Source organism: Chiloscyllium punctatum, chromosome 10 (assembly GCF_047496795.1).
Source record: "Chiloscyllium punctatum isolate Juve2018m chromosome 10, sChiPun1.3, whole genome shotgun sequence".
NCBI classification, from domain to species: domain Eukaryota; kingdom Metazoa; phylum Chordata; class Chondrichthyes; order Orectolobiformes; family Hemiscylliidae; genus Chiloscyllium; species Chiloscyllium punctatum.
Genome location: NC_092748.1, coordinates 23,514,023 through 23,743,418, shown reverse-complemented (window position 1 = coordinate 23,743,418; position 229,396 = coordinate 23,514,023). Strand labels below are relative to the sequence as shown.

At 42.8% G+C, this 229,396-nt stretch overlaps 2 protein-coding genes and 1 long non-coding RNA gene across 4 annotated transcripts; 2 read left to right on the top strand and 1 right to left on the bottom strand.

Moving 5' to 3' along the window:
* The first annotated feature begins 14,431 nt into the window (after positions 1-14,431).
* Positions 14,432-80,109, top strand: LOC140481945 (caspase-8-like). Its single transcript, XM_072578690.1, has 11 exons — positions 14,432-14,638; positions 27,058-27,354; positions 50,122-50,221; positions 51,484-51,622; positions 54,015-54,166; positions 55,793-55,856; positions 56,730-56,792; positions 61,236-61,339; positions 64,780-64,897; positions 67,963-68,449; positions 78,867-80,109. The coding sequence occupies exons 2-11, from the start codon at positions 27,074-27,076 to the stop codon at positions 79,012-79,014; spliced, it is 1,656 nt and encodes a 551-aa protein (XP_072434791.1). The 5' UTR covers positions 14,432-14,638; positions 27,058-27,073; the 3' UTR covers positions 79,015-80,109.
* LOC140481947 (uncharacterized) lies at positions 28,177-98,079 on the bottom strand. 2 transcript variants are annotated; one of them, XR_011961637.1, is made up of 5 exons: positions 97,924-98,079; positions 50,040-50,128; positions 48,699-48,782; positions 41,182-41,330; positions 28,190-29,522 (listed from the first exon to the last, which is right to left on the bottom strand). It is a non-coding gene; the product is annotated as an uncharacterized lncRNA (long non-coding RNA). The 2 variants fall into 2 exon arrangements; XR_011961636.1 differs by lacking the exons at positions 50,040-50,128; positions 97,924-98,079 and having other exon boundaries at positions 28,177-29,522; positions 48,699-49,997.
* Positions 98,080-98,082: 3 nt separating this feature from the next.
* On the top strand, positions 98,083-216,718 carry senp2 (SUMO specific peptidase 2). Its single transcript, XM_072578689.1, has 17 exons — positions 98,083-98,236; positions 104,152-104,207; positions 105,323-105,462; positions 116,494-116,569; positions 125,055-125,130; positions 127,132-127,249; positions 131,425-131,543; positions 148,919-149,019; positions 155,039-155,099; positions 178,774-178,861; positions 180,037-180,201; positions 184,163-184,294; positions 195,372-195,575; positions 199,725-199,804; positions 211,846-211,930; positions 213,775-213,870; positions 216,024-216,718. The coding sequence occupies exons 1-17, from the start codon at positions 98,121-98,123 to the stop codon at positions 216,084-216,086; spliced, it is 1,776 nt and encodes a 591-aa protein (XP_072434790.1). The 5' UTR covers positions 98,083-98,120; the 3' UTR covers positions 216,087-216,718.
* Positions 216,719-229,396: the final 12,678 nt, after the last annotated feature.

The window sequence follows — 229,396 nt, the reverse complement described above, 5'->3', positions numbered from 1 at the left end:
AACAAATTTCTTCCGTTCCAACAGGAACATTCCCAGTCTATTCAATCTTTCCTCTTCATAGCTGATTTTATCCAGTTGTGACAACAGCCTCATAAATCTCTGTTCACTCTCTCTTGCAATCACATGCACAAAGAGGTAAACAGAACTACACTGAGTTCACACGTTGGGGCCGAACTAATCATTTATAAGGTTCTGTCATAGCTACTTTGCTCTCATATTGTATAACTTGGCTAATAAAGGAGAGTAAGCCTTAACTATCTCATCAACATGATCTGCTGTCTTCAGGGATCTGTGAATATTCACTCCAACGTTCCTCACTCCCTCCATGTGTCTCAACTAATATGTATTTCTTTGCTTTGTTTCACCTCCCCACACACAACACTGCACATTCTCAGAGTTGAATTCCATTTGCCACTTTTCTGCCCATCTGACCAGTCTATGGCTATTCTCCTCGCTATCAACTACATGGCCAATTTTTGTGTTGTCTTAAAAATTGTTGATCATGCCCCTATATTTACATTTAAATTGTGAATACATATCACAAAAAGCAGAGGATCTGGTATTGAGCCCTGCATAATCCCACTGATAACAGCATTCCAGTCACAAAAATACCATCCTACAAGTAACCTTTGTGGCCTGCCCCAAGGCCAATATTGTATCCAACTTGCTACATCTTCCTGGATCACTTGGACTTTTTTTAAACCAGTCTGCCAAGTGGGACTTGGAAAAAAGCCATGCTAAATCCATATTGGTCCTATGAATTGCACTAGCCCCATCAATCCTTTTTGTTAATTCCTCAAAAAAAATCCAATCAAGTTTGACAGACAGGATCTTTCCTTAATAAATCCATGCTGAATATCCTTGATTAATCTACAGTTTATCCTATATCTTGGAACTGATTCCAATAAGTTGGCCACTAATGAGGTGAGAATGACCAGCTGGTTATTACTTGATCTATCCCTCGCTCCCTTTCTAAACAAAAATGCAGTGTTAACAGTCCTTCAGGCCTCTGGCACCACAGCTTCATTCAGTGAGGATTGGGGTAAATGATGGTCAGATCTTCCCTGGCTTCTTTTAACAGCCTGGAGTACACTTCATCCAGCCTTGGTGAGGTTATTCACTTTCAAGAATGCTAATCCCATTAATATTCCACTCTCCTTGAATCCCGAAACTCAAAACATCCAATACTTCACTCTTGCTTCTTAACTACTTCTTTTCTGAAGACAAGTGCAAAGTATTCATTTGGAACCATATCAACATCTTCTGCCTGTACAGATAGGTTACCTTGTTGGTCTTTTATGTGTGATATTCTTTCTTTAGTTAACTTCATATACTTGCTGTATTGATGAAACATCTTGGAGTACTGTGTCCAGTTCTGGTCACCCTTTTAAAGGAAGGGTATTTTTAAGCTGGTGAGGGTTCAGAAGAGATGTACCATGATGTTGCAGGATATGGAAGGCTTGAGTTGAAAGAAAGGCTGGACAGGCTGGGACTTTTTTTTTCTCTAGAGCGTAGCAAGTTGAGATGTGGCCTTATAGAGGTCTATAGAAAGCAGGAATTATCAGCAGTGCTTCGTCCGGAGGGCCACTGAAGATGTTACCTCGTAGGGTGACGAAACGTCTGGAAATGAACCTTCCAGTTCAGCGAGCAAACCGACATCCAGAACCTCAACCTGAGCTACAAATCTTCTCAAAACTTGCTAAGGTTTATAAAATCATGAGGGGTATAGATAGGGTGAATGATAGGTGTCTTTTCTGTAGGGGTGGTCATTTCAAGAGGAAGTGAGAGAGAGATTTAAAAAGGCACGAGGGGCAATTGTTTACATCAAAATGTTTTACACAGAAGGTGGTTTACATGTGGAATGAACTTCCTGATAAAGTGGTGAATGCACAGTTACAACTTCTAAGAACATTTAGGTAAGTACATGAATAGGAAAGGTTTGGAGGGATATAGGCCAAGTGCCAGCAGGTAAAACTAGTTAGGTTTGGGAATATGTTTGGTGTGGAGTGGTTGGACCAAAGGGTCTATTTCTTTGCTGTATGACCCGATCGGTGAACATCCCCACTTCTGGTGTTATGATGGAAAGAAGGTCATTGAGGCATCATCTGAAGAGGGTCGGACCTAGAACACCACTTGAGGTCTCCTGCAGCGATGTCCTGGAGTGGAGCTGACTGATCTCTAACAACCACAACCATCTTCCTTCGTGTCAAGTATGATTCCAACCAGCATTTCAGGTTTTTCCTTTGATTCCTATCAACTCCAGTTTTGCCAAAGTTCTTTGATGCCACACATGGTCAAATGTGACCTCAATATCAAGGACTATCATTTTCACCTCACCTCTGGAATTCAGCCCTTTTACATGTTTGAACCAAGGCTGTAACAATGTCAGAAGATGAATGACCCCAGTAGCCTAATATGTTGTACCTTATCAAACACCTTTTGAAAATCAAAATATATTACATCCCAATATATTATTCCCCCTTTATCTATCCTGCTTATTATCTTCTTGAAGAATTCCAGTAAACTTGTCAGGCATGATCTCACCTTCATAAAGCTGACTCTGTTTGGTCATGTTATGTATCTCTAAAAGCTCTACTATAAACCAAGGAAACCTAAACACATAAATCGAAACACCAGTGTTCACTGGAGGCTCACTGAAGATGTTACCTAGTATGGTGACGAAACATCCGAAAATGATGAATCCAGATCAGTGAGCAAACTTACATCCAGAACCTCAACCTGAGCTACAAATCTTCTCAAAACCCACTATCCTTTATAACAGACTCTAATATTTTCCCAACAACAGATGCTAAGCTAAATGACCTTTTTTTAAATGTCCATTTCCCTTTTTAAAGAAAGTTGTTATCTTGGCAGTTCTCCAATCCTTGGAGACTTTTCTAGAATCTCAGGACTCCTGGAAGATTTTTGATAATTCTCTCACCTTGACTTCCTCTGCCTTCCAGACTGATCCACTAACTTTCTGCCTTCCATTTTCATTCTTATTTATGTCCCAACTGAACTACTCCATTCCCTACCAACCTAGTTTTTACTTTCCCCAGGGGTCTCAGAAAAACATCCCTCAAGAAACTTAGACCTGATTCTGTTCAGGTGCATCCTATCTGATCCCATATCTCGCGGAGCCTGTTGCAATGCCTCAAAACTCCTCCTTCCAATGCATGTGGCATTGGGAGCAATTTTGAGATTACTGCTTTTGAATTCTTGCTTGCTATTCTTCTTAACCTAGGCCACTAAATTCTGACTGCAGGACCACATCTCTCATTCAGCCAATGTCATTGATTCCAATGTGGTCTATAGCTAGCTGATTGGTCACTCTACCCCTAAAGGTGGTCTCTAGCTGCTCAGTGACATTGAATAGAATCATAAAATCCCTACAATGTGGAAGCTCTTCAGCCTATCAAATCCATTCCCACCCTCTGATGAGCAACCCTGCATTCCTCATGAATAATCTACAAAATCTGCATATCCCTGGGCACTATGGGCAAATTACCATGCTCCCATCCATATCTGGAAGTGAATATTGATTGAAGTATTCACCTGTACTACCTGCCTTCGCCTTTTTGGCTGCCTGGTGGTTATCCATTCATTCTCTCCCTGCATACGCTGAACCTTTGGAGTGACCACATAGCTCTTATTGTTGCACCTCAGTGACACCAGCTGTTGTTCACATTCCGAAACCCAGAGCTCAAGCTGTTCCAACTAAATCATAGAATCCCTACAGTGCAGATAGAGACCATTCAGCTCATTGATTCTGCATTGCCCCTCTGAAAAGGATCCTCCACATAGACCCACCGCTCCTAGTTAGTCTTGCTACTTTTAGCAAGTCTTAGCAGAAGCAATAAATCTTACACTTAGCGACAAATTAGTGATGAGTACTTAATATACATTTCTCATAGTAATAATTTTTCTCAGTATATCACACCACACTTTGCTGTACTTTGCTGTGTCTGCCTGATTCACCAATTTGCAGGATCCTGACGTTTCCGACTATGTTAAGGCTGCTGTGAAATTTTGACCAATTTGTACCAATTGTGATGCTCCTTTAGATCCTGTGTTGTTTTTCTTTCAGAGGGCATAATCCCATGGACTGCTGTATGGGGTCTGTTGCAAAAAAAAGCCTGTCAAGGTGTCGGGTATTTTTGGGATGAAACACTGCCTTTACACTAACTCCCCATGGTTGAAATCCTGTTTCTTTAGTAAGTCCCTTGCCCATCCCAACATAAAAAACCATATGGAAGGAGATTGAGCCATCGGAGCTCAAAAAGTAGGGGACAAAAAAAGGGAGCCGTATAAACAGGCTGAAGAAAACAGAAGCTGAGAAGACACAAGTGGATAGTTGCTGAAGCAGGCTGAATGAGAGATGTCATTTTGCAGTCAAATGTTGATAACATTTGTGGATCTACACCATCATAAGCAGAGCTGAGCAGGATCTGCAGAGGTGTGCCATCTTTAGGAAAACTGTGCCTGTGCAGTGGGGATTGGTCATGCACAACATTCAGCTGATTTAAAAAAAACTGAAATCCTTCATGAGGAAGACAAAGCTCTGAAGGGTTTTCTGACCAAGATTCATAGAGTTGAAAAGGATAGCGCTGGAAAAGCACAGCAGGTCAGGCAGCATCCGAGGAGCAGGAGAGTCGACGTTTCGGGCATAAGCCCTTCATCAGGGCTCTCCTGCTCCCCGAATGGTGCCTGACCTGCTGTGCTTTTCCAGTGCTACCCTGTTCGACTCTGACTCTCCAGCACCTGCAGTCCCCACTTGTTCCAAGATTGATAGACTGTGTTAGATACACTGTCTAGCCAATTTGTAAGATCTTAGTTAAATATATCTACTATTTAATGTACAAGTTGTAGTTTATAATAACTGCAGTTTGCCTGGTAATTCATATTTAACTCATACTGATTCTACTTTTAGAGTATAGGGCAGTGAGCTATTTAGTGTTTGCTTTGTTTGATTCTTGTAAAATAAAATTTTCATTTATTTCTTCCATTTAAACTGTGGTTCTAATGACCTAAATCTTTCAGTAAAGAACTGGAGATGTGGATTTCTCTTCTTAAAAAAATGTTGATCATCTTTGACGGAGATCATAATACTGTGTTTATGTTCTGCATGAGTCTCCTCTGACTTTATTTAGTTGAACTTTGTCAACACATCCTCTTCTTTCTTCATCATATGTAAGTCCCCCTTCAAAGTTCTGTGCTATTCACCTCAAGTACTCTGTAGGCTAGCAAGTTCCACGTTCTAACCATATTCTGGCTGAAGAACAGAAAGGTTTATTATCCTTAATTCCATTGTGACGAAGCTGCTCCTTTAGCAAGGTTATGTTGTCCTTGGGTCTTTTCAGGAGGTGGTAAAAATGCAGGTTTCAAAAAGTCTGTGCTTGGATGGGTTTTAGGGCCAATTTGATTATAGCCAATTCGATACTGTCTCAGACAAAAGGCTTTTAAGTTCTTAAAAAAAAACTTGTACAATGAAAGGGGACCAACCAGTTTTCTTAGCTCAACTTTTCTCTGGTTTGGTCAAGCATGCGAGCAGTAGTGTTTTGAAGCTGCTAGACCCAAAGAAACAGGTCCATGCCGATCCTCTCTCTCTGACATCTCTCCTGTCAGATCCTGTGTTTTATTTTACCTTTGTGCCAAGAGTTGTTTATGGAGGTTATAGCAAGTATTTAGAACAGCATCATTCGGTGGGGATGATCTTTGGGTTTTCGGATAGGTTAAGTTATTCGGTATTCTGTTCTCTTTTGTTTGTGTTTCATTTGGTACCTTTGTAAATAAATTCTGCTTTATTTAAAACTACATGGTTTGACCAACTGCATCCCTCCTGGAATATCTGTGTTACATCTACTTAAAACAACATGCAAAGTGAGGGTCTGGGCTACTTTCTTGAAAGGTTTTGAGGGGGTCTGGCCTGGACCATAACACTATATTGATTCATCAGTGACTATTTTACATTTATAGCCCTGAGTTTTGCATTCCCCTCCTCAATAAAAATATTTTTCAATGTCTTTCCTGTGATACCCTTTCAGAGAAACATAGAAAATGGAAGCAGGAGTAGGCCTTTGGGCCCTTTGAACAAGCTTTGCCATTCAGAATGCTCATAGCTGATCATCCAACACAATCCCCTATTCCTGCTATCTCCCCATACCCTTTGACCCCTTTAGTCCTATGAACTATGTCTAATTCCTTCTTAAAAGTGTTCAATGCTTTGGCCGCAACCACTTTCTGTACCGGAGAATTCCACAGGCTCTCTAGATGAAGAAATTTCTCCTCACCTCAGTCAGAAATGGTCCACCCTGTACCCTAAAATTGTGACCCCTGGTTCTGAACTCTGGAGTTATCAGGAACATCCTTCCAGATTTACACCCTGTTAGAATTCTATGAGGCCACCTATTCTTTTCTAAACACCAGTGAATATTGTTTCTAACTGATCCAGTCTGTCTTCATTCATCAGTCTTATCATTCCAGGAATCAGTCTGGTAAACCTTTATTGTACTCCCTCCACAGTCAGAATGTCCTTCCTTAGATTAAGAGACCAAAACTGCACAGCTGTACTTTTACCAAGGCCCAGCACAATTGCAGCAAGACATCCCTGCTCCTGTACTCGAATCCTTTTGCTGTCAAGGCCAACACACCATTTACCTTCTTCACAGATCGCTGGACCTGCACACTTACTTCCTGTGACTGGTGTACAATGACACTCAGGTCTCACAGCACCTAGGTTGAATTGAGGTTGCGTTGATGGAAAAGCACAGCAGGTCAGGCAGCCATCTGAGGAGCAGGAAAATTGACGTTTCAGGCCGGAGCCCTTCATCAGGGATCTCACAGCACCTACACTTTTCCCAATCTATCACCATTCACGTAATAATCTGCCTCTTTGTTTCTGCTACCAAAGTTGACAACATCACATTTACCTGCCATGCATTAGCCCACTCACTCAACTTGTTCAAATCAAAGTTAAAAATCACACAACACCAGCTTATAGTCCAACAGGTTTAATTGGAAGCACACTAGCTTTCGGAGTGACGCTCCTTCATCAGGTGATAGTCAGGAGCGTCGCTCCGAAAGCTAGTGTGCTTCCAATTAAACCTGTTGGACTATAAGCTGGTGTTGTGTGATTTTTAACTTTGTACACCCCAGTCCAACACCGGCATCTCCAAATCATGTTCAAATCAAGGGGGACATCTTTGCATTCGCCACATAATTCACCCTCTGACCCAGGTTTGTACAATTTGTACTTTTAAGTCTTTGACCAGGTCTGCAGTCTTTAAGATATTCTATTAAAACTTTTCTGATAGACCCATTAGTTCTGGGGTTTAGATTAGAGTGGTGCTGGAAAAACACAGCAGGTCAGGCAGCATCCAAGGAGCAGGAAATCAACGTTTCGGGCAAATGCCCTTCATCAGGAATCCATTAGTTCTGGTATCAACCTTGTAAGTCTATTTTCAAAACACATCAGTGCAACTTTACCTGCAGGAAGCATTCTATTAGGTCAGGCCTCACTTCTTAAACATCACTCCAAGAGCAAAGTAGGTTGGTCTGGAATGTATTGAGGAACATTCCAACAGTTGAAATGATGGCACTATTTGTCTTTACATGTAGTTTCCGGGAATTGACGGTAGAAAATAGTGAGAGCTGATATTTGAGGAAACTTTTGACATTTACTTGAGAAGAATGTATTCCTACCATTATGTTGTGCAACAGCTGTTTTCAGCCGCGTGGATCACGTGCATTATCATAAATCTCAAGTGACTCAACACACAGTAAAATAAATCTCGTTTTGATGAGTCATTTGTTATCAAGTTAGGTCCTGACTTCATGAGACTTTGAGGACAGGGCTATTATTATAGAATCCCTACAGTGCAGAAACAAGCCCTTCAGCCCAACACGTCTACACCAACCTTCCAAAGAGTGACCCATTCAGACCCATTCGCCCCCCCCCCCAACCCTATTACTCTACATTTACCCTTGACTATTGCACCTAACCTGCACATCCCTGAACACTATGGGCAATTTAGCATGGCTAATTCATGTAACCTGCACATCTTTTGGTTGTTGGAGGAAACCGGAGCACCTGAAGATATGGGGGCAAACTCCACACAGTTGCACGAGGCTGGAATTGAACCCGGGCCCCTGGTGCTGTGAGGCAACAGTGCTCACTACTGACCTACCATGTCATGAAGTTTTATTCCATTGTACTAATATGTTAACTGTCAGATATAATAGTTTTTAGTTTAAATTCTTAATACAAGGGTATGTGTAGTTTGTATTCTATCCCCTTTCCCCAAGGTGTGGGCTTGCTAACTGAACTTCTGCATCGTTTCTACTGATGTTACTAGATTGAGAGCCCCAAGATGTTGGCATATGATTAAACAAGGAAATGTGTAGTTGGTTGTTTTAGAACAAAAAAAAACAGTATAGCACAGGCACAGCCCACCAAGACTGAGCTGTCACATGGTGCGTTTCTAAACTAAAACCCTTTTGCCTCTACATGGTCTGTCTCTTTCTATTCCCTACCAGTTAATATTTCTGTCAAGGTGTCTCTTAAATTTACTATGGTATTCACCTCCACAACTTCCTCTGGCAATGCATTCCAGGCAATTACCACCCTTCGTGTTAAAAAAACGTGCTTTTCACATCTTCTTTAAATGTACCCCATTTACCTTAATTCTATGTAGTCTAGGAATTGACATTTCTGCTCTGAGAAAAAGACTCTCCAACTATCCAATCTCTCCAGGCCTCTCATAATTTTATAAACTTTTATCAGGTTACCCCTCATTCTTTGATGTTCAAGTGAAAACAAACCGAGTTTGTCCAATCTCTCCTCAGAGCTAATACCCACCAAACCAGGCAACATCCTGGTAACTTATTTCTGAACCCTCTCCAAATCCTCCATTTCCTTCTGGTAATGTGGCAACTAGAACTGTACACAAAATTCCAAATGTAGCCTAATTAAAGTTCTATACAGCTGCTACATGACAAGCCAATTTTTACACTCTATTCCCCAATTGATGTCATATGCCTTCTTAATCACCTTACCCACTGTACACTCTGTACGTTGGTGCTACGAAGAGTGCTGCCATTTACTGAACACTTTCCTCCTGCCTAGATATTTCAAAATTTATCATCACGCATTTGTCCCGATTAAATTCCACCTGCTCTTTCTCTGCCCAAGTCACCAGCCTGTCTCCATTCTGTTGTATCCTTTGGCAATCCTCCTCACTATCCACAGCTCCCTCAATCTTTGTGTTATCTGCAAACTTACTAACAAGGCTACTTACAATCTCCTCCAAATCATCGATAATTATTACAAAGAACTGGAGTCCCAGCTCAAACCCCTGCAGAAAATCACTGGTCACAGATCTCCAGTCAGAAAAACACCCTTCTATCGCTACTGTCTCTCTTCAAAGACTAAAACCATTCTATATCCATCTTACAAGCTCACTGTGGATCTCACATGACTTCACTCCCTCCATCAGCCTGCCATGAGTTACCTTTTAAAAAGATTTCACAAGTTCATATAGAAACATCTATCATCTATCAATCATCTTTGTCACTTCCTCAATTATATTTGCAGATATATTCTCTTTTGCTCAAAAAATACATAATCTGAAGGCAGTCACTCCATATAATATTTTTAAATTCCACTTTAGAAATAGAACCAGATTAGGATACAGTCAGACTTTAGCCTCACACCTTTAATGTATTGTCTGAGCTGAGATGGCACCTTTTGTTATTAAACCTTAAGTTATCTTGAGAATGTGACGTAACGAAGTTCTGAGGTTTACGTATTAAAGAACCAAACCTGCAACCCATTCTAAAAGATGAAAAACTTAAGCTAGGTTTGTTCAACAAATCATTTCAGCTGCATGACAGTGTAATCTTTTGCTATAAATTCTGTGTCTTATGGTTCTTTTTCACAACCATCCTGATGAAGAAGCAGCACTTCCAAAGTTAGCATCTCCAAATAAACCTGTTGGACTATAACCTGGTGTTGTGTGATTTTTAATTTTGTCCACCGCAATCCAACACTAGCTCCTCCAAATCAAAAATCACAATCAGGTTTGTGAGACACAACCTTCTCCACATAAAGTCATGCTGCCTATCACTAATAAGTACATATTTTTTTCAAATGTGAGTAAACCCTATCCCTAAGTATCTTCTCCAATAATTTCCCTACTAGTGACATAAGGTTCACTGGCCTGTAATTTCCCAGATGGTTGCTGTGCCTTTCTTAAACAAAAGAACAGCACTGGATAATGTCCAGTCCTCTGGGATCTCTCCTGTGACTAAACAGGATACAAAGATTTCATACAAAGGTCCAAAACTTTTCTCATCTTCCTCCCTCAGCATTCTGGGATAGACTCCATCAGGTCCTGAGTAATTGTCTCCCTTAATGTTTTCCAAAAACCCAACACCACTTCTGTATTGGCATATCCTAGAATATCAACATACCCCTCTTAGACTCACCATGTCCTTCTTCTTGGTGAATACCAATGCAAAATATTCATTAAGGACCTCACCACTTCACCAAATTCTACTCATAAATTCCCTCTTTTGTCCGTGAGTGGTCCTCAGGTACCCTCTTGCCCTTTATATATGTATAAAACTCCTTGGGATTTTCCTTAATCCTGATTGCCAAAGACATTTTTTGTGTCATTTTAACCTTTCTAGTTCACTGTTTGAGTTCTTTTCTTCTTTTCTTCAAGGGCTCTGTCCACCTTGCTGTGACATTGCTTTATTATGGATTTCAGTGAGGTATTTAAGTGTTGCTGTAGCTAAAATGGGTTTTCAACAACTGCTCAGGCAAGAATGTCAACAAAGAAGTTAAGTTCTAACTCAGACATTGGACATCTTTTCTTTCTTGTCCACCCTTATTGCAGGAATTATTTTTATCAACCTGTAAGTTTGAAGATGTGGAGTGCGCTACTCAAAAGAGTATTGAAAACAGAATCATGAGTAACATTGAAAAAGGATATCATAATAAAGAGATTTGAAAAGGGAGAGTTTCTGGAACAAATAGAGATGTGTGTAGGTAGTTATTCAGAATGAAAATGACATTTTTGCACAGTAAGAACTTCTCTACATTAAGGATTCCACCAGCTGGCTCTCTCACTCTTACTGCCTGCCAGAGACATACTGGCAGGATTTGCCGATTGACAATCAACATGCTTGGCCATGGTATTCCGTCTGCAGCCATCAATTTTTGGAGTGGGTCCAGAGGTAGGGATGCTACCCATGGCACAACAAGACTTCCTCAGTAGGAGATGATGCTAATTGACCAGTTCTTTCAAACTGTCAGCATGGGTATGATAGATGAAATGGCCTGCTTCTGTCTGTGTGATTCCGTAATCTTCCTATATCATGTCTGTTACCTTCTGCAAATGTTGCCCTGTGCCACAATGTCTGAAGATTTCCATTTGGTTCCAGTTGGGTTATGATGGCCAGACTCTGCTTGGAAACCACCTGTGGGCAATTGATGTGAACATGAGTCCTATTTTGCTCAGGCAGAGTACATTGCTTTGGTAAGAGACAGAGGGTGATGGTGGAGGGTTATTTTTCAGACTGGAAACCTGTGACCAGCTTTTTGTCATTTATATAGAGTCATGGAGTCATAAGAGATGTACAGCACAGAAACAGACCCTTCGGTCCAACTCATCCATGCTGACCAGATATCCTAACCTAATCTAGTCCCATTTGCCAGCACTTGGCCCATATCCCTCTAAACCCTCCCTATTCATATACCCATGCAGATGCCTTTTAAATGTTACAAATGTACTAGCCTCCGCCACTTCGTCTGGCAGGTCATTTCATACACACCACCTGCTGTGTGAAAAAGTTGCCCCTTGGGTCCCTTTTATATCTTTCCCCTCTCACCCTAAACCTATGCCCTCTAGTTCTGAACTCCCCCACCCAGGGAAAAGACTTTATAAATTATTTGGATTTGAATATAAGAGGGATGGTTACTAAGTTTGCAGATGACACCAAAGTTAGTGGTGTTGTGGATGGTGAAGAAGTTTACCTCAGTGTACACCACAATGAGAGGCAGATGGAGTTTAATTTAGATAAATGTGAGGTGTTTCAGTTTGGTAAGGCAAATCAGGGCAGGACATATATACTTAATGGTAGCATCCTGGGGAGTGTTGCTGAACAAAGAAACTTGGGGTGCAGGTTCACAGTCCCTGGAAGGTAGGCCCACAGGTAGACAGGCTAGTGAAGAAGGCCTAAAGGTACACTTGCCTTTATTGGTCAGTGCATTGAGTATCAGAGTTGGGATGTCATGTTGGGGCTGTACAGGATATCGGTTAGGCCACATTTGGAATACTGCAGTTGATTTTGATCTCTCTGCTATAGGGAATATATTGTTAAACTAGAAAGGATTCAGAAAAGATTTACAAGGATGTTGCTGGGTTTGGAGTGTTTGAGCTATAGGGAGAGGCTGAATAGGCTGGGGCTGTTTTCCCTGGAGTTTATAAAATTATGAGGGGCTAGAGCTAAGGTGAATTGCCAAAGTCCTTTTCCCAAGGTAAGGGAGTCCAAAGCTAGAGCACAGAGGTTTAAGGTGAGAGGAGAAAGATTTAAAATGACCTAAAAGGCGACGTATTCATGCAAAGGGTGGTGTGTGTACGGAATGAGCTGCCTGGGAAGTGGTGGAGGCTGGTACAATTACAACATTTAAAAGGCATCTGGATGGGGATATGGATAGGAAAGGTTTAGAGGTTTAAATACCAGCAAGAGGGACTAGATTCATTTAGGATAACGGTTGGCATGAACGAATTGGAGTGAAGGGTCTGTTTCCATGCTGTACAACTCTACTTACTTTAACTGATTCCTTAAAAAGCTGTGGGGAATGTGCAGAAAAAAAAATCTTTTTTACACTGCACATGATACCGATCTGGAACTTGTTGCCTGTGGGTGTGGGACCAATGACAGTCAATGACTCTAAGAGATCAATAGAAATAAATTTAGAGGGATACAGTGTGGTATTGCAGTAATTGCAGAGACCAGTACAGACTCAATGGGCTGAATGGTCTCCTTCGGTCCTTTTTATGACGAGGTAGGGGCAAGTTTTTCATTCCCCCTTTAATAGGGGAAACATCCAGGGGTACATTTTTTTCCATGTGTGCCTGTCATTGACAGTTTTGACTTCACAGCCTTGTTTGACCCCCGTCCTCACTTGAGGTCTGCACCCAGGCTCATCTGGCAGTGACTGAGGGACCAGGAACCTGACTGATTGAGATCTCTTGGGCTCGGGAAAGGAACAATGTTGTGTCCTGGATCCAGTGTGTTTTGTGATGCATATCTGTTCCATAAGGTGCAATGATTTGGATATCCGGTGTTGGACTGGAGTGTACAAAAGTTAAAAATCACACAACACCAGGTTATAGTCCAACAAGTTTATTTGGAGGCACTAGCTTTCAGAGCACTGCTCCTTCATCAGGTGGTTGTGGAGTGTAAGATCGTAAGACACAGAATTTATAGCAAAAGTTTACAGTGTGATGTAACTGAAATTATATATTCAAAAAGACTTCAAAAAGAATTCAAAAAGGATTATAGCCCTTCACACTCACACACATACACACATTCTCTCACACTCATAACCCCCACCACACACACACACCCACATATGCATATACACACACATATAAGTTTGTGGGGTGAATTTGGACTTGCAGAGTTACATTTTATTTTGCTCAAAAACTGCATGAATCCATGTAAGATTCTGTCAGTCTGTTTTTAAGATTAGAATCAGTCTGACCATTGTGGCACGGGCAGTCTCACACAGGATAGCTGACACCTTCAATGCATTATCTGGGCTGACATGGCACCAATTGTTCAAGTTCACTTAAGAATGTAATTTTTAAAAAGTTCTGCGATTTACATATGAAAGAACTGAAACCAACATGCTCACTCTAAAAGATGAGAGACTTAACAAACAATCCAGGCCTTTTTCAATATGTAATTTTAGTTACATCACACAGTAATCTTTTGCTGTAAATTCTGTGTCCTATGATCTGATACTCCACAACTACCGAAGGCGAGTGCTTCCAAATAAACCTGTTGGACTATAACCTGGTGTTATGTGATTTTTAACTCAACAAGGTGTTAATGGCTTAATAACAATAAAATGGGAAATAACTGGTCCTGGTGTGAACTGGTCTTGTATTTCTGAAAAATGACACTCCAGAATGTTAGGGCTTTCCATGTATCACTGGTGTTTCCTTGTGGTGATAATCTTCCTGATACCTTGCCAGGTACCAGCGGCCCACCACTTGCCGGGTGCAGTCCTAACAACAATCTCTGGGCTCAGTCAGAAATGTCATATCACGAGATTGGTGCTGGGCGTGACTATACTGTACATTTTACTTAAAAGGCGAGCAGTCCCGGGCAGGAATTCACTCGTCCAGCAGTTGTGTGTCAGTCCTGATCCGAGGGTTCGGCCTCAGTAAAATAAAAACGGAAGAACTGTGGATGCTGTAAATCAGAAACAAAACCAGAAGGTGCTGGAAAAGCTCAGCCGGTCTGTGGAGAGAAATCAGGGTTAAACTTTCGGGTCCTCAGAGCACAGTCGTTTGGACTCTGGGGGATCGAGCTTCTCTCTGGGTGGCGAACACTGCAAGAAGTAAGTCTAGTCCTTGGTCTTTTTTTTTGTCAATAATTGGAGCTGAACCTTTCCTCCTGTAAAGTAAGTAAGTAAGACAGAGAGAAAGTGAAACATGGCAATTATTAAGTCGGGATTTTTCAAAGAACTTATAACTGTACTGAAAACAACAGGAAGATTTGAAAAAAAATCCACTCCCTCCCTCCCCCCCCCGTCTAAATCCGAAGCAGAAAGACTGTAGACAAGAGTCCAGCTGCTGTTCACTGAGAGCTCTCAGACTTCACTGTTTGCATTGGTCCGGGAGCTGAAATGAACCTCTTCCTGCCGCGGTGAGACATACCACACTGAGCGACAGCTCCGAGCGCCCCCAGCCCTTTTCATGGGCAAAGACAGCTCCGAAATCCAGGAACCTTTTTTTACGTGTGACCAAGAGGTATTCCAACAGTCACCTCTGCAGCGCAGACTCGAGTTGGAGAAGGGACCGTGCGGAAATCCCGGCTCAGCTGACCCTTGTCCACCTGCCGTGGGAATTGCCCGGGAAGTTGGAATTTCCACCCAGCCTAATCCTTTTTGTGATTTCAAGTAAACCTGTTGGGAGGGTAACCTGGGTGTCGCGTGATTTCTGAGTTTGTCCACCCCAGTCCAACGCCGGCCACAATTTGAGAGCGAACTCCCGTCAATGTTTCATGTCTATTATGACCAAAGAATTTGACCTTATTGCACTCTTTGGCCTTTCGAGTTTTGCAAGCTCTCCGGGCAGATTGTACCATCGGGGAACAAAACAGACTGCAGATTATAGCCACAGGGAGAGATTAACTTTGAGGGTGTTGCTGGCTCGGCGGCATTTACTGCTCGTCCCTAAATCTCTTTCAATCTGCAATATACTCATGCTCTGACCCTTACTCTCACACTCCACTTATCTTGTGTCTTTACCCTTCACCATGACCTTTCCTTTCTCTCACCAGTTAAGACTCAACCACGTAGCTGTGGGTCTGGAGTCACATATAAGGCAGACCAGGTAAGGATGGCAGTTTCCTTCCCTGAAGGACATCGGTGATCCAGATGGGTTTTATCCCAACGATTGGTAATGCTTTCATGGTCATCATTAGATTATTAATTCCAGATATTTATTGAATTCAAATTCCACCATCTGCCATGACAGGATTCAAACCCGGATTCCCAGAACATTATATGGATCTCTGGATTAACAGTCCAATACTACTAGGCCATTACTTCCCCTTAATTGACTGTTCTTGAATCTGTTTGAATGCATATTCAAAAATTTATATCTTCTGCCTAACGGAAGAGGGTGGAAGAGAGCCTAGCCGGGGTGTGAGGGACCTTTGATTATCTTGGTTGCTTTCCTGAGGCAGTGGGAAGGACAAATTGAGACAATGGATGGAAAGCTGGTTTGCATGAAGCATCGGGCTGTGTTCGCGACTCTGCAGTTCTGGAGAAGAGCAGTTTTTTTTTAGATTAGGTTACTTACAGTGTGGAAACAGGCCCAACAAGTCCACAGCAACCCTCCGAAGAACAGCCCACCCAGACTCATTCCCCTACATTTACCCCTTACCTAACACTACGGGCAATTTAGCACAGTCAATTCACCTGACCTGCACATTTTTGGACTGTGGGAGAAAACTGGAGCACCCGGAGGAAACCCACGCAGACACGGGGAGAATGTGCAGACTCCACACAGACAGTCGCCTGAGGTGGGAATTGAACCCGGGTTGCCATCCCATGATGTTCGCAAGGTTTGTGAAGGTTTGTAGCTCAGGTTGAGGTTTAGGGTGTGGGTTTGGTCACTGAGCTGTAGGTTTGATATCCAGACATTTCATTACCTGGCTAGGTAACATCATCAGTGGCGACCTCCAAATGAAGCGAAGCTGTTGTCTCCTGCATCTGGATCAGGTGCTTTCTATGGTGCATCTGTCAAGAATTAGTAAGGGTGCTTGTGGACATGCCAAATTTCCTATGTTTCCTGAGAAAGTAGAGATGTTGCTGTGCTTTCTTGGCTGTCAGATCAATGTGGGTGGCTCAGGACAGATTGTTGGTGATTATCACTCACAGCAACTTGAGCATCTCCACCTGAACACCATGGGTGCAGATCAGGGGTATACCCTTCAGTCAATGGCAAGTTCCTTTGTTTTGCTGATGCTGCTGGAGCAATCATTGTCTTTATACCATGCCACTAAGCACTCGATCTCTTTCAATCTGCAATGTACTCATCCTCTGACCCTTACTGTCACACTTTGCTTCTCTTGTATCTTTACCCTTCATCACTGTGTTCCCTTTCTCTTTAACTTATCACATCTCCCCTATCTGCTTTGAAGCCCTATAAATAGAAAGCAGGAATCATCAGCAGTGCTTCGCCGAGAGGACCATCGAAGATGTTACCTGGTAAGGTGAGGAAACATCTGGAAATGAACCTTCCAGCTCAGCGAGCAAACCTACATCCAGAACCTCAACTTGAGCGACAAATCTTCTCAAAACTCGCTTAGCCCTTTCTACTGCCTTATTTATATGACTCAGCAAAACACTGTGCCCAGCGCAGTTCAGTTGAAGCCCCCTCCCAACAGGAAAGTTCCATCTTTCCCCAGACCTGGTTTCAGTGGCCCTGACTTGAACTTTCTCCCACACCAATCTTTGAGCCGCACCTTCAATTCTTTGATCATCTTTACTCTTGGATTGGATACAAGATAAAAACAATGACTGCAGACGCTGGAAACCAGATTCTGGATTAGTGGTGCTGGAAGAGCACAGCAGTTCAGGCAGCATCCACCGAGCAGCGAAATCGACGTTTCAGGCAAAAGCCCTTCATCAGGAATAAAGGCAGTGAGCCTGAAGCGTGGAGAGATAAGCTGGAGGAGGGTGGGGGTGGGGAGAAAGTAGCATAGAGTACAATGGGTGAGTGGGGGAGGGGATGAAGGTGATAGGAGAGGGTGGAGTGGATAGGTGGAAAAGGAGGTAGGCAGGTAGGACAAGTCCGGACAAGTCATGGGGACAGTGCTGAACTAGGGAAGTTTGGAACTAGGGTGAGGTGGGAGAAGGAGAAATGAAGAAACTGTTGAAGTCCACATTGATGCCCTGGGGTTGAAGTGTTCCGAGGCAGAAGATGAGGCGTTCTCCCTCCAGGCGTCTGGTGGTGAGGGAGCAGCGGTGAAGGAGGCCCAAAATAAGGGCTTTTGCCCGAAACGTCGATTTCGAAGCTACTTGGATGCTGCCTGAACTGCTGTGCTCTTCCAGCACCACTAATCCAGAACCAAGTAACTAATGTTGTTCCTCTGTTGAAGAAGGAAAATAGAGATAGTCCAGGAAACTATAGACTGGTGACTCTCATATTGGTGGATGGAAAGCTATTGGAGAGAATTCTGAGGGACAGGATTTATGTGCGTTTGGAAAAGCATGGCCTAAATAGGTACAGTCAGCATGGCTTTGTGCAGGGTAGGTCATGTCTTAATAACTTGATTGAATTTTTCGAGGAGGTGACAAAGGTGATTGATGAGGGTAGGTCAGTGAATGTTGTCTACATTGATTTTAGTAAAGCTTTCAACAAGGTCCCTCATAGTAGGGTTATGCAGAAGGTTAAGATGCATAGGATCGACAGTGACTTGGCCACTTGGATTCAGATTTGGCTTGCCCATAGAAGACAGAGGGTAGTGGTGGAAGGGTGTTTTTCAAAATGGAAGACCATGAGTAGTGGTGTTCTGCAGGGATCTGTGCTCAGACCCCTGCTGTTTGTGATATCAGTGTGGAAGCCAGGCATTCGGCCCATTGAGTCCAGACCGACCCTCCAAAGAGCATCCCACCCAGACACACCCCCAACCCTATCCCCGTAGCCCTGCATTTCCCATTAATAATCCATCTAGCCTGCACATCCCTGGATACCACGGCGCAATTTAGTTTGGCCAATCCACTTAACCTGCATATCTTTGGACTGTGGGAGTAAAGGGGACCACCTGGAGGAAATCCATGCAGCCACAGAGAGAATATGCCAATTCCACACAGTCACCCAAGGGTGGAAACAAACCCATGTCCCTGGATCTGTGAGGCAGCAGTACTAACCACTGAGCCACTGTGCTGCCCACATATAAATGACTTGGATGAAAATGTAGATGGTGGGTTCGTAAGTTTGTAGACAACACAAAGAGCAGTGGAGTTGTGGATAGTGTAGAAGGTTGGCAAAGGATTCAGCGGGAGTTAGCTCAGTTGCATATGAGCGGAGAAATGGAGTTTTAATCTGGGCAACTGTGAGGTGCTGCACTTTGGGAGGGTCAAATGTTAAGGAAGAGTATAGCTAATGGCAGGACCCTGAACAGCACTGATGTACAGAGGGATCCTGGAGTTTAACTCCTTAGTTCCCTGAAAGTGGCCATGCAAGTAGATCGGGTGGTAAAGAAGGTGTATGACACGCTTACCTTTATTGGTTGCGGAATTGAGTACAAGAATCAGGACGTCATGTTGCAGCTTTATAAGACTTTGGTTAAGTCACACTTAGAGTATTGTGTTCAGTTCTGGTCGCCACATTACAGGAAGGATGTGGAGGCTTTGGAGAAAAGGTGCAGAAGAGGTCTGACCAGGATGCTGCCTGGATTAGAGAGTATAAGCTATATGGAGAGGCTAGAAAAATCTTGGGTTGTTTTCTCTAGAGCAGCAGAGGCTGAGGGGAGACTATTAGTCTATACAATTATGGAATGTATAGATAGGGTTGATGATCAGAATCTTTTTCCCAGAGTTGAAATATCTAAAATTGGAGGGGGAGGGCACGCATTTAAGATCAAAGGAGTTGTGAGGGACAAATGTTTTTGCACAGAGAGTGGTAGGTGTCTGGAACGTTCTGCTGGGGATGATGGTGGAGGCAAGTACAATAAAGGGCGTATAAGGGACTTTTACATAAATACACGAAAATGCAAGGAATGGAGGGATATGGACCAAGGGTAGGTAGAAGAGATTAGTTTAATTTGGCATCTTATTATGCACAGCATCGAGGGCCAATGGGCCCATTCCTGTTGCTGTACTGTTCTATGTTCTGAACACATTTAAAGTTAACACAAATGCATAGATGGAATACAGAATGCGGTAAGCTATGTTGGTAAAATTAGAATCCATTGAAAGTACAAAGAGTTTAGAGTCAGCAATTCAGTGACTTGGCTGGTTTCAGGCTGAATTTCATAGTTCTGATTTAAAGATGGTTGTACATCTGGAGATAGTATGTTGGGCTGAGTTCTTTTATGGAATCTCTGTCTGTAACAGAGTGTGGATTTTCCCAGGTGGGAAATCTTACCAGATATGTTGGAGAGAGGGAAGCAGAAGTCACCTTCCTTGGGATTTCTCTCTCCGTATCTCAACTGCTTGTCCTCAGTTCTAGTGAGAAAGCATAGGCTTAAAACATGTGAAGAGTTGGCTTATCATCTGTCCTTTTTCCTCCAACGAGCAGATGTGAGCCAAATAAAGCCATTCCAAGTGTGACCTGATTAGCTCATGTATTAGCTAGGGTCCCACTGTCTAAATGATTTCAGAAAATGTAATAGCTCAAGTGATTTTTTTAATGCCCTGTTAACAGGTCAGGGGATGTAGCTCTTTAACATATCCCAGGAGGGGTCATCTGCCTTTGGTGGGTTTTGCAGACTTGCTGTCTTAATTCCAATGGGTTGAAATGTGTGATGTATAATAGTACAGGTTGGAGTAGCTTCCTTTGACGATGATCTCAAGCGACCCTTCAATTGTTTTAAAACTTAATGCGTCTGTTATTAAAGTGTTGTATTCATGTTTCAATCTGGTGGATTGTAAACTATTATTTGATTCAAGCACATCTTCACGAAGATATGCCACAGATACCCTCCCAACCCGAGGAGGGCACTGCTAATAAAATAATCTAACCTCAATCCGATCAGCCAGAAAAAAAGAACAAAACTCAATCAAGAAGTGTTTGGAATGACTAATTATACAATAGATGTCTGTGGCGACCATTGGTTAACATTGACCAGGGGTGTATCAGCAGTCACTGCATGACCCTGACCAGGGGTGTATCAGCAGTCACTGCATGACCCTGACCAGGGGTGTATCAGCAGTTACTGCATGACCCTGACCAGGGGTGTATCAGCAGTTACTGCATGACCCTGACCAGGGGTGTATCAGCAGTCACTGCATGACCCTGACCAGGGGTGTATCAGCAGTCACTGCATGATCCTGACCAGGGGTGTATCAGCAGTCGCTGCATGACCCTGACCAGGGGTGTATCAGCAGTCGCTGCATGATCCTGACCAGGGGTGTATCAGCAGTCGCTGCATGACCCTGACCAGGGGTGTATCAGCAGTCGCTGCATGACCCTGACCAGGGGTGTATCAGCAGTCACTGCATGACCCTGACCAGGGGTGTATCAGCAGTCGCTGCATGACCCTGACCAGGGGTGTATCAGCAGTCGCTGCATGACCCTGACCAGGGGTGTATCAGCAGTCGCTGCATGACCCTGACCAGGGGTGTATCAGCAGTCGCTGCATGACCCTGACCAGGGGTGTATCAGCAGTCGCTGCATGACCCTGACCAGGGGTGTATCAGCAGTCGCTGCATGACCCTGACCAGGGGTGTATCAGCAGTCACTGCATGACCCTGACCAGGGGTGTATCAGCAGTCACTGCATGACCCTGACCAGGGGTGTATCAGCAGTCACTGCATGACCCTGACCAGGGGTGTATCAGCAGTCACTGCATGACCCTGACCAGGGGTGTATCAGCAGTCACTGCATGACCCTGACCAGGGGTGTATCAGCAGTCACGTGCATGCAGAGAAGACAAGGAAACACAGCTCAAGCAGAATGACCAATTCCACAGGTTCAAATAGACAAGTGGAGGAACCACGCCAATTTTCTTGATGTTTAAGCAGTGATATTTTAATTGGCTACATTTCAACAGTATTCCTGTGTGCATTTGGGAATCCAAGGGGTGGCATGCTGACTCATTGGTTAACACTGCTATCTCACAGTGTCAGGCACCCAGGTTCTATCCCAGTCACAGGCGACCATCCTATGTGGTGTTTGCACATTCTCCCTGTGTCTGTGTGGGTTTCCTCCAGGTGCTCTGGTTTCCTCCCACAGCCCAAAGATGTGCAGATTAGAAGGATTGGCCATGGTGTCCAGGAATGTGCAGGTGGATTAGCCGTGGGAAATGCAGGGTTGGGGTGAGGATGAGATGCTCTTCAGGGATTTGGTTGGCACTCGATGGGCCGAATGGCGTACTTCCACGCTGTAGGGATTCTATGATCTTTAAGACACCCAATGATTAACAAAGGGAGCAGGAATTTCTGCTCTGATTCTGCTTCCTTTGTTAATCCGTTTAGTGCAGCTATGAAGGTCACGTTATACCTGGAAAAGATCTACAAATAAAATGATGGAAGAACCAGATTTTAGTTGAGGGAAGAATGTTTCCCAGCAAATATGAAGCCATATTTTACTTTTATTCCTTCAACAGAATCCTTGCTTCATTGTTAATCTGAAATACAGCATTTATTATAATGGAAGTAGATGATTTCAATAGCCAGTGGTCAACATGGTGGCACGGTAGCTCAGTGGTTAGCACTTCTACCTCACAGCACCAGGGTCCAAGGTTCGATTCCGGCCTCGGGTGACTGTCTGTATGGAGTTAGCACATTCTCCCCATGACTGCGTGGTTTTCCTCTAGGTGTTATGGTTTCCTCCCACAGTCACAAAGATGTGCAGATCTTGGCCTTGCTAACTTGCCCATAGTGCTAGTGCATTAGTCAGAGGGAAATTAGTCTGGGTGGGTTACTCTTCAGAAAGTCAGAGTGGCCTGGTTGGGCCAAAGGCCCTTGTTTCCACACTGCAGGGAATCTAATCAAAAACTAAAGTGGACATTTTACCTCTGTCCATTTGAACAGGACTGTTCTGTTATCCCTGTTTGTTTGACACAGTAAATTGGTTGCAGATTCCTTTGCTGTCTTGGGGATGTGAAGCATCTGCTGACCTGTTAAACAGAGATGCACAAGTTCTGTAATGGGGTTTGAACCTGTGATCTTCAAAGTATGTGCCAAGTTAACATTTACCAAGTGCCTCAGTCTTCATCAAAGACTAGACAGTGTATGAGGCTCACCGGCACTTTCCCCATTCCTCTTTAACATGAATATAAAATTCCCACATCTCTTAAATTTAATGCTTAGATAGTCCCTCCACTTCTTCCTCAAGTTGCAAAACAATCAGTATCAAGCCACTGACTACACTAAAATGACGTTATAACTCCTCTGTTTCGACTTCCCCTTTTCCATGGTTAACCAGATCTTTCATCCATTTGCCTAAGTTCCTGTATCTACTGTTATGGTAATCCCCCCCCCCCCCTCCCACTAACCCCCTAGCTACCTATATCTGAATAGTCATTTGTGGCAAGATAATTTATAACTTGGTGACACTTGTGGTGGGACCCTAAACATTAATAAGACAAGAGAAGGTTAGAGTCATAGAGGCATACAACACGGAAACAGGCCCTTCAGTCCACCTCATCCACGTCAACCAAATTTCCCAAATTCCTATTCACATACCTATCCGAATGTCGTTTAGAATTTGTAACTGTACCTACATTTACCACTTCTTCTGGCAGTTCATTCCACCTACGAACCATCCCCGTTGTGAAAAAAAGCTGCCCCTCAGGTTCGTGTTAAATCTTTCCCCTCTCACTTAAAAATATGCCCCTGGTTTTGAATTCCCCCACCCTAGGGAAAAGGCCTTTGCTATTCACTTTATTTATGTCCCTCATGATTTATAACCCTTTATGAGGTAACTCCTCAACCTCCTAAGCTGCAATTAAAAAACATTCCAGCCTATCCTTAGAACTCAAACCCTTCAGTTCTTTACATCAGGTAAATCTTTTGTGAACCCATTCCAATTTTGCAGGGCGGCTATACACAGTATTCCAAAAGTAGCTTCACCAATGTCCTGTACAACCTCAAAATGACTTTCCAACTCCTCTTCTCAATGGTCTGAGCAATAAAGGCAAGCCTCTGTCGCAGCTTTCAAAGAACTATGTACATAAACCCCTGGATGTCTCTGTTCGATAACACTATCCAAGGTCCTACCATTAATTGTATAAATCCTGTCCTTGTTTGTTTTACTAAAATGCAATATCTCACATTTATCCAAATTAAACTCCATCTGCCATTCCATACTCCATTGACCCAATTGATCAAGATGTCTTTGTACCCTTAGATAAACTTCTCCACTGTTGACAATATCACAGGTTTGGTATCATTGCAAAATTATTAACAATTCCTCCTAAATTGTCGTCAAAGTCATTTGTATAAATGACAAACAACAGTGGACCCAGCACCTCTCCCTGTAGAACATGGCTGGTCACAGGCCTCCAGTCCAAAAAATAACCCTCCACTACCACCTTCTGTCTCCTAGCATCAAGCCAATTTTCTATCCAATTGGAAAGCTCTCCCTGAATCCCATATGATCTAACGTCACTGATTAGGAGAATCGACATTTCGGGCATAAGCCCTGCTTCATGTATTTATGTAAAAATCCCTTATGCCCGAAACGTCGATTCTCCTGCTCCTCGGATGCTGCCTGACCTGCTGCGCTTTTCCAGCAACACATTTTTCAGCTCTGATCTCCAGCATCTGCGGTCCTCACTTTCTCCTAACTTCACTGATTAGTCTACCACGTGGAGCTTTACTAAGGTCCATATAGACAACGTCTACCACTCTGCCTTTATCTACGTCCTTGGTCACCTTAAAAAAAATCACTGACTTGAGGCTTACTAGTCTGTAGTTCCCTGGTTTCTCTTCCTAGCCTTTCTTAAATAAAAGCACAACATTAGCCATCCTCCAGTCCTCTGACACCTCACCCATGGCTGGTGATGATACATATCTCTGCTAGGTGTCCCGCAATTTCGACCTTAATTTCCCACAATGATCTGGGATAGACTTAATCAGGTCCTGGAGATGTAAACACATTTATGTTTTTTAAGACCTCTGGCACTTGCTCTTCTATAATGTGGACTGTTTTCAAAACATCAAAGGATCGTGCTGGATCCATTGTTGTTCAACATTTATATTGTGGTTAATAAGTTTACAGATGACAGCAAAATTGGTGGTATAGTGGACAGTAAGAGATTATCTAAGAGTACAACAGGATCTTGATCAAATGGACCAAGGAAGGACAAATGGACTTTAATTTAGATCAATACGAAGTGTTGCATTTTTGTAAGACAAACCAGGGCAAGACTTGTACAGTTCATGTTTGAGCCCTGGAGAATGTTGGCGAACAGAGGGACCTGAGGATACTTGTATATTGTTGCTTGAAAGTGGTGTCACAAGAAGACAGGGTGGTGATAAAGGTGTTTTGCACTCTTTCCTTCATTGGTCAGAGCATCCAGTACAGGAGTTGGAATGTCATGTTACAGCTGTACAGACATTGGTAACACTACAGTTGGAGTACTGCACACAATTCTAGTCACCCTGCTGTAAGTAGGACATTATTAAACTGGAAAGGATGCAAAAACAATGTACAAGGATGTTATTGAGATTGGAAGGTATAAGGAGAGGTTGATTAGGCTGGAACTTTTTTGCTGGAGTGTAGGAGGCTAAGGAGTGGCCTTACAACAGTTTATAAAATGTGGGGTGAATAGCCAAGGTTTTAGAATTAGAATCCCTACAATGTGGAAACAGGCCCTTTGGCTCAACAAGTGCATACCAACCCTCCAAAGAATTGCCCACCCAGACCTATTCTCCTGCATTTAGCCCCTGACTAATGCACCTAGCCTACCCATCCCTGAATACCATGGGCAATTTAGCATGGCCAATGCAGTGAACCTGTACATCTTTGGACTTGGGAGGAGACCGCAGCACCCAGAGGAAACCCACTCAGACATGGGGAGAATGTGCAAACTCCACACAGACAGTTACCCGAGGCTGGAATCGAACCCGGGTGCCTGGCGTTGTGAGGCAGCCGTGCTAACCACTGGGCCAACATGCTGCCCCTTTTTTGTAATCACCACCAAATTTTATTTTATAAATTTTAAAAAAAATCATGGCATGATGTAGCACAAGACATCAGTCATACTGTTTTGCTTATGCTAGCTTGTCTAATCAACACCACTCCCTGCCTCTTTCTCCACAGTCCTGCAATTTTATCTTTTTAGGTATTTTATCTAATTCCCTTTTGAAAGTTAGGTGATTCTAGATCATAACTCACCACATTACCTTAATCTCTAACATTCTGGTCAGTGGGAACAATTTCTCTGTATTCATCCATGAAAACTCCCCCCAATCCTGAGAAAATTCAATCAATCATGGGACAATCAAACAGGGGTCCCCCTCCTGCCACCCTTACATGATGAACAGAATCTGCAACAGATTGTTAATTACTGACTATCCTACCTGTAATCCTGCACTTCCCATTGTTAATCCACCGAGCCTGCACATCCAATGGGTAATTAAGCATGGCCAATCCACCTAGCCTGCACATCTTTGTGGGCGGCACGGTGGCACAGTGGTTAGCACTGCTGCCTCACAGCGCCGGAGACCCGGGTTCAATTCCCGCCTCAGGCGACTGACTGTGTGGAGTTTGCACGTTCTCCCCGTGTCTGCGTGGGTTTCCTCCGGGTGCTCCGGTTTCCTCCCACACTCCAAAAAATGTGCCGGTCAGGTGAATTGGCTAAGCTAAATTGCCCGTAATGTTAGGTAGGGGTAGATGTAGATGTAGGGGTATGGGTGGGTTACGCTTCGGCGGGGCGGTGTGGACTTGTTGGGCCGAAGGGCCTGTTTCCACACTGTAAGTAATCTAATCTAATCTTTCTACCCATGGTAGGAGAATCCAAAACTAGATTGCATGGGCTTAAGGTGAGAGGAGAAGGATTTAAAAGGGACCTGATGGGCACCTTTTTCATACAGCGGGTGATGCAGATATGGAATGAACTACAAGAGGAAGCAGTAGAGGTGTGTTGTTGTACAATTACAACATTCAAAAGATATTTGGACAGTGCACACATAAGAAGGGTTTACAGAGATATGGGCCAATTCAGTTTTGGAAACTTGGTCAGCATAGACAAGTCGGGCCAAAAGGCCTTTTCTCTGTGCTGTATGACTCTGTAATTCTATGAGATAATGCAGCCTAATGCTTTCGAGCTGAACCCTGACAAGAAACATGACGTTCAGTGAAACGGTAGGAAGAAAAGCTGAAAACAAAACTTGGCACTGAAGATTTGAAATATTGCGAGGTAATGTGAAGTTGAACCATAGTCCAAACTGTTCATCAGAAATGAAACTTGGCTGTGGATGTGGAACTGTGCAATCTAATTCCACAGCCAGTATCTCCTCTGAAGTGGCCGAAGAAGGAATGAATTCTTATGAACATTTTATTCAGGGCAATGTCTTAACATCTTTAGGAGAATGAAAATTGTTACTGAACCCAAATTTTGCTTTTGTTTTAGGAGACTGGAGGAGAAGATGGATGTTAACTCAAACAGTTTATATGAAGTAAGCATGGAATTGGATAAAGAAGAATTGGGGGACTTGAAGTTTCTGTGCACTGATCACCTGCAAGCGGGCAAGGGGATAGCCAGTGCACAGGATCTGTTCAGAGAACTGCAGCAACAAGACTTGGATATTATCCCTGAACTCCTGTATCAAATCCAACGCTTTGACTTACTCAACCTTCTTGGAAAACGGAAAGCAGACGTGAAACACCTTTTTCAACAACCTGAAAATTCCAAGATCTCAGATTACAGGTTTGCTTTGGATTCTCACTCGTCAAATTATTGATTTTTGTTTTCCAAAGGTTGAGTGGTTTCATAGTTGGTATGCACTCCATGGAGTGTTGCTATTCTACTTGACAATGGAAAACTAATTGTTCTTATCGTTTTTTACACACACTTTCCAGCAATCTTTATTAGAAAGACTGATAGATTAGTATTCATGTAGCACATATTTATAACTTGAGGATGTGACAAAATGCTTTACAGCCAATGTAAAACTTCTGAAAAGTGGACACTGGTATGTGTAGAAATGTACAATATAGTCAAAAGAAGTTGTTAAAATTGACTTTCTAATTTACATGTTGAAAGAAAATTAAAAGTTTCAGCTCTTGAGGGAACAAGACAAATTAATATTGCTTTCATTGCTCAGTCCTTTGAGTATAGGAGTTGGGATGTTATGTTGAGGTTGTACAGGACATTGGTGAGGCCAATTATGTTTGGCATAGACTGGTTGGACCGAAGGGTTTGTGTCCCTGCTGTATGATTCTATGACTCTTGAGTAGAAAGGGGGGAATCGGACCTGACATCTTCCAGCCCATCAGTTTGTTCAAACATTCACTTTACCAATTTCCTATTTGTGCATTGCCCATGGCAATTTTGAATTAAATGTTACCACATACATTATTTTCAATGTTACAACTCATAAGAAACACTGAATAGATTGGAACCTTGCATCTCACACTCAGCTGATTGTTATTTCATAGAAAGTGTGTCGTCCCATTTCCCACCCTCAGTTGAAGCAAAACACTCAGAGACACAGTATAATTTTACCTCCTTCATCTTTATTCCGGGGCCTGGAGGGAGAGAGAATGATCGCCCATGTGCACAGGGACATGAGTTCACCATCTTCTCTGGAACAGCAGTTTCTCAATGAACTATATAGTCATTTTACAGGGAGGAGCATCCAGATAAGGCAACGCACATATTAATTGGGTGACCGTTACAATCAGCGAGTGTCAATAGTAAGTGTTTTTATACAAGTTTATATAACTTCCTGACTTTTGTAATGTAAATGCTTGTGAATTTTTTTGTTATTCTTCAATATTTTTAAGGCGGTTAATCCCTGACCTCCTTGTTAGTCAAGAATCTATCAGGAGTGGTTGGGAAAGTGGGGTTGAGGCCAAACTCAAATTAGCCATGATCTTACTGATTGGCAGAGCAGGAGTGAAGGGCCAAACGGCCTATCCCTGCTCCTGATTTGTGTGTTCATGTGTTACGTATGTATTCTGTCCTGTCACCTTTGGAGATTTGTGCACAGAAGGCTTAGGTTTCTCTCTGCATTCTTGCAAGCCCTTTAACATTAACCCATTCAGCATTTTCTCTCATTCTTCCAACCAAAACCTGTGGCAATTTCTATTTCACACGGCTCTGCTCATTTTATCTGCCTGTTTTATTAGAATTCCAAATTTCAGATGTTCTGCACATTTCAAAATTGTGCCTTCTGCTACCATGCATAAGTTCATAAATGTAAAATCAGCAATGGTCCCCCCATTGAACCTTAGAGAAGGCTGCTATAAATCTCCACCCAGCCTACAAAAAAAACACTCGCCACAACTTTGTTTTGCATCTTGTCACTATTGTATCCATCCAAATCCATCCAATTTTGTATCCATGCTACAGCCACTCTTATCCCACGGGGTTCAATTTTGCCATAAAATCTAGTATGTGATAACTTTCTAAAAAGTCTCAACACATTATTGAACTATATAAAGCTATTCTCAATAATAAGTGATAAGAAGAATCTTGGCTGCCTTTTGTTTACTCCTTCCTTATTCCTTCCTGGAAATGGTACAATTTACCTGAATCCAAGCTGCCAAAGGTGACTTATTAAACAGCTGAACCGAGAACATTTCTTTACACTGAGTCAATCATAAGGGTTTAATTTGTTTGTACTTAGGGTAGAATAGATTTGTCATACTATTTTACAACTCCTCATCAGCAAATGTATTTTCTGTTCTGCCAAGAACACGTAATGTAATTGGTAGCATGTTAATGCAACATTTTCTTGACACTTGACTTCATCAAGGACAAATGTGTTCAAACTCTTTAAGGAGGTAACAAGCAAATTAGACAAAGGAGGGCCAGTAGACACAATTTATTTGGATTTCCAGAAGGTCTTTGACAAGGTGTCACAGAGGAGGCTGCAAAATAAAATAAGAACTTGTTAGAGGCAAGGTACAGGAATGGATAGAAAATTGGCTGACTGGCAGAAGGCACAGAGGCAGGATAAAGGGGTCTTTTTCAGGATGGCAGATGGTGACTAGTGGAGCTCCACTAGTTTGGACCACAGTTATTCACATTATGCATTAACGATCCGGACAAAGGAACTGAGGGCATTGTTACTGAGTTTGCAGACTAGTGGGCCAAGAAATGGCAGGTGGAGTTTAATGCAGATAAATGCAAGGTGCTGCATTTTGGTAAGTCAAACCAGGGTAGGACTTTCACAGTTAATGGTAGGGTCCTGGGGCATGTTAGAGAACAGAAAGACCTAGGGGTGCATGTACATATGTCCTTGAAAATGGCATTACTGGTAGATAGAGTGGTGTCTTTATCGGTCAGAGCAGTGAGTACGGGCAGTGGGATGTCATGTTATAGCTGTACAAGACAGTGGTAAGGCTGCATTTGGAGTACTGTGTAGAATTCTGATTGCTCTGGTATAGGAAGGATGTTTTTAAACTGGAAAGGATGCAAAATATATTGACAAGAATATTACCAAGACTGCAAGGTTTGAGTTATAAGGAGAGGCTGGATAGGCTAGGACAGACGTTGGCCTTGACTTAACTGTGCTGGGACCCTTTGACTGAAAGGTGCCTCCACTGTCTTCAGTGAGGACTTCTCCCGAAAAATGTTGAGACATGGCTGCCTGCGCATGCAGTTTTTTGCCATGTAAGCTTTGACATTTGGAGCAAGTGTGAGATGGATGTAGCACACTGCAGTATAGCAAAAGGTGCTGAGGACAGAGTTATATAGCAGGGAGCTCATGCCCGAAACGTCGATTCTCCTGCTCCTTTGATGCTGCCTGACCTGCTGCGTTTTTCCAGCAACACATTTTTAAGCTCTGATCTCCAGCACCTACAATCCTCACTTTCTCCTTATAGAGCAGGGAAACAGGCTCTGTGGCACAACTTGTCCATGCCAACCAGGTTTCCTGAACTGAACCCATCCCATTTGGCCCATATCTCTCTCAATGTTTCCTATCCATATATCTAGCCAAGTGTCTTTTAAATGTTGTAATGTTGTCAGGGTGGCATGGTGGCTCAGTGCCAGGTACCTGGATTCGATGCCAGCCTTGGATGACTGCGTGGAGTTTGTACATTATCCTTGTTTCTGTGTGGGTTTCCTTGAGGTGCTCAGGTTTCCTCTCACAGTCTAAAGATGTGAAGGTCAAGTGAATTGACCATTCTAAATTGCCCATTGTGATAGGTACATTAGTCAGAGGGAAATGGGTCTGGGTGGGTTACTCTTCCGAGCGTCCGTGTGGACTTGTTGGGCCAAATGGCCTGTTTCCATACTGTAGGGAGTCTAATCTAATTACCAGTCTTTACCACTTCCTCTGGTAGTTTGTTCCATATATGTACCACCCTCTGTGTGAAACATTGCCCCTCAGGTCTCCTTTAAAGCTTTCCTCTCTTACTTTAAACCTATGCCTCTAGTTTTGGACTCCCCTACCCTGGGAAAAGACGTTGGCTATTCACCTTATTCCACTCTTCAGGATTCCATGATAAACACAGAGAATGCTGGAGAAACTCAGCAGATTTGGCAGCATCAATGGAGAGAGAAACACTCTCTTTAGGATCCATTGATTTTTCATCAGAACTGAACATAGCTGGGAAAGGGTGGTATTTATGCTGATGGTGGGGTGAGGCGAGGGGATGGGGGTGATTTATAAGAGTGCATGGAGATTTTGCCCAGACAGACAGAGAGAGAGAAAGAGATAGGAAATCAAAGAAATTACTCATTATAAGCTGAGAAAGACATAAATGCAGGGTGGGGCACTAATGAGAAGAGTAAAGTGTTGACGGTAAGAAAGGTTGAGTAACACATGGCACTCAGTATGGATCTCAGCTGTCAGCGTGTACACTGGCAGAGGAGCAGATGTGGAAAAGATGTTCCCTCCACTAGAAGAGACTAAGACCCAAGGGCACAGTCTCAGAATGAAGGGTAACCCTTTAGAACTGAGATGAAGAGGAATTTCTTCAGCCAGAGGGTTGTTAATCTATGAAAATCATTGCCGGACAGAGCTGTGGAGGGCAAATCATTAAGTATATTTAAGACGAAGATAGATGATATCTTTATTAATAGGAGGAATCAGGGAATATGTGGTGAACAATGAATGATGATTTATTGTCACTTGTTCTCTCCGATGAGCAACACAGTAAAATACAGTGAAAAGCTTCAACCGTTGCCACAATCCCGGCATCATATTGATTAGTTTAAGAATAAAATGTTATAGTTGACAGTCAATTTTCATTTGGCCGCCTTCACCATAAGGCCCGAATCCTGAGCTGCTGGACCAACAACGCCTGCACCATCACCCCTCTGCTGCCAGTGCTGGACCTACCAATGTCGGAGTCACCACTCTTCAAATGCGATTGCTTTGTCTCTGGGCCCGCCCTGCCAATGGGCCACTGATGCCACATTCGCCTGGACCCCCACTCGCCCCCACAACCATGAACGCCCAGCTCAGCTGCCACTGCCACCTTGCCAATAACAATGAGACCTTGCTCCAGACTTACTGCAACCAGGAATCCTTGGCTCCACTGCTCCCTGGAGTCCTTGTTCTGGGCATACCACACTGCCACTGCTTCAGTCCCCAGCTTGCCGAAGCCTGAAGCCCCTGCTCTGGGCCTACCACAAGCAGGAATCCTTGGTTTCGTTGAGGCTACTGCCTTGCCAATGCCTGGAGTCCCCAATCTGGGCTTACCACTTCACCAATGCCTCACTAAGGTCTGGAGTCCCCGTTCCAGGCCTACCACAACCAAGAGACCCCAGCTCTGCTGCCAGATCAGTCTGCCGCCCTGCCAAGAGTCCTGTTGTGCCCACCCTCCTCTGCGATGTCACCATCATGCCACCACTGACAGGAAGAAGATAAAGAGAAAGAAAGAAGACAAAAAGGGGAAAGAAAGAAGGGAGGAAGTGGCCAGTTCGGAGTGGACAGACCCAGGAGCCTGCCTTTCTGGTGCTGCCATCTTGGATTGTAATAAAGTGTGACAGCAGGAGAATGGGGTTGAGAAACATATCAGCCATGATCAAATCGTGCAGCAGACTCAGTGAGCTGAATGCCCTAATTCTGCCCCGATCCCTTATGGTCTTATGTCTCCCGTATGCTGTAGGTGCAACACGTCATCCAAACTGCCATCTCTATCATGTTTTATTTATTTATACTTGAAGAATCATTTTTAAAATTTTATTTATCTTTTTATTTTACTATAGTTCTTTTATTTCGATGAAAAAAGGCAAGAGCTCCTTGAAAGTGGAGTCGCAGGTAGATGGATAGTGAAGAAGGCATTTGTTATGCTTTCCTTTATCAGTCAGAGTATTGAGTACAGGACGTGGGAGGTCATGTTGCGGCTTTACAGGACATTGGTTAGGCCACTGTTGGAATATTGCATGCAATTCTGGTCTCCTTCCTATCGGAAAGATGTTGTGAAACTTGAAAGGGTTCAGAAAAGATTTACAAGGGTGTTGCCAGAGTTGGAGGTTTTGAGCTATAGGGAGAGGTTGAACAGGCTGGGGCTGTTTTCCCTGGAGCGTCGGAGACTGAGGGGTGACCTTATAGAGGTTTATAAAATTATGAGGGGCATGGATAGGATAAATACACAAAGTCTTTTCCTCGGTGTAGGGGAGTCCAGAACTAGAGGGCATAGGTTTAGGGTGAGAGGGGAAAGATATAAGAGATAAGAGACCTGAGGGGCAACTTTTTTACGCAGAGGGTGGTACGTGTACAGAATGAGCTGCCAGAGGATGTGGTGGAGGCTGGTACAATTGCAACATCTAAGAGGCATTTGGATGGGTATATGAATAGGAAGGGTTTGGAGGGATATGGGCCGGGTGCTGGCAGGTGGGACTAGACTGGGTTGGGATATCTGGTCGGCACAGACAGGTTGGACCGAAGGGTCTGTTTCCATGCTGTACATCTCTATGACTCTAAGAGAGCTAAACACCAAGTTAAAGACCTTAAATTGACTTTAAAGAATCGATGAACTGATCAATTCCGCTCACTAATCAGATGCTTTGTTTTCCCAAATACCTTTCTCCTTTCTTCACTGAACTCTGGGAGATACTCAACTCTGGCAATCTATTGTAGTCACACTCAGGTGCTCATCACTTACAACTTATGTGTGCTTCCACCACTTTGGGCCTGCATCATCCGTTTTAGCTGTTTCTGAATATAGCTGTCGTTTTAATGGAACATTTGAAAAAAACTTCTCAAAGCTCGCAACCACAGATGTTAAAACTGTATATTTGACTTTACTGTCAACTATCATATACAAACATGACCTCACCTGAAGAAAACCATACTGATTCTTGTTGGTTAATCGCTGTCTCTCCAATTCGAAATGTTATGAAGGTGTAGAGATGTACTGTACCTTTAAGAGAATTGAAAAGCTAGCAAGGACTGACTGACACAGCCCAGAGAGTTCTAAACAAAGGAGGAATGTAACACTTGGTGGAAACAAATAGCTGCAGCTGAGTTGCCACCAAACAAAAACAAATTCAAATTTGGCCAATCAGTTTAAATTATGCCCCAAGATCACAAAATCCAATCAAATTTGAATTTTGTATTCGAATAATATTAAAACCAGTGAAACGATATAATGTTTTGGGGTGTAAAACCGGACATCTTGAACAGTTAGATAGAGAAATGCCAAAGACCTGCAAATGTAGTCTGCTGGTTTTGAAATGTGATTTTTTTTTGTAAATCTTAATCAGAATTTTTTTTATTGGACTAGTATTGTAGAGTGGGAGGTAAAAGATAGATTTAAGAGAAAGGAGTTGGAAATAGTTGTTGGGTTTAATATTCCCCGTTGGACTTACAGAATAAAGTTGTTGATGTTTACTCTAAATAGTGACTTCTGGAATAGATCTTTGCCTCTCATATTTTAACAGATAACAGCACAGGATGAATCTTTTCTGTGTTGCAGGTTTAAATTAGCAGGGAGGGGTTTACCTCGTCTCATAACAAGATTAATTCTGTCCCTGAGAATTGCTTCCAATAGTTTCTCCCCCACCGAGGTTAGACCGGCCAGCTTGTAGTTTCCTGACTTATCCTTTGTTCTCTTCTCAAATAATGGTATCACACGAGCTATCCCCAGTTCTCTTGCTCCTCTCCTGTGGCCAGAGAGGAATTACATTTTTTTGCAAGCTCCCCTGTTATTTCCTCTTGTATCTCGTTCAACAACCTGGGATACATTTCATCCAATCCTGGAGCGTGGGATACTATCTAGTTTGCATGACCACTCAGCAGCCCCTCTCTGTCTATGAAAAAATTCTTTACTTTTCTCACAGACCTCTGCTTTTGCTTGTCATTTATGTAATGAGTTAGATGAGAAGACAAAAAGCACGGTTAGTAATTTTACGGGTGACACCAAAATTGGTGGCATAGCAACAGTGAAGAAGGTTATCTAAGATGACAAAGTGTTCTTGGCGGATTGGGCCATTGGGCTAAGGAATGGCAGATGGAATTTAATTTGGATAAATGCGTGGTATTGGGAAGACAAAGCACAGCAGGAATTATACAATTTAAATAAGGGCCTTGGGTAGTGTTGTAGAACAGAGAGACCTGAGGGTTCAGGTTCATAGTTATTGAAGTTTACATCACATTAGACAAGGTGGTTAAGAAGGTATTTAGCACGCTTACCTTCATTACTCAGACCTTTGAGAATAGGAGCAGAAGCAGAAATTGCTGGAAAAGCTCAGCAAGTCTGGCAGCATCTGTGGAGAGAAATGTGAGTTAACATTTCAAATCAAGTAACCCTTCTGTAGAACACCAGACCCAAACGTTAACTCTGATTTCTCTCCATGGATGCTGCCTGACCTGCTGAGCTTTTCCAGCAATTTCTGTTTTTGTTTCTGAGTTGGAGCATCTGCAGTTTTTCTGGCTTTTCTTTGAGTATAGGGGTTAGGAAATCATGTTGAAGTTATACAGGATGTTGATGAGGCATTTTCTGGAATACTGTGTCCAGTTCTGGTCACCCTGCCATAGGAAGGATATTATCAAGCTGGACAGCATTCAAAACAGATTTACCAGGACTTGCAGGTAATGGAAGGTTTGAGTGATAGAGAGAGGCTGGATAGGCTGAAGCACTGGAGGCTGAGAGGTGGCTTTATAGAGGTTTTTAAAACCTGGAAGAGTGTAGATGAGGTCAATGGCAGATTTCTTTTCCCTGATGTGGGGTATTTCAAAACTAGGGGGCATATTTATAAGGTGTGAGGAGAAAGATTTAAAAAGGACATGAGGGGCAACTTTTTCACACAGACAGTGGGTTTGTCTGTGGAATGAACCTCCAGATGAAGAGTGGATGTAGAAATAGTTACAATGTTTAAAATGGTCAGCATGGATTGGTTAGATTGGTTATAGGTCTGTTTCCATGCTGTATGACTGTATCACTGTATGACCTTCGCCCTTTGGTGAAACCACATCTGCTGTACTGTGCACAGTATTGATCATTTTATTTAAGAAAGAATGTAAATGTGTTAGAGAGAGTTCAGAGAGGATTTACCAGGCTAATACCTGGAATGACAGAGTTGTTGACTCGGAATGAGATGAAGACCTGTAAAGTGATTATAGGGAGTTAGGTTTGAAGCTAAAAGGCAGGACAAGCAGAGTAATAGTATCAGGATTGCTACCAGTGCTATGAGCTAGTGAGGCTAGGAGTGCAGATGAATACGTGGCTGCAGAGCTGGTGGAGGAGGGAGGCCTTCAGATATGTGGATCATTGGAGTACCTTCTGGGGAAGGTAGGACCTGTATAGGAAGGACAGGCTGCACCTGAACTGGAGGGGAACTAATATTGGGAGGTTTGCTAGAGCTCTTCAGGAGAATTCAAACTATTTTGGCAGGGGGGGTTGGAACCGGAGCTACGGCTTATAGGATGGGGTAGCTGGTGAACAGGCAGATACAGTGTGCAGAGAGCCTGTGAGGAGGGATAGGCAGTTGTTAGGGCAAAGTTGCAGTCAGTGTGATAGGTTGAGGTGTGTCTATTTTAATGCAAGAAGTATCAGGAATAAGGGTGACGAACTTCAGAGCATGGATCAATACTTGGAACTATAGTGTTGTGACCATTACGGAGATTTAGATATCACAGGGGCAGGAATGGTTGTTGGATGTTCCAAAATTTAGATGTTTCAAAAGGAACGGGGAGTGGGCAGGGGTGGGGGGGGGGGGTGTGGTTGGAATAAAGGAGGTGGAGGTGTGGCATTACTAATCAGGGATGGTGTTACAGCTGCAGAAAGGGAGATTGTTGGGGAGTGTTTGTCCATAGAGTGGGTGGAAGACAGAAACAGAAAAGGGGTAGTCACTTTATTGGGAGTTTTCTACAGGCCCCCCAATAGTAACAGAGACATGGAGGAGCAGATTGGGAGGCAGATTTTGGAAAGGTGCGGAAGTAACAGGGTTGTTGTCATGGGTGATTTAACTTCCCTAATATTGATTGGAACGTCCTTTGTGCAAATAGTTTGGATGGAGCAGTTTTTGTCAGGTGTGTCCAGGAAGGTTTCCTGACTCCGTATGTAACTGGAGAAAGTGAGGACTTTCTGATGAAGGGCTTATGCTTGAAATGTCAACTCTTCTGCTGTTTGGATGCTGCCTGACCTGCTGTGCTTTTCCACTGCCACACTTTTTGACTCAATATGTAGATAGGCTGACTAGAGGGGAGGCCACTTTGGATTTGGTGCTGAGCAATGGACCAGGCCAGGCGTCAGATCTCACAGTGGGACAGCATTTCAGTGACAGTGATCACAACTCCCTGACCTTTATTCTATTCATGGAGAGGGAAAGGAGCAGATGGTATGGGAAAGTATTTAATTGGGGGAGGGGGATTACAATGCTATTAGGCAGAAATTGGGGTGCGTAAATTGGGAGCAGATGTTCTCAGGGAAATGCAAAACAGAAATGTGGAGGTTGTTTAGGAAGCATCTACTGATGGTGCTGGACAGGTTTATCCCACTGAGACAAGGAAGGGATGGTAGGTTGAAAGAACTTTGGGTGACAAGGGATGTGGAACATCTAGTCAAGAGGAAGAAGGAAGGCTGAGGAGGCAAGGATCAGACAGAGTTTTAGAGGATTTTGAGGTAGCTAGGAAGGAACTGAAGAATGGACTTAGGAGAGCTAGAAGGGGGCATGAAAAGGCTTTAGTGGGTAGGATTAAGGAAAACCCCAAGGTATTCTACACTTATATGAGAAACAAGAGGATGCCCAGAGTGGGGGTAGTGCCAATCAGGGATAGTGGAGGGAACTTGTCTGGAGTCGGAGGAAGTAGGGGAGGTTCTTCATGAATACTTTGCTTCAGTATTCACTGTGAGAGGGACCTTGTAATTTGTGAGGACTGTGTGAAACCGGCTGATATGCTCAAACAGATTGATGTTAAGGAGGAGGGTTTGCAAAAAAAGTTTAAAAAACATAAGGATAGATAAGTCGTCTGAGCAAGACGGGATGCACCTAAGGTTACTACGGGAAGCGAGGGAAGACATTGCTGCGCCTTTGGCAATGCTCTTTACATCCTCAGTGTTCACTGGAGTTGTGCCAGATGGTTGGAGGGTGGTAAATGTTATTTTCTTGTTCAAGAAAGGGAATAGGGATAAAGCTGGGAATTACAGACCAGTCAGTCTTACATCTGTGGTGGGCAAATTATTGGAGAGGATTCTGAGAGACAGGAATTATGATTAGTTGGAAAACCATAGTTTGATTAGAGATCGTCAGCATGGCTTTGTGAGGGGCAGGTCATGCCCCACAAGCCTTGTGGAATTATTTGTGGATGTGACAAAACACAATGATGAAGGTGGCATGGTGGATCAGTGGTTAGCACTGCAGCCTCACAGTGCCAGGGACTCAAGTTTAATTGCAGCCTCAGGCAACTGACTGTATAGAGTTTGCACATTTCTGCATGGGTTTACTCCAAGTGCTTCGGTTTCCTCCCATAGTCCAAAGATGTGCAGGTTAGGTGAATTGGCCATGCTAAACTGCCTATAGTGTTCAGGGATGTGTAGGCTAGGTTCATTAGTCAAAGTAAATGTAGAGTAATGAGGGAACGGGTCTGGGTGGGTTACTCTTCAGAGGGTCAGTGTGGAATTGTTGGGTCAAAGGTATTCTAGGATTCTATGTAGAAATCCTATGATTCTTAAAAAAAGGAATGCAGAGCAATGGATGTGGTGTATATGGATTTTAGGAAGGCTTTTGATAAGGTTCCCCATGGTAGGCTCATTCAGAAAGTAAGGAGGCATGGAATACAGGGCAATTTGGCTGTCCTGGATGCAGAATTGGCTGGCACATAGAGACAGAGGGTGATAGTTAATGGAAAGTAAGCCTGGAACTCAGTGACCAGTAGTGTTCGCAGGGATTGGTTCTGGGACCTCTCCTCTTTGTGACTTTTATATATGTCTTGGTAGGGTCGGTTTGTGGGGTTGTGGATGGTGTGGAGGGCTGTTGTAGGTTGCAACGGGACATTGACAGGATGCAGAACTGGGCTGAGAAGTGGGCAGATGGAGTTCAACCTGGAAAAGTGTGAAGTGATTCATTTTGGAGGGCCAAATTTGAATGCAAATTACAGGGTTAAAGGCAGCATTCTTGGCAGTGTGGAGGAACATAGGGATCTTGGGGTCCATGTCCATAGATCCCTCAAACTTTCCACCCAAGGTGATAGGGTTGTTAAGAAGATGTATGGTGTGTTGGCTTTCATGGGCAGGGGTATTGAGTTTAAGAGCAGCGAGGTTATGCTGCAGCTCGAGAGAGCCCTGGTTAGGCCACACTTGGAACATTGTGTTCAGTTCTGGTCGGCTCATCATAGGAAGGATGCGAAAGCTTTGGAGAGGGTGCAAAGGAGATTTACCAGGATGCTGCCTGGACTGGAGGGCATGTCTTATGAAGAAAGGTTGAGGGAACTAAGGCTTTTCTTTGGAGTGAAGAAGGGTGAGAGGTGACTTGATAGAGGTGTACAAGATGATGTGAGGCACAGACAGAGTGAATGGTCAGAGACTTTTTCCCAGGGCAGAAATGGCTATCACGAGTGGGCATAATTTTAAGGTGATTGAGAAGAAGGTTTAGGGGAAATGTCAGAGGTCAGTTCTTTACACAGAGAGTGGTGAGTGTGTGGAATGCACTGCCAGTGGTGGTAGTAGTCAGATACATTAGGGACATTTAAGCGACTCTTTGATAGGGACATGGATGATAATAAAATGAAGGGTATGTAGGTTAGTTTGATCTTAGACGAGGATAAAAGGTTGGCACAACATTGAAGGCAGAAGGGCCTGTACTGTGCTCTCCTGTTCTATGTTCTTATGTTCTAGTTGGTTTATGAGGAAATGTTGGACAGGCAAGGCTTATATCTGGTGGAGTTAAAAAGAGTAAGATGATTGAAACATGTGAAATCTCCCTGACAGGTCTCAACAGGGTAGATGTAGAGAAGATATTTCCTTTGTGGGAGAATTTAGAACCACTTGTCACTGTTTAACATTCAGATGTTGCCCATTTAAAACAGAGATTAGATTAAACTGTTCCTCTCAGAGGGTCATGAGTTTTTGGAAAAGGTGTTGGAATCAGAATCCTTGACTATTTTTAAAATGCAGGTAGATTCTTGTTAAGCCAAGGGGGTGAAAGGTTATCAGGGTTAGGGGGGGTGAAGCATCTGATTGTATCTGCATTCCCAGACATACGTTTGATGCACAATAGGCTCACTCTAATTCAACTGCTACTGGTGGGATCTTTCTATGTACCAAGAGAGAGTGCATTTGTCGACATAACAACACTGCTTCCAAAGTAATTTGGTACAGATCAGTCTCCTGAAGACACTGAGAAATATTAGAAGATGCTATATAAATGCAATGTCCTCCTCTGTATTGACAGGCCATATCCACATTCAAAACAAATTTCTTGTACAGCCCACCAATCATAGAGTTCCTCAGTGCATAAAGAGGCCATTTGTCCTATTGAGTCCACGCTGACCCTCTGAAGAACATCTCACCCAATCCCAATCTTCTATTCATTCTCATGATCCCACATTTGCCATGACTAATCAGCCTGAGTCAGAAGTCATAGGTTATAGTCCAACAGGTTGATTTGAAATCACAGGCTTTCAGAGTGCCGCCCCTTCGTCAGGCAAAATGAGAGGGGAGCACACAGAACGCCGAATTTACAGGCAGAGAGATCGAAAGATCATCCAACTGGTGTGAATGAGTGTCGAATAATACGTCTCTGCAGATGACCAAGAGTATTAGACGGTGTGAGTAAAGTGTCAACAGCTGAATAACAAGCAAGAGAATGACCAATAAACCAAGTAAATGAGGCAGAGAGATAATTACAAAAAAATTAAAATAAGGTGGTGCTGGAGATGAACTGAATGATTGGAATAACATGATAGGTATAAGAGTTGCATGCCGAGGGTCTAACCAAAGTAATAAGTAATCCAAAACTGTGCAAACTAATTAAGGTAGAAAAATCATTCCAATTTATTAAGGTGGTGATGTCAAAACAGGACAGTAAGGACGGTTGAGGCTATCTTCTTGGGTACAGAAATTGGCAATCAGTTTCTGCTTTGTTGATTCTGTGCTGTTGTGTATCTTGAAGGCCGCCTTGGAGGGCACTTACCTGAAGATCAGAGGCGAATGCCCTTGACCGCTGAAGTGTTCCCCCGACCAGGAGGGAACATGCCTGTCTGGTGATTGTTGTGCGGTGTCCATTCTTTGTCATGGCATCTGCATGGTCTCACGAGTCGAGAAAGGATTGCAAAGATGATTCTGGGGAGGAGCGAGAATAAAAGGGTAGTTGTTATGGGGGCTTTAACTTTCTAAATATTGACTGGGAATACTATAGTTTGAGTACTTTAGATGGGTCAGTTTTAGTCCAATGTGTGCAGGAGGGTTTCCTGACACAGTATGTAGACAGGCCAACAAGAGGCGAGGCCACATTGGATTTGGTACTGGGTAATGGACCTGGCCAGGTGTTGGATTTGGAGGAAGGTGATCACTTTCGTGATAGTGACCACCATTCAGTTATGTTTAAATTAGCGAAAGCAAAGGATAGGTATATACCACAGGGCAAGAGTTATGGCTGGGGGAAAGGCAATTATGATACGCTGAGGCAAGATTTAGGGATGCAGAAGATGGAGAAGGAAACTGCAGGCAATAGGCACAATTGAAATGTGGAGCTTATTAAAGGAACAGCTACTGTGTGTCCTTGATAAGTATGTACCTGTCAGGCAGGGAGGAAGTGGTTGAGCGAAGGAGCCATGGTTTACTAAAGAAGTTGAATCTCTTGTCAAGAGGAAGAAGGAGGCTTATGAAAGGATGAGATGTGATGGCTCAGTTAGGGCACTTCAGAGTTACAAGTTAGCCAGGAAAGACCTAAGGAGAGAGCTAAGAAGAGTCAGGAGGGGACATGAGAAGTCATTGGTGGATAGGATCAAGGAAAACCCTAAGGCTTTCTATAGGTACATAAGGAATAAAAGAATAACTAGAGTAAGATTAGGACCAATCAAGGATAGTGGTGGGAAGTTGTGCGTGGAGTCAGAGGAAATAGGGGAAGCACTAACTGAATATTTTTTATCAGTATTCACACTGTTGTTGAGGAGAATGCTGAAATACAGGCTATGAGACTAGACGGGATTGAGGTTCACAAGGAGGAGGTGATAGCAATTCTGGAAAGTGTGAAAATAGATAAGTCCCTGAGCTGTGGGATTTATCCTAGGATTCTCTGGGAAGCCAGGGAGGAGATTGCAGAGACTTTGGCTTTGATCTTTATGTCATCATTGTCTACAGGAATAGTGCCAGATGCCAGAATAGCAAATGTCCAAGAAGGGGAGTAGAGAGAACCCTGGTAATTATAGACTAGTGAGCCTTACTTCGGTATGGGTAAGGTGTTGGAAATGGTTATAAGAGACAAGATTTGTAATCGCATAGAAATGAATAAGTTGATTAGGGATAGTCAACACGGTTTTGTGAAGGGTAGGTTGTGCCTCACAAACCTCATTGAGGTCTTTGAGAAGGTGACCAAACAGGTGGACGAAGGTAAAGTGGTTGATGTGGTGTATATGGATTTCAGTAAGGTGTTTGATAAGGTTCACCATGGTAGGCTATTGCAGAAAATACAGAGGCATGGAATTGAGCATAATTTAGCAGTTTGGATCAGAAATTGGCTAGCTGAAAGAAGAAAGAGGGTGGTGGTTGATGGGAAATGTTCATCCTGGAGTTTGGTTACTAGTGGTGTACTGCAAGGATCTGTTGTGGGTCCACTGCTGTTTATCACTTTTATAATTGACCTAGATGAGGGTATAGAAGGATGGGTTAATAAATTTGTGGATGACACTAAGGTCAGTAGAGTTGTGGATAGTGACAAAGGATGTTGTAGGTGACAGAGGGACATATATAAGCTACAGAGCTGGGTGGCAAATGGAGTTTGATGCGGAAAAGTGTGAGGTAATTTACTTTGGAAGGAGTAACAGGAATGCAGAGTACTGAGCTAATGGTAAGATTCTTGGTTGTGTGGATGATCAGAGAGATCTCGATGTCCATGTACATAGATCTCTGAAAGTTGCCACCCAGTTTGACAGGGTTGTTAAGAAGGAATGTGGTGTGTTAGCTTTTATTGGTAGAGGGATTGAGTTTCGGAAACACGAGATCATGCTGCATCTGTACAAAACACTGATGTGGCCGCACTTGGAGTATTGTGTACAGTACTGGTCACTGCATTATAGGGAGGATGTGGAAGATTTGGAAAGGGTTCAGAGGTGATTTACTAGGATGTTGCCTGATATGGAGGGAAAGTCTTACAAGGAAAGGCTGAGGGAACTGAGGCTGTTTTTGTTGAGAGAACAAGGTTGAGAGGTGACTTAATTGAGACACAAAATAATCAGAGGATTAGATAGGGTAGATAGTGAGAGCCTTTTTCCTCAGATGGTAATGGCTAGTACGAGGGGCCACAGCTTTAAATTGAGGGATAATAGATATAGGACAGATGTCAGAGATACTTTCTTTACTGAGAGTAGTAGGGGCATGGAACGCACTGCCTGCAACAGTAGTTGATATGCCAACTAGGGCATTTAAATTATCACTGGATAGGTATATGGAATAGGCTTCAGATTGGTTTCACATCGAGGGCTGAAGGACTTGTACTGCGCTGTATTGTTCTATGTTCTAATATACCATGCCTCAGGGCATCCTTGCCTGCAGCGTTATGAGATAGACAACTCTGGCCAAGTCACGTGAGTATCTGGCACTTACATGGTAGGTAGCATTCCCATGTGTGATGGTATGATGAATCATTAGAAAGATAATTAAAATGGCTCAAAATCACTTCTCTGAGCATCCTCACACTGAGTATGAGGTAAGAATCATAGAGTCACAAACACATGACTAAACTAAACTAATCCCACTTGCCTGCATTTGGCCCATATCTCTCGAAACCTGTCCTGTTCATGTTCCTGTCCAAATGTATTTTAAATGTTGTAACTGTACCTGCATCTGTCAATTCCTCTGGCAGTTCATTCCATATACGAACCACCCTCACCAGGTCCCTTTTAAATCTGTCTCCCCTCACCTTAAAAATATGCTCTCTAGTTTGAAACTCCCCTACTCTCGGAAAAAGACCTTTGTCACTCACCTTCTCTGTCATGATTTTATGAACCTCTGTTGGGTCACCCGTCAGCTTCCTATACTCCAGTGAAAAAAGTCCCAACCTATTCAGCCTCTCCATCGAACTCAAACCCTCCAGTCCTGGCAACATCATTGTAAATCTTTTCCGAACTATCTCCAATTTAATAACATCCTTCCTATATTAGGGTGATCAGAAGTGGACACAATACTGCAAAAGTGACTCCACTATTGTCCTGTATAACTTCAAAATGGTGTCCCAACTCTTATACTCAATGGGCTGAGCAATGAAGGCAAGATTCAAGGTTTGTAATCAAGGTCATCTTTCTAAGAGATGAAAGGACATTTCTTCACCTGATCCTCTTCAAAAGAATCTTTCCAGCCCCTAATGCTTATGCTTATCCATGTAACTTTATTGAGATAAACAATATCATAGCAACTTTCAAAACCTAAACAGACCCACTTCAGTGAAGTCTTGCCTGATGCAGCAGCAGGAACCAGCTACATTCAGAGTGAGCTGATCTCAACCATAGTAGTTTTAGGTGCTAGAATTAGCTTTGTGCGTCTTTGTCTTGGGGTAGTAAAATAAAACAGGAATTCTATTCTTGATTGTATTCCAGTGGCTCCCACAGTAAGGATAAGGATAAGGATACTGTGTGAGTGCACATAGAACATAGAAGAATACAGCGCAGTACAGGCCCTTTGGCCCTCGATGTTGCACCGATCCAAGCCCACCTAACCTACACTAGCCCACTATCCTCCATATGCCTATCCAATGCCAGTTTAAATGCCCATAAAGAGGGAGAGTCCACCACTGCTACTGGCAGGGCATTCCATGAACTCACGACTCGCTGATTAAAGAATCTACCCCTAACATCTGTCCTATACCTACCACCCCCTAATTTAAAGCTATGCCCCCTCGTAATAGCTGACTCCATACGTGGAAAAAGGTTCTCATGGTCAACCCTATCTAAACCCCTAATCATCTTGTACACCTCTATCAAGTCACCCCTAAACCTTCTTTTCTCCAATGAAAACAGCCCCAAGTGCCTCAGCCTTTCCTCATATACTCTTTCTACCATACCAGGCAACATCCTGGTAAACCTCCTCTGTACCCGTTCCAGTGCCTCCACATCCTTCCTATAGTATGGCGACCAAAACTGCACACAATACTCCAGATGCGGCCGTACCAGAGTCTTATACAACTGCAACATGACCTCAGGACTCCGGAACTCGATTCCTCTACCAATAAAAGCCAGTACGCCATATGCCTTCTTCACCACACTATTTACCTGGGTGGCAACTTTCAGAGATCTGTGTACATGGACACCAAGATCCCTCTGCTCATCCACACTACCAAGTATCTGACCATTAGCCCAGTACCCCATCTTTTTGTTACTCTTACCAAAGTTTATTTGGGCGGCACGGTGGCACAGTGGTTAGCACTGCTACCTCACAGCGCCAGAGACCCAGGTTCATTTCCTGCCTCAGGCGACTGACTGTGTGGAGTTTGCACGCTCTCCCCGTGTCTGCGTGGGTTTCCTCCGGGTACTTCGGTTTCCTCCCACAGTCCAAAGATGTGCAGGTCAGGTGAATTGGCCATGCTAAATTGCCCGTAGTTTTAGGTAAGGGGTAGATCTAGATGTAGATGTAGGGGTATGGGTGGGTTACGCTTCGGCGGGGCGGTGTGGACTTGTTGGGCCGAAGGGCCTGTTTCCACACTGTAAGTAATCTAATCTAATCTAATCTAAAAAAAAGTGAATCACCTCACACGTAGCGACATTGAACTCCATTTGCCACCTTTCTGCCCAGCTCTGCAGCTTATCTATATCCCGCTGTAACCCGACACATCCTTCCTCACTGTCAACAACTCCACCGACTTTCGTATCATCCGCAAACTTGCTCACCCAACCTTCCAGCCCCTCCTCCAGGTCATTTATAAAAATGACAAACAGCAATGGTCCCAAAACAGATCCTTGCGGAACACCCCTAGTAACTGCACTCCAAGATGAACCTTTACCATCAACTACTACCTTCTGTCTTCTTCCAGCCAGCCAATTCCTAATCCAAACCTCCAACTCACCCTCAATGCCTTACCTCCGTATTTTTTGCAGTAGCCTACCATGGGGAACCTTATCAAATGCATTACTAAAATCCATATACACCACATCTACCACTTTACCCTCGTCCACCTCCTTAGTCACCTTCTCGAAGAATTCAATAGGTTTGTGCGGCAGGACCTGCCCTTCACAAAACCATGCTGACTATCCCTGATCACATTATTCCTATCCAGATGTTCATAAATCCTACCCCTTCCAATTCTCTCTAAGACTTTGCCCACAACAGAAGTGAGACTCACCGGCCTATAGTTAATAGGGTTATCCCTACTCCCCTCCTTTAACAAGGGAACCACGTTTGCTAGCCTCCAGTCTTCTGGCACTATTCCTGTAGACAACGAGGACATAAAAATCAAGGCCAATGGCTCTGCAATCTCCTCCCTTGCTTCCCAGAGAATCCTAGGATAAATGCCATCAGGCCCAGGGGACTTATCTATTTTCACCCTTTCCAGAATTTCCAACACCTCTTCCCTACATACCTCAAAGCCGTCCATTCTAATTAATTGTGACTCAGTATTCACATTGGCAACAATGTCCTGTTCCTGAGTGAATACTGACGAAAAGTATTCATTCAGTATCTCCCCAATCTCTTCAGCCTCCACACACAACTTCCCACTACTATCCTTGACTGGACCTATTCCTACCCTAGACATTCTTTTATTCCTGACATACCTATAGAAAGCCTTAGGGTTTTCCCTAATCCTACCAACTAAGGACCTTTCATGTCCCCTCCTTGCTGCTCTTAGCTCTCTCTTCAGCTCCTTCCTGGCTACCTTATAACACTCAATCGCCCCAATTGAACCTTCACGCCTCATCTTTACATAGGCCGCCCTCTTCCATTTAATAAGGGATTCCAATTCCTTATTAAACCACGGCTCCCTCACACGACCCTTTCCTCCCTGCCTGACAGGTACATACTTATCTAGGACACTCAATAGTTGCTCCTTGAACAAGCTCCACATATCAATTACGCCCTTGCCTTGAAGCCTACTTTTCCAAGCCATGCATCCTAAGTCATGCCTCACCGCATCATAATTTCCCTGCCCCCCAACTATAATTCTTGCCCTGCAGTGCACACTTATCCCTCTCCATCACTAGAGTAAAAGTCACCGAATTGTGGTCACTGTCCCCAAAGTGCTCACCTACCTCCAATTCTAACACCTGGCCTGGTTCGTTACCCAGAACCAAAGCCAGTATGGCCTCACCTCTTGTTGGCCTGTCTACATATTGTGTCAGGAAACCCTCCTGCATACATTGTTCAAACACCGACCCACCTAACGTACTCGAGCTATAGCTTTCCCAATCAATATCAGGAAAGTTAAAGCCCCCATAACAACCACCCTATTACTTTCACTTTTCTCCTGAATCATCCTCACAATCCTTTCTTCTACGTTTCTCAGACTATTAGGAGGCCTGTAGAAAACTCCCAACAAGGTGACCTCACCTTTCCTATTCCTAACCTCAGCCCAAACTACCTCAGATGGAGAGTCTTCATCCATCGTCCTTTCCACTGCTGTAATACTATCTTTGAAAAGCAATGCCACACCTCCCCCTCTTTTACCCCCACCTCTGTCCCTACTAAAACATTTAAACCCTGGAACCTGCAACAGCCAATCCTGTCCCTGTTCTACCCATGTCTCCGTAATAGCCACAACATCGAAATCCCAGGTACCAACCCACGCTGCAAGTTCACCTACCTTATTTTGTATACTTCTTGCATTGAAGTGTACACACTTCAAGCCACTTTCCTGTTTACAGGCACCCTCCTTGGAGATTGATGCCGTGTTCCTAACCTCCCTACACTCCAGGTCCTGCACACGAAAGCTACAGTCTAGGTTCCATGCCCCTGCAGAGTTAGTTTAAACCTCCCCCCCCCCCCCCCACCAAGAGCACTAGCAAACCTCCCCCCAAGGATACTGGTGCCCCTCAGGTTCAGGTGTCGACCATCCTGTTTATAGAGGTCCCACCTTCCCCAGAAAAAACCCCAGTTATCCAGATACCGGAATCCCTCCCTCCTGCACCATCCCTGTAGCCATGCATTTAACTATTCTCTCTCCCTATTCCTCGACTCTCTATCACGTGGCACGGGTAACAAACCAGAGACAACAACTCTGTTTGTTCTAACTCTGAGCTTCGAACCTAGCTCCCTGAAAGCCTGCCTAACATCCTCAGCCCTCCTCCTACCTATGTCGTTGGTGCCAATGTGGATCACGACTTCAGGCTGTTCCCCCTCCCCCTTAAGGACCCGGAAAACATGATCAGAGACGTCACGTACCCTTGCACCTGGGAGGCAACATACCAAACGTGAGTCTCTCTCGCCCCCACAAAACCGCCTATCTGTGCCTCGAACTATCGAGTCCCCAATAACTATTGCGTGCTTTTATAGGAAAAAAAAACCTACCCAGGTAAGCTTGCGCTACACCAGTTTCCGGGTCCCGGCTGCCCCTCTGGTCTTCGTCACTTCCCCCTGCTGCTCCCGCTCTTTCTGTGAAGATAAAAAAAAACACCGCTGCCCGCTACCGGTAAGTAATTTTAAAACAAACTGTTTTGACTTGCTCAAAATTGCCTCTCCGTCAATCTCTTATTGCATTTAATAGTCTTTCAAAGGTTACTGTGTTGGGTCATACCTGAGCAACTGCTGACATTCAGTAATTAATCTAGTAGGAGGAGAGTACATTGGAAAAGCTACTCATGTTATCAGCCATCCTTAATTCGAGGTTGTGCATTTCAGCTGTGAGTCTTCATATGGTTGAACAGGCCAATTTTTAACCTGTAGATCTTCAGTCACATGGACCAAGATGTTCCACATGGTTATGGGAACCAGGATGCAGGATTTGCTTCCTTTCGTAACATTCTCTTTGGCCACCACTGGGACACAGACTATTTGAGAGGGAGGTGGTGGCGTAGTGCTAATGTCAATGGACCAGTCATGTAGACCACAGACTTAGGTTCTGGAGAAATGAGTTTGAATTGCACTACAGCCCTAAGTTTAAAAAGAAAAGTTGATGGGATGTGGGTGTTGCCTGCTTATTGTCCAGAGGGCAGTTAAGAGGCAACAACATTGCTGTGGGCCACATGTAGGTCAGATCAGATAAGGATCACCGATTTCAATCCATCACGGGCCAGATGGACTTTAACATCTCACAACAATAGTTACATGGTCACTATAAGGCTACCTTTTGTCATCCAGAATTTGTTTTATTGGAAAAGTGGAACCTGGCAGAGAAGCTGTTTTTCAGCCATCCAAGCCATGTATTCAGTTCATTATTGTTGGTTTTGCGTAAGTTTTGCCTGAATGTTGTTTATTTGGCTTCAAGAAGAATACGTGTTTGTTCACCATCTTTCCAGATTAGAGTGGTGCTGGAAAAGCACAGCAGTTCAGGCAGCATCTGAGGAGCAGGAAAATTGACGTTTCAGGCAAAAGCCCTTCATCAGGAATAGAGCACCGTGTTTGTTCCAACAGTCCACCCATTGAATCTGTAAATGGAATTGCCCATGGAATTCCTCTATTGTTCGATGTGTTGCTGATCAACAGTCCAGTTCCAGGGTGACAACTATTGAATACACTAGGATTTTTGTTGATTTGCAGTGATCTTTGTTGGCGAACACTTACTGCTGCAGTTTATAAAAGGCCGAGCAGCTATCACCTCATTAATGATAGCCGATTGATAGAGGTGAAAGAAGTTTAATCACATCATCAAGAAATTATGCTTTAAAGAAATAGGTTGATTTATGCACTTACCACAAGATAGTGATTTCTAGATCTCTGAGCATAATCTGCAAATTTCCTTCAGGAATCAGCCGTAAAACTTCTTTTATTACAGAGTGCTGCTATATAACATTTCGAAAGAGATTAATGGTGAGGAGCTCAGTAACATAAAATTTATACTGCAAGTAGCCAAGAGGAAATCTCAGGATATGAAGGTAAGCTGGATTGCATAGCAGTCTGCTTTATTCATGTGTATGTAACTTCTAAATTTGAATTGTTAAATTCACTAATACATAAAACGTCGGAGAGGAAGTAGGCCATTTGGCCCATTGGGTCTGTTCTGCATTTCAATTGGATTATCGATGATCTAATAATCCTCAATTCTTATTTGCTGCCTTTTTTCTTTTACACTTGACTCCCTTACTAAAAACCTGTCTATCTCAGCCTTGCACATATTTAAGTACCCAGCCTTATGAGCCCTCTATGGTAAAGAATTCTACAGATTCACCACATGCTTAACCCCTTATTCTGAAATTATGCCCTCTGGTCCTCGACTCTGCTACAAGGAGGAAAAGCATTTACCATCTAACCCTTGAAGTCCCCTGAGAATTCTGTATTTTTCAAAAAGGTTTCCTTGTATTCTCCTAAACTCCAGTGAGTACAGGCCCAACATACTCAATCTCCCCGAAAAAGACATTCCCTCTGGACCTAATGAATGTTCTCTAGACTTCCTACAATGCCAGTATATCTTTTCTTAGATAACAGAACCAAAATTTAAAGTTTTACAGAAGTATTCCAGTATGTTTTTACCTTGTATGGTTTTTACAAGATTGCGGAGAAGGAGGAGAAAGTGAGGACTGCAGATGCTGGGGATCAGAGTTGAAATGTGTGGTGCTGGAAAAGCACATCAGGTCAGGCAGCATCTGAGGAGCAGGAGAGTGGATGTGTCTGGCATAAGTCTATCACATTCCTGCTGAAGGGCTTGTGCCAGAAACATCGACTTGTGCTTTCACAAAATTGCCCTCTTTTTGTACTCCCATTTATTGAAAAGGTGTGTTACTTGCTAAAATTACAAAATGGTGAAACTGACTTGGTAAATATGTAACTGGCTGGTATCCACCAAAAGGACTAGGGCTCAATGCTCAGACAATGAAAGTCCTGGTACACGTGTTGCAATTGGCATCCTTGGGATAGCAAGAAACTCACGAGTGCTTCTCCTCCTGACTGCTATCCAGGGCTACAGCTGGAAAGCAATTGCGTGGAATTTGCGCAGGACATGAATAAACTCTGTTGCGATGTCTTCATCTCGTTAAACAGCCTGATGATACTTACTAGTAGCATTTGAAAAGTGGGGGAGTGGGCAACTGTGAAACCATGACATATTAAAGGTTATTTCCTTCAGAACAGCATTGAAGGAAAATGGAAAGAAACCTCACTGAGCCTTTAGAAACTGTTCTTATGATTTGTTTTTCTTCAGAATTTTATGGATGTCTGCATTGATCTGGAAAGGAAGGGACAACTAGCACCAGATAATCTATATGTCCTACTAAATGTCATGAAGGAAATCAAAAGAATTGATCTAAAGCGCAAACTGGAAAAAATTCAAGACATAACTGGTACACAAGATCTTATTCAAAAGTTTGTAAACCTGGGAGCTACTTTTTATTAACTAACATTTCTTTTAGTGGCAGAATTTTGACTTGTGATATGGGGCTTATTAACGAGATTGTCTCATGAGGCAACTCTTCAACCTGGAGCCATAGTTCTCTCTTCTTACTAATGTTCCTCCACTCTAACAACATGTGAAACTCACCAAAAAGAGTTAGCTGTATATCCTTCAGTGGTCAGTTGACGCTGCCTAAACCATGGGCCTTGTATCTTTAGCAAAACATGCAAACACAGGAACAGGAGGAGGCCATTCAGTCCCTTGAGCCTGTACTGCCATTCAGTGAGATCATGGCTGCTCTGTGGCTTAACTTCATATACCTGCCTTTAGCCAAAATCCCTCACTACTTTTGCTTAACAAAAATTTGTCTTAGATTTAGAATTAACAAGTGATCTAGCATCCATTTGCATTTATGGAAGAAAATTCCAAAATCTAGCACCTTTTTTGTGTAGAAGTGCTTCCTAACATCTCTCCTGAATCATCTAGACCTAATTCCTCCCTCGTTCTAGAATACCCAACATGTGGAAATAGTTATCTTTATCTACCCTGTTTTTCTCATTAATATCTCGCAGACTTCCGAATCATTATCTTCTTCTGTCCTGATGCTGCAGTCACTACTCTACTCTTCCTAAGGAAGAATCTGACTTTATTCATAAACTCTTACATGACTTAATGCAACTGTTAAGAACAACATCAAATTTGACATCTGTCATATGTCACATTTGGATGTCACACAATTTCTTGCTGCCGAGCACAATTAAATCACTTTAGTTTTACCTCTATCACGTTCTTTGATAAGTTTAGGGCAATTTTGTTGCTTCCTTCATACTATATGCTCTCTTCATGTCACTAAAATCTAAGCAATGACATCGATTCTTCAGATTTTATGATTCCACTCTTAATCCTTCTTCATCCTTTTTAAACCTTGTTGCTTTCACCATCTATTCTAACCTCAAAAACTCTAAATCTCAGTGGAAAAATATGCTTCCTAAGAAGTTCATTTCTTTTGTTTCTGCCTTATCATCTTTCCCTTGAACAACTATTAACCGTTTATAAAGCATGTGTCCCAACAAAGAGTTGAGTACAGCTCCCATACCAAGGGAAGGTTTTCTATAAACCTCACAAGCCTTGTTTTCAGATAACCTTTCAGCCTTTTTCTTTTAAAAACAAAATTAAACTATGACTCTGGCCTCACCTTTCATTAAATCAAGGTTCATCACAACATTTTATCTAACTTTTACCAGAACCTGGATCACCTGCTGAATTCTTTCCATTCTCTTATAACTGAAAGACTTATAAAATCTTAAACTAGGCATCAAATTGCCCCACTTACTGAATAGCTTTATTGTCTGTTCTGTCTTAGTTGTCTTTCCCACCACTGTGATAGTTCAGTCGGGTTGCATACTCTGGTTTGTGGATTCCTGCAAGTTTGATTGTGTGACATCACACCACATGGCTCATGACCAAGTGATGTCTGATCACAACTTCCGACCATATGGCATTTGATCAGGCGTCATTTCTTCACATACTCTCTAAAAATATGTATTTATCTTCTAAAGGTTAAAAACCCTGAGAGTTGGGTCCTTTTGCTTGTGGTTTTCTACTAGTGGTTGCATCAACATTTGAGACTACACTCTTCCACTACACATTTAATTTTCTAATCTATGATTTTCAGAGCCCCCAGATCAGAATATAGACTCCCTACAGTGTGGAAACAGGCCATTCTGCCCAGCAAGTCCACACCGACCCTCCAAAGAGTAACCCACTCAGACCGATTTTCCCCTACCCTATTACTCTACATTTACCCAGGTAATGCATGTAACCTGCACACTATGGGACAATTTAGCATGGCCAATCCACACAAACCTGCACATCTTTGGACTGTGGGAGGAAACTCACGCAGACACAGGGAGAGCCTGCAAACTCCATACAGACAGTTGGCCGATGCTGGAATCAAACCTGGGTCCCTGGCGTTGTGAGGCAGCAGTGCTAACCACTGAGCCACTGTGCCGCCCACAGGGCGGGTGACAATCATTGATGAGGGTCACCCACCTGATGGTTTTTTTTTCCCAATTCTGATCTCAATAGACATTCTTCTCCAAGCGGTTGAAACTCTCTGCCAGTGACACTGTGAAGTGGCACAATATACACTGCAGTAGGAAGCGCCCAGCTATTCTGAGAGAGTTGGGAATAGTAACTGGCCCAGTAAAGTAAAACTGTACTCTACCACTTGGTTTGCAGTAATTTACTGCGATGTCCACAAGGCAGACATTATTTATTTATTTTTAGACTAATGATATTAAACCACTAATGAATCTCTTACCTTTTTTTTTACTTCTAAGCTACACTTCCACAACAAGAAAGCAGGAGCCAAGCAAAAGAGTCTAACCAAGGGATGTTCCCTGAAGTCAGCTGTCAAGCTCAGACTGATGCCAAACCAGTTGATTCAACAGGAACTGAGAATCAGCATGAACCTCAACCACAGACATCCACTGTAAGAACACAATAAATTACTGTAACTGTCAGATAGGAGTGCACATAGGACTGTCTATGGCATTGTCTTTTCAATCATTAGTATTCTAATGAAGCTCACTATCATGCATTCTCTGACACACTGGGCTACAGAAATCCTAACCACTATAGGTAATGGGCTGAAGGTTCACAAATCGACCCCAGCGCCTGGTTTGACCTGCAGGGATTTCCAAAGTTGCATCAATCTGCAGGTGACCATCTAGTGTTTTGATTTTGTAGCTGTCTGTGGAATCATTTAGAGAAGTCAAAACTGCACTGGGGAGCTTTGGTCTTCATGATTGGATTTAAAATAAAAAAAGAATGTTATCTTGAAAAACTTAAAGCAATCCTGCAAATGGAAATTGCTGCTTTACACGTACTCAGTAAATTATCAGTTCTTGTGTAATTGAAGCGTGTGGCATCCTAGCCCCTCGCTAGCTAGATCAAGCACAACAACAGATACGGAGAACCTAGAAATTGAGAGCTGCCTCTGCAAACTAATTTCAGTTGGTTGCCATTTCAAAAGACTGTTTACTTGAAGAATCCAGTAAGGACAATGTTATGGTACCAGAGGACCACATACTATTGTAACTTGACCCCCAAATCTTGCATGAATCTTCTTCCATCACATAGAGAGTGGTTCACTCTCAGATTGCAGAGGATAAATGTTGCTCACTAGCTTGTTTGTCTTTCTGTTTCTCTCTCTCACTCTGATGAACGCAGCTACTTCTGCTCCTGAGGTCTACATCACACCATGAGATAATTTTCTACCAGTTCTGCATAGACACAAAGATGCTCTTGAAATCCAGTTAAAAATCACACAACACCGGGTTAAAGTCCAACAGGTTTATTTGGAAGCACTAGCTTTCAGAGCACTGCTCCTTCATCAGTTGGTTGATGAACCACCTAATGAAAGAGCAGCGCTCCAAAAGCTAGTGCTTCCAAATAAACCTGTTGGACTATAACCTGGTGTTGTGTGATTTTTAACTTTGTACACCCCAGTCCAACACCGGCTCCTCCACATCTTGAAATCTAGAGCTTACAAATGTTATTTCTCCTTTTTTTTGACTTAATTATTGCTTAATAATTTGATCTCATTATTTTTCTCTCTTGTGACATTTTGCACTAAAAGAAACAATTAAAAGAAGCAGTTGTATGCTGCTTGGAACTTGTAATTGTGAAAGCAGAAAACGAATAATAAATCAAAACCGCAGTAGAAGACCAGTTTACTAAATTTAAGATGGAGTGCATATATTCTGAGTTAACAAACTCCAAACGAATGCATAATGTTGCTCTGCTCTAGAATATGCACTGCTGATCCTCGGGTGACCAATGGTCACACTAAATGTATACTGGTAGATATGGATGCCATGGAGAGGCAGGCAAGCAATCTCTGTCCAGGAACATATTCGGCATGTTATCTTTACAGTCAAATGTCCTGTTAAAATTGACCAGCTAGGCTCTGACATAAAGAGCTTGATTTGACTTAGTCAAAACCTATTCATTAACAGTTAGATTCATAGCCCAAAGGATGAGAGGAGGTGGAGGAAACAGCCAAAACTGGATAAACAGATATATCCAATGACATTGTTCTTTCTTGTTTCTACAGGTGGATGACCCAGCTGTAGAGAAGCCTTGTCCCCAGCAAGGAGGAGGTTCAACGACAGAACACAGTGCGTAGAAACATTTTTTTTTGCACAGCAACTTTATTTCCCTTTCTGTGATGTAGACTGGTAGTTCCAGGGGTGTAAGTCCATCAGTACCAGCTGCACCCTCCCACCCATTTCTATGCATGCCTCGGTGGTGAGCATCAGCAAGCATTTTGTTCATTATGCTTGAGTCTGATCACTGCCCTATTTCACACTTGCAGTGCACATAAAGATCTGGGATATTAATAACCAGATGTCAGAGTGTTAGCATGTATTATCTCTCCCCAGATGCTCACCTAAACGATGCAGCTCTTCACAAACTGCCAAATGCTGAGATCGATATTGATCAGACATTGAAATGAAACCCTCTCAGCATCATGGATCTATGCCAGACCAACTGATGTATTTATCCACCTCAGGATACTCAACTGACAGTCTTGAGATTGAACAATCCTGCCCAATTTATAACATGCCCTATTGCAGGCAGACGGTTGCTAGGTTCCAGCACACCAGGGTTCCACCAATAGCTCATAAAACTAACCATTCCTCATTCACCCTCCCTGATACTGAGGTTAGTTGTAATGGCCCTTATTGAAACGGATCAACAGCACAAGGATATCAACCGACTCATGTTATGATCTGACTCACCATCTTAAATGTTAATGCACTTAATTATACGTGTCATCCACCAGATATATTGCTGCAATACACAAAGGTGACATTGACAGTGTTTTCAAAAACTACAAACTCTCCAACTGAAAAGGAAATGGGCTGCAAGTGTACAGGGACACCAGCACCTTCCAAGGGCAATTTGAACGGTCAATAAAAACTGATGATGCCTGACCTTGTGAATGAAGATGAAAACTGTTTTATGTTTTATTATTAATCTGCTTTTAGATTTAAATTCCATTGGCAATCTGCACACAGCTGTGGAAAAATTAAGATTGGAATCAACATCAGGTGAGATAAATTAGTTTTTCATGTACTGCTCTTGTGGCAATGGTAGTACCCATATCTCTAGACCAGGAGGCCCATATTCAAGTCCCACCTGCCCCAATGGTGTGTTATAATATCTCTGATTGATTAGAAAAGAATTCTGTTATGTACTGCTTCCCAATACTATCCTTTCATTTTTTGTCTTAGTCCAAATCTCTCCTGACAATAGTCTCCTTTTGAGGGCAGAAACCAGTGTAAAGTATGCCTGCCCATAATATGATCACAAGATGGCGGCAATGGAGTTTGATCCTGAGCCTGGGGCCTGCCTACTCCATCCCCTTTTCTATTTTTCCCCTTTCCTTTGGTTATTTGCTAACTTTACCTTCTTATTAAGAGCGTTGGCAGCGGCAATGTGGGTCTGGCGCAGACGTGTGGCGAGTTTTTGGATTCCCACCAGCGGAGGCAACATTCAGCTCACTTCAAGATGTGGTAGAATCGGTGGATGCATCGGTGAGGCCAGACGGCAGCACAGACTTGAGTCAATGGCAGCGGGGTTGGATTTGGGACCGGTGTGGACCCAATGGCACCGATGGTGGTGGCATTGCGAGGTTGGCTAGGGAGGACTCATGCTGGAGGCGACATGGTGCCGAAGAGTAGTGACTTTGTTCCAGCAATGGCTGGCTTTGCGGCTGCCTGATTGCTTTGTGCTTGTGTTGGTCTCAGTATTGGGGTGGGGCAGCACCTGGATCCGGACCCAAGGCATAGCTTTTAAGTTGAACATTTCTTTATTTCTTGCCTTTACCTTCTATATTTTGGTTTATTTTCTGTGCTTCAAGATGGCACCGGAGAGTGGCGACACCATACAACACCTTTACAAAATACATGTGACAATAATAAATCAAATCACTCTACATGAACCACAACAGCTGGATCCTCCTTCTTCAAGTTTCTCACCAGCTACATGAAGACATCCTTAACCCTCGCCATTAGACCTCTTTGTTGCAGGCAGCAGAGTACAGAATTTATTGCCCTTTGTATGCTGTTTTCTTTCATTGCCACCATTCTTTTTGCAATTCACATGTGAATGGTGTCCTTCACTCTGGTGCCATAGACAATCCATTCATCCACCTTGCAATCATCCTCCTACTCTACACAGGAAGGAGGCACCTTGTACATGCTAGAAAAAGTCAAGGCCTGAGGCTCCTTCACCAATACGTGCCGATCCTCCCATCCAACTGACTCACAGTCACATCCTCCTGTTCATGATCAATGACGACTGTAAAATTCTGCCATCCTAAGGGGTGTTATCATTGCCCAGAACAAAATGGTCAGCTAACTTCTCTGTCCCTGCATCACAGAGTCGACAGCAAGGTCTCCTGCTCAGTGACCAAGCTGTAGCTCCTCAGGCTATTGAATTTAAATACAGGCAACTTTGGCTTTGATCACAGGACAAACCTCATTCTGCAATCACAACACATCACCTGCCTGCCATTTTTATAATGCATTCATTATAGAATATAGAACAATACAGCACAGTACAGGCCCTTCGGTCTTCAATGTTTTTTTAGATTAGATTCCCTACAGTGTGGAAACAGGCCCTTCAGCACAACCAGTCCACACCGACCCTCCGAAGAGTAACCCACCCAGACCTATTTCCTTCTGACTCATGCACCTAACACTATGGGCAATTTAGCATGGCCAATTCACCTAACTGTGGGAGGAAACCGGAGCACCTGGAGGAAACCCACGCAGACACCGGGAGAATGTGCAAACTCCACACAGACAGTTGCCCGAGGTTGGAATCGAACCTGGGACCCTGGCACTGTGAGGCAGCAGGGCTAACCACTGAGCCAACATGCCGCCCTTTATCGACCTTTTATCCTACTCTAAGATCAAATATACCCACATATCCAAGAGTCGCTTACTAGTCCCTAATGGATCTGACTCTACTACCACTGCTAGCAGTGCATTCCACACACCCACCACGCTCTGCATAAAGAACTGACCTCTGACATCTCCTTGAAATCTTCCCCCAGACACCTTAAAATTATACCTCCTCATGATAAAAATTTCCGCTCTGGGAAAAAGTCTCTGGCTATCCCCTCTATCTATGCCTCTTATCATCTTGTACACCTCTATCAAGTCACCTCTCATCCTTCTTCGCTCCAATAAGAAAAGCCCTAGTTCCCTCAATCTTTCTTCATAAGACATGCCCTTCAGTCCAGGCAGCATCCTGGTAAATCTCCTCTGTATAGCTTCCACATCTTTCTTATAATAAGGCAACAATAACTAAACATAATATTCCAAGTGTGGTGTAATCAGAGCTGTATAGAGCTGCAGCTCTTAAACTCAATCCCTGTGCTAATGAAAGCCAACACACCAAACACCTTCTTAATAACCCTATCAACTTGGGTGGCAACTTTGAAGGATCTATGGACAAGTACCCCAAGATCCCTCTGTTCATCTACACTACCAAGAATCCTGCCTTTAACCCTGTAATCTGCATTCAAATTCAACCTTCCAAAGTGAATCACTGCCAACTTTTCCAGGTAGAACGCCATCTGCCACTTATCTGCATCCTGTCAATGTCCTGTTGCAAAATACAACAGTCTTCCACACAATTCACAACTCCACCAATCTCCGTGTCATTGGCAAACTTACTATCCCACATTTACACTTCTTCATCCAAGTCATTCATAAAATCACAAAGAGCAGAGTGCTAGGAACAGATCCCTGTGGAACACCACTGGTCACCGAGCACCTGACTGAGTACTTTCCATTTACTACCACCCTCTGTCTTCCATGTGCCAGCCAATTCTGTATCCAGACAGCCAAATTTCCCTGTATCTTATGTCTTCTTACGTTCTGAATGAGCCTACCATGAGGAACCCCATCAAACGCCTTGCTAAAATCCATATATACCACTACTCTACCTTCAACAATGTGTTTTGTCATATCCTCAAAGAATTGTATAAGGTTTGTGAGGCCTTGACCTGCCCCTCACAACGCCATGCTGACTATCTCTAATCAAATTATGCTTTTCCAAGTAATCATAAATCCTGTCTTTTAGAATCCTCTCCAATAATTTGCCCACCACCGACATAAGATTGACTGGTCTGTAATTCCCAGGTTTATCCCTACACCTTTTATTGAACAAGAGAATAACATTTACCACCCTCCAATCATCTGGTATTATTCCAGTGGACAGTGAGGACGCAAAGATCATCGCTATATCTTATTATTCTTATTTAATGTTGTACTTGCCCTGGAAATGTTTGATGGGACAATAGAAAGAGAGTTTAACTTTACTGTATTTGCCTTGGGAGTGCTTGATGATGAGGCAACGTGGAGATTGCTTTACTTTGTATTTGAACAATGCTCTACCTGTCCTAGGTGTGGTTTGATGGGGGACAGTGCAATTGGGGTCTCTATTCTGTATCTAATCCTGTGCCGTATCTGCCCTGAGAATGTGAAATGGGGACAGTGTAGACGGACCTTTACTTTTTATCTAACCCCATGATGCAGCTGTCCTGGGAACGTTTGATAGGGACAGCGCAAAGGCAGTTTTACGCTGTATCTAATCGTTTGCTTTTCCTATCATGGAAGTATTTGATAGAGACACTGGGTGTCTGAAATGGAAAAGGTTTTGCTACCAAGCAAAAATATTGCCAGAAGTTTAGCTTCAAGCACTTTTTTAAAGGTAATATTATTTAATTAATAGCTAATTAATGTAGTTTAAATGAAGTAATTTCAACTACTCAGCACCCAAATAACTAGTAACAAGGGAGATTTTCAAGGCATGCTCTCCTTTATGGATAGTCACTGTCATGTTTTCAGGGTGTCCAATGGCAGAGAGAAAACAAAAATGATCATTTAATATTTTAAGTCAATGTATTAACTGCTTACATAAATTTGCTCTGGGCATGATCAAAAATCTTACTTCAACCTTCTGCATGCGAAACAGACTTGCAAATTTACTTAAGCTCTCTTGTAGCGTGCAGAAGTGAAGGACAACACAAATTCACTAAAGATCCTCAGATAGCACCTTCCAAACCCATAACCACTTCCATCTTGAAGGACAAGGGCAGCAGATATAGGGGAACACCACCACCTTGAAGTTCTCCATCAAGTCACTCCCCATCCTGACTTAGAAATACATTGCCATTCCTTCATTGTCGCTGGGTCAAAATCCTGGAATCCCCCCTCTCTAGTGGCATTGTGGATTGCCCACAGCATGAGGACTGCTGCGGTTCAAGAAGGCAACTCACCACCACTTAATCAAGGACATTTAGAGCTGGGCAAGAAGTGCTGGCCACAAATGAAAAACATAAAAATACAAGAGCACGTTTCCGAAAGTCGTTAAACTACTCTCCATTCCTTTGGAAAACTGTATAAAGTTCGGTATGTGTAAAAAATCAAATCCTGCAGCAGCATAATAATATTCTGTTGTCTCTCTGACCCATTCAGCAGAAATTTCGAGAACCTCCTCAGTGATTGCAACATCCTCCCTTCCTCAACACATCTCGACACAGACAAGTTCACAGTCAGACACAAGTCAGACCAACAGCCAGGTCAGTGAAGAACGTGATAATCAATGTTCTGATTTCTTTAAAAGGTGCTCCTCCCTTTTCTAAGAAAGTAGACTGCATCTCAGGCAGCACACATCACTCATTATCTTCTTTGAACTTGTCAGATAGATTTTGTTTAAGATTAGATTCCCTATAATATGGAAACAGGCCCTTCGGCCCAACAAGTCCACACCGACCCTCCAAAGAGTAATCCACCCAGAACCGTTTCCCTACATTTACCCCTGACTAATGCACGAAGCACTATGGGCAATTTAGCATGGTCAATTCACCTGGCCAGCACATCTTTGGATTGTGGGGGGAAACCTGAGCACCCGGAGGAAACCCACGCAGACAAGGGGAGAATGTGCAAACTCCACATAGACAGTCGCCCAAGATGGGAATCGAACCCAGGTTCCTGGCACTGTGAGGCAGCAGTACTAACCACTGAGCCACTGTGCCGCCCACCAAGCCACCATTCCGTTATAGGTATTACTGGGATGGCTATAACAGAAGTGGAACGAGAGAAAAAGTGGATGATGTTACAAATCAGGATGAGTCATAAGTAAACTGATAGTGCTCTAGGCTGACGAGCTTCTAGGTTCAGAGTTCAGCCTAGAGTCTTAAAAGAGGTTGCTATTAAGTAAAATCTAATGCTATTAAGTATGCTAATTTTCCCAAATTCCCTTGATTTCAGAAAGGTTTCATTAGACTGAAAGGTAGCAAATGTACTGAGGCAGATCACAGAAAACTATGGACCAGTTAGCATGATGCCTATTGAGGGGAAGGTGTTAGAATTGATTATTAAAGAGGTTATAGCTGGACACTTCGAGAAAACTCAAGGAAGGTAGGAACAATCAGCATGGTTTTGTCAAAAGAAAATTATGTTTGACTAAATTATTAAAGCCCTCTGAAGGAATAGCATAAAGGGGAATCTGTAAATATGCTGTACTTGGAATTGCCAGAAGGCACTTGAAAAGGTGCCACATCAAAGGTTATCATGAACAACAAAGCTCATAGCGTAAGAGCAATATATAAGCATGGATAGAAGGTTGAATGGCTGACAGAAAATAGAAACTTTGCATAAACACGTCTTTGTATGATTTGCAGAACATGACAAGTGGAATTCTCCAAAGATTTGTGCTGAGGCCTCCATGTTTTTCCAATTTATATTAATAACTTAGATGAAGGGAGCAAAGGCATGGTATCTAGATTTGCAATGATCCCAGGATAGGTAGGAAAGAATATAACACAAAAGAAGTTTGCAGAAGAATTTGATAAATTGTTACCTAGGTGCACTTATATAGTACGATCTGCTTGTAAAACATGTAAGACCACGCCTTTCACTGTACCTCGGTACACGTTACAGTAATAAAGCAAATCAAATCAAAGATTGAATAAGTGGGAAAGATTCTGACAGATGGAGAATAATGTGTGTAAGTGAAATTGGCTCACTTTGGCAGGAAGAATGGAGGAGCAGTAATTAAACAGAGAATGACCGAAGAGTTCTAAGGTGCAGAGGGATTTCAGACCATGAGTCACAAAAAGGTTTGTATATAGATACAGCACATAGTCAAAGAGATTAATGGGATGTTATTCTTATTATGAGAGGAATTGAACATAAAAGTAAGTATGTTATAGTTCAATTGTATAGGACATTGATGAAACCATATCTCAAATAGTGTGTGCAGATTTGGGTTCCTTATTTAAGGAAGGATGTAAATACATTGAAGGTGGTTTGAAGAAGGTTTACAAGATTGATACCTGGATAGAGTGGATTGTATCATGAGGATAACTTGGACAGGCTGGAATGTAGGTGACTTGATTGAATTTTATAAGATCCTGAATGGTCTTGACAAGGTAGACGTAAAAAAAAATTCCTCTTGTGGTGGATAATTCCTCTTGTCCAGAGCCAGGAGACATTGATTTTTCAAATTAAGGGTTGCCCAATTTTCCAAGGTTATACATTCTTCCAACATGTGGTGTCCTTGAATTGAACACAAACTGAGACTTAATCTGTGATTAAAGATTTACCATAACATTCTTGTTTCATGTTCAATTCCACTATTCTCAAACCTTAAAATCCCATATTTTAAACTGCCTTTTCAGCCGGTCTTGCCTCAACTTGTGAAAGATGCAATTTAACAGTGTCTAGGGATTAAATTTGGAATTTTTTTTTTGTATGACTCAATGTTGCCAATGGAGTGCCAAGAATGTTATTAAAGAAACTGAGCAGCACTTTTATACCGGGAAATTGGGAATGAAAATTCTTCAGGTTTTGTGCTCAAACAATTCTCAATGTTCCTTCCCCTATATTTTGACAGGTGGATAAAAATTTTAGCAGTTAATTGATAAGACAATATTAGATCAACCAAAGAGAGAACTTTACTCTGTGTATAGCCAGTTCTGTACCTGTCTTGGGAGTATTTGTAAGGGTCCACTTCATCTGGTTATTATTTCATTGTCATGTGCACCTTGACCTGCTGCTACACATTGCACAAATTGTAATGTTGTTTGAGCCCAGTCTCAGAAAGCATGATGACAAGATTGCAGTATTTTCATTTCTTGCACTAGCTGGTGGTTTGCTGGTATTAGCACTGGTTGAGTCAAAGTTAATGACATGGAATTATTTTGGACAGCAGAGAACAGAAATAGTCATCCCAGCATTTGTATATGAGCCCAGTTTCAAACAGAGAAAAGTTACATTCCAACATGCTGAATTACTCATTTCTGAAACATCTTGTTGTAATGAGATGTGCCTTTAGGAAAGATTTGTTCTGTCATGTTTCTTTTGAAGGCAAGTGTTGTAAATTGTAACTGAGCTGTCTGCTCTGAGCCCAGCAATGTAACTGGCTTTGGTTTGTTTTAAAACAGGCAAAAGAAGCATGAGTGGGTGGGGTCAAGTTCCCACAGAACCAGGATTTTAGTTTAACTTTCAGTAGCTGTTTGGGTTTGCAAGCAGCTTTACACTTCTCCCTACTACAGCAAAACACTTGAATTCTCCCTCCCTCCCTCCCCCTCTCTCTCACACTCTCTCACTCACACACACACAGTTTTCTCTTGATGTCCTTTCCTCCTGAATTGGAAAATTACATGTGAGACCATTTGTTTTACTGAATTTGCCTTTGCCATACTGGAGCAGTTGCTGTGTCATAGTTAAACAATATTATTCTGTTACGGTTTCCAATAGACTTGTTATTCCAATCCTTTCTTTCTTTACAAATTTTAGTCACAGTGTAAGAATAAAGTGTGTTTTGCCTCAAGCCTGGTAGTTTGACCAATCGAATTGCATCCGGAAGTGCCTTACACTTCCCTTTACAAGTAAGAAGTTGTCAGGGTCTAGGCTATCTTCTTAACATATTTTGAGGCAGTTTGGTCTGGTTCATAACAATGTTTATAAAATTGGTCACCTTTTGATGTATTTCATGTTGTGTTCACTGTTTCAGCAGTGCATTGAAGTGTACAAAATGGATAGTGAGCCACTTGGAATCTGCTTAATACTGAACAACAAATTGTTTCCTGGAACCAACTTGAAAGAAAGAAATGGGACAGATTGTGATGCAGGTAAAGTTCAAAAGTTCTAACCTATATGCATTTGGAGGCAATTGGAAAGATGTGTTCTTTATTCATTTGTGGGCATCGCTGGCTGGGCAGTATTTCTTGCCTGCATCCAGGTTGCCCTTGAGAAGTTGTTGCTGAGCTGTCATGTTGAACCACTGCAGTCCATGTGCTGTACGTTGACCCACAATGCCATTAGGAAGAAAATTCCAGGATTTTGATTCAGTAATAGTGAAAAAAAATGATGATATATTTATTTCCAAGTCAGATTGGTGACTGGCTTGGAGGGCAACCCGTAGGTGGTAATATTCCCAAGTTTCTGCAGCCCTTATCCTTCTAGATAGAAGTTGTCATGGATTTGGAAGGTGTTGTCTAAGGATCATTGGTGTTTTCTACAATGCACCTTGTAAATCGTACACACTGCTGCTACTGAGCATTGGTGTTGGAAGGTGTGGATGCTTATGGATGTGGTGCTAATCAAGTGCACTACTTTCTCCTGGATGGTGTCAAGCTTCATAAGTGTTGTTGGAGCTGCACCCATCCAGGCAACTGGTTAGTATTGCATCACACTCCTGACTTGTGCCTTGTAAATGATTGACAACCTTTGGGGTGTCAGAAGGTGAATTACTCACCATAGTATTCCTAGGTGTCTCATGGACATCTACTACAAACTCACCAACTCCCACAGCTACCTGGACCACACCTACTCCCACCCTGCCTCATGTAAAATGCCATCCCTTATTCCCAGTTCCTCCACCTCTGCCATATCTGCTCCCAGGATAACCAGTTCCACCACAGAACATCTCAGATGGACTCCTTCTTCAAAGACTGCAATTTCCCCTTCCACATGGTTGGTGATGCCCTCCAGTGCATCTCCTCCACTTCCTGCACCTCCTCCCTTGAACCCCACCCCTTCAATCGCAACAAGGACACAACTCCCTTGGTCCTCACCTTCCACCCCACAAACCTCCAGATACATCACATCATCCTCTGCCACTTCTGCAACCTACAAACAGACCCCACCACTACAGATATATTTCCCTCCCCACCTCTATGTGCATTTCAGAGAGACCATTCCCTCTGCAACTCCCTTATCAGATCCACACCACCCACCAGCCCACACCCCACTCCCGGCACCTTACCCTTCCACTACAGGAAGTACAAAACCTGCGCCCACACCTCCCCCCTCACCTTCGTCCAAGGCCCCAAACGATCCTTCCACATCTGACAGAGATTTACCTGTACTTCCACACAAGTCATCCACTGTATCCACTGCACCTAATGTGGTCTCCTCTACATTGGGGAGGCAGGACGTCAACTTGCGGATCGTTTCAGAGAACATCTCCAGCATTCCCGCATCAACCAACCCCAACGCCCCGTGGCCAAACACTTTAACTTCCCCTCCCACTCCACCAAGGGCATGCAAGTCCTGGGTCTCCTCCACTGCTAAACCCTAACCACCTGATGCCTCAAGGAAGAATGCCTTGGGCCCCTGCTACCATATGAACTCAATACGGATTTCACCAGTTTCCTCATTCCCCCTCCCCCCACCTTATCCTAGTCCCAAGCCTCCAACTCAGCACCGCCCTCTTGATCTGTCCATCTTCCTTCCAAACAAAACACTTCCTCCTCCTCTCTGACCTATCACCTTCCTCCTCCCCACTTTCATCTACCAGTTATCTTCCCCCAGTCCCACCCCCTTCCCATTTATCTCTCAGCACCCCCGGCCCACACGCCATATTCCTGATGAAGGGCTTACGCCCGAAACGCCGATTCTCTTGGTCCTTAGATGCTGCCTGACCTACTGTGCTTTTCCAGCACCAAACTCTCTTAACCTCTGATCTGCTTTTATAGCCACTGTGTTTATGTGGTGAGTCCAGATGAATTTCTAGCCAGTGGTAACCCCCAGGATGTTGACAGTGAGGGGTCCCAAATGGTGGTAAACATTGTGCAATCACTGGCAATCTTCCCCACTTCTGACCTTATAATCGAGGAAAGGTCATTGATGAAGCAGCTGTAGATGGCTGGGCCTCCGACACTATCCTGAGGATCTCTTGCAGAGATGTCCTGAAACCGAGATGACTGACCTCCAACAATGACAAGAATCTTTCTGAGTTCTATGTATGATTCTAATCAACAGAGAGTTTGAACCTGATACCCATTTTTTATTTGATTCCTGTTTTGCTAAGGCTCCTTGATGCCATACTTGCTCGAATGTTGCCTTAATGTTACGGACTGTCATTCTCATCTCATCCTGACATAGTCATACTCACAGAATCATACCTTACAGACAATGTCTCAGACACCACCATCACCATCTGTCCCACTGGCAAGGTAAATCAAGCAGAGGTGTGGCACACTGGTATACAGTCAGGAGGAAGTTGTCCTGGGAGTCTTCAACATTGTCTATGGACCCCATGAAGTCTCATTGCTTCAGGTTAAAAATTGGAAAGGACATCTGCTGATTATCAGTTGGTGAATCAGCAGTCCTCTTTGTTTAACAACATTTGGACAAAGCACGGAGGCTGGCAAGGGTACAACATGTACTCTGGATCATGCAGTTTTTCATGCTGTCCCTAACTGGAATTAGTTTCCATCTACTCTGTTCCCCTTAATAGCTTGATAACTTCTTGGCCATACACCCCTGAATTTTTCCTCATAATCGAGTGCTTGCAATCCAGGTAACATTCTCGTAGGTGGGAGTTGCATTCCCTCCAAGGCCAGTATATCCTCCTGAAGATGTGATCGAACTTTGTATAAGTGCAGCTTAACATTCCTTCTTCACATTCTCAGCCTCTTGCTGGAAAGATTAGAATGTTTGATTATTTTCTTCATCTAGTCATGATATTTTGATGGCTTATGTGAACCAGAAAGTCTTTGTGTTCCACTGGACCCAAGATGGATGACCTTAGATTTATCTACTTTGAAATCCATTGAGTTAATTTATTAAAATGGCTTTGGAATTATATGCTTCCATTAACACTGCTGTCTATTTTATATGGTTATATGATTCTTTGTTCCATTATCTATATTATTAAAAGATAATAAATGTATTTTTAATTTCTTTGCAGAAAAGCTAACTCAAGTGTTTAAAATGTTGGGATTTCACATAGTCAGAGAAAACAACTTAACAGTGAAACGTATGGAAGAAGTACTGCTCACGTATCAAACATTTGATCATAATGATTGTTTTGTGTGTTGCATCCTCTCACATGGTGAAAAAGACGCAGTTGTGGGAACTGATGGAGAACTTCTTCCTATCAAAAAGATCAGGTCCATGTTTTCAGGGTCTCAGTGTTGCTCACTGCTGGAGAAACCCAAGGTCTTCTTTATACAAGCATGTCAAGGCCAAGATTCACAAAGAGCATGCCAAGTGATGAACGATTTCACAAGCAGCAGCTCTGAGCTTGAAACTGATGCAATGACATATTCCATCCCAGAGGACAGAGATTTCCTGATTGGAATGTCTACTGTTGCTGATTGTGTTTCCTACAGGACGCATAAAGGCTCCTGGTTCATTCAAGAACTGTGTAACTGCTTGGAAGAATTATGCCCCCGGTAAGTAAGTGGTTTTATTTCCTTCCTTTTGTTGAAGTTATTGGCCTACAGTTTCATAGACACCAGTGGCCCCAGCACTCTAAACGAGATACCGTACTGATGCGCATGCCGTGATGGAGAGCTTCAGCAGATGTTCCAATGGAGCATCAGAGTAAAGCTTGATTGGCTCTGACTGCTGCGTCCACAATTCAGCATTCTTTCCGAAAGCTAACAAACAGTTCTATACTGCCAGTATGTTTTAATCAAAATCTATGCTTTTACGATTACAGTATCGAAAGAAATATGCAAGATGGCATTGAACACTTTTTCTGATTTTCCTCTTTGGCAAGATGGTGACATAGTGGTCATGCCATTTGGGATGTGGCTGTTGGTGAAATTTTAATCCAGGTCATAGAAATGTCAGTAATGGTGACGATGTAAATTATTGTTGATTGTTGTAAAGGCCCATCTGATTCACTAATGCCATTGAGGGAAGCAAAGCTGCCATCTCTACCAGCTGTGGACCACATGTGACCTCCAGATCCCATGGCAGATTGCCTACCCTGTGAAACAGCTGAGCAAGTCACTCAGCTCAAGAGCAATTACTTAAGGATGGGAAGCAAATGCTGACCTTGCCATTGATGCCCACATTCCCTGAAATGTTTTGTTTTTAAAAAGAACGCTGTTTTGTACTTTGAATTTCTCGATATGGTCTTTTTGTCGTAGAGGTCTACAGCATGGAAACAGCTCCTTCGGTCCATGCTGACCAGTTTTCACAATTAAACGAGTCGAATTTGCCTCCATTTGGTCCATTTTGCTCCATAATTATCCCATCCATGTACCTGTCTAAATGTTTCTTAAATGATGAAATTGTACTCGCTTCCACCACTACCTCTGGCAGCCTGTTCCAGACACTCACCACCCTCTGTGTGAAAAAACTCCCCAGCTGAGCCCTTTGGTATCGCTCCCCTCTCCACTTAAACCAATGCCCTCTAGGTTTAGACTTCCCTCCATGGGGAAAAGCTATCTACCTTATCTATGCCTCCATGATTTTATAGACCTCTCTAAGGTTAACCCTCAGTTTCCTATCCTCCAGTGAAAAAAGTCCCAGCCTCTCCGGAGAACTCAAACCTTCAAGTCCAGGTATCTAGTTTAATAATATTTTTCTATTGTAGGACAACCAAAATGTATGTAGTACTCTCAATGCAGTCACAATAATGTCTTGTTTAGCTACAACAAGATGTCCCAACTTCTATACACAGTGCTCTGACCGATGAAAGCAAGCATGCCAATAGCCTTCTTCACCATCCTGTCTAACTTGCTCCCATTAACAGCTGTACTGTCCTCAAACTTCTCTTTCATCTCCCTCCTGTTTTGGATCCCACTACACTGCCAGATTAGTTTAAACAATCCAGGGTGGTTCTAGCAAATCTCCCTGCTAGGATATTGGAGCCTCTCCAGTTCAGATGCAACCCATACCTCTTGTACAGGTCACCTTTACCCCACAAGAGATCCCAGTGATCCAAAAATCCAAATGCCTGCCCTGTGTATGAGCTCTCAAGTCACACATTCACCTGCAAAATCCTCTTATTCCTACTGTCACTAACATGTGACCATAGATGTAGTCAAGAAATCACTACCATTGAAGTCCTGCATGTTGATCTCCTGCCTAATTCCCTATAATCACTCTTATAGACCTTCAACCTTTTGCTGCATTCTAATGTTTTCTTCATTCTCGAAGTTTCAAGCATGTTGTCAAGATTGTCATTTATTGCCTGTCTCGAGTTGTCCTGAGAATAATATGGGCCATTGCCTCCAACTGCGCTCAATTCAAGCTAGCAATGAGTATTTGCTATGCTCCTGAATGAGTCTTGTAGCCTCTGCACAGGTTTTAAATTTGCTTATTTCTCCACAGATGCTGCCAGACCTGCTGAGTTTCTCCAGCACTTTTTGTTTCAGATTTCCAGCACACACAGTTCTTTATTTTATACAAATAAAGTGATTGTTGGTCCTCTACAGACAGAGAATAGAGAGCTAATGGTATATAATACGGAAATGGCAGATCATATGTACAATTTGCTTCAGTCTTCACAAAAGAGAAGATAAAAATATTTCTAGTAATAGCTATAATTTAGGAAGTAGAAGGAAAGAAGAATAATCACTAGGAAGAGGTATGAAGCAAAGTCTTATGGTATTAAGCAGAATTGGAATTGTGGGGTGACAAGTCTCTGGGTTCAGATGGACTTCATCCGAGGATCTTAAAAGATGTGTTGTTAATTTTCCAAATTTTCCTTTAATTGGGAAAGTGTCCAGCAGGGTGGATACTTAATACAGTTCAGTGGGTGAGGCCCTTGATGAATACATCAATATTCACAACGGAGAATAATATGGTGGATGGTGAGCCTTAAGAGGCATGTGTTGATATTCTAGGGCATGTCAATATAAAAAATGGGAGATATAAGGAAAAGCACGAAGGTTGACAAGTCCCCAGGACGCAATGGGATCTATACAGAATGCTGTGGGAGGCAGGTGGGGAAATTGCTGGGATCTTGTACGAATTCTTTGTATCTTCTTTCGTCACAGGAGAGGTCCCAGGGGACTGGAAAATTGTCTGCATTGTTCCTTTATTTTAGAACAGCAACAGAGGTGATCTGAGAAATCACAGGTTGGTAAGCCTTATTCCAGTGGTAGGGTAATTATTGGAGAAGGTTCTTATGGATAGGATTCCTTCACATTTGGAAAAATATGGATTTATTAGCGTGGTTTGTGCAGGTTGTATGCTTGAGTTTCTTGAGGAAGTGACAAATATAATTGATGAGGACAAGGTGGAAGATGTTCTATGGACTTTAGCAAGGCATTTAAAATGTTCCCTCATGGCAGGCTGAGACAAAAGACCTGGGTTCACATGAGTTCTACAGTGAGCTGTTAAGGTGGGTGCAAAACTGATGTGTCATAGAAGATAACTGTGGCGGCACGGTGGCACAGTGGTTAGCACTGCTGCCTCACAGCGCCTGAGACCCGGGTTCAATTCTCCGCCTCAGGCGACTGACTGTGTGGAGTTTGCACGTTCTCCCCGTGTCTGCGTGGGTTTCCTCCCACAGTCCAAAGATGTGCAGGCCAGGTGAATTGGCTATGCTAAATTGCCCATAGTGTTAGGTAAGGGGTAAATGTAGATGTAGGGGTATGGGTGGGTTACGCTTCGGCGGGGCGGTGTGGACTTGTTGGGCCGAAGGGCCTGTTTCCACACTGTAAGTAATCTAATCTAATCTATAAAGATGAGCACTGAAAGGGTGTGTTTCTGACTAGAGATCTGTGATAGTATTGTTCTGCAGGATTCAATGTTGTTTATAATATATATAAATGATTTGGAAGAGAATGTGGGTGGCCTGAATAGTAAGTATTTAGATGACGTAAAGATTGGGGGAGCTGCAGTTAGTGAGGATTACCAGAGGATTACCTGGGCGGCAACCCGGGTTCAATTCCCGCCTCAGGCGACTCACTGTGTGGAGTTTGCACATTCTCCCCGTGTCTGCGTGGGTTTCCTCCGGGTGCTCCGGTTTCCTCCCACAATCCAAAGATGTGCAGGGCAGGTGAATTGGCCATGCTAAATTGTCCGTAGTGTTAGGTAAGGGGTAGATGTAGGGGTATGGGTGGGTACGCTTCGGCGGGGCGGTGTGGACTTGTTGGGCCGAAGGGCCTGTTTCCACACTGTAAGTAATCTAATATAGATAGACTACAGACTATGGTGGAGAAATGGCAGATGGAGTTTAATCCGGACAAATACAAGATGATGTATTTTGGAAGATTTACTGCAGGAGGAAAACATACAGTAAATTACTGAAACTTTTGTAACACCAACGAACAGAGGGATTTAGGCATACAGCCCACAGTTCCTTGTAAGTGGCAACAAAAGAGATTAAGATGGTCAAGAAGGCACATTGCATGCTTGCCTTCATGAGTTGGGGCACAGAGTACAAAAGTTGTCAGTCATGTTACAGCTCCAGCTGCATAACTTTAGTTATGCCATATTTGGAATATTGTGTACGGTTTTGATCGGCACACTCCCAGAAGGATGTGGAAGCTTTGAAGATGGTACAGAAACAGTTTACCAGGATATTGCCTGGTTTGGAGGGTGAGATTGGACAAAATATGGTGTGTTTTCACTTGAATGTTGAAGGATGAGGGGGCGACCTGAAAGAAATTTACAAAATTATGACAGAGTGAGAATGGAGAGCTCATAGTATATAATAAGGAAATGGCAAATGATATGAAGAAATAATTTGCTTCAGATTTCACAATAGAGGTTATAAAAATAATTCCTGTAACAGCTTTAGATAAGGAAGTGGAAAGAGAGAGGAACAATCATGAGGGAAGAGGTACTAAGTAAACTATTATTATATCCAGCAAAACTGGAACTGTGGGCTGACAAAATTCCAGGCCAGATGGACTTCAACCTGGGATCTTAAAAGAGATGACCAGTAAGGAAGTAGGAGTCGCCTGTGGCCCACTCTTATCTGGTACACCATTTTGGATTTTGTGGCGGGAGATTACTTCGCAGAGGATAGGAGTGGAAGAAAGATCCATGGAACAATGGTCGGTTCTGGTGCACAGAAGGGAGGAAGAAGAATGGCAAGGCTATTGTGATTGAGGATTCAATACTCAGCAACAAACGTTTCTGTGGCTGCATAAGAGACTCCAGGTTGCCTCCATGGTGCCAGGGTCAGAAATATCTCTGCAGCTGTAGGACATTCTAAAGGGTGAAGGTGACTAGTTGTATTCATAATATATAACCAACAACACCGGTTATAAAAAAAGGATGAGATCCTGCAAGCAGAGAATAGTGATCTAGAGCATAAATTGAAAGATAGGACCTTACTGGCAATAATCCCAGAATTGCTACCAGCACCATGTTATCATTAGAAATAGGATATACCCAATGTGGCTGGAGAAATACTGTAGGAAGGAAAGATTCAGATTCCTGGGACATTAGGACCAGTTCTGGGGAAGGTGGGATGAGTACAAGCAGGATATGAGCAGGACTGAGACCAATGTCTTTGGTGGGATGTTTGCCAGTGCCATCAGTAAGGGTTTAATAGCGGGGAGATGGGAATTTAAGCAGGGACACAAAAAAGAGCAAAGAAGGACAGAAACAAAAAGGTTATAGAAAACATGGAATGCAGAAAAACAAATGGGGCAATATTGCAAAATAAAGCTGAGATGAATAACAAGGTCAGATGGATAAGTCTAAAGGTTTTGTGCCTTAATGCACAGAGCATTCACAATAAGGGAGATGAATTGGCAGCTCAAATAAATATAAGCAGCTGTGATATAATTGTAGTTACAGAGAGATTGTTGCAAGGTGACCTAGGATATAGACTGAACAAACAATGGTATCCATTATTTAGGATGGACAGACAAAAATGAAAGGACTTGGGTATACATTGTTAATAAAGGAGGAAATCAGTGCAATAGTGGGGAAGGAGATTGGCTCAGAAAATCATGATATGGAATCAGTGTCTGTGGAGGTAAAAACACCCAGGCACCAGAAACTTTTGTTGGGAGTTGCCTACGGGTCTCCAAACAGTAGTGGAGATGTAAGGGAATATATTAACTAATAATTGGAGATGCATACAATAAGGGTACAGCTGTAATCATGGATGACTTTAATTTACATATAAATTTGTCAAAACCAAACAAGTAACAGTATTGTAGAGAAGAATTTTCTGGAGTGTGTGCATGACAAAATGTTTGATCAAGAGGGGGAAAATAGGGTATGAGATTAGAAATGCAAGGAACCTAGAAACTGACCATTCAGCTATCAAAATGTATCAAGAGAATTAGATTAGTAAAGACAAATGTAGGTCCCTTACAGCCAGGAACCAGGGTAGTTTTAATGGGGAAACAAAGAAATGACAGAAAATTGAACCTATACTTTGGTTTCGTCTTCATAAAAGAGGACACAAATAACTTTCCAGAAATGGTCTCTTGAAAGGGTTTTGCAACTTTGAAACTCTGTCAGAAGATAGTGGAAACTGAATGGATATTTTGAAGGCAGAGGTAAAAAGCTTCTTGTTAAGACAAAGGAATCATGGGTTTTGGGGTACATGGGAGTGTATAAGTTAAAATACAAATTAAATGACAGGGCAGGCTGAGACACTGACTGGCCTACTTATGCTTCTATTTTGCAACTCTTGACCCTAATGTTAATCAAAAAAACTGTCCAACTGAGCTCTAAGTCCATTCAATTACCCAGCCTCCACTCCTTCCTGGGGTAGAGAATTCTAATGACCCTCCAAAGACATTTTGAAAGAAGAAATTCCTCTTTATCTCATACTAAGTGGGAGACCCCTCACTTTGAAACAGTAACACCTCCCCAACAAAATCCTAGATTCCTTATGAGTTTGATACCAGGACTAATAGGGTTAATTTATAACACAAGTTCTATCAGTGAAGCTTTTATCCCAATGAGTTCAATGATTAGAGGGGATCTAATGAGTTTAAGATGACTAAAGAAACTGATAGAGAAATTATTGCCTCTTGTGAGATAGTCTGAAACAAGGAGGCAAAACCTTAAAGTGAGAGGAAATCCATTCAGGCATGTTTCAGAGAGCACTCCTTCTCTTAAAAATAGTGGAAATCAGGAACTTCTTCCCAAAGAAAATGTTTGAGGCTACGGAGTCAATCGAAAATTTAAAACTATGATTGAAATTTTTTTTGTTAGTCAAGAGCCAACAAAACCACAGCAGTTCCAACAGATTGAAGACACAGGCCAATCATTGTAGATTGGATAGAATGTTGGCACCTGAATAGATTGCTGGCATTTAAACATGACAAGACACTGGGACCTGATAAGATGCATCCAAGGATTTGAAGGAAGTGGGGATAGAAATTGCAGAGGTACTGGGCATAATTTTTCAGTCTTTCCCAGACTTGGGGAGGTGACAGAAGACTGGAAGATTGCAAACATTATGGCCTTGTTCAAAGTTAAAAATCACACAACACCAATTATAGTCAAAAAGGTTTATTTGGAGGCACTAGCTGTCGGACTGCTCCTTCTTCATCAGGTGGTTGTGGAGTATAAGATCGTAAGACACAGAATTTATAGCAAATGTTTACAGTGTGATGTAACTGAAATTATACATTGAAAAAGGCCTGGATTGTTTGTTAAGTCTCTCATCTTTTAGAATGAACATATTGGTTTCAGTTCTTTCATATGTGAATTGCAGAACTTTTTCGAGTTACATTCTCAAATGAACTTTAACAATTGGTGTCATGTCGGCCCGGATAATGTATTGAAGGTGTGAGGTGCCCTGTGTGAAGCTGTCTGTGCACCAATAATCAGACTGATTTTAATCTACAAAACAGATTTACAGAATCTCACATGGATTCATGCAGTTTTTGAGCAAAATAAAATGTAATTCTGCAAGTACAAATTGACCCCCCCAAACTTATATATGTGTGCATGTGGGTGTGGGTGTATGTGAGGTGGTATGAGTGTCTGTGAGAAAGTGTGTGAATATAAAGGGGTATAAGTCTGTGAGAAGGTGCTTGTGTGCCTGTGAGTGTGGGGAGTGTGTGTGAGCATATGAGAGAGAGCTTGTGTATGAGAGAGGGTCTGCGTGAGTGTATGGGTCTGTAGGAGTGTCTGTGTGTGTGTGTCTGTCTGTGTGTGTAGTGCAGTGGTGTCACCTGTGGTACTGACTGATAGCCAAGTTTGGTACCCATGAGGATGGCCTCAAATGGGACCTTGGATTCATGTTACACTCGTGATTCTATTTCTAAAGTGGGATTTACTTGCAGAATTACATTTTATTTTGCTCAAAAACTGCATAAATACATGTAAGATTCTGTAAACCCCACTTTAGAAATAGAATCAGTCTGACCTAATTTTGGGACACAGACAGACTTTACCTTCACACCTTCAATGTATCATCTGAGCTGAGATGGCACCTATTGTCAAAAGCTATCTTGAGAATGTAACTTTAAAAAAGTTCTAGGATTTACATATGAAGGAAGCAAAACTAACATAATCATTCTAAAAGGTAAAAGATTTAAGCTAAATTTGTTTAATATTTCATTCCATGACACTGCAATCCTGTTGTTATAAATTCTGTCTTATGATTCTGCTCCACAACCACCAGATGAGGAAGCAGCGTGTTGAAAGCTAGTGATTCCAAATAAACCTGTTGGACAAATACCTGGTGTTGGTGTGATTTTTAACTTTGCCCACCCCAGTCCAACACCGACACCTCCAAATCATGGCATTGTTCAAGAAAGCTTGTAAGGATAATCCCAGCAATTACATACCCTTTCTGTTACCTATACAAAAAACTCCAGCATTTTAGTTGAACACAAGTTCCTCTTTAGAAATCCATTCTAACTCCTCCAAATCAACCCATCTTTTTCCATGGATTACAAATTCTATCCCCAATAATTGTTTCTACACGTTTCCCCACCACCAAAGTTAAACTAACTTGGAAGTGATGTTCAACATATAGAAAGCACTTAGAATCATCGAGATGTTCAGCATGGAAACAGACCATTTGGTCCAACTCGTCCGTGTTGACCAGATATCCTAAATTAATTTAGTCCCATTTGTCAGCACTTGGCCCATTTCCCTCCAAACTCTTCCTATTCATGTACCATCCAGATGTCTTTTAAATATTGTAATTGTACCAGCCTCCACCACTTCTGGCAGCTCATTCCATACACGTACCACCTTTTGCATGAAAAAGTTGCCCCTTAAGTCCCTTTTAAATCTTTCCCCTCTCACCTTAAACCTATGCCCTCTAGTTGTGGACTCCCCCAACCCAGTTATACCTCAAGAGATATGTACAATTGTGGTTGCCTCATTATAGGGAAGATGTGAGTGTATTGGAGAGAGTGCAGAAGCAATTTGCAAGAATGGTTCCAGGAATAACAAGCTTCAGTAATGAGAATAGCTTGGAGAAGTTAGACAAAATGGCTGAGAAATGATTTTATTGAGGTTTTCAAACTATGAGCAAGCCAGATAGGGTAGTTAGTGACAAGCTGTTCCCATTACTAAAAGAAAAAAGAACTAGAGGGCATAGATTCAAAGTCAAGTGCAAACGAAGCAAGAACCATTTAAGAAAAAGCTTTTTCACACAGCAGGTAGTTAGGGTACAGAATTCGCTGCCTGGAAATGTGGTGAAGGCAGGTTCCATTGAGGCATCCAAGAAAGGATTAGATGATTTGGGGCGGCTCGGTGCCTCAGTGGTTAGCACTGCTGCCTCACAGCACAAGGCACCCGGGTTTGGTTCCAACCTCAGGCGACTGTCTGTGTGGAGTTTGCACATTCTCCCCATGTCTGCGTGGGTTTCCTCTGGGTGCTCTGGTTTTCTCCCACAATCCAAACATGTGCAGGTTAGGTGAATTAGCCATGCTAAATTGCCCATGGTATTCAGGGATGTGTAGGTCAGGTGCATTAGTCAGGGGTAATATAGAATAGTAGGTTAGGGGAATGAGTCTGGGTGATTTATTCTTTGAAAGGTGAGTGTGGACTTGTTGGGCTGAAGGGCCTGTCTCCACATTGTAGAGATTCTATTCTATTTTTAAAAAAGACTATTTGGATAGAAATTGTGTGCCATTATATGGGGAAAAGGCAGGAGATGTGGCAGGTGAAATTTGGCAATGGGCCAAAAGGCCTCTTTCTTTGTCCTAACAATTCTGTGATTCTGTGGTCTAATTGAATGTTAGAACGGACTGAAGGAGCAGAATGACCTGTTCTTGGCCTTCTGTTTCATTCATTTAAAGTTTGCCTTTTCAAGATCAAATATAACTTTCTCTTGTTTCCTAGTACACAGGTAAATGCGACATTATTGGGGGCAAATGTTCTTTCAAATTCTATTTATTTGTCAAGAATGGTATCCTAAATGTATATGTAGCTGATCTGAATGCAACATCCTTTGGGTCAATAACGTGTTGCATCGCAGTACAAGTCAGCAACACATGCCCCACTTCTGAGTCTATTGACTTAGTTTTATTTGAGATATATAGTGTGTTTTGAGACTGTTACTCATTGTTGCTTTTTTATCCTGCCAGATCTTTTTAAACTCACCATGTTCCTACCAGAGTACATGGCAGATTAGAATTTATGACCTCAAAACAGATACAGGTCATTTGGCAGTCAAGACTGCTGCACCACTCAATGAGATCATAACTGAAACCAATACAGAGACTGCTGGAGAAACTCAGCAGGGTTGGCAACATCTGTAGATGGAAACAGAGTTATGTTTTGAGTCTGATATGAGTCTTCTTCAGATCATGATTGATTTGGCTGTGGTCTCATCACCACTTTCCTGTCTGCCCCCGTAAGCCGGAATTCCTAATATTGACATGTATGGAATTCCTAATATTGACATTTATGGTTCTTCTGTCTGCTTACTAACACTTCCAATTTCTTTTTGCCCCCCCCCAGAGGAGAAGACCTGCTTACAATTCTGACCTTAGTGAATCAGAAAGTAAGTGAAAAACATCAAAGCAAGAAGCAAATTCCGGAGCCAAGATTCACCCTATCCAAGAAGTTGATCATTTTGCCCCCTTCGAAAAGGAATTTAAACAGCTGATCCAACTTCAGCCACACAGGAATGAATATTTGATATCTCAGGAGGAAATTCAGCAAACTAGTTTGACTTTAAAATGGGTTTTGTCCATCATTAAATGTCACTAGTACCTGTGGACCCTATAACTGTTTACAAACATAGCAAGTGTACAAATTTTTCATTTACCTGTTTAAACCTTTTGTAATTATAACTCTGGAACAGGTGGGACTTGAACCCTTCTGGTTCAGAGGTAAGGACACTATCTTTACTCCACAACAGCCCTCCATATATCAAATGTAACCTAGATGGACCTATCAAATCACTAAAACTATTAATATGATGAGGAAAATTCTGCTTAGGTTCTGTGGATGCCTTAAGATTTCCATGCCATTAATCGTTGTTTTGAAAATAAACTGATTTTAATGCAAGATTAAAAGATTTCAAAAAGCAGACTGAAGACATGCTGTGTTCGAGGAATCCTAGTATTTAATTTATATTTTTAAAATAATATGTTTTCTCTGATGTAAGTTGCAGTTCAGTGTAATAGGTTCTTTAAAGAAAAACAGGCTTACATTGACAGACCACCTCTCATGACTTCAAGGCATTTTGCTGATTTTATGCCTTTGGAGCAAATAGGAAAAAGTGGTCATAAGGATGACCTGTAGGTCTATTATGAACATTCTCCATAATAGATGATCCAATAAAAACTGTCTACAACTGCACTTATTTTTCTAGCAAGTAGATGAGTCACATATCCAGGATACAACAAGAGTGATTATACCTTCCTGTCTCCATGCCTATCACACACCTGTGGAGAAGTGTTTAGGTAGTTCCCTTGCAGTCTGACCAGGAAATCTCCTGGGCACTGAAGCTGTCGTCTCAAAGTGCACTGAAGTAAAAATTTTCATTAGTACTGGCATCAAATCTGGAAGTGCATGATGTAGGTCAACCTGCCATTGTTGCATCGGCACAAATGTTTCCTCCTGAATTGTATGAGGCACCTTTACCCAGTCTGTGTACAGTCCGGGTAAAAAAAGTCAGCAGAAGTTGCCACAGGGTAAAAACAATGACTGCAGATGCTGAAAACCAAATACTGGATTAGTGGTGCTGGAAGAGCACAGCAGTTCAGGCAGCATCCAACGAGCAGCGAAATCGACGTTTTGGGCAAAAGCCCTTCATCAGGAAAGGGCTTTTGCCCGAAACGTCGATTTCGCTGCTCGTTGGATGCTGCCTGAACTGCTGTGCTCTTCCAGCACCACTAATCCAGAAGTTGCCACAGTTTCAAGGTTATTTTAACATATTTGCAATTTGATGTGGGGAAGGGAGGGACAACCTATTCTTGCACTGATTAATTATGAGATGCCCTAAACATGAGGAATCTTTCCACAAAATAGGTAGATTTTAACAAAACGCGATAAAAGGAAATAAAGGTTCATGTAAAACTAAAAATGGAGACTTAAAGCAAATGTCAGGAACAAAACTCCGTTAATAACCAGGAAAATTAGTTCTATGTCCATGTTCTATATTGACAGGGTGCTTAAAAAAGTGCTTGGCGTGCTTGACTACATTGCTCAGTCCTTTGAGTATAGGAGTTGGGAAGTTGTGTTGAGAGTACAGGACATTGTGAGGCCTTTTCTGGAATACCCAGTGTCCAGTTCTGGTCGCCCAGTTATAAGAAGCATGTTATCAATATGGAGAGATTTACCAGGATGTTAATGGTTTGAGTTAGAAAGGAAGGCTGGATAGGCGAGGATTTTTTTCACTCGAGCGTAGGAGGTTGACAGGCGATCTGAAAGAAGTTTATAAAATAATGAGAGATATAGAGAGAGTGAATGGTAGTTGTCTTTTCCCTACGTTGGGAGATTTCAAGACTGGGGCAAATTTTTAAGGTGAGATGAGAGATCTATAAAAGACACACGAAGCAATTTTTATTTATACAGATGTTGGTTTGTGCGTGGAATGAACTTCTTGAGAAAGTGATGAATGCAGATACAATTACAATGTTTAAAAGACATTTGGATAGATACTTGAATCAGAAAGGTTTGGAGAGATATAGGCCAGGAGCAGGCAGGTGGGACTAATTTAGTTGTCGGTTATGTTCGGCGTAGACTAGTTGGACCGAAGGGTCTGTTTCCGTGATGTATGACTCTGCTCTATAAAATTATGGAAAGTCAAGGAAGGAATTGAAAAAAAGCTAAAAAGAGAGGCAAAGAGACATTACAAGATAAGAACAGCAGGCAGTATTAAATTTAATCCTAAAACACTTCACGAAGATATAAAGTGTAAACTTGAAAAATGGTTGGGCTTTTAAGAACCCAAAGCAATGTAACTAAATTACTACTTTGCATCTGTCTTCACAAAGGAAGCAAAAGATGTGAAGGTTACATTAAAAGGAGAGTGGGAATATCTGGGCAAGGTAATAATAGAGGAAATAGTGTAGCACTGCTGAAAGTTGGTCAGCCACTTGCTCCGTATGAAAGAAGTGAAACTATCACTGTATTCTAACAGATGAAAGGCTTAACAGGCAATCAATTCTTCAATGTATAATTTCAGTTACATCACACTGCAAAGTTTTGCTATAAATTCTGTGTTACGATCGAGCCCTCCACAATCACCTGATGAAGGAGCGTCACTCCGAAAGCTAGTGTGCTTCCAATTAAACCTGTTGGACTATAACCTGGTGTTGTGTGATTTTTATCTTTGAAATAATAAATACTGCATACAACAGGTGCAATGCTTGTGGTAAATAGACATTTTAAGAAAATATTTAACAAGGTACCACAGAATTAGGCAGAATTAAGGAATTTATTTTTATTCATTTGTGGGATGTGAGCTTTGCGTGCAAGGCCAACGTTTGTTGCACATCATGAATTGTTCTTGAGATCGTAATGGCAAGAGCCTCCTTTTGAAACTGAAACTGTCAGAACTGTCAGATCCTCATGTCAGCACCAAACCACTCCAAAAAAAAGTATCGTCATGAACTACTCAGGAGTAACCAAATTGCCAATGAACTTGCAAAGCACCTCCACATTAACTGAGGGAGATTGGTGCAAATGCTGGGAGATTAGGGTGGCACAGTGGTCAGCACTGCTGCCTCGTAGCACCAGGATCCCAGGTTCAATTGCAGCCTCGGGCGACTGTGTGGAGTTTGCACATTCTCCCTGTGTCTGCATGGGTTTCCTCCGGGTGCTCTGGTTTCCTCCCACAGTCCAAAGATGTGCAGGCCAGGTGAATTGGCCATGCTAAATTGCCCATTAGTCAGAGGGAAATGGGTCTGGGTGGGTTACTCTTTGGAGGGTCAGTGTGGACTTGTTGGGTTGAAGGGCCTGTTTCCACACTGTAGGAAATCTAATCATTATCATCATTCGTTGTCCAACAAATTAGACAACTTTACAGTCGTATAACTTTTTTAAGTATGACTGCCAGCATTGGAAGCACAATGGGATGGGCCCCTGGAAATTCTGACTGTGGCTTTCAACCCCATGATTCTTTTGCTATCAGGCTGCAGCTTTAGTGCTGCAGATTCTCACCTCTTGCTCTCCCTCATATGAAGGATAGATGTTTTGGGGTCAAAAAGGGGCCATTCAGTCCCTTGAGCCTGTTCTACCATTCAGTGGCAGATCTGCATATTACTTCTATTTAATCACCATTCTCCTGAGTACTCTTGCAAAATAAAAGTCAATCAATCTTGGCATTGAAATTTTCTGCTTTCTGTCTCATTCCATTGTTATAAATAAATTGCTTCTGATTCCACGTATTGTACTTCCATTTTGGTTAGCAGTCTCTTATTTGGCATCTATCAACTGTATTCTACTCGTCCATGTTACTCATTGTGTACCATGCTAGGGACCTCCTCATAATTCAGCTATAATTAATAGACATGATTTATGTGTTACAATTCCATTTTCATTCTATCTTTTTAAACAGTCATAGAGATGTACAGCATGGAAACAGACCCTTCAGTCCAACTTGTCCATGCTGATCAGATATCCCAACCCAATCTAGTCCCACCTGCCAGCACCCAGCCCTCTAAACCCTTCCTACTCAAATACCCATCCAGATGCCTTTGAAATGTTGCATTTTGTACCAGCCTCCACCACTTCGTCTGGCAGCTCATTCCATACACACACTACCCTTTGCGTGAAAAAGTTGCCCCTTAGATCTCTTTTATATCTTTCCCCTCACCCTAAACCTATGCCCTCTAGTTCTGGACTCCCCCAACCCCAAGCAAAAGACTTTGTCTATTTAACCTGTCCATGCCCCTCATGATTTTATAAACCTTTATAAGGTCACCCCTCAGCCTCTGATGCTCCAGGGAAAACAGCCCCAGCTTGTTCAATCTCTCCCTATAGCTCAAATCCTCCAACCCTGGCAACATCCTTGTAAATCTTTTCTGAACCTTTTCAAGTTTCGCAACATCTTTCCGATAGGAAGGAGACCAGAGTTGCACGCAATATTCCAACAGTGGCCTAACCAATGTCCTGTACAGCCGCAACATGACCTCCCAACACCTCTACTCAATACACTGACCATTAAAGGAAAGCACACCAAGTGCCTTTTTCACTATCCTATCTATCTGCGACTCCACTTTCAAGGAGCTATGAACCTGCACTCCAAGGTCTCGTTGTTCAGCAATACTCCCTAGGACCTTAAGTGTATAGTCCTGCTAAGATTTGCTTTCCCAAAATGCAGCACCTCGCACTTATCTGAATTAAACTCCATCTGCCACTTCTCAGCCATTGGCCCTTCTGATCAAGATCCTGTTGTAATCTGAGGTAACCTTCTTCGCTGTCGACTACACCTCCAATTTTGGTGTCATCTGCAAACTTACTCATGCACATATACTTATGCTCATATCCAAATCATTTATATAAATGACATAGAGCAGTGAACCCAGTGCCAATCCCTGTGGCACTCCACTGGTCACAGGCCTCCAGTCTGAAAAACAACCCTCCACCACCACCCTCTGTTTTCGACCTTTAAGCTAGTTCTGTATCCAAATGGCTAGTTCTCCCTGTATTCCATGAGATCTCACCTTGCTTTGGAGTCACACCAGTCTCCCATGGGGAACCTTGTCGAACACCTTACTGAAGTCCATATAGATCACATCTACCACTCTGCCCTCATCAATCTTCTTTTTAACTTCTTCAACAAACTCAATCAAATTTGTGAGACATTATTTCCCACACACAAAGCCATGCTGACTATCCCTAATCCGTCCTTGCCTTTCCAAATACATGTACATCCTGTCCCTCAGGATTCCCTCCAACAACTTGCCCACCACCGACATCAGACTCACTGGTCTATAGTTCCCTGGCTTTTCCTTACCACCTTTCTAAAATAGTGGCACCACTTTAGCCAACCTCCAGTTGTCTGGCACCTCAGCTGTGACTATTGATGATACAAGTATCTCAGTAAGAGGCCCAGCAATCACTTCTTTAGCTTCCCACAGAATTCTTGGGTATACCTGATCAGGTCCTGGGGATTTATCCACTTTTTTCCCACCACCTCCTCTGTAATATGGACATTTTTCAAGATGTCACCATCTATTCCCTACATTCTATATCTTCCATGTCCTTTTCCACAGTAAATACTGATACAAAATACTCGTTTAGTACCTCCCATATATCCTGTGGCGCCACACAAAGGCCACCTTGCTGATCTTTAAGGGGCCCTGTTCTCTCCCTAGTTACCCTTTTGTCCTTAATGTATTTGTTAAAACCCTTTGGATTCTTCTTAATTCTATTTGCCAAAGCTATCTCATGTCCCCTTTTTGCCCTCCTGATTTCCCTCTAAAGTATACTCCTACTGCCTTTATACCCTTCCAAGGATTCACTTGATCTATCCTGTCTATACCTTACATACGCTTCCTTCTTTTTCTTAACCAAACCCTCAATTTCTTTAGTCATCCAGCATTCCCTATACCTACCAGCCTGCCCTTTTACCCTGACAGGAATATACTTTCTCTGGATTCTCGTTATCTCATTTCCGTAGGCTTCCATTTTCCAGCCGTCCCTTTACCTGCGAACATCTGCCTCCAATCAGCTTTTGAAAATTCTTGCCTAATTCCGTCAAAATTGGCCTTTCTCCAATTTAGAACTTCAACTTTTAGATCTGGTTTTTCCATCACTATTTTAAAACTAATAGAATTATGGTCGCTGGCCCCAAAGTGCTCCCCCAATGACACCTCAGTCACCTGCCCTGCCTTATTTCCCAAGAGTAGGTCAAGTTTTGCACTTTCTCGACTAGGTACATCCACATACTGAATCAGAAAATTTTCTTGAACACACTGAACAAATTCCTCTCCATCTAAAACTTCACACTGTGGCAGTCCCAGTCGATATTTGGAAAGTTAAAATCCCCTACCATAACCACCCTATTATTCTTACAGATAGCTGAGATCTTTGTTTGTTTCTCAATTTGAGAGAGTTCAAAAGAATTTTACCAGAATGTTGCCAGGAATGGAGTGTTTGAGTTATAAGAAGCAGCTGGATAGGCTGGGAAATTTTTCACTGGAGGGTAGGAGTTAGATGTAACTTTATAAAGATTTATAAAATAATAAGGGGTATAGATTAGACGAATGACAAGTGTCTTTTCCCTAGGGTAGGGGATTTCAAGACTAGGGTGAATATTATTAAGATCAGAGAAGAAAGATTTTAAAAAACGTTAAGGGGGAAATTATTTTACACAAGTGGTTTGTGTGTGGAATGAACTTTCAGTGGATGTGGGTACAGTCATAATGTTTTTAAAAATATGTACATGAGGGCATAGGATTCGTGTGATGCTGTACCCATCAAGGATCTAAAGCACAGCTGTACATAAATTTGACAATAAATATTAAAATGAATTAAATTGCCTGGTTTTGTGTTCTTATTTGTGAATGAAAGTGATCATGGAACAAAGTTTTAAAGTAGAAATTGCATGACCACTTTACACATCTGTATCTATGTAAGTGTTGATGTTTGTTTGTTATTAAACAGTTTTGCACTGTTCATGAAATCTGCAATGGATATGCTTAGGCTTATGCTTCCCTTTGTTTAACGCATATGTATTGCCTCCGTTATGCAATATTTGTTTAAAATTTATATATGGAACAGCTGATCAAACTCATTCTTGCAGAAATTAAATTTGAGATCTTGATTGGGAGAATGAAGAGAAAAATACCAGTTAATTGTTCCAAATTTGGAGTGTTGTAAGTAGTTGACAGAGCAAGTTTTTATAAAGCGGAGGATCCTGTACCTTTCATTGAGGTAGAGGACAAGAGCCAGGAAAGTATGCTAAGACCATGAATACTAGTTCAGCACCTGTTGGGAGTATGTGCCCATTTCTGCACATGCCACTTTACAAATGCTCTTATTTTATTCCTAAAGTATTCAGAAGAAATTCACTAAAAAGGATAAAGGATTACAGTTATGTGGGATTGCATAAGTAAGGAGAAACTTTGATATTGTGTGGCAGTATCTTTGGTAAATGCATTTAAGCTGCCTGATGAGAGCCAGAGGTGACGTGAGGATAAACGTTTACGCAACAATTGGTTGGAATTTGGATTGCACTGTCATTTGTGAGTACAGATGCAGTAGTAGCTTTCAAAGGGAATTATATACATACCTGGATTAAACATTGGAGTGATGTGGGAAAATTGGATAAAATCAGGAGTGCTACGCACAGAGTTGATTAGTCCGCTTCCTGTGTTATTCTATGGATAGCTATTGGAAAGCTTCTGTTATTTTGTGCCTAGCATGCAAGATTTGGGAAAGAGCATTTATGGGCATTCATCTGAATTACAGGCAAAAGTTTATAAGCCACTAAAACTGCTTGATGGGATCTTGGAAGCCATCATAATTATTTGAGTATGCATACTTCAAACACTCCATAGAGAATAGTGAGTGATCTTAAAAGAAGATTAGATTACTTACAGTGTGAAAACAGGCCCTTCGGCCCAACAAGTCCACACCGACCCGCCGAAGCGTAACCCACCCAGACCCATTTCCCTACATTTCCCTGTGTGGAATGCTCTGCCCCAGAGGGCAGTGGAGGCCCAGTCTCTGGATTCATTTAAGAAAGAATTGGATAGAGCTCTTAAAGATAGTGGAGTCAAGGGTTATGGAGATAAGGCTGGAACAAGATACTGATTGGGAATGATCAGCCATGATCATATTGAATGGCAGTGCAGGCTCGAAGGGCTGAATGGCCTACTCCTGCATCTATTGTCTATTGTCTATTTACCCCTGCACCTAACACTAAGGGCAATTTAGCATGACCAATTCACCTAACCTGCACATTTTTGGACTGTGGGAGGAAACCGGAGCACCCGGAGGAAACCCACGCAGACACGGGGAGAATGTGCAAACTCCACACAGAGAGTCGCCTGAGTCGGGAATTGAACCCGGGTCTCTGGCGCTGTGAGGCAGCAGTGCTAACCACTGTGCCACCATGCTGCCCAGAAGGGGGTGGGTTAACCATCTTTTCAGTTGCATTGGAAGTAATTCAGATTACAACTTTTCAGGGTCTGCTTGCTCTTTTTAACATAGCTCTAGCTGCTAGTTCTTCTGACTCCCAGGTTTTGTTTTTCTCATTTATTTTCCTTCAGTAGGACAGAGAACAGAAAACTGATTAAAAAGTCGAACTTTGGACTTCTGAACTATTTCTTGCTGGTGGTCAACTATTCCCTATCTACCAGCATGCCCCAGCATTGTGATGTAACCACCTTAAACTCTGATTTGCAGATGCATCACAGTGACGCCAGCTGCTACTCAAGCTTGAGGAGCTGAAGCTTTTGTGAAGTGTCCAAATTGCCCACATGCAACAGAATAGGCACACCACTAGGACGTACTGCAATTTATAATAAGAAGAATGAAAAATATATAAAAGTAATATTAAACTATGAATGCATTGTGTATGCTTTGTTTTAGTGCATAGGATTCTTTTAAAGGAAATGACATCACAGAGATTCTATAAGTTTGCTCGCTGGTTTTAGAAAGGGAGGAAAGTCAAACCAAACATCAGAACAAGACTTGACACATCAGCTTGTTTTTTGGTGAGAGTGTCTGTTAATGAGCTGAAGCTTATTCTCAATATTTAACAATTTTACTAGAATTGTGTATATTAATACTAAAAAAGCAACATGACCGAATAACTAAGTAATGAATTAACAACTCAAAACTGCAATATTTGGAAGCTGCCGTATACTATTGAGAGTCATGCCAAACACATGTAGTCAAGTGTTTAAACGTTTGAGCAGCTTCACACCTTAGTTTAAACCTAAACCATGCTAGGACTGGTGTTTTTGCAAACCACATAACTAAGAAAGTGGAATGGGTCTTAAAAATAGTGGGGGCAAGGCCCCAAGTCTGGGAGGTTGTGATGAATCATAGAGTGGGGTAAATGCAAGAGTAAGGCGTTAATGTGGGAAATGATAGACTGTGTGCACCTCCCAGTCACTATGTGGATCAAAGAGCAAATCAATTACTAGAAGTTACAAAAATAATAAAAAGACACAACGATGTGCATAGCATTCAAAACCAAAAAATGAACTAATGATACAAATTGAGATAAATAAGTATGATCTACTGGCCATGAGATGTGGCTGCAGGATGACCAAGATTGGGGTTTGAATACCAAAAGGTATGTGACATTTTGGAAAGATTGGAAGCTAGGAAAGAGTGAAGGAGTGGCTCTGTTAACTATATAGATATTAGCACTATAGAAAGGGATGCCCTTAATTCAGGAAGTCAGGATATAAACGCAGTCTGGGTGGAGATGAAGAATGTCATTTGTGGGAGTTGTGTACAAGCCTTCAGACAGTAACCACATGATAGGGCCTCAACTCTTTACAATTTATATGACTGATTCAGATAAAAGGATCAAAGATATTGTAACAAAATTTGCTGATGACAAAGATACGTTGGAAAATGTGTGTGAAGAGGACTTAAGCCTATAAAGAGTTTTGATAGTTAAATGAGTAGGCAAAGTTCTGGTAATGGACTACAACATGGAAATGTATGAAACTTTTCAGCAGAAATTTTTAAAAAATATATACCATCTAACTTGTGAAAGAGATTAGGGTGTCCTATTGCTTGTATCACAGAAGGCTACTATGCAACTGCAGCAAGTACAAGTCAGGAAAGCTAATAGAATGTTATGGTTTATAGTGAGGGGAATTGAATGCAAGAATTGGGAGGGTATACTTCACATGAGACCACACCTGGAGTACCGTGACAGTATTGGTCACCATACTTACAGAAAGGTGCATTGGAAGTAATTCAGAGAAAGTTTACGAGACAACATTGTGGAATTAACAGAATGCCTTACGAAGGAAGGTCAGACAGACTGGTCCTATATCCTCTGGAATTTAGAACAGTTGGAGATAATTGAAAAATAGAAAACTGAGACAATTTGACGAGGTGAACATTGCAAGAATGTTTCTTTTTGAGGGAGAATCAAGAATTATGGGTCATAGTTTAAAAATAAGACGGTGCCCATTTTAAACAGATGAGGAAACATTTTGTTCTGAGTTGAGAATCCTAACTTTTTTCCTCAAAATAGATGCAGGATCTATAAATACTTTTAAGGCAAAGGTAGGTAAAACCTTGATTACGAAGGAGATCAAAAATGATTGGAGATATGCAGGAATGTAGAGTTGAGGTCAAAATTAGAATGGCCATGATCTTAATGAATGGTGGAGCAGGCTTAAAAGGCTAAGCAGCCTACTCCTGTTCCTTCTTCGTATGTATATCAGGATAGCAAATGGATTGGAGAGGAACTTGCAAATGGTCATTTTCGCATTTATCTACTGCCCTTGTCCTAGATGGTATTGGCCATGGTTTTGGTAAGTACTGTCTGAGAAGTCTTCATGAATTTCTTAAGTGCATTCCGTGGATGATTGACATTGTTGCTAGTGTTGTTGGAATTGTACTCATCAGGTAAGTGGGGAGTATTCCATCACTCTCCCAAGTTATACCTTTTAGATGGAGGACAGGCCTTGGGGAACCAGGAGTTGAGTTATTTGCCACAGGATTCCTAGCCACAATGTTTAAAAGAGATAGTCCAGTTCAGCTTCTGGCCAATAGTAATCCCAGGATGTTGATAGTGGGAGATTCAGGCATGGTAATGCCAGTGAATGTCTTGGGATGGTGGTTAGATTGTCTCTTGTTCAAAATGGTTATTGCCTGGGACTTGAGTGGCGTGAATGTTATTTGCCACTTGTCAGCTCAGGCCTGGATGTTGTCCAGTTCTTGATGCATTTAGATGTGAACTGCTTCAATATCTGCCAAGTTACAAATGCTGATCAACGTTGCAATCAGAAGTGAACATCTCCCACTTCTGATCTTCTGACAATGGGAAGATCTTTGAAGCAGCTGAACATATTTAGGCCTAGGACATTACGCTGAGGAAATCCTGCAGCGATGTCCTGGAGTTGAGACGACTGATTTCAACGACAACTACGTTTCTTTGTGCCAAAGATATGAAACCAACCGGAGAGCTTTTCTCTTGATTCCCATTGCCTCAAGCTTTGCTAGTGCTCCTTGATGCCAAACTCAGTCAAATGCTGCCTTGATGTTGAAGACTGTCACTCTCTGCCTTCTGCTGAAATGCAGCTCGTTTGTCCATGTTTTAATCAAGGATGTAGCAAGGTTAGCAGAACCCAACTGGGGTGGGGGAGTCCATAACGAGAGGGCATAAGTTTAGGATGAGAGGGGAAAGATTTTTAAAAATTGCCCCTTAGGTCTCTTTTATACGTAGAGGTTGATGCATGTATGGAATGAACGGCAAGAGGAAGTGGTGGAGGCTGGTATAATTACAACATTTAAAAGGCATCTGGATGGTTATATGAATAGGAGAAAGTGAGGACTGCAGATGCTGGAGTACCAGAGTTGAAAAATGTGGTGCTGGAAAAACACAGCAGGCCAGGCAGCATCCGAGGAGCAGGAGAATCGACGTTTCGGGCATAAGCCCTTCTTCAGGAATGAGGCTGGTGTGCCAAGCGGGCTGAGATAAAAGGTAGGGTGGAGGGAATTTGGGGGAGGGGCGCTGGGAATACGATAGGTGGAAGGAGGTGAGGGTGAGGGTGATAGGCCAGAGGAGGGGTGGGGGCGGAGAGGTCGGGAAGAAGGTTGCAGGTCAAGAGGGCGGTGCTGAATCCGGGGGTTGGGACTAAGAGAAGGTGGGGGGAGGGGAAATGAGGAAGCTGGAGAAATCTACATTCATCCTGTGTGGTTGGAGGGTTCCTAAGTGGAAGATGAGGTGCTCTTCCTCCAGGCCTCGTGTGGCCAGGGTCCGGCGATGGAGGAGGCCAAGGACCTGCATGTCCTTGGCGGAGTGGGAGGGGGAGTTAAAGTGTCCAGCCACAGGGCAATTGGGTTGGTTGGTGAGGGTGTCCCAGAGGTGTTCCCTGAAACATTCCGCAAGAAGGCGGACTGTCTCCCCAATGTAGAGGAGACCACATCGGGTGCAAAGAATACAGCAAATGATGTGTGTGGAGGTGCAGGTGAATTTGTGACGGATATGGAAGGGTCCACTGGGGCCTTGGAGGAGGGAGGTGTGGGCGCAAGTTTTGCACTACTTGCAGTTGCAGGGAGTGGAGGTTGGGTTGGTGGGGGGTGTGGACCTGACAAGGGAGTTGCGGAGGGAGTGGTCTCTCCGGAATGCTGATAGAGGTGGAGAGGGAAATATATCGCTGGTGGTGGGGTCTGTCTGGAGGTGGCAGAAATGACGGAGGATGATACGATGCATCCAGAGGTTGGTGGGGTGGAAGGTGAGGACCAGTGGGGCTCTGTCCTGGTGGCGATTGGAGGGGCGGGGTTCAAGAGCGGAGGTACAGGATGTGGTGGAGGGCATTGTCGATCACGTCGGAGGGGAAATTGCGGTCTTTGAAGAAGGCGGCCTTATGGGTTGTTTGGTAGTGGAATTGGTCCTCCTGGGAGCAGATGTGGCGGAGGCGAAGGAATTGGGAATATGGGATGGCGTTTTTACAGGGGGCAGGGTGGGAGGAGGTGTTATCTCGGTAGCTGTGGGAGTCGGTCGGTTTGTAGTAAAATATGAATAGCAAGGGTTATATGAATAGCAAGGGTTTAAGAGGGTTATGGACCAAGTGCTGGCAAATGGGACTAGATTAGGTTGGAATATCTGGTCGTCATGGACCAGTTGGACTGAAGGGTCTGTTTCCATGCTGTACATCTCTATGACTCTCTATGACTCTAATAAGAAATGTTTGGAGGGAATATGGGCCAATTGCAGGCAGGTGGGACTAGTTAAGTTTGGAATTATGATTGGCATAGTCTGGTTGGATCGAACAGTTTGTTTCTGTGCTGTATGACTCTATCACCCCAGAGCTTGTCTAAGGATTTTTACATAAAATTTCCAAATATATATTTTAATCTTTTGTAAATAGTGAGGCAACTTGGCAATTTTCCAATCTCACGGGTTTGGAAACTCTGAATTAAGAGAAAATAGAAATATCATGATGAGTCCATCTCTAATTTCTTCCTATTGTACTATATTGTTAATATATGGGATATGGGCATTGCCGTGAAGACCATAGTTTATTGCCCATTCTTAACAGTCTGTCAGAAGTTAATGGTGAACCTGTTCTTGAGCTACTGCAGTCTATTTGATGAAGACACTTCTCCTGATAGCAAATTTCAGGTTCTCAACTCACTGGCCACGAAGGATTGGCAATATCTTTCCTCGTCAAGGTTATGAGACTTGCAAGGGAACTTATATCTGTTACATTTGCCCTTTGTGGGGGTGGGGTCAGGGTTAGAAAGGGAGGAGCTGTCAAAGGACCCTTGGTAATCTGCAGACCTACGGAATGGAACCAACTTGTCCTCTAATGCACCTTTGGACTGCATTAAGGGGGAAATTATTTTACACAAGTAGTTTGTGTGTGGAATGAACTTTCAGTGGAAGTGGTGGATGCAGGTACAGTCATAATGTTTTTAAAAATATGTACATGAATAAGAAATGTTTGGAGGGAATATGGGCCAATTGCAGGCAGGTGAGACTAGTTAAATTTGGAATTATGATTGGCATTAAAGTGCAGCTCCTTTAAATGTTTTGTGCAGGAGCTGTAATTTGAAGGGCCAACTTATATTCTCATCTGCACAGGAGCTTCTCGATAGCTGTAATGAAAGTATGTTGGTTACAACCATAGTGCACTTGTAATGGAAGAAATGAATGCTTAAGGAACTAGATAGGATTTTAATCAAGCAATCTGTTTTGTTCTGAATGGTCACAACACACTTACTGCACATTAGCAGCCATTTGGCCTACTCCAACCATGTACTCTCTGTAGAACATCCCAGTCAGCCTCATAACCCTGCACCGTCCCTGTTACCCTTCAAGTTTATTTCCTTCCAGTGTCCATCCAATTTCCTTTAGAACATAAGAACTAAGCCTAGGAGTCAGCAATTCAGCCCCTCAAACCTTTTATCACTTAATATGAACCAGATTGATCTTAACTCCACTTTCCTGTCTACTCTCCTTAACCCTTCAACCCATTACGAATTAAAAATCTGTCTAACTCCTCCTTAGCACTGTTGCCTCACAGCACCTGAGACCCGGGTTCAATTCCTGCCTCAGGCGACTGACTGTGTGGAGTTTGCACGTTCTCCCCGTGTCTGAGTGGGTTTCCTCCGGGTGCTCCGGTTTCCTCCCACAGTCACAAAGATGTGCAGGTAAGGTAAATTGGCCATGCTAAATTGCCCGTATTGTTAGGTAAGGGGTAAATGTAGGGGCATGAGTAGGTTGCGCTTTGGCAGGTCGGTGTGGACTTGTTGGGCCAAAGGGCCTGTTTCCTCACTGTAATGTAATGTAATCTTAAATATACTCAATGGCTCAGCATCGTCTGCATTTTAGGGTTTCTCTCCATTTAGATATTAAGTTGCCATTCTATTCCTCTGACCAAAATGGATAATTTCACACTTATCCGTACTATCCAAAGCAGATGGAGTACAATGCTGTTAATTGGAAGGTCATTTTTGATAAGAATAACAACAAAATGGACTATTATTTAACAGTGAAAAATTGCAACACGCTGCTGCACAGAGGTACCTGTGCCTCCTTGTGCATGAATCACAAAAAAACTGCTTTGCAGGTGCAACAAGTAATTAAGAGCGCAAATGGAATATTGTCCTTCACTGCTGGAGGGATGGAGTTTAAAAACGGGAAGGTTATGTTGCAGCTGTGCAGGCTGCTGGTGAGATCACACCTGGAGTACTGTGTACAGTTTTGGTCTCTTTACTTGAGAAAGGATGTACAGGGTGCCAGAGGAGGTTCACTAGGTTAATTCCAGGGGGTTGGGTGATGACAACAGATTGAGTAGACTGGGATTATACTAATTGGAATTTAGAGGAATGAGGGAGGATCATATCGAAACATATAAAATTATGTTGGGAAGAGATAATATTCAGGGAGGTTGTTTCCACTTATGTATCAAACTAGAACTGGGGTAGGGGAGTATAGCCTCAAAATAAGGGGAAACAGATCTAGCCCTGAATTGAGGAATAACGTCTTCTCCCAAAGGGTTGTGAATCCGTGGAATATCCTGCCCAGTGAAGTAGTTGAGGCTACCTCGTGGAATGTTTTTAAGACAAAGATAGATTTTTGAACAGTAAGTGAATTAAGGGTTGAACAGGGCGGACAAGTGGATCTGAGTCCTTGAAGAAGATCATTCAGGTCTTTTTGAATGGCGGAGCAGGCTCAAGGGATCAGATGGCCTACTCCTGCTTCTTTTTCTTACATTCTTATGTTAAGCTTTATCTGCCAAACTTTGGCTAACTCTCCTAACTTATCCAAATCCATTTGTAAATTCCTTATTTCATCATTGCAACTTAATTTCCCTATTTCTGTTTCATTTGGAAATTTGGCTATCGCACTTTCTATCCTTGCATCCAAGTCATTAATACAGATTGTAAATTGTTAAGGCTCATGGATGAAACTCTGTGGCCAACCAGAAAAAGAGACATTTATCCCAACTCTCCTCTTTCTGTTGGTTAGGCAATCTTCTATCCAAGCTAATAAATTACTCCTGACCCCTTGTGATCTTACCTTGTTCATTAGCCTTTAGTGCAGCATCTTATCAAATGCCTTCTGAAAGTCCAGATACACTATGTTTACAGGATTCCAATTATTCAAGTTGCTTGTTATATCATCAAAGAACGCTGCCTAAAGAATCAAATATGACTTACCCTTCATAAAAACATGCTGGCTCTGATTGGTTGTATTTTGACTTCTCACATTTCCTGTTAATACTTCCTTGATAATAAATTTTAACAATTTTTCAACAACACATTAAATTAATTGGTCTGTAGTTTCCTACTTTCTACCTGTCTCACTTTTTGACTAAAGGTATTATATTTGCATTTCTATAATCTATTGGAAGCCTTCCCACATCCAGGGAGTTTTGGAAATATTATAACTGATGAATCCACTATATCTGCTGCTACTTTCCTTAAGATCCTAGAATCTAAGCCATCAGGGCCTGGGGGCTTGTCTGCCTTTAATCCCATTAGTTTCCTCAGTACTTTTTCATGTGTGATTATGATTGTTCAAGGTTTATTCCTTTCTATAACCTGTGCAATATCTGTCACTATTGAGATGGTACTAGTGTCCCGGACTGTTAGAAGTGAAGCAAAATATTGCCAATGATGAAAACAGAAATTTACAAATGGATGTAAATAGTTTAGGTGAATGGGCCATTTCTGTGTTCCCCACTATTGACACCCCAGTCTCAACCTCCAAAGGGCACATTCATTTTAGCTACTCTCTTCCCTTTTATATCTTTCTAGAAGCTTTTACTGTCTGTCTTTATATTTTGCACTAGTTTTCTTTCATAATTTACCTTTACTTTTTTTATGACTTTCTTAATAACCTTTTGTTGCTGTTTAAAAGTTTCCCAGTCTTCCGATCTGCCTTTCTAATCACTTTTGAAATCATTCATTGTCTTTGCTTCCTCTGCACTCATTGGCCTTGCAGTCATGTTAGCAAATATATAAATTGCTCGTAAAATTCGACAGTATCTGTCGGGAAACTGTTTCAAGTCTGATGACTCTTTATCAGAACCATGGTCCTATTAAGCTTCTTGGGTGTTGCTACCCAGAGGAATGAGACCATTAAACAAATACTTGTGTCTGACTTAATGGTAAAAGACACAAAACACATTCTGGAAATCATTGAGAACAAAAGATCTAATGAGATTGAGGAATTTGGAGGGAAAAAATGAAGCTAAAAGCTGATAAATCCACTGGGTGTGATGTCTAACGTTCCAGGTTTTAAAAGAGGCATTTTACGATATGTACAATTCTTTTAGAGGTATGGACCAGTCTTGTAACATATATAGATCTTGGAGAGGTATACACAAGTCTTGTGAGGCATGCACACAACTAGTCGTGGTAAGTCTTGTAAGGTATGTATAGATCCTGTCGGGTTGTAAAGGTTTTATAGGTGACATTTAGATCCTATTGGGCTATGTACGGGTCCTGTAGGCTATGTATAAGGGCTTATGCCCGAAACGGCGATTCTCCTGTTCCTTGGATGCTGCCTGACCTGCTGCGCTTTTCCAGCAACACATTTTCAGCTCTGATCTCCAGCATCTGCAGTCCTCACTTTCTCCTCCTATGTATATATCTTGTAAGGATATGTATGGGTCTGTAGACGTATCTATCTTGTAGATATTCATAGAGTATATAGGTTTTGTAGAGTATGTGTACATCTTACAGAGCCATGTACAAGTTTTGTAGAATACCCACAGGAATCATAGAGCTTTGTATAAACCTTATAAGGTATGTATGCATATTGTAAGGTTCTTATAAGTATGCGGAAGGGAATGTACAGATCTTGTAGAGCTATGTATAGGTCTGGTGTGTTCGAGCTATATGCCAGTTCTGTAAGGCCTTATGTACATAAGTTGTGGAATATGTACAGTTCTTAAAGAAAATGTGTGGATCATATCGCTATATGTATGTCATCTTAGGACATACAGATCTTTTAGGTCTTGTGGGGTGTGATAGATCATACAAAGTATATATACAAGACTTTCAGTGTTTGTCTAGATTTTCCATGTATGTGCAAGTGTTGCAGGCCAGGTACTGATCTTCTAGGGTATCTATATATCTTCCAAGGCTTTATACTGGTCTTGTAGCATGTTCGAACACATCCAACAAACAACTGCAGGAGCAATGCTCTGAAAGCTAGTGCTTCCTGGTGTGTTGTGTGATTCTTTTTAAGCATATTAGAAGTTCCTGCTGAGGTACACACAGGTCTTGAATAGCTATGAATAGGTCCTGTAGAATATACACAAAATTTTGTATTGAACTAAATACTTCTTTGGACATTTCCCACTGTTCATCCACAGTTGTACCTGTTCATAGCTCTGCCCAGTTTACTGTTGTCAACGTTTGTCTCATCTCTCCAAATTCCAATTACTAAAATTTAAAAGTTTTGGTTCACAAATCACTATTCTTCCTTCCTTTAAATTATTCAAAGATTACCATTGATTGCATTAAGGAAAGACTGGGAATTTAAGGAGAGAGGAGTGGTTTAAGGAAAGACTGGAGATTTATGAAGGATCATATTTTAAGGAGGGAGGAAAGTTTAAAAAGAGACTTGGAGTTCAACGAGGGAAACATGGCTTAAGGAAAGACTTGGGGGGGGGGGTTCAAGGAGGGTTGGTGTTTAAGCAGAATCTGGGGGTTGCAGGAGGGGGGAGGATAGTTTAAAGAGAGACTTGATGTTCAACGAGAGAAAGATGGCTTAAGGAAAGACTGGGGCTTTAAGGAGGGTCGGGATTTATGGAGAAACTGGGATGGCAAGAGGGGGAGGATAGTTTAAAAGAGAGACTGGGAGTTTGAGGAGAGTTATTCAGCTCATCTGAACAACAGTGCAACCACTGATGTGAGGCAAAGAGACAAAGCAACGAGTTGTGCAGTTACCTACAGGGATATTCCGGGCCTGCAAAGGCAGAGGTTCGTCAAAATAACTTAGCTTCGCCCAGAGATGCACCAGCCAGTGAGGTGAAGATCATCCCTGGAGAACGCTCAGAGCAGGAGGCACGCTGCGCACGCGCGTCCGCCGCCGTTTCCCTGGCAACGGGCCCAGGCCAAGGCCTCGCTGCTGGGCCTCTCCTGCGGGATATGTACGAATGGATCCGTGGCAACATCGCTTCTTTGCTGTCCACCGCGTCGGCAACTCCGCACGTCAGTGTTCCTAACCGGAGCAGCGCTGTCCCCGTCAAGCGCAGCTATCAGAGGTGGGTCGGCGAGGCCTGCAGCAAAACAACTACACCCCCCCCCCCCCGCCGCTTCTGTCCAAAGCTGGGCTCCACACACACCGCTACAGCCCCTCTCATTCTGCAGTAAATGAAGTTTTCGGTGGTATCACTGGTATTCACACCTAACCCAGACCTTCTCCATAACCCGTGCCTCAGTCCTTGTGTTGTGCTGGGATTCTCGCTCGATGTTGTTCCCTCCTTGCAGCGGGTTTCTGTGTAACCTCCTACCTCCATAAACTGCTGCCCCTAACTTGCACCATGTTATCTCTCCCTCCCCTTTCCAACCCTTTGGTCGCTGATATACAGGCTCTTTGTCTGACAGGAATTCATTTTATTTTTAAGACTTGGGGAAAGTCAAAGGATTGGCACGGTTAAAAATCACACATCACCAGGTTATAGTCCAACAGGTTTAATTGAAAGCTAGCACCTGGTGTTGTGTGATTTTTAACTTTGTACACCCCAGTCCAACACCGACACCTCCAAATCATGATTGGCACAGGATATGTTGAACTTTGAGGGACACCATTAACACGACGAGATGAATTGCCTTCTGTGCTGTTAACTGCTCTATGATTGTTTTCATATCCTTCCATGCGCTTGCCCCCCCCCCCCCCCCCATCTCTTCTTGTAAAAACCTTTGAGATATCTGCGCTCCCTCAGTTTTGTGCACCCCCAATATTAATTACTGCAAGTTGTGCCAAGGTATGGAGCAAAGGGATGCTTTAGCCTTTAAGCTTTCCTTTCTTTAGAACATTCATTGAAACTCATTGCTTAAGCTTTTGGTGACCTTGTGACCTAACATCCACTTAGGCAGTTTGGTCAACGTCATGACAGTACAGATGGAAGACATTTTAACCAATGCATGCCAGCTTTCAACAACGTTCCCGATGAAGGGCTTATGCCTGAAACATTGCTTTTCCTACTCCTCGGATGCTGCTTGACTTGCTGTGCTTTTCCAGCATCACACTCTTGACAGCTTTCTACGACAATCCAGTCAGTCACATTGTTCTGCTTTTTCCTAGCAGTCCTGCAACTTTATTTCCCCTCGAGTAGCTGTCTAATTTTTGTTCTCATTCCTTCATTGTCACTCATTAGGCAGAGTGTTCCAGGACATTACCTCTTGCTGCCTGAAAATAAGCACATTCTTCCTATGCTTCTGATCAAATTATGAAATCTCTGTTCCCTGGTCCTTACCTTACCAGCTAATGGCATCAGGTTTTCTTTCTCTAAACCAGTTATGATCTTATACACCAATTCTCTCCATGTCCTTTACTGCAAGGAGAACAATTGCAGCTTTGCCAAACTAATCTTGAAAACTAAATTCCCTCAAGCCTGGAAGCATTCTGGTAAATCTCCTCTGAGTCCTCTCAAAGATCCTCAAATCCATTCCAAAGTGTGGTGAGTTGAACTGGATGAAATATTCTGGTGTGGACTAAGTAGACCTTCACAATGGCTCCGTATAACTTCCTTGCTTTGTACTCAGTACTTCTCTGAAGCCCAAGGTGCCATGTACTTTGCAGATTTGGGTGTGAATACAGGAGGTATGGTTAGTAAGTTTGCAGATGAAACCAAAGTTAGTGATGTAGTGGATAGTGAAGACAGTTATCTCAGACTACTACAGGATCTTGATCAGGTGAGCCAATAGACCAAGAAGTGACAGATTGACATTAATTTAGATGCATGTGAGGTGTTGCATTTTGGTAAGGCAAATTAAGGTAGGACTTACGCACTTACTGGTAAGGCCCTGGGGAGTGTTGCTGAACAAAGGAGCCCTGGAGCGCAGGTTCACAGTTCCTTAACGTTGGAGTCATAGGTAGTGAAGAGGGCATTTGGTGCGCTTACCTTTATTGGTCAGTGTATTGAGTAAAAGAGTTAGGGTATTAGGTTGTGACGTGGAGGAGCTGGTGTTGGACTGCGGTGGACAAAGTTAAAAACCACACGACAGCAGGTTTATTTGGAAGCCCTAGCTTTTGGAGCATTGCTCCTTCGTCTGGTGGTTGTTGTGGGTGTACAGGACATTGGTTCGGCCATTTTTTGGAATACTGCATTCAATTCTGGTCTCCCTCTTATAGGAAAAATGTTGTGAAACTTGAAAGGGTACAGAATAGATTTACAAGGATGTTGCCAGGATTGGAGGATTTGAGGGAGAGGTTGAATAGGCTGGGGCTATTTTCTCGAGGGAGAGTCGGAGGCTGAGGGGTGATCTTGTAGAGGTTTATAAAAACATGACGGGCATGGTTAGGGTGAAACAGCCAAGGTTTTTTTCCGAGGATATAGGTTTAAAGTGAGAGGGAAAAGATTGAAAAGAGAACTAAGGGGCAACATTTTCATGTAAGGGGTGATGTGTGTATGGAATGCACTACCAGAGGAAGTGGTGGAGGCTTATACAATTGCAACATTTAAAAGGCATCTGGATGGGTACATGAATAGGAAGAGTTTAGAGGGATATGGACCAAATGCTGACAAAGGATTCATTTAGGATATTGGTCAGCGTGGATGAGTTGGACCAAAGGGTGTGTTTCTGTGCTGCACAACTATGACTCTATAGCTATTCCCTCAATATGTCTTACCACCTTCAAAGATCTACGTGCATGAATCTCGGAGTCTCTCTATGTCTGCACATTCCACAGAACTGTACTATTAAGTTGGTGTTGCTTCTCCCTCTCCTTACTCCCGAAATGCATTATTTCACCCTTCTCTTTTCTCAATTCTTTCTGTCACTTGTTTGCCCATTCTGCTGGTTTTTTGTGTTCTGTTGCAGTTGAATGATATCCTCTTTATAATGGTGCTATCAGTAAAGTTTGAAAGTTTACTTCAAGTTAACTATATCAAAATTATTTATAAATATCAAAAGTGGCACTGATCCTTGGGGAACACCACTGCCTATCATCCTGTCATCTGAAAAGCAGTTGTGTTCTCTACAATTAATTTTCATCCAAAATGACACCGTTAAGTCTCAGTGAGTCTTCAATTTTGTCAATAGCCTTTTATGTGTTACTTTATCAAAGGCTTCCTTAAAATCCATGTGTATATCATCCCCTCTATCTCCTTCATCAATCTTCTCTGCTACTTCATCAAAACCATTTAGATGAATCAAACAATTCATAAATTAACTCAAATGTCTCCCAAGTGCCTGATGAGTTTTTACTTCCCTGATTATTGTTTCTAAAACCTTAACGACCAATGAGCTGAAATCAACTGACCTAAGAAAGTCTTTGTACCTTGTCTTGTCACTTTCCAAATCTCTGGCACCTCGCCTGTATCTTCGAAAGAACGGAAGATTATGGCAAGCCCTTCCACTATCTTAACCCTAACTACTTCTAGCAATATGGAATGCAAGCCGATCACAGCTAACCAAGCAGTCTAAACACAGCACGCTTTTTGGTACATCCTGCCTTTCAATTTACACTATGCATGTTACTCCTACCATCTCTACTTCTGCCAATATTTTGTTAATGACCTCTTGCTTGGTAAATATCAATACAAAATACTCAGTATTCTAATCTTACCCTATGCCTCTTCACAGAGAGTACCTTCTTTGGCCCCATCGGCCCCTCCTTCCTGCTTACACAAAACCTGTAGAAAATCTGTGAATTCTCTTTGATGATATCTGTTGTTCTATTCTTATATTCTCTCTTGATTAGTCTTATTTTCCTCTTCACCACCCACTCCACTTATTGTAATGGCATTGCACTTGAAGAAATCAGCTGACGTACATCATACTTCATTATATCATATTCTTGATCACCCTTGTCATTCAAATTTTTTTTTGTTTTTTGATTCCCTAGGCTTTCATCTTATTGGAAAGCAGATAGCCTGTTCCTTAAGTCTTTTGTTAATGATTAACCCTTTATTCTTTCACAGATTCATGGGGACTTTACCATATTTTGGTCAAGCTGCCATGAATCTCCGCTGTATAGTTCTTGCACATCTGTGATTTTATGGCAGATTTCCTCTATATTCCTTCTCTCTGTCACTGTTTAGAGGCCAATGGGATATGAACATATACAATGAACACACCCTTTTTGCTTCTCAACTCCAGTCAAACACATTTTGTCCTTGCTTCTGCAAGGATGGTCTCTCTTTTTCAACATTGCAATGTCAACCGGCACCCCACCTATTTTTATTCATTCCCAAACATTTATGAAGACTTTGTTTCTCATAATGCAAACCACCATGTTTTTAAATTATAAATTATGTTTCCATTAATGCCACTACGTCATATCCCCACACAGCTATTGTGTAGAACCTCACATTTTCCCATATGTAATGAACATATATAATGAACACACCCTTTTCGCTTCTCAACAGTAACCAAACAAATTTTGTCCTTGCTCCTGCAAGAATGTCCTCCCTTTTTCACCATTACAATGTCAACTCTCACCAGTACCGGCACCCACCTCTTTTTATTCATTCTCAAACATCTATGAGCATTTTGTTTCTCAGAATGCAAGCCACCAAGTTTTTGTGTTTTAAATTATGTTTCCATAAAGTTTTTTTTCCACACTCATTGAACTTGTATGTGTCATTTTGCAGACTCTTGTCATCCTCACCACAGGGGTCGGGGAGTCCAGAACTAGAGGGCATAGGTTTAGGGTGAGAGGGGAAAGATATAAAAGAGACCTAAGGGGCAACTTTTTCACACAGAGGGTGGTACGAGCTGCCAGAGGAAGTGGTGGAGGCTGGTACAATTGCAACATTTAAAAGGCATTTGGATGGGTTTATGAATAGGAAGGGTTTGAAGGGATATGGACTAGATTGGGTTGGGATATCTGGTTGGCAAGGTTGAGTTGGACCGAGGGGTCTGTTTCCGTGCTGTACACCTCTATGACTCTATGACTTGCCTTCCCATCTATTAAGTCATTAATATATGTATTATAAATAATTGTGGCCCAGCACTGATCCTTGTGGCATTTCACTAGTTACAAGTTGCCATCCTGAAAATACTTCCTTTTGAGCCTGTACTTTCTCAGCTCCCTCCCTAGTTTGATGATAGGATTTCAATACTACTTCGTACTATGTTGTTGGTTCCAACATGTACCAGAAGTCCTGGCTCACACCCTTCTGCCTGCATAATATATTAAATCTTCATTACTAATATTATTATGAAGCATCTTGTGTTGTTAAGTGTGTCTTTGCAGTCTTGTTATCATTACATCATCATGGTACACTGCACTATTTGCAATTTTCAGTGGTGCTGTGGACACGAACATTAATAAAGTGTTTGGCTTTCTGAGAACTTCAGAATTGCAGATATGATGCAAGGAACAATACAGGACAGGAACAGGCCCATCAGCCCCCCGCAATCCTGTGCCAACACATCTTGCTGCCCCAGCACTGATCCTTGTGGAGCATCACTAGTCACAACCCTCAATTTCAAAAAGCATCCTACCACTACCCTCTGTCTCCTATGACTAAGCCATTCTGTATCCATCTTGCGAGTTCACCCCGATACCAAATGACTTCATGTTTTCTATCAGTCTGCCATGTGGGACCTTGTCAAAGGTCCATTGAATGAATGGCTATAATAGGATTTCTGAAAGGAAAGCTGAGCTGATATTCTAAAAATATTTTTGGAGAACGATTCCTTTGCATGTAAACAGTGATGCAAATCATTTCATTGTTAAGTGATGTCAAGATTGTTTAGCAACTTGTTTGGAGCCTTTAAATAGGATATGAGATGGGTTTTAGCACCAAGGCAGTGAGGAAAAATTAAAGGTTTGCCAAATAAGTTTTAATGGAGAATAAGATTCTTTAAAAAGCAGATTTCCCAGTGGATTAATATGCTGTTACTCACAAGAAACCTTTTAAAACAGCATATTTTTCCACACTGAAAGTAAATCTCTCAATGCTGTTTCTGAAATTCATTTCATTTTGGTCTTCTTCTGTCCCAGTGTCCAGACTTCTAATGATGAAATTGAATGGATATCAGTAAAAAGGCAAAGGCTGGGTAAGTTTGTATTTATAAGATAACATTTTTCAGTTGAACAGAAGGAATTGTATTACTGTCCTGCAATGTGTGCTTACATTATTCTGTCCAATTCCCTTAGCCAGTGGTAAATGGAAAGCATTGATCTTTTACGATCAAGACTTGATTTAGATCCCAAGGTTCTGCCACTGTAGAGCAGAGGTTGGAGAGTTTTATGAAGAAAATCATGGAAAATAGTGGCTACAAAACAGAAACTAGCCTGGAGACTTTCAATCATTGCTGCAGTAACATTGCCTAGGAATCCTCTCTGTTGCTTGTGATTTTTTTTTTCTTGGCAAATCATGTGGTAGAAGTAAACCTCCTGAAGTTGTGCCAAACAACAAAATGGTTTTCTGTTGTGCTCTAATAATTTTAAAAAATGTATCTTATCAAGTCAAATGAGTTTAGTTCAGAGTGTTAAAGTAAAATTAAGTGGAAGAGAGATGTTTGAAAGCAGACAGAAAGCACAGACAAATTTGGGAAGAAGTTCCAGAAAGCAGAGCAATGTGGTGCCTGATTGTCATGTTGAAGAGGAAGAAGGAGGCTCTAAAATACAAGGTTGGAGGAAATGATTAGGGTTTATAGGGCACAAGAAGGGATGTGAATCTGGAAATTCATTTGTTCAAGAACGTGAAGCTTGATTATCAATGTTGGGATATGTCGGAAGACAAGATTTTGAACTGTATAATGTACAGTTGCAGAATTTGTGGAAGCAGATCAACCATGTTGAACGGACCATACTAATATATTTAATTTGGCAGTAAAAGACTTAGAGAGATTTACAAGAGCTTATTGTAAATAGATAGTGTTGCTGAACAAAAAGACCTTGGAGTGCAGGTTCATAGCTCCTTGAAAGTGGAGTCACAGGTAGATAGGATAGTGAAGAAGATGCTAACTGATCTGACACTTCACCAGGAAGAGGTTGGCTCCAGGCTGTTATCATACATCTTCTTGCAACTAGGGAGGGGTTAGCAGGGATCTTGCAATAGACCATTAACCCTATTTCTCCAGCCAAAGATTATGGAGGAGACAATCAAAGGAAAACTGAAGTAAATTGACATTTGCTGGAAGAAAACAAATTGTCCTTTTTTTCCTAGGTGAATTTGTGAACACAGTTAAGAAGTCTGTATCTGGGTTTGTCACCTATATAAGGTCAGTGGCACCATTTGGTCACAAGGTCATGCAAGTGGACTCCAAATCCACCAAACAGAAGAAGCCAGACCAACCAGTGAAACAGGTCAGTGCTAACATTAGTCAAAGCTGAGCAGGTGAAAGTAGTCAGACAAAGATAATAACTAATATTCGATCATTTCCATAACATATTTTGTTTGTTGACACACCAGTGTGTAGATTGCCCCTGTGGTGTGAAACAGAGTGATTGTCCTTGTGAGCTTTGCTACTCCAAGCCACAAACTGATTAAAAACAAAGTCTAATATGTTTTAATGACTATTTTGACACATTTAAAAGCCCCACAGAGATGGCTGCTAGAATTTTGTGATTGGACTTAGAAGTAACTTTACTAACGTTGTCTTGGATAAGCAAGGCCTCACGTAACTCCTGATAGGACTGCAGTTGTGTTATGAACTGCCACAGAAACTTACTGTTTCCAAGAAGCCCTACACAATAACAACAAAATTGCAAGTCACTCCTCTCCTAATAGAAGATGAATTCAAATTAATTTCTATTTAATGTCTGGTATGGTGTGTACACAGTTGCGTATTTAATCTGCTTGTTGCATCTCATGAAATGTGGCTCCCATAGTGCTGAATGGAACTGCATTTTAATCATACAATTTAAAATTCGCAGTAAGATCAGGGGTCAACTCTGATTCTTTCATCAGCTACTGGCACTATCAAAACCTCTAACTCAGAGTCATGGAGTTGTACAGCATGGAAACAGACCTTTCGATCCAACTCATCCACGCCAACCAGATATCCTAAATTGATTTAGTCTCATTTGCCAGCATTTGGCCCATATCCCTCTAAACCCTTCTGTAATGATTGGGACAAGGTTGACCTTATTACTACAATATTCTTGTTTGGGGTTGTTAACCTGGACCAATTAGGAACCTTGTTAACAAGGTCAATCACGATACCTTTCTATTCAAATACCCATCAAGATATGTTATAATTGTACCAGCCTTCTCCATGTCCTCTGGCAGCTCATTCAATACATACATCACCCTCTGCATTAGAATATTGCCCCTCAGGTCCCTTTTGAATCTTTTCCCTTTCACCTTAAATCTATGCCCTCTAATTTTGGACACCTCCCCTGGAAAAAGACCAAGACTATTCACCCTATCCATGCCCCTCATGATTTCCTCTGATACAGCAAGGATAATAACCCCAGCCAATTCACCCTCTTTCTATAACTCAAGCCCTCCAATCCTGGCAACATCCTTGTAAATCTTTTCTGAACCCTTTCAAGTTTAACGGTATCTTTCTTATAGCAGGGAGACCAGAATTGAACACAGTCTTTCAAACAGTGGCTTAATCAATGTTTTGTACACCCACAACATGACATCCCAATTCCTATACCCAGTGCACTGACCAATGAAGGCCAGTGTGCCAGATGTATTTTTCACCACCCTGTCTACCTGCAATTCAAGGAATTATGCACCTGCACTCCAACGTCTGTTTGTTCAGCAACACTCCCCAGGGCCCTACCATTAAAGTCTAAGTCCTGCCATGATTTGCCTTTCCAAAATGCAGCACCTCACATTTATCTGAATTAAACTGCTTCTGCCACACCTTTACCCATCTGATCAAGATTCCATTGTACTGTGAGGTAACCTTCATCGCTGTCCACTACATGACCAATTTTGGTGTCATCTGCAAACTTAGTAACCATACCCCCTAGGTTCTCATCCAAATCATTTCTATAAATGATGAAAAACAGTGGCCCCAGCACTTTTCCTTGTGGCACTCAAAGAACAAAGAACATTACAGCAAAGGAACAGGCCCTTTGGCCCTCCAAACCTGCACCAAACCATATCCTTTATCTAAATCTGCCATCTCTTCTCTAAGGATCGGTATACCTTTGCTCCCTGCCCACTCATGTGTCTGTCTAGCTCCATCTTAAATGACACTATCGTTCTCCTTCCGACCACCTCCGCTGGCAAAGCTTTCCAGGCACCCACCACCCTCTGCATAAAGAACTTTCCATGTATATCTCCTCAAAACTTTTCTCCTCTCACTTTGAACTCGTCGTCCCTCGTAATTGAGTCCTCCACTGTGGGAAAAATCTTCCTGCTATCCACCCTGTCTACACCTGTCATGATTTTGTAGTCCTCAATCAGGTTCCCCCTCAACCGCCTTCTTTGCAATGAAAATAATCTGAATCTACTCGACCTCTCCTCACAGCTAGCACCCTCCATACCAGGCAACATCCTGGTGAACCTCCTCTGCACTCTCTCCAAAGGTGACTCCACTGGTCACAGGCCTCCAGTCTGAAAAGCAATCCTCCACCATTACTTTTTGTTTCTGGTGACTTGTTTTTCTATTGGCCTGGCTACTAGTTTTAGTTTTTAATATCTCCAGATTTATTTTGTTGAATCTTTGCCTTTTAAATGGGTTTTGAATTGCACATTTAGGAGAGTTATTTAAACGTGGGATGAACATGGTGTTGAAGAGACAATTTAAGGCATTCCTGTAAACTATCCGTCTTCATCGCGGGACTGAGACTGAGATTAGTTTATTTTAGTGAAAATATGATTTACACTTAGATTGTTGATGGTTTGATTGTTAGATATTTTGAAAAATACAATATTAAATTTATAATGAGCAAAATTTATGATGAACACGTGTGTGTGTGTGTGTGTGCGCGTGCATGCATCCCCATGTTTGCTATCCAATTTTATTAAGCATGAATGAATAACAGCTTGTGAGTAAACTGCTCCATCTGCTAGCCCACATGAAAGGTAGTATACGAAAGTTGTAGGATCAATCTGTGTGCTTGTCTGGGGATGAATGGTTCATGACTCCATAGTTAGGGGGACAGATAGGAGGTTCTGTGGGAAAGAGAGCGAGACTCACAGTTCGTGTGTTGCCTTCCAAGTGCCTGGGTTCGTGATGTCTCTGATCGTGTTTTCAGGATCCTTGAAGGGGAGGGGGAGCAGGCCCAAGTCATGGTCCACATAAGCAGTAACAACGTAGGTAGGAAAAGGGATGGGGATTTAACGCAGACACTCAGGGAGTTAGAGTAGAAGCTTAGTGCTAGAAAGCAGAGTTGTTTTCTCTGGTTTGTTGTCCTTGCCACGTGCTAGCGAGGCAAAGAGTAGGGAGAGAGAGAAGTTGAACACGTGGCTGCAGGGATGGTGCAGGAGGGAGGGTTTTGGATACCTGAATAATTGGGGCTCATTCTGGAATAGATGGGCCTTCTCCAAACAGGATAATCTACACCTGAATCAGAGGGATACCAATATCCTGGGGGGGAATTTGCTAATGCTCTTCAGGACGGTTTAAACTACTTCAGCAGGGGGATGGGAACCTAAATTGTTGTTCCAGTGTCCAGGAGGTTGAGAGTAGTGAGGTCAGACATGAGGATTCAAGGTCATAAGAATTCACCAGGAAATAAGAAGGTGGTTTGAAGCATCCGGAATAAAGTGGGTGAACTTGCAGCATGGGTTGGTACCAGGGACTTCCATGTTGTGACCATTTCGGATCATGGATAGAGCAGGAACAGGAATGGTGGTTGCAGGTTTGGGAATTAGATGTTTCAGTAAGAACAGAGAAGATGGTAAAAGATGGGGAGGTATGGCATTGTTAGTCAAGGATAGTATTATGGTGGCAGAAAGGACATTTCAGGACTTGTCCACTGAGGTAGTACGGGCTGAGGTTAGAAACAGGAAAGGAGAGGTCACACTATTGGCTGTTTACTATCGACTTCTGAATAGTTCCAGAGATGTAGAGGAAAGGATAACAAAGGTAATTCTGGACAGGAGTGAGAGTCACAATGTAGATGTTATGGGGTCTTTAACTTTCCAAATAATGATTGGAAATACTTTCGCACGAGTACTTTAGACGCATCACCTTTTGTCCAATGTGTGCAGGATGGTTTCCTGACACAGTATGTAGAAAAGCCAACAAGGGGCAAGGCCACATTGGATTTGGTACTGGATAATGAACCTTGCCAGGTGTTAGGTTTGGAGATTGGTGAGTACTTCAGTGATAATGACCACAATTTGGTTATGTTTACTTTAGCGATGGAAAGGGATAGGTATATAATGCAGGGCAAGGGTTATTTCTGGGAGAAAGGAAATTATGATGCGATAAAGCAAGATTTAGGATGCATAGGATAAGGGCGTAGAAGGATGGGTTAGTAAATTTGTGAATGATGCTAGGGTTGGTGGATTTGTGGATACAGCTGAAGGATGTTGCAAGTTACAGAGGACATGGATAAGCTGCAGAGCTGGGCTGAGAAGTGGCAAATGGAGATTAATGTGGAAAAGTATGAGGTGATTCACTTTGGAAGGAGCAACAGGAATAAAATGTACTGGACTAATGGTAAAATTCTTGGTAGTGTGGATGAGCAGAGAGATTTCAGTGTCCATATACATAGATCCCTGAAAGTTGCCACCCGGGCTGATAGCGTTGTTACGAAAGCATTTGGTGTGTTAACTTTTATTGGTAGAGGGATTGAGTTTCGGAGCCATGAGGTCATGCTGCAGCTATACAAAACTCTGGTGCGGCCGCACTTGAAATATTGTGTACAGTTCTGGTCACTGCATTTTAGGAAGGATGTGGAAGCTTTGGAAAAGGTTTAGAGGAGATTTACTAGGATGTTGCGTGGTATAGAGGGAAGGTCTTATGAGGAAAGGTTGAGGAACTTGAGGCTATTTTCATTAAGTCACCTCTTAGTCGTCTTCTCTCTAATCGAGACATATAAGATAATCAGAGGGTTAGATAGGTTGGACAGTGAGAGCCTTTTTCTTTGGATGGTGATGGCTAGCACGAGGGGGCATAGCTTTAAATTGAGGGGGTGATAGATATCGGACAGATGTCAGAGGTAGTTTCTTTACTCAGAGAGTAGTAAGGGCTTGGAACGCACTGCCTGCAACAGTAATTGACTCGGTAACTTTAACAACATTTAAATGGTCATTGGATAAACATGGATGAAAATGGAATAGTGTACGATAGATGGGTTTTTGATTGGTTCCATTGGACAGCGCAACATTGCAAGCCGAGGGGCCTTTTCTATGTTCTATGATTCATTAGTGATCTATACTCAAGTGCCTCATCTCAGTTCCAGTCTAGTCTCAGCAACTCCTACTCCATTGTAGCTAGGGAAATGCAAATTGGGGGTGAGCAGGTTATGATACCTTCTATGTCTAATATCCTGTGAAAATTCATGATTTGGACTCTCTCACAATGAAATGGCCATTACAATTTCTGGCACTTAAGAGGGAAGAAAAGTAAGGAGAAATAATATAGGGGAGGTGATGACCTAGCTGGACTGTTATTCTGGATACCCAGATAATGTTATGGGACTAGGGTTCAAATCCTGCCATGCTAGCTGGTGGAATTTGAATTCAATGAAAATCTGAAACTAAGAGTTGAATGATGACCATGAATCCATTGTCGACTTCGGAAAAATCCGTCTGTCTCACTCATGTCCTTTTGGAAAGGACATTAGACCACACTTGGAATATTGTGTTCAGTTCTGGGTCGCCTCATGTGGAAGCTTTAGAGAGGGTGCAGAGGAGATTTACCAGGATGCTGACTGGACTGGAGGGCATGTCTTATGAAGAAAGGTTGAGGGAGCTAGGGCTTTTCTCACTGGAGCGAAGAAGGATGAGAGGTGACTTTGTAGAGGTGTGCAAGATGGTGAGAGGCATAGATAGAGTGAATAGTCAGAGACATGTTCCCAGGGCATAAATCATGATTGGAAGAAGTTTCAGGGAAGATTTCAGGGCTTGGTTCTTTACACAGTGTGTGGTGGGTGCATGGAATGCACTGTCACCGGTGGTAGTAGAGCAGATACATTCGGGAAATTTAAACGACTTTTAGATAGGCACAAGGATGATAAGAAAATGAAGGGTATATAGGTTAGTTCATCTTAGAGTAGGATAAAAGGTTGGACAACATCAAGAGCCAAAGGACTTGTACTGTGCTGTACTGTTGTATATTCTACGTCAACCTCCTGGTCTGGCCTACACATGACTCCAGACCCAAAGCAATCTGGTTGAATCTTAATAGATCTCTGGGCAAGTAGGGGTAGGCAATAAATACATGCCTAGCCAGTGATGCCTCTTCCTGTTAATGAATAACTAGTCATTAACTATATGGCAGCCCTCGTACCAGAGTGTACTTGCCACTTGCCTATTCATCCAAAGTATGATTATTGTTTTCCTTTTACTTTGGTACTCTTACAAATTGCCCGAATGAATGCAAGACAAAAACTTAGATAAAATGTGTCTTTCGAACAATATTCAAGTTTGGTAGTTTTGAATTACTACAAACTAAACAGTTCAAGTGTAAACGTTTGGAGAACTGGAGGTTTATATAAATCGTAACATTATGGCAGTCTGTGAAGGTGGCAGATAAGCTTTTTTATATTTAAAAAAAGTAGATTGTATTGGATTCTGGACTTTATTAGTAGAGAAATAGAGGACAAAACTTTGAAGTGTTTTCTAAATCCCTGATTTTTTTCTCTGTCGAAAGACGAAAAAAACTTGGGTTGACCCTCCAATAGAAGAAAAGGGTCAGGAGAAGACTTTTAGATTAGATTAGATTACTTACAGTGTGGAAACAGGCCCTTCGGCCCAACAAGCCCACACCGACCCGCCGAAGCGCAACCCACCCAGATCCATTCCCCTACATTTACCCCTGCACCTAACACTACGGGCAATTTAGCATGGCCAATTCACCTGACCTGCACATATTTGGACTGTGGGAGGAAACCGGAGCACCCGGAGGAAACCCACGCAGGCACGGGGAGAATGTGCAAACTCCACACAGTCAGTTGCCTGAGGCGGGAATTAAACCTGGGTCTCTGGCGCTGCGAGGCAACAGTGCTAACCACTGAGGTAAAAACAATGACTGCAGATGCTGAAAACCAAATACTGGATTAGTGGTGCTGGAAGAGCACAGCAGTTCAGGCAGCATCCAACGAGCAGCGAAATCGACATTTCGGGCAAAAGCCCTTCATCAGGAATCCTGATGAAGGGCTTTTGCCCGAAACGTCGATTTCGCTGCTCATTGGATGCTGCCTGAACTGCTGTGCTCTTCCAGCACCACTAACCCAGTGCTAACCACTGTACCACCGTGCTGCCCACTTATGGGAGGTCTTCTGATTAAGAGGGGATTTGATAGCTTAGAAAGTTTTCTGAGTGGGAGAAAGGTCTAGAGGATGTAGATTCACAATAGTTCTGAGCTAAATTAGTGTGTAGACAAGAATTTTTTTATTGCGCAGTGATTCATTATGACCTGGAACACCCAACCCGGGAAAGTAGAATGAAGTAGTGCTAACTTTTCCTAACCAGAAAGAGAGAAAACTTTCGTGCTAATCTCTGCAGTAAATCATTGGGATGGATGTAGCTCTCGCCCATTTACTGCAATTTGCTGAGGAAATCCCATTTTTTTGGAGCACATTAAAATGGCTTCTTGTGAGCTTTATTTGTCTGAGTTTTGTCTACAAATACTTGGTGTTGGTATTCATCAAAGAGAGGGAATTGGTGGAGAATGATGTGAGGGATGGGAGTGTTGAATTTCTAAGACAAGTTACTATTAAAAAGGAAGAGGTGTAGCACACCTTTAGAATGTATCAAGGTAGATAAATCCATGGGTCCTGATGGGATCTATCCCAGAATATTGAGGGAGGCAAGAGAACCAATTGCTGGAGCATTGACAGACATCTTTGTATCCTCTTTGGCCACAGGTGAAGTCCCAGAGAGCTAGGGAATAGTCAGGGTGATCCCATTGATTAAGAAAGGTAGCAGAGATAATCCAGGAAATTACAGGCCCGTGAACCTTTGGTTGGTGGTAGGGAATTTATTAGAAAAGATTCTCAGGGACAAGATCTGAAACAATTTAGAAGCAAATGGACTTCTTCGCAATAAACAGCATCGTTTTGTGAAGGGGAGATGATGCCTCACTAACTTGATCAAGTTCTTTGAGGAGGTGACGAAGAAGATTGAGGGAAAAGTGGTTGATGTTGTTTACATGGACTTCTTTCATGAGGTCCCCCATTGCAAACTGGTGTAAAAGCTGAAGTCACATGGTGTCAGGGTTGAGCTGGCAAGATGGATACAGGACTGGCTCAGTCATAGGAGACAGAGGGTAGCAGTGGGAAAATGCTTTATGGAATGGAGGGTTGTGACTAATGGTATTCCACAAGGATCAGTCCTGAGACCTCTGCTGTTCGTGGTCTACATAAACGATTTTGAGGAGAAAACAGCTTGTCTAATTAGTCAGTTTGTGAACGATACAAAGATCATGGAGTTGCAGACAGGAGGATTGTCAGAGGATACAGCAGGATATAGATCAGTTGGAGGCATGGACAGAAAAATGGCAGATGAAGTTTAATCCGGACAAACATGAGGTGATGCATTTTGGAAGGTCAAGTAATGGTGGAAATTAAACAGTGAATGGCAGAGCCCTTAGGAGTATTCATATGCAGACGAATTTGGGTGTGCAGGTCCACAGATCACTGAGGGCTGCAGCGTTGGTAGATAAGGTAGTAAAAGTGCCTATGGCCTGCTTGCCTTCATTAGAAGGCATGTTTTTTTTAGAAGCTGCAAGTTATGCTGCAGCTTTATCAACCTTTAGTTAGACCGCACTTGGAATATTGCATACAATTCTGGTCCCCACACTACCAGAAGGATATGGATGCTTAGGAGAGGGTACAGAAAAGGTTTACCAGGACGTTGACTGGTATGGGGAAATTTAGCTATGAAGAAAGGTTGGATAGACTTGATTTGTTTTCACTGGAACAAAGGAGTTTGAGAGGTGTCCTGAGAGAAGTTTATAAGGTTGTGAATATCATGGATAGAGTGGGAAGTATGAGGTTTCTACCAGGGTAGTGGAGTCAATTCCTGGAAGCCACAGTTTCAAGGTTTGGGGTGTGGAAGTAGTTTAAAAGGGGTGTGCGAGGCAAGTTTATCACACGAACGGTGGTGAGTGCACTGCCAGAGTAGGTGGTGGAAGCAGACACAATAACAGCATTCAAGAAGCACCTGGACAAATACATGCATTGGAAAGGATCCTGTAAGTGAAGACGTTTTAGGATGGAAGGGCGAAATGTATTGGTGCAGGCTTGGAGGGCTGAAGGTCCTGTTCCTATACTGTATTGGTCTGTGTTCAAGTTGCATACATTACTTTTTAATTGTCCATTTGATGCAATGGAGAAAGTGAGGTCTGGACATGTTGGAGATCAGAGTCAAAACGTGTGGTGCTGGAAAAGCACAGCAGGTCAGGCAGCATCCAAGGAGCAGGAGAATGAATGCTTTGGGTATAAGCCCTGATTCTTGATGAAGGGCTTATGCCCGAAGCGTAGATTCTCCTGCTCCTCGGATGCTGCCTGACCTGCTGTACTTTTCCAGTGCCACACTTTTCGACATTTGATGCAATGCACGACTGAGACAGCCCCTGCTCGTAAAACACCATATTTATTGCAAAAGAGACTGTTTTATCCTACAGTTCTGTATCATTAAACCAGGAGTTCTTAAACTAGGATATGAACCCCATTAGAGTCACAAGGCAGCATTTTGGTTTCATCAGCTCTGAGTGACAAAGCTTGGCCTGTGTTTTGACAGCTGTGAGGCTCCTTGGAAGTTTGTGCCTTTTGCCTTGATAGCCATACAACTTCAGTCTGTAAAAAAAATGTTTCTTTTAAAAACTCTGTAATTCAAATTTTTTTTCCCTCCTTCCTCACCTACTCTGAAAAACTCTCTAGGTCATGCCCACCCAATAATTCTTTTAACCTGCCAACTAACACCTACTCTGTAACCCCCTTCTACCTCCAAATTTTCATTTTCATAAGATCACATGAAATCTGAGGCGTTAAGGTGGAGTGACTTTGGAAACAAATTATGGGGAGCAATACAATAGACTATCTGGTAAAAATAGACTATCTGGTGGAAACAGATTCAATAGTGATTTCGGAAGAGAGTTGGATAAGTATTTGAAAAGGAGAGCATGTTAAAGCTATAGGGTAAGAGTGAGGAAGTGGATCTAATTGGATAGCTCCAGTAGAGAGGCAACGTGAACCGTATGGTTTCCTGTAATGTATTGTACAGTGTTTTAGTTCTAAGTTGTGAAAGGCTGCCCAAGGAACTGTATACTCTAGCATCGAGAAATGGCAGTTTTAGAAATTAGAGAAATTTAGATTTAATGGCCAAAGCAGGTTCATGCTTTTAAGTACTTATACTAGCCTCTCTTACCTTTCCATGATCCGCTTTCAACATTGTTTTTGTTTTAAATACATATAGCTTGTTGTTTGCTCTAAATATATTATGATGGCTTAACTGCCTAAAGTTCTGATTTTAATAAGGTTGTTTTTGGGACTGTTGATAGTTGGGTTAACAGCATAGATTTATTCTTAGTTTTGTTTCCCCCCTTCCAACCAGTTAGCCTTCACTTCTTGGTTTTGAAGGTTGTGTGTCAGGCTCTATTTTAAAGACATGAGCATATAATCTAAACAATTGCTATACAGGGTCCTCCATTGTCAAAGGTCCTGTCTTTCTAATGAGACATTAAACTGAGAAACCATGTCTTTTGGACGTAAAAAAAAATTCCCATGGATTTATTCAGAAACCAAGTGCTTTTTCTTATGTTCAGTTCAGCATTTATCTCCATAAAAGACGTAAAACCAGATAATTTGATGTTTTTAAATCTCTTGTGGGATTTGTTTTTCATAAAATGGCTGCTACTTTTTTACAGTCATCAACATTATGAGAATGTTAAAAGGGTACTGAAAGGGTTAATTACTTTCTTTGATTAGTTTGGACAATTCATGCAAAAATGCAAGAACTTCATGAAAATCATGAGGTTAAGGACAAGAAGCACTTTTAGTTAAATTATCAATATAGTGATACCGATTATCCAACAACTTGCAACTCAGTGGACTATCTCTTTATAAGTTGCTGGCTAATTTTCATGTTAAGATCAAGGTGCATTGATTTTATCTCCCAAATTATGACTCAATGCGTCAGGAAAGAATGAGTGTCGAACAAAGCATAAAAAGGAAACAAGCTAAACTATCTAGGATGTTTATTTGTATAGTTGAGAACAATTATTTAGCATTAACGTTGTGTTTCCTTCTTTAAAGATTCTTTCCTCCTCCCTGACTGACATTTCTTATTGCGGTGCTGGTGAATCTTTATCAAGAACAGATTTAAATTTAGGTAAGAGCATGTTTTGACAGGATGGTGTTCTATTAGTGCGGGTCAGATCTTCAATTTGCCTGCCAACCGTCGCTCAGTATTTCTTTACTTCTTTTTCTCCTTATCATATTTAAAGTTTGAGCCTGTAGCAATTAGATACCAGAGACCAGACCACTAACCAGTCTTTATGCCATTTTAATAAATCATACACCAGAGCCATGCATCAAGAAACCTATTAGACCTCTGGCTGTTATCATCTCTGATTGTACATTTTTATGATTAAGTTACATTCTGAAAATGTAAGATCTGGCCCATGTTACTCCTTGGCTAAATGTCCAGTCACTTCCTCGGCCCTCTGCAGCAACTTTCAGATTCACAGCTTTGTTTGCTGCAGACCTGCAACCTGTCAGTTTTGCTGATGCCAAAACTTCATTTTCTTTTGCATGGGAACAAGGGAAACACAGCTCACAGCCTATAATTCTGTATTTTTCCATTATCATAGGTAGTTTGTGGGATTCCCTTACACACTCTCCTGCCCCATCTCCACATTTGTCCCCCAACCAACCTTGCCCTCCTATCTTTAGACTTTATCACTCCAATTGAATCCATTATTCTCATATGCTTCTGTTCAATGTTAATCTCTATATTTTTACTATTGTTTGTCATTCAGTCTAGACCCAACCTCCCCATTCATGCTGGAATGAATGAAAAGGAGCTGGATCTTGACCTTTGGGTTGATGCACCATATCTATGGGCTGGGGCAGGTAGACAAAACACAGCAAAGGAACACACTCTGGCCCCCATTTTTTTTTTAGGAAAAACATGACCTTTTTGAATGTGTAGGGTGAGGGGCAAAGATAGCCAGAAAGCTTATAAGCTGCAGAGAGGTACACATGCAGGATGCTACAGTGAATATATATTTACTAAGCAGGAAACATCTTAGGAAACAGAAACGCAGTTTAGAAAGAAAGACAGTGTAACCATTAAGGTGTTTTAAATCTTTATAGAATGTGTGAGGTCGCACGTTTGTTAATCAGATTTGCCTGCTAGAGAGCCTTGGTTTCCTGTAGCTGTACTCATCAAATTGAGGAATGTTAAAGATTAGAAGATGAGATTTTAGACACTCCAGTGCCTAATGTTAAATACTTCATTGTGTCTGATTAGATACATAACGAGGTTCTCTTTAATTTGCCATAGTGAGTTTCACCCCTCAAACCTGGAAGAGAGTCCTGTTGGGTAGCAGTGTGATATCTTTTCCATTTAAATTGGATTGCCAACTGAATCATTTTTGTTGCCTACAGAGAACAAAACTAAAATAAAGAAGCCTAGTTAGCATGGTGTTGGAGGTCAGTCATCACAGCTACAGAGCTTTACTGCAGGCGTACCTCACAATAGTGTTGTAGGCCCAGTCAGCTTCCACTGCTTCACCCATTACTTTCCCTTCATCATAAGTCCAGGGACGTTACCTGGTTGCGCCATTTGTGACTCCTCAGAATATGAAAAAGTTAATGTGTAGCAAGACACATTCAGTGTCCAATTTGGGCTGATAAATAGCCAATAATATTTGCGCCAAGCAATGACTATCTCGAACAAAACACAATCTGTTCTGCAACATTTAATTACATTATCTTTACTGAATCCCCCACTACCAACATCCAGGGTGATTACCATTGACTAGAAACTGAACTGCACCAGCCAAGATATGGGAGTACTCAATGAATGGCAAGACATGAAGAAGCTGGATCTTTTGTCCACAGATCTTTTAAGAAGAGGGATCTTTTGTCCACAGACCTTTTAAGGTAACAGGGCAGGTTAATAGGCTAGTTCGGAAGGCACACAGGATACGTGCCTTTATTCTTCAAGGCTTAGAATATAAGCACAGACATTACTTTGGAGTTGTATAGGACTTTGGTTAGGCCACAGCTGGAGTATTGTGTGTAGTTCTGGTCTGTGCACAATAGGAAGGTTGTGATTGTGAAGGATGCAGAAGAGAGACACCAGGATATTGCCTGGAATGGAGCATTTCAGCTCTGAAGAGAAGCTGTGTAAGCTCCAGTGACATACTTTTGAACAGAAATGGTTGAGTAGGGACCTGATAGAGATGTATAATATCATGTGAGACATGGACAGGGTGAATAGGAAGCAACAGTCTTCCTTCGTTGAAGCGGTCACTGCTTCCCAGTGTTTGACTGTCAGCTTCTGACATAGGCTGTTTCAGACGGCAAAACCTACTCCATGGATCCTAAGTTGTTCAGGATCAAGTCCTTACCAGAAAAAAGGTATAATGACCTTGCTCTTCCTTTAGTTGCCCTTCTCCAGCTCTGTGGGTCTCACTCAGAGCAATGATGTCAAAGATGAATTTTTGGAGTTCCTGAGCAACAAAGGCAGTTCTCCTCTCTGGCTGGTCTGAGTTTGGGTTATCCATCAGAGTTTGTATATTCCAGATTTCAAATTTCATAGTTTCACTTCTCGATGTTTTTCGACCGCATAATGGTGATCCCTCTGGCATTCCAGATAGGTTGGGATGAAGCAGACTATTTTTAGGGCCCCTTTTCTAGCCCCCTCCCCATTCAGGGTGAGCAGAGTGGATCATAAATAGGGCTGCTCAGACTGAATACTGCTATCAAACTTACCTGCTTCTGTTCAAAAGTTGAGTGACTGAATCAAGTATTCACCGCTTCCGTGCCTGTTCTTAACTAGAAGCTTCCAGCCCTCACATTGCCTGCTCCCGTTGCCCTCCCCCAAAAGATTTGAAGAAATAGTCCACTGAGAGAAGATCCTGTGTGTGTATTTGTTTAAAGTATACTTGATGTTGCACTCCAAGAAGCACATGATACTTCACAAACTGATTCCAATGGCATGGACCCCACGCCGATTGGAGCTGATGGATTTGTTGCAGCCTTCGTCCACCTTGAAGCATCTGCCTGTTCCACAGTTGAGGTCTTGGTTGGATTATTCTTTTTTAGGGACCTCACCCTCGACCTTACCACCATGGGTGACCCTACCAGGAGTATACCTCCAGAAGACATCGCTCATGAGACCTCAGGACCCCACAAGATTCTCCACCATGACAAGGTGACAATCTGTGGAATTGAGAGTGGAATCTGGAAAAGAACAGCAGGTCAGGCAGCATCCGAGGAATAGGAGAGTTGATGTTTCAGGCATAAGCCCTTCATCAGGAATGTCTATTCTGATCTCCAGCATCTACAGTCCTCACTTTCTCTATCTGACAATCTATGGAGACAATCCATGACTCTGCAAATCCAGTTTACAAGATGACCAACAATCAGCTACCAAAAGGAAATGCTATCAGGAATGTAAGGCTGCAGTCCAGAAGAGCACCTGAAATCTGAAAAACCAATGGTGAAGGAAGAACGTTCAGGAAATCCAACAACTAGCAGATGCCAATGACACTCGAAGCTTTTTCAGCGCAACTAAAACTATTTTTGGCCCATCCACTCACGCTCAAGCGCCTCTCAAAAGCAAAGGTGGTTTAACCATCCTGAAGAATAATGCTGACATCAATTCTAGATGGAGGGAACAGTCTGAAGATCTTCTAAATCAAATCAGCCCACTGACAGTAATGTGATCAACATTCCAGAACAGCCCATTGACAATTCCCTCAGCAAAATACCAACACATGAAGTCAAGAAATCCATCAAAACCTTGAAAATAACAAGGCCACTGGACTCAGAATACCAGCCACAGTCTACATAATTGGAGATAACCTGCTTCATGACCAACCGCATCAAATCTTCTCATCAAGATCTGGATAAATGAAGACAAACCAGCAAACTTTAGAGACTCAGCAATCATTAACATCTACAAAAGGAAAGGTGATCGATCTGAATGTGGAAACTATCATGGAATTTCCCTGTAGCAACAGCCGGAAAGATCCTCACCCGCGTTATGAATAACCGGCTCAAACCTTTAACGGAGAAGATCCTTCCGGAGACAGGCCGGTTTTAGATCATCACATGAAAGAATCAACATGATCTTCTGTATGCAACAATTACAAGAAAAGTGTCGTGAACAACTTCAACCTTTGTATGTGGCATTCATTGATCTCACCAAAGCCTTTGACTCAGTATCAAGAGAACTCCTATGGGATGTCCTGTCCACCTATGGATGCCCTGAAAAGTACATTTGAATCCTGAGACTCCTCCATGATGGCATGCTTGCCACAGTTATGGTCAGCAACAGTAACTGTGAGCCTTTTCAAGTCAGATCACGAGTAAAACCGGGATGCATGATTGCCCCAACTTTGTTCACCATCTTTACTGTGATAATCATCCACATCAACAAGGACGACCTACCCCCAGGAATCAAAATTGTGTACAGAACAGTTAGCAGAGTTCTCAGTCTTGCCTGTCTTTAAGTCCAAAAACAAGACGTCTATGAGTTCCCTTATTGAGTTCCAATACGCAGATGACAACAGCGTTGCAGCTCTCTCAGAAAACCACTTTCAACAAGGCATACACGAAACCTGGACTTTCTATCAATTCCAAGAAGACTCAGGTCATCTATCAACCATCACCAACTGAGACAAATTGGATAGAAGCATCAATTTAACTTGGCAAAACAATCCTGGAAAATGTGGACCACTTTCCATATCTTGGAGGTCACCTCTCCTCCAATTTGACCTTAATGACGAGATCTAACATGGCCTTAAATATGCTGGAACAGCTTTTGGACGTCTCCAAACCCGAGTTTTTCGTGATTGTGACATCCGGACAGACACCAAAACGTTGATGTCCAAAGCAGTGGTGATCCTAACACTCTGTATGCATCAGAAACTTGGACAACATACCAACGACATCTCAAGACTCTGGAAAAGTTCCATCAATGCTGCCTTGGAAACATCTTGAATATCAGCTGGAAGATAGAATCAACGTCAGCATGCTGAATGAAGCAAAAACAACCAGCATTGAAGCCTACGTCATCAAGAACCAAATAAGATGGAGCGGTCATGTTGTTTGGTGAAAGACAAATGTCTACCGAAAAAATCTACTCCCGGCTTAAAGAAGGCAAACGTAAAAGAGACAGACAACAGAAGAGATTCAAAGATGTTTTAAAAGCCAACATGAAGAAATGTAACGTCGACATCAACAATTGGGAAACTAGTGCCAAGGACAGGAAACTCTGGCAAACCATCATCCAAAAAGGAACAGCAACTTTCAAAACCAACAGAAGTGCAAATGGAGCTGAACACGGAAAGCGAGGCAGCAACAACCAAAGCTCAATCTGCCATCTGGAACCACCTGTCCTGAATGTGGAACAACTTTCAAGGCTAAGATTGAACTCATCAGCCACCTGAGAGCCCATAAATAGATCAACGGAACGAAGACCATCATCCTAGACCTTGAGGGATAGCTACAACGACGACAAGGGGCATTTTAAGATGAAAGGCAAGAGGTTTAGAGGGGGGGATTTGAGGAAAAGAGTTTTCACTCTGAGGGTGGTGGGAGATTGGTATGCATTGCCTGGGAGGGCAGTTGAGGTGGGTAACCTCACAACCTTTAAAAAAAATTTGGATGAGAACTTGAAATGTCATGCATTCAAGGCTATAGGCCTAGTAATGGAGGATGGGACTCGTGCAGATTTAGTGTAGTTTTGGTGGTACAGACTTGATGGACTGTGAAGGACCTCTTTACTGTATGGTTTTATATTAATACAGTGGCTGCAAGAACAGGTCAGAGGCTTGGAATTATTTGTTCCTGTTTCCCTATTGCCTATCCATCATTCACAAAGCGGAAGTCAGGAGAGTAATGGAATTCTCCTCACTTGCATCTTCATTAGCACTGAGAAAGCTCAATGTCATCCAGGACCTAGCAGCCCTGCTGCTTGGCAACCCATCCACAAGCTTCAACATTCATTCCCTTCACCAATGACATTGCAGCAGTGTGTATCTTTTTTATAGATTAGATTATTTACAGTGTGGAAACAGGCCCTTCGGCCCAACAAGTCCACACCGACCCACCGAAGCGCAAATCACCGATACCCCTATATTTACCCTTTCACCTAACACTATGGGCAATTTAGCATGGCCAATTCATCTGACCTGCACATCTTTGGACTGTGGGAGGAAACCGGAGCACCCGGAGGAAACCTGCGCAGACACGGGGAGAATGTGCAAACTCCACACAGTCAGTCGCCTGAGGCTGATTGATGCATAAAAAGATGCATAACAGCAATTCACTGAGGTTCCTCCAACAGGAACTTCCAAACCCGTGACCTCTACTAGCTTGAGGAACAAGGGCAGCAGACACATTACACACCACAACCTGCAAGTTCCCTTCCTCACCACCTGACTTGGAGATGTTTTGCCATTCCTCCGCTGTTGTGGGGACAAATTCCTGAAACTCTGTCCTTTGCAATATTGTAGATATCCCTACACCTGAAATACTTTCATGGCTCAGGGAGGCAGCCTCCATCTGCAGGGCAACTAGGAGTGAGCAATAAATGCTGACTCGGCCAGCGAAACTCACAAATGAACAAATAGAAAGTGAAAGTTTAACAACAACTTATTTGTCAAGTCATCACACTGCCTTAATATTTAAACTTAATTCTAGAGTACCCATCCAGGCTCCTTGTAAAAAAAGAAGTCGCTCAGTCTCACCTTGGCAGAAACTTTCTGCACTAAATGATAGTTTATGGATGAGTGAACAGAACCTGCTATTTGTTAGATTTGCCCTTGCTTAGCTCCTTTAATTTTCTGTTCTTTCACTGTGAGAGATATAAATGGTGCATCACCATGTTTGAGTATATGAAACAAACAAATATGTTTCTAACAAATCTTAAATCTGATTGATTAATGATTAGCTTGTTATCTGAACCAGGGAGTGTAAGTATAGGAACATAGGATCAAGAGTAGGTCATTCAGGCATGTTTTGTGGCATGTTTAGTCTGTATCTACTGTGGAAGTGCACACTGTATGATAAAGTTGAGTAGAGAGCCAAGTGATGTAATACTGTAAAATAATTGTGCATCTCATTCAGCAACTTTGTGGGCGGCACGGTGGCACAGTGGTTAGCACTGCTGCCTCACAGCGCCAGAGACCCGGGTTCAATTCCCGCCTCAGGCGACTGACTGTGTGGAGTTTGCACGTTCTCCCCGTGTCTGCGTGGGTTTCCTCCCACAGTCCAAAGATGTGCAGGTCAGGTAAATTGCTCGTAGTGTTAGGTAAGGGGTAAATGTAGGGGTATGGGTGGGTTGCGCTTCGGCGGGGCGGTGTGGACTTGTTGGGCTGAAGGGCCTGTTTCCACACTGTAAGTAATCTAATCTAATCTAAACTTCTGCAGTTTTACATGAAACAGCATACCTTGTTTCCTAATTTTTGTTCCATTGAATTTTATTAGTATTGGCTAAGTGTCAAATTTGCCGAGTTTCATGGAAGTTATCACTCCATAACTCTGAGCAAACCTTGTAACATCGTCTTCCCAAAGTCACCTCATTACCATGAAGGCTCCTCATATTCTCCCACTCTCAATTGTCTCGGAATGTTAGGCATGGGGAATTTGGCATTTTGCTTTGCCAATGAGTACTTGGAAGTTCTGTTTGGTGGTATCTGCCCATGATGTTGGGGCCTGGTGTCCAAGCAGTGAGGTGGAGTTGCAGGGTTATCACTCCTAACTTTTATGTCCATGGATTGTCGCCATCTGGTTTCTGCCTACTGGGGGGTGAGGGGGGAATAGGAAACTGCATATCAGTGTGGGAGATGACATCATAAAGTTGAGAATGCATACAAATAGGCCACAAACTGCACACTAGCAAGAATCCCATTTCGGTATTCAACACTTAGTTGGAAAATGGGACTTTTTTGCTCTGAATGTTGTGCATTTCCTTACTGCTGACCTTGCACATTTTTCCATACTTGGCATTTTCCATGTCATTCAGGTCTGGGAAGATTCTATTCTTAGTGCTTTTCAGAAGGAGTGTTCTTACTAGGGGAGATTTGTATCCATACTTTTCTCTATTCTTTTTCCATTCCCGGAGATTTTCCAGGGAAAGTACAGAAAACTGTTTAGGCAGGTTATGATTCATGAATGTCCCTAAGAATCATAGAATCTCTCCAGTACAGGGAGAAGCCATTCAGCTCCCCCCTTCTACCATTAGGTTTTTCCCATAACTAATTCTCAAAACCTACACATACCTGGACACTAAGGGTGAATTCTTTTTAGTATGGCCAATCCACCTAACCTGCGCAACTGTGGGAGGAGACCAGAGCATCCAGAAGAACTTGGAAGACATGGGGAGAACATGCAAACTTAACACAGTCACCCAAACCTGGAATCAAACCTGGATCTCTGGGGCTCTAAGGCAGCAGTGCTAACCATTGTGCCAGTGTGTCATTCCACCTTCGGTGGAAGTCTAGTCATCTAGCAAAGGTGAATCTTTGGCTGTCCTTTAAGGAGCTTAATTTGTGGAATTCTCTTGAAATAATTTCTTCTGTGGTTAAACTGGTCAAACGATCATATTGCTTTTTGGCTTTTGCTATTTGACTTAGATGTTGAGCACAAATCGAAGAGAAGGCATTGTGGAAATGAAAGGAATTGGCATGAATTTGGCAATATAAAACAGAGGTAAGTTAGTCATCTCATATATTTAAACCACCAATTTATTTATGTGTTCATTAATATTTCTAATACAATAATTTTTGACCTTTTGCAAACTACCTATTTGCACTACCTATTACTCCATTCATTTTTATGATTGATATTAACTGTATGAATTCAAAATGTGGTAAGCACTCAATCTAGTGGAAACTTTGGAGGAAGGGTTTTTTTGCATTATGACCCATTTGCAAAGGCTATTTCTGTCATAAATGTAGACCTAAGAATTCATAGTGAAAGTAAAAATTAAGACCAGAATGTGTAAGTTTAAATGAGGATTACATTGTTAGTGCAAAATCTGGTTTAATTATCACTCACTCTTCAGTCTCGTGTGCCTACATGCAATGCGCATGAACTCTAATAATATATACTGAATTAATTTTCTTGCTTGTAGTGAACTCTTCATTGTTGGAAACAGTAGACGGTTGGGCCAAATGGCCTATTCCCACACTGTTGGTATTCTAAATTCTGAAGAAAATGTCCAAAGCTAGGTGAGGTGAATTGGCCGTGCTACGTTACTCATAGTGTTCAGGGATGTGTAAGTTAGGTGCTTTAGTCAGGGAAATGTAAAGAAGTAGGGGAATGGGTCTGGATGGAGGATTGGTGTGGACTTGTTAGGCTAAATGGCCTGTTTCCACACTGTAGGGTTTCTAAATTCTTAACGAAAAATACGTAGACCTGTTGAATGAAATACATAGCTGCACATTTACAGAGGATTGGAATGTCTGCAGGATTAGCTTTTGTCTAGTGTGATTCCCAAAGTGTGGAACAGAAGAAACTAGTTTCAAGAAAGTTCAATTCCATATCCCACATACAATACGTTTTTGTATGACTCAAACAGGAGTAGGGCTCAAAACAGCAGAAGCCTTTAAGGAGTATAGAATGTGCAAGAGGGAACTTAAAAGGGAGATTAGAAGAGTTAAAAAGGGATATGAAAGGATATTGGTAGGTAAAATAGAAGAAAATTGTAAGTTCCTTTCAGGTACCTTAAGGATAATAGGATATTGAGGGAGAGAATAAGGCCATTAAAAACCACGGTGGTAATTTGTGCATGGACCTAGAGGATGTATCCAGGTTCTAATTGCATACTTCCTTTCCCTTTATATGCTCTACTATTTTTCCCTTCAATGCATCAATACTTTTCACTTCAATTACTCCTTGTGGCAGTGAATTCCATCTTCTCTCCATTCTGTGAAGGAACAAGCTTCTTCTGAATTCCGTGTTGGATTTCCTGGTGATTACTTTATGAAGACACAATCTAGTTCTGGCCCTCCCCACAAAAAGAAATTGCCTTGACATATTCACCCAATGAAAATCTTTCAGAATTTATAAAACTGCTGTCACGTCTCAGCCTTTCCTTCAAGACAAAGAGACATAACCTGTCAAACCGTTCTCATTATGTGTTTCTCCTTGACAGTCTCTGCACTTTCTCCAGTACTTCCACGTCCTTTTTGAAATAAGACGTGTGGGATAACTTTCTCTCAAGTGTTACAATAGACCAGAGAAATAAGCTCTTCCTGAAGCGTAGAAACTAGCATTTAAAATGTGAAATATCTCATCAATATTCAAATGGATTATTTTCTTTCTTGCAAACAAAAGGTAGATGAAAGCAATGAAACTGCCACTTGAAATAAATGGTCCTTTTTTTTCCCGTTGCACCTCAGAGGCTAGCTCTCGCATCCAAGTTGCTCCCTGGCTGATAGCGTCAAACTTACTATAGTCCTAGGACCAGTATGAATTATAGCACAGTCTGATGCTGAACTGACAATAATATGTATTATTGCCAGCAATTCAGGTTTTTTTTTTCAAAGGGGTGTGTAAACATTATAGAGATGAGAGCAATCCTGCTAGGTCTATGAAGGTACATGACTAAGGTAGGAAAGTTCCTTCCTTCCTTTACTGATGTGCATGAATGGGGAAGTAGCCTGATGTACAAGAGTTGAATTTATTTGCATTGTATATTCCAAACAGATCACTCAGTGAGCTTCCAGGAGAAACCAGCGAGCAGCTGCCTTTTCCTCTAAAGCACCATAGCCTTCCATCAACACCATCACCACTCAAGAAAAATGTTAGAAGCCACCATTGTACTGTAAGTGAGATGAGTAATAAGTTCAAATTCAAAACAAAGTGCTATGTCACACACTATCTGTTGGGAAAGAACCAGAGTTAATATTACAGGTGGCAATGTCTTATCATTAGAACTGAAAGAAGTTAAAGGTATAACAGGTTTTAAGCAAGAATGGAGGGAGGGAATGGCATGAGGGGAGGAAAGAGTAAAGGAGAAAGACTGTCATTGGGCAAATGCAGGCAAGATTCAAAAACTAAAGGGATGACGACATAAGGTAAAAGGGAAGTGCGGGTGTAGTGTGACAGCTGAAAAAGCAAAATAAAAGCCACGAGGAGCTGTAATTGATAGCAGATCCAGTGGGGAAATTGCAAGTTTATGATTTGAAGTTCAAGCCAGAAATGTAGGAAAGATTGACAGAAAACAAACTTAGTTATACAACTCATGGATATTTCGAACGATTTGCTCTGAACCTGTCAGTTCTGGGTTTGTCTTGAGGTTGTTGCTTCGTATGCAACTGCGACACTGATTTCAGTGTCACAATGTTATCTTCATTCTCGATGCTGTATACCTTATTTCTTATCAGTAAATGAGAAAATTTCTTATAGGTAAATAAATATATGTAAATACAATTGCAGCTGATATGTCGAGATGTTGACTAATTATATTCTCACAAACTTTTTGATGCTTGTTAAATTGCATTACCTGGCACTTACTGTTTGGTTGGTCTTCTGCTGTGAGTTCCTAAAAGCCTGAGCTAAGGCTTCCCAAATTTTTTTTCCCCTCTGTGATCCCAATTTGAGGTTGGAAAATTATACCCCTGAGTGTGTGGAGATGTGGGTGCAGAAAACCTGTGAGAGCAAGGGAAGGAGGGTCAGCTATTGCTGCCTTGGAGTTCATGGCCCCCACTTTGGGAAGATCTGGCCTGACTAATGTGTTACTTCTGTCACAGAATATGTTCTTGCACACCAAAGATGTTAATGCTGACTTCTGAATTATTGCGGTATGATTGCTATCATGTTAGACACCAGCCTAAAACACTTGCAAATAATACAATTATATTTAAGCATCTCTTAACACATTTCATTAATCATTGAGAATTGCTTTAGGTGCTAAGTGCTTTAGATTAGCTGATTTACAGTGTGGAAACAAGCCCTTCGGCCCAACAAGTCCACACCGACCCTCCAAAGAGCAACCCACCCAGACCCATTCCCCTACATTTACCCCTTCACCTAACACTATGGGCAATTTAGCATGGCCATTCCACCTAACCTGCATATCTTTGGACTGTGGGCGGCACGGTGGCACAGTGGCACAGTGGTTAGCACTGCTGCCTCACAGCGCCAGAGATCCGGGTTCAATTCCCGCCTCAGGCGACTCTCTGTGTGGAGTTTGCACGTTCTCCCTGTGTCTGCGTGGGTTTCCTCCGGGTGCTCCGGTTTCCTCCCACACTCCAAAGATGTGCAGGTCAGGTGAATTGGCCATGCTAAATTGCCTGTAGTGTTAGGTAAGGTGTAGATGTAGGGGTATGGGTGGGTTGCGCTTCGGCGGGTGCGGTGTGGACTTGTTGGGCCGAAGGGCCTGTTTCCACACTGTAAGTAATCTAATCTAATCTAATCTAAAGCATGAAACCGGAGCACCCGGAGGAAACCCATGCAAACACTGGGAGAATGTGTAAACTCCACTCAGACAGTCGCTCGAGGCTGGAATTGAACCTGGGACCCTGGTGCTGTGAGGCAGCAGTGCTAACCATTGTGCCACTGTGCCGTCCCCACCATAGTGCTCCACAGTATCTCCACCTTATTTACTGATACTAATATAAGCTGTATTCAATACATAAGATTTAATGAGGTTTAGCCAGGTTAGAGTAACAGTTTATATTAAATGTACCTGTGACAAATTCATGTATTGGATGCTCCTCTGAACTAGTAAGGCAACGTAGGTATATGTAAAATATATCCATAAAGCTATTAAACAAACATCTACCATCAATCCATTCGATTCTCTTTAACTAAAGTTTAAAATTATTGCGTAATCATACACAGCAAGTCTTAATAGAGCTTCTAAGACTGCGCAGGAATTATGTGCAGAACTTGTTTTAGGAGAGCATTGTCTTGCAAAGTCAGGCCCATCAGTGTGTTCCTCCTTAACATCCAGTTTCCCACTCCAGCTATCAACCGAGAGCCCTGTAAATGAGCACATTGCAGAATGTGCTTGGTTCTAGGCTGATCAACATGCTGACTGGCCAGAAGGTGAACACTTGTAGAATCATAGAATCCCTATAGTATGGAAACAGGCCCTTCGGCCCAACAAGTCCACACCCACCCTCTGAAGAGTAACCCACACAGACTCAGTCCCCTACCCCATTACTCTACATTTACCCCTGACCAATGTACTTAACCTACACATTCCTGAACACAATGGACAATGTAGCCTGGCCAATTCACCTGGATGTCCTGATGAAGGGCTTATGCCCAGAATGTCGATTCTGCTGCTCCTCGGATGTTGCCTGACCTGCTGTGTTTTTCAAGCACCACACTCTCAACTCTGATCTCCAGCATCTGCAGTCCTCACTTGCTCCTAATTCACCTAACCTGCCCATCTTTGGACTGTGAGAGGAAACCGGAGCTCCCGAAGAAAACCCACACAGACATGGGGAGTATATCCAAACTCCACACAGTTGCCTGAGGCTGGAACTGAACTCTGGTTCCTGGCACTGGGAGGCAACAGTGTTAACCACTGAGCCACTGTGGATCCCCAAACCACTCCTTCCATACAGCCAAGAGTTATTAATATTTTCTTGAGTAATTGGATGACGAACAAGGTTAGAGCCACAAGTACGCACAAAACATGAGTAGGCCACTGGACAATGAGCTGAATCTTTGGTCTTCACCTGCTGAGCAGAATTTGAGCCAGGCATCTTGTAACACAAGGTGAGATTGCTAACAATAAGACAAAGGCCCACTCGTCTCAGATTCTTAATACGCTTATCATTTTTCAGAAACAAATTGGGCATGGTAGACAAGAAATAGCTGTATATACTTGTAAACTGTCAGCTGACCACAATAAAGGGGAGAAAGGAGACTCCGAATCTCCACCAACCCCTCAAATGCAGTCTTTAAAAAATTGGTTGTTTCTAGATGCTATCATATGAATTGTATGCTTTCTGTTCCATCTCCTGTACCAAAAAGACTCTGAGCCATTGAATGTCTATTTTACATTGATTGATAAGTTTCAAATCACAATCCCTAGACTGACAGCTACTTAGTTACTCACAGCTGAGTAGCAGGATGAGTGCTATATGTAGTTTTAATTAACTTTATTCATGCATGTTATGACACACCAGCTGTGAAGCAGGTGGAACTTGAACCCAGATTGGTGCAGAGGTTGGGACACTGCCATTGCACTGCAAGAGCCTTTTTATGTTAGCTCAGAACTGACATGAACTCACCCGTGGCAAAGGTCAGCCAGAATCTTTAGCAAATGTGAGGTTCAACCCCATACCCTGTAGAAAATGGAACATTAACCCAGCACTTCAGACCAATCAGCCTTCTAAAAGAGCAATGCCACAGGTCAAATTGCAGTTACGTTTTAATCAACCTGATTCAGTGTTACAACACACCTCTGGAGCAGCTGGCATTTGAACCTGGATCATCTGGCCCAGTGATAAGGACCAGGGCACCGTAAGAGCCTGTAGGAGGCACGCTACATTGGTAACAACTCTCCGTTTCGAAAGGAAGCTGGGACTTGATTGTTATCCAGAGTCTAGATTAGAGTGGTGCTGAAAAAGCACAGCAGGTCAGGCAGCATCCGACAAGCAGGAAAATTGATGGTTCGGGCAAAAGCCCTTCATCAGGATGCTTTTGCCCAAAACGTCGATTTTCCTGCTCCTCAGATGCTGCCTGACATGCTGTGCTTTACCAGCATCACTCTAATCTAGACTCTGATTTCCAGCATCTGCAGTCCTCACTTTTGCCCTGTTATCCAGTGATTCCCTACTCCAAGTGTTAATGTACAGATGACTGATAAAGGCAACATGGGCAAAGCTATGTTGTAACCAAAGCTTGAATAATCTGTGGATGATTATATCCTGGCGAAAATGGAAATGGCATGACAATTGTCCCTCAAGGAATCAATACTTTAGGAAATGAGGAGAGATTTTCCAGGATGTAAAACAAACATTTCTTTTCTTTCTGAAGAACATAGAGAAGAATGATAAGGAACAGTATCAACTCCTGTTACGACTGGTAGCTGCAGGATTAGACAAAAAATGTAAACAGCAACCTTCAGTGTCTGCATCCAAACCAGCACAATGTGTGTGAGTATCAGTGATTACTGTTTTGTGTTTTAAGATTTTCTTTTTCAGTGACAGCAACCTGTTTTGATACCGCACCTTTAGTTTAATAACATGAACCAATGCACTTCACAGAAGTATCGTTGAATAAAATTTGATATCAAGCCTTGGAGGAAGATATTAAAATAAGTCACTAAAAAGCTTGGTCAAATTTGTTTTTTATTTAAAAAGAGTGCTTTGGTATGTCACCACAAGTTATCTTTAATTCAGCTACTTTTTAAGAAGGATTTAAACTTTATTGCAACAAAATAAGGCCCTCAAGTAAGAAGTTAAACATCACAACTCAACATGGAGTTGCGATTACCTGATTAATGGTGGAACTTGGCCAGATTCCACCAGCTGTGTCTGTCTCTGGATGCGTCCAGGGTTCGATCCTTGTACAGTGTTGCTCTTCAAAGTTCTGCGACTGACATGGCCTAGTGTTGGATTCTTAAACGATTTTCTCTCTTTCAAGTTTGTAATGTGACATTATTGTTCTCCTTTCGATTCTTTCATCCCCAATATTGATTACGTTTCAGGAGACCTGAAGTCTGCAGCTTGCCTCAATATCAGAAGTAGCACCCCTGTTGCTTTTTTTTCACCATTGCGCAAGTAATTTTATTCAATACCTCCACTGCCAGGAAAAACACCCATTTGGCCAGGGAACCAGTAACAAGCAAATCCCGAAAAGAACAATGCTTATGTGAAAGAAGGTGAAGGAGGAGGATAAGGATGAAATCAAACTAGAATTGGAGGGAGAAACAATGCACTGCACCCCCCACGATGCCCACCTCTCCCTAAAAGCAGTGAGCAAATTAGTGGATGCCGCATGCTCCCTCTCCAAGGGCACCCACGCTCATACATAGCTCTGGAAGAGGGACAAGCAGTCGGCCGAACTGACCCCCGCCATGGCCCACTGTCTAGACCTGTTTATATCCAGCCTGGCCAGGCCCAGGAGCAGACCCATGAGGAGAGCTCCCCAGTGCCCTGTTACCTTCGGGTTGGCTATCTGTTTAAAACACGGTTTTTCCTGCATTTAACCCGTTTACTTCACAACGTTACTTCTGCAGACATGCTTAGTTTGCCCATTTATCACAAGGCAGCAGCTTATCAAGCAATTTTTATCTCTTTTCTCCAAGGAGGCAGCTTGTTCATGTTGGTTCTTCCCAGAGTTGGTCAATTCACATGTTGGTTTTAATTCCTTTATAACAGTTTCTCCTTGCCTTTTCCATCTTAAGAAACGATTTATTCCAGAAAACATTATTGCTGCTGCTTTCTGTATGTAACGGTTTATCTTTTGTCATTTAATTTAACCCATGAACAGTTATTAAAGTTGTGAAATCTATAATAACACAGGAGTATTAAAGAAGTGGATAGGTTCAAGCAATGGATTCAGAATTCAAAATTGGTGACTGAAGCAATGGCTCTCAATGATGGAGTGGTAAAAGTCAGGGAACAGAGATTGTGGCAGAGGCTGGCTGTGGTCTTCCCAGTATATGTTTGGAAGAAATTTTCCTCCGTAGAACTGGATATTAGAAAAGTAGTCTGGCATTTTGATGGCATCTTCCATCCTGTATAAGCTGAGTTTATTCAAAACTGCATAACTCACGTTAAGTCCAATTTACCCCTCTCTTCCGTGCTTGCTCACCGACATTGACTTCTGATCTGGCAATATCTACATTTTAAAATTCTCATTCTTCTTTTCTAGATATGTTAGTGATGGCATTCCACTTATTAGATACTTAATTCTATCATTCTCACACTGTTTACCTTTCAATATTGTTATTCATCTCCACTCTGGAACATTTTAAAATCGTTTATGGGAAATGAACCTTGCTAATCAGGCCATTTTGTTGCACATTTGTAATTGCTGTTGAAAGTGATAGTGAATAGTCTTCTTGACCTACTGTGGTCTTCAGGATGTAGGGACATCCACCGTGCTGTTAGGAAGGTGGTTGAGTGGCTGAGAGGGGAGCTGAGAGATGGAGGTGTTCCCATGCATGTGCTGCCTTTGTCTTTCTCGATGACAGAGGACATCAATGTTGAGTTGGTGAATTGCTGTAGTACAACTTTGTAAGTTGTGAAAACTGCTGCCACTGTGATGGATGAGGTGCCAGTAAAGCAGTCTGTTTTGTCCTGGATGGGTCCAGTTTGAATAACACTCAAAACACATGACACTATCCAGCGCAAAACAGCCTGCTTGATTATAGGTGGCAGGGAATCAAGAATTCCCAGCCTCTGACCTGCTCTTGTTGTCACTGTATTTATGTGACGGTTTCTGGATGCATTTTGAACACAGTCCACCGATTTCTCAGCAACAAACCCTAACAAGCAGACAAAACGTATCCAGAAACCCTAGCCACCCTCCCCTACATCAAAGACATCTTGGAAATGACTGTCAGACTACTCAGACCCCTTGGCATCATGGTAGCCCACAAACTCACCAACACACTAAAACAGCAGCTAATGAACTTGAAAGACCCTATACAGACAACAAGTGAAACTAATGCAATTTACATAATACCACGCAAGAACCGTAACAAGCACTACATTGGACAAACAGGCAGAAACGGGGAGGCACAGTGGTTAGCACTGCTGCCTCACAGCGCCTGAGACCTGGGTTCAATTCCCACCTCAGGCAACTGACTGTGTGGAGTTTGCACATTCTCCCCGTGTCTGCGTGGGTTTTCTCTGGGTGCTCCGGTTTCCTCCCACAGTCCAAAGATGTGCAGGATAGGTGAATTGGCCATGCTAAACTGCCTGTAGTTTTAGGTGAAGGGGTAAATATAGGGGAATGGGTCTGGGTGGGTCGCTCTTCAGAGGGTTGGTGTGGACTTGTTGGGCCGAAGGGTCTGTTTCCACACTGTAAGTAATCTAATCTAATCTAAAACTAGCCACCAGGATGCATGAACATTAACGAGCCAAGACCCTCTCTCACTAGTATCCTTACATACAGATAAGGAAGGACAACACATCTATCCTAGGACAAGCCAAACAGAGAGACACAAGAGAATTCCTAAAAGCATGGTATACCAACTGGAACATTATCAACAAACATGTCGAGTTACACCTCATTTACCACCCCTTGAGAAAAAAGAACAGGAAATGACATCACCACAGGAAATGACATCACCAACCCAAAGAAACCCAAACATATAAATAGAAAGCAGGAATCATCAGCAGTGCTTCATTTGGTGGCTCACTGAAGATATTACCTAGTATGGTGACAAAACATCTGAAAATAAACCTTCCAGCTCAGTAAACAAACCTACATCCAGAATCTCAACCTGAGCTACCAATCTTCCCAAAACTCACTAGATTCTTTCGCGTTGAAGATGGTCTTTGCCTGGCATTTGTCGGAATGTAACTTGCTATTTATTAGCCAAGAATATTGTCCAGTTTGGACTTTTTCATTATCTGAGGAGTCATGAATGGTGCTGAACATTGTGCAACCACCCACAAATATTTCCCACTTCTGACCTTACAATGGCAAGAAGGATGACAGCTGAGGATGTTTGGGCCGAGGACACTTCTCTGAGGAACTCTAGCAGAGATGTCCGAAGCTGAGGTCATTGGCAAATGAGAATGACTACAGCCAGTTATTGTCAAAGTCAATTTGTCATAGTCATAGTGTCATGGAAAGAGGCCCTTCCACCATTGTGTCCATGCCAGTCATCAAGCATTCATCTATTCTACTCGTATTGTTCAGCACTTGGCCCATCTCCTTTTATGTTATCATATTTCAAGAGCTCATCTAAATTGTACTTAAATGCTTTAAGGGTCTCTGCATTTACCACCCTTTTCAGGCAATAAATTCCAGATACGCACAACACTGAGTGAAAAATGTTATCCTTAAATCCCTCTAAACAGTCTGTTTCATATCTCAAACCTGTGTTCTCTGGTTAATGACCCAAGAGAAACATTTCTCCATTTATACCCTGTCCATGCTCCTCAGAATTTCATACATCTCGATCAGGCCCAACTGATCAGCCTTCTTAGCTATAAGGAAAACGACACCAGCCTACTTAGACCCTCTCCAAAGTCAAGTTGCTGCAGCTCAGGCAACATCCTGATGAACCTCTTATGAACCTTCTGTAATGTAGTCATATTCCAATAGTGTGGCAACCAGAATTGCACACAGTACAGTAGCTGTGGACTAACTAACATCATAGGCAGCTCCATCATAACCTCTTTGATCTTGTAATAAAGGTTTTGACTAAAAAAGGCAAGTATCTATATGCTGCCTTAACCACCTTATCTGCCTACCGTGCTGACTTGAACATTCTATGGACTTACACATTAAGATGCCTTTTATCCTCTGTTCTTCATAGTCCTCCCAAAATGCGTCACCTCACATTTTTTATTCATTTACTAATTGAGTTCCCTTAAATTCATATACCACTGGTACACCCATCTGACTAGACTCATCCTGAAGTCTAAGGCTTTTGCCCTTGCTATTTATCATCACAGTAATTTTTGTATCATCAGCAAACGTACTGCTCATAACTCTTACACATTCATATCTGGATCACATAATAAACAGCAAGGGAGCCAGTACTGAATACTATGGTATGCAACTAGGCTTTCGAACAGAAAGCCACTGTTTGAACATGAGGCTCTATTTCTTGCCACTTTGGTTTCAATTTGCTAAATTTCCCTGAATCACATGGGCTCCTAGCTTCTTAACCAGTCTGTCTTGCAAGAACTTGTTAAAAGCCTTACTAAAGTCCACTTAGATTACATCCACTGCCCTACTCTCATCTACACATTTAGTTCAATCAAATTTGATAAGCAGTACTATCAAATTTGTTTCATTATCAGTGATGTGTCATCCTTCAAACGGCTAGAGCATGTAGATTAAACTCAACTTTGTAATGGAGATGTGAGTCATTTAAAACTTTTTAATGTTGGTAGGGGTGAGGGACAGGACGGGGAGGGGAGCAGACATGGGATGAGGGAGAGAAGAGGACACTGGATAAGGGAGAGAGAGGATCCGGAATTGGGGGAGAATGAGGGTGTAGGAAGGGGTGGAGAGAGGAAGCAGGGAGGTGAGGACACAGGAAGTGGAGGAGAGAGATGCAACAGAGTGGGGAGAGAGGATGTGTTGGGGTGGTATGGGGAAGTGAGAACATGAGACAAGCAGGAAAGAAGAGAGAAGACCCACATTCTACTGGACTGAGCTGCACCATTTCCAGGGGCATCCCCCATTTTCACAGCTGTATCCCATTTAAGCCTGAACCCATTCAGTTGTGCATGCATGAATTTAAATGGTATATCACACATGCACTGGCGTCAGCAAATGCAGCCAAATATTAAATATATATCCTATATTTATATTGTAATATTCTAAAATGTTTCATTTAATTTTCTGTGTCAAATACGAAGTGAATCCAACTTCTGTTCCTTTTTCGTGAGGAAATATTTACTAAGAAGTTTTGTCCAGGCAAGTTATACTCCTGACTTTGTGGACTCAGTTGGGTCTCTTTTGTGAAGTTGAGGGGAACTCCTGAAGTTGGGAGTTACGCCTGATATTGGTTAGCTCTAGGCATTGATCTATGTTTAGTTGTGATACACAAGAAGGATAAAATTCACATGCAAGCAATGTAAGAATTCGTATACTAATCCAGTGAATGGGATGAAATATGGAATTCATTATTAAGTGGGCATATGTTGAAAGGAAAGGAACAAAGCAATGCAAGAAACCATTGCATAAAATTTGAGTTTCTTAAAGTAAATATTCAGTGAGAAAGCAGGGGATCAATTTTTAGACGACAATATTTCGGAAAGAATGAAATCCACCTTTTCCTTTTGTCTTGCTGTCACAGAGTGCAAGTCAGGGACTGTTTCCAATATCCCTGACCCCAAATGTAATGCAAAAGAAGCCAAAGAGTAGTTTATAATTGAATACTTATTTATAAATAAACAGTAACCTCCATGGAGCCAATTGTCATAGAGATGTACAGCACGGGTCTGTACACTAAGTTCATCAAATTTATCAATTAATTGAAAACAAAAGCCAAGTACAAATTCGTATGATTTCATTGGGTTTTTCACAGTAAAGAGAAGAATACTACTCCGCACTACAGCATACTTTGAATAGGAATTAAAATCCATATAACTCACCCTTTCCTTGTATTCAGACCAAACTAATACTGTCCAATCTACTTCTTAGTCATCATTTGACCAGTAACATCATCATCATCAGCTATCACATCATTATTGGCCATGCTAGTTCACAAATAATCATTTCTATTCCATAACTGTGCTGATAATTCCATATTTCTTGAATGATTTCATGACAGCCTGTGTTCTGATTTCAGCTCAGGCCTCTACAATCCATTCTCAGTGTTGTTGGTATTACAGGGAGAAAGTGAGGACTGCAGATGCTGGAGATCAGAGCTGAAAAATGTGTTGCTGGAAAAGCGCAGCAGGTCAGGCAGCATCCAAGAAGCAGGAGAAGGGGATTCCTGAAGAAGGGCTTATGCCCGAATCGTCGATTCTCCTGCTCCTTGAATGCTGCCTGACCTGCTGTGCTTTTCCAGCAACACATTTTTCAGTTTGTTGGTATTACAGCCCATATGCTGCCTCATGTCAGAATGTCTTCTCACCTTCATTCATCCAGTTATTCCACTTTTTTTTCTCACATTATCCTTGAAGGGCTCCTTTAGAAAGATGTCCAGTGGTTAAATAAGACGAATTAAATCACTGCACTGTCAGTGTTATGTGATCTAACTTCAGCAATATTGACAAAATCTGATCTGAACATATCCCAGATCATTTTACTTTGTGTAATCATCTTGTTTTGAAACTGCAAACTTTGATGCATTGTCCCATCAAACATACAGAACAACATAACTGGGAATCTAGTCTTCTCATTGTTAGTTGTTTTCACGGTTTTCTCTCAGTTTGGTCACTGTTACACTAGCTGGTATGTCAAAAGTCATTGAAATTTCAACCCCAAAACAAGCCAATCTGTGTCTAATCTTTGGTCTATCATGATTATATTAAAAAAAAGTTGGCTTGGATAGTGGAAATCAGAAAAAAAGCAAAAACAAAATTGCTGGAAAACTCAGCAGCATCTGTGGAGAGAAATCAGAGTTAATGTTTCGCCAGTTACCCTTCTTGAGAACATAATAAAGTTGATTCTAAAATGCTGAAATTTGAAAAGGAAGGTGGAAGATGCAGAGGAATCTTGGTTTTCTGTCATAGTTGAGACTTTTTTTCTTTTCATAAACCTAGTACAGAATCAAGTATGATTTTTAAAATTTGCACTGCCTCATATTCCTCCATGTTTCAGGCAAAAGTTTGGATAGATCCTTGAGAAACTGAAAGTCCATTCTGCTGCTTTCAATGATGCTGGAAAGCAAGTTTCAAAATACAAGGGGCCACACGCGAAGCTTTCCTCTGTTTGAGAGCATGTGCTGTAGGGGTAATGGAGCCGGCACATTGTTCCCTGGGCTAAGAGGAGGATGGCTTTCTGTTCACTCTTAACAGCACATTCAATGGGAAGTATTTCCAGATTGTTACTTCCAATCAGATACCAAAGCAAGATCTAACCAAGTCACTTCTTCCACTATCACCGGCCTTTCACTGTGCAAGGTTAGAGCTTTGTCAGTTGTGTCCGAGATCGGGGTCACTGGAAAAGCTCAGAGAGATTTGAAATGGTGCACAGAGCATCCCCAGAGGATGTGTCCAGGTCTAGGCATTACACTCCCAAGAGGAGAGACTGTGGACCTTCCTTGGGGTGTAGCGCAGATTTACAGATTCCTGGATTACATTATGAGTAGAGGCTGCAGAAATGATTCTTGAATTCATTTTGGCACAAGAAGTAATTTGGCCTGTTTCATCACTGTCAACTTTCTGTAGAGCAATACAGTCTGCATTATTCCCCTGCTCCTTTCCCAAAGCTCTGCAAGTTTATTTCACAGAAACTCTTGGCTTTTTTAAGCCATTCATTATCTTCATTTCCACCTATAAGCAGAGAGAATTGTGGAGTAGGAAGAATATCTGGAATGTAGGACCAATCTGAAATGTGGAGTTAAGAGGGCTAAAAGTGGTCATGAGATATCCTTAGCGGGCAAGGTTAAGGAAAACTCCAACGCCTTTTATTCATATATAAGGAGCAAGAGAAAAACAAGGGAAAGGTTTTGGCCTACTCAAGGACAAAGGATGAAAGATGAACGTGGAGTCGGAGAAAATGGGTGAGACTCTTAATGAGTACTTTGCAACAGTATTCACTGAGGAAAGGGACATGGTGGATGTTGAGGTTAGGGATAGATCTTTGATTACTCTACTCTAGATCAAGTCGACATAAAGAGGGAGGAAGGAAGTGTTGGGTATTCTAAAAGGTGTTAAGGTGGACAAGTCCCCAGGTGGGATGGGATCTACCCCAGGTTACGGAGGGAAGCAAGAGAGGAAATAGCTAGGGCTTTAACAGATACCTTTGCGGCATCCTTGAACATTGGGGAAGTCCCAAGGACTGGAGAAATGCTAATGTTGACTCCTTGCTTAAGAAGGTAGCAGGAATAATCCAGGTAATTACTGGCATCAGTGGTAGGCAAGCTACTGGAGACACTACTGAGGGATAGGATATATATCCCATTTGGATATATCAGTGATAGGCAGCATGGTTTTGTGCAGGGAAGGTCATGACTTACAAATCTAATAGAATTTTTTGAAGAGGTGACAAAGTTGATTGATGAGAGAAGGGATGTAGATGTCATAATCATGGACTTTGGCGCCTGAGAAAGTTCCCTATGGTAGGCTGATGGAGAAAGTGAAGTCACATGCGGCCCAGGGTGTTCTAGCTAAATGGATAGAGACTGGTTGGGCAACAGGAGATGGAGAGTAGTAGTGGAAGGGAGCTTCTCAAAATGGAGACCTGTGACCAGTGGTGTTCCACAGGGATCTGTGCTGGGACTACTGTTGTTTGTGAGGAAGGTGCAGGTTGCCTCATTAGCAAGTTTGCACATGACACTAAGATTGCTGGAGTAGCAGATAGTGAAGGGGACTGTCAGAGAATACAGCAGAATATAGATAGATTGGAGGGTTGGGCAGAGAAATGGCAGATGGAGTTCAATCCAGGCAAATGAGAGGTGATGCATTTTGGAAGATCCACTTCAAGAGTGAACTATGCAGTAAATAAAAGTCCTGGGGAAAATTGCTGTACGGAGAGATCTGGTGTTCCCTGAAGGTGGCAATGCAGATCAGTGAGTGGTCAAGAAGGCATATGGCATGCTTTCCTTCATCAGTTGGGGTATTGAGTACAAGTGTTGGCAGGTCATGTTACAGTGTATAAGATTTTGGTTCGGCCATATCTGGAATACTGTGAACTGTTTTGTTCACCACATTACCAAAAGGATGTGGATGCTTTGGAGAGGGTGCAGAGGAGGTTCACCAGGATGTTGCCTGGTGTGGAGGGTGCTAGCTATGAGGAGAGGTTGAGTAGATTAGGATTATTTTCATTGGAAAGGGGGTTGAGGGGGGACCTGATTAAGATCTACAATATCATGAGAGGTGTAGACAGGGTAGATAGCAAGAAGATTTTTCCAAGAGTGGAGGACTTAATTACTAGGGGGTCATTAGTTCAAAGTGAGGAGGGAAAACTTTAGGGGAGATATGCGTGGAAAGTTCTTCACGCAGAGGGTGGAGGGTGCCTGGAACACATTGCCTGCGGAAATGTTAGGGGCAGGAACAATAGCATCGTTTAAGATGTATCTAAACAGATGCATGAATGGGCAGAGAGCAAAGGGATACAGATCCTTAGAAAGTAGGCAGCAGGTTTAGATCAGGGATCTGAATCGGCACAGGCTTAGAGGGCCGAAGGGTCTGTTCCTGTGCTGTAATGTTCTTTGTTCTAGTACCACTTATTCTGGAAAAAAAAAAGATTTTTTACCCCTGTGTTTCTTGCCTGCCTTGTAAATGGTTGGGTCTAATACACTACTGAACATTTTAGAATTTATTTACAATACTTAAATGAGGGAATTGAAGGCATTGCAGCTAAAGATGGAAAACATGTTTTGATGAAGACATAAGGAAGTTGAGGAAAGATACAGTCAACAGATGTGAAGCTGGAAAAGCACAATAGACAGCATCTAAGGAACAGGAAAGTCAATGTTTCAGACCAAAACTCTTTGTCAGGCATGAGGAGGGGAGGGAGCCCAGAAATATAGAGGAAACGAGGTGGGGCTGGGGGAAGGTTAGGGTGGCAAGGTGAGAGGTGGGTGCAGGTAGGGGGTGATTGTGATTGGTCATTGGAAGGGTGAAGCGGATAGATGAGTCCTTACTGTCTCTGAACTTGAGGAAACACATACATAAGGTTGGTGAATGGTCAAAATATCTTGTAGATGGAGAATAATATGGGGAAATGTGAAGTCATTCACTTGGCAAGAATGTTACTTAATGGAGAATGGCTGCAGAAAGGATTTGAAATATTGATGACAGAGAACTAGTATGCAGATACAGCATGTAGTCTAGAAAGCGAAAGAGCTGCTGTCCTTTTTATGTCAGGAATTGAAAATCAGTGTAAAGATGTTCTGCTTCATTTTGTACAGGGAGTTAGTGAGACCACATCTCTGTGTGCAATTTTCATCATCATCTTTCAGGGAGTGTGTAAATTTATTGGAGATAGTTCTGACAAGGTTTATTGGATTGATACCTGGAGTTGGTATGTTGTCTAAGATGGATAAGTGGCCCAGGCAATAATGAGGTGGGTAGAACTGCTCATTTAAAAGGGACATTGGTGTGATTGCGAGCAAAGATATAGGTTGTGGTGAAGTAAAATTTACATGGGTTGAGCTTAGACAGAACGCAATAGTAGAATTGCAATTATGATGCAATTTAACAAGATTTTGGATGCATAGGGTGGGGAAGGAAACTGCAGAGGATGGGCACAATTGAAATGTGGAGCTTATTTAAGGAACAGCTACTGCGTGTCCTTGTTAAGTATATACCTTCAGGCAGGCAGGAAGTGGTCGAGTGAGGGAGCCATGGTGTATTTAAGAAGTTGAATATCTTTTCAAGAGGAAGAAGAAGGCTTATGTTAGGATAAGACGCGAAGGCTCGGTTAGGGCACTTGAGAGTTACAGGTTAGTTAGGAAAGATCCCAGCTCGGCGAACAGAACCACAACAGGAAAGATCTAAAGAGAGAACTAAGAAGAGCCAGGAAGGGCCATAAGAGTCATTGGCAGATAGGATCAAGGAAAACCTCAAAGCTTTCTTATAGGTATGTCAGGAATAAAAGAATGACTAGAGTATGATTAGGGCCAATCACAGGTAATAGTGGGAAGTTGTGCGTGGAGTCAGAGGAGATCAGGAAAGCGCTAAATGAATATTTTTCATCGGTATTCACACTGGAAAAAGACAATGTTGTTGAGGAGAATACTGAAATACAGGCTATGAGACTAAATGGGATTAAGATTCACAAGAAGAAAGTGTTAGCGATTCTGGAAAGTGTGACAGTACATAAATCCCCTGGGTCGGATGGGATTATTCCTAGGATTCTCTGCAAAGTCAGGGAGGAGATTGCAGAGCCTTTGGCTTTGATCTTTATGTCATCATTGTCTACAGGAATAGTGCTAGAAGACTGGAAGATAGCAAATGTTGTCTCCTTGTTCAAGAAGGGGAGTAGAGACAACCCTGGAAATTATAATCCAGTGAGCCTTACTTCAGTTGTGGTTAAAGTGTTGGAAAAGGTTATAAGAGATAGGAATTATAATTATCTGGAGAGGAATACATTGATTAGGGATAGTCAACATGGTTTTGGATGTATGATTTGGAGATGCCGGTGTTGGACTGGGGTGTACAAAGTTAAAAATCACACAACACCAGGTTATAGTCCAACAGGTTTCATTGGAAGCACACTAGCTTTCGGAGCGACGCTCCATCAGGTGATAGTGGAGGGCTCAATCCTAACACAGAATTTATAGCAAAATTTACATCACACTGTAAATTTTTGCTATAAATTCTGTGTTAGGATTGAGCCCTCTACCTGATGAAGGACCGTTGCTCCGAAAGCTAGTGTGCTTCCAATTAAACCTGTTGGACTATAACCTGGTGTTGTGTAATTTTTAGTTTTGGATGTAGGTTTACTCGCTGAGCTGGAAGGTTCATTTCCCGACGTTTCGTTACCCTACTAGGTAACATCTTCAGTGGGCCTCAGGCGAAGCATTGCTGAAAATTCCTGCTTTCTTTTTATATGTTTGGGTTTCTTTGGGTTGGTGATGTTATTTCCTGTGGTGAAGTCACTTCCTGTTCCTTTTCTCAGGGGGTGGTAGTTGGGGTCTAACTCTGTGTTTGTCGATAGAGTTCCAGTTGGAATGCCATGCTTCTAGGAATTCTCGTGTATGGCTTTGTTCGGCTTGCCCTAGGATGAGTGTATTGTCCCAGTCGAAATGTTGTCCTTCCTCATCCGTATGTGAGGATACTAGTGAGAGAGGGTCATGTCTTTTTGTGGCTAGTTGGTGTTCATGTATCCTGGTGGCTAGTTTTCTGCCTGTTTGTCCAATGTAATGTTTGTTACAGTCCTTGCACGATATTTTGTAAATGACATTAGTTTTGCTCGTTGCCTGTATAGGGTCTTTCAAGTTCATTAGCTGCTGTTTTAGTGTGTTGGTGGGTTTGTGGGCTACCATCATGCCAAGGGGTCTGAGTAGTCTGGCAGTCATTTCCAAGATGTCTTTGATGTAGGGGAGAATGGCTAGGGTTTCTGGATGTGTTTTGTCTGCTTGTTAGGGTTTGTTGCTGAGAAATCGGCAGACTGTTTTCATTGGGTACCCATTCTTTTTGAATACATTGTATAAGTGATTTTCCACTGTGATGCAGTGTGTGTTGGCTTGTTGAAATAATGTTCTGAGGCAGTTTCGTTTGTGGGTGTTGGGATGACTTTATGGTTTTAAGAAGAGTAGTTCGGTGCCTCACAAACCTTATTGAGTTCTTTGAGAAGGTGACCATAGAGGCATAGAGATGTACAGCATGGAAGCAGACCTTTCGATCCAACCCGTCCATGCCGACCAGATATCCCAACCCAATCTCGTCCCACCTGCCAGCACCTGGCCCATATCCCTCCAACCCTTCCTATTCATATACCCATCCAAATGCCTCTTAAATGTTGCAATTGTACCAGCCTCCACCACTTCCTCTGGCAGCTCATTCCATACACGTACCACCCTCTGTGTGAAAAAGTTGCCCCTTAGGTCTCTTTTATATCTTTTCCCCTCTCGTCCTAAACCTATGCACTCTAGTTCTGGACTCCCCGATCCCAGGGAAAAGACTTTGTCTATTCATCCTATTCATGCCCCTCCTAATTTTGTAAACGTCTATAAAGGATGGGTTAGTAAATTTGCAAATGACACTAAGATTGATGGAGTTGTGGATAGTGCCGAAGGATGTTGCAGGTTACAGTGGGACATAGATAAGCAGCAGAGCTGGGCTGAGAGGTGGCAAATGGAGTTTACTGTGGAAAAATGTGAGGTTTTTTAGATTAGATTACTTACAGTGTGGAAACAGGCCCTTCGGCCCAACAAGTCCACACCGCCCCGCCGAAGCGTAACCCACCCATACCCCTACATCTACATCTACCCCTTACCTAACACTACGGGCAATTTAGCATGGCCAATTCACCTGACCTGCACATCTTTGGAGTGTGGGAGGAAACCGGAGCACCCGGAGGAAACCCACGCAGACACGGGGAGAACGTGCAAACTCCACACAGACAGTCGCCTGAGGCGGGAATTGAACCCGGGTCTCTGGCGCTGTGAGGCAGCAGTGCTAACCACTGTGCCACCGTGCCGCCCACACTTTGGTGATTCACTTTGGAAGGAATGACAGGAATAAAGAGTGCTGGGCTAATGGTAAGATTCTTCGTTGTGAAGATGAGCAGAGAGATCTCTGTGTCCATGTACATAGATCCCTGAAAGTTGCCACTCAGGCTGATAGGGTTGTTAAGAAGACATACAGCGTGTTAGCTTTTATTGGTAGAGGGATTGAGTTTCAGAGCCACGAGGTCATATTGCAGCTGTACAATAGTCTGTTGCGGCCGCACTTGAGTATTACGTACAGTTCTGGTCACCTCATTATGGAAGGAAGTGGAAGCTTTGGGAAGGGTTCAGAGGAGATTTAATAGGATGTTGCCTGGAATGGAGGGAAGTCTTATGAGGAAAGATTGTGAGGGACGGAGGCTGTTTTCATTAAAGAGAAGAAGGTTGAGAGGTGACTTAATCAAGACATATAAGATAATCAGAGGGTTAAACAGTTTGGACAGTGAGAGCCTTTTTTCTCAGACGGTGATGGCTAGCACAAGGGGGCATAGTTTTATATTGAGGGGTGATAGATATAGGACAGATGTCAGAGGTCGTCTCTTTACTCAGAGAGTAGTAAGAGTGTGGAATGCCCTATCTACAACAGTAGTAGACTCGCCAACTTTAAGGGCATTTAAATGGTCATTGGATAAACCTATGGATGATAATGGAATAGTGTAAGTTAGATAGGCTTCAGATTGGTTCCACAGGTCGGCGCAACATTGAGGGCCAAAGGGCCTGTACTGCGCTGTAATGTTCTATGTTCTATCTGCCTAAGCTGTATAGACAGCTTCCTCCAGTCTCTATCATTTTCCAATGTATTGAATAACTACTACATCATTATTTTTCTGCACTGCAATCTGAACAAATTCAGGTTTGAAAATCTACTATTCCTTTTCAATGTCATGTTGCTATGGTAAAGGGCAAGATTGGGGGTACACTGTGGGCGATAGCAGGCACAAGGGGCCTACAGTGGTATCCTGTGCTACAGTTCTGTCAATGACAGGTTACAGTAGGGTAGGTTTGCCTTCAAGAGCAAGTGGATAGCAAACACAGAGTTTGGACTTTTTGGTTGTCTTTTTAGTCATCAAATGCTTGTGACCTGTCTGTCTTCAGTCCATTAGTTTCTCGAATGCTTTGACCCTTGTGATAGGGACATTCACAAGTTCTTTCCACCCATTAACATCTTGGTTATCTGATATTTTTGGGGTATTTATGGTGCCTCTCCATCATGAAGACCAGTGCCAAATACTGTTTTAAATTATCTGCTATTTCCCTATTTCCCATCATCAAATCTCAAGCTTATCTTTCAAGGGTCAGCTACTCTTTCTTATAATGATCCATTGCCATAAAACCTGGCCTTAAAAGTGATAAGTTAAATGCACTCCACACAAATGCCACGCAATGGCCATCTCAAATAAGAGACAATCTCGCCATATTTACTTGACATTCACTGGTGTTACCATCACTGAATCCCCACTATCAACATCCTGGGGATCACCATAAACTCAACTGGACTCACCATATAAATACAGTGGCTGCAAGAGCAGGTCAGAGGCTAGGAATACTGCAGTGAGTAACTCTCCTCCTGACTCCCCGAAGCCTGTCCATCATCTATAAGACACAAGTCAGGACTGTGATGTTGTATTACATACTTGCCTGGATGAGTTCAGCTCCAACAACATTCAAGAAGTTTAATACAACCAAGGACAAAACAGCCCGCTTGACTGACACCACATCTGTGAACATTCACTCCCTCCACCTACTGGTGAGTAGCAAAGTGTGTAACATCTATAAGACGCAATACAGAAATTCATCAGAGTTCCTTCGACAGCACCTTCTAAACACATACAACCACCTAGTGCAGCAGATACAAAGGAACATCATCTGCAAGTACCCTTCCCAAGTCACTCATCATCTTGACTTGGGAATGTATCACTGTGGCTTCAGTGTTGTTGGGTCAAATCCAGGTACGGCCTAACAGTATTGTAGATCTGCTTGCAGCACATGGACTCCAGTAGCTCAAGAAGAGCAACTAACGACGGCCAGTAAATGCTGGACCAGCCATCAATGCCTGCAGCTCACAATTGAATAATTAAAAAGATTATCTTTATTAGCTTTTTAAACATCCACTGCCAGTTCCTAAAAATTTCCAATCTAATAGCGTTTTGCCACTTTTTATTTCCCTGAGCTTTTGATTGGATACTTTCCTTGACTACTTTGTTAACCACAGAAGCTTCATCTTTCTCATGGAGTCCTCCTTTATGAGCAGAATAAATTTTTGCTGAGCATTGTGAAATATCTGTTTAAAAGTCTGCCACAGCTCTTCCACTGATTTTCCCCTTTGTCTATTTTCCCATCCCACTTTCGTCAACTCTCTTCATATGTCTGTAATTGCTCTTATTTAAGTTGCCGACACTGGTTTGAAACCAAAGTTGCTGTCCCTCAACCTGAATTTGAAATTCTACTATGTTATTGTATCTCCGCAGAGGATCCTGAGTTATCTATGAGATCTCTTATTAATCCTTCCTCATTAGAAATTACTGGATCTAAAATAGCCTGTTCGTGGTGATAATGTTCAACATACCGCTCCCAGAAACAATCCGTGATGCATGCTACATATTCATCCCATGTTACTCTTGCCCACCTGATTGGCTTTAAATAGAGGTATAGGGTATAGAATCACTATTTAGACCTCAGCTAAATCTTTCAATAAGTTCTTGAAAGCAAAATTGAGGGAGTATTTCAAAATCTTGGAGAGGTTGTTAAGAAGGTATACTAGAATCAACTCAGAATTGAAGGAATTCATTTACATGGAGAAACTAGAGAAGATGGTTTATTGTCAGAAAAGAGAGGGTGAGGAGGAGATTTAATACAGGTATGTAAAGTTAAAAGGGGCTTTGATAAAATAGGTAGCAACAACTATTTCACTGGCAGAAAGGTTAATAACCAGAGGTCACAAGTATAAAGTAATTGGCTGATGAAGAGAACTTGTCTAAGAGTTATGCTCTAGAGTGCACTGTTGATAGGATAGTGGAAGCAGATTCAATTAAAAAAAACATTCAAAAGGGTATTGGATGAATCCTTGAATAGGATGAGTGCCGCATTGTTGGGGGGTTGGGGGGAAGCAGGGAAATGGAACCAGTTTGGGTAGCATTTGCAAAATAGCCCATGAAAACATGATGGGCCCTTCAGTCTGTGCGCTTTAATGACATTGCAACTTTCACAAGATCAGGATGTCACATGGTACTTTACAGACAGCTAAACAATGTTGTCACTGTTTAATTGCACACAGCAAAGTTCCATCTGTTTTGTGAAGTTTCACTTAAGTAGCTTTTTCTGCCACTTTCAATGCAGAGTCAATAACTAAACAATTTCAGAAACTGTGGGGCCTGCTGTGCATTTCCAATATTTGCTTGCTTTCTTAAACATGAGTTCTTTGCTGTGATACAGAAACATTCTTTTCTTAGCAGTTCCTATTTTCCAGATGAAATGTTTTCTGAAAATCCTTCTATTTTGTACAAAACTGCTTCATTGCTTAAAGATTTCAAATTGTTTCTGCAGTAGTTCTAATCCCAGCCAGTATCGTCATACAAAGGCTGAATCTAACGATGGACTTAACGACTGTGAAAACAATCGGATAGCACTGCCAACATTAAAACTGGGTAAGCACAACTATTTCACCAATTTTCATGGCGAGGAATTTATTCTTGCTCATTTTGAAAAGTCATTTTTGTGTGTGTTTGCGTATAAAGCAAGAAATTTAGATTTCTGAGGGGAATCTAAACCCAAATCATTATTCCCTTTGTGAAACTTTGTACAACTTCACTGTCCCTTGCACTGAGTCTTTGTCCTTACATTTGCAGTTTGCATTTGTAAATGCTCTTCAAAGCAAAAATAGTGTAAAAAGTGTCTGGCCTGCATAGTATCCAACAAAAGAATTTTGGGCTAATAATGTGATTTAATGGTGGGTTTGAGGTGAGGAAGGAAAAGAACCACTGTAGTAAATTGTATTGGCAAATTATGATTTTTGTTTCCATATGATTTAGTCATCCAAAATAAGTTTTAACAGGAACATCATAGCTATTTACACAGCAATAGGTCCTCAGGAAAGTAAAGCTTTCCCTGGATGCATTCAATAAACTACAATTTATAAATATGTTATTGCTATATTGTTGAGACATTTGATACTGAAAGAACAATATTGTTATTCGGAAGGTAAGGTGGAACTTTTATGACAAAGCTCTAAGTCCACATTTCCACACATGTTAATCCTAAAGAATTTGATTTATTATTTGGCTCAAAGGACACTGACAGGTCTCAGTGAAGTTCAGAGTAAGCTTGAGCCCCTGCCTGAGACTGATTTCTGAGTCTGAAATTGGCACAAAACTAGCCTTAGATTTCTGGGATTGCAAATTAAACCCTAATCCCATTGCATTTTTGTCAAGTAGGAGAGATTATTAAACTGCATATAAAAATGAAAACTGATCGATTAAAAAGACTGGTCAATCAAACATGTACACTTTAACACATATCATTACCCTGTTCACCACTGGGAGAGACAAAAAAATTTTGGCTGGCTTAGTTCGAAATCGGCTGTGAGAAATACAAGCTGCAGAAGATCACAGTGACAAGCAACATTAGTCCCCATGCGACCACCTCGTATTCAGATCCACCAGCTCTCTTTTGATTGGTTTGCAGCGAATGCCCACTTGGTGCACAACCTGACCATTTATTCCAACATTCTTGAAACAGGGGTACTAGCTAACTTTGAATTGATGCTTTTGTAATTCATATTTTTGTATTTAGTCTTTTCTCACCAGCTATGCTTAATCGTGTCTAACCTTTGTTGTAAAGGCATCAATTATTGTTTCTTTTTGATTTTCTAAAGCCAAAAACTGCATATCTCTAAGCCTGCCCTGATAGCTCAAATGCTATCTGATGGCTCAAAAGGTTTACTTAGTATTGGACTTGGGCTCAATCTACCAGCTTACTTTCCTCTATGTGTGAGCCGAGTCCTGCGTGTTCTTTCAATGAAGCAATAAGAGAAGATAGTCAGTCTCAAACTCTTAGTTTATTTTAGCAGTAAGTGGATAAAATATACAGAGCTCTGGGTCTAGACCTTCCCGTCCCTGACAAACAGCAAAGTGTGTCAGTTCACAAAGTCCGACCCCATCCTGCCCCTGACCCAGTCTTTTATACAGTACAAAACGTCATGTAATCACTGAGGTGGGATTGTCTTCTGATTGGCTGTTGATTTGACTCCATTCTCCACCTTCTCGTGTTCCTGGATGTCTGACCCCATGTGACCTCCTTCTGCCCGTGAAACAGTCTCCACGTGACCTCCTCTTGCGCGCGAAACAGTCTCCACACATCCCGTATCTGTATGCACAGGGCGGTAACAACCTTGCTGTTTATCTCGTTCCCCCGACCGCAACCGTGGCCACTCCCACCAAGCCATATACCTACATTAGCCAGTATCTGGATTAGTGGTGCTGGAAGAGCACAGCAGTTCAGGCAGCATCCGAGGAGCAGTAAAATCGACGTTTCGGGCAGAAGCCCTTCATCAGGAATAAAGGCAGTGGGCCTGAAGCGTGGAGAGATAAGCTAGGGGAGGGTGGGGGTGGGGAGAAAGTAGCATAGAGTACAATGCGTGAGTGGGGGAGGGGATGAAGGTGATAGGTCAAGGAGGAGAGGGTGGAGTGGATAGGTGGAAAAGGAGATAGGCAGGTAGGACAAGTCCGGACAAGTCATGGGGACAGTGCTGAGCTGGAAGTTTAGAACTAGGGTGAGGTGGGGGAAGGGGAAATGAGGAAACTGTGGAATCCACATTGATGCTCTGGGGTTGAAGTGTTCCGAGGCGGAAGATGAGGCATTCTTCCTCCAGGCGTCTAGTGGTGAGGGAGCGGCGGTGAAGGAGGCCCAGGACCTCCATGTCCTCGGCAGAGTGGGAGGGGGAGTTGAAATGTTGGGCCACAGGGTGGTGTGGTTGATTGGTGCGGGTGTCCCGGAGATGTTCCCTAAAGCGCTCTGCTAGGAGGCGTCCAGTCTCCCCAATGTAGAGGAGACCATATCGGGAGCAACGGATACAATAAATTATATTGGTGGATGTGCAAGTAAAACTTTGATGGATGTGGAAGGCTCCTTTAGGGCCTTGGATAGAGGTGAGGAAGGAGGTGTGGGCACAGGTTTTACAGTTTCTGCGGTGGCAGGGGAAAGTACCAGGATGGGAGGGTGGGTTGTAGGGGGGCATGGACCTGACCAGGTAGTCACGGAGGGAACGGTCTTTGCGGAAGGCGGAAAGGGGTGGGGAGGGAAATATATCTCTGGTGGCGGGGTCTGTTTGGAGGTAGCGGAAATGTCGGCGGATGATTTGGTTTATGCGAAGGTTGGTAGGGTGGAAGGTGAGGACCAGGGGCGTTCTGTCCTTGTTACGGTTGGAGGGGTGGGGTCTGAGGGCGGAAGTGCGGGATATAGATGAAATGCGTTGGAGGGCATCTGTAACCACTTGGGAAGGGAAATTGCGGTCTCTAAAGAAGGAGGCCATCTGGTGTGTTCTGTGGTGGAACTGGTCCTCCTGGGAGCAGATCTGGCGAAGGCGGTGGAATTGGGAATACGGGATGGCATTTTTGCAAGAGGTAGGGTGGGAAGAGGTGTAATCCAGGTAGCTGTGGGAGTCGGTGGATTTGTAAAAAATGTCAGTGTCAAGTCGGTCGTCATTAATGGAGATGGAGAGGTCCAGGAAGGGGAGGGAGGTGTCAGAGATGGTCCAGGTAAATTTAAGGTCAGGGTGGAATGTGTTGGTGAAGTTGATGAATTGCTCCACCTCCTCGCGGGAGCACGAGGTGGTGCCAATGCAGTCATCAATGTAGTGGAGCAAGAGGTGGGAGTGGTGCCGGTGTAATTACGGAAGATCAACTGCTGTACATAGCCAACAAAGAGACAGGCATAGCTGGGGCCCCTACGTGTGCCCATGGCTACCCTTTTGGTCTGGAGGAAGTGGGAGGATTCAAAGGAGAAATTGTTAAGGGTGAGGACCAGTTCGACCAAACGAATGAGAGTGTCGGTGGAAGGGTACTGTTGGGGACGTCTGGAGAGGAAAAAACGGAGGGCTTGGAGGCCCTACCTACATTAGCCACTGGCTGTGCTGAGATCATTGATTCTAGCTGGGTCACCTGATCCTGCATCTTACCCAAGATTCTGGATTAACGGAGGGAATTTAGAAGGCAGCATAAATCTTAGAACCAACTCTGTCATTCGTTACAATCTTCAACCTCAACTCAATTTTCTTGCCCGAATCTTGTTGCGGATCCAACTAGAGAGCAAGCCATTCTGGACTGGGTATTGTGTAATGAGAGAGGATAGCTAGCAACATTGTGGTGCAAGATCCATTGAGGAAGAGTGATCATGATATGGTCGTATTTCTTGTTAAGGTGGCGAGTGACACAATTAAACTAGAGTCCTGAACTTTAAAAAAGCAAACTTTAAGGGTATTAGCCGTGCATTGGCTAGGATGAGCTGGCCAAGGAGACTTCAGGGATTAACAGTGGATAGACACTGCCAAACGTTTAAAGAACACAGGAATGAACTTCAACAGGGCGGCATGGTGGCTCAGTGGTTAGCACTGCTGCCTCACAGCGCCAGGGACCTGGGTTCAGTTCCCACCTCGGGCAACTGTCTGAAGAAAGGCTCATGCCCGAAACGTCGATTCTCTTGCTCCTTGGATGCTGCTTGACCTGCTGCGCTTTTCCAGCAACACATTTTCAGCTCTGATGCTCTGCACTCCGAGTATTTAAGGATGTGGCCTAGAAATAGTGGACATGTTGATGATCATTTTCCAGCATTCTATAGACTCTGGAGGAGTTCCAGTGGACTGGGGGGGTGGGGGTAGTTAATGTAACCCAACTCTTTTTAAAAAAAAGGGAGAGAGAAAATGGGGAATGAGAGGCTGGTTGGTCTCGGTGGTAGGGAAAATGTTGGAGTCAGTTATTAAGGATGTAATAATTGAGCATTTGGAAAGAGGTAACAGAATTGGTCTGAGGCAGCATGGATTCACTAAAGGGAAATCATGCTTGACAAATCTTCTGGAATTTTCTTAAGGATGTGACCAGTGGAGTGGACAAGGATGAGTCAGTGGATGTTGTGTATCTGGACTTCCAAAACGTTTTTGACAAAGTTCCATGCAATTCTAAGCAAAATTAGAGCTCATGGTATTAGAGGAAATGTATTGACGTGGACAGACAACTAGTTGGCAGACAGCCGGAACAAATGGGTTATTTTCAGAGTGGCAGGCGGTGACGAGTGGGATGCCACATGGATCTGCAGTGGGACCCCAGCTGTTCACAATATACATTTAATGATTTGGACGAAGAATTTGAATACAAAATCTCCAAATTTGCAGATGACACTAAGCTGGGTGACAATGTGTGCTGTGAGGAAGATGCTAAGAGGCTGCAGAGTGACTTGGTGAGGTGCAATGAGACCTGAGTGTCATAGAGATGTACAGACATGGTGGAGTATTACAGGCAGGCAGGTGAGCAGACAGTGAGGAAACCTAATGGCATGCTGGCCTTCATAGCAAGAGGATTTGAGTATTGGAGTAAGGATGTTTTGCTGTAGTTATACAGGGTCTTGGTGAGGCCACGCCTTGAGTATTGTGTGCAGTTTTAGTCTCCTGGTCTGAGGAAGGATATTCTTGCCATTGAGTGAGTCCAGCAAAGGATCATTAGATTGAGAAATGAGGGAAGACTGGATCAACTGGGCTTGTACTCGCTAGAATTTAGGTGGGTGGGGAGTCTCAGAGAAATATTTGAAATCCTGGTGGGACTGGACAGGCTAGGTGCGGGAAGAATGTTCCCGATGTTGGGGAAGTCTAGAACTAGGGGTCAGAGTCCAAGAATAAGGAGTAAGCCATTCAGGACTGAATTGAGGAAGAATTTCTTCATTCAGAGTTGTGAACCTGTGGAATTCTCTCTCACAGGAAGCTGTTGGGGCCAGTTCAATAGCTATATTCAAGAGGGAGCTGGAGATGGCCCTTGCATTAAAGGGATCAAGGAGTAGAAAGAGAAGTGGGAGTGGGATACTGAAATTGAATGATCATATTGAATGGTGGTGTGCAGGCTCAAAGGACTGAATGGCTTACTCCTGCACCTATTTTCTACATTTCTAAATAGCTGCCTTTGTACTTCAAAAATCTGTTATTCTCAACTCAGCATCTATGCGGCTGCAGCCATCTGGAATAGAGAGTTCTAAAAATTCATTAACCTCAGTAAAGAAGTTTCACATCTTTGTCTGAAATGGCCGACCAATTACCCTGAGAGTCTGGCCTCACCATTACACTGTGCAGCCAAAGGAAACAGCCTTTCAGCACAGAAACAGACCTTATGGTAAATCTGCTGTATATTGGTGTTTGTACTTCTTATGTTCTTCTGGAAGATATATATGATCTTCAGCCACTCAAATAAAATCAAACAAAATGCAGCTGCTGGACATCTGAAATAAACCGAGATGCTCGATAAAACCAGGCAGGTCCTGCAGCATCTGTGGAAGAGCAACAGAGTTAACATTTTGAGTATGTATGGCTCTTCAGACCTGTTCTGAAGAAGAGTCATACTGCACTCAAAGCACCTATCTTGAATAAGTTAGATTAATGGCTTTAATAAATCAGTGTTATTGTTTCTTTAGGTTCATCTGTATGGAAGAACTCTAATACTGCCAAATCAACATTAGTGAATGCCAATGTTAGGTAAGACAATCAGTTTAATTTCATTAAGAACAACTGGAGTAGTTATAGAGTTGTACAGTGCGGAAACAGACCCTTTGGTCCAATTCATCCGTACCAAATAGACACCCCAACCTGACCGAGTCCCATTTGCCGGCATTTGGTCCATATCCCTCTAAACTCTACCTATTCATATACCCATCCAGATGCCTTTTAAATGTTATAATTGCACCCACCTCCACCACTTCCTCTGGCAGCTCATTCCATATATGCACCACCCTCTTTGTGGAACAAGTTATCTCCTCAGGTTTGTAAATCTGTCATCTCTCACCTGAAACCTATGCCTACTAGTTTTGGGCTTCCCCACCCTCAGACAAAAACCTTGGCTGTTCAGCTTATTCATGCCCCTCATGAATTTGGGAACCTCTGTAACGTTACTGCTCAGCTTCTGACACTCCAGGGAAAAAAAGCCTCAGCCTATTCAGTCTCTCCCTATAACTTAAACCCTCCAGTTCCAACAACATCCTTATAAAACTTCTGTGCACACTTTCAAGTTGAACAACACCCTTCCTACAGAAGGGCGGCCAGAATTGTATGCACTATTCGAAAAGTGGCCTCGCCAACGTCCTGTACAGCCACAACATGACGTCCCAATACTCAATGTTCTGATCAGTGAAGGCATGCATGCCAAAAGCCACCTTCACCACCCTGTCTACCTGCTACTCCACTTTAAAGGAACTATGCACCTGCGCCCCTTGGTCTCTTTATTTAGCAACACTCCCCAGGGCTCTACCATTAACTGTATAAGTCTTTCCCTAATTTACCTTACCAAAATGCAGTACCTCACATTTATCTAAATTAAACTCCATCTGCCACTCCTCAGCCCATCTGATTAAGGTCATGTCGAAATCTGAGATCTTTTTCACTATCCACTACACATTTTAGTGTCACCTACAAGCTTTCTAACCATGCCTCCTATATTCGCATCCAAATCATTTATAAAAATGACAAATAAAGTGGACCCAGCATCAATCTTTGTGGTACACAGGCCTCCAGTCTGAAAAGTAACCCTCTAACAGCACCCTCTGTCTCCTACTTTCAAGACAATATTATATGCAATTTGCTACCTCTCCCTGAATCCTATGTGATCTAACTTTACTAACCAGACACCACCCATGCCCTCCACCTTCTCCAAGACTTCCGTTGCCCTGGCCCCCAATGCCTCATCTTCACCATGGATATCCAATGGACACCTCCACCCGCCCTGACCAAGGCCTCCAAGCCCTCCGTTTCTTCCTCTTCCGACATCCCCAACAGTACCCTTCCACCGACACTCTCATTTGTTTGGCTGAACTGGTCCTCACCCTTAACAATTTCTCCTTCGAATCCTCCCACTTCCTCCAAACCAAAGGGGTAGCCATGGGTGCCCATATGGGCCCCAGCTATGCCTGTCTCTCTGTCGGCTACATAGAACAGTCCATTTTCCATAATTACACCGGCACCACTCTTCACGTCTTCCCCCACTGTATTGATGACTGCATTGGCGCCACCTCGTGCTCCCACGAGGGGGTTGAGCAGTTCATCAACTTCACCAGCACACCGCCCCTTGGCCCAACATTTCAACTCTCCCTCCCACTCTGCCAAGGACATGGAGGTCCTGGGCCTCCTTCACCGCCGCTCCCTCACCACTAGACGCCTGGAGGAAGAATGCCTCATCTTCCGCCTCGGAACACTTCAACCCCAGGGCATCAATGTGGATTCCACAGTTTCCTCATTTCCCCTTCCCCCACCTCACCCTAGTTCCAAACTTCCAGCTCAGTAACTGTCCCCATGACTTGTCCGGACTTGTCCTACCTGCCTATCTCCTTTTCCACCTATCCACTCCACCCTCTCCTCCCTGACCTATCACCTTCATCCCCTCCCCCACTCACGCATTGTACTCTATGCTACTTTCTCCCCCCCCCCTTAGCTTATCTCTCCACACTTCAGGCTCACTGCCTTTATTCCTGATGAAGGGCTTTTGCCCGAAACGTCGATTTCGAAGCTACTTGGATGCTGCCTGAACTGCTGTGCTCTTCCAGCACCACCAATCCAGAATCTGGTTTCCAGCATCTGCAGTCATTGTTTTTACCAACTTCACCAACACATTCCGCCCTGACCTTAAATTCACCTGGACCATCTCTGACACCTCCCTCCCCTTCCTGGACCTTTCCATCCCCATTAATGACGACGGACTTGACACTGACATTTTTTACAAACCCACCAACTCCCACAGCTACCTGGATTACAGCTCTTCCCAACCTACCTCCAGCAAAAATGCCATCCCGTATTCTCAATTCCTCCACTTCCGCCGTACCTCCTCCCAGGAGGACCAGTTCAACCACAGAACACGCCAGATAACCTTCTTCTTTAGAGATCGCAATTCCCCTTCTCACATTGTTGAAGATGCCCTCCGACGCATCTCATCCACATCCCGCACCTCCACCCTCAAACCCCACCCCTCCAACCGTAACAAGGACAGAACGCCCCTAAGTGCTCACCTTCCACCCTACCAACCTTTGAATTAACCATATCGTCCACTGACATTTCTGCCACCTCCAAATGGGCCCCACCACCAGAGATATATTTTCCTCCCCACCCCTTTCCGCTTTCCGCAAAGACCGTTCCCTCCGTGACTACCTGATCAGGTCCACGCCCCCCCAACAAACCACCCTCCTGTCCTGGCACCCTCCCCTGCTACCGCAGGAATTGCAAAACCTGTGCCCACACCTCCTCCCTCACCACGATCCAAGGCCCCAAAGGAGCCTTCCACATCCATCAAAGTTTCACCTGCACATCCACCAATGTCATTTATTGTATCCGTTGCTCCCGATGCGGTCTCCTCTACATTGGGAGGACTGGACGCCTCCTAGCAGAGTGCTCCAGGGAACATCTCCGGGTCACCTGCACCAATCAACCCCACCACCCTGTGTCCCAACATTTCAACTCCCCCTCCCACTCTGCCGAGGATATGGAAGTCCTGGGCCTCCTTCACCGCCGCTCCCTCGCCTGGAGGAAGAACGCCTCGGAACATTTCAATCCCAGGGCATCAATGGGGACTTCACCAGTTTCCTCATTTCCCCTCCCCCCACCTTACCTCAGTTCCAACATTTCAGCTCAGCACTGTCCTCATGACCTGTCCTACCTGCCAATCTCCCTTCCTACCTATCCGCTCCACCCTCCTCTCTGACCTATCACCACCATCCCCACCCCATTCACCTATTGTACTGTTTGCTACCTTCCTCCATCCCCCACCCCAATTTATCTCTCCACCCTGGAGGCTTCCTGCCTCTATTCCTAATGAAGGGCTTTTGCCCAAAACATTGATTTTCCTGCTCCTCGGATGCTGCCTGACCTGCTGTGCTTTTCCAACACCACTCTGATCTAACCTGTTCAGTGGTCAGCACTGTTGCCTCACAATGCCAGGGACCCAGGTTCAGATTTCAGCCTTGGGCAACAGTCTGTGTGGAGTTTGTACATTCTCCCCGTGTCTGCGTGGGTTTCCTCTGGGTGCTCTGGTTTCCTCCCACAGTCTAAGGATGTGCAGGTTAGGTGAATTGATCATACTAAGTTGCCCGTAGAGTTCAAGGATGTGTAGGTTAGGTGCATTAGTTAGGGGAAATGTAAAAGTAATGGGGTAAGGGAATGGGTCTGGGTGGGATACTCTTCAGAGGTTTAGTGTGGACATGTTGGGCTAAATGCTGTGTATCCACGCTGTAGGGATCCTGTGATCTATGATGAGCCTATCATGCGGAACCTTGTTGAATGCTTTGCTGAAGTCCATATGAACAATGTCTATCACTCTGCCTTCATCAATTTTCGCTGTCACCTCTTCAAAAAATGCAAACAAAGTCATGTTGTCTATCCTTAATCAGTCCTTGTCTTTTCAAATACATGTAAATTCTGTCCCTCAGAATCCCCTCCAACAACTTACCACCACTAGCGTAAAACTCACCGGTCTATGGGTAAGGCTTTTCTTTACAGTATTCCTTACAGCGAATGACCAGAGAGAGGGTAGGGCTGATCAGGGATAGAGGAGGGAACTTGTGCCTGGAATCTGAAGAGGTAGGGGAGACCCTAAATGAGATGTTTTGCTTCAGTATTCCTTCAAGAGAGGGACCTTGTTGATAGTGAGAACACTGTGGACCAGGTTAAAAAGCTTGAACAGATTGATATTAAGGAAGTGCATGTGCTGGAAATTCTGGGAAGAATCAAGATAGATAAGTCCCCAGGGCCGGGCCAGATATCTGAACTGCTGTGCTCTTCCAGCACCACTAATCCAGATATCTGGTTTCCAGCATCTGCAGTCACTGTTTTTACCCAGATATATCCAAGGTTACTACGGGAAGCGAGGAATGAGATTGCTGCACTTCTAGCAATGATCTTTGCATCCTCACTCTCCACGGGTGCAGTATTGGCTGATTGGAGGAAGGTGAATGTTGTTCTTCTGTTCAAGAAAAGGAGTAGGGAAATCCCTGGGAATTACAGACCAGTCAGTCTTACATCTGTGGTAAGCAAGGTACTGGAAAGGATTCTGAGAGATAGGATTTATAACTATTTGTAATAACACAGTTTAATTAAAGATAGTCAGCATGGCTTTGTAAAGGATAGGTCATGTCTCACAAGCCTTATTGAGTTCTTTGAGGATGTGATGAGACCAGTTGACGAGGATCGAGCTGTAGATGTGGTGTATATGGATTTCAGTAAGGCATTTGATAAGGTTCCCCATGGTAGGCTCATTCAGAAAGTTAGGAGGCATAGAATACAGGGAAATTTGGCTGTCTGGACACAGAATTGGCTGGATGAAAGAGGACAGCCAAGTGGTAGTGGATGGAAAGTATTCTGTCTGGAAGTCGGTGACCAGTCATGTCCCACAGGGATATGTTATTAGGCCTCTGCTCTTTATAGTTTTTACAAATTACTTGGATGAAGAAGTGGAAGGGGTTAGTAAGTTTGCTAATGACACAAAGATTGTAAAGTGTCAAGGGCTGTTGTAGACTACATGACATTGACAGGATGCAGAGCTGGGCTGAGAAGTGGCAGATGGAGTTCAGCCTCTATAAATGCGAAGTCATTCATTTTGGAAAGTTGGATTTGAATGCTGAAGGTTTAAAGACAGGATTCTTGGCAGTTTGGTTGAACAGCAGGATCTTGGGGTCCACGTACATAGATCCCTCAAAGTTGCCACCCAAGTTGATAGAATTGTTAAGGAGGCGTATGATGTCTTGGCTTTCATTAACAGAGGAATTGAGTTTAAGAGCCATGAAGTTTTGCTGCAGCTCTATAAAACCCTGGTTAGACCACACTTAGAATATTGTGTCCAGAAGTGGTCACCTCATTATAGGAAGGATATAGATACTTTAGAGAGGGTGCTAAGGAAATTTACCAGAATGCTGCCTGAATTAGAGGGCTTGTCTTATGAAGAGAGGTTGAGTGAGCTAGGCCTTTTCACACTGGAGAGAAGTAGGAAGAGAGGTGACTTGATAGAGGTGTATAAGGTAATAAGAGGCATAGATAGAGTAAATAGCCAGAGACTTTTCCCCAGGGCAGAAATGGCTATCACGAGGGGTCATAATTTGAAGGTGATTGGAGGAAGGTATAGTGGAGATGTCAGAGATAGGTTCTTTACACACAGAGTGGTGGATGCATGGAATGCACTGCCAGTGGTGGGAGTAGAGTCAGATACATTAGGGACATTTAAGCAACTGTTGGACAAGCACACAGATGGCAGTAAATAGAAGGGTGTGTAGGTTAGGTTGATCTTAATCTAAGATAAATGCTCGGCATAACATCGTGGGCTGAAGGGCCTGTACTGTACTGTACTGTTCTATGTTTTACGTTCTATTTTGATTTCTTAAATAATGGCACCTCATTAGCCAAACTCCAGTCCTCACCTGTGACTGTTAATCATACAAATATCTCAGCAAGGGTCCCAGCAATTTCTTCCCGAGTTTCCCACAAAGTTCTGGAAAACGCTTGTTCAGGATCTGGGGATGTAACTACCTTTTGTGCGTTTGAAAACCTCCAGCACCTCCCTCTTCCGTAATATGAACTCCTCAAGACATCATTATTTATTTCCCCAAGTTCCATGTCCTTCTCCACAGTAAAAACTGATGCGAAGTACTCATTTAGTATCTCACCCATCTCCTGTGGTTCCACACGTGGATGGCCATATTGATCTCTCCCTACTTACTGATTTTCCCTTAATGCACTTGTAGAATCTCTGCTTCTCCTTAACACTATGCCAAAGCTATCTCAGAGTCATACAGCATGGAGACAGGCCCTTTTTCCCAAACGGGTCCATGCCGAAATGTCCATCCTCTCTAACCGCATTTCCCTGTACTTGGCCCATGTAGCCATATATTTTCCAAATACCTTTTAAATATTGTGAATGTACCCACCTCAACTACTTCTGCTGGCATCTCATTCCATGTGCAAACCACCCTCTGTGTAAAAAGTTGCCTGTTATTCTTTCCCCTTTAACATTATAAACTATTGCCCTCTAGTCCTTGATTCCCCAGTCCTGGGAAAAAGATTGAATGTATTCATCCTATCTATGCCTCTCATGATCTTATACACTCCCTACCGAGGTACCCCCTAGGTCTACACTCTAAAGAAAAAAGTCCTAGCTTTTCCAACCTCTCCTTATAACTCAGATCATTAAGTCCTGGCAACATCCTTGTAAATTTCTTCCAGTCTTTCCAATTTAATAACCTCCTTCCTCTAGCAAGGTGACCATAACTGAAGTCTTATAAAGCTGCAACTTTACATCCTGACTCTTGTACTCAATTCCCTGACCAATAAAAGTAAGCCATGGCATACACTTTGTTTACCACACTGTGAGCTGTGGACTTGAACCCCAAGATTCCTCTGCACATCAATGCTGTTCAGGGTACTGCCTTTAACTCTATACTTTTCCTTAACTTTTGATCTCCCAAAGTGCAGCATCTCACACTTACCCCGATTAAACTCCATCTGCTATTCTTTGCGTATACCTACAACTGATTTATATCCCACTGTCTCCTTTGACAACCTTCTATACTATCCACAACTCCACCAATATTTGTATTGTCTGCACATTTACTAACCCACCCATCTGTATTTTCATCCAAGTAGGGCCCCAGTACAGATTTCTGCAGAACGTTACTAGTCACATGCCTCCAGCCTGAAATACATGCTTCTACCACGACCCTCTGTCTTCTGTGAGCAAGCCATTTCTGAATCCATGTGGCCAAGTCACCGTGAATTTCATGCATTCTAAACTTCTGAATGAGCCTACCATGAGGGACTTTGTCGAAAGCCTTACTAAAATCCATGCAGATGACATCCACTACTCTACCTCATCAGTCACCTTTGTTACCTCCTCTAAAGATGCGATTAAGATAGTAAAACATAACTTGCTCTGCACAAAGCCATGCTGACTGACCCTTTTTAGGCCATGCTTTTCCAAATGCACATAAATCCCATCACTAATAATTTTCTCCAGTAGCTTCCCAACCACCAATGTAAGACTCACTGATCTATAGTTTCCTAGATATCCTTTTTTCCCCTTCTTCAACAGATTAGCAATATTAGCTGCTCACTGGTCCTCCAGGACCTCGCCGACTTGCCCGGTAACAGCTCCTCCCAATAAATACTTCCTAGCTCCTGCCTAATACTGACATAAATTGCTCTCCCCCAGTTTATTATTTTTCCACAAGGTCCTCGCTTATCCTTTCTCATAGCTATCTTAAAACTTAAGGAGTTTGTGATCCCTGTTTTGAAAATGCTCTCCCACTGAAAGGTCAGTCACCTGGCCAAGCTCATTAGCCGGTACAAGGTCCGGTATGCTGCTCATCCCATTAGACTATCCATATACTGTTTTGAGAAACCCACATGGATGCACTTAATAAATACTGCCCCATCTAAGCCCTTGCTCTAGGGGAGTCCCAGTCAATATTGGAGAAGTTAAAGTCACCCACTATGATAACTCTATTTTTATTGCATCTTTCCATAATTTACTTACATGTTTGTTCTCAATGGCTGTTGCGGGGCCTATAGTATAATCCTATAAGAGTGATTGCATCCATTTTACTTTTGAGCTCCACCCATATTGCCTCATGGATGAGCCCTCCAGTATCTCCTGTTTGAATACAGATGTGACATTCTCCCTAATTAGTAATGCAACTCTTCCAGCTCTTTTACCTTCCTTTATCTTGTCTAAAACAACGAACCCGTGGAACATTGAGCAGCCAGTCCTGTCCCTCTGTCAACCAAATCTCTGTAATGGCCTCGACATCATAGTCCCATGTATTGATCCAAGCTCTAAACACATTTCCCTTATCTATAATACTCCTTGCACTGAAATAAACACACTTCAGCCCACTTGTATCATTGTGTTCATTTATCTATCTCTGCCTGTCCTTTCTTTCTGCTTTACTGGTCTTTATATTTACTTTCCCATCAATCCTTCCACTTGCTGATCTGCTGCTCGGGTTTCCAGTCCCTTGCTACTCTAGTTTAAACCCTCCCTGTGAGGATATTGATTTTGCTCCAGATTAGATGCAACACGTCCCTCTTGTTCAGGTCACCCCTGCCCCAGAAGAGATCCCAATGATCCAAGGATCTGAAACCCTGCTTTCCGCACCAGCTTCTTAGCCACGCATTCATCTGTCCTATCTTTTTTTTTAAAGCACTTGGCACTGATAGTAACCCAGAGATTCCTACCCTCGAGGTTCTGCTTTTCAGCCTCTTTCCTAACTCCCTGTATTTACTCAGCAGGATCTCATCCCTCTTTCTACCTATGTCATTGGTACCAATGTGCACAATGACCTCCAGCTACTTGCCACAATTCCTTAAGAATTTGACACACCCTCTCAGATGACCTTGACCCTGACTCCAGGGAGACTATACATCATCTTGGAGTCTTGAACGTGGTCACAGAAGCGCCTGACTTTGCCCCACCCTGCTCTACAGCAGAGCCAGTTGTAATGCCACAAGCCTGGCTGCTGCTGTTATACTCCCCTGAGAGGTTATTCCAACCAACAATATCCAAAACAGTATACATGTTAGAGAGTGGAATAGCCACAGGAGACTCCTGCACAACCTGCCTGCCTCTCCTGATGGTCACCCATCTACCTGGTTGAGCCTGCAGTGTGACCACCTCTCTGTAACTAGTATCTGTCATACTCTCTTCCCCCGGTGAGATCCTCTGTGTGTCTAACTGTCACTCCAACTGAACGATGCGGTCTGGGAGAAGCTGCAGCCAGTCACATTTCCCTGCAGACATTGTCATGAGGGACACTAGACTGCTCCCTGATCTCCCACGTTTGGCAGGAGGAGTACACCACTTCCCTGAATGCCATCTCTTGGCTCTCATTCTAAGAAAGATAGAAGAACCTTGCCTTGACCTTGTTCGCCTTCTTCATTAAAGCCCAGTATTCACCTGAGCCTACACTTATAACCAACTAGCAGCACTAGCTGGTTACATAATCTAAATTACAGTGTTGGCCTGAAAAGTTCTCCTGTACACATTTCATGAAATCCAACCCATCTAAGTCCTTAACACTGTCTATCCCAGTCAATGATGGGAAAATGGAAAATTGAAAATGTAATTACCCTTTGGTTATTGTTTTGACACACTCTGCAAATTGTGCACAAATCTGCTCCTCAATCTCCTACTGATTCTCTTGGGGCCTACAATAAGCACTTAGCAATGTGGCTGCCCCTTTTTTATTCCTAAGCTTGACCAACAAAGATTCATTTGATGTCCCTTCCAAGATACCATCTCTCCTCACTGCTGTGACTGACTCCTTAACCTTTTTGTTGTGTTGCCATAGTCTTACCAGACCATAGGGGCTGCTTTCTCATAAGAGAGACAAGCAACTGATGGTGATTTAACCTGAGGGCTACCAAACCTCAGGGGTGGGAAGAGGTTGAGAAGGAGAGTCCTTCATGGTAACCTCAGACTGGTATTGGGAATTGAACCCACGCTGCTGGCATCACACTGCTCTGTATTCCAATGATCTAGCCAGCTAAGCTAAACCAAATCACTCCTTCACTAATTATGTAATGATTCGTCCTCTTTTAACCCCTCCTCTGTCTTGCCTGAAGATATTGTCTATTTCCTGGATTGTGATGACTACTGTATCACGCTTTTACATGTCAGTCATTAACAATGACTCATACTTTTTACCTTTGATTCTCCTGGCATTAAAGTAAAGCTCATCCAGCCTTGTCTTACTCCCTTGAAAATCAATGCACTGCCTCTGACTTGATTGTGTTACAAGGCGAATGTGAGGACTGCAGATGCTGGAGATTAGAGTCAAAATTAGAATGGTGCTGGAATGCACAGCAGGTCAGGCAGTATCTGAGGAGCAGGAAAATTGATATTTTGGGCAGGATCCTTTCATCAGGAATCATTAACAATGACTCATATTAACAATGATTCCTGATGAAGGGCTCGTGCCCGAAATGACAATTTTCCTGCTTCTCGGATGCTGCCTGACTTGCTGTGCATTTCCAGCACCACTCTAATCTTGATTGTGTTACTGTATGACACTGTACCCTTATTCTTCTAACAGTCTGTATCCCCTCCTGCTGCTGAATTAGTTTAAAGTGTTCATGAAGTCTGCTCATCAGATCCTTGTCATGGGCAGTTAGAAATTAGTGAGGAATGCTGGCCTAGTCCACATCCCATGAACAAATTTTAAAAGTTCTAACTTTTTTCATTGCACAAAATGAAAGAAGTCTGAAACAAAAACATAAAATGTTGAAACGTAGCAGACCAATCAGTATTTGTGGTGAGAGGAATAAGTTACATGGGTATAGCATGCAGATGGGAAAAAAATGAAAGGAAGTATTCACAAAGTTATTTGCTGAAGAAAAGTGAATGGGGCTGTGCTACGGACGATGAAGGAATGGGTGTGAATTTAACTTATAAAAACTGAAAGGACTGCGGGTGCTGTAAATCAGAGACAAAAACAGAAATTGCTGGAAAAGCTCGGTATGTTTGGCAGCATCTGTGGAGAGAAATCAGAGTTAATGTTTCAGGTTGAATGACCCTTCCTCAGATCTGATTATTCTGCTTTACCTCTTATAAACCCAAGGCAGCAATATATTGTTGGATGGAATGTAATCCTTGTAATCCTGTCTTTACTGAAGTAGGCTGAAGCATATTCCCCCAAACCCTTTTTCTAAACTTCAATCTTTGAAATAAACCACACAGCAGAATTCTGAAGGATCCAACAAAGATCGGGTTTATTGGAACGAATTCAGAACTCTGGAAGATTGCACTTTGCTATTTTTTACATAAATAGACATGCAAGGTAGAAAGGAACAGAAGAAGAAAGGAAGAAAGTTACAGTTCGAGTTTCTTAAAAAATCAAAAATGTTAATATTACTTTGAAATACTTGGAATTCAGTGAGTCAGTGTTCAGTTGCGAATTTGTCAGTTTGCTGATCTGTGGCAGTTCTTTTCCTAGAAACTGGGAAGTAGATGAATCATAATTGAAGGTGCAACAATAGTACTTGTGCTTAGAACCACACTTGTTTTCCAGGCAATGTCTAGGCTTTTTATGGGGAAGAGACTTGTTCACAGCACCATTTCCCATTCACACCCACCTCCCCTGTTCACAGCCGCCTCCAATTATTCACACACCCCCTCCCCCTCAGCTGTCCCCCTCTTTCCCTTCCCTCCCCATTCCCACCTGCCTGCCCACTTTCACACCTGTCTCCCCTGCCGTTCACAGCCTTCCTCGTCTTTCACAGCCTACCCTTTTATTCACAGCCCCCCTTCCTGTTTGTGAACACTGGCCCTCCTATTCTACACTATTCACAGCCTGCCTTTCCTCGCTGTTCACATCCTGCTTCCTCTGTTCACAGTCCTCCCTACCCCCTGCAAAGAGACACAACCAAACAGCATCAATAACATCTGGAAAGAGACACAGTTAACATTTTGAGTCCAATATACCATCCTTCAGAACACCATAAGGTATTGGCGCAGAGTTCGGCTGTTCAGCCCATCGGGTTCACTTCGCCATTTGATCATGGCTGGTATGATTCTCAACCTCATTCTTCTGCCTTCTCCCATAGCCATTAACTAATTAAGAGCCTAACTATTTTTATCTTCCATACATTCAATGACTTGGCCTCCATAGCTCTTTGCAGCAATGAGTTCCAGAGAGTCACCACCCTCTGGCTAAAAAAATTCCTCCTCATCTCAGTTCTAAAGGATCATCCCTTCATCTTGAGGCTGTGTCCTAGGATCATTCTTGTCAACCCTTTCAGGATGCCTCCAGGACCAGCATAGTCTTCCTTAGATACAGGGTCCAAAACTGCTCACAATGTTCCAAATACAGTCAGATCATGGGCCTTATACAGCCTCAACAGTACACTTCTGCTTTTGTTTTCTTGCCATCTTGAAACGAATGCCAACATTGCATTTGCCTTCCTAACCAACAAGTGAACCTGCATGTTAACTTGAAGAGAATTCTGATCTAGGACTCCCAAGTCTCCTTTGTGCTTCAGATTTCAGAAGCCTTTACCCTTTTAGAAAATAGTCCACGCTTCTAATCTTCCAACCAAGATCTATTACTTCGCACCTTCCCTCATTGTATTCCATCTGCCACTTTTGTCTACTTGCCTTGAATATCCAAGCACTTCTGCTGCCTTCCTACGTTCTCAACACCTCCTGTCCCCCACCTATCTTTGTGTCATCTATAAACTTAGCAAAAATACCCTCAGTTACTTTGTCCAGATCATTAATGTATAATGTGAATAGTGACCAACACTGACCCCTGCAAAACTCCACTAGTCATTGGTTGCCATTCTGAAAAAGGCCCCTTTATCTCCACTTTCTTTTGTCAGTCTTCCAGTCTTCTAATCATGCGATTGCCTTGCCCCTAACACCAGGGGCTTTTATTTTGTTTGGCAATCTCCTGTGTGGCACCAGAAAGGCCTTCTGGAAATCCAAATAGATTATGTCCACTGGCTCTCCCTAGTCTAATTTGCTTGTTACCTCAAAAAAATTCTATCAGACTTGTAAGGTATGACCTCCCCTTGACGAAGCTTTTCTGACTCAGCTATATTTTATCGTGCATTTTCGAGTATGCTGCAATTTCATCTTTAATAATGGACTCTGAAATCTTACCAATGACCGAGGGTGGCTAAGCAGCCTATAGTTTCCTGAATTCTGCCTCCTTCCCTTCTAAACAAAGATGTTATATTAGCCATTTTCTAGTACGCTGGGATCTCTGACTCTAGTGATTCCTGAAAGATCACTAACAGTGCCTCTACAGTCTCCTTGGCTACCTCCTTCAGAACTCTAGGGTGTAGTCCATCTGATCCGCGTTATTTATCCACCTTCAGACTATTCAACATCCCCAGCACCACCACCTCAGTGATGGCCACTGCACAACTGTACCTCTGAGTGTCTTGAAGTTCAGCTATGTTACTGATGTCATCCACTATGAAAACTGACGCACAGTACTGATTCAGTTCCTCTGCCATTTCTTTGTTTCCCATTACAACTTCTCCAGCCTCATTTTCCAGCAGTCCAATGTTTAATCCTCCCTCTCACTTACCTTTTAGATATCTAAAAATATTTTGCAATCTTCTTTTATGTTACTGGCTAGTTTACTCCTGTATTTCATTATCTCCTCTCTTATTTCTTTTTTTAGTTATTCTCTGCTGGATTTTAAAGGCTTCCCAATCCTCTGGCTTCCCATATTCTTTGTCACATTATATGTTTTTTTCTTTGCGATTAAGCTGTCCCTGACTTCCCTTGTCACTGTGGTTGCCTCACCCTTCCCTTAATATGATGATGATTCTTTGGCATGAATATCTGCTGTGCCTCACAATTATCCTCAGAAATGTTTGCCATGCCCTCTCATCTTCCCTTTCAGCTGGCCAGCTCCTCCCTCATGTCTTTGTGGTTATCTTTATTCAATTCTACTACATCTGATTCCAGCTTCTTCCTTTTAAATTCAGGGTGAATTCTATCAAATTATGGTCACTGTCCCCGAGGAGTTTCTTCACCTTCAACTCCCGAATCAACTCTGTCTAATTTTGTTTTATATTCATTTGTGGGATGCGCACATCACTAGTATTTATTGCCCATCCTTAGTTGCCCTTAAGAAGGTCATGGTGAGCTTCCTTCTTGAACTGCTGTGGTCAACCTGCTGTGGGTTGACCCACAATGCTGTGAAGGAGGGAATCCTGGGATTGTTACCCAGCGACAGTAAAGGAAAGGTGATATATTTTCAAGTCAGGATGGTGAGTGGCAGAACTTGAAAATGGTGATGTTTCCATGCATCTGCTGCATTTGTCCTTCTAGATGGAAGTGTTTGTGGGTTTGGAAGGTCAGAGGACCTTCGGTGAACCTCTACAGTGCATCTTGGAGATAGTACACACACTGGTGTTGGGAGTGCATCTTGTGCCAATCAAGCTATTTGCTTTGTATTGGATGGGGTCAAGTTTCTTGAGTGTCGTTGGGGCTGCACTCATCCAGGCAATTGGGGAGTATTCCATCACCGTCCTGACTTGTGCCATGTAGATCATGGTGGTTAGATTGTCACTTATTGCTGATGGTCATAGTCTGGCATTTGTGTGCCATGAATCTTTCTTGACACTTTTCTGCCCAAGCCCTGGATGCTGTCCAGATCTTGTTGCATTTGAACATCAACTGCTTCAGTTTCTGAGGAGTTGTGAATGGTGCTGAACATTGTGCAATCATCAGCAAACATCTCCACTTCTGACCTTATGATGGCAGGAAGGTCTTTGATGAAGCAGCTAAAGATGGTTGGGCCTCGGACACTATCCTGACGAACTCCTGTAGAGATGTCCTAGAGCTCAGATGAGTGACCTCAAATAACACGATCATCTTCCTAGGTGTCGGATATGATTCCAACCACCGGAGAGTTTGCCCTCTGAGACCCATTGTTTCCAGTTTTGCTCAGGCTCCTTGATGTCACTCTCGGTCAAATGCAGCCTTGAATGTCAAGGGCTGTCTCTCTCACTTCGCCTCTGGAATTCAGCTATTTTGTCTATGTTTGAACCAAGATTGTAACGAGGTCAGGAGCTGAGTAGCCCTGGCTGAACCCAAACTGGGCATCACTGAGCAGGTTATTGCTGAGCAAGTGCTCCCTGATTGCACTATTTTTGACACCTTCCATCATTTTACTAATGATCGAGTGTAGACTGAAGGGGCAGTAATTGGCCGGTTGGGTTCCTGCTTTTTATGTGCAGGACATGCCTGGGCAGTTTTTCACATGATCAGTTTGATGCCAGTACCAGAATGGCTTGCCTAGGGGAGCAGCACGTACTGGAGCACAAGCCTTCAGTACTATTGCTGGAATGTTATCAGGACCTGGAACATTTGCAGTATCTCGTGTCTCCAAATGTTTCTTGATATCACCTGGAATGAATTGATTTGGCTGAAGACTGGTATCTGTAATGCTAGGGACCACTGGAGGAGGCCGAGATAGATCATCCACTCGGCACTTAAGGTGCAAAGATTGCTGCAAAAGCTTCAGCCTTTTCAATTGCACTGTTGTGCTGTGTAAATCGTCATTGGGGATGGGGATATTTGTGGAGCCTCTTCCTCCTCCAGTGAGTTGTTTAATTGTCCACCCACCATTCACAACTGGATGTGACAGGACTACAGAGCTTAGATCTGATCCATTGGTTTTGAGGTCGCTTAGCTCTGTCGATCACTTGCTGCTTATGCTGTTTGGCATGCAAATGATCTTGTTTCATACCTTCACTAGGTTGACACCTTATTTTTGGGTATGCCGGCACTGCTCCTGATATGCCTTCCTGCACTCTCCATTGAACCAGGGTTAATCCCCAGGACAAAGTGAGGACTGCAGATGCTGGAGATCAGAGCTGAAAATGTGTTGCTGGAAAAGCGCAGCAGGTCAGTCTCCAAGGAACAGGAGAATCAACGTTTCGGGCATAAGCCCTTCTTCCTGAAGAAGGGCTTATGCCCGAAACATCAATTAATCCCCAGGCTTGATGGTAATGGTTGAGTGGAAGATATGCCAGGCCATGAGATTATAGATTATGCTGGAGTCCAATTCTGCTATAGTTGATGGCCTACAGCACCTCATGGATGCCCAGTCTTGAGTTGCTAGATCTGTTTGAAGTCTGTCTATTTAGCATGGTGATGACAACATGATGGAAGTTATTCTCAATGTGAAGCAGGACTTCATCTCCATAAGGACTGTGCAATGGTCACTCTTACCGGTACGGTCATGGACAGATGTGACTGTAGCTAGCAGATTGGTAAGGATGAGGTCAAGTATGTTTTTTCCTCTAGTTCCCTCACCACCTACCATAGATCCAGTCTAGCAGCTATGTTCTTTAACACCTGACCAGCTCGAGCAGTGATACTGCTGCCAAGCCACTCTTAGTGGTGGACATTGAAGGCATACGGTGTGTGTATTAGCTTTTATTGGTAGAGGGATTGAGTTTTGGAGCCACAAAGTCATGTTGCAGCCATACAAAACTCTAGTGTAGCTGCATTTGGAGTATTGCGTACAGTTCTGATCACCACATTATAGGAATGGTGTGGAAACTTTGGAAAGGGTTCAGAGGCGATTTACTATGATGTTGCCTGATATGGAGAGAAAGTCTTATGAGGAAAGGCTGAGGGACTTGAGGCTGTTTTTGGATTAGTGGTGCTGGAAGAGCACAAAGATGCTCTCCAACGCATCTCGTCTACATCCCGCACCTCCGCCCTCAGACTCCAACCCTCCAACCGTAACAAGGACAACGCCCCTGGTGCTCACCTTCCACCCTACAAACCTTCGCATAAACCAAATCATCCGCCGACATTTCCGCCACCTCCAAACAGACCCCACCACCAAGGATATATTTCCCTCCCCACCCCTTTCCGCCTTCCGCAAAGACCGTTCTCTCCGCGACTACCTGGTCAGGTCCACGCCCCCAAACAACCCACCCTCCAATCCTGGCACTTTCCCCTGCCACCGCAGGAACTGTAAAACCTGCGCCCACACCTCCTCCCTCACCTCTATCCAGGGCCCTAAAGGAGCCTTCCACATCCATCAAAGTTTTACTTACACATCCACTAATATCATTTATTGTATCCGTTGCTCCCGATATGGTCTCCTCTACATTGGGGAGACTGGGCGCCTCCTAGCAGAGCGCTTTAGGGAACATCTCCGGGACACCCGCACCAATCAACCACACCGCCCAGTGGCCCAACATTTTAACTCCCCCTCCCACTCTGCCGAGGACATGAAGGTCCTGGGCCTCCTTCACCGCCGCTCCCTCACCACCAGACACCTGGAGGAAGAACGCCTCATCTTCTGCCTCGGAACACTTCAACCCCAGGGCATCAATGTGGACTTCAACGGTTTCCTCATTTCCCCTTCCCCCACCTCACCCTAGTTCTCAACTTCCAGCTCAGTAACTGTCCCCATAACTTGTCCAGACTTGTCCTACCTGCCTATCTTCTTTTCCACCTATCCACTCCACCCTCTCCTCCTTGACCTATCACCTTCATCCCCTCCCCCACTCACCCATTGTACTCTATGCTACTCTCTCCCCACCCCCACCCTCCTCTAGCTTATCTCTTCACGCTTCAGGCTCACTGCCTTTATTCCTGATGAAGGGCTTTTGCCCGAAACGTCGATTTCGAAGCTACTTTGATGCTGCCTGAACTGCTGTGCTCTTCCCGCACCACTAATCCAGAATCTGGTTTCCAGCATCTGCAGTCATTGTTTTTACCTTGAGGCTGTTTTTGCCTGGTATGGAGGGAAAGTCTTCGGTGGAAAGGCTGAGAGACCTGAGAGAGAAGAAGATTGAGAGGTGACTTAATTGAGACATATAAGATAATCAGAGGGTTAGATAGGGTGGATAGTGAGAGCCTTTTCCCTCAGATGATGACAGCTAGCACCAGGGGTTACAGCTTTAAAATGAGGGTTAAAAATCACACAACACCAGGTTATAGTCCAACAGGTTTAATTGGAAGCACACTAGCTTTCGGAGCGACGCTCCTTCATCAGGTGATTGTGGAGGACTCTATCATAACACAGAATTTATAGCAAAAATTTACAGTGTGATGTAACTGAAATTATACATTGAAGAATTGATTGTCTGTTAAGCCTTTCATCTGTTAGAATACAGTGATAGTTTCACTTCTTTCATGTGTAAATCACAAAACCCTTTTTTTTAAAAATTGCATTCTCGGGTTAACTGTTAACAATGGTTAACAGCTATCACCATTGTTAACAGCTAACCCGAGAATGCAACTTTTAAAAAAAGGGTTTTGTGATTTACACATGAAAGAAGTGAAACTATCACTGTATTCTAACAGATGAAAGGCTTAACAGACAATCAGTTCTTCAATGTATAATTTCAGTTACATCACACTGCAAATCTTTGCTATAAATTCTGCGTTAAGATCGAGCCCTCCACAATCCCCTGATGAAGGAGCGTCGCTCCGAAAGCTAGTGTGCTTCCAATTAAACCTGTTGGACTATAACCTGGTGTTGTGTGATTTTTAACTTTGTACACCCCAGTCCAACACCGGCATCTCCAAATTAAAATGAGGGGTGATTGATATAGGACAGATGTCAGAGGTAGCTTCTTTACTCAGAGTAGTAGGAGTGGAACACCCTGCCAGCAACAGTCATGGATTCACCAACTTTAAGGGCATTTAAATGGTCATTGGATAAACATATGGGTGAAAATGGAATAGACTTCAGATTGGTTCCACAAGTCGGCGCAACATCAAGAGTCAAAGAGCCTGTACTGCGCTGGAATGTTCTATGTATTCTATGTTCTAAATCCCCTACCCAGACTATATATTGTGCTCTTGCCATCCTCAGTGCTTCCTCTAAATGTTGTTCAACATGGAGGAGTACTGATTCATCAGCTGAGGGAAGACAGTACGTGGTAATCAGCAGGAGGTTTCCTTACCTGTGTTTAACCTGAAACTCTGAGACTTCATGAGGTCTGGTGTCAACGTTGAGGATTCCCAGGGTAACTCCCTCCTGACTGTATACCACAGCCACCACCTCTGCTAGATCTGTCCTGCTGGTAGGCCAGGACATATCCAGGGACGTGATGCTGGTGTCTGGAACATTGTACGGCATGATTCTGTAAGAATGACTATGTCAGGCTGTTGCTTGACTGATCTGTGAAGCAACTATCCCAATTTTGGCACTCACCCCCAAATGTTAGTAAGGAGAACATGGCAGAGTTGACACGGCTGTTTCTCCCATTGTCTTTTCCAGTCCTAGGTAAATGGCCAGTGATCCATCTGGTTTCATTTCTTTGAGATTTTGTAACGATTGGTACAACTGAATGGTTTGCTAGGTCATTTCAGAGGGCAGTTGAGAGTCAACTGATTCAAACCTGGGTCCCGGAACATTATCTGAGTTGCTGGATTAATAGTCTAGTGATAGTACCATTAGACAATCACCTCCTCCATCATTACACATCACATGCAAAATTGCCTGTTCCCAAGCGGGCATTACCACAAGCTGCTCCAAAAACCATCTTGTGAACGTTCTACAAATTCTTTTTCTTGAGATCTGCTATCAACCTGTTCAAGTTATTCTAATAGTGGTTATTCTAATAGTGCTGTTAGTACCTCCTTATTACCCCACAACTCCCGTCATGGTCATTTTCCTTTGCTGTTCCTCAACTCTGCTAACAAGAGTTCTACACCTTCTGAAATTTCATTTCTTATTAACAAAGCATCCCCACCCCCACTGCCCATCTGCCTGTCTTTTTGATTTGACATGGATATTTAGTTCCCAGGCCTGATCCCCTTGCAGCCATGTCTCTGTGACACAACAATATGACCCGCCAATATCAATCTATACTAAAAGCTTATTTACCATGTTTCCTATACTGTGCACTTAAGTACAACACCTCAGTCCTGCATTGATTCCCCCTCTTCTCATAGCTGTCTCCCCTTACCTGCTGTGCCTTAAGTTAGATTCCTGACCCTTTCCCTACTCTGTGTCCTATTACTCATTCTGGAAAATTCAATCTCTGCTGAAAATGTGTTGCTGGAAAAGCGCAGCATCCAAGGAACAGGAGAATCGACGTTTCGGGCATAAGCCCTTCTTCAGGAATGAGGAAAGTGTGTCCAGCAGGCAGGGTAAGGAGGAGGGACTTGGGGGAGGGGCGTTGGAAATGCGATAGGTGGCAGGAGGTCAAGGTGAGGGTGATAGGCTGGAATGGGGTGGGGCGGAGAGGTCAGGAAGAAGATTGCAGGTTAGGAAGGCGGTGCTGAGTTCGAGGGATTTGACTGAGACAAGGTGGGGGGAGGGGAAATGAGGAAACCGGAGAAATCTGAGTTCATTCCTTGTGGTTGGAGGGTTCCTAGGCAGAAGATTAGGCGGTCTTCCTCCAACCGTCGTGTTGCTATGGTCTGGCGATGGAGGAGTCCAAGGACCTGCATGTCCTTGGTGGAGTGGGAGGGGGAGTTGAAGTGTTGAGCTACGGGGTGGTTGGGTTGGTTGGTCCGCGTGTCCCAGAGGTGTTCTCTGAAACGTTCCGCAAGTAGGCGGCCTGTCTCCCCAATATAGAGGAGGCCACATCAGGTGCAGCGGATGCAATAAATGATGTGTGTGGAGGTGCCCAAAATCCACAAACCTGACTGCCCTGGCCGACCCATTGTCTCAGCCTGCTCCTGCCCCACCGAACTCATCTCTGCGTACCTCGACACGGTCCTGTCCCCCTTAGTCCAAGAACTCCCCACCTACGTTCGGGACACCACCCACGCCCTCCACCTCCTCCATGATTTTTGCTTCCCTGGTCCCCAACGTCTTATCTTCACCATGGACATCCAGTCCCTGTACACCTCCATCCTCCATCACGAAGGACTCAAAGCCCTCTGCTTCTTCCTTTCCTGCCGTACCAACCAGTACCCTTCCACTGACACCCTCCTTCGACTGACTGAACTGGTCCTCACCCTGAACAACTTCTCTTTCCAATCCTCCCACTTCCTCCAAACCAAAGGAGTAGCCATGGGCACCCGCATGGGCCCCAGCTATGCCTGCTTCTTCGTAGGATATGTGGAACAGTCCATCTTCCGCAGCTACACTGGCACCACCCCCCACCTTTTCCTCCACTACATCGATGACTGTATCGGCGCTGCCTTGTGCTCCCACGAGGAGGTTGAACAGTTCATCCACTTTACCAACACCTTCCACCCTGACCTCAAATTTACCTGGACCATCTCAGACTCCTCCCTCCCCTTCCTAGACCTTTCCATTTCTATCTCGGGCGACCGAATCAACACGGACATTTAGTATAAACCGACCGACTCCCACAGCTACCTAGACTACACCTCCTCCCACCCTGCCCACTGTAAAAACGCCATCCCATATTTCCCAATTCCTTTGTCTCCGCCGCATCTGCTCCCAGGAGGACCAGTTCCAATACCGTACAACCCAGATGGCCTCCTTCTTCAAAGACCGCAATTTCCCCCTTGACGTGATTGACGATGCCCTCCACCGCATCTCCTCCACTTCCTGGTCCTCCGCACTTGAGCCCCGCCCCTCCAACCACCACCAGGACAGAATCCCACTGGTCCTCACCTACCACCCCACCAACCTCCACATACAGCGTCATTTCCGCCACCTCCAAACAGACCCCACCACCAAGGATATATTTCCCTCCCCTCCTCTATCAGCGTTCCGAAAAGACCACTCTCTCCGTGACTCCCTCGTCAGGTCCACACCCCCCACCAACCCAATCTCCACTCCCGGCACCTTCCCCTGTAACCGCAAGAAATGCAAAACCTGCGCCCACACCTCCCCCCTTACTTCCCTCCAAGGCCCCAAGGGATCCTTCCATATCCGCCACGAATTCACCTGCACCTCCACACACACCATTTATTGCATTCGATGCACCTGATGTGGTCTCCTCTATATTGGGGAGACAGGCCGCCTACTTGCGGAACGTTTCAGAGAACACCTCTGGGACACCCGGACCAACCAACCCAACCACCCCGTAGCTCAACACTTCAACTCCCCCTCCCACTCCACCAAGGACATGCAGGTCCTTGGACTCCTCCATCGCCAGACCATAGCAACACGACGGTCGGAGGAAGAGCGCCTCATCTTCCGCCTAGAAATCCTTCAACCACAAGGGATGAACTCAGATTTCTCCAGTTTCCTCATTTCCCCTCCCTCCACCTTGTCTCAGTCAAATCCTTCGAACTCAGCACCGCCTTCCTAACCTGCAATCTTCTTCCTGACCTCTCCGCCCCCACCCCACTCCTGCCTATCACCCTCACCTTGACCTCCTTCCACCTATCGCATTTCCAATGACCCTCCCCCTAGTCCCTCCTCCCTACCTTTTATCTTAGCCTGCTGGACACACTTTCCTCATTCCTGAAGAAGGGCTTATGCCCGAAACGTCGATTCTCCTGCTCCTTGGATGCTGCCTGACCTGCTGCGCTTTTCCAGCAACACATTTTCAGCTCTGATCTCCAGCATCTGCAGTCCTCACTTTCTCCTCAATCTCTGCTGAGCCTCCACCCCGGAATATAGAGAATATAGTTTCACCGAAAACCAAATTATGATTCCTCTTCATAACCTCTAGTCATTATGGATATCGGTAACGTGCAATGACAGTACCTAAGCAAAATGAAACGCGTCAGAAGGAGTGCTGCAATGGCAAAGTGCAGAAGGAGGTTATTCGGCCCATGTGACCATGCTGATTCTCTGAAAGAGCTTTTAGTCAACTGCAACAGCCCTTCTCCAATCAGCCTAAGGAAATCTCTCCTAGTATGCAAATGTCTTTTGAAAACTGCCATTGAATCTGCATCCACTATCCTTTCAAGCATTACATTGCAGATCATTAGTTTTCTTGAAATCTCCAGTCATTCTTTTTCAAATTATCTTCAAGCCAAAAAGATAGGAGATTTTGAAAGTTGATTTTGTCTGAAATTAATGTAAGAGAAAGTGACAAAATATCGTACAGCTGATAATCAAAAGAATGAAGGGCTATGGGTGGGGTTCAGGGTATGAAGAAGGTAATACAACACTGGCATTTCAACCTCACTGCACTGTAGTCTGAATACACTTCATTTGATCAGAAGACATGTGCTGACAGATTAGATTCCCTACATTGTGGAAACAGGCTCTTCGGCCCAACAACCGACCCTCCGAAGAGTAACCCACCCAGACCCATTTCCCTCTGAATGATGCACCTAACACTCTGGGCAATTTAGCATGGCCAATTCACCTGACCTGCACATCTTTGGACTGTGGGAGGAAACCGGAGCACCCGGAGGAAACCCACGCAGACATGGGGAGAAGGTGAAAACTCCACACAAACAGTTGCCCAAGGCTGGAATCGAACCTGGGACCCTGGAGCTGTGAGGCAGCAGGGCTAACCACTGAGCCAGCGTGCCGCCCATATGCCAATAGGCATGTGTTTGGGCTGTGGATAATGCAAAGAAAAGAAATACTTGGAACTTGTGACTAAGCCTGGAAGTGTGCAGCAGGAGGTACGAGCAGTGAAAACAGGATGATACAGAAATAATGGTCCTGCCAGAAAGCAAAGGTTCACAGGGAGGATGTGTGCATTGGTGAAAGCAAGTTGTAGATGACAGGGATTGCAAAAGACACTTTATCAAACGTGAAGTAGGCAGGTCATTACTAATATGGATAATTATGTTGATGTATAGGTATAAGCAGGTCAGCTATGATGATCAGTCAGAAGTCTTACAGACCACCAGAAGTAACCCGAGTGCCAGAATGAAGGGACGAATAACGGTAAGGAATGTTTTTGATTATGACTTTACAGGACAGTGACAATGTGCTAAACCTGTTGGAGAGAGAAATTCCTTCTCTTTTTGTTGTATCATGTGAAAGCATTTCCTGTTCACAGCTTTAAAACTCCACTATCTGAACCTACCTTCAGGAGTGAGGTGCTGTTTTTAATTGGCCTGCAACGACTGCTTCTTACAAATTGTTCCTTTGTAATTGGTAAAATGTACTATTCTCTTGAACCCAACTTTCTTGAGTGTGTCTGCAGCATTTCGACTTTTGGGACAACTGCATGAGTAAACATATTTATTTATTTATTCACTTGTGAGATGTGGGCGTTGCTGGCTAGCTTATCATTCATTGTCCATCTCTAATTACCTAAAGAGGCAGTTAAGAGTTGACCACATTGTTGTGGGTCTGGAGTCACATATGGCCAGACCAGGTAAGGATGGCAAGTTTCCTTCCCTGAAGGATGTCAGTGAACCAGATGAGTTTTTAGTTTAAAAAAAAAGCAATAATTGTATAGTCACCATTAGGTTAGCTTTTAATCCCAGATTTTTATTGAATTCAAATTTAATCATCTGTCAGGGTGGGATTCAAACCCATTCCCCAAAAGAATAACTTGGGTTCTGGATTGCTAGACCAGTGATATTATCTCTATACTGCCACCACCCTAAACTCGGAAAAGCTTCTGTTGTTTAAAGTGACAGACATTTAACTTGGGCAAAGTTTGGGAATTGTTGAGAAACACAGACCTCTTTCTTTCCCGGTACAGGAAAAGGTACAAGGGTATCAGTGCTCCTCTAACCTGTTTTAACAATTGTTTTCTTTAAATGCATGTAATAGCATCTATTATCTTGCCAATTTCACATTTTTCTCCTCATGCTCTCTTTTGAAGCAATTGATCCTGTTCTCAAGGTGTCCTCTGTCCAAGCAGCCATTCCTAATGTATAAGCAAGGTCTGTCATGCTGTGGGAAACCATGATAACAGTCTGGAACTGTGGCTTATTATATTTGCTCCTCTTTAACTGTGGTATTGACACCAATTGTAACATTGAGCTGGTACTTGGGCTAAGACCAGGTCATGAAGGGACCTGCGACTTCCTGGTTTACCTATTACATTTACGAGTGATGCATTCAGTGTGGTGTCTCCATTCTTCATCTTCCATTTCTTTCTTCAGGAGCAACATATAGAGCGTGACCTATCAGATGAAGTAGCAGCGCGATTGTACCTGGATGAGGGAAATGCAACAGAATCTGTCAAAATGCCGCCCTCTCAGAATGTGAAGGAAAATCTAAACATCTTAAGTAAAGAACGAAGAGCAGATCTTCCCCATTTCACTGAGGTACAGTCAAGCTACATGTCTCAAAAGAACATGAAATAAGCAAGAAGAGGGATGGATGGAACAAATTTGGCTCAGAAGTGATACAAGTTAGGGAAGAATAAAGTAGTAAAATATGCAGTAACTGATAAAATTTGAACAGGGCAAAGAGATTTGGGGGTTCACATAAATGCTGAGGTTTCACAAAGCTGCATTTTGAAAAAAAACATGTAGACAGATTTATAAATGAAAATTTATGAAGGAAGAAGGGACGTTAGATCAATACAATGATATCTTGAATTTTCTGCTCATCTCTGGAAGCATTGAGGATGAAGGCTGGTGCCACATGCTAGTGAGGCTAGGAATAGAGATGGAGTGCAGATAAACACATAGCTGCAGGGCTGGTGAAGGAGGGGGTGCTTCAGATATGTGAATCATTGGGATACCTTCTGGAGAAGGTGGGACTTGTACAAGATGGACGGGTTGCACCTGAACTGGAAGGGCACTGGGTGAGAGGTTTGCTAGAGCTCTTCGGGATGGTTTAAACTAGATTGGCAGGGGGTGGGAACCTGAACTATGAATCAGATGATGAAGTAGGTAGTGAACAGCCAGACACTGTGTGCGAAGAGTCTAGGAGGCGAGATAGGCACTTGATAAGGCAAAGGTGCAGTGTGTTGGGTTGAAGTAGCAGGAATAAGGGTGACAAACTCCGAGCATGGATCAGTACTTGGAACTATGGTTTTGTGGCCATTAAGGAGACTTGGATATCACAGGGGCAGGAATGGTTGTTGGATGTTCCACAGTTTAGATATTTCAAAAGGAATGGGGGGAAAGATAAAAGAGGTGGAGGACTGGCATTACTGATCAGGGGTAGTATCACAGCTGCAGAAAGGTAGATCATCGAGAAGGGTTTGTCCACAGAGTCACCATGGGCAGATTTTGCAGAAGTAACAGGGTTAATGTCATGGGTGACTTTAACTTGCCTAAGATTGATTGGAACCTATTTAGTTCAAATAGTTTGGATCGAACAGTTTTTGTTAGGTGTGTCCTGGAAGGGTTCCTGATGCAATATGCAGGTAGGTTGACTCGAGGGGAGGCTATATTGCATTTGGTGCTTGACAATGAACCATTCCAGGTGTCAGATCTCTTGGTGAGAGAGCATTTTGGTGATAGTGAGTTACTATACTCATGGAGAGGGGTAGGAGCAGATGGTGTGGGAAAGTATGTAATTGGGGGAGGGGGGTTACAATGCTATTAGGCAGGAACTGGGACACCAAAATTGGAAACAGATATTCTCAGGGAAATGCACGACAGAAATGTAGAGATTGTTTAGGAAGCACCTGCTGATGGTGCTGGACAGGTTTATCCCACTGAGACCAGGAAGGGATGGTGGGTTGAAAGAAACTTGGGTGACAAAGGATGAGGAACATCTAGTCAAGAGGAAGAAGGAAGCTTACTTAAGTTTGAGGCGGCAAGGATTAGACAGGACTTTAGAGGGTTAAAAGGTAGCCAGGAAGGAACTGAAGAATGGACTTAGGAGAGCTGGAAGGGGGCATGTAAAGCTTCAGCAGGTAGGATTAAGCAAGGCCCCAAGGTGTTCTACATTTAATGTAAGGACCAAGAGGATAGCCGAAGTGAGGGTAAGGCTGATCAGGGATAGAGGAAGGAACTTGTGCCTGGAGTTGGAGGAAGTAGGGGAGGACTTTAATGAAGACTTTGCTTCAGTGTTCATTACTGAGAGGGACCTTAACGTTTCTGAGGACAGTGTGAAACAGGCTGATATGTTGATGTTTGATGTTAGGAAGGAGGATCTTCTGAAAATTTTGAAAGACATAGGATAGATAAATCCCCTGGGCCGGACAGGTTATACCTTGGGTTACTACAGGAAGTTAGGGAAGAGATTGCTATGCCTTTGGCGGTGATCTTTGCGTCCTCACTGTCCAGTGGTGAAGGACCAGATGATTGGAGGGTGGCAAATGTTATTCCCTTGTTCAAGAAAGGGAATAGGGGTGATCCTGGGAATTATAAACCAGTTAGTCTTATGTCAGTGTGGGTAAAGTATTGAAGAGGATTCTGAGAGACAGGATTTATGATTATTTGGAAAGGCATAGCTTGATTAGAGATGGTTTTGTGAGGGGCAGGTCATGCCTCACAAAGCTTATTAAATTCTTTGAGGATGTGACAAAACACATTGATGAAGGTAGAGCAGTGAATGTGGTGTATATGGATTTTAGTAAGACGTTTGTTAGAGTTCCCATGGTAGGCTCATTCAGAAAGTAAGCGGGCATGGGATAGAGGGAAATTTGGCTGTCTGGATACAGAATTGGCTGTCCCATAGAAGACAAAGGGTGGTAGTGGGTGGAAAGTGGAACTTGGTAACCAGTGGTGTTCCGCATGGATCTGTTCTGGGACCTCTGCTATTTGTGATTTTTATAAATGACTTGAATGAATAAGTGTAAGGTTGGGTTACTAAGTTTGCCAATTACACCAAGGTTGGTGGGGTTGTGGATAGTGTGGAGGGCTGTTGTAGGTTGCAACAGGACATTGACAGGATGCAGAACTGGGCTGAGAAGTGGCACATGGCGTGCAACCTGGAAAAGTGTGAAGTCATCCACTTTGGAAGGTCAAATTTGAATGCAGGATTCTCGGCTGTGTGGAGGAACAGAGGGATCTTGGTATACATGTCCGTCGATCCCTAAAGTTGCCACCCAAATTGATAGGTTGTTAAAAAAGCATATGGTGTGTTGGCTTTCGTTAACAGGGAAATTGAGTTTAAGAGTCGTGAGGTTATGCTCTATAAAGCCCTGGTTAGACGACACTGGGAATATTGTGTTCAATTCTGGTCATGTCATTATAGGAAAGATGTGGAAGCTTTAGAGAGAGTGCAGAGGAGATTTATGAGGATGTTGCCTGGACTGGAGGACATGTCTTATGAAGAAAGGTTGAGAGAGCTAAGGCTTTTCTCATTAAAGCGAAGAAGGATTAGAGATGCCTTGATAGATGTACAAGATATTGAGAGGCATCGGTAGAGTAGATAGCAAGAGACTTGTTCCCAGGGCAGAAATGTGTATCACAGGGATCCTAATTTTAAAGTAATTGGAGGAAGTTTTAGGAGGGATGTCAGAGGTAGATTCCTTACACAGAGAGTGGTGGGTGTGACTCTACTACCAGCTGTGGGAGTAGAGTCAGATACATTAGGGACATTTAAGTGACTCTTGGATTGCACATGGAAGATAGGACAATGAAGGGTATGTAGGTTAGTTTGATCTTAGAGTAAGATAAAAGGCCAGCACAACGTTGAGCCTGTACTGTGCTGTACTTTTCTATGTTCATTCAATAAGGAGGCTGCAATCATGGAGAAGAAACAAAAAAATGATAAGTGATTTGAATTAGAAAGTAGTAAAACTGTATGGCCCTTTTCATTAAAACAAGCCAGATTCAGACAAGTTATAATACAATAGGGGTTTTGAAAAATTAAACCGGAAAAAAATATAACAGTTATTCATGTCCTGTTGAGGTAGAGTTTTGCCCCTGTGTATATGATATGAGCTTTAAAGTGATGTGCAAACAAAGCAGGTGTATTGTGAGATTTATTTTTCACAGATCAACAAGTTAAGGTATAGAATGCACCACCTGGGAATTTGGAGGAGACAGGTTCAATTGAGGCATGGGATGACTATTTGGATTGAAATGGTGTGTAGGGTTATGGGGAAAAGGGAGGAGATTAGCGTTAGGTGAGAGCACGAAGGGCCAAATGGCATTCTTCTTCGCTGTAACAATTCTGTGGTTCTGTGGGAGCTATATTCTCGCCAATCCTGGCAGTATCCTTACGCCTGCTGCACCCTCCCATTAGCCTTGTTATAACGCTTGCTTATGTTTGCATGTATGTTCTTCACAGCTGCTGAGTGACTTGCTGTTTACTTGTAGCAGTTGCAATGTTTAATTCTTTTTTGTTCCCTTGATAACTTATGATCTTCCATTGCAGAGAATGGTAGAGGAGGTAAGAAAGGCACTTGACCCTGGAGAACCCGATGAAGTACTTAGCACTGGGTTTAAACTGAGAATAACACGAAGGGACATTGGCACTTTACGTAATTACAGCTGGCTAAATGATGAGGTACAGTTGCCTTTTACATGTTTTATTTTCATATATTTTCTGCTCTCATTGATCTTCCCCACCCCACCATTTTTCTCCCACCTCCCAGAAGTTCCTAATCTTGCAAGTGTAAATTCTCACCTGCCTTCTGGTCCCTTACACAAGAGGCTGTTCATTATTATTGTCCAAATGGTATACTGCCAGCAGACTGCTCTGTATGCCTAGTCTTGGTTGACTTGTATTGTCACTTAGACTGGATTCCTGGGCTACCAGAACCTGCTTCTCTTGCAGTTTTTCATAGATTTCTCTTGACTCAGCACATGCTTTAACTGTTCACTCATAAGATGCTGTTCATTGGCAATTTTCAATACTATTTTTGGTGGAGTGTTCCCACTTTTAACAGGAGCAAAGACAAAGAGGACATAGATTTTGTGGAGTTGAAATGCCCATCAGCCATGACTGAATGGCGGAGTGGACTCGATGGGCCGAATGGCCTTACTTCCACTCCTATGTCTTATGGTCTTATAGATTTAAAGTGCAAAAGCAGCAACGGTAAAGTGAGGAAAAATCTTTTCACTCAGGAAGTAGCTACTGTATTGAAATAGCTCCATGGGGTCTGGTATCTTGTCACCAAGTCACCTTATAATTTGCAGGTGCACAGTATGTGGACTGACCAGCTGGCTCAGAGCCAGTCCTGAGAATGAGGAGAATCCCTGAATCTCCTGCTTATATCTATCAGCCAAGACTCCCTGATCAGGGCTGTTAACTTGGAGCCAGAGAGCTTATACTCATTCCAATTGCTATATTCCACCCCTACGCACCCCCCCACCAATCATAAGCTCCAGGGATGTAGGCCTATTCTTTTCCTTGTTGCTTCTCCTAGGGCGTTTTTGGTCTGGGTCTGGTTCCTCCATATACTGGATTAGTGGTGCTGGAAGAGCACAGCAGTTCAGGCAGCATCCAACGAGCAGCAAAATCAACGTTTCGGGCAAAAGCCCTTCATCAGGAAGGGCTTTTGCCTGAAACGTTGATTTTGCTGCTCATTGGATGCTGCCTGAACTGCTGTGCTCTTCCAGCACCACTAATCCAGTATTTGGTTTTCAGCATCTGCAGTCATTGTTTTTATCTGGTTCCTCTAGTCTTGTTTGAGAGATAGTAACTTTCATGTGATCCACGTGTTTGTTCAGGACCACCTCAGCTACCCAAATTTTGAGTGTGATGGGATATGACCTTGCATCGACCTGACCTTGTACCCACCCAGGGCCATTACTGTGGTTGACACCAAACTTCATCTCGCGAAGTAAACCGTCTCTCTCACTTAGAGGAGTCTTGTGTCCAATTTTGGCGTCCATGATTTTTGTCCTTGTTGTCTCCCTTAGCACTGCCCCATCAACACAGCTATGTCGGCACCTAATCTTGCCAATATCTTCATTTTGGAAACCCCTGTCTTACCCTGATGGAGTTCATTCAGTCAGTATCTGGTGGCAGTCTTTAGTTGGGACAATTACACTTGCTCCTCATAAAAACATGCCACCTCTACGGTGATCTGTTCTCTCCAGATCCAGAAAGGTTTCACTCCTAGTTGTGATGGCCCTTTTATCACCCCCACCCACCCCATCACCACCAGCCATTTTAGTTTTGCCAGGATGTGATCTTTGTGTCCACAGTCAGTATTGTCAGCTGTGACCAGAAGGGTGTTCAGAAAGTTTAAAATCAGAACAGACTCTTCCAGGGGACACACCAGTGCCATTGGCCCCTGGACAGCGTTCTAACTTGTAATTGTACACACTCAGAATAAGGTCCCATTGCTGAATTCGACCAGAAACTATGGGCAGCATGGGCTTGTCATCTTTAAGTAGCCCTACTTGGGATTTGTGGTCCCATTACAATTACAAATTTATATCCATAAAGGTATTGGTGGAATTTTCTCACGCCAAACCTACCTTCTTATCTGAATGTATTTGCGTTCAGCATCAGCCAAAGTCCGGGCAGCATACGCTACTGATTGTTCCTCTTGGTCCAGGTCCTAAGTTCTTCCTATTGGTTTTCCCTTTTATTAGCACATCATCTTGATGAATGGAAACCTGGGGTAGACCTTATGACATGTTCTCCATCTGCTGGAAAAGGGCGCGGGCTGGTGCTACTCCAAATGGCAGTTTTTTATTTTGGTACAAACTGTATATTGGTATATTTCTGGGACTGTTCATCAAATCACAATTGCAGGTACGCATGGCTCATGTCTAGCTTTGTGAAAAACTGCCCACCTGCCAGTTTTGCGTATAAGTCCTCCATGCGAGGGATTAGGTATTTATCTCGCCGTGGCAAGCTGTTTACCATTTGCTTAAAATCCCCACAAAGGTGAACCAACCCAACAGGTTTCAATGTTGGTACGACTTCACTCAGGCAGGCATTTTCAAATTGAAAAATGTTGAGCCAATCATGGTGGGCGGCATGGTGGCTCAGTGGTTAGCACTACTGCCTCACTGCGCCAGAGACCTGGGTTCAATTCCTGCGTCAGGCGACTGTGTGGAGTTTGCACATTCTCCCCGCGTCTGCGTGGGTTTCCTCCGGGTGCTCCGGTTTCCTCCCACAGTCCAAAGATGGGCAGGTCAGGTGAATTGGCCATGCTAAATTGCCCGTAGTGTTAGGTGAAGGGGTAAATGTAGGGGTAGGTTGCACTTCGGCGGGTCGGTGTGGACTTGTTGGGACGAAGAGCCTGTTTCCACACTATAAGTAATCTAATCTATTTAAAAAAAAATTCATCATCCAAAATCAAGGAGAATCTTTCTCAACCAATTCTGCCCGAACATGTTACTACAAATCAGTGGTAACTGCACTAACTGCTTCTTGAAGGTTCTCAGTCATGCCAAGCTCTTGTGCAAACTTAAAGGTTAGAGTCTAGACAGAATCTTGTGAAAGAGTGATTCTTATATCATTGACGCAGCTGCACTGGTTTCGACCTCAATTAGAACCGGGTGATCGTTTAACCAAACATATATTTTTATTGGTTCTGATTTGGATGTTGCTAAGCAAGTTACCTGTTCCAAACCACATGTAGGTGGACTTTCCATGGTGTGCACTCTCCTGGATACCTGCCTAAGAGATAGATCTCTTAGTCAAGTCAAGCCTAGTATGACTCCTTTGCTGTCTGTAGTCTGCATTTCAGCAGCAACTACAGTGGCTTGCCAGCCCAGATCCTGAAGAACATTTTAGCCATTTGGCCAAGGCTTTGTTTTGGGGTTTTGCTCAGGATGTGTCCTGTGTGAAGCTGTGCAATTGCCGATGCTCATGTGGTGGTCCCAAGCTCAGTTGGACAGGTGAAGGGTGTCCACTTCCACTGGAATACCCTGTAGCTCACATGCTCCACTTGATACATTTTCTAATGACAAAGCCAGGTGTATTGCCTGTTTGAAGTCCAGTTGGGCTTCTACCAGTAGCCACTTTTGCATGATTACATCCTTGATCCTACATATTAAACGGTCTCTCGCCACCTCATTCAGGGTTAACCCAAAATCACGTGCCTTTGCCAGTCATCTTAACCTCGTCAAAAATTCTGATGCAGATTCCCCAGCTCTTGAACTGCCAAATAAAGCCTATAGTGTCTCAGAATTAGAAGAGGCTTGGGGTCATAATATTCCTTAACTAAATCCATCAATTCTTGAAGGGTTTTAGTATCTGGTGCTTCAGGGTAAGTTGGGCTCCTAATAACCAAAAGAAAACTGTCAGGAGAATTACTTGTTGTTTTTTATCTGCCCCAATGTCAGTCGCCTGGAATAAATAACACATTCTTTCCACATACTGGGTCCCGTCTTCGACGGCAGGATCGAATGAGTCAAGCTTTCCTTATAAAGGCCTGATGCCAGAAATGCTTACCCCCAACTCAAAGAAGACTGTTGTGAGCGAATTTCCTTCAGGAGCATACTGTTTTCTCTCGTCATTACTTTAATAACTCAATGGAGGCGGTATCACCTCACCAAGACACCCTTTATTTATGCATGCACAGTACATAGACTTTGACCAGCTAGTTCAGAGCCATTTCCGAGAGTGAAGACAATTTCTATGCATTACAGTGCTAGACTATCAGACGTAGGAGCAGAAGTAGTCCATTCAGAGTCTACTCTACCATTCAGTGAGATCATGGCTGATCTGATCATCCTGGATTCCACTTTTCTGCCTTTTCCCCGGAACCTTTCATTCCTTTACTATTTAAAATCTGTCTATCTCTGTCTTGAATATACTTATTGAGGGCCTCAATAGTCCTCTGTGGTAAAGAATTCCACAGGTCCACTAATCTCAGAAGAAATTCCTTCTTTTCTCTGATTTGAATGGGTGACCCCTTACTCTGAGATATGCTCTCTGGTCCTAGGCTTTCCTGGAAACAATCTGTCCATATCTGCCCTCTCAAGCCCTTGTTTGAATAAGATCTTCTCTCATGCTTCTAAACTCCAGCTAATGCAAAGCCAAAGTACTCAACCTCTTCTTATACCCAGGATCAACCTGGTGAACCTAGTCTGGAATGCCTCCAATGCCTGTATATCTTTGCTTAGATAAGGGGGCCAGAATTGTTCACAGTATTCTATGTGTGGTCTACCTAGTGCCTTGTATAGTTTTAGCATGACTTTCCTTGTTTTGATACTCCAATTTCCATGGAAATTAAGGCTAAAATTGCATTTGCCATCCCTCATACCTGCTGAACTTGAATGCTAGCATTTTGTCATTTATACACAAAGACTCACAATCCTTCTGTGTTGCAAATTTCTGTAAACGTCCTCCATGTAAATAATTTTCAGTTTCTCAATTCTACCCACGCTAGTACACAACCTCACATTTTCCCATGGTATATTCCATCTGCCAAGTTTTTCTCACTAATTTAACTTGCCTATATCCCTGTGTAGACTTTTCCTGTCATCCCTGCCACTTGCCTTCCCAGAAGACTTTAGAGTCATCTGTAAACTTGGTTGTTTATTCTTCATATAACTTCTCTCATCCAAGGCATTAAGATATGTTGCAAAGTAATTGTGGCCCAAGTACTTATCCCTATGACACTGGCTGCAGGTTTCATCTTCAAAATGTCCTCTTTATCCCAAGTCTTTGTCTTCTGTTAGATTGCCAGTCCTCTAGCCATGCAAATATGCTACCTCCCAACACCGTGGGTTCTCAAGTAGCCTAATGTACATTACCTTATTAGCCTTTTGGAAAGCTAAGTACATTACATGTAAAGGTATCCGTTACCCATCCTCCTTTGTACCTCGTTGAAGGATTCTAATAAATCTATGAGGCATGATTACCCTTACATGAAGCCATGCTGACTGTGCTTGATAATGTTATGTATTTCTAAATGCTATGCTATTACATCCTTTATAACTGGCTCTGACATATTCCCAATAACAAACAGTAAGCTAACAGGTCTCTAGTTAGTGTTGTTAGTGTCTTCTACCATGAATACTGATGCAAGATTCAACTCCACTGCCATTTCTTGGTTCCCTATTACATTTCCCCATGCCTCATTCTCAAAGGGATCTTATTTATTTTGGCCTCTTTCTTCCATTTTATACATGTAAAGAATCTCTTACAGACCATCATGCACATTTACCTTCATAGTTTATTTTCTTTTTATCATTGTTTTTGGGTCATCTTTTGTTGGTTTTTAAAACTACCCTAGTCCTCTGGCTTACCAGTAATTTTTGTCATAATATGTAATTTTTGTTCTTTCTATTTAATGCTATCATTCACTTCTCTGGTTATCAATAAATGACTTATTCCCATCTTTGAATCCTTCTTTTTCACTGGGATATGTCTTATTTGTGAGTCATAGGCTATTTTCATAAACATCTGCCACTATTCCTCAAACCTCTTTGCTGCTAAACTCAGTCCATCCAGCTAACTCTCATTCCTTTGTATTTTAATGTTTGATACAGTTGCTTGTAACTCAAGTTTCTCACTCTAAGTTATTACGCCATAATGTTATGGCATGTTTTTTAAGGGATCTTTTACTCTGAGATCATGTAATAAAGCTGCCTCATTACACATTACCAGATCCAAAAGTGTCTGATCCCTGTTTGGATTCACAACATATTGTTTTCGGAAACTGTCCTGTACACACAATGTGAATTCTTCTCCATGGCTACTTCCTGCCAGTCTGACTTTCCCAATCTACTTGAAAATTCAAGTGACCCATAATTAATGTACTGCCTTTTTTGCATAGCCTCATTATCTCCTGATGTATCTGACTTCTAGAATAGCTACTGTTAGGATAATCTAGATTACTCTCAGCACTATGATATTCCCCTTGTTATTTATTATCCCAACCCATATGGATTCTACATCTTCTGATCCAAGATTATTTCTCGCTTTTATACTTATTCCATCCCATACTAACAGCACTATGCCAAACCCTTTCCTTCCTGCCTGTCCTTTTGAAAAGTCACATACCCCAAAATGTTTAGTTCCCAGCGTTGATCTCCTTGTAACCATGTCTCTGTAATGGCTATAAGATCATATAACATTAACATCTATTTGTGTTGTTGATTCATTTATTTTGTTCCAAATGCAATGTGCATTTAAGTAAAAAAGAGCCAATAATTTGTCTTTTTATCACTTTTTCTTCCTTTGACCACCATTTCCTCTGTGCTGTGTGTACAAGCAGCCACTTTGATTCCAGGACAACACTACCATGCAGCCAGTATGAAAATTAGTGGGGAAAGTGCCTGTGATCCCATTTACTACCGTCTTCCTATGTTTGCACACTCTGTCCCTTCCTGTCCCATTCTGGATATCATTATCAAATTAGTTCCCCTGCAAAGCTGCTGTATCCTTTTGCTTTGTAAGCCTTCATTTCCCCCACTCCCAAACCCTCACCCCTCTCATTATTTTGAAGTCCTCTCCGCAGCTCTGGTTATTTGATTTATCAGGACACTGGTCCTACCACAGTTTAAGTGAAGCTTTCTTCTCCTGCAGTACTGTGCCCCATAAACTGAAAGCCACTCCATCCAGACCAATCTTTGAGGCATGCTTTCAATTCCTCAACTTGATTTACCTTGTTCCTGTTGCCTGTGGCTCAGGTAATAATTCAGAGATTAGTACCTTTGAGGTTTTGCTCTCTAATTTAGCTACAAACTGTTCAAAATCTTTCACCAGCACAATCTTCCTAGTCCAACTCGTCATTAGTACCAATGAGAACGATGGTTACCAGATCCATCACCTCCCATTCCACGATCTTAAACCCTGAGGAGATTTGGCTAACTTTGGCACCAAGAGGGCAAAACAGCTTCTGGGACTCATTCTCATGGCTGCAGTGAACAGCATTTATTTCACTAATTATACTTTTTCCTACTATTACATTCCTATTTCCTATCATTGAACATCTCTCTGAACCAAGGTACCATCGTCCCTGTAGTCCCTACTCTCCTCCACACAGCTTGTAAGAACCTTGTAACTGTTAGACATTTGCAGCAGCTGAGGCACCTAGAAACTACCTGCATGGTCCTCTGACCTGCTAGACCTGCAGTCACAATCCCCTGTTCCTGATTACAGACCAATTTTCAATAATCCAGTCTGAAGGGTGTGACTGCCCTCTGGAGCAGTCCAGGTAACTTGCCCCTTCCCTGATTTGGGGTAATGTCTGCAGCTCAGAATCCAGCTCCTCAACTTGGATCTGAAGTTCCTCAAGCTGCAAACACTTACTACAGATGGGTTCACTCTGGATCACATTGGTGTCCAGCTGTTAGTGCCTGCTGCCATAGCAATACCTCACTCAACCCACCATCCTTCTACAATCTGATGTAATTTATAAGTTAATTATTCTGCATTCTCTAACTACAGCTATTTTTAAGAAAAGAGTAAAAGACTAGAGATCTAAGCACAAATTGAAGTCCTTATTTTATCTTTGAAGACTAGAAATATTCATCGATTCTACTCCCCAATCAGCTATTTTCCTTGCTGTCACATCATGTGATGTCCCTGCCACTGTTGGGTTTACTCATTAACTCAAAATCGCATTAAATGCATCCACTGAAACGCAGTGAACCTAGGGACTGTGCTGCTTTTATGTCTCTAAATGTTGAAAAACATCAACAAAGTGCTGGAAATAATGAGACAAAAGCTCCTGAACTTCACAAGAAAATCAATTCGACCTGCGGATACATCTATGTTGATCCAGAACCTAACCAGCTGATGAGACTGCAACTAACACACCTTTTAGTGTATCAGGGAATCATAGAGTCATACAGCACAGAAACAGTCCCTTTGGTTCAAGACACCTTGCAGAAGCCCTGGAGTGTGTTAGAAGACCCCTTATACAGAAGATGAAATCTATTTTTGTAATTTTTATTCCTTGGCACTGGATTGTGGTGACAAAATAATTTTTCCTGTATCTTTCTAGATATATGTGACAATAAACGTGAAAACATAGAAAATAGGTGCAGGAGTAGCCATTCAGCGCATCAACCTTGCACCACCATGCATATGATCATTCCTGATCATGAAATTTCAGTATCCCATTCCCAATTTCTCTCCATACTCCATATCAAACGAACTGGCCCCAACAGATTTCTGTGGGAGAGAATTCCACAGGTTTATAACTCTGAGTGAAGAATTCTTCCTCATCTCATTAATAGAGGCATAGAGATGTACAGCATGGAAACGGACCCTTCGGTCCAACCCGTTCATGCTGACCAGATATCCCAACCCAATCTAGTCTCACCTGCCAGCACCCGGCCCATATCCCTCCAAACCCTTCCTATTCATATACCCATCCAAATGCCTCTTAAATGTTGCAATTGTACCAGCCTCCACCACTTCTCTGGCAGCTCATTCCATACATGTACCACCCTCTGCGTGAAAAAGTTGCCCCTTAGGTCTCTTTTATATCTTTCCCCTCTCACCCTAAACCTATGCCCTCTAGTTCTGAACTCCCCGACCCTAGGGAAAATATTTTGTCTATTTTTCCTATCCATGCCCCTCATAATTTGTAAACCTCTATAAGGTCACCCCTCAGCCTCTGACGCTCCAAGGAAAACAGCCCCGACCTGTTTAGCCTCTCCCTGTAGTTCAGATCCTCCAACCCTGGCAACATCCTTGTAAATCTTTTCTGAACCCTTTCAAGTTTCACAACATCTTTCCGATAAGAAGGAGACCAGAATTGCATGCAATATTCCAACAGTGGCCTAACCAATGTCCTGTACAGCCGCAACATGACCTCCCAACTCCTGTACTCAATACTCTGATCAATAAAGGAAAGCATGCCAAACGCCTTCTTCACTATCCTATCTACCTGCGAATCCACTTTCAAGGAGCTATGAACTTCCACTCCAAAGTGTCTTTGTTCAGCAACACTCCCTGGGACCTTACCATTAAGCGTATAAGTCCTGCTAAGATTTGCTTTCCCAAATTGCAGCACCTCGCATTTATCTGAATTAAACAACATCTGCCACTTCTCAGCCCATTGGCCCACCTGATCAAGATCCCATTGTAATCTGAGGTAACTTTTTTGCTGTCCACTACACCTCCAATTTTGGTGTCATCTGCAAACTTACGAACTATACCTCTTATGCTCACATCCAAATAAATTTGTATAAATGATGAAAAGTAGAGGACCCAGCACTGATCCTTGTGGCACTCCACTGCTCACAGACCTCCAGTCTGAAAAACAACCTTCTACCACCACCCCCTGTCTTCTACCTTTGAGCTAATACTTGTAGAATCTCTTTGGATTATCCATTCCAGACCCTTACCTCCATGACAGTGCATCCCCATTCCTAATCACCGCTGCAGCAAAAGTAGTTTTCTTCATTTCTCCATTCCTTCTTTTGCTAATTACAATATGTCCTCTGGTTGCCAGTCTTTTTATCAACACAAACAGTTGCACCTGTTCAGTTCTGTCCAGACTGCTCGATATTTTGAACACCTCTACCAATTCTCCTTCACACCTCTTTTCTGAAGAAAACAATCCCAGTTTCTCCAATCTCTAATAGGGGACAGCAAGGTGGTTCAGTGGTTAGCACTGCTGCCCTCCAGCGCCAGTGACCCGGGTTCAATTCCATCTTGGGCAACTGTCCCTATGCAGTTTGCACGTTCATTCTGTCTGTGGGTTTCCGCTGGGAGCTCTGGTTTCCTCCCACGCTCCAAAAATGTGCAGCCGTGCTGAATTGCCCACAGTGTCCAGGGATGTGCAGACGAGGTGGGTTAGCCATGGGAACTGCAAGATTACAGGGGTGGTGTGGGGTCTGAGTGGGATGTCCTTTGGAGGGTCAGTGTGAACTGAATGGGCGTAATGGCCAGCTTCCACACTGTAGGGATTCTATGATGAATTCATCTATAATTGAATATTCTCACTCTCGAGCCATTCCTGTGAATCTTTTTTGCCTTTTCTACAATACTACAGAACTGGACACAGTACTCCAGTTGAGACCAAACCAGCATTTTATACTACAGTAGTTCATTATAACTTTGTTATTTGTGTACTCTAGCCCTTATTTATAAAGTCTAAGATTGTTTATGTTTTATTAAGCACACTTTTGATCTGTCCTTTTTCCCTTCAATAATTTGTGCATACATAAATGCAAGTCCCTCTCTTCATACCAAAATGAAACATTTTATATTTCATTTCTATGTATTAAATTTCATCTGATCTATCTGTCTGTCTGTCTGTCTGTCTACCTATCAATCTGTCTATCTGTCTGTCTGTCTATCTATCTATGTCTTTCTGTCTATCCTGTCTACCCTTTCCTCCTTTCTTGTAGGTGCTGACACTTGCTATAGTGTAGTTCCAGAACACATGTATTCTGAGGTAATTTATTCCAAAATGCATCAGCACAGGCAGTAGATTGTCGGCAGTCTGGTCAGCCAGGAGAACATTACAGCTGATGTTGATCATGTGCTGTTCTTACAGATGGCTGCAGCTCTTCTGTTGTACCCAGCCCAAGGTTCAAGGATTGTCAGCCATACTTGCCGAGAGAATGAATTCTCCTCTATTCTCCCTTGGCCAGTAGAAAAGGAGCAAGGGCAGAAATAAAGGGGAGCAAACTATGTTGGACTTCAAAATTGTGTACAGATCGGAGAGAACTAAGCCTTTTAATGGTTTTCTGCTGATATTTTGCAGATTATTAACTTCTACATGTGTCTACTTATGGAAAGGAGTAAAGATGCCTCTTTGCCTAAAGTTTACGCATTTAGTACTTTCTTCTATCTGAAATTGCATACTGGAGGTTACCAGACAGTAAAGCAGTGGACAAAGGGTATCGATTTATTTGAAAAGGACCTTATACTGGTACCAGTCCATTTGGGTGTACACTGGTGTTTGACGGTAAGCAAGCATTTCCTTTGTTCACATCGTATCCTGTGTTTCTTGTGCTGTTATTCTGGGTCCCATTCATTAACATTTTGTTATCTGTTAATTTACCTGAGAGTCATTGAAACTTGGTCCAATCGATAATGGGTAAAAAGCTACAACAGACCATGTTTGATTCTCAAACTATTACTAAATTTGCACGTCTTGTCCAGAGCAACAATTGAAGTGTGAGAGTTGACTTCAACTCAGAGGAGAAAAGACAACCAAATTTGTTGACCACTGATAGTTATGCAGGAGTCTATGCTGAAAGGAGCTAATGTGTGAATATTTAGTGGAGACAAAATGATTTCTTTGCAGTTGAATAGCTGAGGCTCAAATACAGCTATTCCTTGGGTTGCGAACAGATTCCATTCTGGAGTCCATTTGCAAGTCAGTTTGTATGCAAGTTGAAACACAATGCAAGACAATATAAAATAGCCTTTGGCTAGTACAGGAAAGGTTCATATCTCATTGGATCGTTAAAATTGCACACCCCTGTATGGGATTCCTTTTGTAAGTGTGAGTGTTCATAAGTCAGGTGTTCATAAATCAGGGACCCCCTGATTGAAATCAGAGCAAGAGGGAACAGTAACCTAAATCATCAGGGAATAAAAATAGTTCTAAAAGAGAAGTGTGAAAGGATTCTTAAACAGAACAAATATTAAAGATGAATTAAATTTCCTATACAACAATGTACAGCCGTTGGAAAGAACAAGAATAGATAAAGGGATTAAGTGTATGGAATCTTAGGCAATGATGATCACAAGATAATAAGGTTGAAGATGAAGGGTCATATAGATCTACAACACAGAAAAAGCAAATGGAAGTAGATAAATTTAGGATATCTGATCAGCATGGATGAGTTGGATCGAAGGGTCTGTTTCCATGCTGTACATCTCTATGACTCTATGACCTTTGTCCCATTGCGTCCACACTGGTCAAAAACAATCCTCTAACTATTCTGATCCCATTTTCTAGAACTTGGCTCATCATATTCTTTGCCTTGGCTTCACAAGTGCAGATCTAAATACTACTTCAATGTTGTAAGGGTTTCTACCTCGACCACCTGCACAGGCAGTGAGTTCTAAATTCCCACCACCCTCTGAGTTAAGGTTTCCTTCACATCTCAAAACCTTCTCTCCCTGACCTTAAACTCTATCAAGGGGAAATGTCTCTTCCTGTCTATCCTTTCTGTGCCCCTCATAATTTTATACATCTCAGACATGCCCGCTCTCAGTCTTCTCAGCTCCAAGGAAAACAATCTCTCTTCATAACTATAGGTCTCTGGTCTAAGCAATGTCCTGGTAAATCTCCTCTGCACTCTTTCCAGTGCTATCATATCCTTGCTGTAATGTGGATTCCAGAACTGCACACAATACTCTTGCTGTCGTCTAACCAATATTTTATATAGTTCTAGCATTATGTCCCTGCTCTTAAACTCTGCCATTTTCTATGTATTCCTTATCCTGCACAAGTGCATCATCTCTCATTCATCTGGATTGGAAGTACATTTGCCACTGATCAGTTCATCTAACCAGCTCATCTATGTCTTTCTATTATCTAAAGCTATCCTCCTTACCACTCCACCAATTTTTTGTATCATCTGCAAACTTCATTCCGTCATTCAAATCTAAGTCTTTTTTTACATAAACCACAAGCAGCAAGAACCTCAATACTGACCACTGTGGGGCTCCACTGGACATAGACTTCAAGTTGGGAAAAACACCCCTCAGCCATCAACCTATATTTCCTTCCAAAAGTGTTGTTACAATTTGCCAAATTTCCTTGGATCCCATGGATTGATGTAACCTTTGCTATCAGTCTCAGGACCTTATCAAAAGCTGAAGTCCAAACAGACTACGTCAAAATTACAATACCTCATCTATAAACCTGGTCACCTCTTTGAAAAATTCTATCAAGCTGGTCAGATCTGACCTCCCCTTAACAAAAAGATACTGACTGTAGTTGCTTAATCCCTGCCTCTTCAAGTGTAGATTAATTCTGTTCCTCAGAGTTGCTTCCAATAGTTTCCCTACCATCAAGGTTAGATTGACCGGTCTGGAGTTTCCTGGTTTATTCTTTGCTCAATTCTTGAATAATTGTACTCTATTGGCTGCCTTCCAGTGCTCTGGAATTTGTCCTATTGCCAGGGAAGAATTGAACATGTTTGCAAGTGCCCCTGCTATTTCCTCCCTTGTCTCACTGAACAACCAGAATATATTTCATCCAACTGTGGAATTTATCAAATTTTTAGTCTGAGACACCATACCACGCCTCTTTTCTGAGTTAATTTCTTGAATTGTTCTCTTCCTAATTTCCAGACCCATATAGTCTCTCTCGTTAGTGAACACTGACTCAAAGTATTCATTTAGGACACTATCCTGGCTCCACACACACCCTGCTGTGGTCCGTAATGGGCTCTACTCTTTCTCTTGCTATCCTTTCACTGTTAATGTACCTGGAAAACAACTTAGGATTTCCTTTTTACCTGTCAGTTTCCTTACATGTCCCCTTTTTCACTCTTCCAGTCTCCTTTTTAAATTCCCTGTTGCACATTCTATCCTCCTCTGGAGCTTCTGCTGTTTTGAGCTCTCAGTATTTGCTATAAGGCTCCCCTTTTCTCTTAATCCAATGCTGTATATCCCTCAATATCCAGGGTTCACAGAATTTGATAGTCCCACCACTCTGGCCAAGTCATATCTGATCTCATTCAAGTTAGCCATCTCCCAATTTAAGACTTTGATTTCAGGCCCATCCTGTCCATTTTCATAATAATCTTCCATTTAATTGAACTGTCTACAAAATGCTTCCCCATTGATAATTCAACCGTTTGCCCAGTTTTGTTATCTAAAAGATTGAGAAGGATTTCAGTAAGTCAAGCGCCAAAGTGATAAATTATAGAAAAATTGATGCTTTTGAGGTTTAGAATGGAATTTGGGGAAAATAAACTAGAAATTTTACTGATGGACGAAGAACAAGAATGAGGAACGTTTAAACCTGTGCTCAATAGAGCAAGGAAAAATACAACTCACAAGAAGGCAAGAACAAACTAGCCAGTAATGGATATCAGCTTAGCTAAATAAAGAAACAATGACAAAATTGAAATGAAAGAAAATGTCTACAGTCAGAATGTAGACAAAACAAAAGGATAACTTTTCGAAGAGATAAGGAGAAACTTCTTTCGCCAGAGAATAGTGAATCTGTGGACTTCATTGCCACAGAAGGCTGTGGAGGCCAGGTCATTGAGTATGTTTAACACTGAGATAGTTAAGTTCTGAATTGCCAAGGGGATCCAAGGTTATAGAGAGAAAATGTGAAAATGGGGTTGAAAAACCTACCAGCCATGATTGATTGGCGAAGGAGACTCGAATGGCTTAATTTCTGCTCCTGTGTCTTCTGGTCTGATTACAAAAGAGAACACAAAGAAGTCAATAAATAATTGAGAAGGGAAAGATCAATCACAAAATTAAAATTTGCCTGCAATGTAAAAAGAAATGGTAAAGTATGGATAGAAAACTGGCCACAAAGTAGAGTCCCTCTGTTCCCCAAGTTCATTCTCTCATGTTCCCGTATTGTTCTCTGTCTTCCCTTGCCATCATATCAAAACCTTGTATTGCTTTCTCTCCTTCTAAAACAAAGACTTTTCCATTGTTTCTGTTCCCTTTCTATTTCTTTCTGACAAGCTGCCTTTCCAGTAGGACACACTGGATCCATGCTTTCCACTACCTAAATGGCCCATTCCTCAGCCACCTCCCCAGTCTCAAAGACATTGACACCAGTTGGCAGTCGGTCTGCTGTCTCACTGCCTTCAGAGGCAGAGTGCTCAGCCTCAACAGAATTGATGATATTTTTGATACCACCCCCTGACTTAGTACTACTTTTGTTGTACTTGGCTGCTGCTGCCATAGGGGGCACTTTAATGGCAGCTTTCTGCCATTAGGTTTGATTCCAGGCCAGAATAAGATGAAAGTAACAAAATCTGATCTCACCCAAGGAAAGAGGGATGAAACTGAGATTTAAGTGTTCCTGAGCTTTATAAAAGAGATGAAACAAAGCAATCTTTTTTGTGTGCAATTCAGTATGAGGTGAACAATGACACTTAAAAGATAAATTTGTATGAAACAGGTAGCAGATTTAAGAAAGAAGACAATCCTTCACCTTGATTCCATGGGCCAGTGGAATGATGATTTATGCTGGATACTGTTGTAAGTACCAAGCTGGAAATAAATGTCATGGTGTTACGATGTGGCGTGAACCCTTCCGCTAATTAACTCAAACACCCAGAAAAGCTCCCCTCGCCTCGTAATCTGTTAAAGTATGAGTGACAGAAAACTCCCAAATTTCACTATTTGGACCAGCACGGTGACTCAGTGGTTAGCATTGCTGCCTCCCATCGCAAGGGACCTGGGTTTGATTCTAGCCTCGGGTGACTGTGTGGAGTTTACACATTCTCTTCGTGTCTGCATGGGTTTTCTCCAGGTGCTCCAGTTTCCTCCCACAACCCAAAAAATGTGCAGGTTAGGTAAATTGACCAAGCTGAACTGCCTATGATGTTCAGGGATGTGTCAGTTAGGTGCATTAGTCAGGGGTAAATATAGGATAATAGGAAAGGGGAATGGGTTTGGATGGATTACTCATTGGAGAGATTCTATGATTCACTTTATTCTTTAACTTAAAAGTGAACATTCAACAATAACAATTTATAATTCTAAGGCCCCTTTATCTTAACTACTTATTATCTGCCTTCAACTTTACAACAATATACTGTTCCAATAAACATGTAATAAAATTACATCAACTTAATTTCAAACCAACACAGCGGCTGTCATCTTCAGTGTATGTCTTCCTCAGGTTGTCTCCCTGGGTTGTCTTTAATCTTTTGCTGCAAAGATGTTTCATATGAGAAAGGTACCTTTGATAGAGAGGGTGTTGCTGGCAGTTACTGTGGCGATGGCAGTTGGTCTCACTCTCTAACTGCCAAAATGTCAGCTTCTTTATACCTTAAACATTGGATTGTCTCATTGGTTCGAAGTTGGAAAACACAATAAACTCAAAATCGATTGGGTTTTAGTGTCCTGGGGCGTAATTTAAACTGGTTCGATTTGAATTGTTGTCAAAACAACTGAGGTATCTAGTTCACAACCAAATGTTACATATTTTCAATTTTCCAGTATACTCTGAGACTGCCAGTCAGTCACATGACAGGTACCTGCAAACTTTCAGTGCAAAACAGCCTTCACTCTATTAAAGGCACAATACAATAGTGATTTGTTTTCTGCTGTCAGGTTTGTGCAAACTCAGTTGCAGGATTATAATTGTATATACAGCTTCTAGTATAAGCAGAAAAATTGGTCAATAAACAAAAGCTCCTGAAATAGCTTCCAAGAAAACAAGGCTTCCTGTTAACTCAATACATGCGAAACCAATGTGGAACAGCAATCATCAAAGCAATGACACCGTTCATCTGATAATTATAAACGAAAATGCCATTCAACATATCCATAAAAGCTCTCCTATTACAATATTTGTTTCGCTCTCAGGTTTTGTTTTCTCAGACTTCATTCAGATGCCAATTCATTGAAGTGATCATGCTTTGTGTAGAGAAGAACATTTTGATACCAGTTTTAAATGTGCCTTTTATCTTGGGATTGGAATCCTCCTTCCAAGGCTGGATATGTGGGTTATTCTCTCTGGAGTTTGCAAGAATGAGATGCGATCTCAATGAAAAATGCAGGATTTCAAAGGCGAGTTGAAGTGAATTTGAATGAACTCTGGATTTCTATTTCATTTCATCTTGTGTTGTTGCTGTAAGGTTATTTTCTTTCACTGCTGAAGAACCCAAATTTCTTCAGTATTTATTCTTGACATTTGAATAAATTCACTTGTGCATCCTAAGCATGACTGGCTGAGCCAGCATTTATTTGCCCTTGAGAAGGTAACAATGAGCTGCCTTCTCGAACTGCTGCGATCCACGTGCAGTAAATGGATCCACAATACCCTTGGAAGGAATTCCAGGATTTTGACCCTGTGACACTGAAGAAAGAGCAATACTGTCATGGACAGATGCATCTGCAGCAGACAGATTGTTGAAGATGGAGTCAAGTATGCTTTTTCCTCACAACCAAAGGAGACTCTGTCTAGCAGCTATGTATTTTGGGACTTGATCCATTCAGTTGTACTGCTGCTGAATCATATTTGGTGATGGACGTTGAAGTCCCCCACACCAAGTGTGTTCTGCTTCCTTGCCACACTTCTTCCAAATGTTGTTCGACATGGAGGATCACTGATTCATTTGCCAAGAGAGGACAGTACATGGTATCAGCCAGAGATTTCCTTGCCCATGATTGACTTGATGCCATGAGAATTCATGGTGTCTTACTGTCTATTTTGAGGACTCAGTGCAACATCCCCTGTGTACCACAGTGCCACCTCTGATTGGCCTATCCAGCTGGTGGGACAGGACATACCCCGGGATATGGTGACGGTTTTGTCTGAGATATTTTTTGCAATGTATGATTCCATGAGAATGGAATCAGGTGGTTGTTCAATTTTGTCATTATCTCCTACATGTTAGTAAAGAGGACATGAGGAATTGTCAGAGCTGTTTTTGGGGTTTTTTTTTCCATCATTTCTGGTCCCTTGGCCAATGCTAGGTGGTCCATCCAGTTTTATTTCTTTTGTCAGACTTTGCAGCAATTGTTACAACTGGATGGTTTACTGAGCTGTTTTAGAGGGCACCAGGAACTTTATCTCTCAGACTTCAGTGTTAGGTTTCAAAAAGCATAGGAGATGAAATGTTTAACAGGAGAAGCTTTGTGAAGAAGATGTTCATAATCCAAGGTAGCAAGTTGGACTGAGCTGTTTCTCTGTAGACTTGCTGATGATGTCATCATGATATCACCTGATCAGACTCTTAATTTGAAGTCTTCAAGATATTAACAGGAAAAGACTGGGTAGATAAAGATAAACTCCTGCCATGAGAACCAGGTGCATAGTCTAAAGATTAGGGCTAGACCATTCAGGAGAGATGTTAGGAAGCAATCCTGCACACAAAATGTGGTAGATGTTTGAAACTGTCTTCCACAAAGGCAGAGGATGCGAGACAGTTAATTTTACGTCTTAGATGGATAAATTTTTGTTAAGCAGAAGCATAAAGATAAGGATATGGGTCAAAGGCAGGTCTGTGGACTTGGGCCACAGATATACCATGATTATATTGAAACAGGTTTGATGGGCTGAATGGCCTACTCCTGTTCCCATGTTCTTAAAATGACTGTGACATGATTACATAAATAGACAACACAAAGGAACTCAACAATAGGAATCAGTTCTGTGATTCTTCACTGCTGTGTCTTGATGTCCAAACCTAGACATAAAGTACTCCAAGTTTGTTTATACTAGTGTACTGTGTAGTTTCAGGAATACATGTGGTTGTGTGAGTTAACTGTAAAACTTAGAATTCCATTTCCTTTATTGGTGCTGCTATTAGGAAGTCCAGTTCTCTTTGAATTTCTTTCCTGGTTTCTTCAATTCTATTCATTGGCATTTTGTAGCCTATTTTTACTTCCTTTTTGAAGTACTTTGCATTTGTCTGGAATAAACTTTATTTGTAATTGATTTGCTCGTATTTTTTTTGAATGCCTGTGACTTATTGAGCCACACACACGACCCATACATATGTCATCTATGTATTTAACCATTAAAAGATGCAAATTAGAAATGGTGACCCAGAAGATTGGGCCTTTTTACTTTTGGGTGCATCGCCTAATTTTTTCCTTCTTTTAGTCATTCCACAATTTTTTTTTAGTATTCTATCCAAACTCCTGGAGCAGCACGATTGACCCTGTGCTTACCGCTGCTGCCTCAGAGCGCCAGGAGCCCGGGTTTGATTCTACTGTGGTGACTGTCTGTGTGGAGTTTGCACATTCTCCACATGTCTGCGTCGGTTTCCTCCGGTAGTCCAAAGATGTGCAGGTTTGGCCATGCTAAATTGCCCATAGTGTCCAAGGATGTACAGGCTAGATGGATTAGCTGTGGCGTTGCAGGGTTACAGGGATAAGGTAGGGAAATGGGTCTGTGTGGGATGCTGTTTGTAGGGTCGGCGTGGACTCCACATTGTAGGAATTCTATGATTCCGACCTGCCAAAACCATTTTTTTTTGTAATTATGTATATTTTCTTTAAGTTTGATATTGCCTATACCTTTCCTAATAATCCACTGACCAATCCTTGGAATTTTACTTGTTAGAATGTATCTATTCTGTACAATCTTAAATATCCCTTTAAATATCTGCCACTGCATCTCTGTTCAGAAATACCTTAATGTTGGCTCAGTGGTTAGCACTGCTGCCTCACAGCTCAGGGACCAAGGTTTGATTCCAGCCTCGGGCAACTGTCTGCGTGGCGTTTGCACGTTCTCCCCGTGTCTGCGTGGGTTTCCTCCCACAGTCCAAAGATGTACAGATCAAGTAAATCGTGCATTTAGGAACATGGGACTGGGATATCCTAGCAATTACAGAAACACGGCTCAGGGATGGGCAGGACTGGCAGCTTAATGTTCCAGGATACAAATGCTATAGGAAGGATAGAAAGGGGGGCAAAAGAGGAGAGGGAGTGCCATTTTTGATAAGGGATAGCATTACAGGTAGACTTAGGGAGGATATTCCTGGAAATCCAGGGAGGTTATTTGGGTGGAACTGAGAAATAAGAAAGGGATGATCACCCTATTGGGATTGTGTTATAGACCTGCTAATAGTCAGTGGGAAATTGAGAAACAAATTTGTAAGGAGATCTTAGTTATCTGTAAGAATAATAGGGTGGTTATGGTAAGGGATTTTAATTTACCAAACATAGACTGGGACTGACACAGTGTTAAGCATTTAGATGGAAAGGAATTTGTTAAGTGTGTACAAGAAAGTTTTCTGATTCAGTATGTGAATGTACCTACAAGAGAAGGTGCAAAACTTGACCTACTCTTGAGAAATAAGGCAGGGCAGGTGACTGAGGTGTCAGGGGGGAAGCACTTTGGGGCCAGCGACCATAATTCTATTAGTTTTAAAATAGTGATGGAAAAGGGTAGACCAGATCTAAAAGTTGAAGTTCTAAATTGGAAGAAGGCTAATCTTGATGAGATGAGGCAAGAACTTTCAAAAGCTGATTGGGGGCAGATGTTCACAAGTAAAGGGACAGCTGGAAAATGGGAAGCCTTCAGAAATAAGATAACGAGAGTCCAGCGACAGTATATTCCTGTCAGGGTGAAAGGGAAGGCTGGTAAGTGTAGGGAATTCTGGATGACTAGAGAAATTGAGGGTTTGGTAAAGAAAAAGAAGGAAGCTTATGTCAAATACAGACAGGATAGATGGAGTGAATCCTTAGAAGAGTATGAAGGCAATAGGAGTATACTTAAGAGGGAAATGAGGAAAGCAAAAAGGGGACATGAGATAGCTTTGACACTAGGGTTAAGGAGAATCCAAAGAGTTTTTACAAATATATTAAGGACAAGAGGGTATTTAGGGAGAGTATAGGGCCCCTCAAGGATCAGCAAAGCGGCCTTTGTGTGGAGCCACAGGAGACACTAAATGAGTATTTTGCAGTAGTGTTTACTGTAGAGAAGGTCACGGAACACATAGCATGTGGGGAAATAGATGGTGATGTCTTGAAAAATGTTCAAATTACAGAAGAGGAAGTGCTGGATATCTTGAAATGCTTAAAGGTGGATAAATCCCCAGGACCTGATCAGGTGTACCCTAGAACTCTGTGGGAAGCTAGAGAAGTGATTGCTTGGCCCCCTGCTGAGATATTTGTATCATCGATAGTCACAGATGAGGTCCCGGAAGACGGAGGTTGGCTAACGTGGTACCGTCGTTTAGGAAGGGTGGTAAGGACAAGCCAGGGAACTATAGACCAGTGAGCCTGACAGTGGTGGGCAAGTTGTTGGAGGGAATCCAAAGGGACAGGATTTACGCATTATTTGGAAAGGGAATGACTGATTAGGAATATTCACCATGGCTTTGTGCATGGGAAATCATGTCTCACAAACTTAAGATTGAGTTTTTTGAAGAATTAACAGAGGATTGATGAGGACAGAGCGGTAGATGTGATCAAAGTGGACTTCAGTAAGGCGTTTGACAAGGTTCCCCATGGAAGACTGGTTAGCAAGGTTAGATCTCACAGAATACAGGGAGAACTAACCATTTGGATACAGAACTGGCTCAAAGGTAGAAGACAGAGGGTGGAGGGTTGTTTTTCAGACTGGAGGCCTGTGACCAGTGGAGTGTTGCAAGGATTGGTGCTGGGTCCACTTTTTTCGTCATTTATACAAATGATTTGGATGTAAACATAGGAGGTATGGTTAGTAAGTTTGCAGATGACCCCAAAATTGGAGGTGTAGTGGACAGTGAATAAGGTTACCTTAGATTACAACGGGATCTTGATCAGATGGGCCAATGGGCTGAGGAGTGGCAGATGGAGTTTAATGTGAGGTGCTGCATTTTGGGAAAGCAAATCATAGCAGGATTTATATACTTAATGGTAAGGTTCTAGGGAGTGTTGCTGTACAAAGAGACCTTGGAGTGCAGGTTCATAGCTCCTTGAGAGTCGCAGGGAGATGGGATAGTGAAGGAGGCATTTAAAAGGCATCTGGATGGATATATGAATAGGAAGGGTTTAGAGGGATATGGGCCGGGTGCTGGCAAGTGGGACTAGATTAGGTTGGGATATCAGGTCGGCATGTATGAGTTGGACTGAAGGATTTGTTTCTGTGCTGTACATTTCTATGACTCTATGGCTGTATGACCATGCTAAATTGCCCATAGCGTTCAGGGATGTATGAGTTAGGTATATTCATCAGAGGAAATGTAAAATAATAAGGTAGAGAAATGGGCCTGGATGGGATACTGTTTGCAGTGTCAGTGTGGACATGTTGGGCCAAATGGCCTGTTTCCATACTGTAGGGATTCTGTGATTTAACCTCTAATTTGCTAGTCCATTTTAGTTCTTAATGCCCTCATTTAAATATTTTAGATGTACTCTTCTTTGTGAAACTGAATGTAGTACTCAATCATGTTAAGGCTGCTGCGACCAGGGGCATCTTCACTATGGGATCATTTATTAATCTGTTATGAACCAGGCCAGAATCCTTCAAAACATTTTAAGAAGGTAGCCGAGTATATAACTTTTCTAGTTGTTTTAAGCAGATGTAAGGTGAACATTCCAGGAGCAACGAATCTGGTCAAACCACTTCATTTTAAACAAAACAGAATTTGTTTACACATAAACAACAGAAAACTGAATTTATAAAAGCTTAACTATTTGAAAACCCAACAGACACAAAAACAAAGCTGTTCTGGTTTCCTGCAACCTCCCATAAACACATCCCTAGGCAAAAAGGTAAATTGAAGCACATGTTCTTACAGGAGAGGGATGTCAGAGAGAGAGAGAGAGGAACAGGATGGAGCTGTTTCTTTTGGTCCCCAGCTAAAACTAACCTAAAACTAGAAAAAAACCCTGAACTGGAAGAACTAGCTGGAGTAGCCAGTTCAGAAATTTTGGCACCTCTCAGGGGGTTAAAAAAAACCAAGGACAGAATAACCTCCTTAAAGGAGCATCATTGAAAATTCTACCTGGTTGTACTGTAGCAGGTGTAGTATGACCTCTCTGGTCAGCTCCAGAGCTTGCTGTTCTAAGAAATTTTCCTGAAAACATTCTATGAAGTCCTCATCTAGGTTAATTTTCTGCATGATTTTTCCAGTTTTAATGGAAAAATTTCTAATGATTATTGCTGCACCTTTCTGACAAGCTCCCATTATTTCTTCCTTTAACAGTAAACACAGTAGAATAGAAAATCAGAACTTCTAAATTCAGTTTTCATTTGTATGGACGTAAATAAATTGTCTCATTTTGTCAACTAAAGCTTTATGCCGTCCAATTCAAGTGAATCATTCCTTAAAAAAGGAGACCAAAATTGCACACACTATTCCAGTTGTGTAAAAATCAAAAGCCCTGTCTAACTGCCACAGATCATCTTTATTCTTGTATTCCAATTCCCTCTCAGTGGCCCACAAACCATTTCTCTCCTTTCGCAATATGAAATTTTTTTCTACTGGAGAAAAAGGAAAACTTGATCTTCTGTTGGGAATTAAGGCAGGGCAAGTGACTAAAATGTTAGTAGGGAAACATTTTGGGACTAGGAATCATCATTCTATTAGTTTCAAAATAGCTATGGAAAAGGATAAGCCTTCCATAAAAGCTAAAATTCTTACCAAGTAAGGCAAATTTTAATGGCATGAGACAAGAACTTCCAAAACTTGATTGGAGTAGAGTGTTTGCAAGTCAAGGGATGACTTACAAGTGGGAGGCTTTCAAAAGTGTGATAACTAGAGTTCAGAGACATTATGTTACTGTTAGAGTGAAAGGTAAGGCTAGTAAGAGTAGGAAACAATGGATGAATACTTTTGTTAAAATATGTTTATACTTTTATGTTCTTACTACCACAGTGAATAACTTCTGGACAGTACCATCTACCACATTGTTACCTGCTCACTTAACCTGTTTATTTGTCTTTGCAGCCTCTTTGTATTTCTTTACATCTTACATTCCTACCTAGTTTTGTATCATGAGCAAATTTGGATACGTTGGCTTGGAAGATTCTATTAATCAAAATATAGAGAGTATTAATCATTAATATAGAGACTAAATAGCTTGAACAAGTCATGCGTGGGTTGTAAGATGTCTTCTGTATGCAACATGAGAACACAGTTATTCACATACTTGGAATTGAATACCAATAAAACAAAAGTCCTCAACCACTCAAAAGCACAGCTCATACGAAATCATTCCAGCATCACCCCTCAGAGTGGGGAGCAGGAGTAAACCAGGATGTCCCAGAGGGAATGCTCCCTGTGGAAGACTGAAAAGAGGGGAGAAAAATATTTGTCTGGCTGTGGGATCCTGCAACCCATGCTCCCACAGCACCTTCCCATGTAGTTGCAGAAGGTGTAATAGCTTCCAGTTTATCTCCTCACTCCTTACTATCCGAGGCTCCAGAAACAACTTTCAGGTAAAACAGCACTTCACCTGCACCTGCACCTTCACCCAGTTGTGCCCACTGTATTGACTGCTTAGAATGGAGTCTCCTCTACATTGGGGAAACAACGCAGACTAGCAACTGTTTAGTGGAACATCTACATTCTGTCTGAGCTTCTGGTTGGCTGCCACTTCAACACAGCACCATGTTGCCTGGCCAACATCTCTGACTTGGGTCTGTTGCAGTGGTCCAGTGAAACTCAGTGCAAGCTGGAAGAACATGGATCTCGTTTTCTGCTTGGGGACCCTGCAACCTTAAGGACTCCGTATTGAGTTCAATAATTCTAGGCCTGAACACCTTTTACCAAGTTGTTCCCCTACTCCAACACAGCAGACCTTGTCATCACTACTCTTCAGATACTTCCTGACCTGCTGTGCTTTTCCAGCACCACTCTAACCTAGACTCTGATTTCCAGCATCTGCAGTCCTCACTTTTGCCTTGCTTTCATCATTGCAAACCCATTTTCACCCACGAATGTTCCTCACTAACTGCTTTACCTTCTCCCTATTATCCATTCCTCAGTCTGCCCACTGCCATTCTCGTTCTCTCGCTCTCGCGCTCGCTCTCTCTCTCTCTCTCTCTCTCTCTCTCACCCCCCTCCCTCTCTGGGCTCCATCTTCACCTGTTGTTTGCTCCGTCCTCCCCCCATCCTCTTCATATATAGGTATACCAGCCTTGTCCTTGCTACAATCAGTTCTGAAGAAGGGTTACTGAACCTGAAATGTTAACTCTTTTTATTTTCCTCTACAGATGCTGCCAAACTTGCTTGATTTATGCAGCAATTTCTGTTTTTGTTTCAGATTTAAAGCATCCCCAGTTCTTTGTTCTTTTATTTAGTTGTTTACACAATGCCTGCAATGGCTGTCAGGGGTTCTTGCTTTCAAACCTCAGCCACCCTTCCAAATGCTGTTTTACAAAACAGTTCTTTCTCATTTTAGTTCCCAGTTTTTAGAAACAAAATAAAGACAGTCCTCACACCTAGTCTATTTTCCCATTCAACTTTCGACAACTCTTTTCTTAGTATCTCTGTAATTGCCCTTGTTTAAGTTGAGGACCTGCTTTGACCCTGCTCTCCTTCAAACTGCATCTGAAATTCTATCATTATTGTGATAACTACCTTCTTCGAGGATCCTTAACCTTGGAGAGGTAGATTGCAGATTGAAAAGATAGATGGCAGGTTGACAGTTGGATAAATCAGTTGCAGATGCATGGAGTGCTGTTGGAGATGAGGTAGGAAGATGGGTGGGGTGGTGGGATATGGACTGCTATTGGGTGCAGGTAAGAAGATAATAGGCATCTGATGCATTGTTGCAGGATCTGGAAGATTTTTGTTTTGTTTTCCATAAAATGTGAGCATTGCTTGGCCAGCATTTATTGCCAATCCCTAATCGCCTAGCGCGTAGGTAAGAGTCAACCATGTTGCTGTCTGGAGTCACATGTAGGTCATTCTCGATAAGGATAGTTGATTTTAAAATGACGTTAAAAGACGTTAGCAAACCATATTTGATGTTATAGTTGAGAGTGATTACATGGTCAGCACTAAATTCAATTTTCACTATCTGTGATGATGGGATTCGCACAGATACTCCCAAAATACTAGCCTGGGGTTCTAGATCGTAAATCACAATGTTTATTAATCCTTAATTTTTTTAAAACTGTAAGCCGGTGTTTTTTTTGTCCCCAAAAGGCAATCAGCACTGCTGTTGGCTGCCTTGGGATAAAGAAAATGTTGCATCAGGGACCAGAAGCAGGCATCAGGTTTGTTGCTGATGTATGCAAATCTATATTGCTAATTTCAGACATGAGGGAAAAGTCTCTGGTTTGTCCTTTATCAAGATGATATCCAGTATGATTCACTGGTACTAACAGAACATGTAGGTCCCAACAGTGGGCTCTACCAATCTGAATCTGAACTTAAGTGTGGGAGGAAAGCAATTTTGCACATGACATAGAAATTGGACATGATATTGATAATGGTAGGGATAGTGTTGACCCCAGAGTGGAAAAGTGGCAAATCGGTCTTGTGAAGGATCATCAGGTGATTTGGAATATAAGATCACAAGACACTTATTCCGAAAAGCTAGTGCTTCCAAATAAACCTGTTGGACCATAACCTGGTGTTGTGTGATTTTTAACTTTATCCACCCAGTCCAACACCAGCATCTCCAAATCATGACAAAATATACATTTTGAGTTTGAGAGGAGTAGACAGGAATGAAGAGATCCTGGGTGTACATGTCCACAGGTCCTTGAAGGTGGCAGGGACAGTTGGATAAAATTTTGAAGAAAGCATATGCTTTCCTTTTTTGGATAACATTTAGTAACAAAAATGGAGGTGCAATGCTGGAATTGTATAAAATGCTGTTTTAGGCCACAGCTGGAATTTTATGTACTGTTCTAGCCACCACATTAGAGGAAAGAGAAAATTGCTCTGATGAGAGTCCAGATTAGAAAAGATTGGATAACTTAATGTTTTTTTCCTTAGGACAGAGAAGGCTGAGGGATGACTTACTTGAGGTGTACAAAATTGAGGGGATGGATAAACTTCACATAGAGGGCTCAGATTTAAGTTGATTGGTTGAGTAGAGGGGATATGAGGGAGAAGTTTTACACCTGAAGGTACACTTGATGCCTGGAATTTTCTGTCCAGTTTGCTGCTAGAAATAGAAACCCTTAAAATGAACTGGGATCTGCACACAAAGCACTGGAACCTGCAAGGCTCTGGAAAATGGATTAGAATAGATGGCTAGTTTGTTTATCTTTACTGCCACAGACATCATGGGCTGAATAGTCTCTTTCTATACTGCGACTATGCTATGGTACACTAGTAATGCCTTCAGGTCAAATAACATTGCAGTCTTGACCACTTGGAACAGGTCCTGCTGATTGATGTTCAAGCACGTTCAGAACCTGAAGAAGATGGGGAAGGGCAATAGGAGAGGAATGATTTCAGAGAAAGCAGAGAAATGCATCTTGACTGTCCACTGCACAACTGAGGTAGAGAGTCTTAGAGTCTGCTGTTTGGTCACCTTTGGTCACTCTGCCTGTTTAGAAAGATTCCATAATGTGATCATGTTACAACTATGACGTGTCAGGAGATGATACAAAGTGCTGATGTTTTAAAATTTGCAGATTCTGACTTTCTTGTCATGTTTGATTTTAGGCGATACTTACAGGAAGAAAGCAAAAATAAGAAAGGCCGACATTTGGATTCCTCTGAGTGGGTTCTCCGCAGCATGAGATCTCATGTAAGTATAAGCGTTTGATATTGTTATATTTCACCAGACTGTTTAAAGATTAACTTTGTTTTGGAAATAACTAGGATGCCAGATCCCAGGTTTTATTCTCAGCTACCATAGCTGAAAGAAAACCACACTTTCTCTCTCTCCTGGCAAGTAGGGAGGAGATCAGCACTGATTTATCACCCAAGAGTAGTACCCAGTATTTTCTCTGCATGCTTGGTTAGGAGAAGAATGGATGTTCCATTGGGTGCAAGGATTCACTCTTTCCTGGCACACAAAGAGTGGCCATTTTGCTCTGGTACTGGAGACTACCTGATGTCTGAAGAACTTACGATGGTTTCCATGTAACATGAATTTTGAAATGACCTACAGTCATATTTAAAATAATTGAGAAAGGTTTTCTTTTGTATTACCTTTTTGGTTCTACCCTGAGATTGTGGTGGTTTTTATTCTTTCATGGGATGTGGTTGCTGCCCCTGATTACTGTTGATGAGTCAATGATGAAACACTGCTGCAATCTTTCTTTAAACGTTTAGTCTAATTGAGAGGCTTGTTTGGCCATGTCAGAGGGCTGCTAAAAGTCAACTACATTGCTGTGAATCTGGAATCACATGTGGGCCAGATCAGGTAAGGATAGTAGATTTTCTTTCTTGAAGGACAATCAACAGCAGTTTATGGTCATTATCAAAAATAATTTAAGACTTTTTAATTATGAGTAATGTTATTAATTGAATTTGAATTCCAGCAGCTGCTGTGATGGCATTTGAACCCATGTCAGTGACATTACCACTATGTTGCCATCTTGTTGAAATCAATCACAGGAATGTCAAGTTTCCTGAGTCTACAGCAGTTAAAACCAGTATAACACTTACTGCAGTTAAGTAGGTTGCCTGTGTATAAAATGAAGCAAAGTACTGTGGATGCTGGAGATCTGAATCAAACGAAAACAAATTGCTGGAAAAACTCAGCAGGTCTGGCAACATCTGTGCAGAGAAGACAGAGTTAACATTTCAAGTCCAGTAACCCTTTATCCCTGTGCAAAACTGCATTTGGAAATAAAAATGTTGAAAATACAGAACAAATGAAGAGAAAATGTAGGCAATCACTTCAGTTGCAGACCTCATGGCCTTCTTCTTTATCAATGCAAACAGATTCTGTCCATTGCAGCATTTCACACTCTTGTTATTTCTTCGCATTTTGAAAAGAGGTACAGGTAGATTTTCAACTTGTACAAGCTACAGAGGAACCTTGATTATCCGAAGGACACGGGCTGGGAGTATTTCGATCGGTTAATCAAATTCCGGATAACATAATTTAGCCGAGCATCGGGACCTTTGATCTTCCCGGTAAACCGATATTCGGAAATTGGAATGCCGGATAATCGAGGTTCCTCTGTATTGGATGGGTTAACCATTAGAGAAACTGCCTGAATTTTGTCTGCAATGACTTTTATAAACATCAATATAAAGTTATTTCTACAAAGGCTGGAATGCCAGTTGAAATTCACCCGATACTGCTTGTCTCTTGAAATGCTCTCCTATAGTGGTTTGCTATAATAGCATCACAAAGTTCCTATTCATAGGCAATAGTGACAACCATTAATATACAAGCCTTTAACTCCTGTAATTAGAAGATCACTGAACAATAAACAGAAGCAATGTTTTAGGTTCTGATGAAACAGAAGTCTGGCATAATAAGTCGGAATTATCATGGTAGAGGTGAATGAAAAATGAATGTGCTGTTAACCTGAAATGAAATAAACTAAGCCTGTCAGAAAATTAAAAGTAGGAAATGTACTTTGAGACCACATTGAAGTAAAACTCATTTTTGGTTTCTTTCTATTCTAATAGGAAGTTCCACAGCAAATGAATGGAAGTGATTGTGGGGTATTTGTATGTAAATATGCTGATTATATTGCAAGGGATGAGCAGATTACCTTCACCCAGGTAGGAAATTATTTGTGATACGTTTTGAAAGATTAGGTTTTCTATTAATCAAGATAAATTGTGTTAAAACTGGATATTTCCCACTTTGGATTATCTGTGCCTAAATCAGGTGTGAGTGATATAACTCCCGACATTTACAAGATCCAACACCCAGAGTTAACTGTAGTCCTCCATTGCACTAGACAGACATTTTTCATTTCTCACACCAACAAGTTTATGGCCTTAATGAGTGAGACTGGCAGTTAGTCCAAACTAGCACCAAATTGTGGGCATTTGCCATGAACTATATCATTTTCAATGTGAGTAAGACAATCAGAACCCATTTCCTACAAGGAGTCAGCAGGCAGAAAAGATTGGCATCCCAATTGGCTGTGCCAGATTTGAATACTAAAGGTAAAAAAACCAACAACTGGATTCAGTATGCCCAGACAGACATGTGAATACCGGTCACTTGGGTAAGATGTATAAAAGAATAGGATCTCAGGATTGAAGTCTCTGGATTATTACCTGAGCCATTGACAAACTGCCTTGGGGATGTGCACATTGGGGTTGAAGAAGCATTGTGGGAAAAAGGGGGTCTGCTGTCACCAGTTGCAATTATTGAGTGTTGGAAAGAACTGTACAGTTTGAATGGCCTCCACCTGAGTCAGGTTGGGAAGAGGGTCCTTGTGAAAAGGATTAATGGGATTGTCACAAGGAACTTCAAATTAGTAAAGCTTTCATAATTTATTGTGTTTTTATTTGATATAGATGTTGGATGTTAACTGCACATTCAATTAAAGCCTTATAAGTAGATTGACCCTGAAATTGATTGGGTTAGAAAGTGCTTGCTTGTAAAATGCAACACTAAATAAGTTGTTAAAATTGGCACTTGGTCCAACCTACATCAGCAGGCTTTCTGTTATAGAACAGTAAAAGGAGGGCTCAGGTTGGAAGGATAGTTAAAATAATAATTAAAAAGCAAACAAGGAAAAAGAATAGACTCGTTAATAGCCAGAACCTGCACGATCGGTGACACAGATAGAGAAGCAACTAAAAGATGTGTAGTAGTTAGAGAGAGAGAAAAAAATAAGAGATGTGAGTAAAAACACCAAAGCAGAAGTGTGGCCACTTAAGTATTCTTTGCAAAATATTTAAAATTCACACAACACCTGGTTATAGTTCAACAGTTATATTTGGAAGCACTAGCTTTCTGAGCGCTGCTCCTTCATCAAGTAGCTGTGGAAGCAGGATCATAAGACACAGAATTTATCGCAAAAGATTACAGTGTCCTGCAACTGAAAGAACCTGCTGGACTATAATCTGGTGTTTTGTGATTTTTAATTTTGTCCACCCCAGTCCACCCGCTCCTCCGTATCATGGTTACAGAATAGGATGTGGAAACCAAAAATATTGGAAAGGTATATATGGTCATTCAGTAACTGAAACATATAAGGTAGGTTAACATTCAAAGTGTAATTCTTTTTCTGATGTTGCTCCCACCAGTACTGTACCCAATGTTATACAGTGACCGAGCAGTCCACACCAGTACAGTCCCACAGTATTGTACAGTGACAGACCTGTCCCCATCCAATGTTGTACATTTTACTACTGTACACTATTAATAGTTTAACAGTACACTATTACTGTACCTACATGTCACATAGTATCAGACACATCCACCAACACACAAGTATTATATAGTGACAGGCATGTCTCCACTGTTCTGTATCACAGCATTAGGACAGACATATCCACCAGTACTGTACAGCATGTTATACTATGACAAACTGTCTCTACCAGTACAGTGCTCCCATCTTATACAGTTACAGAACTGCCCACACCAGCATGACTTCTGTACAATACTAATGTACCGTAATGATGTGAACAGGTCTGTCACTATATGACATTAGGATACAGTCCTGCTGGGGACAAGTCTGTCACTGTATATAACATAGATACAGTACTGATGGGAACGAGTATGTCTGTGCTAGAAAGAGCAATTTGAAGTTACAAATTAAGTATATTGTCTATATAGCATAATGCACAACATGTGTTGAATTAAATGTGATTTTTATTTTCCTTGGTGACAATCCGCAGTATAATCTCTGAGACACTATTGGGTATAATTTCAAGTAGTAAATTAAAGTTTATTGTGTTGTGGTTTCTTCCAGCATGACATTCCTTACTTTAGAATGAAAATGGTTTGGGAGATTCTGCACAAAAGAATGCTGTGATGTCCAGCTATTGGTCAAGTCAATACGAAAAGAAAAGGTGGCTTCAGGCCTTTTAATGGATGGAAATGTACTAAATGCTGGATTCTTGCTGGAGCCTGAACCTGCCTCTAGGTTTTTGAATGAGGATTGCACCAGATGCTGTTTGCCATGGTGATCACTCACCCTTCATCAAGCTTGCGAGTATTTGATTATACTATGGCAGATAACAAGAGTAAGATAACTAGGAATAAACAGAATGTCCAGTTCAATCATCCTTCTTTGAAAAACCAAAGCTGACTTGTGGCAAAAAGGTGCTGTTCAGTAATGTATTTAAATATGTGTATTTCAACAACAAACCTAACAGCAATAAGATCTTCAGGAAAGCAGTAAGAATCTTTCTTGTCATCTTGCACTTCCAAAACTGTGTAATTTGTAATACCTGCCACTTAAAGCAGATCAAGAAAGACTTTGCTTGGGGTAATGGGAGTGGTGTTAGTCTTTTCACTAAGATTGACTGGTGTTGTTGACAATACATTCTTTCTTCTACTACAGCCACATCCAGTGGAAATGAATGGGTTGATAATTCCTTTGGATACTGTCCACATCTATATTTATGACTTATCACATTTAATAAAATTTATTTGGTTTTCACATTCTCACCCTTGTTTATTGACTTTGAAGTATCAAGTTAATGATTCACCAAGTGAACTAAGGGCAGTGATACTGTAAGGAACTGCTTGCTGTGTGTGTAAATACAGAAGAACCATGCTGCTTCAAATGCTTGTTGGGTTGTTTGCATTAGCTAAATTAGTTCCCTTTTTACAAATCTCTGTCAAGAACCTCTCTGTAGAGAACGTCCAATCCCAGCAACTTGCTGAAGTTATTTCCCACTCTTCAGAAAAACTACAACAGTGGTCCACAGAATGATGGAATGAGAGTCCATATATTCAACTCCCAATAAAGTATGTAATTCTTGTGGAGATCTTTTGTAGCTTCTGACTGTTGGTTTTCCTGGACCAGGAAAAAAGGCAATGGTAAAGTGGAATGTGCCTGGCTTGGAGTTCCAATTCAAGAGGATAAGGCGGTTTCTCCAATTAGAATGGGAGTCCAAGTCAACAGCATCCCACCTCAATGATTCACCACAAGGGCCAGGAGGTTATAAAAACTGAAAGAAGATCTTAAGTGCATGGAATTCTTGGTACTACCACTGACACCAGCAAGAGTAACAATACTTTTAGTTCCACTAAATCGATTCATCCACAATGCAGGGTCATCCAAAATTGTGCTTTTTGTTTTCATTACAGATGCATTTACTGGAGCTTCAGGAACCTCATATGTTCCCATAGCACAAAATGGCGGCAGCGGAGTAGCAGCGCTAAGTGCAGGCTCCTCAGCCCAGGAGCCTGTAACTCACCTCCTCCATTTCTCTTTCTCTGTTTTTAATGTTTCCAATGAGCATAGTTAATATCAAAATTCATCTTAACTTCATTTAACAGCTTCAGCCGAGTATATTTCCTGATCCAGCGACGGGGTTGGCTTCTTGTGGTCCAGAGTAGCGGTCTTCACCGGTGTGGTGGTCTTGGCCCTGCAGAGCAGTCTGCTGATGTAGTGGTTTTATCCTGATGAGGAGGTCTCATCGGCGGTCTAGCTTGATCTTCGTCAAACACTTCCGGCCCAGTATTCTCGTCCAGGTGTAGGTTGCATCTTGGTGACAGTTTTTTTTTGGGGTCCTGGCATTTCAGTTTTGTCCCAGCGTGGCGTTCTTGTCACAGATTGATGATCTCATTCCGGCTGTGTGTATTGTGTCCGGATCAGCTTCCTCCAAGACCAGGAGCCTTTAAGTGGACTTTGATGAACATTTGTCTTAAATTTATTTTTATTGTTAATTATTCATTTATTTATGACTTAGAACATAGAACATTACAGGACCTTCGCCCTCCATGTTGTGCTGACTTTTTATCCTACTCACATACCCTACATTTTACTATCATCCATGTGCCTATCCAAGAGTCATTTAAATGTCCCTAATATATCTGACTCTACAACCACTGCTGGCAGTGCATTCCACATACCCACGACTCTCTATGTAAAGACCCTACCTCTGATATTTCCCCTAAATTTTCCTCCACTCACCTTAAATTATGCATCCTCATGATAGCCAGAGACTTTTCCCCAGGGCGGAAATGGCTATCTACTCTATCTATGCCTGTCACCACCTTGTATACCTCTATCAAGTCACCTCTCATCCTTCTTCGCTTCAATGAGAAAGGCCTTAGCTCCCTCAACCTTTCTTCATAAGACATGCCCTCCAGTCCAGGCATCACCCTGGTAAATCTCCTCTGCACGCTCTCTAAAGCTTCCACATCCTTCCTATAATGAGATGACCAGAACTGAACACAATATTCCAAGTGTGGTCTAACCAGGACTTTATAGAGCTGCAGCATAACCTTGCAGCTCTTTAAGCCTAATCCCCCGCTAATGAAAGCCAACACACCATATGTCTTCTTAACAACCCTATTAATTTGGGTGATAACTTTGACGGTTCTATGGATGAGGACCCCAAGATCCCTCTGTTCCTCCGTATTGCCAAGAATCCTGCCTTTAACCCTGTAATCTGCATTCAAATTCGACCTTCCAAAGTGAATCACTTCACACTTTTCCAGGTTAAAGTCTATCTGTCACTTCTCAGCCCAGTTCTGCATCCTGTCAATGTCCTGTTGCAACCTACAACAGCCCTCCACACTATCCACAACTCTGCCAACCTTCGTGTCATCGGCAAACCTAATAACCCACCCTTCCACTTCCTCACTCCAGTTATTTATAAAAATCATAAAGAACAGATCCCTGCGGAACGTCACTGAACCCCAGGCTAAATACTTTCCATCTACTACCGCCCTCTGTCTTCTATGTGCCAGCCAATTCCGTATCCAGTCAGTCATTTTTCCCTGTATTCCATGCATCTTTACTTTCTGAATGAGCCTACTATGGGGAACCTTATCAAAAGCCTCGCTAAAATCAATATACACCACATCCACTACTCTACTTTCACCAAATGTTTTGTCATATCCTCAAAGAATTCAGTAAGGCTTGTGAGGCATGACCTGCCCCTCACAAAGCCATATTGACTATCTCTCATCAAACTATAGTTTTTCAAAAAGTTATAAATCCCATCTCAGAATCTCTGCAATAATTTGACCACCAGATCTAAGACTAACTGGGCTGTAATTCCCAGGGTTATCCCTATTCCCTTTCTTGAACAAGGGAATAACTTTTGCCACTGTCCAATCATCTGGTATTACTCCAATGGACAGGGAGAACGCAAATATCATAGCCAAAGGTGCAGCAATCTCTTCCCTTGCTTCTCGTAGTAATCTTGGGTATATCCTGTCTGGCCCAGGGGACATATCATTTCTCAAGTTTTTCAAAATTTCCAGCACATCCTCCTCATCATCAACCTGTTCAAGCATATCAGCCTGTTTCACGCTGTCCTTATAAACAACAAGGTTCCCCTCACTAGTGAATACTGAAGCAAAGTATTCATTGAGGACCACCTCTGACTCCACTATCCTCGATCGGCCCTCCCCTCTCTGTTGCCATTCTCTTGTCCCTCACTTAGGTTGGGGTTTATCTTAATCCTACCTCTCAAGGATTTTACATGCCCCCTTCTAGCTCTCTTAATTTCATTCTTCAGTTCCTACCTGGCTACCTTGTAACCCTCTAGAACCCTGTCTGATCCTTGCTTCCTCAATCTGAAGTAAGCTTCCTTCTTCCTCTTGACTAGATGTTCCATATTTAGAGTCATAGAGATGTACAGCATGGGAACAGACCCTTCGGTCCAACCCGTCCATGCCGACCAGGTATCCCAACCCAATCTAGTCCCACCTGCCAGCATCTGGCCCATATCCCTCCAAACCCTTTCTATTCATATACTCATCCAAATTCCTTTTAAATGTTGCAACTGTACCAGCCTCCACCACTTCCTCTGGCAGCTCACTCCATACTGCTCCTCGGATGCTGACTGAACTGCTATGCTCTTCCAGCACCACTAATCCAGAAGCTCATTCCGTACACATACCCCGTTCTGTGTGAAAAAGTTGCCCCTTAGGTTCCTTTTATATCTTTCCCCTCTCACCCTAAACCTATGCCCTCTAATTCTGGACTCCCCGACCCCAGGGAAAATACTTTGTCTATTTATCCTATCTATGTCCTCATAATTTTGTTAACCTCTATAAAAAGTCACCCCTCAGCCTCCGACGCTCCAGGGAAAACAGCCCCAGCCTGTTCAGCGTCTCCCTATAGCTCAAATCCTCCAACCCTGGCAACTTTCTTGTAAATCTTTCTGAACCCTTTCAGGTTTCACAACATCTTTCCGATAGGAGGGAGACCAGAATTGCATGCATTCTTCCAACAGTGGCCTAACCAATGTCCTGTACAGCCGCAACATGACCTCCCCACTCCTGTACTCAATACTCTGACCAATAAAAGAAAGCATATCAAACACTTTCTTCACTATCCTATCTACCTGCGACTCCATTTTCAAGGAGCTATAAACCTGCACTTTGTTCAGCAACACTCCCTAGGATCTTCCCATTAAGTGTATAAGTCCTGCTAAGATTTGCTTTCCCAAAATGCAGCACCTCACATTTATCTGAATTAAACTCCATCTGCCACTTCTCAGCCCATTGGCCCATCTGATCAAGATCCCATTGTAATCTAAGGTAACCTTCTTCGCTGTCCACTACACCTCCAATTTTGGTGTCATCTGCAAACTTACTAATTATACGTCTTGTGCTCACATCCAAATCATTTATGTAAATGACAAAAAGTAGAGGGCCCAGCACCGATCCTTGTGGCACACACCCTCCACCACCACCCTCTGTCTTTTTTTTTAAGCCAGTTCTGTATCCAAATGGCTAGTTCTCCCTGTATTTCGTGAGATCTAACCTTGCTAACCAGTCTCCCATGGGGAACCTTGTCGAATGCCTTGCTGAAGTCCATATACATCATATCTACCACTCTGCCCTCCTCAATCCTTTTTCTTACTTCTTCAAAAAACTCAATCAAGTTTGTGAGACACGATTTCCCACACACAAAGCCATGCTGACTATCCCTAATCAGTCCTTGCCTTTCCAAATACATGTACATCCTGTCCCTCAGGATTCCCTCCAACAACTTGCCCACCACCGACATCAGGCTCACCAGTCTATAGTTCCCTGGCTTGTCCTTTTTAAACAGTGGCACCACGTTTGCCAACCTCCAGTCTTCCAGCACCTCACCTGTGACTATCGATGAGACAAATATCTCAGCAAAAGGCCCAACAATCACTTCTCTAGCTTCCCACAGAGAACTAGGGTCTTGTCATCCAATGTTCCTCCATCCTACCACTTGGCTCAGTGGGACAAACCTATCCAGCACTCGCAACGAGTGCTCCTTATGTCATGTATTTCCCTGAGAATATCTGTTCCTAATTTATGTCATTATTGTAGGTGCCATGGCAAGGAGTCTTATAACAATTTTCATTGTACTTTTCTTGACATGACAGTAAATGATATATATTTATTTACAGTAATTTTTGTAAGTGTAATTGTAAATAAATGTAAATCCAGTGTTCTAATTTAGATGTTTTCACTAAGTGAAAATGAAATTGAAGTGGGAGATGACACAGGGCAGGGTAACACTAGGCACACGGACACACAAGAGCCATTAGTTGTTTACTTGACACACAAGATGGCCACAGAACCACAATATGGAGAGAGACAGCAGAGCAAATACAGACACTCCCTGGGGCCACCAGAATGCCAGCACAACGCACTCACAACCCAGTTGATTAGTTTAAGGCGGTTGGGGGAGAGACAACATGTGAGTAACGTACACTGCCCATCAAAGTGTCTGGGTCCAGCCAACACCTTTTATAGAAATGCTAACAACTTAATATGGACTCAATATAGTGTGCTAATAGCCAGGGCTGCAGTAATCGTCCTTCTCAGGAAGAGCGATTAGTGCCCATTTCTACAGCAATGGACTTCCACGCAGACATTGAAACTGACAATAACTACACTGAAATTAACAAAGGCTGTGGTGGAACTGACAAAGACTATCGAATCTATCAATGATTCTGCAATGTTTACCACAAACAAACCATGTTAACAGGACAATAATCTCACCACTGACCTATTGTATGTATAAAAGTATCTTGACATGTGCTCCAGGTCGAGAGAAGAATCGCAGCTGACCACTGTGCTCTTGGTGTCTTTCTCTCCCTGGAGCTCTGGTATTTCCTTGTACAATTAACTCTGTCATTGAATCCGGACTCTGACTCTGAGGTTGATGATTTTCCCCACAACAATTGGTGCTGTGAGCAGGGTTCTTATTACTGGTGCCCTGGTCGAAGGCCACAACTGGAGGGCTGGGGTAAGAGCTGAAAATGTGTTGCTGGAAAAGCACAGCAGGTCAGGCAGCATCCAAGGAACAGGAGAATCGACGTTTCGGGCATCAGCCCTTCTTCAGGAATGAGGAAAGTGTGTCCAGCAGGCTGAGATAAAAGGTAGGGAGGAGGGACTTGGGGGAGGGGCGTTGGAAATGCGATAGGTGGAAGGAGGTCAAGGTGAGGGTGATAGGCTGGAGTGGGGGGGGGGGCAGAGATGTCAGGAAGAAGATTGCAGGTTAGGAAGGCGGTGCTGAGTTTGAGGGATTTGACTGAGACAAGGTGAGGGGAGGGGAAATGAGGAAACTGGAGAAATCTGAGTTCTGGAGGGCTGGGGTAAGAACCAAATTGTACCTGCAAACTAGAAGAGTCAGACCAAGCCAAAGACACAGTTTAAAAGATATACTGATTGTAATGTCTGATTTGCTCCAGGACTGAGTTAAAAATTCTTTTTAATGTACGCCTGTGGAGAATAAGTGTTTAACTGTATTAATTGTTATAAGAATCTGCTACTTGTGCTGAAACAGTCAGAGGGCAAGATAGTTCCTGTCTCAAAAGCCCTGCTCTAAACCGGTTGTTAAGAGGGGTAGCCCCCCACCTGAAGGTTGGGATTTGAAGTGGGAATTGAGGTGCCAAGGGCACTAGGAGTTGTGAAGCACAAGTGGCAAAGTCAGGTAAGACTGGACTCTGTAGGGGCAAACAACACAGAGTCCAGTTAGAGTTTCAGTTAAAAGTTGGGTGCTGTTTGTACTTGTAATTTCCAATGTGATGAGGAAGAGGAGCTGATCACTCTGACCAAGAGCCAAACCTCAGTGGAACACACGTAACCAAGGTGGGGAGCATGGACACTGTGAGTAACCGTGATACCTGGTAAGCCCGTAGTAGAACAACAGAGCTTGAATAATGGTGGTGGCGGGGAGGGCAAGGAGTCCCACCAGTAGAGAACACGCAGGGCTAGAGGTAGATTTCTGGGCCTACCAGGAGGTAGTGGTGGCTGGGAGGGTAGAGAAGTCCCACCGGTAAAGAGCACCTTGCCAGGAGGCTGCTACAGCCATACAGATGGTGCTGGGACAGTATTATTAGCCAAGGGGGTGCAGAAGTCCCCACTGGTTAGGAACACTTTCCTGTTGGTGGTATCTAGGGATACACAATCTGCTAAATGGCAGATCAAAGTTTCAAAGGGGATACTGCAGGTTTCCTTATTGAGAAATAGAAGGCAGACAGACAAGGGTTGACACAGCAAATGAAGAAAAGGGGTTGGGGCCCATCTCAGACATTAGCACAACAGAGAGAGTGGAGACATAAGCAGAAACAGAATAAAACTAAAAAGATAGTGGGAATGTTAGTGTACCAATTTGCAAGCCTGATTGAACAAGTGAGTGCCTACCCGAGTAGGTGGAGAAAGGACCAGGAACAAGTTAAAGAGCTGGAGAGCAGGATAAAGGATCAAGAATTCACATGAGAAAAAAATACAAGAGAAATTGACTCTCTCCCCTCCTACTAAACCATCCAGCAGGGACCAACTGTTCCCTCTGTTGGACTTAGCATCCGTAACCAGAGGAGGAACAGAATCACAACCCAAAACAAATTATAAACCCTTAACCCCAGAGGAGAGGCAGCAGATTATGGCGTCCCTGGGCAAATTACAGCCCGGAGTGCAAACACCAGGTTCTGGGAAGAGCTGGATAGTGTATGGGTAGGGCACCAACTACACCTGAGAGACATTCACCAGCTGGTCCGGGCAGCTGGCCCAGTGGACAAGTGGACCCAACACCACAGCAGCCTGATACTTTAGGGGAGGACGGTGGACAGATGCCATTGCCCTCACAGTTGAGATAGACGCCCAGCAGGCCCCCTTCACCAACTTTAGAGGGTGCTAGAAAATGCTCCCACCTACTGGAGCAAGATCACGACCACTCAGCAACTTAAAGGGGAATGATTACTTAGGATATATCAGGAATACTCAGGGCAAGCAAACCCAGATCGGGAGGACCGAGCATTCATGCAGTGAGGACTCCAGATGCTGGAGATTAGAGTCAAGATTAGAGTGGTGCTGGAAATGCACAGCAGGTTAGGCAGCATCCGGGGAGCAGGAAAATTGATGTTTCAGGCAGGAGCCCTTCATCAGGAATGAGTATGGAGGGCTCATTCCTGATGAAGGGCTCCTGCCTGAAACATTGATTTTAAAGATGGGCTGTCTAGTGCCCACCAAGCCATCCTGAAAATAGTAATGTCCCAGGATTATGATGATCTAGTTGAGTGGTCTAGCGGGGTGCAGGATGAAGCTCCTCCAACAAAGGCGAGACCTGACAAAGCAGCCTACTGGAATGGAGGGGAGAATAGAATAAAACAATCCTGCCACAACTGGGACACTTTGCCAGAGAATGTTGGGTCCCACGAGCAGGAGATAAACCAGGGAACAATGTAAAATACTGCAGCCACTGCAAAAGAACAGGACACATAGAAGCAGTGTGCTGGGAAAAGCATAGGGCACTCCCAAACACCACCCAGAACACTGCAGGAGTCCCGAGGTCAGCAGAGCTGACAACTAGCTGCCCCCATTCATGAGGGCAAAGGAGAGGGGAGAACTTACGTACCCGCAGTAATAGGAGGAAGGAAATGTGAAATGCTAGTAGACACAGGAGCGGCCGTATCTATCGCAAACTTACCCTTACCCCACACAAATAAGTGAATTATTCTGACTGGGGTAGGAGGGGATAAAGCACCAGCTTACCTAAGCAAAACTACCCTCATAGAAATAAACAGTATATATATCCCCATGAGATTCTGTATATGCCAAAATAACGAGGGCACCATAATGGGCAACAATCTCATGAAAGAATATAATGTTCTAATCAATTGTGCAAATGGGAAATTGATTTGGCCCAGATAGGATGGTCGGAAGACTGAGATTGGGAAACTTATAAGTCACCTTGAAACTATTAAAGTGGCTATGGTCACCAGTAGGGACTGGAACCTTGAAAAGGAGGGATTTGGAGCCATCTGCACCTCCGCCCCCCGAGCATGGGCAGAAACAAAGTTAACACAGACCCAATAGGGGTTCCCGGACTGGAGCATAAGCCCCAACGACAATACCAAATAAAACCTGAAGCAGAAAAAGCAGTTGTGGAAATAGTGCAAGGACTAGTGAAACAGGGAATCCTAAAAGAAACCACAAGTACAATTCTCCAACGTGGCCAGTACTAAAGCCTGACGGCAGCTACAGGCTCACTATTGATTGTACATGATTAAATGAGGTCACCCCCAAGTTGCACCCCATGGTAGCAGACCCATCCACTATTTTAAACGGCTTGGCTCCTGAGCACAAGATTTTTACTGTTTTAGACATAGCCAACAGTTTCTGGTCTATCCCATTACACCGAGTCCCAGAACAAATTCACTTTTACAGTAAGGAACAGGCAGTACATGCCTGCCACAAGCCCCACGATTTTTCACAGGATGATGAGCGACATTCTGAAGGGAGTAGATTTACCAGAGGATTTCACTGCCCTACAATATGTAGATAAGATCCTAATTGCCTTAGAGTCCGGGCCAGGACATCAGGAAGCTTTATGTCTAGTATTACAGGAATTGGCAATTGCAGGGTTAAAAGTCAGCCTCACAAAGGCACAGATTGGCAAAACACAAGTCTTATACCTAGGACACCTTATATCCCAGGGACTCAAAGAAATGCCCAACGACCATAAGAAGGCAATCCAACAGATGCCACGACCTGCCACTGTCAGGGGAGTCAGGAAGGTCATGGGGCTATTCAACTACAGTCAGAGCTTTATACCAGAGTTCGCAAAATTGGCTGAACCAATCCAGAGATTAATTAAAGGAGGCACGCCCTCCTTGAAACCTGTAACCTGGGCGCCAGAACAGGAGGAGGCATACAGTCAGCTTAAACTCAACTCATCAGCCCCCTGCTAGGACTGCCAGATCCCAACAAGGATTTTCACATCCACTGTAATAATGAGGGTGGATTTTACTTCGCAAGGCCACTCAAGACCACGGTAGCAGGAGAAGGCTCGTAGGGTACTACTAAACTACAGAAGGACCGGTAGTCACTGGGTTGCCCACGTGCATAGCAGCCTTAGACTGTGCTGCTTGGGCCGTTAGGGTCAGCGAGCCCATAGTAATCCTACACACTAAACACACCCTAGTAGAGATACTAAACACAGAGAAACTTTAATTAATCTCTGGATCGTTTCAGCCAATTTTGTGAACTTGGATATAAGGCTCCGACTGTAGTTGAATAGCCCCAAGACCTTTTTGACTCCAATATGAGAAGGGTAAAGTGGGAGGCAGTTCTTTTAGCCCAAAGTCGGAACGTGGTAATAGTTATGGATCCAGGAGAAACCCCAGCTGAGGGAATTCTAGACGCAGGGGAACCACACAACTGTGGGGATATAGGTGGGGATGAGGATGGGGGCAAGTAAAAGATACTCCTCTAGACACAACAGAGGAGACTGTCTTTGTGGGTGGGTCAAGAAAATACGTAGCAGGGTTGCCCTGAACAGGATGGGCTGTGGTAAATGATAAGTCAGAAACAGTTATGTCCGGGAAGATTGATGTAAGTCAGTCCACACAGGTAGCAGAACTGGTAGCATTCACCAAAGCACTGGATCTAGCAAAAGGGAAAGTTGTGAATATATATACAGACAGTCAATATGCCTTCGGTGTAGTCCATGATTACATGGTGGCATGGGATAGAAGAGGGTTCACCACCATAGGGGGAGCCCCTATCAGATACCAATTATTGCATGCCACTGAACAGCCAAAAGAGGCTGCAGTAATAAAAATAAATGCCCACCAAAAAGAGCCAGCAAAAGAGAACCCAAATTGGCTAAAATTCAAAGGAAGCATCCAAGGAGCAGGAGAATCGATGTTTCAGGCACGAGTCCTTCTTTAGGAAGAGCTTCCTGAAGAAGGGCTCATGCCCGAAACGTCGATTCTCCTGTTCCTTGGATGCTGCCTGACCTGCTGCACTTTTCCAGCGACACATTTTCAGCTCTGATCTCCAGCATCTGCAGTCCTCACTTTCTCCTAAAATTCAAAGGAAACCAGGCAGCAGATTGAACAGCTCAGAGAGCCCAAGGGCAAGCAGGCTGCAATAGCCACTACTGAATTAGCGAAAGACGCTATCCAAATTCAACAGCTACAGGAGGACACCCCGCAGGAAGAGAGGGAGCAAATAAACTGCAGGGGGCAATCAAAGGGGAGGATGGTGTCTGGAATCAAGCAGACAAAGCGGTAGCACCAGTGTGTGTACAGAACACATTGCTTGAACTACACCACAGGCTCTCCCATACAGGTAAAGAGGCCAGGATAGCAAGCCTAGGGAAAGGGCGATGGTGGAAGGGAATGGGAAGAGACGTGGCCTAGTACTGCCACAGATGCATGGTTTGTGCACAACATAACCCAGGGAGACCCATAAAAGTTAGGATGGGACACCAGTCCAGACATAGGGGACCCTGGGAAAACCTTCAGATAGATTTTACAGGGCCACTACCACCTTCCCTTGGGAAAACATACTGCCTGGTCATCAGGTCAATTCACCTGGTGGGTAGAGGCATTCCCGACCAAAAGCTGCACTGTAACCACTGCAGCCAGAATATTAGCAGAGAAGATAATTCCTTGATGGCGGGGGGGGGGACTGTCTGCCAATTACTCAGCATTATACAAAAATTTCACATTCCCTATCACCCCCAGAGCTCAGGGATGGTAGAGAGAATGAATAGAATGCTCAAAAATACTTTAGCTAAGGCTACGCAAACCTCAGGCAGAACATGGGCTGAAGTGCTGCCAGTGATACTAATGAGATTAAGAGCCACCACAAATCAGGCAACCGGACTAACACCACATGAATAATGACCAGGCGAGCAATGCAATTGCCAGAGACAATAATCACAGGTGGCACTGATGTGGGTCCACTAAAAGACAAAATTCGGTGTTATGTCATGGAATTACGCACCCAATTGAAAGGGATGCAGAAATCTGTAATTGATAAACAGAATAAAGAGGACAAGGCCAGGGAACTGGAAGTCTTCCCTGAGGTCCCAGCAGCAGGAAGCCACATCCCAGTGCGAGTACTGGCCAACAAACCAGACTTTGCCCCAAAATGGAATGGGCCATCTACATTTATTACCATGGTGTAAATCCTGTGCCTGCATAGATATTAAAGGGAAAGGCACATGGATGCACTGGAGCCAACTAAAACCCTTTAAAGACTCCTGTGACCAAACTAATGTCATTGACCATTGCCCCGTGGGGAGTACTGGAAAACACAACAGAACAAACCACATAGAAGCACGACTGCATCCTCCTGACGAAAACAAAGACTTTGTTAACTTTATTTTAACTGTATGTATTTCACTGTGTTTAAGTGTCACGACGATCAGGAACATGTCAGGATTTGAGGATGACCTCTTCTATAAAACCCACCGAAGCTTGCGTGGGAACTGAACTGTCTGCTACCCACTGGCGCAATCAGTGGAATCCCTACTTGTGGCTGCTCCGGTGTGGACCCTTCACCACCTGTATACAGTGGACACCTCGGGAATGCCGTGTAAAGGGCAGATAGGGAAATACTAGCAGAGACCCCAGGGTAGATGTGTGCAGCTGGGCAGGACCACTGGCCCATGGGGCCAGGCCCTCCAGCCTAGGGAAGGAAAGACCCATTTAAAACCCACTCTGTTTCACAGGACAGGGATAGGGATGCGTTTATGCCCTGGTTCCCAAAGACGACTCACGCATCCAGACTCAGTGCACTTATCAGCGCTGTACAGTCACTAAGGGACAGTTTATCTACACCTGCAGCAAGCAGGCATGCTTGAATATGACCACAGGCAGACAATTCATATGTGGTCAGTGCAAAGGCACCCATGTCAGCTCTGCCACATGG

Excerpts from the sequence above, each read along its gene's own strand:
- LOC140481945 (XM_072578690.1), top strand. The coding sequence starts at position 27,074 with ATGGATGTTAACTCAAACAGTTTATATGAAGTAAGCATGGAATTGGAT. Across the intron at positions 51,623-54,014 it reads AAAAATTCAAGACATAACTG|CTACACTTCCACAACAAGAA; the intron begins GTACACAAGATC and ends TTTACTTCTAAG. Across the intron at positions 61,340-64,779 it reads CAAGTCAGACCAACAGCCAG|CAGTGCATTGAAGTGTACAA; the intron begins GTCAGTGAAGAA and ends TCACTGTTTCAG.
- senp2 (XM_072578689.1), top strand. The coding sequence starts at position 98,121 with ATGTACGAATGGATCCGTGGCAACATCGCTTCTTTGCTGTCCACCGCG. Across the intron at positions 155,100-178,773 it reads TTAGTGAATGCCAATGTTAG|GTATAAGCAGGTCAGCTATG; the intron begins GTAAGACAATCA and ends GTTGATGTATAG. Across the intron at positions 184,295-195,371 it reads ACAGCTGGCTAAATGATGAG|ATTATTAACTTCTACATGTG; the intron begins GTACAGTTGCCT and ends GATATTTTGCAG.